Genomic DNA, 236,643 nt, shown 5'->3' with positions numbered 1-236,643 from the left:
CAAATTATAGATCCTTATCGCCCAATTAGAATCAAGCAATATCCTATACCCAGGGAGGGCCGAAAAGGATTAAAACCTGTAGTTGACAGACTTCTGGAAAAAGGAACTTTGGAACCATGTATGTCACCCCATAATACACCCATCCTCCCTGTAAAGAAGCCGGATGGCTCATACAGAATGGTACAGGATTTAAGAGCTGTAAATCAGCGAACGATCACTAAGTTCCCTGTGGTGGCAAATCCTTACACTTTACTGAGTCATATTTCTCCTAGATATACTTGGTATAGTGTAATAGATTTAAAGGATGCTTTTTGGGCCTGTCCTCTGGATGAGGAATCCAGAAATTATTTTGCCTTTGAGTGGGAGGACCCCGAAACAGGACGAAAACAACAATTAAGATGGACTGTGCTACCACAGGGGTTTACAGAGTCACCAAATCTATTTGGACAAACTTTAGAGAAAATCTTACAAGATTTTACATTACCCAAGGAGGTAAAATTATTACAATATGTGGATGATTTATTAGTAGCAGGAGAAACTGAAGAGGGGACCCGAGAGGCCACCATTAAATTGTTAAATTTTCTGGGAGAGAAGGGATTGAAGGTGTCCCGATCAAAGCTACAGTTTGTGGAACAGGAAGTAAAATACTTAGGACATTGGCTGAGTAAAGGAAGGAAGAAGCTAGATCCTGATAGGATATCTGGGATTCTATCCTTGAGACCCCCACAAACTAAAAAGGAAATTCGACAAATATTGGGATTATTAGGATACTGTAGACCGTGGCTTGAAAATTATAGTGAAAAGGTAAAATTCCTATATGAGAAATTAACTAATAACCAACTCAAGTGGTACATAGAAGATGACCAGAGATTCGAGGAAATAAAAAAGGCATTAATACAAGCACCTGTATTGAGCCTCCCAGATTTAGAAAAACCTTTCTATCTTTTTGTAAATACATCAAACCAGACAGCATATGGAGTTCTTACTCAGGACTGGGCAGGAATCAAAAAACCTGTGGGGTATTGCTCTAAGTTGCTTGATCCAGTAAGCAGAGGATGGCCTGCTTGCCTCCAAGCTCTGGTTGCCACAGCCTTATTAATAGAGGAAGTTCGAAAAATTACTTTTAGTGCTCCTTTAAAGGTGTATACCCCACACAATGTCAGAAATATTTTACAGCAGAAGGCAGAAAAATGGTTAACAGACAGCCGGATCCTAAAGTATGAAGCAATACTAGTAGACTCCCCTGATTTAGAATTGAGGGTGACTTCTGCCCAGAATCCAGCACAATTTTTGTTTGGAGAGTCATCAGAGAAAGAATTACAACATAATTGTTTAGAGGTAATTGAGACCCAGACTAAGGTGAGGCCAGATTTAAGGGATACTGAGTTGGAAGATGGGGAGGTGCTATTTATAGATGGTTCCTCCCGAGTGGTGGAAGGGAAAAGAAAATCAGGATATGCAATAATTAATAAGGACCTAGAACTTGTGGAGTCAGGACCCCTGAGTCCATCATGGTCAGCTCAAGCTTGTGAGCTGTATGCCCTCTGTAAGGCCCTGGAATTATTAAAAGGCAAAAGCGGGACTATATTTACAGATTCTAAATACGCATATGGGGTAGTCCATACTTTTGGGAAAATTTGGGAAGAAAGAGGTTTAATTAATACTCACGGGAGAAATCTAATACATCAAGAATTAATAGTAAAAATTTTAAAAGCATTAAGAGAACCAAAGGAAATAGCAGTGGTACATGTGAGAGGACACCAAAAAGGATTAGATTACCGAACTCGAGGGAATAATTTAGCGGATAAAGAGGCCCAGGAAGCAGCCCTGAGAACTAGGGCCGCTAAAATTAATGTAGTACAAACACAGGAGGACATCAGCAAAAAAACACAGGAGGAGAAAGAGAAGAAGTTTACCCCTGAAGAAAAGATAAAAATGGAAAAAATAGGGGCTAAGTTAGAACAAGGAAAATGGATATTGCCTGACCGGAGAGAAATTCTGCCGAAAGCCTATGCCAGACAAATATTGGAACGTTTGCATGCGCAAACACATTGGGGTACAAAGGCGTTAAGTGATCATTTCCTTAAACAATTTGGCTGTATTGGGATTTTTGAAATAGCAAAGCAGATTACACAAGGATGCTTAACTTGTCAAAAGGTAAATAAGAAAGTGTTTCGACAAGTAGCAATAGGAGGGAGAAAAACAGCTTACAGACCTTTCGAGAAAGTACAAATAGATTTTACTGAACTACCTAAAGTAGGGAGAATAAAATATTTATTGGTAATAGTAGATCATTTGACACAATGGGTAGAGGCTTACCCTGTAGCACGGGCTACAGCACAGATGGTGGTAAAAATTTTATTGGAACATTTGATACCTAGATATGGGATAATCCAGTACATTGATTCTGACCAGGACACACACTTTACTTCCAGAATAATAAAACTATTATGTCAATCTTTAGGCATTCAGTGGGAATACCACACTCCATGGCACCCACAAAGTTCGGGGAAAGTAGAAAGAATGAATCAAACAATAAAACAACAATTGGCTAAATTAATGATTGAGACACAATTGCCTTGGACGAAATGCTTACCATTGGCACTGTTAAATATAAGAACTAAACCATACAGTGAGACTGGATTATCACCATATGAGATGTTATATGGCATGCCCTACTTTCAAGGGATGCCTTTGGGGAATAATATAATTGAAGACCATAGTATCCAAAAATATATAATTACCATTGGAAAAAGATTAAAAGAGTTAAGGGAGATTGGGATGGTGGCCCAGACACCACCTTTAGGATTTGCAATTCATCAGTTAGAACCAGGAGATAAGGTTCTAATAAAAACATGGAAAGAAAGAAACTTATCTCCCCTTTGGGAAGGACCTTTCCTTGTTTTATTAACTACAGAAACGGCTGTGAGAACTGCTGAAAAAGGGTGGACACATGTGTCGCGAGTGAAAGGTCCAGTGAAGGAGTGGACAGTCACATCTGAACCCGGAGAAACTAAGCTAACCATCAGAAGAACCTGATGAGGACATCGTCAAGGAACATAAGCTAAGTTGCTGTGGGAATTTTATTGTGACTACTCCTGTAGAATTGGTAAACGGAGAAGCTCCTAAATGAATACCCATTAGGGGAGACAATATGTCAATAACAAGGATCAGTTAAATATTGGTTCCTGGGAATAGCAATAGGCTATCCATGGTATACCCTGGATTTCTTTCAGACATAGCATACGAATCCTTAAATACATTGAGGTAACTCAGGAAAGGACACCCCTTAAGATTATGGAAGAGGGCAAGACCGGATAGGGAACTGGTGCTGTGGTTTGAAAAGGTCTGCCAAGGGCTGCAACCCCTTTGGGCCGTGACCGCCAATCACTATGGCCCTTACCGGACCTCTTCTAGTCCTGCTTGGGGTGAGTTCCTTAACCCTGGCTGTGACAAACAACTGCAGTCAATGTGTGATAACCACTAGAAGGGGACGGATAAGTTCCCAAGCTTTGGTATATCATACTGTCTACGACTGTAAAGGCCAGGAAATAGGAAGCTGCATTCATAATCTGACCCAGTATGCTTTATGCAGAGAAGGTAACAGGACCGTATGCTATGATCCAAAAGAACTCCCTTACCAATATTGGGTAGAAATGAAAACAAATTCGGAAGTAGGAAGACTAATTGGAACAAGTAAGGTTATAGCATTTTATCATGAAATAGAAACAGGGGTAAAATATGAAATTCCCACAGTTGCTAAAAATCTATTTGTAAATCTTGCTGAAAACATTGCGAAGTCACTGAATGTAACCAATTGTTATGTTTGTGGTGGGACAAACCAGGGTGAACGATGGCCATGGGAGGCTATGGAGAGCAATATAAGTAACCCCCAAGTCTGGAAAACAATGGGAAAGGGTAATAGGAAACAACAATGGGTGCTTCAGACGAGTATAATTGGAAGGAGTTGCTGGCAGAATCTAAAAGACAATGGAAGACCAGTAGGTAATCTAGAGTGTGAGGGAGGTTACCTATGGAATGAAACTCAGAACAATTGGGATAAGTGGGGAAACCCACTGGAGATGAATGATCAATCTAAGAATTGGACCAATGGAATAAATATACCAAAAGGTTGGCCAGCTCCTGAAGGACAGTATTGGATTTGCGGCAAACTGGCTTATGCATATTTGCCAAAGAATTGGACAGGATCTTGTGTATTGGGAACTATAAGACCCAGTTTTTTCCTGTTACCCATAAGTCGGGGAGAGCGACTGGGAGTCCAAGTGTATGTTGAGGCTGATGAGTTAAAAAAAAAAAAAAAAAAAAAAAAAAACAAAAACGTCATAAGCGGAGCTTACAAATTGGAAATTGGAAAGATAATGAATGGCCTCCGGAGAGGATTATTGCTTATTATGATCCAGCTACATGGGCAGAAGATGGATCTTGGGGCTACAGGACCCCAATATATATATGTTAAATAGAATAATTAGATTACAGGCTGTGGTAGAAATAGTTGTAAATAAGACTGGAGATGCACTTGGATTAATTGCAAAACAGAACACCAAAATGAGAACTGCTTTGTATCAAAACCGCTTAGCTTTAGATTATTTGCTAGCACAAGAAGGAGAAGTGTGTGAAAAATTTAACCTTAGTAACTGTTGTCTAGAAATAGATGATGAAGGAAAAGCTGTAAATGAACTTGTAAAAGAAATTAAGAAAATCGCACACGTCCCAGTTCAAACTTGGAATGGAATCAATCTAGGAGAATTAGGGTGGAACTTTATAGATGGTAATTGGCTTACTAAAATTGGAATAGCTGTACTGGGGATATGTGGAGGACTGTTAGTAATTCCATGTTTAATACCCTGTTTTACTAGACTAATACACTCGGTTATACAAGGAATGCAGATAACTGCAATACCTGTTGATCCAGAAACAAGGAAAAAGAAAACTCATTCCTTGATGATAATAAAGACAAAAGAAGACCCAAAACTGATACCAATTCAGCAAGTATTGACTAGATTGGAAACAAAAACACGAATCAATGCCATAAAAAGAAAAGATGAGGGATTGTAAAATGTGTTCATCTGATTCGTGTCAATATGGAACAATGCTAGAGTCACACGGTGAAGTGTGACCCTCTAGCATTTGACCGTTCTGTTTGTGCTTGTGTAACGGAGAGGCCGTTCAGTGTTCAATTGAATTGTTAACTGTCTTAATGGTTGGGATGTTGATTGACAATTTGTGTAGTTAATTGTTAAGAAAGAATTTTAGTTAGGAGTAGAAACTAACACTTGAGAATTTTAACAAGATAATAAATAATGCTTAGGCCAGACAAGACGGCATTAGCAATGAATGCTTCACTGTCAAGAGGCCTCCTAAAAGGATACAACTCAGTAACTTCAAGGACTAACAGTGGAAACATCTTGCTACAAAGGAGAGAAAGAAGATAAGGGAAGGCCACAAATCAGCCAGCAGTGATAACAGGGAACTTCTTGGCTCAGGAGGCGCTGAAGCATGAAAACTGGGGGAAAGGTAATTCCGGCAGGGGGAGATTGCGACCACCGACCCAATTCAGGACCAAAAAGACTTGCCCCCCCACACCTGTAAAGAGCATGCGTGCTCATCTACATGGCAAGCGTGGCTAATTTAAATACGGCTGACCAACGGCAAGTGGAATGCTTATCACTGACCAAAGAGTGTAAACTTAGGCGTGTTTTTACTAATTGTTATTAATTAAGTAACTGAATATAAACCCTGTAGTATCGTATGACGGTATGCACGTTAGGCGGAAGGATCCCCCGTGCATCCAGCGCTGCTTGCTTGTCTCTATTCAATAAATTGTATACTTTGATTGAAATTTCTTTGAAGGCTAAATTAATCATAACACTCTACATTGCAGCTGGGGAGAATGGCCCTACCTGGAGCCTCTGGCAGAAAGCACCAGGGGAGACCCGGGGTCGACCCCTAGGGTTTTGGAGTCGGGGATACAGAGGGTCCGAAGCCCACTATACTCCAACTGAAAAAGAGATATTGGCAGCATATGAAGGGGTCCGAGCTGCTTCAGAAGTGGTTGGTACTGAAGCACAGTTGCTCCTGGCACCCCGACTGCCAGTGCTGGGCTGGATGTTCAAAGGAAACGTCCCCTCTACACACCATGCAACTGATGCTACGTGGAGTAAATGGGTTGCACTGATTACCCAGCAGGCTTGAGTAGGAAACCCCAGTTGCCCAGGAATCTTGGAAGTGATCATGGACTGGCCAGAAGGCAAAGATTTTGGATTATCACCAGAGGAGGAGGTGACACGTGCTGAAGAAGCCCCACTGTATAACAAACTGCCAGAAAATGAGAAGCAATACGCCCTGTTCACTGATGGGTCCTGTCGCCTTGTGGGAAAGCACCGGAGATGGAAGGCTGCTGTATGGAGTCGTTCAAGACAAGTAGCAGAAACTGCTGAAGGAGAAGGTGAATCGAGCCAGTTTGCAGAGGTAAAGGCCATCCAGCTGGCCTTAGACATCGCTGAACGGGAAAAGTGGCCAGTGCTCTATCTCTATACTGACTCCTGGATGGTGGCAAATGCCTTGTGGGGCTGGCTGCAGCAGTGGAAGCAAAGCAACTGGCAGCGCAGAGGCAAACCCATCTGGGCTGCCGCATTGTGGCAAGATATTGCTGCCCGGGTAGAGAACCTGGTTGTAAGGGTACGTCACGTGGATGCTCACGTCCCCAAGAGTCGGGCCACTGAAGAACATCGGAACAACCAGCAGGTAGATCAGGCTGCCAAGATTGAAGTGGCTGAGGTGGATCTGGACTGGCAACATAAGGGTGAAGTATTTCTAGCTCGGTGGGCCCATGACACCTCAGGTCATCAAGGGAGAGATGCAACATACAGGTGGGCTCGTGATCGAGGGGTGGACTTGACCATGGATATTATTGCACAGGTTATCCACGAATGTGATACATGCACTGCAATCAAGCAAGCGAAGCGGGTAAAGCCTCTGTGGTATGGGGGACGATGGCTGAAATATAAATATGGGGAGGCCTGGCAAATTGACTATATCACACTCCCACAGACCCGCCAAGGCAAGCGCCATGTGCTTACAATGGTAGAAACAACGACTGGTTGGCTGGAAACATATCCTGTCCCCCACGCCACTGCCCGGAACACTATCCTGGGTCTTGAGAAACAAGTCCTGTGGCGACATGGCACCCCAGAGAGAATTGAGTCAGACAACGGGACTCATTTCTGAAATAGCCTCATAGACACCTGGGCCAAAGAGCATGGCATTGAGTGGGTGTATCACATCCCCTATCACGCACCAGCCTCTGGGAAAATTGAACGGTACAATGGACTGTTAAAAACTACACTGAGAGCAATGGGGGGGTGGAACATTCAAGCACTGGGATACACATTTAGCAAAAGCCACCTGGTTAGTCAACACGAGGGGATCTGCCAACCGAGCTGGCCCTGCCCAGTCAGAAATCCTACATACTGTGGAAGGGGATAGAGTCCCTGTAGTGCACACAAAAAGTATGCTGGGCAAAACAGTCTGGGTTCTTCCTGCCTCCGGCAAAGGCAAACCCATTCGTGGGATTGCTTTTGCTCGAGGACCTGGGTGCACTTGGTGGGTGATGCGGGAGGATGGAGAAATCCGATTTGTGCCTCAAGGGGATTTGATTTTGGGTGAAAACAGTCAATGAACTGAATGGCACAATGTGAACTGCTATATAATACTGTGTGTCACCTCTGTGTTGTATCAATGATATCAGAGTACGAGCCTCCCAACCCATGGAAGATCAACTATGAAACAAGCCGTGCAGCAGTGATGGAACGATGACTGACTCGGTATGCAGCAACCCAGCGCCACACACCATCTCTCCCACCCGGAAAGACTGATACAACAGATGGAGCCCAGAGTCATGGACTGGATGAACTCAATGGACATTTTTAATGGACATTGTACAGGGAAGGTCCATGAACTAAGGGAATGATGTCTGTGTATTATGTTAAAGGATGGGAAGGGGAGGGGTGGTGGTTGGTACGGTTGTATTGCATAATATGGGACCTGGGCATGGTGTAAATGGTATGGAATAAGGGGTGGAGAATGTGCTGGTTTTGGCTGAGAAGGGGTTAATTCTCCTCACTGTGGGGGTCGGCTACCTTTCCAGCTTCCTGCGCTCTGCCGCGTGGCGGGGGGGCTGGGAGGGGCAGGGCCATGGTGGGGACGGCTGACCCCGACTGGCCAATGGCAGGTTCATTCCATACCATGTGACACCATGACCAATATATTGAGGGGGGGCAGTTGCAGCGCCAGCGCGGAGGCGGCGCGGCGTCGGGTCGGCGGGCGGCGAGCGGCTGCGGCGCGGGCAGTTTGTTCCGGCGGTTCGTTCCCCCTCTCCCCTCCCTTCCCCCTCCCCCGGGGCTTTGCGCCTCTCGTTGTTCTCCTTTACATTGCATTTCTACTGTTGTTTTCTTTTAATTTTAATTATTAAACTGTTCTTATCCCAACCCACGAGAGTTACCCTTCTGATTCTCTCCCCCATCTACCGGTGGGGCAGTGAGCGAGCGACTGTGTGGGGCTGAGCTGCCGCTAAACCACGACAAATATGCATTCTCCAGAAACAGACAACCCCTAAAAAAACCTTTGTTTCCCTTTTGCTAGTTGGTGGAGACATGGCTGCTATTTTGTTGATCACATCCATTGGGATCTGACGACGTCCATCTTGCCGTTTTATTCCCAAGAACTGGATCTCTTGTGTGGGTCCCTTCACCTTACTTTGTTTTATGGCAAAACCAGCTTTCAGAAGGATTTGGACTATTTTCTCTCCTTTCTCAAAAACTTCTTCTGCTGTGTTGCCCCACACAATGATGTCATCAATGTATTGAAGGTGTTCTGGAGCTTCTCCCTGTTCCAGTACAGTCTGAATCAGTCCATGGCAAATGGTAGGACTGTGTTTCCACCCCTGGGGCAGTCGATTCCAGGTGTACTGGACGCCCCTCCAAGTGAAAGCAAACTGTGGCTTGCCCTCTGCTGCCAGAGGGATTGAGAATAATGCATTAGCAATATCAATTGTGGCATACCACTTGGCTGCCTTGGACTCCAGTTCATATTGAAGTTCTAGCATGTCTGGCACAGCAGCACTCAACAGTGGAGTGACTTCATTCACGCCGTGATAGTCTACTGTTAGCCTCCACTCTCCATTAGACTTCCGGACTGGCCATATGGGGCTGTTAAAGGGTGAGTGGGTCTTACTGATGACTCCTCGACTCTCCATACAACGAATGAGCTCATGAATGGGAATCAGAGAGTCTCTGTTGGTGTGATATTGCCGCCGGTGCACTGTTGTGGTGGCCATCGGCACCTGTTGTTCTTCGACCTTCAGGAACCCCACAACAGAAGGGTCCTTCGAGAGGCCAGGCAAGGTAGACAGCTGTTTCATTTCCTCCGTCTCCAAGGCAGCTACTCCAAAAGCCCACCTGTACCCTTTTGGGTCCTTGAAATACCCTCTCCTGAGGTAGTCTATGCCAAGGATGCACGGAGCCTCTGGGCCAGTCACAATGGGGTGCTTTTGCCACTCATTCCCAGTTAGGCTCACTTCGGCCTCCAATACAGTTAGCTCTTGGGATCCCCCTGTCACTCCAGCAATACTGATGGATTCTGCCCCTATATAGTTTGATGGCATTAAGGTGCACTGTGCACCGGTGTCCACTAAAGCTTTATACTCCTGTGGGTTGGATGTGCCAGGCCATCGGATCCACACAGTCCAGTAAGCCCGGTTATCCCTTTCCTCCACCTGGCTGGAAGCAGGGCCCCTCTAGTCTTGATCATGGAATTCACAATTCACTTCCTCTAAATGTGAATCAAGAGTCTCTCTATTAAGCCTAGAAATAAAATCAGCACTTCTACTCCTCTGTCTGGGGACCTGCTCACTGGAAAGTGGAGCAGCAGCTTTCCTGGAAGAACCTCCCTGAGTGATTGTTCTTCCTTGCAGTTCACACACTTGTGCCTCTAGGGTCGAGGTAGGCTTGCCATCCCACCTCATCATGTCCTCTCCGTGGTCACGCAGGTAGAACCATAGGGTGGCCCATGGTGTGTTTCCTCTCCTTTGAGCCAAAGGACGCTTATTCCTAACAGCTGAGACACTACTCTGTAGAGTTGGGGAGCAGGACATATCTTCTTTGAGTTGCTGGACCTCCCAGAACAGTTTCTCCACAGCAGAGACTAGGGAGGAATAGATATTTGCTTCGTAATCCCAGAGTCTATCAATCACCTCTGCCACTGTTGGTGCCTCATCCCCTCTCCAGGACATTACTGCTAATGAGTTTGCATACGAGGAGGGTGTGCTCCGTACAAACTTCTGCCACATATGTTGTGTGCACTTGGCTTCATCTGGATCTTTGGATGACCATTGATTGTCCAGGTCACCATAAATCACCTCAAGCACGGCTAGTTCCCTTAGATACTGGATGCCTTTCTCCATGGTCATCCATTTTCCTAGGTGAAATACAATATCTTCCTTGAAGGGGTACCTTTCTCTCACAGCTGACAGGAGTCTCCTCCAGAGGCTGAGGGCTTGTTTCCCTTTTCCAATTGCTTTGTCAACGCCCCCTTCCCTAGAAAGGGATCCCAGTTGTTCAGCTTCTTTTCCCTCTAGTTCCAGGCTACTGGCCCCATTATCCCAGCATCGGAGCAGCCAGGTGACAATGTGCTCACCTGAACGACGGCTGAAATCTTCTCGCATATCTTGTGACTCACTCAAGGACAGGTATCGGGTGGTCTCCATTTCATTTATGATTCTTCCTCCTCTCATCATGATGGCCCTGCTGCTTCATCATCCCATTCTAAACGAGTTAACTTCCACTTCCAAGATTTCTTCTTGTGTATGGGGGCGACTGATACTGGCATGGGTTGATCCTCTGAGTCAGCTCCAGTACTTGTCGTGGGGGTTTGAGTAGCCACAGTATTTGTCCTGGGGGTTTGAGTGGCCGCAGTGTCTGTTGTCAGGGCTGGATTGTCTACAGTGTCAGTCACTTTGCATTTCAATCCAGAGACATTCTCTTCCCCCTGGGGGCACTGAATACTGTTGAGCAGGGCTCGGTACACATGGGCCAGGCCCCAGCACGTTGCAGTTATCTGTGTCTCTCTGGAGTTCCCAGCATAACAACATACTTCCTCCAAATATTCTACTAGTTTTTCAGGATTCTGCACTTGTTCAGGGGTGAAGCTCCAAAACACTGGGGGTGCCCACTGCCCTAGGTATTTGCCCATGCTATTCCGCATGCCCTGCCACTCATAACTATCAAGCCTTGGGGCAGATTTCTGGGTGATATTCTTAAGTTGCTTAGTCAAAACCAAAACAACATGCCCCAAAACTAACAATAAGTGCACCTTAACCACCCAAGGATGTTCAAGATACATAAAGGTTGTTGTAACAAAGGCACAGACATCATAGAACAAAGTTGCAAAGGTATTATTCTGTATTTCCTCCATATAAAATCTCTCAGAGGAGGAGGTATAATTGCTAATTGCCTCAACAAGGTGGTATCCAAAGTACAGTAACGGTTTTAGCAAAAACCCCAAATACCAGATAAAATACCAGATAAAACTGAAAACCAGGCAAAACACAGCAGACTAAACAAACACCAATCTTCAACACAAACTGCAAGAACAAGAACATGGTGCTGTGACCAGCAGCTGTTATTATCTCGAACCCTCGAGCCCCACATTGGGCGCCGTAAAAGACTGTTATGGTTTAGCCAGCAACTCAGACCCGCACAGTTGCTCACTCACTCCCCCACCGGTGGGACAGAGTAGAGAATCAGAAGGGTAACGCTCGTGGGTTGAGATAAGAACAGTTTAATAATTAAAATAAAACAACAACAACAACAACAGAAATGCAGTGGAAAGGAAAACAATGAGATGTGCGAAACCCGTGCAGGAGGAGAGCAGGGGAAGGGGAACAAACCACCGAAAGAAACCGCACGTGATGCAGCCGCCCGCTGACCCAACACCACCAGTCCCCAACAGTCTGCAAGCTGCAACTCCCCCCCACGTGCCAACCACCCCTATTAATATACTGGTCATGGCATCACATGGTATGGAATGAACATGCCATTGGCCAGTTGGGGTCAGCTGCCCCAGCCATGGCCCTGCCCCCCCAGCCTCCCACCCACGTGGCAGAGCATGGGAAGCTGGAAAGGTCCCTGACCACCACAGGCACTACAGTGAAGAGAATTAACCCCTTCTCAGCCAAAACCAGCACAGAAGGGCCTGACAAACATGTAGCAATGGTGTGCCCATTTGTATTAGCAACACCAATTACATTATGGGGACGGGACTGTATGTGTCAGTGGGGAGTGCAAATTTGGTCAAATTTATCCTGAGGGCCACTGCGGCGCAAGCCACCTTAGAATTGACATGGACAACACAAATTCCGGTATGGGTGGAACAGTGGCCCCTGCCTGTTGTCAAATTGTGCCATTTACATGAATTAGTTGACAAACAATTACATGCAGGGAACACGGTACCTACCACTAGTCCATGGAATTCACCTGTGTTTGTAATTCAGAAGAAAAGTGATAAATGGCGACTCTTACATGACCTAAGGAAAATTAATGCTGTAATGGAGGATATGGGTGTGCTACAACCAGGTATGCTGTCACCTGCCATGATCCCCCGCAATTGGCATCTTACTTTTATTGATTTAAAAGTCTGTTTCTTTACAATTCCTTTGCATCCTAACGATGGCCCTAAATTTGCGTTTTCAGTCCCTTCCATTAATATTAGTGAGCCCCACAAATGCTATCATTGGGTAGTGTTGCCACAAGGCATGAAAAATAGCCCTACGATATGGCAATGGTTTGTAGCGAAAGCCTTATCCCCAGTACATGAACAATTTGCTGAAGCACTTATCTATCACTATATGGATAATATCCTTACAGCCGCAGAATCTGATGAATATGTGCAAATGACCTTAGCGTTTGCATCCCACCAAATAAAGCAGGCCAGTCTGCAAATTGCACAAGAGAAGATTCAACAGGCGAGCCGAGCCCATGGCAGTATTTAGGGTGGAGAATAACAGAACAAAAAATCAGGCCACAACATGTAAAAATCCAAACTAATGTCAAGACACTTCATGATTTACAAAAACTCTTAGGTACTATTAATTGGGTTTGACCTCTGTTAGGTATTAGAAATCATGAATTAAGCCCTTGATTTTCTCTATTGAAAGGCAACCCTGATCTTTTATCACCTCGTGTTTCAGCCCCTGAAGCGATGGTGGCACTTACAAAGGTTTCTGACGCTATCACTTCGCATCAAGCAGCTTGCGTCTGTCCTGATCTACCCTTTCAACTAGTCATCTTGAATCCATCTACCCAGCCATATGCACTGCTTTATCAGTGGGATGTAACACGCAATGACCCCTTAGTGATAATCGAATGGATATTTCTTGCTAATCAGTTACATAAGTCCATCGTGACGCATCCTGAAAGCTTTGCCCTGCTAATTATGAAAGGACAACAATGACTCAGAGTATTAGCAGGACAAGATATTGCCAGAATCATTGTACCAGTGTCGTCACATATGTTACAGTACTTGATGCAAACTTCTCTAGACTTTCAAATGGCTTTAGTAGACTTTCCTGGTCAGCTAGATAATCATAACCCGAGCCAGAAGTTGATCCAACATTACTTTATATTATATGAAACCCCAAACAGAAGCCATATACCTCTATCGGCCCTCACCGTATTTACTGATGGATCAGGTCGAACCGGCTGGGCAGTTATTGTATGGAAAGATCCATGTACTCAAACTTGGTTGTCAGATATCAGCCATGCTGATGGTTCTCCACAAATTGTGGAACTTGCTGCAGTAGTCTGAGCTTTTCAGCTTTGGCAAGAACCCCTCAATATTGTAACAGACTCAGCTTATGTAGCTGGGCTAGGATCTCGTTTAGAAAATGCATGTTTGCGGGATATTTCTCATCCGCTATTATTCCACTATCTATTCCAGCTGTCCCGTCTTTTGAATGACAGAAAAGAACCTTATTTTATTATGCATATTAGAGCGCATACAACTCTCCCCGGCCCTTTGGTTGAAGGTAACCGGCGAGCAGATGCTCGGACCATGCCTGTTCAAGTACTTCCCAATATGATGGAACAAGCCCGGATTTCCCATGCGGCTTTTTCACCAAAAATGCGAAAGCATTACCAAAAATGTTTTCTTTGATGTCTGTACAAGCCCGTGACATTATTAGTGCTTGTCCAGACTGCCAACGCTTCTTTAGCACAACATCACGCGCAGGCATTAATCCTAGGGGACTGACTGCCTTAGAATGATGCCAAACAGATGTTACCCATTTTCCAACATTTGGTCACTTGACATATATTCACGTTTCTGTTGATACCTTCTCAGGAGCAATTTTCGCTTCTTGTCATGCCAGAGAAAGAGCCCGAGATGTAATCAAACACTTTACCTGTGCCTTGCATCCTTAGGTATCCTACGTATAATTAAGACTGATAATGGCCCAGCCTATATTTCACATTGTCTACTAACCTTTTTTCAAGATTGGGGGGTGAAACACATCACAGGTATTCCTCATTCCCCCACAGGGCAAGCCATCATTGAATGAGCACATAACACCTTAAAACGCATGTTGTTACAACAAAGCGAGGGAGCTGGAACCTTAACTCCACAAGAGCATTTAGCAAAAGCACTGTATGTCCTTAACTTTTTGAATTTTTTCCGATACAAGTCCCCCCATTAGCCGACACTATCTCTCTCTGTAAACAGACCAGCAGAGCATTGAAGGAAAGGTGCAGGTCCTCATACAAAATTTAGAATCCGGGATAATGGAGGGTCCCTTCCCCCAGTAACATGGGGGAGAGGTTATGCTTGTGTCTCCACAGGGTCAGGACCTCGCTGGATCCCAGCCTGTTGTGTCCAGCCGTATTGGTATCAACCCTCAACAGAAAATTCCGCATCGGAAGAATCAAACCCTACTGAAGGAAAATAAAGATGCTCTGTTTGTTGATTGTATGTATAATCTGTTCATGTAACGGGGTATGTTCTTGGCCAGGGTTACCCAAGCTTCGGCTTTGCTTGTGCATGAATACAGTGTCTGTGTCGTGAATTGCCACAGCTATCCCCTACCTACCCACGCTCTGCAGCACGAGGTATGGCGAAACATTAGCTGGCTGTTTCCATAGCTGTTCTTGTGCATGTGCAAACAAAGAAGGTTTAAACTGGTGGAGGTATTTGCAGGGACACGTCAGTGCCAGGAGAGGCTAAATGGAGTTGAAGCTGGGCTTGCATCGTTTGGATACACTTCAGTACCAAGATTTCATCCAGCTTGGTCACAATGTTCTGAAAATCCTGGTGAGGAAGACAAAAGGAAAGTTTTGGGAACAACACTAGCAGCAGGTTGGAGAAAATCAGCATATTTTATGCACTGCAGCAGTACATAAAAGCATGTTTTCCATTCTTCAGTATAGTAGATTAAATCAGTGTTTCCTTATTAAAGTCCTGACCCTCACAGACAAAGGTCAGTGCTTCTAAATATTGGGGTTAATGTACTCTGTCAGTTTTATCTCTTGGTGAAATTACAGCTAATACAGTGGTTTAAAAATAAAAATGTATAAAGCACCTGTCATCACCCTTCTACACAGGTTAGTTTTTCAAAGGTTTGGTATAAGGACTGGTCATCTGACATGCAGTTTTACAATGTACTGAACTCTGTTACTGACACCACTCGTGTTGGATCTAGCAATCATGAAAATAAGTGGTGAGTTGAGCCTCTCATTGATCAGACATAATAGCCCATTCTTGGGAGACAGAAGGGATTATTTCACATCAGGTCACAGGGCCAGTCCAACTCCTGCATGGCTACAGGTCTGCTAGATCTGACATGAGAAATATCAGCAGTGTATATAGCCTTGGCCAAGGGGAACTCTACCTTCCATAGCAACCTGCCACACAGATAAAGTGTGTTATGAAACTGTGATTAATACTGAAATGGAAGCAGGTATTTTTAAGTAGGACTTGTATTAATAAGGGAGCACTCAGACTTGCTCTGCTCTCCAGCTGAGAGCAGTGTTTGGTGCCTTTGTTCACAGGTCAGTGTCTAAGAAGCTGGGAGGTTTCAGCATCCTCAGGGCTAGGGACTTCAACTGCTACCACATGAAAATCAATCATTCAAAAGCTTATTTGGCAGGACTCCTGATATCTCATGTACTGTATCTTAGTCTTGCAGGGACATCAGGACTGTAATGAAGACCAGTCCAGCTGCTGTGGCATATTTTCCTTAAGCACTTTAAATACTGCTTGGTTCAGTATGTGCCTTGTCTTGGCAGGAGTCTCTTCTGCAGCCAAAGTTTCAAGGCTGGAAAAGTTGCAACCATGTGAAAGTGGAAGGAGAGAAACTGTAGGGGCAATGGGCAAAAGTTGGAACATAGGAGGTTCCACTTAAATATGAGAATAAACTTCTTTACTGTGAGGGTGACAGAGCAGTGGAACAGGCTGCCCAGAGAGGCTGTGGCGTCTCCTTCCCTGGAGACATTCAAAACCCACCTGGATGTGTTCCTGTGCCCCCTGCTCTGGGTGTGCCTGCTCAATCAGGGGGGTTGGACAAGATGATCTCCAGAGGTCCCTTTCAACCCCTACCATTCTGTGATCCTGTGATATGGGATATGATATGATTCTATCTCCCAGGTCATTAGCGATAGAATGAGAGGAAATGGCTTCAAGTTGCATCAGGGGAGGTTTAGACTGGATATTAGGGAAAATTTCTTCACTGCAAGAGTGGTCAGGCATTGGAACAGGCTGCCCAGAGGGGTGGGGGAGTCACCATCCCTAGAGGTATTTAAAAGATGTGTAGACACAGCACTTCAGGGCATGGCTTAGGACACATGGTAGTGTTGGGTTGATGGTTGGACTTTATGATCCTAGAGGTCTTTTCCAACCTTAATGATTCTATGATTCTAAGTCCAAGTGAATTTCATTGCCCAAAGAAAGGTCATGCTGTGAAATAACACTACAGGATATAAGTTATTCACATGCTGCTGAGAGACCTGGCAAGCTTGCAATAATTCTGCTAGCCAGAAAATGATTGCTTGCTGCAAGGGGCAAATAAAGGGGGGTGGGGGGTGGGTGGGCTGGTGTCCAATGACCAACAGACTTAGGAAGAACAATCTCAAAAGATTAAAAAAAAAAAGAATAAAAAAATAAAAGATTGCTTTGTTTTACTGCATTTTCTGCAACAAAACTAATAAAATTTATGGCTCTTGTGCTGCTTTGTGAACTTCTATGTGTTATCTGGTAACATGTCACATGCAACTGGAAATCACAGCAAATAAACCACATGGTGACACCATTCTGAAATCCCTGAGGCAAGAGTCCCTGTAGCTGTACTTCAGATCTGAACTGTGATAGGAATGAAAATGGTTTGATAATGTAATGCAGTAATGGAGTTTGGCTTTATTGATAAGATGAGGGAATTGGGAAGGCAGGAGGTTCTCACTGGGAAATGTTAATAAGCTGGGTGAGAGATGAAACTTCTCACACAGCTGTAACATGCATCTATCTGGATGCAGGAGAAACAGAAAACTGATTGCCTGGCTAGCAGTGGGTACATGTAGGTGCCAGTCTTTAGGTCTAGCCTATACTACTGTCATCCAAGACAAGGATAAGCCAAGAAACACTTGAGTGACAAAAGTCAAGAACCTGTGAGGGCGCAAGTCACGGTGGTTAGAGCACTGGGGTGAGTGGGGCCAGGGGTTGGCACATCTGCAGTGCGATAGGCAAGGGACTCCCAGAAGGAAGAGGCAATATACCACTGTTGTGGTTTAGCTGGCAACTCAGCCCCACACAGCTGCTTGCTCGCTCCCCCACCAGTGGGACGGGGGAGAGAATCAGAAGGGTAAAAGTGAGAAAACTCATGGGTTGAGGTAAGAGCAGTTTAATAATTAAAATAAAACAATAATAACAGCAACAATAATGCAATGGAAAGAAAAAAAATGAGAGAGACGTGAAATCCAGGGCATGCGGGGGGGAAATGAACAACCAAAACAAACAGCATGTGATGCAGCCACTCACCACATGCCCATCCAACAGGCCCAGAACCACAACCACCCCCCCACAACACATCAACTGCCCCCATTAATGTACTGGTCATGGTGTCACATGGTATGGAATGAACATCCCATTGGCCAGTTGGGGTCAGCTGTCTTGGCTGTGGCCCTGCCCCTCCCAGCCTCTTGCCCACGTGGCAGAGCCTGGGAAGCTGGAAAGGTCCCTGACTACTACAGGCACTACTTAGCAACACTGAGCTGCTACTTAACAGCAACTAAAGCATCAGTGTGCCACTGGCACTTTACCAGCTACAGCGAAGAGAATTAACCATTTCTCAGCCAAAACCAGCACAATACCATCCGTGGTCTGCCTGATTGCACAGCACGTTTCACATTCGTGGATAACCTGCGCAATAGCGTCCATGGTCAAGTCCACCCCTCGATCACGAGCCCACCTGTATGTTGCATCTCTCCCTTGATAGCCTGAGGTGTCATGGGCCCACCGAGCTAGAAATAGTTCACCCTTATGTTGCCAGTCCAGATCCACCTCAGCCACTTCAATCTTGGCAGCCTGATCCACCTGCTGGTTGTTTCAGTGTTCTTCAGTGGCCCGACTCTTGGGGACATGAGCATCCACATGACATACTTTCACAACCAGGTTCTCTACCCGGGCAGCAATATCTTGCCACAATGCGGCAGCCCAGATGGGTTTGCCTCTGCATTGCCAGTTGCTCTGCTTCCATTGCTGTAACCACCCCCCAGGGAATGAAGAAAGTTCTTTATACTGCTTTAAAATGATAATGCCACCTCTAAAACCTGATAAAGACTGTATGAGCAAAACATACAGTTAGTCCATATCTATTTTGTATTGAAGAACCTGAAGTGTTTCAGAAGTGTCACTGTCCAGAAAGGTGATGGATATTCTCATATCTCACTGAAGCCTTGAGGAAAGATCAGTGAGGTTCAGTGTTTAAGGATCTATTGCCATCATTATCCTTTTAAACATATTTTTATTTACAGGTGAATATTTGCTAGTAGTCCTTTGAACAAAGATAATTATATATAAAGTTGTGTTGTGGTTTAACACCAGCCAGCAACTAAGCACCACACAGCTGCTCACCCTCCCCCCCAGTGGGATGGGGGAGAGAACTGGAAAGGCAAAAGAAAGAAAACTCGTGGGTTGACATAAGAACAGTTCATTAATTGAAATTATAATATAATAATAATAATTTTAAAAATTGTAGTGAAAAGGAAAACAACAAAAAGAAAGAAAAAGAGAGAGAGGAACAAAACCCAGGAAAACCAAGTGATGCAACTGCTCACCACCTGGTGACCAATGCCCAGCCAGTCTCCGAGCAGCAACTGCTGCCCCTCAGCCAACTCCTCCCAGTTAATATACTGAGCATGACATCACATGATATGGAATATCCCTTTGGTCAGTTTGAATCCGCTCTCTTAGCTGTGCCCCCTCCCCTCCCAGCTTCTTGTGCACCTGGCAGAGCACGGGAAGCTGGAAAAGTCCTTGACTAGTACGAGCACTACCCGGCAACAACCAAAACATCGGTGTGTTATCAACATTGTTTTCATACTAAGGCCAGAGCACAGCACTAGGCCAGCTGCAGTGAAGAAAATTAACTCTATCCCAACTAAAACCAGGAAAAAGTTGCTATTTTAATAAATAAGGACGATAAAGGTTTACCCCTTCAGTTCATTTTATGAACAATCCTCCCCAAACTAATAGGACTGAGATAAGTAAATGTGTAGATATCACTCAAAAGACGTATACCAATAAAAAAAATCACTTATACTGTGTAGCTGTACGCTTCTACGGGAGAACTTATCTTGGGCCGCATACCTCCGGGACACAGGGCTCTACCCACCCTGGGGACAGTGATGCACAGACATCAATATGATGGATACAAAATGTCCGTCTATTTGGCTGCGTCACACGCTTATATAGCTCTTGCGCTTCCTGTTCCTGCCACTCCTATGGGGAGGAGTCTATCTTTCCGTCACATCCCGTAATCTTCCGGTCGCCGATCCCTGTCTATTCCCCTACATCTCCCCCTCCCCATGCTACTAAAATTCTACAAAGCTACTTGCGGAAGCGGATACATATTGCGGTCAGGTCTATATTCATGTAACGCTCGCAGGCGCTCTTTGATTTGTCTTATAACACAGCATAACAATGGTAGCCCACAAGTAACCATGATTGCTACACACAACAAGATCCCCCCAATTATTACTATCCAGTTCCAGTTTATATCTCTCTTTTGCCGCCCTTTCCCAGTGTCGCTCTCGTTGCAATACTGCTTGCGATCTTGTCAAGGAGCTCATTTCTTTTCCCAATGGTACGGCTAGCATGAGGATCCATGTCAGCAGACCCTGCAAGAGACAACTCAGAAAGGGATTATTCATTGTACATCCTTGCACAGTTCTGCTTTCACACACTTTGCAGGCACCCATTCTATGCGCCCCTCATTCTCAACCGCGGCGTAGCCCCTCCCCAGGCATCTCAGTTTCCATCCTCTCTCCCATTGCTCACTGCCTGGGAACCTTACTCGTACCTGCGGATAGCGCTCGCCTGCTTGAGCTTTGCCAAAGTGCTTCTCCACTGCTGTAACTTGCTCCTGCCCGCGAATATAATGCACGCATTAAAATAGTTTGCTGAGCTGCTATGGGTACAGCTCCCTTATACCCCTCCCCCTCCCCAAGCTGTATTATTTTTGCTTTCAAGGTGCGATGAGCGCGTTCTACTATTGCCTGCCCTGTGCTATTGTAAGCAATGCCGTGTTTTAATACAATATTCCAAGTTTTACACCATTCTTGGGTACTTCGAGCCCGAAAGCATGGTCCATTATCTGTTTTTATCTCGGTAGGCTTTCCAAGCCACGCCATCAGCGTGGTCCAATGCGTAGTCAAGTGCGTTGCGGTCTGCTTCCGATGTTGAGTAGCCATGATGACTCCACTATATGTATCAACTGTAATTGCCAGGTGCCTTCCGGGGGCCAACTGTGGGCATTCAGTAAAGTCAGTCTGCCAGATAGAATTTGCTTCCAGTCCTCGAGGGTTGACTCCTGCCTCCCACAGTGGCGAGTGCTGACAGTAAGGACAGGTGGCTACTACTTCTCTTGCTGCTCTTATTGAGATGCCACACTCCTTTGCCAAGGCTTTAGCACCCAGGTGCAGTTGTTCATGTAGTTTCTTTGCCTCCGCCAAGGTCCAGACTCCCGCGGCTGCCTCATCAGCCATGCGATTCCCCTCAATCAGTGGTCCAGGCCCCGTCTGATGACTGCGAATGTGAATTACTGTCACCGTTGCTCCTCGCTGTGATAAAGCAATCTCTAGCATCAAGGCAATTTCCGTGTGTGGTACACCCTCTCGTTTCATGGACATGACTAATTTATACACATATAAGGAGTCTGTGCACACATTTATATGCCGATCTATATCCTTTCGCAGGGCCATCTCTAGCGCTTTCACCTCCAGCCACTGCACACTTTTACCTTGCTCCTCATACGTCTGGCGCATCCAACTATTTTCTTCTTTCCACACTACCGCCGCTCTGTTCGTCTTCGAGGAAGCGTCTGTGAAATATGTTGGTCCTGGGTGAGGGGTATCCAGAACTCTACTATCCACACTCAAATCCACCACTTTGGCTGTCTCGGCCCACCTCTGTACCGTGCCTGTGACGATTTTCCCTGGGTATGAGTATACTGCCAATTGTATATCCTCTTCAGTCTCTACCACCTTCTGCCATTTCTCCCCATTCCACGGCACTGTCAGCTTATCTGGCTCTTTCCCAAAAATTACCTTGCTTTCCCGTCGCAGCCGCCAAATCATTCTTTCAGCTACCTTGACTTTTGTGGAGAATGCATCGTTGGGAACCTTCTGATATACCCATCGCAGTGGTTTTTCTTCCCCTGTCCGTATTTGATATAGCAATCCTAACCCTCCACTGGCGGTCAGAATCCAACCTGCAATTAATTCCTCCTGGGGGTCCCACCGCCATACTCCTTCCTTTTGCATTTGACGTTCTATCATCTGCAACTGCTGGACTGCCTCAGCGTCTAAACTCCTGGGCTCCCATGGGTTGGTCCCTTTCAGCAACGCATAGAAAGGTTGCATCTCCTCACCGGTGACGCGCACGAATGTCCGCAACCACTGCAGTGCTCCTACCAGCTTCTGGACATCGTGTAAATTTTTAACCTTAGGTGTAAGTTTAATAGGCTGAGCTTGTATGCAATCCCCTTCTATTCTAGCACCCAGAAATCCACACACTGGTCCTCGCTGTACCTTTGCCTCAGCTACCTTGAGGCCCTGTCCCGCAAGGCCCCTTTGGGTGTCTGAAAAGACTTGTTCACACAGCGCCTCGGTGGGCGCAGCTATGAGGACGTCATCCATGTAGTGGATCATGTAGATTTTGTCCTGATACTGCTGCCTTACTTGCCGCAATGCAGAAGCCACATACCTCTGGCAAATTGCTGGAGAATTTTTCATCCCCTGCGGAAGTACTGTCCACTGCCATCTACTACCTGGTTCTGTGCGGTTCACTGCAGGCAGAGTAAAGGCAAATCTCTTTCTATCATCTGGATGTAGCGGAATGCTGAAGAAGCAGTCTTTGATATCTAAAACAATGACTTGCCATCCTCTTGGGACAGCACTCAGATCTGGTAGGCCAGGTTGGAGAGGCCCCATGTCCTCCATTTGCTGATTTACTGCTCTAAGATCATGCAGCATCCTCCACTGGTTTTTATCTTTCTTTTTTATAGCAAATATAGGGGTGTTCCACAGGCTCATCGAGGGCTCTAGGTGTCCCGCTTTTTGCTTTCGTTTTTCTATAGCTCTTACAGCCTCTATTTTCTCTGTTGTCAGGGGCCACTGCTCCACCCAGACGGGCTGTTCGGTTTTCCACACTAACTTGTGCTGATGAAGCCCCTCTGAGGCAGTGGCCCTTATGCTAAATTTTTCAACCCGATCCCCATCTGGGCAAGGGCGTCTCGCCCCAACAAGCGGCTTGCTACCCCATCTGCTACTAGTATGGTCACTACGGCCGTGAGGAGCTTCCCTGCGTCCTCGTCCATGACTTCGAGTTTCACAGGGCAAGTACTTGTTCTCGTCTGTTGTTCTCCTCCTACCCCTATTATATGTTTTCCCATGGCAAGGGGCCAAGTTGGTGGCCACCATTCGAGTGCATTATTGTGACATCTGCCCCGGTATCCACTAACATTCCCAGGCATAGTCGTGCCGGGTAACTTGGTTCTTGTGGGGTAATCATCACTGCTGCCATGGGTCTCTCGTCACAGCCTATGACCAAGGCCACGCGGGGGCTGTAACCTGCAAATCTTGCCCCCCTGCATGACGGTTCACTCCCCCTTGGCTCGCTACGGTGGGCCAAGCTCCTGGCACTGGCACCGTGATGGGGGTCATTTGACTCACAGGAGGCGCGAATCCCCCTCGCTTCGCCCTCCCTTGGCCGTTTCCCGGCCTCGTAGTTGGACAATCTCTTGCCAGGTGTCCTGGCTTCCCACACACCCAGCACCTCCCTACTGGGCGCGCTCCTCCTCCATTACGTCCTCCCCTTTCTGCTAGCGGGCACCCAGCTTTAAAGTGCCCTCGCTGGCCACACAAGTGACATATCGGCCCCACCCCGGCTGCTTGCACCATCACCCTTTCTTCGCTTCCACAGTCAGTGTTCTGGCAGACGTGCGCTCCCGCACCGCCATGCTGGTTCAATGCTTCCTGGCGCAAGACATGCCTGATGGTTTCACCCAATGGCGCCCCTACCACCAGGGTGCGGAGGATATCTTGTGTTTGCGGATTTGCTTGATTTCGGAGGCAATCCATAAGGACTGCCTCCTTGGCTGCTGGTGGCAATTCTGATTCTATAATAGCCTTTTGCAACCTATCACAAAACGTTGTAAATGGCTCTGCTAGACCTTGCTGTATCTTTTGCCAAGGTTCTGCTTTTTTCTCATACCTGCCCACTTCACTATACGCTTTGCGGGAACTCTCCGTTACCGCTTGCAGCTCCCTGCCCCTTAATTCTGCTGCTTGCAACTGCGGGGTTTCCAGTCCTTGACTTCTGCCAGTGAGCCGGTCAAGGGTGGTCCCCCTCAGCGGGTGGCCCGGAACTGCCGCCACTTGCTGTACGAGGGCATGGCAGGCACTGTGCATTGCCTCCTTCCAAAGTATGTACATTGTGGGAGCCAATATTGCTTTCGCCAACTGCTTAGCATCAGAGGGGGTCAATGGCGCTGCATGCGCAGCGTCCAGCAGCAATCCTACTCCTTCGTCTTTCAGCCCCTTTTCTTTAATTTCTCGCCATAAAGTTCGCACTAGCTTGGCATCTATCGGCGTCCACTCCACTCCTCCTCCTGGAGCTAATCGGACAGGGAAGATCCCGGGCATCTCTATCCTTACTCCATCGAGGATACAATCTCTAGCTATCAGCCGCCAGTTAGGTAACTCGACTGACTGTCGCTGGGGTGCCCCCTTCGTTAAAAGTCCTGTCTGCTGCCGAGTTACTTCCCCTAGTGCGCGCATAACCTGCTGCAGCTGCCGCAGCACTTCCTCCGGAGACCCCTCCGGAGCTGCAGCGCCCCGGACCTCCCCTTTTGACGGTCCCTTTCCTCCCTCCTTCTGATTGGTCCTCCGAGTCTCTGCTGTTTTGTGCCTCTTTTTTGCGCGCCGCAGGCAAGCTGCTCTCTCTTCCCACATATGGGCATCGGTTTCTCCCCCAATTTCTGATTCGCTGCTACTCGAAGTTGTTCTATACTCCCCCTGTCCTCCCCTCCAGGCACCCCAATCCCCCTCCTCGTCCGACTCCCATCTCAAGGGTTGCCCCGGGAGCCAGTCTCGAGGGTCGGGCAGAGGCCTGTGCCGCTGCCGGCGCTGCTTCCGGCGCTGGTCATCTTTCTCCTTCCACTCCGTCACTCCCGCTGCGTCCGCTGCCACGTCACTCTCCCCGCGCGCGGGCTCCCGAGCCTGTGCCAAATCATCCCAGGGGTATGCGGGGCGGGGGGGGCATTCCAAGGGTCCTGCTGGCTCAACAGGGAACACCGCCGCTTCCCGATCCACCTCCTTGGGAGCCTCAGACTGAGTCGCTGGCCAGGCTACTCCGTCCGAACTCTCCCCTTCTTTCCCATCCCCCGCGATGCTTGCCCCTGTCTGCGTCCCCACTGCCCCTCCTGGGTCTATTTCCGGGCTACTGTCGCCTGTAGCACCGTGCAGGCACCGCCGCGCCTGCCGCCACGTCTCCTGATCATCCCGAGCTTTCAATAGTAATCGGTGTATCTTTCCCCAGAGCTGTATGTACTGGGGTTTTCCCGTCATAGCCCTTTCGGCTAACTCCGCTTTAATCCTCACCCACTTATCCTTATTAAATATGTCTGCGGGACTTCGTATGAGCCCCTGCGTAATCATCCATTGGATGGCCTTTGAGGTAGGCGTCTTCGATATCGAAGTACCATATTCCTTCCCCAATCCCTTCAGTACCTTTACGACTGAATCCATGGCGCGCCCGCCGACCTGCGGCTCCCAGTCCCGCCCCTGCCTGCCCCAAGCTATCTTTTCCCCCCGGCGAACCTGCCAAGCCTCCCCGCTAATCACGTCGGGGTCACCACTTGTAGCTGTACGCTTCTATGGGAGAACTTATCTTGGGCCGCATATCTCCGGGACACAGGGCTCTACCCACCCTGGGGACAGTGACGCACAGACATCAATATGATGGATGCAAAATGTCCGTCTATTTAGCTGCGTCACACGCTTATATAGCTCTTGCGGTTCCTGTTCCTGCCACTCCTATGGGGAGGAGTCTATCTTTCCGTCACATCCCGTAATCTTCCGGTCGCCGATCCCTGTCTATTCCCCTACAAGTTCTAAATAATGCAGTCTAAATAATGACTGCTGTTGGTTTCTTACTGGAAATTAGGTTGCTGTAGAAAAAATAAGCTTTGTATAGATTCTGTACAAATGTGACTATTTTAGGAATATAAGGTCTTCAGTTACAAGTGCTTTTGGACAGGTGTTATGTTTTTACAACATCCAGACCCTGGTCAAAGCCTCAGGGAGCCACCAAAGTTTAATTATTAATAGCAATAATAATAATTATAATATAGATAGCAGCGACATTTACTAGACATGAGATCGAATTGAAAAGTCAGTGCAGAAGGAAATATATCAAACTAAAGTCACTTTCTGTACAAATACAGAGGATGAGAACGATCTGGTATCCCTTGATAAATGCTCAATTATCATGCTGAGTAATTAACAATAGAAACATTAGACTGCATAGAGGCATTAGAACCATTTAATCAAATTTATATTTAAGATGTAAGGGATTAGTAAGGCTAACTTAGAATAATGTTTGCCATTCTGGTCACCTTATTACAAAATAACACAAAGTTCAGTGGAACCAAAATGACAGCAATGCTAAACAATTGAAAGTGCTTGCATAAAAATTACCAGCTTTACAAAAAGAAAACGAGGGCATCTCAATCAGAAAAACAAACATTTACAAATGAACAGAGAGGACAGGTGCTATATGAGTAACTTTTAAAGGAAAAATATGACTGCAATGGACAGGAAAGCTACCACTGAAGTTTGGTTAACTTTTTATGACAGAAAGTAAAACAGAAATTCTGGGGCAAGAACTGGCCCAGTTAGAAATAGTCCCTTAATTTGGAATTGGATCTCTCTAGCAACAGTTGTCAAGCATTACTAGGTTGCAGTTAAACTTTAGGGAAAAGTAGTAATGTGACAGGGTGTTGTACTACTTCATATGCGTATGTTGGTGTTGTGGTTTAGCCGGCAACTCAGCCCCACACAGATGCTCGCTCACTCCCCCACCGGTGGGACAGGGGAGAGAATCAGAAGGGTAACGCTCATGAGTTAAGAACAGTTTAATAATTAAAATAAAACAACAACAAAAAAGAATGCAATGGAAAGGAAAACAATGAGAGGCATGAAACCCAAGATGGGGGAATGAACCACCAAAACAGCGCGTGCATGCGCACCACCCGCCCCCCCCCCCCCACCTGCTGACCCAATACCACCAGCCCCCAAGCCACAACTGCACCACACCTGTGGGAAACTCTAGCCCGGGAACGGCTAGCAGAAAGAGGGCATTGAAGTAGAAAAACAGGCTCCAGGTCGGAAGCAACCTTGGGCCCAGCTGTTGGTCAACAGAAGAATGTGAGGCCAGCTGGTGTTTTACAAAGGAGTGTGAGCCCAGCTGTTGCTGATCGGTAAAAGAATGTGTGAAACAAGTAACTGCTAATTGCAAGGCTGAACACAAGAGATAAGCATGGGAGGAGTTGGCATTTACCTCCCAGCCAATGATGAGCTGTGCTTTTGCAATATGTATGTGCTAATTAACGAATGGTATAAAAGATGTTTGCTGTTTGCCAATAAACGAGACTTGATGATCGTCATCGGATGGTGCCTGTCTCCCGCTGGTTTTCCGTCACACACCAACCTGCACCACCCCATGCTAACTGCCCCCATTAATATACTGGTCATGGCGTCACATGGTATGGAATGAACATCCCATTGGCCAGTTGGGGTCAGCTGCCCCAGCTGTGGCCCTGCCCCTCCCAGCCTCCCACCCACGTGGCAGAGCATGGGAAGCTGGAAAGGTCCCTGACCACCACAGGCACTACAGTGAAGAGAATTAACCCCTTCTCAACCAAAACTAGCACAGTTGGTCTCAGTTATGTTTTTCTGCAAAGTATCTGTTCCAAAAGACTATGCTTCTGCATTGCTTTTTGCTTCAGGTTAAAGTTACTTTCCTTCACTATTGTTTTGAAAAGTATATTCTATATACATGACTACATTGTGAAAATGTCCTATTGTTAGTCTCTTCATGCACTCAGATTCTCTAAATGTTTCTTCCCATCCTAGAATAAGTGATTTCAAGAACTTCAAGTAAAAATTTTCCATCATTACTAGCTTTTCACTCTATTGTTCTATGTTCAAAGTAAAAGTTTCAATTTGTTGTCGATAAATGCAGAATCTCTGATATTAAACATTCACAAAACCTTTACTTAACAGCTAATTAATTTCTTTCTGTATTCAAATGAATGATAAGAACACATACAATGAAGTTAATCTAAAAATGTAAATTTCTTTTATATAAAGCAAGAGTTCATTTTATTTATTTCTTATAGAAGGTCTTAAAGTTAGCATGTTTACTCCTGTGAAAGTACATGTGCTTCTGTTGTTGACACAAGAGCAACCTACTCTGTATTGAATAGTTGCAAGGGACCTATGAGTAAATATTCTATGGCTGTGGATGGTGCAGCAGGAAAGCAGGAGGTTAGACCCTTTTTCCAACCAATTAAATGTAAAATTAGCAACAAGATGTTTGAACACGAATTTTTATACATGCCAGAATGCCCAATAGCTCTAATGGGAAGGGACTTGTTAAATAAATTAGGGGTGTAGATAACCTTTGACAAAAACAAAATAAGAGTCAATATCCCACAAAATAATGCATGGGAAGCACAAATATATGTATTACAGGAATTACCTGAGACAGTGGAAGACAAGGAGGAGGAACCAAGGAACCCCATTTCAGAGATAGAAGATGCTGTAACCCCTTTTGTATGGGCAACCAAGAGTCCTGGAAGAGCCAAATCAGTCTAACCGGTAAAAATAGAATAAAAGCAGGGAGTTAAACCGGTAAGATGAAAACAATGTCCCATAAAAATGGAGGTCTGTAGCCTACGATTAATAACTTTCTAAACTATGGACTGTTACGAGAATGTAAATCAGAATATAATACCACAATTTTGCCTGTTAAAAAGCCACATTCACCAGAATACCATTTAGCACAAGATCTAAGAGCTATTAATCAAAGAGTGACTGATGTACACCCAGTGGTACCCAATCCTTATACTTCGTTAACAATGATAGATGATTCAAATGTCTATTTTACAGTATTGGACTTAAAGGATACCTTTTTTTGCATTCCATTGGAAGAACAAAGTCAGAAGATGTTTGCCTTCTATCATGGTTTTAGCTGGGATAGAGTCAATTTTCTTCACTGCAGCTGGCATAGTGCTGTGCTTTGGACTTAGTATGAAAACAATGTTGATAACACACCAATGTTTTGGTTGTTGCTGGGTAGTGCTTGTACTAGTCAAGGACATGTCTAGCTTCCCATGCTCTGCCGGGTACACAAGAAGCCGGGACGGGAGGGGGCACAGCTAAGAGAGCGGATTCAAACTGGCCAAAGGGATATTCCATATCATGTAACGTCATGCCCAGTATGTTAACTGGGAGGAGCTGGCTGGGGGAGGGAAGCAGCAATCGCGGCTCAGGGACCAGCAGTGTCAGTCAGCAGGTGGTGAGCAGTTGTAGCGTTTGTGTGTTTCTGGGTTTTTTCCCCTTTTTCCCTTTTCCCTTTTTATTATATTATCATTATTGTTATTATTATAATAATAGTTAATATTATAATTATTATTTTATTCTAATTATTGAACTGTGCTTATCTCAACTCACAAGCTTTCTTTTTTTTTTTTGCTTTGGCTCTTCTGATTCTCTCCCCTATCCCTCAGGGGTGGGGGCAGTGAGCGAGGGGCTGCATGATGTTTAGTTGCCAACTGAGGCAGAACCACGACATCCATATTTTTCTGTTTATAAGTAATTGATTTTTCTTTGAGGCATTTGCTATTAGCTGCTATTAATAACAGGGAACGGGACCAGATAAACTGTAAGTCTGACTGGATATGTCTGTTTAGTTGCTGATTGGGGCTGAACCACGACAGTCCTTTTTGGCGCCCAACATGGGGCTGAAAGGGTTGAGACAATAACAGTTGCTGGTCACAGCATAAAATCTGTTCTCAGTATTAGTTTTTCGGATCTGCACCACGCTATTGTATTTGCTGTGTCTGTTAAAGACTGGTGTTGGGTTTTGTGGTCTGATGTTTTCTGCAGTGATTAGTGATATTCTGCCTGGGAGAGCTGTTTCTAAAACATTGGCCTTGAGTTTTATTTGGTGTTTGAAGTTTATATTGAAGCCATTACTGTATGTTGGGTACCACCTCATGGAGACAATTAGCAATTATACCACCACCTCTGAGAGTTTTTTTATGGAGGAAATACAGAATGGCACCTTAGCTACCATCTTCTATAATGCCTCCTCCTTCATTACAACTTTTCAGTATCTTGAACATCCTTGGGTAGTCAAGATACATCTGGTGGTATTGCTTTGGCAGACGGTTTCAGCTCTGTCTAAGTTTAATAAGCAATTTAAGAATATCATCCAGAGATCTGCCCCAAGGCTCGATAGTTATGAGTGACAGAACACGTGGGATAGTATGGGCAAATGCCTAAGACGGTGGGCACCCCCAGTGTTGTGGGACTTCACCCCTGAACAAGTGCAGAATCCTAAAAAACTAGTAGAATATTTGGAGGATGTATGTTGTCACCCTGGCAATTCCAGAGAGATACAAATCACTGCAACGTGCTGGGGCCTGGCCCATACTTATGGAGCCCTGATTAACACTATTCAGTACCCCCAAGGGGAAGAGAAGGCCTCTGGATTTAAAAGGACAAAGACAAGGAAAGCGAGAAGCACTGTGGCCACTCAAACCCTCTCAACAGATGCTGTGGCTTCACCAACCCCGGTGACAAGCGTAGCAGCTGAATCAGAGGATCAACCCGTGCCAGTATCAGTCACCCATATACAGAAGAAGAAATCTTGGAAGAGAAAGGCAACTAGTTTAAAAAGAGATGATGGAAGAGCAGGGCCTCACGAGGAGAGGAGAAAGAAGAGGAAGAACTTGTACAAGAAACGGAAACTACCCGATCCCTATCCTTGAGTGAGTTGCAGGATATGCGAAAAGATTTCAGCCGTTGTTCAGGTGAGCATGTTGTCACCTGGCTGCTCCGATGCTGAGATAATGGGGTCAGTAGCCTGGAATTAGAAGGAAAAGAAGCCAAACAACTGGGATCCCTTTCTGGGGAAGGGGACGTTGACAAAGTAACTGGAAAAGGGAAACAAGCCCTCAGCCTCTGGAGGTGACTCCTGTCAGCTGTGAGAGAAAGGTACCCCTTCAAGGAAGATATTGTATTTCACCTAGGAAAATGGATGACCATGTGTCGTGGTTCAGCCTCAGCTGGCAACTGAACACCACGCAGTCGCTCGCTCACCCCCCCCCCACCCCTGTGGGATGGGGAAGAGAATCGGACGAGCAAAAGAACTTGTGGGTTGAGATAAGCACAGTTTAATAACTACAATAGAATGATGATGATAAATGATTATGATAATAATGACAGTAATGTTAATATAATAAAAGGGGGAAGGAAGGAAAGGGAAAACAGGGAACAAAAACGCAGAAACGCGAACGATACAACCGCTCACCACCCGCCGACCGACGCTGCCCGTCCCCGAGCCGCGATTGCTCCCTCCCTCTCCCGGCCAGCCCCTCCCAGGTAGCATACTGGGCATGACGTTACATGATATGGAATATCCCTTTGGTCAGTTTGAATCCACTCTCTTAGCTGTGCCCCCTCCCCTCCCGGCTTCTTGTGCACCCAGCAGAGCATGGGAGGCTAGACATGTCCTTGACTAGTATCAGCGCTGCCCAGCAACAGCCTAAACATCTGTGTGTTATCTCAACAGGTTTTTTTCCATGCTAATTTCAAAGCATAGCACTATACCAGCTAGAGTGAAGAAAATTAACTCTATCCCAGCTGAAACCATGACAGTATCCACCCCTTATTCCATATCATTGACATCATGCTCAGGTCCCATACTATTCAGTACAACTTCAATAATCCTTATCCATCTTCTTATCCTTTAACAATATATATATATATATATATACAGATTTTCATTTATCATTCCACTAGTTTATGGAACACCCCTGTAGAATGCCTGTGAAATGTCCATTGAGTTCATTTAGTCCATGACTTTGGATTTCATCTCTTGTAAGGGTCCTTCGGTGCGGCGGTGTGCGTGGGGTCAGGTTGTTGCATGTCAGTCCTTGTTCCATCACCGCTGCACTGGTAGTTCGTGTTCTCTCACTGCTGCACTTTGCTCGGTTCCATTGAAAGTTCATTTGCTATTATCATTAATTGGGAGATTCCCACCATGATAACATTCCACTGATGCAACCATAGTAGTGGTGACATACAACATCATATTACAATTAACAGCATATTATTCAGTTCATTGGCTGTTTTCGCCCAAAATTAAATCCCCCTGGGGTACACACCGAACTCCTCCATCCTCCCGCATCACCCACCAAGTGCACCCAGGTCCTCGAGCAAACGCAATCCCACGAGTGGGTTTGCCTCTGCTGGAAGCAGGAATAACCCAGACTGTCTTGCCCAGCATATTTTTTATGTGCACTACAGGGACTCTATCCCCTTCCACAGTACGTAAGGATTCTGATTGGGCAGGGCCAGCTCGCCTGGCAGATCCCCTTGTGTTGACTAACCAGGTGGCTTTTGCTAAATGTGTATCCCAGTGTTTAAATGTTCCACAACCCATTGCTCTCAGTGTCATCTTTAATAGTCCATTGTATCTTTCGATTTTCCCAGAGGCTGGTGCGTGATAGGGGATGTGATACACCCACTCAATGCCATGCTCTTTGGCCCAGGTGTCTATAAGGTTATTTCGGAAATGAGTCCCATTATCTGACTCAATTCTCTCTGGGGTGCCATGTCGCCACAGGACTTGTTTTTCGAGACCCAGGATAGTGTTCCGGGCAGTGGCGTGGGGGACAGGATATGTTTCCAGCCAGCCGGTGGTTGCTTCTACCATGGTGAGAACATGGCGCTTGCCTTGGCGGGTCTGTGGGAGTGTGATATAGTCAATTTGCCAGGCCTCCCCATATTTATATTTCAGCCATCGTCCCCCATACCACAGAGGCTTTACCCGCTTCGCTTGCTTGATTGCAGCACATGTTTCACATTCGTGGATAACCTGCGCAATAACGTCCATGGTCAAGTCCACCCCTCGATCACGAGCCCACCTGTATGTTGCATCTCTCCCTTGATGGCCTGAGGTGTCATGGGCCCACCGAGCTAGAAATAGTTCACCCTTATGTTGCCAGTCCAGATCCACCTCAGCCACTTCAATCTTGGCAGCCTGATCTACCTGCTGGTTGTTTCGATGTTCTTCAGTGGCCCGACTCTTGGGGACGTGAGCATCCACATGCCGTACCTTTACAACCAGGTTCTCTACCCGGGCAGCAATATCTTGCCACAATGTGGCAGCCCAGATGGGTTTGCCTCTGCGCTGCCAGTTGCTTTGCTTCCACTGCTGCAGCCAGCCCCACAGGGCATTTGCCACCATCCAGGAATCAGTATAGAGATAGAGCACTGGCCACTTTTCCCGTTCAGCGATGTCTAAGGCCAGCTGGATGGCCTTTACTTCTGCAAACTGGCTCGATTCACCTTCTCCTTCAGCAGTTTCTGCTACTTGTCGTGTAGGACTCCATACAGCAGCCTTCCATCTCCGGTGCTTTCCCACAAGGCGACAGGACCCATCAGTAAACAGGGCATATTGCTTCTCATCTTCTGGCAGTGTGTTATACAGTGGGGCTTCTTCAGCACGTGTCACCTCCTCCTCTGGTGATATTCCAAAGTCTTTGCCTTCTGGCCAGTCCATAATCACTTCCAAGATTCCTGGGCGACTGGGGTTTCCTACTCGAGCCCGCTGGGTGATCAGTGCAACCCATTTACTCCACGTAGCATCAGTTGCATGGTGTGTAGAGGGGATGTTTCCTTTGAACATCCAGCCCAGCACTGGCAGTCGGGGTGCCAGGAGCAACTGTGCTTCAGTACCAACCACTTCTGAAGCAGCTCGGACCCCTTCATATGCTGCCAATATCTCTTTTTCAGTTGGAGTATAGCGAGCTTCGGACCCTCTGTATACCCGACTCCAAAACCCTAGGGGTCGACCTCGGGTCTCCCCATGTGCCTTCTGCCAGAGGCTCCAGGTAGGGCCATTCTCCCCAGCTGCGGTGTAGAGCACATTTTTAATATCTTGTCCTGCCCGGACTGGCCCAAGAGCTACTGCATGAACTATTTCCCGTTTAATCTGTTCAAAGGCTTGTTGTTGTTCAGGGCCCCATTTGAAATCATTCTTTTTCCGGGTCACTTGATGGAGGGGGCTTACGATCAGGCTGTAGTGTGGAATATGCATTCTCCAAAAACCCACAACGCCCAAGAAAGCTTGTGTTTCCTTTTTGCTGGTTGGTGGAGACATGGCTGTTATTTTGTTGATCACATCCATGGGGATCTGACGACGACCATCTTGCCATTTTATTCCCAAGAACTGGATTTCTCGTGCAGGTCCCTTAACTTTACTTTGTTTTATGGCGAAACCAGCTTTCAGGAGGATTTGAACTATTTCCTTCCCTTTCTCAAAAACTTCTTCTGCTGTATTGCCCCACACGATGATGTCATCAATGTATTGTAGGTGTTCGGGAGCTCCACCTTGTTCCAAAGCATTATGGATCAGTCCATGGCAAATGGTAGGGCTGTGTTTCCACCCCTGGGGCAGTCGATTCCAGGTGTACTGGACCCCCCTCCAAGTAAAAGCAAACTGTGGCCTGCACTCTGCTGCCAGAGGGATTGAGAAGAATGCATTAGCAATATCAATTGTGGCATACCACTTGGCTGCCTTGGACTCCAGTTCATATTGAAGTTCTAGCATGTCTGGCACAGCAGCACTCAACGGTGGAGTGGCTTCATTCAGGCCACGATAGTCTACCGTTAGCCTCCACTCTCCATTAGACTTCCAGACTGGCCATATGGGACTGTTAAAGGGTGAGAGGGTTTTACTGATGACTCCTTGGCTCTCCAGTCGACGAATGAGCCCGTGGATAGGGATCAGAGAGTCTCTGTTGGTGCGATATTGCCGTCGGTGCACTGTTGTGGTGGCGATCGGCACCTGTTGTTCTTTGACCTTCAGCAACCCCACAACAGAAGGGTCCTTCGAGAGGCCAGGCAAAGTAGCCAGCTGTTTAATTTCCGCCGTCTCCAAGGCGGCTACACCAAAAGCCCACTTGTAACCTTTTGGGTCCTTGAAATACCCTCTCCTGAGGTAGTCTATGCCAAGGACGCACGGAGCCTCGGGGCCAGTCACAATGGGGTGCTTCTGCCACTCATTGCAAGTTAGGCTCACTTCAGCCTCCAATACAGTTAGCTCTTGGGATCCCCCCGTCACTCCAGCAATGCTGATGGGTTCTGCCCCTATATAGTTTGATGGCATTAAGGTACACTGTGCACCGGTGTCCACTAAAGCTTTATATTCCTGTGGGTCAGATGTGCCAGGCCATCGGATCCACACAGTCCAGTAAACCCGGTTATCCCTTTCCTCCACCTGGCTGGAGGCAGGGCCCCCCTAGTCCTGATCATAGTATTCATCACTCACTTCCGGTAGATATGAATCACGGGTGTCTCTGTTAAGATCAGTCAGGCCATCAGCACTTCTGCTCCTCTGTCTGGAGAATTGCTTACGGGAAACTGGGGCAGCAGCTCTCCTGGAGAAACTTCCCTGAGTAATTGTTCTCCCTTGCAGCTCACGTACCCGCGCCTCTAAGGCTGAGGTAGGTTTTCCATCCCACTTCTTCATGTCCTCTCCGTGACCACGCAGGTAAAACCATAGTGTGCCCCGTCGTGTGTATCCCTTCTCTTGAGCCAAGGGACGATTACTCCTAATGGCTGAGATACTGGTCCGTACTGGTGGGGAGTAGGACATATCTTCTTTGAGTTGCTGGACCTCCCAGAACAGTTTCTCAACAGCAGAGACGAGCGAGGAAGAGAGATTCGCTTCATATTCCCGGAGTCTATCAATCAACTCAGCCACCGTTGGTGTCTCGTCATCTTTCCAGGACATCACTGCCAATGAGTTTGCATATGAGGATGGTGCGCTCCGTACAAACTTCCGCCACATGGGTCGTGTGCACTCGGCTTCATCTGGATCTTTGGAGGACCGTTGATCGTCCAGGTCACCATAAACCACCTCAAGCACGGCTAATTCCCTTAGATGCTGAACGCCTTTCTCCATGGTCGTCCATTTTCCTAGGCGAAATACAATATCTTCTTTGAAGGGATACCTCTCTCTCACCGCGGCCAGGAGCCGCCTCCAGAGGCTGAGGGCTTGTGTTCCTTTTCCAATTGCTTTATCAATGCCCCCTTCCCTAGAGAGGGATCCCAGTTGTTTGGCTTCCTTCCCCTCTAATTCCAAACTACTGGCCCCATTATCCCAGCATCGGAGCAGCCAGGTGATAACGTGCTCACCTGAATGACGCCCGAAATCTTTCCGTATATCCCGCAACTCACTCAAGGATAGAGATTGGGTAGTTTCCATTTCTTGTACACATGGTTCCTCCTCCTCCTCCTCTTCTCGTGATGGCCCTGGTTCATCGTAATCTCTTTCTAAACGAGTTGACTTTCTCTTCCATGATTTCTTCTTGCGTATAGGGGCGACTGATACTGGCACAGGTTGGTCCTCTGGTTCAGCTGCAACGCTTGGCACTGGGGTTTGAGTAGCTGCATTCTCTGTCGCGGCGGGTTGGGTGGCCGCCGTGCTCATCACCGGGGTTGGAGTAGCTGCAGTCTCTGTCGCGGCGGGTTGGGTGGCCGCAGTGTTTGTCACCGGGGTTGGAGTAACTGCAGTCTCTGTCACGGCGGGTTGGGTGGCCGCAGTGCTCATCACCGGGGTTGGAGTAGCTGCAGTCTCTGTCACGGCGGGTTGGGTGGCCGCAGTGCTTGTCGCTGGGGTTGGAGTAGTTCCCTTCTCTTTCCCTTGGGGGTACTGAATAGTGTTAATCAGGGCTCGATAGGCATAAGCCAGACCCCAGCACATGGCAGTGATCTGTATGTCTCTGGAATTGCCAGGGTGACAACATATTTCCTCCAAATGTTCTACTAATTTTTCAGGATTCTGCACTTGTTCAGGGGTGAAGTCCCACACCACAGGGGGTGCCCACCGTCTTAGGCATTTGCCCATACTTTCCCACATACCCTGCCACGCATAGCTATCAAGCCTTGGGACAGATCTCTGGATTATATTCTTAACTTGCTTACTAACCTTAGACAGATCTGATACCACTTGCCAAAGCAATATCAACAGATGTATCTTAACTACACAAGGATGTTCAAGATACTGAAAAGTTGTTGTAATGAGGGAGGAGACATTACATAAGATATTAGCTACGGTGCCATTCTGTATTTCCTCCATAAAAAACTCCTCAGAGGAGGAGGTATAATTGCTAATTGCCTCCATGAGGTGGTAGCTGTAGTACAGTAACGGCTTCCATGCAAAACCTAAATAACTGATAACAGTCAAGGCCAGTGTTTTAATAACAAGTCTCTTAGGCAAAATATCTCTAATCACTGCAGAGCACAGCCAGCTGACAGAACCAACAGCAAGTTTTAACATGTACTTTACAATCAGCATGGTAAAGACTGGACAAGCTAATACTGCGAGCAGATTAATCAATGCTGTGACCAGCAACTGTTATTATCTCAAACCCTTCTCGCCCCACGTTGGGCGCCAAAAATAGACTGTCGTGGTTCAGCCTCAGCTGGCAACTGAACACCACGCAGTCGCTCGCTCACTCCCCCCCCACCCCTGTGGGATGGGGAAGAGAATCGGACGAGCAAAAGAACTTGTGGGTTGAGATAAGCACAGTTTAATAACTACAATAGAATGATGATGATAAATGATTATGATAATAATGACAGTAATGTTAATATAATAAAAGGGGGAAGGAAGGAAAGGGAAAACAGGGAACAAAAACGCAGAAACGCGAACGATACAACCGCTCACCACCCGCCGACCGACGCTGCCCGTCCCCGAGCCGCGATTACTCCCTCCCTCCCCCGGCCAGCCCCTCCCAGGTAGCATACTGGGCATGACGTTACATGATATGGAATATCCCTTTGGTCAGTTTGAATCCACTCTCTTAGCTGTGCCCCCTCCCCTCCCGGCTTCTTGTGCACCCAGCAGAGCATGGGAGGCTAGACATGTCCTTGACTAGTATCAGCGCTGCCCAGCAACAGCCTAAACATCTGTGTGTTATCTCAACAGGTTTTTTTCCATGCTAATTTCAAAGCATAGCACTATACCAGCTAGAGTGAAGAAAATTAACTCTATCCCAGCTGAAACCATGACACCATGGAGAAAGGTATCCAGTACCTAAGGGAACTAGCCATGCTTGATGTGATTTATGGTGACCTGGACAATCAACGGTCATCCAAAGATCCAGATGAAGCCAAGTGCACATGACCCATGTGGCGGAAGTTTGTACGGAGCGCACCATCGATGCAGGGGAACTCATAGGCAGTAATGTCCTGGAAAGATGACAAGGCACCAACAGTGGTGGAGTTGATTGATAAACTCCGGGAGTACGAAGCAAATCTCTCTTCCTCACTCGTCTCAGCTGTAGAGAGACTTTCCCAGAAGGTTCAACAGCTCGAACAGGATATGTTCTACTCCCCACCAGTATGGACCAGTATGTCAGCCATTAGGAGTAAGCATCCCTTTGCTCAAGAGAGAAGATACACACGACAGGGCACCCTATGCTTTTACCTGCGTGACCATGGAGAGAAGACATGAGTAAGTGGGAAAAACCTACCTTGACACTAGAAGCACAGGTACAAGAACTGAAAGAGCAAACAATCACTCAGGGAGGTTCTTCCAGGAAAGCTACTGCTCTAATTTCCAGTGAGCAAGTCCCCAGAAAGAGGAGTAGAAGCGCTGATTTTATTTCTAAGCTTAATAGAGACACTTGTGATTAGTATTTACAAGAAGTGAGTGATGAATACTATGACCAGGACTAGAGGGGCCCTGCCTCCAGCCAGGTGGAGGAAAGAGATAACCGGGCTTACTGGACTGTGTGGATCCGATGGCCTGGCACATCTGACCCACAGGAGTATAAAGCTTTAGTGGGCACCAGTGCACAGTGCACCTTAATGCCATGAAACTATATAGGGGCAGAACCCGTCTGTAGTGCTGGAGTGACAGGGGGATCCCAAGAGCTAACTGTATTGGAGGCCGAAGTGAGCCTAACTGGGAATGAGTGGCAAAAGCACCCCATTGTGACTGGCCCAGAGGCTCCGTGCATCCTTGGCATAGACTACCTCAGGAAAGGGTATTTCAAGGACCCAAAAGGTTACAAGTGGGCTTTTGGTGTAGCTGCCTTGGAGATGGAGGAAACTGAACAGCTGTCTACCTTGCCTGGCCTCTTGAAGGACCTTCCTGTGGTGGGGTTGCTGAAGGTCAAAGAACAACAGGTGCCGATCGCCTCCACAACAGTGCACCGGCAGCAATATCGCACCAACAGAGACTCTCTGATTCCCATTCATGAGCTCATTTGTTGACTGGAGAGTCGAGGAGTCATCAGTAAGACCCGCTCACCCTTTAACAGTCCCATATGGCCAGTGCGGAAGTCTAATGGAGAGTGGAGGCTAACAGTAGACTATCGTGGCCTAAACGAAGTTACTCCACCCTTGAGAGCTGCTTTGCCAGACATGCTAGAACTTCAGTATGAACTGGAGTCCAAGGCAGCCAAGTGGTATGCCACAACTGATATTGCTAATGCATTATTCTCAATCCCTCTGGCAGCAGAGTGCAGGCCACAGTTTGCTTTCACTTGGAGGGGCGTCCAGTATACCTGGAATCAACTGCTCCAGAGGAAGAAACACTGCCCTACCATTTGCCATGGACTGATCTATAATGCATTGGAACAAGGTGGACCTCCCGAACACCTACAATATCACAGAATCATGGGTTAAAAGGGCCCTTCAGGGATCATCTAGTCCAACCTTTCTGGGAAGAGCACAGTCTAGACAAGATGGCCCAGCACCCTGTCCAGGCGACCCTTGAAGGTGTCCAACGTGGCCAAGTCAACCACTTCCCTGGGGAGATTATTCCAATGGGTGACTGTCCTCGCTGTGAAAAATTTCCCTCTGGTGTCCAATCGGAATCTCCCCAAGAGCAACTTGTGTCCATTCCCCCTTGTCCTCTCCATGTGGCTCTGTGTAAAAAGGGGGTCTCCATCTTCTTTGTAGCTACCCGTTAAGTACTGGTACATGGTAATGAGCTCCCCTCTGAGCCTCCTTTTCTCAAGGCTGAACAAACCCAGTTCTCCCAGCCTATCCTCATATGGCAGGCTTCCCAGTCCTTTGATCATCTTGGTGGCCCTTCCCTGGACCCCTTCCAGCCTGTCCACATCCTTTTTGTATAGCGGGGACCAGAACGGGACACAGTACTCCAGGTGTGGCCTGACAAGCACTGAGTAGAGTGGGATGGTGACAGCTTTATCTCTACTGGCGATGCCCTTTTTGATGAAACCCAGCATCCTGTTGGCCGCCTTGGCCGCAGCAGCACACTGTTCGCTCATGTTGAGCTTCCTGTCCACCAGGACCCCCAGGTCCCTTTCGACAGAGCTGCTCTCCAGCCAGGTGGATCCCAGTCTGTGCTGCAGTCCCGGATTATGTTATCCCAGGTGTGTGACCTCACACTTGTCCTTGTTGAACTTCATAAGGTTCTTGCTGGCCCACTCTTCCAGCCTATCCAGATCCTCCTGCAGAGCAGCTCTCCGTTCTGGATTGTCTATTTCCCCACTCAATTTGGTGTCGTCTGCAAACTTCATCAGGCTACACTTGATGCCGTTATCCAGATCACTTATAAAGATATTGAATAACATTGGGCCCAATATTGATCCCTGGGGGACTCCACTTGTGACAGGTTGCCACTTGGAAAAGGTGCTATTTACCACCACCCTTTGGGTGCGGCCTGTCAGCCAGTTCCCCACCCACTGCACAGACCACTCGTCTAGGCCGTAACGCATCAATTTCTCCAGGAGGAGACCGTGGGGGGCTGTATCAAAGGCCTTGGAGAAGTCCAGGTAGACAATGTCCACTGCCCGCCCCATGTCATCCAGGCAAGTCACTTTGTCATAGAAGGCCACCAGGTTTGTCAAGCACGATCTGCCCTTAGTGAAGCCGTGTTGGCTTTTCCCAATCACATGCTTCATTTGACTTGTGATGGCCCCCAGGAGGATTCGTTCCATAACTTTCCCAGGTACTGAAGTAAGGCTGATGGGCCTATAGTTACCCAGGTCCTCCCTCGAGCCTTTCTTGTAGATAAGGGTAACATTTGCCTCCCTCCAGTCCTCTGGGACATCCCCCGTTCTCCATGACTTCTCGAAGATTACGGAGAGTGGCCTTACAATGATGTCAGCCAGCTCTCTCAACACCCTCGGGTGGATGGCGTCAGGGCCCATCGATTTGTAGGGGTCAAGCTCCTGTAGTAATTCATGTACTAACTCTTCCTTCACTGATGGTGGGTCAGTGTTTGGATCAATCGGCAATTTTGTTCCCAAAGCCTGGGACGCAACAGTGTTGGTAAAGATAGAGGTGAAGAAAAGTGTTGAGAACCTCTGCCTTTTCTGCATCGTTGGTGACTGACTCTCCTTTTCCGTTTAACAGTGGCCCTATGTTTTCCTTCTGTTTCTGCTTATGGTTGATATGTCTGAAGAAACCTTTCTTGTTATTGTTGATGTCTACAGCCAGTTTCAATTCTAACTTGGCTTTTGCTTTTCTGACTGCATCTCTGCACTCTCTGGCAATGCCCTTGTAGTTCTCAGTGGCTAGTCCTCCACTTCTCCATTTCTGGTGTGCTTCCCTTTTGGATTTGAGTAGACCCAGGAGGTCATGGTTGAGCCAAGGGGGCCTCTTGCTCCGCTTACTTCCCTTTCCTTTGTAGGGGATAAATTGGCTTTGTGCTTCCAATAGAGAGTTCTTGAAGAACTCCCAGCACTCACTAGCTCCTTTGTCTTCCATGGAGGCATCCCACAGGATCCCTCCCAACTGAGCCAACTATATTTAGTTACTATTCTCTGTGTATCACTAGAAACTAAACTTCAATTATATAAATTTATAAAGTGTCAGTTTGCCAAAGCCAAAACTTCATGGTAGGTATCTTATCTGGGAGGCAGGAGACTTGTGCTAAGCTCCCTGGGCCTTACTGGCTGTTTTGAGGTGGGTCTCTCTCTCACTGCTCTACAGGGAAACTGGAAAACAATATTATTTTGTCATGGTATTGAACAGGGAAAAGAGTTTTAGATTCAAGGGTTCTGTTAAATGGAAAACTTCCCATGACAAATTTCTCTTCTCTCTTCCATTGCTGTGAAAACCAAATGGGATGATTAAAATAAAACCCACTGTAATTAGGTTAGTTTAGTTCTTAAAAGAAGGAACTTATGCATTTTTTTCAACCATACTTGCAGCATTTTGTGGATTCCAACTTTAAAAGAATGTCAGTTAAAAATAGGGAGGATATTTGACCATCTTGTTTTTCTTATCTGTTTGATAATGACTTACATCTCCTGGTTTTTTTTCCCAGTTATTTGTGGTAGATGTCCAGACTGGTCAAATTACCAAGATTCCTATTCTGAAAGATCGTGAACCCGGCATGGTGAACCAGCAGGGTTGTGGTATTCACGCCATTGAGCTCAATCTCTCAAGGACCCTTCTGGCCACAGGTGGAGACAACCCCAACAGTCTTGCAATTTATCGTCTGCCTACACTTGATCCTGTCTGTGTGGGAGATGTAAGTGGGAGTATTTGGGGAAAGTTTATTCTGTCGCTTACAAGAATTACTGCTTTGAAGTGCATAAGGTCAGAGCGAGATTAAGATTTGGGAGTCTTGTTAATGGAGAGTGAATTTCTGAAAGCTTGAAAATTTCCTGATTAAGTAGTCTTTTTTGACAAGATATCTTAAATATGAGTGAGTACACAGACATGTCAGATGATTCTCAGGGTTCTGAGTCAGATTTCTTTCTCACCCTCATTCAGGTCTACTTCAGATTACTTTTAAGCATTGAAAATGTAACAAAATCTTAATTGTTAAAGTCTAATTGTGGTGGTGACCTCTGAAACTAGTTTTACTGAAAAAGCTCTTTTGAAAAATTGAAAAGATGGTACAAGTTGTTCAAGTTTTCCCCTTCTTCAGTGCAGTTTATGTATGTATTAGTCCAGAAGCGGAACTTGGCTTTGAGGATTAATTCTAACCCAGTGGTTTATGGCAGTTTGATAGACTGCTTATATTTCTGAAACATCATGAGGTGTCTTTAAAATAGCTAGTCTTAAAAAGGAAAAGGTTGAAATAAGTATAGTGGTGTCCTGTAAGCACTTCTTGATTCAGGACTTCACATAGATATTAACTACAACAGCAGAGGTCAGGTTGGTTTCTGCAGCAGCAGATAACCAGCTGCAGAAAGGCTTGACTCCAAAGATTTGTATGACTTATTATTCATTTGTGTACTGCTGTGACTGAAGCTTTTCAAACGGAACTAGAGCCTTATGGTCTTTTTGTTCCTCACAGGTTTTTCACCTGCTAAAGAAAAGATATTTTTTTTTTTTAAGTAATAGTCTTGAAAAATTAATCTGTAGGTCATATTTTGTAAACATAATGTTTTGGTTGCTTTTTATAGTAGGGATGTGCATTTGCTCAAATAAAAGTATGTAGCTACTTCACAGAAGTAAAGAATGCTGCTTTCAAAATGGAAAACCAAGTCCTTAGAATTGATATCAATTTGTCCTTGGCCAGAGACCTGTTTTTCCATCACCTAATTGCTCTACACTAATTATACACCTCAAAATAAAGAATAAGTTAAAATTACCATTAGGTACTTAAACTGCTCCAGCTTGATACTGGAATCTTATCTGTATGTTTTTAATGTAGGTCTGCCCTTATGAGTTTGTACTAAAAAAACCCAAGTGACTGATACTTGTCTGCTTTGAGACCACTCTAGAATATAATGGCATGGAAAATCTGTCGTCTTTTTTTTTTTTTTTCTTTTAGGATGGACATAAGGACTGGATATTTTCAATTGCATGGATCAGTGATACTATGGCTGTTTCTGGTAAAGTCAATTTTTAAATCTTTTTCCCGGAATTTTATACTGGTTGTTGTGGTTGAGCCCCAGTCAGCAACCAAGCACCATGCAGCCGTTCACTCACTCCCCCCACAGTGGGATGGGGGAGAGAATCGGAAGGGTAAAAGTGAGAAAACTCCTGGGTTGAGATAAAGACAGTTTAACAGGTAAAGCAAAAGCTGCATGTGTAAGCAAAGCAAAACAAGGAATTCATTCACTCCTTCCCATGGGCGGGCAGGTGTTCAGCCATCTCCAGAAAAGCAGGGCTCCGTCACACGTAACGGTTACTTGGGAAGACAAACGCCATCACTCCAAACGTCCCCCCCTTCCTCCTTCCCCCAGCTTTATGTACTGAGCATGATGTCATATGGTATGGAATGCCCCATTGGTCAGTCGGGGTCAGCTGTCCTGGCTGTGTCCCCTCCCAGCTTCTTGTGCACCCGGCAGAGCATGGGGAGCTGAAAAAGTCCTTGACCAGTGTAAGCGCTACTTAGCAACAACTAAAGCATCTCTGCATTATCACCACTGTTTCCAGCACAAATGCAAAACATAGCCCCATACTACTACTATGAAGAAATTTAACTCTGTCTCAGGTGAAACCAGGACACTGGTGTACAGCACTTGATAGGTCTTAGGGAAGCACCTTTATCAAGGTATTTGAAGCCACTTGGAACTACTTTGCCTATTTAAACCATTCTCAGTCTTAATACAGTGCTTTGCTTTATTTGTAGGGCCCTGGTCTAGATTTGATATACACACACACATACCCCCCCACATTAGAAGGAGCACTACTGTCTTTACAGTAGGTGTTGCCGTGAGAGGGTGTCTAAACACAGTGGATTGAAAGGAAGGATTCCACACAAGAAGAATTTGAAGAGGGGTATTGGTTATCAGTTAATAACTTTGGAATATGGCAGAGCAGTTTAGGTTTCCTGAAATCCTATGAAAGACTGATTAATGAAAGCTCAGTTTGTTTTATCAAACTATCAGTAAAGTTGTGTGTGTATGTATATGTATCACACATACTATGGCAGTTAATATAGAAGGCTGTAATAGAATAGGTCAGTTACTGACTTCTTAGTAACTAGTTGGATAATCAGTGTAACTTCATAAAGTATTACTTGGGTAAAGGCAGCAATACTAATATGCTGTTGCATTAATGTAGTGGTTTACTGGCTTTCTGTGCTGACAGGATGTAGTATTCTGTACAGGGAGGTGTCAAACTGCAGGTGACAGAAAATTGTAAGTCTCCTATAGAATTTAAATACTTGAATTGTTAGTTCAGTAATAATTTAAAAAAAAACAAAACAAAGCTAATCCTGGAGTTTGATTTTTGAATTTAATATAAAAGTTGATCCTTGCAACTCTCCAACCCAAATATTTGCATTAAAAAAATATTAAGGCATGTTGTGTAGGGAAGAAATTGAGGTACGTGTCAAATCTGTCAGAGCTGACTTAGATGGAAGTGAGTTGCTTAAACATCAGAAGGGATGGGTATAGGACCTTGGATTAAGCCTGTGCTGATCTGTGAACCAAAGACATTTAGCTTTCTTCATCCAGTATTATTACTCTTATTGATTCATATTTTGGATTAATATCTTCAAATTCAATAGAAAAATGAGTTCTTGCTTCTTTGGCCTCAGTTCCTGTGTTACATTCTTTAAATGAAAGGTTGCATGGGTTTTAAAAAAATATTTAAGAACAATTTGATACAAATTGTGGTTTGAAATAGCTGCTTCTGTTCAGTTCACAGATGTGTGTGTACATATCCATAAGCATACTGGTAGAAATCAAATGATCCAAAATTGGTGTAAATATAACTGAGTTTTCTTGGCGGTTTTTGTATTGGCTTAACAGACTCTGTCAGTCTCAGCCTTGGTAAGCCAGGCTGAACATATAGGCTATTCAGTCACCTCTGAGTTTATTATACATGTGACTCTCTAATGGTGATTGTTGTACAGGATTGTGGGTTTTGATGCATCCTAATCAGTTTGAAAACAGATGAGGTGATTTAGCTACTTGGAAACCATGTAGACAAACTGGTTGACAATGAATTCACAATGTTATGAACTTTACAGCTCAGTAAAATCATGTTTTCGTTAATAACAATATATAGACACCAACAGCGTGTTCAGTTAGATTAAATTAATAGTAATAGTATCCTTCCTTTCTTTCAGACCCTATTGTTTATTACAGTTTCTTTTTTTAAAAAAAGGGGAATTATGTATATGTGAAATGCTGTTATGGACTATTTATTCAGGTTCCCGGGATGGTTCAATGGGTCTCTGGGAAGTCACAGAAGATGTGCTGTCCAAAAGTGATGCCAGGCATAATCTCTCTCAAGTTCCTGTCTATGCCCACATAACACACAGGGCTCTGAAGGATATCCCCAAGGAGAACACCAATCCTGACAACTGTAAAGTCCGAGCATTGGCTTTCAACAATAAGAACAAGGTCAGTAAGATAAGCAAGACAGTTGAAAAGTCCTGAAGCTGTCCATATGTATTAGAAAAAAAAGTAATCTAAACCACATTACTGGATAAGCAACCTAATATTTTTTTCCCTGATCCTTTTGCATCTTTCTCATATGAGATGGTCGCCTTTATCTACTATGTCTGCTTCTGCCCCAAGTGATTGGAGAAGTCCAGTAGAAAAAAAAAATCGGATGTTTTCAGAAGGAACAGTTTTCTTGTGGGTTGCTGTTTTGATGGCTGAATTGTTACTGGATTGCTCAGCAAAGTGAGGTGACTGACACACAAGGCAGGCACTAGTGCTTGCTTTGGTGTTATTTTGTTGGCATTTGACAAACAGTAAATGTTAACCTCCCCCATGCTGATCTCTTGTTATTGCTAGAGGTTAATTGTACCGGGGCAAGTGGGAGTAGCAATTCATCCCCCACTACTTTTCTTTCTGCCCTCAAAGAACAGGGAGGGTCTGAAGCAAAGGTGGGTGTGCTATCAGAAGCATGGTGCTCCTGCAGGCTTTATTTTTCACTACAGCTGTTAATTACTCCTCTGTGTTGGAGGCTTCGTGTAGCCTTTTTCAGTAGAGTAGTGCCTGGAAAGAAATGTTTACTTCAGGGTCAGAATCAGTGTAGGAGCTGCTGTAGAGAATTGCCAACCCCAGCTTGTACTGTCTAATAATTCATTATTTGAGTGTCTAACAAGATCTGTACTTTTTGAAAATGATTTTTGGTTATTTACAGTTTTATTAATTCTTATTCTACCTGGCACCTTTGTGCTTATATTGCATTCTATCAAGATCAATGTAAAATGAAAATTTATCTTGATTAAGCATGTACAGGATTATGGATGAATTCAATCTGGAGCATGCAACCTGCCTAGTAGAGTGTGAGTTTGTAAGGACATCTATAATACAGAAACTAACTCACTTTTTTTTTTTTAATTCATAGGAACTGGGAGCTGTGTCCCTAGATGGGTATTTTCATCTTTGGAAAGCAGAGCACATGCTATCAAAGGTGCTTTTCTGTTTGTTGGTGTAAAATTTCAAAAATTCCCTAGCAGTTAAGGCTGTTCACTAGTCTTCATCTCCTTTAAATGCTTGAAGAGCAGCGGTGTTTTACAAAAACACTTAAAAGCTTTATGTAAAATGAAATGTCCTAAAAATTAGAACTTGGAGAGAAACTCCCCTTATTTTGGAGGGTGGGAGGTGCTCTTAGCTTTCTGCCAGTTCTGGGTGAGCTGAAGTGAACTGTTCCATAGGGTATGATGGATACTTGATTAGCAGCAGTGTTCATAAAGGAAGTTGCACTTAAAGTGCAATTGAAGATCTATACTAGTGTATGAAGTAAGCTTTTTAACTGAGAGCTGATGTCTCTGTACGCCTGCTGAAGAAATAACAGCAGCTTAGAAAGATGTAAAACAATTTACCAAAACATCCATTGTTCTTTGCATAATACTTGGCTTCAGCCTTTATCATCTCCATTTGGTTCAGATAAGGCATCCAATTTCCTTCAGTGGTGGTTTGTTTTTTTTTTTTCTCTGTGTGCTGGTTTTGGCTGAGAAGGGGTTAATTCTCCTCACTGTGGGGGTCGGCTACCTTTCCAGCTTCCCGCGCTCTGCCGCGTGGCGGGGGGGCTGGGAGGAGCAGGGCCATGGTGGGGGCGGCTGACCCCGACTGGCCAATGGCAGGTTCATTCCATACCATGTGACACCATGACCAATATATTGAGGTGGGGGCAGTTGCAGCGCCAGCGCGGAGGCGGCGCGGGCAGTTTGTTCCGGCGGTTCGTTCCCCCTCTCCCCTCCCTTCCCCCTCCCCCGGGGCTTTGCGCCTCTCGTTGTTCTCCTTTACATTGCATTTCTACTGTTGTTTTCTTTTAATTTTAATTATTAAACTGTTCTTATCCCAACCCACGAGCGTTACCCTTCTGATTCTCTCCCCCATCTACCGGTGGGGAGTGAGCGAGCGACTGTGTGGGGCTGAGCTGCCGCTAAACCACGACAGTCTTTTTGGCGCCCAACGTGGGGCTCAAGGGTTGGAGATAACAACAGCTGCTGGTCACAGCACCATGTTGTCTTTTTTGCAGTTGGTGTTAAAAATCGGTGTTGGTTTGTTGAGTCTGCTGTGTTCTGCTGTGATTAGTAATGTTTTGCCTACAAGATTTGTTATACAAACACTCGTTTTCAGCTTTATCTGGTATTTGGGGTTTTTGCTGAAACCGTTACTGTACTTTGGATACCACCTTGTTGAGGCAATTAGCAATTATACCTCCTCCTCTGAGAGATTTTATATGGAGGAAATACAGAATAGTACCTTTGCAACTTTGTTCTATGATGTCTGTGCCTTTGTTACAACAATGTCTTTGTATCTTGAACATCCTTGGGTGGTTAAGGTGCACTTATTGTTAGTTTTTGGGCATGTTGTTTTGGTTTTGACTAAGCAACTTAAGAATATCACCCAGAAATCTGCCCCAAGGCTTGATAGTTACGAGTGGCAGGGCATGGGCAAATACCTAGGGCAGTGGGCACCCCCAGTGTTTTGGAGTTTCACCCCCGAACAAGTGCAGAATCCTAAAAAACTAGTAGAATATTTGGAGGATGTATGTTGTTACGCTGGGAACTCCAGAGAGACACAGATAACTGCAACATGCTGGGGTCTGGCCCATGCATACCGAGCCCTGCTCAACAGCATTCAATGCCCCCAGGGGGAAGAGAATGTCTCTGGATTGAAATGCAAAGTGACTGGCACTGTAGACAATCCAGCCCGGACAACAGGCACTGCAGCCACTCAAACCCCCACAACAAGTACCAGAGCTAGCTCAGAAAATAAACCCGTACCAGTATCAGTTGCCCCCATACACAAGACAAAATATTGGAAGCGGACATCAACTCGTTTAGAACGGGATGATGAAGAACCAGGGCCATCGCGGGGAGAGGAGGGAGAAGTCATAAATGAAATAGAGACCACCCGATCCCTGTCCTTAAGCGAGTTGTGAGATATGCGAAAAGATTATAGCCATCGTTCAGGTGAGCACATTGTCACCTGGCTGCTCCGATGCTGGGATAATGGGGCCAGTAGCCTGGAACTAGAGGGAAAAGAAGCCAAACAATTGGGATCCCTTTCTGGGGAAGGGGGCGTTGACAAAGCAATAGGAAAAAAGCCACAAGCCCTCAGCCTCTGGAGGCGACTCCTGTCTGGAGTGAAGGAAAGGTATCCCTTTAAAGAAGATGTTACATATCGCCCAGGAAAATGGACAACTATGGAGAAAGGCATCCAGTATCTAAGGGAATTAGCTGTGCTTGAGGTGATTTATGGTGACCTGGACGATCAACGGTCATCCAAAGATCCAGATGAAGCCGAGTGCACACGACCCATGTGGCGGAAGTTTGTACGGAGCGCACCATCTTCGCATGCAAACTCATTGGCAGTGATGTCCTGGAAAGATGACGAGACACCAACGGTGGCAGAGGTGATAGATAAACTCCGAGATTACGACACAAATATCTCTTCCTCGCTTGTCTCTGCTGTGGAGAAACTATCCCAAGAGGTCCAGCAACTCAAAGAAGATCTGTCCTACTCCCCACCTCGACAGAGCAGTGTCTCAGCTGTTAGGAATAAGCGTCCTTTGGCTCAAAGAAGGGGATACACACCACGGGCCACCCTATGGTTCTACCTGCGTGACCACGGAGAGGACATGATGAGGTGGGATGGCAAGCCTACCTCGACCCTACAGGCACGAGTGCATGAACTGCAAGGAAGAACAGTCACTCAGGGGGGCTCTTCCAGGAAAGCCGCTGCTCCAATTTCCAGTGAACAAGTCCCCAGACAGAGGAGTAGAAGCGCAGATTTTATTTCTAAGTGTAATAGAGGGACTCCTGATTCACATTTGCAGGAAGTGAGTTGTGACTGCCATGATCAGGACTAGAGGGGCCCTGCCTCCAGCCGGGTGGAGGAAAGGGATAACCGGGCTTACTGGACTGTGTGGATCCGATGGCCTGGCACATCCGACCCACAGGAGTATAAAGCTTTAGTGGACACCGGCGCACAGTGCACCTTAATGCCATCGAACTATATAGGGGCAGAACCCATCAGCATTGCTGGAGTGACAGGGGGATCCCAAGAGCTAACTGTATTGGAGGCCGAAGTGAGCCTAACTGGGAATGAGTGGCAGAAGCACCCCATTGTGACTGGCCCCGAGGCTCCGTGCATCCTTGGCATAGACTACCTCAGGAGAGGGTATTTCAAGGACCCAAAAGGTTACAAGTGGGCTTTTGGTGTAGCTGCCTTGGAGACGGAGGAAACTGAACAGCTGTCTACCTTGCCCGGTCTCTCAAAGGACCCTTCTGTGGTGGGGTTGCTGAAGGTCAAAGAACAACAGGTGCCAATCGCCACCACAACAGTGCACTGGTGGCAATATCGCACCAACAGAGACTCTCTGATCCCCATCCATAAACTCATTCACCAACTGAGGAGCCAAGGAGTCATCAGTAAGACCCACTCACCCTTTAACAGCCCCATATGGCCAGTCCGGAAGTCTAATGGAGAGTGGAGACTAACAGTAGACTATCGTGGCCTGAATGAAGTCACTCCACTGTTGAGTGCTGCTGTGCCAGACATGCTAGAACTTCAATACGAACTGGAGTCAAAGGCGGCCAAGTGGTATGCCACAATTGATATTGCTAATGCATTCTTCTCAATCCCTCTGGCAGCAGAGTGCAGGCCACAGTTTGTTTTTAGTTGGAGTGGGGTCCAGTACACCTGGAATCGACTGCCCCAGGGGTGGAAACACAGTCCTACCATTTGCCATGGACTGATTCAGACTGTACTGGAACAGGGAGAAGCTCCAGAACACCTTCAGTACATTGATGACATCATTGTGTGGGGCAACACAGCGGAAGAAGTTTTTGAGAAAGGAGAGAAAATAGTCCAAATCCTTCTGAAAGCTGATTTTGCCATAAAACAAAGTAAGGTGAAGGGACCTGCACGAGAAATCCAGTTCTTAGGAATCAAATCGCAAGATGGTCGTTGTCATATTCCAATGGATGTGATCAACAAAATAGCAGCCATGTCTCCACCAACTAGCAAAAAGGAAACACAAGCTTTCTTGGGCATTGTGGGTTTTTGGAGAATGCATATTCCAAATTACAGTCTGATTGTAAGCCCTCTCTATCAAGTGACCCGGAAAAAGAATGATTTCAAATGGGGCCCTGAGCAACGACAAGCCTTTGAACAGATTAAACGAGAAATAGTCCATGCAGTAGCTCTTGGGCCAGTCCGGGCAGGACAAGATTTAAAGAATGTGCTCTACACTGCAGCTGGGGAGAATGGCCCTACCTGGAGCCTCTGGCAGAAAGCACCAGGGGAGACCCGGGGTCGACCCCTAGGGTTTTGGAGTCGGGGATACAGAGGGTCCGAAGCCCGCTATACTCCAACTGAAAAAGAGATATTGGCAGCATATGAAGGGGTTTGAGCTGCTTCAGAAGTGGTTGGTACTGAAGCACAGTTGCTCCTGGCACCCCGACTGCCAGTGCTGGGCTGGATGTTCAAAGGAAACATCCCCTCTACACACCATGCAACTGATGCTACGTGGAGTAAATGGGTTGCACTGATTACCCAGCGGGCTCGAGTAGGAAACCCCAGTCGCCCAGGAATCTTGGAAGTGATTATGGACTGGCCAGAAGGCAAAGATTTTGGATTATCACCAGAGGAGGAGGTGACACGTGCTGAAGAAGCCCCACTGTATAACCAACTGCCAGAAAATGAGAAGCAATACGCCCTGTTCACTGATGGGTCCTGTCGCCTTGTGGGAAAGCACCGGAGATGGAAGGCTGCTGTATGGAGTCGTTCAAGACAAGTAGCAGAAACTGCTGAAGGAGAAGGTGAATCGAGCCAGTTTGCAGAGGTAAAGGCCATCCAGCTGGCCTTAGACATCGCTGAACGGGAAAAGTGGCCAGTGCTCTATCTCTATACTGACTCCTGGATGGTGGCAAATGCCTTGTGGGGCTGGCTGCAGCAATGGAAGCAAAGCAACTGGCAGCGCAGAGGCAAACCCATCTGGGCTGCCGCACTGTGGCAAGATATTGCTGCCCGGGTAGAGAACCTGGTTGTAAAGGTACGTTATGTGGATGCTCACGTCCCCAAGAGTCGGGCCACTGAAGAACATCGGAACAATCAGCAGGTAGATCAGGCTGCCAAGATTGAAGTGGCTGAGGTGGATCTGGACTGGCAGCATAAGGGTGAAGTATTTCTAGCTCGGTGGGCCCATGACACCTCAGGTCATCAAGGGAGAGATGCAACATACAGGTGGGCTCGTGATCGAGGGGTGGACTTGACCATGGATATTATTGCACAGGTTATCCACGAATGTGATACATGCACTGCAATCAAGCAAGCGAAGCGGGTAAAGCCTCTGTGGTATGGGGGACGATGGCTGAAATATAAATATGGGGAGGCCTGGCAAATTGACTATATCACACTCCTACAGACCCGCCAAGGCAAGCGCCATGTGCTTACAATGGTAGAAACAACGACTGGCTGGCTGGAAACATATCCTGTCCCCCACACCACTGCCCGGAACACTATCCTGGGTCTTGAGAAACAAGTCCTGTGGCGACATGGCACCCCAGAGAGAATTGAGTCAGACAACGGAACTCATTTCCGAAATAGCCTCATAGACACCTGGGCCAAAGAGCATGGCATTGAGTGGGTGTATCACATCCCCTATCACGCACCAGCCTCTGGGAAAATTGAACGGTACAATGGACTGTTAAAAACTACACTGAGAGCAATGGGGGGTGGAACATTCAAGCACTGGGATACACATTTAGCAAAAGCCACGTGGTTAGTCAATACGAGGGGATCTGCCAACCGAGCTGGCCCTGCCCAGTCAGAATCCTTACGTACTGTGGAAGGGGATAGAGTCCCTGTAGTGCACACAAAAAGTATGCTGGGCAAAACAGTCTGGGTTCTTCCTGCCTCCGGCAAAGGCAAACCCATTCGTGGGATTGCTTTTGCTCGAGGACCTGGGTGCACTTGGTGGGTGATGCGGGAGGACGGAGAAATCCGATGTGTGCCTCAAGGGGATTTGATTTTGGGTGAAAACAGTCAATGAACTGAATGGCACAATGTGAACTGCTATATAATACTGTGTGTCACCTCTGTGTTGTACCAATGATATCAGAGTACGAGCCTCCCAACCCATGGAAGATCAACTATGAAACAAGCCGTGCAGCAGTGATGGAACGATGACTGACTCGGTATGCAGCGACCCAGCGCCACACACCATCTCTCCCACCCGGAAAGACTGATACAACAGATGGAGCCCAGAGTCATGAACTGGATGAACTCAATGGACATTTTTAATGGACATTGTACAGGGAAGGTCCATGAACTAAGGGAATGATGTCTGTGTATTATGTTAAAGGATGGGAAGGGGAGGGGTGGTGGTTGGTATGGTTGTATTGCATCATATGGGACCTGGGCATGGTGTAAATGGTATGGAATAAGGGGTGGAGAATGTGCTGGTTTTGGCTGAGAAGGGGTTAATTCTCCTCACTGTGGGGGTCGGCTACCTTTCCAGCTTCCCACGCTCTGCCGCGTGGCGGGGGGGCTGGGAGGAGCAGGGCCATGGTGGGGGCGGCTGACCCCGACTGGCCAATGGCAGGTTCATTCCATACCATGTGACACCATGACCAATATATTGAGGTGGGGGCAGTTGCAGCGCCAGCGCGGAGGCGGCGCGGCGTCGGGTCGGTGGGCGGCGCGCGGCTGCGGCGCGGGCAGTTTGTTCCGGCGGTTCGTTCCCCCTCTCCCCTCCCTTCCCCCCCCTCCCCCGGGGCTTTGCGCCTCTCGTTGTTCTCCTTTACGTTGCATTTCTACTGTTGTTTTCTTTTAATTTTAATTATTAAACTGTTCTTATCCCAACCCACGAGCGTTACCCTTCTGATTCTCTCCCCCATCTACCGGTGCGGAGTGAGCGAGCGACTGTGTGGGGCTGAGCTGCCGCTAAACCACGACACTCTGGGTCAGGTTGTTGCTTTTCTCTTAGCTCTTTTGTTGTGCCAAACTTATTTTTTAGCTACATATTTTTTTTTCTCACTGCAGCTTTCTTGAACGTAGCTTACAGACTTGTTCTGTTAACATTTTTGTTCTTTTCTCATAATGCATTGATTTGTCTTTCTCTGTTTCCAGTTACTTTCCACAAAGTTGCCATACTGCAGGGAGAACGTGTGTTTGGCTTATGGTCAGGAGTGGTCGGTGTATGCAGTAGGATCACAGGCTCATGTCTCGTTTTTGGATCCCAGGCAACCTTCTCATAATGTTAAATCTGTCTGTTCTAAAGAACGAGGCAGTGGTAAGAAATTTGTCAAAGTGTGTGCTTCAAATGGTTTGCTTGTAGAAATAGCTCTTAAGACTGCAGTAAGATAAGCTTTTAATAAATAGGAAGGGTTTTTCATGTGATAGACTAAATCATTAATAGCATATATGGGTTTTGCTTTTATGACAGTATTCCTTGAGCAACTAACAAACCAAACTTAAAAGCAACTCTGAAGTCTAGTGATAGACAACACTTGTGCTTTTATGATTGTACAACTAAATTGTACACCATCCAAATATTACTGAACTTTTAAGTGTGTGTTTTACTTCTGCTTATTTTTTACTGTGTCTTATTCTGTTTTACTTCATCTCAAAGCAAATTCAGTCTTCGTACCACTTACTACTGTCTATTCTTGCATTTTTCTCTGGGAATGGAAAAATAGCATGTTGTCTGCTCTGTGCTATCATATTGGGAGTCTGTGCTGTGAGGGAATGCTTGCTTTGTAATTTTAAAGCCGTGAGTGAGACTCTTAATTTTCAGTGTATATTTATTTGCTTTAAATATACAAAAGCTCACTCTTTTAAGAAAAAAGTTTGCAGATTTGAGCGCTGTTTTCCTTTTCTGATGTGGGATGCAGTATGTCCAATTGAATCTTACACCAGGGCCAAGTGTGAGGGCTTGCAGGGTGCATGGTCCCATAAGCTTCTTCCCATACCCTTTTATTTTCAAGCATGAGAAGGCACTGTGCTGTGATGCCCATTTTAAACTATATTAATCCCAGGCTAATAAGTTGCAGTCCTTATTTAGCTTGGCTCTAGGCATCCATCTCTTCATTGGGCAAGTTATCAAAAGAGAATGCATGTAGGCAAGGATTAGGAGTTTTATTTATATGGTTACTGGAGTTCAAATGGTGCTGTCTAGATAAATGTCAGGGTCCGCTTTTTTCAGATACAGGAGAAGTTTCTGTAGCAGAAAAGGTGCTTCACCAGCTCATGTTGTCACCCGAACATCTTACCAGCAACAGCCCTTGTCCTGACCCACTGTCGGTGAGGGCTCTGTGGAGGTCCTGATGCTGTCACCCTTCAGTATCATAGGGAAGAAATACCAAGACACTGGAGCGTGGTGCCCAGTGGTGGCTGAAAGCTTCTGCCTTGAGTATGTGATCATCCCTGCTGGGGGGGATGATCTATGTGTAGGCAGTATTTCTGGGGCACTAGTTCATGTCTGGAGAAAGCATTTGTTCAATGCTGTTTTCTGTTCTGCATAGTAGGCGGATCTTTTTCTTTTGCATGGTGGTGGAGGCACTTAATTCCCAAGATAGTGTTTCAACTTTCTGTTGTTCTCACTGGGACTTGGAGTGGTGAGCACCTCTAGAAAGTAGACTGTTTATTGATTTGCGGACTAAAATCTGGGTTGACTTTTAAGTTCTTTGAAGTGTTACCTGAATGTGCTTTCAGCTTCCAAATGTACCTGCTGAATGTAGTAAGTCCACGTTAACTTCAGATTGTTAGTGTTGCATACAAAAGCAGGTCAGAGAAAGGACACTTAGACTGGAACCGGGGGTGGTTTTTACCTAGTGTAACCCTGTCTGCTCTACGTGAGAAGGTAGCTAATGCTTTTTAGTGCCTCTTGTAAGTGTTGCTTTTCTTAGCAGCTGTATAGGGAAGTGCAGGCCCTGGACTCTAGTTCTTGATCTGTGAGAGCAACTGCTTTCTGCTCAGCTGGTGTGCAGTGCAATGTCGTGTGTCCTTGACTTTATGTCCTGAAGGCAGCAATGTTAACATAGTGGACAGAGCTTGCGCAGTACAGACTCTGTGCCTACTCTGTGTAGGGGACACTACTGTGTCTTCATTTCCTTCTGGGATATGTAGAGCCTCCCTGCCTCTCAGGAGCAAGACTCAATTTGCTGACCCAAATAGTCCAGGTCCACAGGTGGTAGAGTGCTGGGAATGTAGGAGAGCTTACCATGATCAGTTCTAGGCACAAGTTGTGCTTTTAGTTTGCCAATGATTAATCTGAGGTACTTCAGCTCTTTAGAAGCCAATTTGAAGTGCTGTTCTTGAAAGCCTGTTCTAATCATCCTCTTAGTAGTGGGTACATCAGATTCCTTCAGTTAATTTTTTTTTATTAGAGAAAGATCCACAGTCATTCTGCATTTTATAGCTTTTTGTTAATAAATTGCATTGAAAAGTATATGCCATCTGCTTTCATACTCCACCTGTTTGTTAATTAAGTGTTCTGCTGGGTTGCTTGTCAAGAGCACTTTTGGAGCAAAAATAAGAGGAAGTCCCCTCTCGTGCCTTTCTCTTCTTATCCAAGTGACTGCTCTTGCTGATTGCAGAAAGCTTTAAGCCCTCTGCATGTATTTGCCAGAGCCAGGCCCTTGTAATGGGGGGGGGAAGATGTCTCCAACTTGCTCAGATGCATTTGTAGTTCTCTGAATTAAAGTGGACATTCTTATGCTAATCTGGTAAATCTACTTCAGCAGGTGTGAGACTTGCACAGTGGTTTCCCATCTATTAAGCCTGCAGCCAAGACTTCACCTCACATCTGGAGCATGACAATATGACCTTGCCTGTTCTAAGTGTGTGTCACATATGCTGGTGGTTGTGGATGTAATATCAGGTTGCTGAGGTGGAAGAATGAGGATGTGTTTCTAGTTAGGACTCTATACAGAGGGGAAAGGGAAGAGTTTATAACCTGGTGTCTCATGTTGTGCAGGAAGGAAAAGCATAGATGTGTTGGGGTTTAATCTGTGTAAAGAGTTGTTTGGGGAAGAATGCTTACACAGAACAAACCTTTTGCACAATAAATAGAGATGAGATGACAGGACACTTTGCAAATTCCTACATACAGAATCTCCCCAAGACTATTTCCAAAGGATCCTTGTTTAGCTGAGGCTTCAGATTTAGATTCTGTGAAAACAAAATTTACTCCTTTTTCTTAATCTAATGGCATCACTGAATTGTGCTAGAATGTTTTGTTTGGACTGGAAACTTCTTGTAGCTTCCCATGTTCTGGTGTAATATGGTGGTGCTTGGGCTGTAGGATTCTTAATCCGTTTTCATTGCTGGGTGAAGTGCTAAAGGTGCCAGCTATAAAAAAAAATAAGGTGTGCTTGCGTGAGAATATTTGAGCAGGGGTAGCTTCAAAATTATTCAAGAGCCTGATCTATCTTAGCAGCAAATTGACTAGTGGTTATGGTCATACTTGCCTACAACTAGCCTGTTGATCAGCAAAATGCACTTGGTGGCAGCTGGGACAGTAATTTTTTCTTACATAATCACTTATCACAGCTTGGCAGGTAGGGTGTGAGCTCATGGAGGAAACCAATGTGATGTTCTTTCCTCTGTTGCCATGTACGCGCTCATGGTGTGCTCACTTAAAGGTTTGTGGCAGACAGAACAAAGCTGCTCTTGATCCTAAATGGCTTATGATCTTTGCTTATCTGGCAGAGCTGGGGCCTGCTGAGAATGAAGCTGCTTACTATGCACCATCAGTGTAGCTGATGGCCTCAGAGGAGAAGGGAAGTAGTATATGTAATTGGAGCTGCTGTTTCAATAGTATCAATGGGATGCTATGGAGCATAGCAGTGGGAAAACTTATATGTTGTGGAGAATACTAGTAGGTAGTTCCTCTTAAAAATATTAGACATCAAGCAAGCAGCACTGCAGAGCCAAAGCATCCATCTTCCTTACTGTGTTGTATGTCCCTTCTCTGTTTGACAGGCATTCGATCGGTGAGCTTCTATGAGCACATCATCACAGTGGGAACGGGGCAAGGTTCCTTATTGTTTTACGATATCAGAGCCCAGAGGTTCCTGGATGAAAAGCCCCTATGTGCCTGCTATGGACAGAAGCAGAAATTAGGAGGAAGTGAAATTTTGAAGTTGACTACTGGGAAAGGCTGGCTGGTGAGTAGCCATAGGGCTCAAACCAGTTCTTTTTGTAGTAATGGGAGCTATTGTATGAAATGTATCCCAGTGAAACAGCGATCATGTAACCAGTAACTGTAATCATGAAAAGAAGTGCTGCAGAATTGCTTTCTGCAAAAGCTTTATGAAAAGGTATTGGATGGTTGGTTGCTTGAGTGTAAGGCATACTGACTACTTTTCTTATGCATGGATTCATAAATGAACTAGATTTTATACCTTTATATTTTCGAATGTAACCTAACTTCTGGTTTTCAGAACCTCAAACACAAAATACGTTGTCTTCCTTTAAAAACATGCTACTCTAACGTGGTACTCAAAGTAAGAGAGATTTAATTGTGTGCAATTTTAGAAACTGTGGCTTCCTAAGGTAATGCCATAGCAGGCGCTTGAGTTCCATTTCCTGTATGTTATCATAAAGCAGTTAATGGCTTTCTCACTTCTCTCTATCTTTTGTATCATTGTGGTATAACTTTAAAAACTAATGAAACTTGCTGTCTTCCCTACCCTTCACCTTCCCCCCTCCAATGTTTGGCCCAAACGTCCTCAGAAAAAGCTTCAGGGTGACTCTGGTGTCTTCAAGTCGATCTGTCTGAAGCTTCAGGGAGTATTAACAGAAAAGATCCCTTTTTAGGCTCTGGAAGCTACCTTCTGCTTTTGTGCAACAAGGTTTTGGGTTTGTTTGGCAACAATAACAATCTAAACTTTCCTTTAACAGAATCATGATGAAACCTGGAGGAATTATTTTTCTGACACAAATTTCTACCCAAATGCTGTTTACACCCACTGCTATGACTCGTCTGGAACGAAACTTTTTGTGGCAGGAGGCCCCCTTCCATCAGGACTTCATGGGAATTATGCTGGTCTCTGGAGCTAACGATAACTCTTTATAAATGCTGATCTTTACACAGATTTCCACTTTTCCTTCCCTTTTTTTAACAACAAAATTGTGTGATGCCATTGATTTCTGATTTAAACGCAAGTTATTTTTTGGCAGAGTTTTCTGTTGGTCTCCAACAGTCTTGTACACCTTTTTGAACCAGTTTTCTGCTTTAACCTCCTTGATTCTTTATATGAAGGGGTTTTGAAATCCCTTTTTTACTGTATTTACTCCAAAAGACTCTTCCCCCACATTTCACAGAATCACAGGTTGGAAGGGACCTCAGGGATCATCTAGTCCAACCTTTCTGGGAAGAGCACAGTCTAGACAAGATGGCCCAGCACCCTGTCCAGGCGACCCTTGAAGGTGTCCAACGTGGCCAAGTCAACCACTTCCCTGGGGAGATTATTCCAATGGGTGACTGTCCTCGCTGTGAAAAATTTCCCTCTGGTGTCCAATCGGAATCTCCCCAAGAGCAACTTGTGTCCATTCCCCCTTGTCCTCTCCATGTGGCTCCGTGTAAAAAGGGGGTCTCCATCTTCTTTGTAGCTACCCGTTAAGTACTGGTACATGGTGATGAGCTCCCCTCTGAGCCTCCTTTTCTCAAGGCTGAACAAACCCAGTTCTCCCAGCCTATCCTCATATGGCAGGCTTCCCAGTCCTTTGACCATCTTGGTGGCCCTTCTCTGGACCCCTTCCAGCCTGTCCACATCCTTTTTGTATAGCGGGGACCAGAACGGGACACAGTACTCCAGGTGTGGCCTGACAAGCGCTGAGTAGAGTGGGATGGTGACGGCTTTATCTCTGCTGGCGATGCCCTTTTTGATGCAACCCAGCATCCTGTTGGCCTTCTTGGCCGCAGCAGCACACTGTTCGCTCATGTTGAGCTTCCTGTCCACCAGGACCCCCAGGTCCCTTTTGACAGAGCTGCTCTCCAGCCAGGTGGATCCCAGTCTGTGCTGCAGTCCCGGATTATGTTATCCCAGGTGCGTGACCTCACACTTGTCCTTGTTGAACTTCATAAGGTTCTTGCTGGCCCACTCTTCAAGCCTATCCAGATCCTCCTGCAGAGCAGCTCTCCTTTCTGGAGTGTCTACTTCCCCACTCAATTTGGTGTCGTCTGCAAACTTCATCAGGCTACACTTGATGCCGTTATCCAGATCACTTATAAAGATATTGAATAATATTGGGCCCAATATCGATCCCTGGGGGACTCCACTTGTGACAGGTTGCCACTTGGAAAAGGAGCTATTTACCACCACCCTTTGGGTGCGGCCTGTCAGCCAGTTCCCCACCCACTGCACAGACTACTCGTCTAGGCCGTAACGCATCAATTTCTCCAGGAGGAGACCGTGGGGGGCTGTATCAAAGGCCTTGGAGAAGTCCAGGTAGACAATGTCCACTGCCCGCCCCATGTCATCCAGGCAAGTCACTTTGTCATAGAAGGCCACCAGGTTTGTCAAGCACGATCTGCCTTTAGTGAAGCCGTGTTGGCTTTTTCCCAATCACGTGCTTCATTTGACTTGTGATGGCCCCCAGGAGGATTCGTTCCATAACTTTCCCAGGTACTGAAGTAAGGCTGATGGGCCTATAGTTACCCAGGTCCTCCCTCGAGCCTTTCTTGTAGATAAGGGTAACATTTGCCTCCCTCCAGTCCTCTGGGACATCCCCCGTTCTCCATGACTTCTCGAAGATTACGGAGAGTGGCCTTACAATGATGTCAGCCAGCTCTCTCAACACCCTCGGGTGGATGGCGTCAGGGCCCATCGATTTGTAGGGGTCAAGCTCCTGTAGTAATTCATGTACTAACTCTTCCTTCACTGATGGTGGGTCAGTGTTTGGATCAATCGGCAATTTTGTTCCCAAAGCCTGGGACGCAACAGTGTTGGTAAAGATAGAGGTGAAGAAAAGTGTTGAGAACCTCTGCCTTTTCTGCATCGTTGGTGACTGACTCTCCTTTTCCGTTTAACAGTGGCCCTATGTTTTCCTTCTGTTTCTGCTTATGGTTGATATGTCTGAAGAAACCTTTCTTGTTATTGTTGATGTCTACAGCCAGTTTCAATTCTAACTTGGCTTTTGCTTTTCTGACTGCATCTCTGCACTCTCTGGCAATGCCCTTGTAGTTCTCAGTGGCTAGTCCTCCACTTCTCCATTTCTGGTGTGCTTCCCCTTTGGATTTGAGTAGACCCAGGAGGTCATGGTTGAGCCAAGGGGGCCTCTTGCTCCGCTTACTTCCCTTTCCTTTGTAGGGGATAAATTGGCTTTGTGCTTCCAATAGAGAGTTCTTGAAGAACTCCCAGCACTCACTAGCTCCTTTGTCTTCCATGGAGCGAGCTGAAGTTTGCTCTTCTAAACTCCAGGCCCCTTGTCTTAGAGCTGACCTTCAGCACGCTCAGCAGGATCCCGAACTCCATAATATTGTGGTCACGGCAGCCAAGGCTATCACTAACCGAGATACTACAAAGTAGGTTTCCTTGGTTTGTGCATAGCAAGTCCAGCAGTGCCTCATTCCTGGTTGGCCCATCTAGCATTTGTATCAGGAAACAGTTCTCTACGCATTCCGGGAACTTGGTGGATGACATGCGAGCTGCTGTATTGTTCTTCCAGCAGATGTCTGGGTAGTTGAAGTCACCCATAAGGACCAGGTTCTGTTGGACAGAAGCTTGCTTTATTGCCCCAAGTATCTCTTCATCAGCACTGTCATCGTTGTTAGGAGGTCGGTAGCAGATGCCCACTGTGAGGTCCTGCTTGAAGACAACCCCTCTGACTTTAACCCAGAGGCATTCGATAGAGCAGTCGCAATCACCATAGTTGACTTCGATACATTTGAGGTTTTCCTTAATGTAGAGTGCAACTCCTCCACCTCTTCTACCCTGCCTGTCCTTACGAAAGAGCCTATAACTGTTCATCGCAATCCCCCAGTCCTTTGAGTTGTCCCACCATGTTTCAGTTACTCCTATGATGTCATAACCTTCTGAGCGGGCATGGAGCTCCAGTTCCTCCTGTTTGTTTCCTAGACTGTTTATTAGGGAAAATTCAGGTGCTGAATCTTAAAATCTCATTAAACTTGTACTTTTTTATTTGTCCATTCACCTGGTCTCATTTCCTTTTCAAGGCCTCCCACAGTCTCAGGGTATATAAATCACTATGACTCATCCAAATAATACCGAAACAGACCAACCAGAGGTTAATGTGCCTTCCTCTTCTGGTACCTTAATTTTTGTAAAGTTATCTCACAAACTTGTCACTGTCTTAGGGCTGGGTATATGCATCATCTTTTTCTAAGATGTACATGTTGAAGTTGCAACAGGTTTGTATTGCTACTTGTGACTTGTTCTATTCGCTTTAGGATGTGGTGTAGACACAAATCAATGCACTGGTTTGTCTTGGGATCAGTCTTACCTGTGACATCTAGCAGTGCTTGCGTGTATGTTAATGTGTACACAAATGCTGGATCTTCCCCATTGCCTATGATGTATACGATGCACAAACTACTCAAGGTGTTTTACAATGTACGGTGATCACAACTTGTTGCCTGAGGGTAGGATGTCTTAGAGTGAACTGGTTTTAATGTGGTTTTTTTTCCCAACTATATTTAATAAGATCCAAAGCCTTGGGTGGGGGGGGGAACAAAACACAAAACAAAAAATCAGGACTTGCTGATGCCTGGATTAGGTACAAAAGCCAGGTTCTGATGTTTGTTAACAACTCTTGCAATTCCACCCATTTAACAGAGCCTTTCTCGGCTTGCTTTTTCTGTCGCGAGCTGTGTCAGAAACAGCACTGGATCCCGAACTATCACAGAAGCTGTCAAGTGAAGTAGTAACAGCTCTCTTCAAATGCTACAGTGCACATTTTTAATTGTAAGGTAAAACTGTTCAAAATTATTAATGCAGCTTGCAAATGGGACAGTGGGAAATTGCAGATAGTATTGAAAACCAGCCTGTCTGTACATGGGGCTCAGTGTTCAGAGTTACCTTGTAAATTGTTTCTCTCCTCTGAGAAGTTGTTGGTTTTTTTTTTTCTTAAATACAAAGACATTACATGTTTGGCTTTGTTTTCTGAATTGGCAAAGGATATCTTAAACTCCAACTGACATCTGGAATTTAGGCTGAGTTTGTCTCTTATGCAGATAGCAGAGGATGGTGTGATTGATGCAAGCTGTCCCTTCCGAGCTGTAAGGTTAATTTGACCATAAGAGCATGGAAACAGAAACACTTCTTCCTTTGCTGTGGCCTTCAATGGGCATGCATATCCACAATTAACTGAAGTAGTATTGCATTCTGTTGATCCATGAGGCTACCTTTGTTTTTAGAATCAGTACGATGAGTCATCAGTGTATTGACACTAATACATAGTCAAGGAACTCTAACGTATGTATATTTTCTGTGCTAACTGTATTTGTTCTCTGTATCCCAGTGCAGACTTAATCTGGAGTTTTCTTTTTAGTTCTTGCTAACTTTTGAGTTTCTTCAAATTCAGTAAAGTCCTGTTTTTATCACACTCACTTTTCAGAGTAGAACAGATTGGTTTAACTTTGTTTTGTAATCTTTAGCACCTTCCTCTTTTCCCCTTTCTTCCTAGTTCACCTTTAATAATCAGTTCAAAGCTGCTTGCCTAGTCCAAAAAATATTGAGTCATAATAAAACCTGTAGCCCACTGTAGAAAGAGCACTCTGTGCTTTTACCATAAACTTCAGTGGCTGGCTGCTGCCTTGGAAGTGGGGACTCCATTCCTGCACAGTCTACAGAAGCTGAGAATCTCTTGCATCTGTATTGTACAGTGGATGTCAGCAGATCAGGAAGTGGAGGAGCCCTGTGTCTGCACCCAGTGTGTTTGTTAAACTGATCAGTGGTGGTTTAGTCAACCAGAGAACTGGCATCTTTGGCTGCTACTCGATGTTATAACTAAAGATTACATTGAGGGCAAAACCAGGAGGGTGCATCAGTGACTTTCTGCTGACTTGATCCCATTTAAAGGCTTTCTCCACAGACTTTTTTTCTTTTGCGTATTTGGTGGATTGTGAAAAAAACTGTGCTATAGTAGGTCTATGAGCTAAACCCTAACTCTGTGCTCAAAAGGCAAAAGTTATTATAATGAGCTTTGGCCAGCAGTAATGCCAAAGGCTGGCTATGCTCAGAGATGAGCTGGTAATGGAGTGTTTGAGCAATGGAAGTCTTGAGGGTTTGCTCCATCATGCCTTATGCTTATGTGACTGCAGATTAGTTGCTCTCAGAGCTTGTGAAACTGCTGGTCATCCCTCTTCAAATTAGATGTGAAGATGGCATGGGGAAGAACCAGTTTCCTCAGCGGTCACTCACTCTCCCCCTCATCACTCAAGGTTACCAATGCACTTTGTTTTTGTGATTGACTATGACTAGTGTGCTTTACAGCTGCCACCAGCCACCTCCATGTGCTTCCTGCTGGCATGATGGAGTGAAAGGGCCTTGTCTGCAGCTCCTTCCACCTGGTTGGTTGTTGAATCAGCATGAGCTGTACATGCAGGGGTATAACAGGCCAGCTGGGATTTACAGCTGCAGTTGGCTGCTCTGGGCTTCTCTCACAGTGCAGGTGTGATTGTGGGACTATTCCGAAAAGGTCTGGATAAGTAACTTCTGATGGACTCTCTCACTCTCGTTCAAAACGCTGTCTCTCCATTCTCAGCCTCTTGTCCCAGCTTCGCTCCCATCTTGCCACCCTCTACCTCTCAGGACTTGAGCAAGTTCCCTGTCCTCTCACGGCTTACTAGTTTGGGGATCAGTTCTGCAAAGCCCGGGGGCACCTGTTTAAGCCCTACTGCAGTTTACTTGCCTAGGCAGTAGCTTGCTGAATTGGGGCATTGCTTACAGTCTCCCTATTCATTTGACTCAGCCCTGGATATCTCTGGACTTCTATCCCCTTTTCAGTCTGAAAGGCTTTGCTCCAAACTCATTCCTGCTTCATAAAGGAGTTGATTCCTGTACTGCTGGCTATCTCAATTTGGTGGCTTTTATTTTTCTTGTTTATTCTGGGGTTCACTGCATATGTATGAAATCCTACTGACTTTCTCAACTCTCCTGATTGTGGTACAGGGGCCCATCCTGTGAGGCATCAGAATTATTTGTCTACTTCCAAAGTACACGGAAACAAGGATTTCTTACATGAATTTTAGGGAGGAAAAGCAGCTGTGCACACACCAAGTGGAAAGGTATCTCTGGGTAGAATAGGTGAGGGAGCAGTTTAAGAATTTTAAATAGAAGAACAGTAACTGAGCTTTTGGGTTTCTTTTTTAAAAATTGCTTTAACAGGAGCTTTGTCTGTGTTCTAATTCACAGAAAGTTGCAATGTAAACTGGGGTTTTCTGTTCATCAATGCAAAATGTACCTCTCAACTACAATGCAAGAGTCGGTCTCTGTCTCTCTCTGTTTTCAATGGAAGAAGTTTAACTGACGACTGATTTAATTTGTTTCTTGCCCTTAAGTGTAATCATCCACACAACAGTCCTTGCTGGTCTTTCCCAAGCACCATACAGCACTATATACCTATTTAAAAGCAAAATGGGGATTGCATTGAGCAGTAGAACCTGCTGAACTTCCTTGGTTTGAAACACACACTGGAGAGAAGAGTCCAGGTTCTATGTGTTAAATACAACTTTAAACCAATGCAGCTACTCTCTCCGATCAGTACCACTTCCTACTTTTCCCTCCATTTAGATGGAAATTTAAAAGTAAACCCAGCAATATGTGATCCAGTTGACATGCTTGCAGGCGGAACATGGGGTTCTTGAAGTTTGAGGACTGAGATTTCTCTTGTGGAAGAATTTGGTGTGGGTGCAAGAGTTTGGAACTTGGATTACAGCTCCTCTGCCAGCTTACTAAATGCAGTCGAGTACTCTGGACTTTTCTGAAGATGACTGTGGTAGAAGAGCTGTGAAGGTGCGGTCTGGAACTGATCATTTTAGGTAATCTGTGCGTTGCTTGACTACATGGACAATGTAAAAGTGATTTTTACAGATTGCTTTCCATGTGTCGGTCACAAATAACTCTTAATTTGCTGTTTGGAGGAAAACTGTTAATAGATGCATTTCCAGATCAAATTAAGAGCCTAATTTTCCATCTTGCATTAACCAGGTTACTGTGTTCACATGTCAGAAAGATGTTGCTCTTTGAAAAAGTACGTTAGTGTATGTGGCAATGACCCATGCACTTCTAAAATACCTAGATCTGTGTACATTCTCACCTGAGTATCGTTAACCATGCTGCAGTCTGACAAATGGATGTTTTACTACTGCTCTGTTATATAGATAATTGTAATTAACTGCAGGTTTTTTTCCACTACTTAAAGTTGTGTGATCTGAAAATTGGTGAACAAAAAGTATTTGTGCTTCTTACTATGGTTATCTCTAAATAAAATGTATTTGTATAGTGTGTTGGCTTGGCTGATCGTTTCCTTTATTTGCTAATCATCCCACTGCAAGTAAATCAGGGGCAGTTTGAGAGCAAGTGGGCTTGGGTTCCTCCCTGTAACAGTCCAGCCTCTGTGGTGGTGACATGACTGATTCAAAGGAGATAGTTAAATGTGTTGTTTTTCCTTCACCAGTGAGTGGATTGATATCCCAAGGGTAGGTTCTCAGCTTATTCCTGTTTTTCATAGCTTAAACATCAGTCCTGTTCTCTGTACAGCTGCAGTAACGCTCCTTGCTTCCATAGGAAATGTATCTAATGGCAGAGATAGGACTGTTAACACTCTTCAAAATATCTCCTTCCTGTTCTCGTCTTCTGGTACCTCATTTGTTCTGAGGCAAGAGTTTCCTTTCAACCACTTTATTTTTCTAAGAAGGAAGTACTTTTTAGAAGCATTAGGCAGCACAGATACCTATAGGTAGACAGTTAGGTATAGGACTGTTTCAGGAAGACCTTATGTACCACCATATTTTCATTGTACAGGAGAGTGAGGCCTCTGTCCAGCTGTCCTATTTCCCTGCCTCTTCTTCCCTGCCTAGAATGGGGAAGGTTATTTTTTGGAGAGGAGAAATGTCCTTAAGAGATTGAAGCTTTATGTTGGGGGTTAAAATCTTCACACTTGGACTCACCCTGAGGTGCTAGTTTCCATGGTCATGTCTCCAACTGCATCATCTCTGCTCCCTGTAGTAGGCGTTACTGATGCTTGTGGATGCTAGAAGAGGAGAATCTAAAAGGCACATGACTACTATACGGCCATCCTACTGAGCCTTATACCAAAACTGTTTGAGAGCTGAGAGATGGAAAAAAAAAAACAACCACAAATCCCTGGCCCTGGAGACATGCAAGAGATGATGGGTTAGATGTGTGGTGGGATGAGGCTAGAAGGCATTGGTAGCAGTACAGCCTGTGGCTCCTGTCACAGCCATGGATTTGGATGAGCTTGTGCTGACCACTCAGTGTGGAAGCTGGAGCTGAACTGCTCATGAGCTCATGAGCTGTGCATTCCTAGATGGTCATGCTTGCACAGAAGGGGTCCCCTGCTAGGCTAATGCTTTTGTAGCTACCCCTATGACTCATAAGAAAGTGAGAGGAGCGTGAAGGGACAGTTTAAGCTATAGAAAAGGCTCCGGCAATGAGGGTTACTAACTCCCCAGCTGTATCGGATGCTCCATCGAGTACAGCATTCAGATGGTGTGGGACCTGTCAGCTGACTTGCAGGACCAAAAAAGGATTGGGGATGGCTGAGGACCTCAGGAAGTACCGAGACAGTCAGTACTCATTCAGCTCCTAGATGCGTGTCCAGTTTAAATCTCAGCAATGAAGAGTCCAAATCCTCCCTCAGCAGCTAATTCTAGTATTCACCTATCTTGTCCCATCATCTGTCTTGCAGGTCCCCTTGCTTTCCCATTCACTGTGCAGATGAAGCCGTTTGTTCCCTTCTGTGGGGCAGCTCATCTCATTTTGTTGAAAGGGATTTTTTAACCCTTTCATGGCCATGGTCTTCACTCCTTATACTGAACAGTCCAGGTTCCCTCAGCGCTTTCTCACTGGCTGTGCTTGGCGTGTGTGTTTGGCCATCGTAATTGCTGGCTGTGGAACCAAGATGAGATCCATTGCGCTCCTTGGCCTGGAGCCTGCAGCAGGTCTGTGCTGCTGAACAAACTTTTACTGTACACTGCAAAGATGGTGGCAGTGCACATTATTCCTTTCAACACTATCTACTGCCTGCCTCCAGCTCCCACCTAGCTGCTGCAGATTTGCTTGGCTGTCATTACAGGCCTTCTTGGGTGTATTTTCCTTCTGATCTTTGTAACTTGCAATATCAGCTCTTGCCAGCTGGTGGCACAGCCATTGAAGAGCAAGGAAGCCGAACCAAGACAGCACTGTGGGAATAGTACCATATAGGTTGTCGTGGTTCAGCCTCAGTCGGCAACTAAACACCACGCGGCCGCTCGCTTACTGCCCCCACCCCTGTGGGATGGGGGAGAGAAGGGGGAGAGAATCGGAAGAGCAAAAGCACAAAAAAAAACTTGTGGGTTGAGATAATAACAATTTAATAATTAAAATAAAATAATAATTATAATAATAACTATTATTATAATAATAACAATAATGATAATATAAAAGGGAAAAAGGGAAAAAAACACAAACACAAACAATACGACCGCTCACCACCTGCTGACTGATGCTGCCCGTCCCCGAGGTGCGATTGCCACTTCCCTCCCCCGGCCAGCTCCTCCCAGTTAACATACTGGACAAGATGTTACATGATATGGAATATTCCTTTGGCCAGTTTGAATCTGCTCTCTTAGCTGTGCCCCCTCTCCTCCCAGCTTCTTGTGCACCTGGCAGAGCATGGGAAGCTAGAAATGTCCTTGATTAGTACAAGCACTACCCAGCAACAGCCAAAACGTCTGTGTGTTATCGACATTGTATTCATACGAAGCCCAAAGCACAGCACTATGCCAGCTGCACTGAAGAAAATTAACGCAATCCCAGATAAAATCATGACAGTATCCACCCCTTATTCCATATCATTTACATCATGCTCAGGTCCCATGCTATCCAATAAAATTTCAGTAACCCCTACCCGCCTTCTAATCCTTTAACAGAATATAGAGATTTCATTTATCATTCCCCTAGCCTATGAACCACCCCTGTAAAATGGCCGTGAAATGTCCATTCAGTTCATTTAGTCCATGACTTTGGGTTCCATCTATTACAGAATCACAGGTTGGAAGGGACCGCAGGGATCATCTAGTCCAACCTTTCTGGGAAGAGCACAGTCTAGACAAGATGGCCCAGCACCCTGTCCAGGCGACCCTTGAAGGTGTCCAACATGGCCGAGTCAACCACTTCCCTGGGGAGATTATTCCAATGGTTGGCTGTCCTCGCTGTGAAAAATTTCCCTCTGGTGTCCAATCGGAATCTCCCCAAGAGCAACTTGTGTCCATTCCCCCTTGTCCTCTCCATGTGGCTCCGTGTAAAAAGGGGGTCTCCATCTTCTTTGTAGCTACCCCTTAAGTACTGGTACATGGTGATGAGATCCCTTCTGAGCCTCCTTTTCTCAAGGCTGAACAAACCCAGTTCTCCCAGCCTATCCTCATATGGCAGGCTTCCCAGTCCTTTGACCATCTTGGTGGCCCTTCTCTGGACCCCTTCCAGCCTGTCCACATCCTTTTTGTATAGCAGGGACCAGAACTGTACGATTCTTTCAGAGAGGTGCTGTGCGTGGCGTTGGATTGTTGCATGCTGAAGTCCAGCCTTGGTCCATCACCGCTGCACATTGCCTGGTTCAATGAAAGTTCATTTTTTATTACTTTGGGAGCTTTCCACCATGATACCATTGACATGGCATATAGCAACCGTAGTAGTGATGACATACAACATTATATAGCAATTAACAGCAGACCATTCAGTTCATTGGCTGTTTTCACCCAACATCAAATCCCCTTGAGGCACACACCGGACTCCTCCATCCTCCCGCATCACCCACCAAGTACACCCAGGTCCTCGAGCAAAAGCAATCCCACGAATGGGTTTGCCTTTGCCGGAGGCAGGAAGAACCCAGACTGTTTTGCCCAGCATACTTTTTGTGTGCACTACAGGGACTCTATCCCCTTCCACAGTATGTAGGATTTCTGACTGGGCAGGGCCAGCTCGGTTGGCAGATCCCCTCGTATTGACTAACCAGGTGTCTTTTGCTAAATGTGCATCCCAATGTTTAAATGTTCCACCCCACCCCACTGCTCTCAGTGTAGTTTTTAACAGTCCATTGTACCGTTCAATTTTCCCAGAGGCTGGTGCGTGATAGGGGATGTGATACACCCACTCAATACCGTGCTCTTTGGCCCAAGTGTCTATGAGGTGGTTTCGGAAATGAGTCCCGTGGTCTGACTCAATTCTCTCTGGGGTGCCATGTCACCACAGGACTTGTTTTTCGAGACCCAGGATAACGTTCCGGGCAGTGGCATGGGGCATGGGATAAGTTTCAAGCCAGCCGGTGGTTGTTTCTACCATTGTAAGTATATGGCGCTTGCCTTGGCGGGTTTGTGGGAGTGTGATATAGTCAATCTGCCAAGCCTGCCCATATTTATATTTCAGCCATCGTCCCCCATACCACAGAGGCTTTACCCGCTTCGCTTGCCTGATTGCAGCGCATGAGTCACATTCATGGATAGCCTGCACAATAGCGTCCATGGTCAAGTCCACCCCTCGATCACGAGCCCATCTGCGTGTTGCATCTCTCCCTTGATGGCCTGAGGTGTCATGGGCCCACCGAGCTAGAAATAGTTCACCCTTATGTTGCCAGTCCAGATCCACCTCAGCCACTTCAATCTTGGCAGCCTGATCTACCTGCTGGTTGTTCCGATGTTCTTCAGTGGCCCGACTCTTGGGGACGTGAGCATCCACGTGACGTACCTTTACAACCAGGTTCTCTACTCGGGCAGCAATATCTTGCCACAATGTGGCGGCCCAGATGGGTTTGCCTCTGCGCTGCCAGTTGCTTTGCTTCCACTGCTGTAACCAGCCCCACAAGGCATTTGCCACCATCCAGGAGTCAGTATAGAGACAGAGCACTGGCCACTTTTCCCGTTCAGCGATGTCTAAGGCCAGCTGGATGGCCTTTACCTCTGCAAACTGGCTCGATTCACCTTCTCCTTCAGCAGTTTCTGCTACTTGTCGTGTAGGACTCCATACAGCAGCCTTCCTTCTCCGATGCTTTCCCACAAGGCGACAGGACCCATCGGTGAACAGGGCATTCTGCTTCTCATCTTCTGGCAGTTTGTTATACAGTGGGGCTTCTTCAGCACGTGTCACCTCCTCCTCTGGTGATAATCCAAAGTCTTTGCCTTCTGGCCAGTCCATAATCACTTCCAAGATTCCTTTGCCACTGGGGTTTCCTACTCGAGCCCGTAGGTGATCAGTGCAACCCATTTATTCCACATAGCATCAGTTGCATGGTGTGTAGAGGGGATGTTTCCTTTGAACATCCAGCCCAGCACTGGCAGTCGGGGTGCCAGGAGCAACTGTGCCTCAGTACCAACCACTTCTGAAGCAGCTCAAACCCCTTCATATGCTGCCAATATCTCTTTTTCAGTTGGAGTATAGCAGGCTTCGGACCCTCTGTATCTCCAACTCCAAAACCCTAGGGGTCGACCTCGGGTCTCCCCTGGTGCTTTCTGCCAGAGGCTCCAGGTCGGACCATTCTCCCCGGCTGTGGTGTAGAGCATATTTTTTACATCTTGTCCTGCCCGGACTGGCCCAATGGCTACTGCATGAACTATCGCCTGTTGAAATTGTTCACAGGCCTGTTGTTGCTCAGGGCCCCATTTGAAATCATTCTTTTTCCGGGTCACTTGATAGAGAGGGCTTACGATCAGACTGTAATTTGGAATATGCATTCTCCAAAACCACACAACATCCAAGAAAGCTTGTGTTTCCTTTTTGCTAGTTGGTGGCGACTTGGCTGTTATTCTGTTGATCACATCCATTGGAACCTGACGACGTCCATCTTGCCGTTTTATTCCCAAGAACTGGATCTCTTGTGTGGGTCCCTTCACCTTACTTTTTTTTATGGCAAAACCAGACTTCAGAAGGATTTGGGCTATTTTCTTCCCTTTCTCAAAAACATCTTCTGCTGTGTTGCCCCACACGATGTCATCAATGTATTGAAGGTGTTCTGGAGCTTCTCCCTGTTCCAGTACAGTCTGAATCAGCCCATGGCAAATGGTAGGACTGTGTTTCCACCCCTGGGGTAGTCGATTCCACGTGTACTGGACACCCCTCCAAGTAAAAGCAAACTGTGGCCTGCATTCTGCTGCCAGAGGGATTGAGAAGAATGCATTAGCAATATCAGTTGTGGCATACCACTTGGCTGCCTTGGACTCCAGTTCATATTGAAGTTCTAGCATGTCCGGCACAGCAGCACTCAACGGTGGAGCGACTTCATTCAGGCCATGATAGTCTACTGTTAGCCTCCACTCTCCATTAAACTTCCGCACTGGCCATATGGGACTGTTAAAGGGTGAGTGGGTCTTACTGATCACTCCTTGGCTCTCTAGTCAACAAATGAGCTCATGGATGGGGATCAGAGAGTCTCTGTTGGCGCGATATTGCCGCTGGTGCACTGTTGTGGTGGCCATCGGCACCTGTTGTTCTTTGACCTTCAGCAACCCCACAACAGAAGGGTCCTTCGAGAGGCCAGGCAAGGTAGACAGCTGTTTAATTTCCTCCGTCTCCAAGGCAGCTACTCCAAAAGCCCACTTGTACCCTTTTGGGTCCCTGAAATACCCTCTCCTGAGGTAGTCTATGCCAAGGATGCACGGAGCCTCTGGGCCAGTCACGATGGGGTGCTTTTGCCACTCATTCCCAGTTAGGCTCACTTCGGCCTCCAATACAGTTAGCTCTTGGGATCCCCCTGTCACTCCAGCAATGCTGATGGGTTCTGCCCCTATATAGTTTGATGGCATTAAGGTGCACTGTGCACCGGTGTCCACTAAAGCTTTATACTCCTGTGGGTCGGATGTGCCAGGCCATCGGATCCACACAGTCCAGTAAGCCCGGTTATCTCTTTCTTCCACCTGGCTGGAGGCAGGGCCCCTCTAGTTCTGATCATGGCAGTCACAACTCACTTCCTGTAAACATCAATCAGGAGTCCCTCTATTACACTTAGAAATAAAATAAGCGCTTCTACTCCTCTGTCTGGGGACTTGCTCACTGGAACCTGGAGCAGCAGCTTTCCTGGAAGAGCCTCCCTGAGTTATTGCTCTTCCTTGCAGTTCATGCACTCGTGCCTGTAGGGTCAAGGTAGGCTTGCCATCCCACCTCATCATGTCCTCTCCGTGGTCACACAGGTAGAACCATAGGGTGGCCCGTGGCATGTATCCTCTCCTTTGAGCCAAAGGATGCTTATTCCTAACAGCTGAGACACTACTCTGTCGAGGTGGGGAGTAGGACGTATCTTCTTTGAGTTGCTGGAGGTGTTGGGATAGTTTCTCCACAGAAGAGGCAAGTGAGGAAGAGATATTTGTTTTGTAATCCCAGAGTCTATCAATCACCTCCACCACTTTTGGCGCCTCGTCATCTTTCTAGGACATTACTGCCACGGAGGTTGCATGCGAAGATGGTGCGCTCCGTACAAACTTCCGCCACATGGGTCGTGTGCACTCGGCTTCATCTGGATCTTTGGATGACCGTTGATTGTCCAGGTCACCATAAATCACCTCAAGCACAGCTAGATCCCTTAGAGACTGGATGCCTTTCTCCATAGTTGTCCATTTTCCTGGGCGATGTGTAACATCTTCTTTAAAGGGATACCTTTCCTTCACTCTGTACAGGAGCCACCTCCAGAGGCTGAGGGCTTGTGTCCCTTTTCCAATTGCTTTGTCAATGCCCCCTTCCCTAGAAAGGGATCCCAGTTGTTTGGCTTCTTTTCCCTCTACTTCCAGGCTACTGGCCCCATTATCCCAGCATTGGAGCAGCCAGGTGACGATGTGCTCACCTGAACGATGGCTATAATCCTTTCGCACATCTCGCAAGTCTCTCAAGGACAGGGATCGGGTGGTCTCCATTTCATTTATTACTTCCTCCTCTCCCCGTGACGGACCTGCTTTTTCATCATCTCGTTCTAAACGAGTTAACGTCCGCTTCCAATATTTCGTCTTGTGTATGGGGGCAACTGATACTGGTACGGGTTTATTTTCTGAGCCAGCTCCAGTACTTGTCGTGGGGGTTTGAGTCGCTACAGTGCCAGTCACTTTGCATTTCAATCCAGAGACATTCTCTTCCCCCTGGGGGCACTGAATACTTTTGAGCAGGGCTCGGTATGCTTGGGCCAGGCCCCAGGACATTGAAGTTTTCTGTGTCTCTCTGGAGTTCCCAGCATAACAACATACTTCCTCCAAATATTCTACTAGTTTTTCAGGATTCTGCACTTGTTCGGGGGTGAAACTCCAAAACACTGGGGGTGCCCACTGCCCTAGGTATTTGCCCATGCCCTGCCACTCATAACTATCAAGCCTTGGGGCAGATTTCTGGGTGATATTCTTAAGTTGCTTAGTCAAAACCAAAACAACATGCCCAAAAACTAACAATAAGTGCACCTTAACCACCCAAGGATGTTCAAGATGATACAAAAAGTTTGTTGTAATAGAGGCAGAGACATCATAGAACAAAGTTGCAAAGGTACTATTCTGTATTTCCTCCATATAAAATCTCTCAGAGGAAGAGGTATAATTGCTAATTGTCTCAACAAGGTGGTATCCAAAGTACAGTAACGGTTTCAGCAAAAACCCCAAATACCAGATAAAGCTGAAAACGAGTGTTTGTATAACAAATCTTGTAGGCAAACCGTTACTAATCAGAGCAGAACACAGCAGACTAAACAAACCAACACCAATCTTAACAACAGCTGCTGGTCACAGCACCATGTTTTCCTTTTTGCAGTTGGTGTTAATCTCCAACCCTTGAGCCCCATGTTGGGCACCAAAAAGACTGTTGTGGTTTAGCCGGCAGCTCAGCCCCACACAGTCGCTCACTCACTCCCCCACCGGTAGATGGGGGAGAGAATCAGAAGGGTAATGCTCGTGGGTTGGGATAAGAAGATTTAATAATTAAAATTAAAAGAAACAACAACAGAAATGCAATGAAAAGGAGAACAACGAGAGGCGCAAAGCCCCAGGGGGGGGGGGAAGGGAGGGGAGAGGGGGAACGAACCGCCGAAACAAACCACACGCGACGCAGCCACCCGTCGACCCGACGCCACAGCGCTCCTGAGCCGCAAACTGCCCCACCTCAATATATTGGTCATGGTGTCACATGGTATGGAATGAACATGCCATTGGCTAGTAGGGGTCAGCAGACCTCACCATGGCCTTGCCCCTCCCAGCACCCCTAACACGTGGCAGATCGTGGGAAGCTGGAAAGGTAGCCGACCCCCCACGGTGAGGAGAATTAACCCCTTCTCAGCCAAAACCAGCACAGGAGCCTGGTGGACAGGAAGCTCAACATCAGCGAACAGTGTGCTGCTGCGGCCAAGAAGCACCTCCGTGCTTTGTCTCCCAGCTTCCTCAGTCCCCCCACCCCAAGCCTCCTCATCTGGAAGAACAAATGTCAGGATGGCTTCAGCCCCCTGCAAGGCTCAAGGGACCACGTGGCCAACGTGGCATTTGGGAGCTACTGATCAGCTACTCCAAAGTACCTCCCTGCATGGAGGGTCTTACCTTTCTCTGTTCATTAAGGTTCACCATGAGCTGGGAGAGGTAAGAGAGAAGCCACAGGCCTTAAGTGCAGAACTGCAGTCAGAAGGTCAGCTTGACAGTTGCTTGGGCTGTTTGTGCCAAAGATATAAAGAGTGTGGGTTATGTTCCAGGGATGCTGAAGTATCAGTAGAAAGATTCATCTGTGGCTTCCTCTTCTTTAGTCACTGCCATGAGGTAAGGGACTAATAAAATCCCCCTGAGCCTTCTCTTCTCCAGGCTAAACAATCCCAGCTCTCTCAGCCTGTACCTGCATGTCAGGTGCTTCAGTCCCTTAGTCATCCCTGTGACCCTTCATTGGACTCCCTCCAGTATGCCCATGTCTTGTATTGTGGAGCCCAGAAGCGGACACAGCATTCCAGATGTGTCTCACCAGTGCTGAACTGGTGAGAGGAGGGGAAGGATCACCTCCCTCAATCTGCTGGCAGCACTCTTCCTAACGCAGCCCAGGGTATTGTATGGCCTTTGCTGCAAGGGCACATGGCTGTCTCATGTTCCACTTGTCCACCAGGTCTCTCTGAACGGCACCACAGCCATCTGTGCATGAGCAACTCCTCCCAGTTTTGTGTCATCTGTGAACTTTCTGAGGCAGCACTGCCCCACTGTCCAAGTCATTAATTAAGATATTCAATAGTGCTGGCACCAGGACCAAACCCTGGGGTACACCACCAGTGCCTGGTCTCCAGCTAGACTTTGTGCCACTGATCACAACCCCTTGAACCCAGCAGTTCAGCAAGTTTTCAGTCTACCTCACTGTCCATATACCTAGTCTGTTGTATTGGGTTTCTGTGGCAAAGTTTGGGGGGGGGGGGGGGGGGGTGGGTGGAGGTAGCAGTTACAGGGGTGGCTTCTGTGAGAAGATGCTAGAAGCTTCCCCCATGTCCAATAAAACCAATGCCAGCAACAGTGGTGGTGCCTTTGTGATAACATATCTAGGAAGGGGAAAAATCTGCTGCGCAACAGCAGCCAGAAGAGAGAGGAGTGAGACTATGTAAGATGCACCTGAAGGAGGCTGTGACCCCATGGTGACCCTGTGCTGGAGCAGGCTCCTGGCAGGACCTGTGGCCCCGTGGGGAGAGGAGACCATGCTGGAGTAGGTCTGTTGGCAGGACTCGTGACCCCATGGGGAACCCACGCTAGAGCAGTCTGTTCCTGAAGGACTATGCCCTGTAGAAAGGACCCACACTGGAGCAGTTTGTGAAGAACTGCAGCCTGTGGGAAGGACCTGTGTTGGAGAAGTTCATGGAGGACTGTCTCCCATGGGAGGTACCCCATGGTGAAGGAGGGGAAGAGTGTGAGAAGGAAGGAACAGCAGAATCATAGAATAATAGAATCATAGAATGGTTTGGGTTGGAAAGGACCTTTAGAGGCCATCTAGTCCAAACCCCTTGCAGTGAGCAGGGACATCTTCAACTAGATCAGGTTGCTCAGAGCCCCGTCCAGTTTGACATTGAATGTTTCCAGGGATGAGGCATCGACCACCTCTCTGGGCAACCTGGGCGAGGGTTTCACCACCCTCATTGTAAAAAATTTTTCCTTATAGCCAGTCTAAATCTACCCTCCTTTAGTTTAAAACCATTGCCCCTTGTCCTGTCACAACAGGCCTTGCTAAAGAGGTTGACCCCCTCCTTTCAATAGCCCCCCTTTAAGTACTGGAAGGCCGCAATAAGGTCTCCCTGCAGCCTTCTCTTCTCCACGCTGAACAACCCCAAACTCTCTCAGCCTGTCCTCATAGGAGAGCTGCTCCAGCCCTCGGAGCATTTTTGTGACCTTCCTCTGGACCTGCAATAATCATCACAAGGCTGCTCTCCATAATCTTTGAGAAGTCATGGAGAACGGGGGATGTCCCAGAGGACTGGAGGGAGGCAAATGTTACCCTTATCTACAAGAAAGGCTCGAGGGAGGATCCGGGTAACTATAGGCCCATCAGCCTTACTTCAGTCCCTGGGAAAGTTATGGAATGAATCCTCCTGGGGGCCATCACAAGTAATTTGGGATAATGCAACAAAACACTGGTGGTGGTTGGGTGGCTTCGTTGCTGGGCCGGTGCGGGCGGGCGAGTAGGGAGCGAGCTGTGTGCACTCAGCGGCTGCAGGGACGGCAGAGGAGGGCGCTGTGATGGTCTGTGTGCACCTGCGGCCCCTCATCGCCAGAGAAAATGCTTTGGAAGATAAAGTGTCATTCCACTGGAAAAGTGAAAATAATACCATTTCCGAAGTGAATGGGACAAAAGTCTTTAGTTATGATCGTGTCTTTCACTCAAGTGACAACACTCAGCAGTTATATGAAGGAGTAGCTGTTCCAATTATACAGTCAGCTGTGCAAGGTTATAATGGCACAATTTTTGCTTATGGACAGGCTGCTTCAGGGAAGACATACACAATGATGGGAAATGAAGATTCTGTGGGCATTATCCCTAAGGCAATTCAATGTGTTTTCAAAATTATCTGTGAGATTCCAGATAGAGGATTCTTGCTAAGGGTTTCTTACATGGAAATCTACAATGAAACCATTACAGACTTGCCTTGTGATATCAGGAAAAAGAAGCCTCTGGGAATTTGTGAGGATGTTAATAGGAATAAGTATGTAGAAGATCTGATTGAAGAGGTGGTGGTTGCCCCAGAACAAGTTATGGAATGGAGCAGAAAAGGAGAAAAAAAATTCTCCATGATGGTGATTTTCTTCTTTATATGCAAGTCAAATGAAGCACATGATTGGGAAAAGCCCAGTCACTAAGGGCAGATCATGCTTGACAAACCTGGTGGCCTTCTATGACAAAGTGACTTGCCTGGATGACATGGGGCGGGCAGTGGACATTGTCTACTTGGACTTCTCTAAGGCCTTTGATACAGCCCCCCACGGTCTCCTCCTGGAGAAATTGATGCGTTACGGCCTAGACGAGTGGTCTGTGCAGTGGGTGGGGAACTGGCTGACAGGCCGCACCCAAAGGGTGGTGGTAAATAGCTCCTTTTCCAAGTGGCAACCTGTCACAAGTGGAGTCCCCCAGGGATCAATATTGGGCCCAATGTTATTCAACATCTTTATAAGTGAGCTGGATAACGGCATCAAGTGTAGCCTGATGAAGTTTGCAGATGACACCAAATTGAGTGGGGAAGTAGACAATCCAGAAGGGAGAGCTGCTCTGCAGGAGGATCTGGATAGGCTGGAAGAGTGGGCCAGCAAGAACCTTATGAAGTTCAACAAGGACAAGTGTGAGGTCACGCACCTGGGATAACATAATCCGGGACTGCAGCACAGACTGGGATCCACCTGGCTGGAGAGCAGCTCTGTCAAAAGGGACCTGGGGGTCCTGGTGGACAGGAAGCTCAACATGAGCGAACAGTGTGCTGCTGCAGCCAAGAAGGCCTACAGGATGCTGGGTTGCATCAAAAAGGGCATTGCCAGCAGAGATAAAGAAGTCACCATCCCACTCTACTCAGCGCTTGTCAGGCCACACCTGGAGTACTGTGTCCCGTTCTGGTCCCCGCTATACAGTAAGGATGTGGACAGGCTGGAAGGGGTCCAGGGAAGGGCCACCAAGATGATCAAAGGACTGGGAAGCCTGCCATATGAGGATAGGCTGGGAGAACTGGGTTTGTTCAGCCTTGAGAAAAGGAGGCTCAGAGGGGAGCTCATCACCATGTACCAGTACTTAAGGGGTAGCTACAAAGAAGATGGAGACTCCCTTTTTACACGGAGCCACATGGAGAGGACAAGGGGGAATGGACACAAGTTGCTCTTGGGGAGATTCCGATTGGACACCAGAGGGAAATTTTTCACAGCAAGGACAGTCAACCATTGGAATAATCTCCCCAGGGAAGTGGTTGACTCGGCCATGTTGGACACCTTCAAGGGTCACCTGGACAGAGTGCTGGGCCATCTTGTCTAGACTGTTCTCTTCCCAGAAAGGTTGGACTAGATGATCCTTGAGGTCCCTTCCAACCTGTGATTCAGTTCAGTTTAACTAAATTTGAGAAAGAATTCCACTCCTGGTGGTATTTAGTCAGTTCCACTTATGACCCCATCAACAACAAGGCCACAGCTTTTGTCTTAACAATACACAATGCTTTGGTGTATACTATATACTCAATCATTGCATTAGGATTAAATCACAATGGGACTATACTCTATCCATTAGAACACAGAGTGTGTGCCCAACGAAATGGAAACAAATGGCAAACTACTGATTTTAATGCATGCGTTGTACGGGAATAACAAGGATTTATTTGTGAGAGTAATACTCGCAATCACTCAAGTATTTGTGTTTGTAACTTTACTAAAGTTACGGGATGCAACTTTATTCAGCTCCTGTTATGTCTTATCAATTGTTACAGTCTAGCTATACATTGAATCAAGATTTATTGCCTCCCCCATTGGAATAAATCTTACATTGGTGAAGAAACTACTACAACACGATGACCTGCGATGTCTTGGAAAGAGTGAAAGAGGATGGACAACACCATTGGTGGGGAACTCTTCTTGGATGGTCACCAACTGCAACGGGAGTGTTTAATCGCATGCTTCATGCAGTTGTGATTTTACTAACTCTAACTTTAGTATGTCTATCATGTAAGATGACTTGACTATAGTCACAGGGTGGAGTGTGGTGGCACGCTCCCCCTCACCTGATCCTTTGCCCCTGGCTCTGCTCAAGTGATAAGTACCAGTTACAGTCCTGATAAGATGCGTCTGGTCATGATGGCTGCATCCGGCTCAAAGTGGAGTCCCAGGGAAAGAGATAACCACACAAGAGCTGAGAGTGAATTTATGGATGTGTGTCCTTGTCCTCCTAACCAGAGTGCTAATTAATATCTGACTCAGGCCACGCTTGGCAGAAGCTAACATCTGCAGCTGGTATGTAGATATGACTTTGAGCCAATCATCTTACCCCCATAAATAGTGAGCCCCCCAAGAGCCCTTTGGGCTCTCTTGCACGGTAGTGGGCTGCACAATGGGATCTCCCCTTGAGTAGGGACGCCTCTCAAGGTGACTCCTCAAGGTTGAGAGATTCCTTGCCGCAACATGTGGGAGACTCTAGCCCGGGAATGGCTAGCAGAAAGCGGGCATTGAAGTAGAAGGACAGGCTCAGGGTCGGAGCGACCTTGAGCCCAGCTGCTGTTGACCGGTAAAGGAGTGTGAGAAACAAGTAACTGCTAATTGCAAGGCTGAACACAAGAGATAAGCATGGGAGGAGTTGGCATCTACCTCCCAGCCAAGGATGAGCTATGCTTTTGCAAATAGGTATGAGCTAATTTACGAACGGTATAAAAGATATTTGCTAATTGCCAATAAACGAGACTTGATGATCATCATCGGATGGTGCCTGTCTCCCGCTGGTTTTCCGTCAAATGGTGACCCTGACGTGATACCACGGACGGTCCAGCGTAGGGTTCGGGTCCTGCAAGCAGAGGGACGGCAAAACAGACAGCGCAGCTGGTCTGCGTACCCTGGGCGACCACATAGGTGGGCTCAGTCTGCGTGCCCTGGGCGACCACATAGGTGGGCTCAGTCTGCGTGCCCTGGGCGACCACATAGGTGGGCTCAGCCGATACGTGCTGCCGAGACCTTGGGAGCTGCAACGGCGCCGACGAGCACAATGGAGAGGCAAGCAGCATATGATTTCTTTACATCTCTTTTAGAGAGGCGTAACATTAAGGGTATAGATTTACGTAAAGAACTACCGTTGTTGATAAGCTGGGGATGCGAGAAGGGACACTTTGTAAACCCACATACGGTGCATGAACTGGCAGAGTGGAGAAAGGCGAGGGACAGTTTGTGGGAGGCGGTGTTAGAGGAAGATAAAACTGCCAAGAAAATGAGTAAGCTATGGAAGGTAGTACATAACGAGTTATTGCAGATACAAGCAGAAAAGCGAGCTGTGCAGCAAGCTGTCTCAGCTCAAGAGCGAAATCGGAGCTACGGCTCAGACTGGGGACTTAGCACCCCGGGCCCGCCTGCGGTTTCAACTGTCTACCTGCCCCCTGGGCCGGCAGACCCCTCAAACTTGCCCTCGCCACCCGCAACTCCCGCTACTGCGAATAACCAGCCCGCAGCGGTACCGGCTCCCGGCTTAGACCAGGAGCCGACTCTTGGAGCGGACTCTGACTTAGCGGAAGCTGTTGTACGGGAGCGGCGAGAGGCATGGGCAGCATTAGCGCGGGAGGGGGCAGAAAAGGGTGATCCTGAATTAGTTGAAGCCGGTGGTACTCTCGCTTTTCCGGTAATTTATAGACCGAATCCCGGGGGAGGACTGCAGGCGGAGATTACTGCGTTAGACTGGAAATTGTTGTCCCAATTACGGTCTACTGTTAGTCAGTTCGGAGTATCGAGTGAGCCTGTAAGACAAATGCTGGACTATCTGTTCACTGCACATGTCTTGTTGCCTGCCGATATTAAAGGGCTCGCCGAGTTGATTTTTTCGCCACACCAAAGATTGCTGTGGGAGGCTCACTGGCAAGCTGAGGCACAGGCGTCAGCTGCAACCCAGAGGGCACCGGGAGATCCCCTTCAAGGCGTTACCTTGGATGAACTGTTAGGACTGGGAGCGTTCTTTAGAACGGAGGCACAGGTTTTATTGGGACCAGAGAAGTGTAGAGAAGCGATGAGAGTTGCTCGAGCAGCTATGACTAAGGTTAAGGATACCGGAGGGATCCCCTTTTATATGGGAATAAAACAAGGGAGAGCCTATGATGATTGTTTGTGGGATTTGGTGATAGATGACGATAAGACAGCGGAAAAGTTAATGAAACCTTGGCGGGAAGTGATTAACTGTATGAAAAAATATAAAACTGAAAAAAGATTAGCAACAGCCGCCTCTGATCGGCTAGACAGCTGTGACCCCAATGCTGGAAAGATTGGAATTGGCTTAGACAATCTCTCTCCTCCCTTCTCGGGGATCCCAGTTGTCGTACCTCGAAAGCCCCTTATTCCCCCCCCTCCCGCCCCTGATAAATCTACATCTGTAGAAACTAGCGGAGGAAGAATAAGCTTGGGAAAGGGAGGTGAAGATATTGAAAATTTATGTGATGTAGTCTCTCCGGTGAAGGAAAATAAGCCGAGCACGCTGTCTAGTCACCGTTCTGTGCCTGCTGTGCGCAGCCAGGTTGACTGGCGAAAAATCGGGTTAGAGGCATTACAGAACGGGGACCTAGAGACTGCCGATTTGTTAGCTCAGGCTTTCCCTGTCATCTATCAACCGGACCCTGCTAACAATCAAAATTTATTAGCACACCATAATCCTCTTGATTGGAAAATTTTTATGAAGGGCCCATTGCTGCGTCAATGTGTTATGGAAAACTCCAACCATGCTACTAAAAGCATTTTAATTACACTTCCCCTAGACGCAGGCATTGAGGTGATGCTTGAACGCATGAGTCGGGTACCTCCCGGCCCCCGAGCTATGTTAGTTGAAGCATTGAGGGAAGTTGGGCAGGGAATGGTACACGTTCAGCAACAAGTTTGTGCCGCTCTTGCCCCATTGGGTCCAGCCAAAAACTCACAACAGTAACCAAAGAGGGTCACTGCCACATGGACTTTCCCAATCCCACTGACATGGCTCACAGCAGAGCCAGTATGGGTCGGGCAGTGACCGCTCAAACGGGAAAGTCTACAACAAGCCCATATATTAATAAAAGAACAATTAGATAAAGGACATCTCAAGCTGTTACATGATCTACGGGCAGTAAATCAGCAAATGCAAGCGATGGGGGCTTTACAGCCTAGCCTTCCAAATCCAGCCATGCTACCAACTGACTGGCATTTACTAATTATCGACTTAAAGGACTGCTTTTTTACTACAAAGCTGCATCCCTAGGATACCCAGCGATTTCCATTTACATTACCGGCAATCAACAGAGAGGATCCTGACTTACGCTTCGGATGGACAGTATTGCCACAAGGCATGCAGAATAGCCCTACTCTGTGTCAACTCTTCGTAGATGCTGCATTGAAAGAAGTGAGGCAGCAATGGCCGGACACTATAATTTACCATTACATGGATGACATCTTGTTTGCGCAAGTACAACCTTTCTCAGCACAGCAAGAATTATATTTACAGCAACAGCTCCAGCTACACGACCTAGTAATAGCAGCAGAGAAGGTTCAACGTTCATCGGTATGGAAATACCTTGGGTGGCGCATCAGTGACTCTCAGTTTTTCGCTCAATGTTCAAGGGCACTGACCCTGCCGCGCCGGTCCGACCGACTGCTGAACAACACACTATGATACAACGTCTTAGCTCCGAGATCGTCCAGAGAGCAGTAGACCGCCTGGACCCCGATCTCCCCATCGATCTCACCATACTCTATGGTTCTACTCACATTTTGGGTGCACTTACTCAGTGCAAAAAGAAAAAGGGGGGGAAGATAAGGGTATTGGAATGGCAAAAGTTTTGTTTGTGCAGAAATTTTGTTTGTATTAAATCACTTATGTATATTTGCAGAACACGATAACCCTCCTGCGTGGGTGCGTCAGTACAACACATTGCAGGTATCCCTCACAACCCAACGGGTCAAGCAATAGTGGAACGAGCTAATGGGTTGCTGAAAACCTATGTTCAAAAGTATGCAGATATAAAAGACCCGCAGGAGCGGCTGGTAAAAGCACTGTTTGTGCTAAACTATTTGTGTGTATTTGGCTCTGAGGGAGTGCCTGCTGTCATCGTTCACTATAGACAGAAAAAAGACGAACGGGAGCTACCCCGAGTTTGGGTCAAATACAAAGACCCGCATACGGGTGTATGGTCAGGGCCTGTGGAGGTTTTATATTGGGGGAGGGGGTATCTCTATGTTTCTACCCCTACAGGGCCGCAATGGATTCCAGCTAGATGTGCCAGACCCGCCACCTCCCCCACACAGCGCGACGCAGAACAGTTGCCCACCGCAGCACCAGCCGAAGCGGCACCTGAACGGTTGGGATCAGCGGAAGGAACCCAGAGGAGCGCTGTGCAGCACTCACCAGTGAATAACCACGGTCCAGGAGGAACAAAGGTCCCAGAGGGTGCATAGCGCCCGAGGTTTGGTCTGGTTTCGACCGAGAATACAAGGCGGACTGATAATGAATTCTGCTGAACAGAAATTATGGGTATTAGCCCTTTTAAGTGTATGTAGCACTGCCCTTGTGCCTAACGTTTTTGACCCACGAGAAAATATCTGGGTCACGCTAGCTAGATCATTGAATACAACTAGCTTTTGTGCCAGCCTAGCAACGCCCGACTCCCCATTTATCACATGTCTTATTGGGGTGCCTTTAAGTAATGCAACCTTTATGACCTTTGCCCAGTCCGTAGCAGAGCTGCGACAGCAGCATAATATAACTCGGAAGCGTCCCTTTAAGTGGCGTGACACCCCTTCGGTGTTTGTTGAGTATGATATCTGGGATGATGTACTCCCCGTAGGCCCAGAACCACAAGAGCTTGCCCTTGTGGGCTCTCTTAATGCTACTGCTTGGTGTAACTATACCTCTGTAAATATATCACGCTCTAACAATATGCTTATTGCGCTACCTGCAGGTTTGTTTTTAATTTGTGGAGATGGGGCTTGGCCTGGCATCCCGTCACATATAAAGGGAGGGCCTTGCTCTATAGGTCGCCTAACGTTTCTTACCCCTAACACTTCAATGATTTATCAACATTATAGAAAGATGAGAAGCGAAAGGAGCACTCATAAGTTTGAGGATAACTGTGACTCTACAGCTGAATTTTGGAATCCTACAAAGATCATAGCTGTTTCCTTCTTGGCTCCTGGAGTTGGTGTTGCTCAAAGCCTCACGACATTAAACAAGCTAGGGTGTTGGCTAGCTAAGCAAACAAATGCCACATCAAAGGCATTATCTGACTTATTACTAGATGTAGACTCTGTAAGACAGGATGATCCATGGCATTGGTTTAACAGCTTGTTTAATGGATGGGGCATTGGCAATTGGATCAAGAGTATTTTGCAGATGGGATTAATAATATTTATACTGTTTATTATTATATTAATGTGTGTCCCTTGTATATTGCAATGTATGCAACAAATGATGGAAAGAAGTATGAGTGCCGTGTTCCTTTCTCAAGGAACAAAAGAAAAAGGGGGAAATGTGGGAGACTCTAGCCCGGGAATGGCTAGCAGAAAGCGGGCACTGAAGTAGAAGGACAGGCTCAGGGTCGGAGCGACCTTGAGCCCAGCTGCTGTTGACCGGTAAAGGAGTGTGAGAAACAAGTAACTGCTAATTGCAAGGCTGAACACAAGAGATAAGCATGGGAGGAGTTGGCATCTACCTCCCAGCCAAGGATGAGCTATGCTTTTGCAAATAGGTATGAGCTAATTTACGAACGGTATAAAAGATATTTGCTAATTGCCAATAAACGAGACTTGATGATCATCATCGGATGGTGCCTGTCTCCCGCTGGTTTTCCGTCAGCAACAGATGCTCAGTAAGTGGATAATAGCATGCTGAACCTTGAAATCTTAGCTAAACGGTATAAAGGATTGGTTGTGTACACAAAATCCTTTTGATATAAACCACAGAACAAGTCTGGGACTAGGATTGGATCCAGCCGCCCCATGACTCCTCTCTGAGAAGGAGTTTAGAAAGCAAGGGGGTCCTTTCTGAACCTCGTGACTCAACGGGAGGGTCTCCCTGACAGTTTGTCTGACCCTGTCCTCTGTGCAGTAAGTAATCAAGTGAACCTGGCCATCAAATGTTGTTGAACCACTGTTGCATTTACTAACAAATTTTGTTAACTCATTGTGTACTTTTACTCCTCTCTCACATGAGTGAAGTATGCTCTCACTCTCTCTTCCGCAACAAATTGGTGTAGTTGCCAAGACGGCAAGTAGTATCACCAATTATTTAGAGAGGCATGAAGTGAATCCGACTCCCAAATTCTCAGAAGAATGGGCTCGTGACAATTGGTATAATTGAGAAGCTGTTGAAGAGCATCTAGTGATATCCAGAAGAAAATGGAATTACTGGAATTTTCCACGAAGCCATAACAATGAACCATGCGAGCCTGGCAAAACAGAATTTGGTGGCCAGAGAGGGGAGCTGAGAGAGAGGGAAACACTTGTTTTACAACTATATCCTTGAGGAGAGCTGAGAGACTGATCAAAGCAAACATCCCGCCTCAGAAGCCACTGAGAACAGGGTGATGAAGTGTGTAGTCGAGGAGAACAACTAATTGGGATGTAGATAAGAACTAAAACAAAGTGCCCAGTTGTCATGGTTTTAGCTGGGATAGAGTTAATTTTCTTCACTCTAGCTGGTATAGTGCTGTGCTTTGAAATTAGCATGGAAAAAAAACCCCAAACTGTTGCGATAACACACAGATGTTTGGGCTGTTGCTGGGTAGCGCTTGTACTAGTCAAGGACATGTCTAGCCTCCCATGCTCTGCTGGGTGCGCAAGAAGCCGGGAGGGGAGGGGGCACAGCTAAGAGAGCGGATTCAAACTGACCAAAGGGATATTCCATATCATGTAACGTCATGCCCAGTATGCTACCTGGGAGGGGCTGGCCGGGGGAGGGAGGGAGTAATCGCGGCTCGGGGACGGGCAGTGTCGGTCGGCGGGTGGTGAGCAGTTGTATCGTTTGTGTTTCCATGGGGTTTTTTTCCTGTTTTCCCTTTCCCTTCCTTTTCCATTTTATTATATTAACATTATTGTCATTATTATCATAATCATTTATCATTATCATTTTATTGTAATCATTAAACTGTGCTTATCTCAACCCACAAGTTCTTTTGCTCGTCCAATTCTCTTCCCCATCCCACAGGGGTGGGTGGGGGAGTGAGCGAGCGGCTGCGTGGTGTTCAGTTGCCAGCTCAGGCTGAACCACGACACCAGTACAGGAACTGTCCTCGTTATAATACTAAAAATCAGGCCCATAGGCCAGGAACCGCCCCCCTCTAGTAAGTCCCTCACTCTCTGAGCATGCGTGGTAAATTAAAAGGGAGCCGTACTTTTACATCCAAGTGAGAAAGAAATTAACTGGTTATTAGCTGGGGGTGTGAATATTAGCTGTGACTGACACATTTAACTGTATAAATGCCCTGTGGATTCTCAGTGCGGGGGGCTAGCTTTGTGGGTTACCACCTAGCGCCCATCTTTGCACAAAAATGACTTGACTAAAGTACCTCCGCTCTGTGTGGAGTTTGGCATTTTGCACACCGGGCAAACAAACCCGCTTTTCGGGATAAAAATAGCATCCTGGAGCAGGGCTTTAGCTGACAGCTAATTAGACAGCTAATTCTGTCTTCAAACCAGCTCTTTTCTCAGGATGGGCCTGCTCTGTGTTAAAAGCTGGCTAGGCACTTCTGTGTTTAACATCTTGGCCCTGTAGGATTTGCATCCAAATTTTAAAAGCTGCTGGTAAAATTCTGTGGGCAGTGGATGAGGACGATTGTTAGCATTGTTTTCTTGTGTGTATCTGAAAATATTTTCCTAATGGTACCATTTATTGTATACCTGTATTGTTATCTGTGCATTACCCAGTGTGTCTAGGCAAGTGCCACACTAGCTAACTGACTGCATACCCAATATGATAGTATCCCTTTTTAGAGCAACAGGGATTAAACTGAAGATGATCAGTGTGGTATTTCCAGTAGGAAGGGCTATTCTCAATGCTAGGGGAGTCAGAGTGTGCTCCATGGGGCTGGGACGGAGCGGCCTCTGATTTGGAACTCTCTGCCTTCCAGATCAACCTGGCTGTTTGTCGGCTCTTTTTTCTTTATTTTGCCGTTTAGTTTGTCAGACCCTGGGCTGAGTTATTTCCGTGCTCAGTCAACTCCCAGAGCTACAAAATAAGTTTGCTTATCTATCTTGGGAACAGGATAAACAGTGTCTACAACATGTCCCATAATCTGGAGCTAAGATGCTGTGCTACATGTATAAAGTTGTTAAAGCTGTTTTAAAATGTTTTTTTTAGGCTCTAAATGGCTTCTAAGAAGTTGGGACCTGACTCTCACGGTAAGTGAAATTTGGCATCCTTGTCCCTTCAATAGGATGAATCCTACTATTGCTGCTGACTAATGCCCCAGCCTAGACAGTCTATAGAGACTAATCTGTTTAGCCTCTGAGTAGTTTTTTGTTAGCAAGGAAGTGCCTTGACTTCCTTCTTGCATAGTTGCTTGCTGATGCTGTGCCTGTTCTCTGATTAAACTGAAATTCAGCCTGTGACTGTTCCCCGCTCCTCCATGGCAGAATAATACCTCCCACTTCAAAATCAAAGCTGAACTGCAGTTGTGATATTGATCTGATGTTTGCTGAAGTGGACACTAGATCTGTAGCTCCTTTCTATGGAAGTCACATGAGAAGTTGGATTGAAAGGGAAGCTTTTAATACATCATTGAGCTATGCTTGCTTTTTGCTCAGCAATTAATTTTTTCCTAAATTGGACTAACCTGGTTCAGCAGGCAAGTGGAGACGAGAATATCTCCTTCTACATTTGAGATGTGTAGCGTCATGCAGATGATCGGTATCATAAAAATTATTTGCCTGTATATGTGCTTATCTCTTAGAAGATGGGGTGTAACTTGGGAAGATTAATATTTTTGTGGAGCATTACAGTTCAGTTTGTTGTATGTAATGTAGCTTCTTCAAATCAGTAATCGTTCAAGGCAGTCCTGGGAGGTTCATGTGAAATTTCTAACGTGATTTTTTTTTTTTTTCATGCTATAGAAACGCTTGCTTTTAGAAACTCAGCCTTGATCTTCCTGGATAATCTTTCAGATAAGAGGGTCCTGGGGAATTACATTTTTCCTTGATCTTTTTATTCAGTGTTGTATGTAAAGTTGAAGTACAGAGTAAGAAATGACTCACAAAAATACATTGTTAAGGATTAATAAAAATGGCCTATCAAAACTTAATTTTTAGATCTCTTCCTTTCCTATGGCCCAGCAATCCTGCAGCAAGACAATTAATTTCTTTTAGATAGCTGCCAGCTCTTCAGCAGTTGTTCTCTTGTATCTATGAACACTCTGAACTGCTTGTCTTCTGAGTCTGTATTTATTTCTCTTCTGCTTCCTAAACCAGACTAGCAAAGACACTGCTCAGAGCTAGAATGCAACCTGTCTTAAATATTTCTCAAAACAGTACTGTAGGGGAATAGACAGGGATCGGCGACCAGAAGATTACGGGATGTGACGGAAAGATAGACTCCTCCCCATAGGAGTGGCAGGAACAGGAACCGCAAGAGCTATATAAGCGTGTGATGCAGCTAAATAAACGGACATTTTGCATCCATCATATTGATGTCTGTGCATCACTGTCCCCAGGGTGGGTAGAGCCCTGTGTCCCGGAGATATGCGGCCCAAGATAAGTTCTCCCATAGAAGCGTACAGCTACAAGTGGTGACCCCGACGTGATCGGCGGGGCGGCATGGCAAGTTCGCCGGGGGGAAAAGATAGCTTGGGGCACGCAGGGGCGGGACGGGGAGCCGCAGGTCGGCGGGTGCGCCATGGAATCAGTCATAGAGGTACTGAAGGGATTGGGGAAGGAATATGGTACTTCGATATCGAAGGCGCCTACCTCAAAGGCCATCCAATGGATGATTACGCAGGGGCTCATACAAAGTCCCGCAGACATATTTAATAAGGATAAGTGGGTGAGAATTAAAGAGGAGTTAGCCGAAAGGGCTATGATGGGAAGAACCCAGTACATACAGCTCTGGGGAAAGATACACCAATTACTATTGAAAGCTCGGGATGATCAGGAGACGTGGCGGCAGGCGCGGCGGTGCCTGCACGGTGCTACAGGTGACAGTAGCCCGGAAATAGACCCAGGAGGGGCAGTGGGGACGCAGACAGGGGCAAGCATCGCGGGGGATGGGGAAGAAGGGGAGAGTTTGGACGGAGTAGCCTGGCCAGCGACTCAGTCTGAGGCTCCCAAGGAGGTGGATCGGGAAGCGGCGGTGTTCCCTGTTGAGCCAGCAGGACCCTTGGAATGCCCCCCCCGCCCCGCATACCCCTGGGATGATTTGGCACAGGCGCGGGTACCTGCGCGCGGGGAGGGTGACATGGCAGCGGACACAGCGCGAGTGACGGAGCGGAAGGAGAAAGATGATCAGCGCCGGCAGCAGCGCCGGCAGCGGCACCGCCCTCTGCCCGACCCTCGAGACTGGCTCCCGGGGCAACCCTTGAGATGGGAGTCGGACGAGGAGGGGGATTGGGGTGCCTGGAGGGGAGGACAGGGGGGGTATAGAACAACCTCGAGTAGCAGCGAATCAGAAGATGGGGGAGAAACCGATGCCCACATGTGGGAAGAGGGAGCAGCTTGCCTGCAGCGGGCAAAAAAGAGGCATAAGGGGCAGGCAGCTGCAAGCGGTAACGGAGAGTTCCTGCAAAGCGTATAGTGAAGTGGGCAGGTATGTGAAAAAAGCAGAACCTTGGCAAAAGATACAGCAAGGACTAGCAGAGCCATTTACAACATTTTGTGACAGGTTGCAGAAGGCTATTATAGAATCAGAATTGCCACCAGCAGCCAAGGAGGCAGTCCTTATGGATTGCCTCCAAAATCAAGCAAATCCGCAAACACAAGATATCCTCCGCACCCTGGCAGTAGGGGTGCCACTGGGTGAAACCATCAGGCATGTCTTGCGCCAGGAAGCATTGAACCAGCATGGCGGTGCGGGAGCGCACGTCCGCCAGAACCCTGACTGTGGAAGCGAAGAAAGGGTGATGGTGCAAGCGGCCGGGGTGGGGCCGAGATGTCACTTGTGTGGACGGCAAGGGCACTTTAAAGCTGGGTGCCCGCTAGCGGAAAGGGGAGGACGTAATGGAGGAGGAGCGCGCCCAGTAGGGAGGTGCTGGGTGTGTGGGAAGCCAGGACACCTGGCAAGAGATTGTCCAACTACGAAGCCGGGAAATGGCCAAAGGAGGGCGAAGCGAGGGGGATTCGCGCCTCCTGTGAGTCAAATGACCCCCATCACGGTGCCAACGCCAGGAGCTTGGCCCACCGTAGCGAGCCAAGGGGGAGTGAACCGTCACGCAGGGGAGCAAGATTTGCAGGTTACAGCCCCCGCGTGGCCTTGGTCATAGGCTGTGATGAGAGACCCATGGCGGCGGTGATGATTACCCCGCAAGAGCCGAGTTGCCCGGCACAGATATGCCTGGGAATGTTAATGGATACCGGGGCAGATGTCACAGTGATGCCACTCGAACGGTGGCCACCAACTTGGCCCCTTGCCATGGGAGGAGAACAACAGACGAGGACTAGTACTTGCCCTGTGAAACTCGAAGTCATGGACGAGGACGCAGGGAAGCTCCTCACGGCCGTAGTGACCATACTAGTAGCAGATGGGGTAGCAAGCCCCTTGTTAGGGCGAGACGCCCTTGCCCAGATGGGGATCGGGTTGAAAAATTTAGCATAAGGGCCACTGCCTCAGAGGGGCTTCATCAGCACAAGTTAGTGTGGAAAACCGAACAGCCCGTCTGGGTGGAGCAGTGGCCCCTGACAACAGAGAAAACAGAGGCTGTAAGAGCTATAGTAAAACGAGAGCACAAAGCAGGGCACCTAGAGCCCTCGATGAGCCCGTGGAACACCCCTATATTTGCTATAAAAAAGAAAGATAAAAACCAATGGAGGATGCTGCATGACCTTAGAGCAGTAAATCAGTAAATGGAGGACATGGGGCCTCTCCAACCTGGCCTACCAGATCTGAGTGCTGTCCCGAAAGGATGGCGAGTCATTGTTTTAGATCTCAAAGACTGCTTCTTCAGTATTCCACTACATCCAGATGATAGAAAGAGATTTGCCTTTACTCTGCCCGTGGTGAACCGCGCAGAACCAGGTAGTAGATGGCAGTGGACAGTACTTTCGCAGGGGATGAAAAATTCTCCAGCGATCTGCCAGAGGTATGTGGCTTCTGCATTGCAGCAAGTAAGGCGACAGTATCAGGAGAGAATCTACATGATCCACTACATGGATGATGTCCTCATAGCTGCGCCCACCCAGGCGTTGTGTGAACAAGTCTTTTCAGACACCCAAAGGGGCCTTGCGGGACAGGGCCTCAAGGTAGCTGAGGCAAAGGTACAGCGAGGACCAGTGTGTGGATTTCTGGGTGCTAGAATACAAGGGGATTGCATACAAGCTCAGCCTATTAAACTTACACCTAAGGTTAAAAATTTACACGATGTACAGAAGCTGGTAGGAGCACTGCAGTGGTTGCGGACTTTTGTGCGCGTCACCTGTGAGGAGATGCAACCTTTCTATGCGTTGCTGAAAGGGACCGACCCATGGGAGCCCAGGAGTTTAGACGCTGAGGCAGTCCAGCAATTGCAGATGATAGAACGTTTAATGCAAAAGGAAGGAGTATGGCGGTGGGACCCCCAGGAGGAATTAATTGCAGGTTGGATTCTGACCACCAGTGGAGGATTAGGATTGCTATATCAAATACGGACAGGGGAAGAAAAACCACTGCGATGGGTATATCAGAAGGTTCCCAAGGATGCGTTCTCCACAAAAGTCAAGGTAGCCGGGGGAATGATTTGGCGGCTGCAACGGGAAAGCAAGGGAATCTTTGGGAAGGAGCCAGATAAGCTGACAGTGCCGTGGAATGGGGAGAAATGGCGGAAGGTGGTAGAGAGTGAAGAGGATATACAATTGGCAGTATACTCATACCCAGGGAAAATCGTCACAGGCACGGTACAGAGGTGGGCCGAGACAGCCAAAGTGGTGGATTTGAGTGTGGATAGTAGAGTTTTGGATACCCCTCACCCAGGACCAACATATTTCACAGACGCTTCCTCGAAGACGAACAGAGCGGCGGTAGTGTGGAAAGAAGAGAATACTTGGATGCACCAGACGTATGAGGAGCAGGGTAAAAGTGTGCAGTGGCTGGAGGCGAAAGCGCTAGAGATGGCCCTGCGAAAGGATATATATCGGCATATAAATGTGTGCACAGACTCCTTATATGTGTATAAATTAGTCATGTCCATGAAACGAGAGGGTGTACCACACACGGAAATTGCCTTGATGCTAGAGGTTGCTTTATCACAGCGAGGAGCAACTGTGACAGTAATTCACATTCGCAGTCATCAGACGGGGCCTGGACCACTGATTGAGGGGAATCGCATGGCTGATGAGGCAGCCGCGGGAGTCTGGACCTTGGCGGAGGCAAAGAAACTACATGAACAACTGCACCTGGGTGCTAAAGCCTTGGCAAAGGAGTGTGGCATCTCAATAAGAGCAGCAAGAGAAGTAGTAGCCACCTGTCCTTACTGTCAGCACTCGCCGTTGTGGGAGGCAGGAGTCAACCCTCGAGGACTGGAAGCAAATGCTATCTGGCAGACTGACTTTACTGAATGCCCACAGTTGGCCCCCGGACGGCACCTGGCAATTACAGTTGATACATATAGTGGAGTCATCATGGCTACTCAACATCGGAAGCAGACCGCAATGCAGTTGACTGCGCATTGGACCATGGTAATGGCGTGGCTTGGAAAGCCCACCGAGATAAAAACAGACAATGGACCATGCTTTCGGGCTCGAAGTACCGAAGAATGGTGTAAAGCTTGGAATATTGTATTAAAACACGGCATTGCTTAGAATAGCACAGGGCAGGCAATAGTAGAACATGCTCATCGCACCTTGAAAGCAAAAATAATACAGCTTGGGGAGGGGGAGGGGTATAAGGGAGCTGTACCCATAGCAGCTCAGCAAACTATTTTAATGCGTGCATTATATTCGCTTAATCATTTTATACGCGGGCAGGAGCAAGTTACAGCAGTGGAGAAGCACTTTGGCAAAGCTCAAGCAGGCGAGCGCTATCCGCAGGTCTGAGTAAGGTTCCTAGGCAGTGAGCAATGGGAGAGAGGATGGAAACTGAGATGCCTGGGGAGGGGCTACGCCGCGGTTGAGAATGAAGGGCGCATAGAGTGGGTGCCTGCAAAGTGTGTGAAAGCAGAACTGTGCAGGGATGTACAATGAATAATCCCTTTCTGAGTTGTCTCTTTGCAGGGTCTGCTGACATGGATCCTCATGCTAGCCGTACCATTGGGAAAAGAAATGAGCTCCTTGACAAGATCGCAAGCAATATTGCAACGAGAGCGACACTGGGAAAGGGCGGCAAAAGAGAGATATAAACTGGAACTGGATAGTAATAACTGGGGGGATCTTGTTGTGTGTAGTAACCATGGTTACTTGTGGGCTGCCATTGTTATGCTGTGTTATAAGACAAATCAAAGAGCGCCTGCGAGAGTTACATGAATATAGACCTGACCGCAATATGTATCCACTTATGCAAGTAGCTTTGTAGAATTTTAGTAGCATGGGGAGGGGGAGATGTAGGGGAATAGACAGGGATCGGCGACCGGAAGATTACGGGATGTGACGGAAAGATAGACTCCTCCCCATAGGAGTGGCAGGAACAGGAACCGCAAGAGCTATATAAGCGTGTGACGCAGCTAAATAAACGGACATTTTGTATTCATCATATTGATGTCTGTGCATCACTGTCCCCAGGGTGGGTAGAGCCCTGTGTCCCGGAGATATGCGGCCCAAGATAAGTTCTCCCATAGAAGCGTACAGCTACACAGTACGGTGTGGTAGAACATGCTCCTGGCTTCAAAAAAACAAAATCAAAACAAATGGTGCTGTAAGCTGGCTGGTTAACTTGCCTACCCTTTTGTGTACCCTCTGTTCCTAATGATACCAGTGACACTGTCACAGTACTGTTTCTGAGGAGTAGTGGAGCAAATTCCTTGGCTTATTATATCTTAAGAAATCAGCAGGGCAATTTTTTCAGCTTTCTCCAGGGTTGTTAAGAATTAATCCCACCAAGTGAATTTTGGCTTACTGTAAAGCATCTGTGAGCAGCTGATACACCAGGAGGCTGTGCTGCCATCCAACAAGACCTGGACAGGCTGGAGAGCTGGGCTGAGGGGAACCTCATGGAATTCAGCAAGAGCAAGTGCAAGGTCCTGCACCTGGGGAGGAACAACCCCACGCACCAGTACAGGTTGGCGGCTGAACTACTGGAAAGCGGCTCTGCTGAGAAGGACCTGGGAGTGCTGGTGGGCAGCAAGGTGACCATGAGCCAGAACTGTGCCCTTGTGGCCAAGGCGGCCAACGGTATCCTGGGGTGCATTAAAAAGAGTGTGGCCAGCAGGTCGAGGGAGGTTATCCTCCCCCTCTACTCTGCCCTAGTGAGGCCACATTCAGAGTGCTGTGTCCAGTTCTGGGCCCCCCAGTTAAGAAGGACAGGGAACCACTCAAGCAAGTCCAGCGGAGAGCTACCAAGATGATCTGGGGACTGAAGCATCTCCCTTATGAGGAAAGGCTGAGAAACCTGGGCTTGTTCAGCCTGGAGAAGAGAAGACTGAGGGGGGATCTCATCAATGCTTATAAATATCTGAAGAGCAGGTGTCAGGATGATGGGACTAGGCTCTTTTCAGTGGTGCCCAGCGACAGGCCAAGGGGCAATGGGCACAAGTTGGAACACAGGAAGTTCCACTTAAATATGAGAAAAAACTCCTTCCCTGTGTGGGTGCCAGATCAGTGGCACAGGCTGCCCAGAGAGGCTGTGGAGTCTCCTTCCCTGGAGACATTCACACCCTGCCTGGACGCAGTCCTGTGCCCCCTGCTCTGGGTGTGCCTGCTCAAGCAGGGGGTTGGACAAGATGATCTCCAGAGTCCCTTCCCAACCCCCACCATTCTGTGATCTAGCCCAACAGCTACCTTTGGCTCAGTCTCTCTGGCAGGCTAATGAAATCGGTCAACATAGTTGATGCATCTCTTGTACTTATTGTTGAGCTACTTATTGGAGGTTAGAGGGCTGTTGTTGAATCGCAGAATGGTTGAGGTTGGAAGGGACCTCTGGAGATCACTGTGTCCAAATCCCCTGCTCAAGCAGAGCTAACCAGAGCAGGTTGCTCGGGACCATGTTCAGATGGAGATAAAGATGGGAACATAAGGTATGGATGCAGAGGAAGTAACTCTTTTCCTGTCTTGAAGGGTATTCTTAACATATATGTATAACTATGCCTAAGCATGTAACTTCAAATGCTCTCCTGTCATTTGAATAATTGGAAGTTCAAGCTTAAGTTGTAATAATTAGTGGCATCTAGAAATGCAGCTCTCGTCTGTTGCACAAAAGGCATGGGTTATACCAAGTGCAGTATGTTAATATTGCTGTTGTATTGTCGCTGTCACTATACAACTTGAAAGCTTTTAATTGCAATTCCTGAATTTTACATAAATGTGGTTTGTGTGGCTACAAAAACTAAGTTCCACTTGGTTTCAAAACTGTTCCCCATTTATAACCAGTAACTGTTTTTATCTGAAATGTTTCCAATTTTGCTACCTGTGCTGGTTTTGGCTGAGAAGGGGTTAATTCTCCTCACCGTGGGGAGTCGGCTACCTTTCCAGTTTCCCTCGCTCTGCCGCGTGGCAGGGGGCTGGGAGGGGCAGGGCCATGGTGGGGGCGGCTGACCCCGACTGGCCAATGGCAGGTTCATTCCATACCATGTGACACCATGACCAGTATATTGAGGGGGGGCAGGTTGCGGCTCGGGAGGGGCGCGGCGTCGGGTCGGCGGGGGGCGGCGAGCGGCTGCGTCACGTGCGGTTTGTTTCGGCGGTTCGTTCCCCTTCCCCCCTCCCTTCCCCCCGGGGCTTTGCGCCTCTCGTTGTTCTCCTTTACATTGCATTTCTGTTGTTGTTTCTTTTAATTTTAATTATTAAACTGTTCTTATCCCAACCCACGAGCGTTACCCTTCTGATTCTCTGCCCCATCTACCGGTGGGGGAGTGAGCGAGCGATTGTGTGGGGCTGAGCTGCTGGCTAAACCACGACAGTCTTTCTGGCGCCCAACGTGGGGCTCAAGAGTTGGAGATAACAACAGCTGCTGGTCACAGCACCATGTTGTCCTTTTTGCAGTTGGTGTTAAAGATTGATGTTGGTTTGTTTAGTCTGCTGTGATTAGTAACGTTTTGCCTAGGAGATTTGTCATACAAACACTGATTTTCACATTTATCTGGTATTTGGGGTTTTTGCTGAAACCGTTACTGTACTTTGGATACCACCTTGTTGAGGCAATTAGCAATTATACCTCCTCCTCTGAGAGATTTTATATGGAGGAAATACAGAATAGTACCTTTGCAACTTTGTTCTATGATGTCTCTGCCTCTATTACAACAACCTTTTTGTATCTTGAACATCCTTGGGTGGTTAAGGTGCACTTATTGTTAGTTTTTGGGCATGTTGTTTTGGTTTTGACTAAGCAACTTAAGAATATCACCCACAAATCTGCCCCGAGGCTTGATAGTTAGGAGTGGCAGGGCATGTGGGATAGCATGGGCAAATACCTAGGGCAGTGGGCACCCCCAGTGTTTTGGAGTTTCACCCCCGAACAAGTGCAGAATCCTAAAAAAGCTAGTAGAATATTTGGGGGAAGTATGTTGTTATGCTGGGAACTCCAGAGAGACACAGATAACTGCAATGTGCTGTGGCCTGGCCCATACATACCAAGCCCTGCTCAACAGTATTCAGTGCCCCCAGGGGAAAGAGAATGTCTCTGGATTGAAATGCAGAGTGACTGGCACTGTAGACAACAGGCACTGCAGCCACTCAAACCCCCACAACAAGTACCAGAGCTAGCTCAGAAAATAAACCCGTACCAGTATCAGTTGCCCCCATACACAAGACGAAATATTGGAAGCGGACATCAACTCGTTTAGAACGGGATGATGAAGAACCAGGGCCATCGCGGGGAGAGGAGGGAGAAGTAATAAATGAAAAGTAAGGTGAAGGGACCCGCACGAGAAATCCAGTTCTTAGGAATCAAATGGCAAGATGGTCGTCGTCAGATTCCAATGGATGTGATCAACAAAATAGCAGCCATGTCTCCACCAACTAGCAAAAAGGAAACACAAGCTTTCTTGGGCATTGTGGGTTTTTGGAGAATGCATGTTCCAAATTACAGTATGATCGTAAGCCCTCTCTATCAAGTGACCCGGAAAAAGAATGATTTCAAATGGGGCCCTGAGCAACGACAAGCCTTTGAACAGATTAAACGAGAAATAGTTCATGCAGTAGCTCTTGGGCCAGTCCGGGCAGGACAAGATTTAAAGAATGTGCTCTACACTGCAGCCGGGGAGAATGGCCCTACCTGGAGCCTCTGGCAGAAAGCACATGGGGAGACCCGAGGTCGACCCCTAGTGTTTTGGAGTTGGGGATACAGAGGGTCCGAAGCCCGCTATACTCCAACTGAAAAAGAGATATTGGCAGCATATGAAGGGGTTTGAGCTGCTTCAGAAGTGGTTGGTACTGAGGCACAGTTGCTCCTGGCACCCCGACTGCCAGTGCTGGATGTTCAGAGGGAACGTCCCCTCTACACACCATGCAACTGATGCTATGTGGAGTAAATGGGTTGCACTGATCACCCAGCAGGCTCGAGTAGGAAACCCCAGTCGCCCAGGAATCTTGGAAGTGATTATGGACTGGCCAGAAGGCAAAGATTTTGGATTATCACCAGAGGAGGAGGTGACATGTGCTGAAGAAGCCCCACTGTATAACAAACTGCCAGAAAATGAGAAGCAATATGCCCTGTTCACTGATGGGTCCTGTCGCCTTGTGGGAAAGCATCGGAGATGGAAGGCTGCTGTATGGAGTCCTACAAGATAAGTGGCAGAAACTGCTGAAGGAGAAGGTGAATCGAGCCAGTTTGCAGAGGTAAAGGCCATCCAGCTGGCCTTAGACATTGCTGAACGGGAAAAGTGGCCAGTGCTCTGTCTCTATACTGATTCCTGGATGGTGGCAAATGCCCTGTGGGCTGGCTGCAGCAGTGGAAGCAAAGCAACTGGCAGCGCAGAGGCAAACCCATCTGGGCCACCACATTGTGGTAAAATATTACTGCGCGGGTAGAGAACCTGGTTGTAAAGGTACGTTATGTGGATGCTCATGTCCCCAAGAGTCGGGCCACTGAAAAACATCAAAACAACCAGCAGGTGGATCAGGCTGCCAAGATTGAAGTGGCTGAGGTGGATCTGGACTGGCAACATAAGGGTGAAGTATTTCTAGCTCGGTGGGCCCATGACACCTCAGGCCATCAAGGGAGAGATGCAACATACAGGTGGGCTCGTGATCGAGGGGTGGACTTGACCATGGATGTTATTGCGCAGGTTATCCACAAATGTGAAACATGCGCTGCAATCAAGCAAGCGAAGCGGGTAAAGCCTCTGTGGTATGGAGGACGATGGCTGAAATATAAATATGGGGAGGCCTGGCAAATTGACTATATCACATTCCCACAAACCCGTCGAGGCAAGCGCCATGTGTTTACAATGGTAGAAACAACGACTGGCTGGCTGGAAACATATTCTGTCCCCCGCGCTACTGCCCGGAACGCTATCCTGGGTCTCGAAAGACAAGTCCTGTGGCGCCATGGCACCCCAGAGAGAATTGAGTCAGACAATGGGACTCATTTCCGAAATAACCTCATAGACAGCTGGGCCAAAGAGCATGGCATTGAGTGGGTGTATTACATCCCCTATCATGCACCAGCCTCTGGGAAAATTGAACGGTACAATGGACTGTTAAAGAATACACTGAGAGCAATGGCGGGTGGAACATTCAAGCACTGAGATACACATTTAGCAAAATCCACGTGGTTAGTCAACACGAGGGGATCTGCCAACCGAGCTGGCCCTGCCCAGTCAGAAATCCTACATACTGTGGAAGGGGATAGAGTCCCTGTAGTGCACACAAAAAGTATGCTGGGCAAAAGAGTCTGGGTTCTTCCTGCCTCAGGCAAAGGCAAACCCATTCGTGGGATTGCTTTTGCTCGAGGACCTGGGTGTACTTGGTGGGTGATGCGGGAGGATGGAGAAGTCCAATGTGTGCCTCAAGGGGATTTGATTTTGGGTGAAAACAGTCAATGAACTGAATGGCACAATGCGAACTGCTATATAATATTGTGTGTCATCTCTGTGTTGTATCAGCTATATCAGAGTACGAGCCTCCCAACCCATGGAAGATAAACTGTGAAAGAAGCCGTGCAGCAGTGATGGAATGATGACTGACTCGGTATGCAACAATCCAACGCCACACACACCACCTCTCCCACCCTGAAAGCCTGATACAACAGACGGAGCCCAGAGTCATGGACTGGGTGAACTCAATGGACATTTTAATGGACATTTTACAGGGAAGGTCCATGAACTAAGGGAATGATGTCTGTGTATTATGTCAAAGGATGGGAAGGGGAGGGGTGGTGGTTGGTACGGTTGTATTGCATCATATGGGACCTGGGCATGGCATAAATGGTATGGAATAAGGGGAGGAGAATGTGCTGGTTTTGGCTGAGAAGGGGTTAATTCTCCTCACTGTGGGGGTCGGATACCTTTCCAGCTTCCTGCGCTCTGCCGCGTGGCGGGGGGGCTGGGAGGGGCAGGGCCATGGTGGGGGCGGCTGACCCCGACTGGCCAATGGCAGGTTCGTTCCATACCATGTGAGACCATGACCAGTGTATTGAGGCGGGGGCAGTTGCGGCTCAGGAGGGGCGTCGGGTTGGCGGGCGGTGAGCGGCTGCATCGCGTGCGGGTTGTTTCGGCGGTTTGTTCCCCCTCCCCTGGGGCTTTGCACCTCTCGTTGTTCTCCTTTACATTGCATTTCTGTTGTTGTTTCTTTTAATTTTAATTATTAAACTGTTCTTATCCCAACCCATGAGCGTTACCCTTCTGATTCTCTCCCCATCTACCGGTGGGGGAGTGAGCGAGCGACAGTGTGGGGCTGAGTTGCCAGCTAAACCACGACACTACCAAACTGGAGGGCACCTCTATGAGTTGGCCAGTGATTTCTGTATTATGCTAAAGTGGAGAGAAATCTTGCTCTCGTTGTAGATCCTTGGGCCAGGAATATCATATAGTACATGGTGTCAGAGATCAGACTTGACAGTTACAGTTTTGCCAGGGCTATTCTCAGAACTTCCTCAGTATGCTTTTAACTGCTAAAAGGATGAAGTGGCTAACAGCCATATCAAATAACAGTTAAAAAAAAAAAGTTTAATTGCTTCACTTGTACATGGGACTATTGAAACAGTGGCTCGCCTAATACTTCCTATACATAGGATTTTCCTATTGCTTTAGAATTTGCCATTTAAAACAATTTACACCCTTACCCATCAGTGTGTTCAGGCAGAAGGGTCATCTGTTTACAAAAGGAAAAGGATTCTTGGCTTTCTGGATCAGATTTTAACTTCACTAGACTAGTACTGTTCAGACTGCGCTGGATCAAAGTAAATACTATGTGCATCAATGTTTTGCTTCGGAAAGACTTTTTACCATCAAATGTCCTAAAACACTTGGTGTGTTTCTTAATGTGTGCTTGTGGGTTTTGTAGCAGAGTTGTATTCAAGTTGAGGTTATAGCAGTAGTCATTATTAAAAAGTCAGTATACTGGGAAGAAACTAGAAGGTTTTTATTCTTTAGTCTAGCTGCTGAGGTTAAACTGGCAGCTGTCAGTGCAGTCCATCTAGTCTAGGTGTGTTTAGGGTTTTTATTTGTTTTGGTTTTTGTTGTTGTGTTGTGTGGGTGTGGTGGTGGTGGTGTTGTGGGTTGTTTTTGTTGTGTTGTGGGGGGGTTGTGTGGGTGGTTTGGGGTTTTTTTGGGGTTTGATGTTTTTGTTTTTTGTTTTTGTTTTTAACTGTACTAAAAGAGTGTTGCTGTGTAAATACCACAATGTGTGCTTGTACCCTCTGTGGCTAATATCTATTTCAGGCAAACAAGGCTGTGCAAGGGGAGGTATCTACCACTTACTGTGTCAATAGGTCTAATAAAACAAGTATTTGCACACTGAGCAATTTGGGCTGTGAGATTGGTGCAGAGTGTTAATCCTGCTTTGTTTGGATTGTCCTGCTTAGAGCAGGACTTGTGCTAGCGGGACTAAGCAGGGCATAGTAGCAGCAGTCACACCGGCCTCTGAGCATTCAGGAGATCTGTTTGTCTCTGACCTGGTTGTGATTTACCACTCTCAGTGCAAAGGTTGCCACAGTTGCTATTTCTGCATAAGCAAACGCTTTGGCATATACAGGTTCTCAAATTGCCAGCTCAAATGCTATTTGGATGCTGTGTTGCAAATAGTGGTGTTGGTGGCCAGTGAGGTGCCATCTGGATGCTGTGCTATGTAATGCTTGAATGTGTGCTTCTCAGTAAGAATTAGTGAAAATGCTATTATATTCTGCCTGGAGCACTTTTTCATTCTGGTGGTGCAGGTGGGATGTAGGTTATTCAGCCTGATGCTTTCAAAGCTGGAGGAAATACCACCTGTGTCCTAACAGGACTCTGGGACCAGCCAGTGTGGTGCATAATATGAGAGCTCAAGTGATGACAGTGCATAAACATTTAACTCCAAATTAAAAGGATGTTCCTGTTTTTGAAAGCTGCTCACCCTTTTGGGAGCCTGTGACTGCCTTATTGTAGGTAAGTCAACAGTGAAGGAACACAAACAGTACTTAAACTGTCCTCTGAGTATGAAAATGGGTCAGAAAAATGGCAAGCCACAGCTTACTAAGCAAGAGGTTAGTCACTGAACGCCACTCATGTCTTTTTGGATCCACAACACTCAAAGCAAAGTTATAAATGAGTGCTAGAGGAACACTTCAGATTGTTATACACAGCCAGAAACCTTGCCTGTAATTCCAAAAGCTTAGACCAGTGATCAAAGAAACCTCTTTCAGTTAATTGAGAAACTGAGTGCAATTTATATTGTGGGTTTTCTAATACTTCTTCACAGCAGCTCAAGGAAAAAAAAACCCTATAGTCTGGCTTCTTGGAGGTGGTTGAGCTCTAAGTGATTCTGTCTCGTGAATTTGCAGGGTGCCTAAAGAAAGTGTTTCATCCTAAAACACTCTTTAAATACCACATGTAAGTGATAGATATAAAGGACAGATGGAGGACCATGAAATAAGTCTGAGGCCTCTCATTGGAATGACCACAAATCAGACAGCTGATTAAGTTAGATTGCCTTGTTTCAAAAATCAGAATTGCTATGCTAAATAGTCTTGAGCTATTTCACCGTGTTTTGGTTGAAGCGGAGCATCTAGACTTTGGGTCACTTTGCCCTTGTGACCACTTCTGTCCAAATGTTACTTTCTACTTGTATGCCAAAACCTGGATTATATGACAAAAATGTTAGGTTTGGGGTGGGTTTTTTTGTGTGGGGTTTGTTGGGTTTTTTTTGAGAGACAGACAGACATAACAGAATACAGTGTTCAGGAGAGCTTCAGCTTCCAGTTGTGTAGGCACAGTCTTGTCGCAAGGGAAGCCAAAATGTTGGTGTCCTGATTTTAGCTGGGATAGAGTCTTCACTGTAACTGGTATAGTGCTGCGTTTTGAATTTAGGATGAGAATAATGTTGATAACACACCAATGTTTTAGTTGTTGGTAAGTAGTGCTTATACTAGTCAAGGACTTTTTCAGCTTCTCACACTGCCCTGCCAGCAAGGAGGCTGGAGGCACACAAGTTAGGAGGGGATGCAGCTGGGACAGCTGACCCCAACTGGCCAAAGGGATATTCCATACCATATGACGTCATGCTGAACAAAAAACTGGGGGGAGTTGGCTGGGGGGGCATAGCTGCTGCTCAGGAACTGTGGCTGGGTATCGGTCAGCAGGTGGTGAGCAACTGTGTTGTGCATCGCTTCTTTTGTATATTCTTTTAGGATTCTTATTATTTTCCCTTCCTTTTCTGTCTTATTAAATTTTCTTTATCTCAACCCATGAGCTTTACCCCCCCCCCCAGTTCTCTCCCCCATCCTACTTGGGGGGGAGTGAGTGAACAGCTGTGTGGCGTTTAGGTGTTTAGCTGCCTGCCAGGTTAAACCATGACAGTTGGGTATACTGACTTCAAAATCTGTTCGATTGTTGTGTGTGTTGGGGTTTTTTTTTAGTAGTTATGAGCTAAAACATTTTTAAAAACCCCACACAATTTAAAAAAACCCACCACAACTGAGGCAATGAAGTCCAAACAGATTCAATGTGTTTCCGATCAAGCAACTTCCTTTGTATTGAGTCACCCTGTAGTTGGGGCAGCAGAGATAAAATAGCTCCCAAATACAGAAATGTGAGCCTTAATTGAATGCATTAAACTTGTAAGGTTTTTTTGATACAATTTCTGCTTTTGATCTTAGGGCCTTTCAGTTATCTTGATGATGTCCCATTTAAGATAGGAGACAAATTCAAAACCCCAGCAAAGGTTGGATTACCCATTGGTTTCTGCCTGCCTGATTTTTCTCAGCTTGTCAGAGAAGCCCAGGTAAGTAATGTTTTGCCTTTCTGCTCTGTTCCCCATCACCCCTGGCCCCCAACATGTGGTGCTGTAAATTGCAAGTAGTCACAGTTTGCACATGTGTTCAAATATTAGTCTTGTTGGTCCTGCAGTGTCATTTCATATGCCAGGCAGTAGTTGTAGAAGATCTGTTAGAATGTATAGACAGATAAAAATATGATAGCCTGTGCAAAAAGTTTTTCTACTTATTCCTTTAAAAAAGCCTAATAGCATTTATTTTAGTATATCTACTTCAGCAAAACACAATGTTTTTGTGCAATAGTTATAGGTCTAAATGTTACCCTGACTAAATTTGGGTAGCATTTTAAAGAGGAAAAATGGTAAGAGCTAATACACCAGTGCTATGGCATACTTGAAGAATCTTGTTTGAGGGTAACAAGTGTTTCTATGACCATATTTTATGGGTTCTCACAATAGTGGGATGAAGACATAAATATCCAGTTCTTTTCTGTGCAGTTCTGAGTGGGAATTCTTTTCAAGCTGTAGGGCAAACAGGTTACAGCTTGGTACGGATGGCTTCCAGGTCTTTGAGGAGCATGTCTCTGTTATCATAAACTCTTGGTAGCATAAAATCAATTGCTTTAGCATAAATGTTAGAAATCTAATTGAACTATGTTTTCTCATTTGGATCCATTATTTTCCTTGGTCAGTCCAAACTGATGATTGTTTTCACTTCAGCTGTGACAGATTGCTGTAGATGGTTCTGCCTTTCCCCCCCCCTCCTTCTGCCCTGCAACTCATCCCCTGGAGAGCTGAATATCTGAATTACCCTACATCACAGCTTTTTCATTATAACCATTAAATGATTACCTGATTGTCCTAATACACATACTTCCACCCAGTTAAGCTGGTGTGGGAGAGAGCTAAAGGAGACTTTAATTGCTGTCGTCATTGTGCTATGTCTCCATTTTCCTGCCAAGCTTAGGCTCAAGTATAGCGTGCCTGATTGGGCTGCAACAACTTGCATAATATGATGTGACTATGTAGACTGTGCAATTTGACTTCTTTACAGCTGTAGTGAGAGCTGTAAAAAAAAAAAAAAAAAAAAGTGAAGGGAAGCAAAATTGCCCAAAGCCATATATTTTTATATAAATACTCGTCATTCTTTAATGTAAAAAAAAAAAAATTAATATGGCTTTGGTCAATATGGGGGGGTGTACATAAATATAACCATCTATATAAAAAACACTGTGTGTACATATATATAACCACATATATATAAAAAAACCCACAAAACTACGATAGCCCTGCTCAGCAAAGAATCTGTAATCACAGAATCCCTGGTTGGAAGGGACCTCAGGGATCATCTAGTCCAACCTTTCTAGGAAGAGAACAGACTAGACAAGATGGCCCAGCACCCTGTCCAGCCAAATCTTGGAAGTGCCCAATGTGGCCGAGTCAACCGCTGCCCTGGGGAGATTATTCCAATGGTTGACTGTCCTCACTGTGAAAAATTTCCCTCTGGTGTCCAGTTGGAATCTCCCCAAGAGCAACTTGTGTCCATTCCCCCTTGTCCTCTCCATGTGACTTTGTGGTAAAAAGGGAGTCTCCATCTTCTTTGTAGCTACCCCTTAAGTACTGGTACATGGTGATGAGATCCCCAGCACTTCTGCCAGTGAGTCATTTTTCAAATTCACCTTGCTGATAAATTGTGTGTCACACATCTTGGCTCTAAGGGAAAGGAAAACTGTTAAACAGCTGAGACAACAGGTCTCTCGGATTTCACTGGAGCCTCCTATAGGATAGGATGTGATGTGACACATAGCATCACGAGTCCCAGAAAAGCCTAGTAGAGGCCTAGCAAGCCTTGCTGGCTTGTTGTTCTTTAGAGCTAGGAATTTGTATGATCTAGCATTCCCATGGCAAGAGCACTCCTGATTGGTTATGTGCCGTTATCCTGGCAAGGATATCTTATGACTTCTTGTGAGTCACAGGTGGGTTATACCCTGGACTTAACTTGTAGGCTGTGTTCTCTGAACATTTTCTGGTTATTTAAAGAGCATTTGAGGCTGTTCATTCTTCATAAGATAAGTACATTTAATCTGTTCAGAATTTTGTCCTCTCAACCAGGCCACTACTGTAGTGAGTAGGTAGTAGTCATCATTGGTGTAGCCACTATATCTCCTCTAGCTGATGAGCCATTGGCACTGGGGTAAGAATATCCATACCTCTTAAACCAGTGGGTGTAAAACTCTAATATCAAGTCCCTTGGGAATCTTTTAGGGGGAACTGAGTAATACTGTATTGGTCTTTGGATGCAAAAAATACTCTGCTGTAGTCTTGAATGATTTGTAGAACTTGTGGACAGGGGGTAGTTCAGTGGTGCCAGATCTGGGTGTGATTGTCCATCTAGTAATGCATTAGACTTCCCCTTGCTACATCTGTTGTCTTGGGGAGAGAGGGTGGGAGGGCTGTGAAACTGATCTTGGTATGATCAGTAGCTCTAAAGCAAACCTAAATGTAGTAAGGAGGCAAAATATGATATTCTAATCCAGACTATAGACAGGTTTTGCTGCTACAGGCAAAATGAACTACTGCTGGTGTCCTTTAGCTTTGCCAGTCTGTAGGTTACAAGAGATGCTGGGGAAAAACTGATGCCTGTCTATGGTAATTCATGTACCTCTTATTCTGTGTTACTTATGTTGCTGTTATAAGTAGTGGCTATGATCCTTATAATTTATCTCCCCCTTTCCTTTCCCTTCCTCCCTTGGTCAGTACCTCTCAGACACCTTGGAAAAGTGGGTTTATGAAAAATAAGAGTATCAGACCACCACAATAATCTCAGAACTCCCATCTGACTGCTGAAAGATGATGCTGCTTTGCCAAGATACAGTAATTGACAGCCCATCTGTTCTTGGTTTCTTGCAAACAAAGAAAACAGGTGACCTCCATAAAGGGTCTAGGCAAGCCTGCTTTATTTCACAGCTGCACCAGGCAAGGGACATTAATTCACAAGATCAGTAAGTGCCTCTCATCTGAGGGGCAGAAATCAAGACACCAAACCACGCCTTGACATAGCTGGATCATAACTTTAATCTGTTAACTCTGCAGCTGCAAGCTATATACAAAGCAAGTGCTCAGGTGAAGGAGGAGGAAATTCTGGAGAGGAATAACTGATATATAAGTATATTAAAGATTAAGATATAAAAAGCTGCCAAAGACTGGAAATGGAGACAGCAAATATATCCCCATAATGAAGTCAGGAGTCCCCCTCATTAAGGGAGTCACAAGAGTCAGCCACAATGTGAATGTAACCATTGTGGACAGACTAAGTCCAGTAAGATCACTGGGCACTCTTGCAATGAAGCTTGAAAATGGATCTATGTGGAAAATGAACAACTGAGACTAGGAACAAACACCTATTAACTATTCTTTGGTAATTTACTTACCTTGGACTAACACCAGCAGCACTGATGAGGGAACCAAACAAATGGACTCACTTTACAGCAATCCCAGAAAGCACCTGAGGAGAGCACTAGCAATCCTCCCTGGCTGACTTGACTGTACAAGGGAGAAAACTGCAGGAATTACCAGGAATAAGGTGTTTGGTGAAAATGGTGAGCACCGCCCTTGATACCATGAGTCGTTAAATATAAGAACCCTCTAAAACTTAATTTGTCGTTTTAGACCCTCATTGCTATGCTCAAGCCAGCACTGCAAATTAGCTTCTGCTTCCTTAGGAATGTCCATCACATAACACCCAATTGTTACTGAGGGGTTGCTACACAGTACTTACAAGCTGGGTATTACCAAACCCAGAATTAAGTCACTAGTTTGATTACCTGTGATTATGAATACTGAAAATGTAATACCCAAAGATACCCAAATTAACATGGTAGTCTACTGAAAAGAGCTGAGCAGTAAAATTAACTGCTTCCTACACTCACCAGCAGCACAAAAGATCCCACATGACTGAAAAGTCAATAGCAGGAAGAAAAGTCTGAAGGTCTGTTCTTTTCTCTCCTTCAAGTGCCTAATGTCAGATAAACCAGAGTCTGTTCCCCCCCACACCCGAAACAGACTGTTACTGTGTAATCCTACTATCAGTGAAACATGTACTAGGGCAACTGCCCAGTTCTACAGTCTGAGCCAGCCTCAAAGGTCTACCCAGTTTAAAATAAAGCAAATTGAAGGTCTCCAGCATAGCTTGACAAAATGCCAGCAAGCTCATTTCTGCTTGACAGAGGTCACCTCTGCAAGTACAATATTGCTACAGTAAAGACTAGGATGATTTGGGGTGGAGGAGGCAACCCCAAACAGACCATTCAGGAGGGCAGGAAAGAGCAAGGGAAGGAAATCATTAAGAAACATGGGAAAAGATAAGGCAGCCTGAAAATGCAAATGCCACCAAGTCTCAGTAGAGCACAGTGAGCCCTTCAAGAAGCTACTGAAGCTTAGTCACCAGACTGAATTCCATCCATCGTGGGGGTGTACCTACCATTTGAACAACGAGGTGCACCCAACTCACCTCCATACAGACCCAAGAGATTCCCTGCTGTACAGCCATTCCTGCTCATCAATGGGAAACCCCTGCTTTTCTCACCATGATCCTGGATTTCAATTCTGATACATAAACTAGTAGGGCAACAAAATCAAATCAAGTAAGCAAATCTGTCTTTTTCTCCTATTTCTCCTATCACATTTGGACAGTTGGCATATCATCACCTTTCTCTGCCTCAATTTCTAACACTGACTGGACCAAAAGTGACATATGACTAACCACAAAATATTCTGAAACTTAACACATGTATCACTACAAGCATTTAAAACCACTGAAACAGGCTAGAAATTAAGTTCTCTCTGGCCCAATTTGTTTGCATGCTTGTACACTGTCTAGTTTGTTTCCAGTTTATATGGGAGCTTTTCATACAGCGACAAGGATGGCTCCCTCCCTATGAGAGATTATGTTTGCAAGAAAGCACCCTGAAAGGAGAAGACACAGAAACATGTGAAACTTGAAGAGTTTTACATCATTGTCCAGATTCTTCTGAGAATTGTCCAAAGCTTCCTATGCAAAAAAAAAAAGGGAGGAAAAGGACATTCAAACTACCAGGTGTGGTGGCACGCTCCCCCTCACCTGATCCTTTGCCCCTGACTCTGCTCAAGTGATAAGTACCAGTGGCAGTCGTGATAAGATGCTTCTGGTCATGATGGCTGCATCTGGCTCAAAGTGGAGTCCCAGGGGAAGAGATAACCACACAAGAGCTGAGAGCGAATTTATGGATGTGTATATTATGTCCTCCTAACCAGAGTGCTAATTAATATCTGACTCAGGCCACGCTTGGCAGAAGCTAACAACTGCAGCTGGTATGTAGGTATGGCTATGAGTTATTCATCTCGGCTGATGCATCCATTCAGATGGAACTGGTACGGAAAGAGGCTACTGTACAGACAACAGGTTGCAATGAGTTACAATTAGTGCCCAGACACTTCTGGTGAGAAGGTAAGTACCTGCACAAGGTGTGCGCAGGTTGATGACCTCTTGCGTCAGGTGGCTGAGTTGCAGGAGACAGAAGGCTGCACAGTATTAGTGGAGCCGAGGCAGAGCTAGACAGGTGGTTTCAGAACCATGTTCCTGTAGCGGACACCACTGAGAAAGAGGCACCTCGGCCCCCTGGTGACCTGCAAAAGCAGGGCTCTGCTTCAGCCCCCACCCTCCAGCATCACCACCAACAACAGATTTGAAGCTTTAGCTACTGCAGACGCTCACAAGGTGCAACTGCACCAGCAACACAGAACAGATACCGTAAAAAGAAGAGGCGAATGCTCATAGTGGGTGACTCTCTGTTAAAAGGCACTGCAGCGCCCATCTGCTGACCTGACAGGGAGTCATGAGAGGTTTGCTCCCTTCCGGGAGCTAAGAACCAAGACATCGCTGAGAGGGTGCCACAACTTGTCAAGAGCACAGATCACTGTCCGCTGCTACTCTTCCATGTGGGCACAAATGATGCTGCAAGCCAGAGCCTGGGCAGAACTAAGGAAGACTATAAAGCCCTGGGAAAGCAAGTGAAAAATATTGGTGCCCAAGTCATATTCTCCTCCATACTACCTGTTGGAGAAAAACGGGCAGACAGAAATAGGCAAATAATGCAAATCAACTCCAGGATACGTGGCTGGTGTCGACGTGAGGGTTTTGGCTTTTATGACAATGGGATGTTCTTCAACAACCATAGGCTGCCAGGGAGGGATGGACTCCGCCTGTCTGGAAGGGGTGAGGGAATCTGGCAGCAGGCTGGCCAACTTGGTGAGGAGGGCTTTAAACTGAGGAACTCGGGGGGGGGGGGGTGGAGGCCAAAGTGGCAATGCTAATGCCATCACGTCCAATGGGGGAATAAGCCAGGCCAACCAGAGCAGCGACAAAGGTGCTGTAGCGGCCTCACGAGATGACAACCAGGAGACCAACCATCTCAAGGGTTTGCATAGCTATAAGGGGGCCTCGTGCACCCCTCCAGGGAAACCTGCGTGCTCAAGTGCCTTTCTGAAATGCCTGTACACCAATGCACGCAGCATGGGGAATAAACAGGAGGAACTAGAGGTCTGTGTGCAGTCACAGGGCCATGATCTGATTGCGGTCACAGAGACATGGTGGGATAGCTCGCATGACTGGAATGTGGTCATGGATGGCTACAGGCTTTTCAGGAAAGACAGACCAGCAAGGCGAGGTGGGGGAGTTGCTCTTTATGTGAGGGAGCAACTGGAATGCATCGAGCTCTGCCTTGGAGTGGAAGGAGAACAAGTTGAGAGCTTGTGGGTAAAAATTAAGGGGCAGGCAAATACGGGCGACACTGCTGTAGGCATTTGCTACAGGCCACCTGATCAAGAAGAGGTAGTTGATGAAGCCTTCTACAGACAGCTGGAAGTAGCCTTACAATCACAGGCTCTGGTCCTCATGGGGGACTTCAACCACCCTGATATTTGCTGGAAAAGCAGCACGGCGAGCCATGCACGATCCAGAAGGTTCCTGCAGAGCATCAAGGGCAATATTTTGATGCAGGTGGTGGAGGAGCCAATGAGGCTAGATGTGCTGCTGGACCTTATCCTAACAAACAAGGAAGGTCTGGTTGAGGATGTGAGAGTTGGGGGTAGCCTTGGCTGCAGTGACCATGAGATGGTTGAGTTTAGGATACTGTGAGGTAGAAGCAGGGCTATGAGTTGGGTTACAACCTTGGACTTCAAGAGGGCCAACTTTGGCCTCTTCAAAGACCTGCTTGGAGGAATCCCATGGGCTAGGGCTCTGGAAGGCAGGGGGGTCCAAGAGAGCTGGTCAGTATTCAAGGACCACTTCCTCTGAGATCAAGATCGGTGCCTCCCTTGGAGTAAGAAGTCAGGCAGAGGAGCCAGGAGACCTGCATGGATGAGCAAAGAGCTTCTAGAGAAACTGAAATGGAAGAGGGAGGTTCACAGTATGTGGAAAAAGGACTGGCCACTTGGGAGGACTATGGGAATGTTGTCAGGGTGTGCAGAGATGCGATGAGGAAGGCCAAGGCGCACTTGGAACACAGTCTGGCAAGGGATGTCAAGGATAAAAAGAAGGGATTCTTTAAATAAATCAGCATTAAAGGGAAGACTGGGGATACAGTGGGCCCACTGCTGAACAAGGAAGGGGCCCTGGTAACACAGGATGCAGAGAAGGTGGAGTTACTGAATGCCGCCTTTGCTTCGGTCTTCACCACTAAGTCACTCCAGTCTTCAAAAAGGTCAAGAAGGAGGACCTGGGAAACTATAGGCCAGTCAGCCTCACCTCCGTCCTTGGAAAGGTGATGGAGCAGTTCATCCTGGTGGTCATCTCCAGGCATGTAGAGGACAAGAAGGTTATCAGAAACAGTCAACATGGATTCACCAAGGGAAGATCATGCTTGACCACCCTGATTGCCTTCTATGATGGTGTGACTGGCTGGGTCAACGAAGGCAGAGCAGTGGATGTTGTCTATCTTGACTTCAGTAAGGCATTCGACACTGTCTCCCATAGCATCCTCAGAGGCAAGCTAAGGAAGTGTGCGTTGGATGAGAGGACAGTGAGGTGGACAGAGAACTGGCTCAACAACAAAACTCAGAGGGTCACGATCAACGGGGCAGACTCTGGATGGAGGGCTGTCACTATTGGTGTTCCCCAGGGGTCTGTGCTGGGTCCTGTCCTGTTCAACATATTCATCAATGACCTGGACGAAAGGGACAGAGTGTAACCTCAGCAAGTTTGCTGATGATACCAAGCTGGGAGGAGTGGCTGATACACCAGAAGGCTGTGCTGCCATCCGGCGAGACCTGGACAGGCTGGAGACCTGGGCCAAGGGAAACCTCATGAAATTCAACAAGAGCAAGTGCAAGGTCCTGCACCTGGGGAGGAACAACCCCACGCACCAGTACAGGTTGGCGGCTGACCTACTGAAAAGCGGCTCTGTTAGAAGGACCTGGGAGTGCTGGTGGGCAGCAAGGTGACCATGAGCCAGAACTGTGCCCTTGTGGCCAAGGCGGCCAATGGTATCCTGGGATGCATTAAAAAGAGTGTGGCCAGCAGGTTGAGGGAGGTTATCCTCCCCCTCTACTCTCCCCTAGTGAGACCACATTTGGAGTGCTGTGTCCAGTTTTGGGCCCCCCAGTTCAAGAAGGACAGGGAATTGCTTGAGCAAGTCCAGCAGAGAGCTACCAAGATGATCAGGGGACTGGAGCATCTCCCTTATGAGGAAAGGCTGAGAGACCTGGGCTTGTTCAGCCTGGAGAAGAGAAGACTGAGGGGGGATCTCATCAATGCTTATAAATATCTGAAGAGCAGGTGTCAGGATGACGGGACTAGGCTCTTTTCAGTGGTGCCCAGCGACAGGCCAAGGGGCAACGGGCACAAGTTGGAACACAGGAAGTTCCACTTAAATATGAGAAAAAACTCCTTCCCTGTGTGGGTGCCAGATCAGTGGCACAGGCTGCCCAGAGAGGTTGTGGAGTCTCCTTCCCTGGAGACATTCACACTCTGCCTGGACGCAGTCCTGTGCCCCCTGCTCTGGGTGTCCCTGCTCAAGCAGTGGGGTTGGATGGGATGATCTCCAGAAGTTCCTTCCAACCCCTACCCTTCTATGATTCTGTGATTATCAGTGCTCTCCTCCTCACACCCTCTGTCAGTCAGACAGAGCTTTTTGAAACATTATCATAGAATCACAGACTCATTAAGGTTGGAAAAGACCTCTAGGATCATCAAGTCCAACCATCAACCTAACAATACCATGTCTCCTAAACCATGCTCTGAATTGCTGCATCTACACATCTTTTAAATACCTCCAGGGATGGTGACTCCACCACCTCTCTGGGCAGCCTTTTCCAATGCCTGACCAGTCTTTCAGTGAAGAATTTTTTCCTAATATCCAATATAAACCTCCCCTGGTGCAACTTGAGGCCATTACCTCTCGTTCTATTGCAACTTGGGAGAAGAGAGCAACACCCACCTCACTACAACCTCCTTTCAGGTAGTTGTACAGAGTGATAAGGTCTCCCGTCAGCCTACTCTTCTCCAGGCTAAACAGCCCTAGATCCCTCAACCTCTCCTCATAAGACTTGCTCTCTAGGCCCTTCACCAGCTTACTTGCCATTCTCTGGACACGTTCCAATACCTCAATGACCTTCTTGTACTGAGGGCTCAAAACTGAACACAGTATTCGCGGTGTGGCCTCACCAGTGCCGAGTACAGGGGCACGATTGCTTCCCTACACCTGCTGGTCACACTAGTCCTGAAACAAGCCCAGATGCTGTTGACCTTGGCCACCCAGGCACACTGCTGGCTCATATTCAGCTGGCTGTCAACCAGCACCCCCAGGTCCTGGGGAGCTTTCCAGCCACTCTTCCCCAAGCCTGTAGCATTGCATGGAGTTGTTGTGACCAAAGTACAGGACCCGGCACTTGGCCTTGTTAAACCTCATACAATCAGGTTAAGGCTATGGAAACACATATAGTACCAGCCTGTATCCCAGAATGGTCTTACAGGTAGCTGTAAGATCTGACACAGCAATGGGCAAAGGGAGCTTCCTCCCCACTACCTGCCCTCTCTGCGTGAGTCACCTTGAAATCCAGTTTGTAGTTCATGGGCCCATTGGCCAGTTCTTCTGGTTTGAGTGGTCCTTTTGGGGACTCCCTTAGGGGCTTTTCCTTCTTGCCCCCACTCACACATTCTTCTCAAGCTGGCATTTTGTTCTGGGTTTTAATTTTTGCAGCCAGTGTTGCCTGTGCCTTGCAGCACTGTGCAAAGCCCAAAGTCTGCCCCAGTAATCCTGCATGGTCATCCTGTTGGGCTGGGGCCAGATGCAGGGGCCTCGCAGTCCCTCTCAAAGGACTGAGCTCTTTGCATGTGACAGGGTTTGTGCAGGTGGCTTCTTAGTGGGCCACCTAGGAGGTGTCTATAGCCTTTCCCATAGGTATGGTCCAACTTGTCCATGCTCCCTCACTCTTTTGTCACCCCCCACCCCACCCCACACATGTCAGGGCTTGTTCTGCAGCCTGGTAAAGTAGGGGTCTCCAAATCTGCCTTTTACTTTTCTTTAATTCCTTTCTATTCACATTTGGCCTTTAATCATCTGCTGGAAGAACAATACGGCAACTTGCATGTCATCCACCAAGTTCCTGGAATGTATAGAGGACTGTTTCCTGATACAAACGTCAGATATGCCAACCAGGAATGAGGTGCTGCTGGATTTGCTATTCACAAACTGAGAAAGCCTGCTTTGTAGTATCTTGGTTAGTGATAGTCTTGGCTGCAGTGACCACAATATTGTGGAGTTCGGGATCCTGCTGAGCATGCTGAAGGTCAGCTCTAAGACAAGGGGTCTGGATTTCAGAAGAGCAAACTTCAGCTCGCTCCATGGAAGACAAAGGAGCTAGTGAGTGCTGGGAGTTCTTCAAGAACTCTCTATTGGAAGCACAAAGCCAATTTATCCCCACAAGGGAAAGGGAAGTAAGCGGAGCAAGAGGCCCCCATGGCTCAACCATGACCTCTTGGGTCTACTCAAATCCAAAAGGGAAGCACACCAGAAATGGAGAAGTGGAGGATTAGCCACTGAGAACTACAAGGGCATTGCCAGAGAGTGCAGAGATGCAGTCAGAAAAGCAAAAGCCCAATTTGAATTGAAACTGGCTGTAGACATAAATAACAAGAAAGGGTTCTTCAGACATATCAACCATAAGCAGAAAAAGAAGGAAAACATAGGGCCACTGTTAAACAGAAAAGGAGAATCAATCACCAATGATGCAGAAAAGGCAGAGGTCCTCAACACCTTCTTCACCTCTATCTTTACCAGCACTGTTGCGTCCCAGGCTTTGGGAACAAAATTGCTGATTGAGCCAAACACTGACCCACCATCAGTGAAGGAAGAGTTAGTATATGAACTACTACAGGAGTTTGATCCCCACAAATCAATGGGCCCTGATGCCATCCACCCGAGGGTGTTGAGAGAGCTGGCTGACATCATCGCAAGGCCACTCTCCATAATCTTTGAGAAGTCATGGAGGACGGGGGATGTCCCAGAGGACTGGAGGAAGGCAAATGTTACCCCTATCTACAAGAAGGGCTCAAGGGAGGCTCCAGGTAACTATAGGCCCATCAGCCTTACTTCAGTACCTGGGAGAGTTATGGAACGAATCCTCCCGGGGGCCATCACAAGTCAATTGAAGCACGTGATTGGGAAAAGCCAACATGGCTTCACTAAAGGCAGATCATGCTTGACAAACCTGGTGGCCTTCTATGACAAAGTGACTTGCCTGGATGACATGGGGCGGGCAGTGGACATTGTCTACCTGGACTTCTCCAAGGTCTTTGATATGGTCCCCCACGGTCTCCTCCTGGAGAAATTGATGTGTTATGGCCTAGACAAGTGGTCTGTGCAGTGGGTGGGGAATTGGCTGACAGGCCACACCCAAAGGGTGGTTGTAAATAGCTCTTTCTCAAACTGGCAACCTGTCACAAGTGGAGTCCCCCAGGGATCAATATTGGGCTCAATGTTATTCAACATCTTTATAAGTGATCTGGATAACGGCATCAAGTGTAGCCTGATGAAGTTTGCAGACGACACCAAATTGAGTGGGGAAGTAGACACTCCAGAAGGGAGAGCTGCTCTGCAGGGAGATCTGGATAGGCTTGAAGAGTGGGCCAGCAAGAACCTTATGAAGTTCAACAAGGACAAGTGTGAGGTCACGCACCTGGGATAACATAATCCGGGACTGCAGCACAGACTGGGATCCACCTGGCTGGAGAGCAGCTCTGTCAAAAGGGACCTGGGGGTCCTGGTGGACAGGAAGCTCAACATGAGCGAACAGTGTGCTGCTGCAGCCAAGAAGGCCTACAGGATGCTGGGTTGCATCAAAAAGGGCATTGCCAGCAGAGATAAAGAAGTCACCATCCCACTCTACTCAGCGCTTGTCAGGCCACACCTGGAGTACTGTGTCCCGTTCTGGTCCCCGCTATACAAAAAGGATGTGGACAGGCTGGAAGGGGTCCAGAGAAGGGCCACCAAGATGATCAAAGGACTGGGAAGCCTGCTATATGAGGATAGGCTGGGAGAACTGGGTTTGTTCAGCCTTGAGAAAAGGAGGCTCAGAGGGGAGCTCATCACCATGTACCAGTACTTAAGGGGTAGCTACAAAGAAGATGGAGACCCCCTTTTTACACGGAGCCACATGGAGAGGACGAAGGGGAATGGACACAAGTTGCTCTTGGGGAGATTCCAATTGGACACCAGAGGGAAAATTTTCACAGTGAGGGGAGTCAACCATTGGAATACTCTCCCCAGAGAAGTGGTTGACTTGGCCATGTTGGACACCTTCAAGGGTCGCCTGGACAGAGTGCTGGGCCATCTTGTCTAGACTGTTCTCTTCCTAGAAAGGTTGGACTAGATGATCCCTGATGTCCCTTCCAACCTGTGATTCTGTATTCATCCCAGTAGCTCTTATTAAAGAATGTTTAATCCATTTTATATGTATGCTTTTACCTATATATATATAATTTCTATAGCTTTATAAATGTATATACATATAAATATACACACACATATAAGTGTATATATAAAATAGTGCATCAATGTAAAAATAAATAAAATAGATATTTCTACATATTTGTATATTCCTTTATATATATTTCTATATATGTATATACTGTATTTAAATCTATATAGTTTATATCTTAGCACTTCTTGGTCCAAAGGAAACAGGCAATCACAGAGCTGCCTCAGAACATGTGGGTAGGATGGAGTCAAGAAATGGCCATCAACAAATTACAGAGCAGTATGACATTTAACAAAATGGCAGCTCCCTGCCAAAAAATAGCCCAAGCCCTGTCATAAAATCGTGGCCAAAACAAAATGTCACCCTACTGTGTATGTAGGGGAAGGACCTTCCTGGTCTGATGTACTTTTGGGTAAACCATAAGCGGGGAATGTTGCTCACACCAGCCAATCACAACAGAGGATGTGATGGGAAGAGGGTATTTCTGGGGCAAATGGCCCCTGAGGCTTCTGGGAGAAGGTGGGACTTCCACCAGAAGCTGGGAGCATGGCATCTGTCTTGGGTTAACCTTGGCTGGCTGCCAGGTGCCCAAGCTACTCTATTGCTCCCCCTCCTCAGTGGGACGGGGGGAGAGAAAATACAAAGAAAAGCTTGTGGGTCAAGATAAAGGCAGTTTAATAAGGAAAAGCAAAGGTCGCATGTAATAGCAAAGGAAAACAAACAAACAAAAAGATTTATCTTCTACTTCCCATCAGCAGGTGAAGTCTAGCCACTTCCTGGGAAGTAGGGCCTCAGTACGTGTAGCAGTTGCTTCGGAAGACAAATGCCTTAATAACGAATGCCTCCCCTCCCCCCCCCCCCCCCAGCTTTTATTTCTAAGCATGATGTCATATGGCATGGAATATCCTTTTGGTCTGTTTGGGTCAGCTGTTCTGGCTGTGTCACCTCCCAACCTCTTGCCCACCCCTAGGCCAGTAGGGCCTTTGGGTGGGTGAGGGTTGTACAGACAGCGTTGATGCTGTGGGAGCACTGCTCAGCAGTAGCCAAAACACTGGCGTGTTATCAACACCCTTCTAGCTACAAATACAAAGCACAGCACTATGAGGGCTGCTATGGGGAAAGTTAACTCCATCCCAGCCAGACCCAATACAGTATCAGTGTTACCTATAATACTGCCATGCAGATTATCTCCCATACTGGCACACTGAACTTCTAGGGGATCACTGTGATATTGGCTCCATCCACCTGATTTTTACACTGGCCACAAGCTCTTGAATAGAGTCACAGGTCACATGCTCCTGACATCTGCATAACGTCAAACCACAATGTTTTTGAGTACTTCTAATTTAATTTCTGGTTTGAAAACAGTGAGAAGGAGAGACGATGCAGGGTTCTTTCTGGAGATCAATAAGAAATGTCCAACAACAACCAGCTTAATAAAATAGTTGTTTTAATAAGACAGAATAAGAAGAGGAATATAGGTAGTGAATATATCTTACATCCCTTCAGATTCTGGGAATCCTGTGTTCGTGATGCATCGGACAGAAAACAGATTAATTTTCCCACAGCACGTTGCACAGATTCTGTCTGTGGAAAGGTTTCCCCTTTTTGGTCCTTCGAGCTATTACAGGATTTTCTTACAAGAAAATACACTGTACTCATAATTTCTACTGTCAAACAGGAAGGATATTCCCATGAAAACTTGTTGCTGCACTTTTAGATAAAGGCAAGGCCACACAGGTGGTGCGATTGCCTGTACCAAGTGGGAGCTACCAGCAGGCTCCTCTGTTAAAATGAGCTGGCTGAGTTTATCCCGTGGCAAAGGGATATGCGCAAAACAACACAGGCCTGAAGTCCACTCTCTACTTGCACCACAGTGCAGCACAGCACAGGCCTGGGCCTTCTCAGGTTAACTGTATTGCGGATCATGAACGTCTCAATGTACAATGGTCTTCCCATTAGGATCACTACACGAGATTGTATCCAAGGAAGGAAAGAGAACATCTCATCTCTCAGAGAGAGGAGATTATGAAGCGATATTTATATAACAGACTCTTTGTGCTCTCTTGCAGAACCACAGTTGGATCACATTTGGCAGCAAAGATACGGTTGCATTATATTCCAGATGTGGGGTGCTAATCACCACTTTTTTGACAGGTATTTTTTCTTACTGCTTCTGGCAAGCTATAGTTCACAAATAGCTAGTATTTACACATGGCATAACAATTATAATTTAACAGTTTGGTCTGTGTCCTCACTATATTGGGTTTGGATGGCTATCACCAATGCTGTGTAGTCTAAATTGACTGAAAGAACAACCATTACACACTAACTGTTGCTGTTGCTTATTAAGCTTACTTTGTAGTTATGGTTAGAGCATCATTACATACAGAGAATCATAGAATGCTTTGGGTTGAAAGGGACTTTTAAAGATCATCTAGTCCAACTTCCCTGCCATGGGCAGGGACATCTTTCACTAGATCAGGTTGCTCAAAGCCCCATCCAACCTGACCTTGAACACTTCCAATGATAAGGCATGCACAGCTTCTCTGGGCAACCTTTTTCCAGTGTCTCACCACCCCCACAGTAAAGAATTTCTTCCTTATGTCCAATCTAAACTTACCCTCTTTCAGTTTAAAACCATTGCCCCTCGTCCTCTCACTACAGGCCTTGTTAAAGTCTCTCTCTGTCATTCTTATAAGCCCCCTTAATATATAGAAAGGCCACAATAAGGTCTCCCTGGAGCCTTCTCTTCTCCAGGCTGAACAACCCCAACTCTCTCAGCCTTTCTTCATAGGAGAGGTGCTCCAGCCCTCAGATAATTTTTGTGGCCCTCCTCTGGACCTGCTCCAACAGATCCATGTCTTTTTTGTACTGGGGGCGCCAGAACTAGCTGCAATACTGCAGGTGAGGTCTCCCAAGAGGGACAGAATCACCTCCCTAGACCTGCTGGCCACACTTCTTTTTATGCAGCCCAGGATTCATAGTGTGGTGCAAGAGGCCTGTAATTTTTAAAGTACTGATAAATTCCAAGATCTTGATTAGTTAATCTGCTGATGACACAAAACTGGGAGGAGTGGCTGATATGCCAGAGGGTGGTGCTGCCATCCAGAGGGAACTCAATAGACTGGAAAAATGAGCTGGTGGACACCATGCTGAACATGAGCCAGCAACGTGCCCGTGTAGCAAAGGCAGCTAATGGTATCCTGGGCTGCATTAGGAGTGTTGCCAGCAGGGCAAGGGAGGTGATCCTTCCCCTCTACTCAGCACTGGTGAGGCCACACCTGGAGTCCTGTGTCCAGTTCTGGGCTACCCAGTACAAGAGAGACTGGACATACTGGAGGGAGTCCAGTGCAGGGCCACAAAGATGATGAAAGGACTGGAGCATCTCTCCTATGAGGAAAGGCTGAGACACCTGGGACTGTTTAGCCTAGAAAAGAAAAGGCTCAGGGGAGATCTCATCAGTGTATCTAAATACCTGAAGGGAGGGTGCAAAGAAGATGGAGCCAGGCTCTTGTCAGTGGTGCCCAGTGACAGGACCAGAGGCAATGGGCACAAATTGAAACAGAGGAGGTTCTGTCTGATCATAAGGAAAGACTTTTTTACTGTGAAGGTGACCAAGTACTGGAACAGGTTGCCCAGGGAGGTTGTGGAGTCTCCTTCCTTGGGGATGTTCAAAAGCTGTCTGGACATGGTCCTGGGCAACTGGCTCTAGGTGGCCCTGCTTGAGCAGGGATGATGGACTAGATGACCTCCAGAGGTCCCTTCCAACCTCAACCATACTGTGATTCTCAGACATCTATAATCTCATCACTTCTTCAGAACAGTAGTTTCTAACATTAAGAAAATATAAGGGCATCACTGCAACTGTTACCTCCTTTTCAAATACATTTCATAAACATTTTTGAACCAACTTGTTTTGTTGGTTCAAACAAAACAAACAGGACAGGATTCCCTGACTTTGTGCATTGCATCATATATTGAAGTGGTAAGAGAACATCTATCTTTAATGAGTTCTGGCTAAAGACAAAAAAATCTTAAGTATTTTCACCATTGCATTACAAATCAGACATGTATGTAGTAGTATCATATTCTTAAGCTAGTAAAGCCATTATGTTTTCACTAATCTAAGGTATCATAATAATTGCTAAGGGTAAGCTAACCCCTGAATAAGAGTGTAGGGAAAAATGCTGCAAATAATAGTCTATAAAGATTATTTCAAGGATCCAGTTCAGTAATAAACCTAACATTAGCTACTTCCAGACAGCATAACCACAGAATATACTGATAATGACTACAAAATAATGTCTTCTAAAATGATTAGGCATTCGGTAATCATGACTGAATCTCTTTAGAAATGTTGATTTTTTAAAAACTTTAATCAGCTGACCAACTCATCATTCAACCTTGAATTTTATTTCTTACATATTTCCTCAGCTCAGATAGTCCTACTTCAACTGTTCAGACACAAGCAAAGATAATTCAAATGAAGCTTTTTGAAATGTGAAAGTAATAGCAAAATATGTAGCTTTAAACCCAAGTATTTTATTTTTTACTTTGCTTTAATTTAGTATGTTATCCTAAACACCTGATTTAGCCCCAGTCAGCAACCATATACCACACAGCCACTTGCTCACCCTCCCCTCCACCCTGGTGGGATGGGGGAGAGAATTGGAAGGACCAAAGTAAGAAAACTTGTGGGTTAAGTTAAGAACAGTTTAATAATTAAAACAAACTACTAATACTACTAGCACCAATAAAAATTGTAATGAAAAGGAAAACAAAGAGAGAGAGAGAGAGAGAGAGAAACAAATCCCAGGAAAAACAAGTGCTCACCACCCGCCAACCAACACCCAGCCTGTCCCCAAGCAAAGATCGCTGCCCCCTGGCCAACTCCCCCCAGTTAATATACTGGGCATGATGTCATATGGTATGGAATATCCCTGTGGCCTGTTTGGGTCAGCTGTCCTGGCTGTGCCCCCTCCCCTCCCGGCTTCTTGTGCACCCGGCAGAGCATGGGAAGCTGGAAAAGTCCTTGACTAGTACAAGCGCTACCCAGTGACAACCAAAACATCGGTGTGTTATCAACATTATTCTCATCTTAAAGCCAAAACACAGCACTATACCAGCCACTAGGAAGAAAATTAACTATCCCAGCCAAAACCAGGACAACACCTAACAAGCCTTCTCTCTAAAGAGGAATCAGGAGCAAGTTCCAAAGAGCTCTAAAGAGGAATCAGGAGCAAGTTCCAAAGAGCTCTCTCTAGCATGCTCAAAATGCTGAATTTGTGTTATCCATCCGTGGCCACACCTCTTTAGATTATCTCCAATATTAGCTTTCCTCTTGATGTTTCAGTAAGGTGAGAGACAGAAGAATAGATTTTGTGAGTTTCGTGTGGCAGGAATATGCTGAACCACTGGGATTCAGCCCTTGGGGGAATTTGATTCCTATTCAGAAGCATCTAGGATCTGAAATTCAGATAGAGAAGGGGGAAGACTGACTGACAATATACCTACTGAACCCATGGAAATTGGCACTTGACACAGGTAGCTAGAGCTAGGACTCATCCATATTTCTCTGGTCACAACTACATTTCTGTGATGCTTCTTTTCACCTGTTTGACCTTTACTGCAAATAGAAAGAGGAAAAGTATTACAGCCAGATACTGATCTTTCCTTTTAGCCTGCTACAAGCATGCTGTGTCACTTCTTGGATTCTGGGATCCATTTTTGTGGGGTAGACGGAAGGGGAAGCAAACCACCTATCCTACATGCCATCAGCCACTTATCTGATCACATCATAGTGTGCAGGGCTACCCTACTTACATAATAATCTTAAAAGTTATTCTACCAAAACTTTATGTCTAGCCGCCAGGTGCTCACCAAACTGTTCTATCACTCCCCCTCCTCAACAGGACAGGAGGAGAAAAATAACATGAAAAAAAAAATAGCTCATGGCTCAAGATAAAGACAGGGAGATCACTCACCAATTGCTGTCAGTCAAAATAGACTTGACTTGGGGAAAATTAATTCAAATTTTTGCCAATTAGAGTAGGACAGTGAGAAACAAAACCAAAACTAAAAACATCTCCCCCCCCTTTTTCCCAGGCTCATTCATTCCCAACTCTTCTACCTCCTCCTCCCATAGCAGTGCAGGGGGATGGGGAATGGGGGTTGCTGTCAGTTCATAACACTTCATCTTTGCCACTCCTTTCTCACACTTTTTCCCCCATACCATCACAGGTCCTCACAGAAAACCTGCTCCAGCGTGGGCTCTCCATGGGGTCACAGCTTCCTTCAGGGCATATCCACCTGCTCTAGCACAGGCTATCCACAGGCTGCAGTGTGGATATCTGCTCCAACATGGTCCTCTACAGGCTGCAGGGGAACAACCTGCTTCACCACAGGCTGCAGGGGAATCTCTGCTCTAGCACCTGGAGCACCTCCTCCCCCTCCTTCTTCTCTGACCTTGGTGTCTCATGGCAATTCCTTATGCTATATTAGAATTTAATTTGAATGAAAAAATGGTGGCTAATATAGAAGCTTTCTAAGAGAGAGATTTTAGCAGAAGACAGGCTAGCTTGACTTCACTTTCAAATCACATCCTTACCTGCATTATGAATTTTATTTCAGAAGTCTGTCAAAAAAACCCTTTTTTTCCTGCTGTCAGTCTAGAAAAATGTCTTAATGAAATAATGCTTATTTTCTTAAATTAATCAAAACAACGTATTTTTCCACAATATTTAGTGGATTACAATATTAAGAGGTGGTTTATTACCCTTAATATTTCTATCATGACTGTAAAGGACACATAAGATGAAATTTTTAAAAACTATCACCGTTGTTTAAACACTTCTCCCTATGAGGTTAAAATTGCCATTAGTATGGGTCAAAGGGAAGCCAGCCTGCTTTTGAAAATCCCATCAAGGGTCACACAGGTATTTAAATTCTTAGTTTTAATTTTCATTCTGTCAAACATGGAGAGGGGCACAGTGAAATATTTTACAGCTTTGTAAAAAGCACTGTATTTCTTTTTCTACAAGTATAAAAGGCAGGAACTTGCATGATGAAGTTTTGTTCCCAACACTACTGCTGGCTCACTGACAAATCTTCTAATTTGTGTAATTCTCATGACCACTGAAGATAGAAAAAGTCTAAGATTTCTCTTTCTTTGTATATTATGTTTCTTCGGAGATGTTGGCAGGAATCTCATTGAGCTTAAGACCTGAAGGCAATAATTCTATTCCAGTTTTCACAGGGCACATACACTTAGATATCTGTGGTACAGAAAATAGGTGTGCTTTGCTAGGTTAGGGGGTTTCTTCAGGTTAGCTCTCTGTACTGGTTTTGGCTGGGATAGAGTTAATTGTCTTCATAGTAGCTTGTATGGGGCTGTGTTTTGGATTTGTGCTGAAAACAGCGTTGATAATACAGAGATGTTTTAGCTATAGCTGAGCAGTGCTTACACAGTCAAGGCCTTTTCTGCTTCTCACACCAGCCCACCAGCCAGTAGGCTGGGGGTGCACAAGACATTGGGAGGGGACACAGCTGGGACAGCTGACCCCAACTGACCAAAGGGATATTCCATACCATATGACATCATGCCCAGCAATAAAACCTGGGGGAAGAGGGGGACATTTGGAGAGATGGCATTTGTCTTCCCAAGTTACCATTATGCGTAATGGAGCCCTGCTTTCCTGGAGATGGCTGAACACCTACCTGCCCATGGAAAGGAGTGAATTAATTCCTTATTTTGCTTTGCTTGCACATATTAAACTGTCTTTATCTCAGCCCAGGAGTTTCCTCACTTTTGCCCTTCTGATTCTCTCCCCCATTCTGCTGGGGTGGGGGGAGTGAGCGAGCAGCTGCGTGGTGCTCAGTTGCCAGCTGGGGTTAAACCATGACATTCTCCCTATGAGCATCTTTACATAATATTTGAGCAATAAAATTTACTACACTTACAGGCCTGTGCTCTAGGCAGTTGTGTGGACAGTGATTAGTCATCTCTTTTAGGTGGAAGGTGATCCTGGCAGGTTGTCTTTTGTAGGTGATTTGCTGCTGCCAGTCTGTTTTGTTTCAGATGAATGTTATTGTTTGAGAGTGAAAACAGATGGTCAGCAGTGGAAGCAGAAGTCCTCAGAAAGTGAAATTGAGAACTGATTCTATACTTTGCGGTTGCACTAGTCTCAGAATTAAGGTTTAAATATGACTTCAAAGATCATGATCGTTTTTGTGATCAGAAAATTCTGAATATAGTTGGTTACGCAACTCAGAATTTAAGGTTAAAATTGTCTTTTCAATTGCCAAAATCTGGTGAGTTATTTTTTAAAGTCCTTGTTACACAAGAGGTGCCTCTTTAGCTTAACTCCACAAAAACTCTGTAGCTAGTTTCTGTAAGATTCTACAAGTCAGACCTGAATTGAATCATCCCCATATACAGTTGCACATGGATTATTATTTGTGATGTTGCAATGCAAATTTAGTCACTGTGAGAATTAAAGGAATGGCACCCTCTTGTGGTACCTTTGCTTTTAATGAAGTCTTCATATTTTCCCAGTATACTGTTTTACAAGCAAAGAGCTTTTCTAATACACCCACTATTAAATGCAAATTTGTACTTACTTTTTTCAGATACAATAAAACTAAATAATTCAGGAAGCTACACAGTAATAGGAAAGCAGCTGTGTGACATATTACCAAGCAGTAATGTTAAATTTCAAACCCTTATAAACAAAAAGAAATTTGACATTTTCAAAAGCGTGTACCTAAAAGGCTAGAGAGACAGTGGCGCGCACGCGAGAGAGTGTGTGCAAAGATTCTATTATGCCATTAAACCAGTGTGATGTACCTTTATTATTAAAAATACAATAAATTTTTACCCCTACTACAAACCTTCTTCCACTTACTGCCACTTTTAACAATTAAGGTCGTCTCCAACAAAACCAAAATTCCTCCTACACTAAAGATGTCTCAGTGTTTTACCGCTACTCAGTTACTAATTGTTATTACTAGTTGACAATAGTTACATAGTTAAATGAACTATTAATTGTACCTCAAGTAGTAAACAGCTCAACAGTTTATTGTACAGTTTAGGTTAAATTCTACTTTTTCTTAAATTCTAACAGAATTTGACTTCAAATATCACATCTCTGTTTTACTTACGTAGGTGAACTGGATCTTGTCTCAAAAGAACATTCATGGAGGTCAGATTCAGTGCTTTAGTATCTTAGTAAAGCTTGGCAAAAAATCACTCCCTTCCCTACTTCAGCTTTGCCCTTTCCATTTGACAGTGGTCTTTTTGCAAATTACGGATTGTATTCTTAGAAGGATATACCTTCTGAATGACTGGAGATCTCACTTTTTTAAAGCAAAGTTCCTATAAGGCATAATATAAGGTCAAGTCAAATTAGTTATTTTGAAGAGCCTAAGAGTAATTGTGAAAAAGTAGTGATAATTCTACAGAAACTACTTGCTATCACTTCCTGATCACAGCCTCATACTCAGTGTAATGAAAGCTACCTACCCAAACAGAAGGCACTATGAAGGTCTAGTCCCTTGCAGGTTTACTATCATTGGCTAAGAAACAAAAGTAATAATAATTTCCTACCCAAACTTTAAGTATTTTAAAAGGCTTTGATCATATAAAACTCAAATCACCAAAAGACTATATTTTAAGTTATTTGTTTGTTTAGTACTCTACGTTGCTGTATCTATGAGACTTTGATCCAGAGGTAGAGAGGCCTGCCAACCAAGATATTTTCTTGAACTTTACCCAGTACTGTGCATCAGCAGTATTTGATCTATTTACTTACTGCTGAAGTAAGAGACGATTACTAGACAGCAAAAACTTCTGAGAGAGGAGTACAACACAGTTACTCCCTGTAAAAACTGCATGCTTGGCTTTGCCAAGAGTTTTATTAATTTCATTGTATGTAAAAGAAAGTGTGCTCAACATCCTCCTTTATATCCCATTATAAATTTGTTTCATTTAACTTATTAACAATTTTGAGTCAAGGCCAGTAAGTTTAAGCCATTTGCAAGCAATGGTTTTTAAAGCAAACTGGCTTTATAGTTGTAACAAAAGAAAAGATTGTTCAGATGAAATGTTTAATGCAATACAGGAATTAAATCAGAATGTTTACAATTACACTGACACCAAAGACCAATAAAAAGCAAACGCTATTCAGTAACACACAGCAGAATGATTTATTTCACTACTTTTACCTTATCTAAATAGTCTTCAGTATCATATAACCCTTCCTCTCTATCCTCCGCTTTATACTCCAGGTATTGCTTGTTAATCTTAGCCCAAAGTCTATAAATAGTCCCAGAGCTAACAATGAAAGGTCAGTCATCTTGAATGCTGGATAATCACCAATTGCAAACACACTGAAACAAGATGCTTAAATACTTTTTAATTCATTTATTACCTGTGCACAAGAGGTAACTACCAATAAAAACTCAAGAGATACACAGTATTTTTTTACATTGTGGTTAAAAGTAATTAGAATATCACATGACAATTACTGAAAGTAATATTTCCAATTACAAATCATAAAGCACGTTAGAATCTCAATGGAACAAGCCAAAATGCCTTAGAAACAGTTTCAGAGCACAAGGCAGTGGGCCTTTAATTTGCACAAAGGTTATTTACAGTTAATCTGTAACAATGTTGCAATGAGACAATGTTACAGTGCAAGTTTCTTTATGGTTAGATGTGAAGGTATAACTAGAACAGCAATTCTAGTATATTTTAAATGAACTTGCCTAAGCATTTTTTCTGAGATGTTTACCAAAGATGCTGAAAGATTCTACACTAAAAACCATGTCTTACTACTAATTTTTTTTTCCCCTGGCCTTTTTGTTTACTTACAATTTCATTCTATTGCAATGTGTAAATTTATAGAAATGAGCTGTCTCCACTGTATATGTTGTGTTTATACTTCATACAGATAAAAGCAAAAATGGTAGATTACTCAAGCAGTATAAATCTTACAGCATTTTTCTAGCAAAAAAATACATGCCAAAAATCACCATAAGCAGCACTGGTACCCACAAATTATAGCCTTCAAATTTTTCCTTTTTAATTTGTATCCTACATAAATTACTACTGAAAGCTAATGGTTTAGTAGTAAATAAATTGGACAGTTGTAAGTCAGACAAAGCCTGCTCAACCAACTGTGAAAGCTGATATTGTTTAAAAAAATTAAGAAATAATGAAGAACAAAAGTGATGCATGCAACAACTGAGTGAAAATGCATCAATTCCCCATTTGAAGAAAAATACTGCACTTGACCTTAAAATGCATGACTGATTTTAGTTATAACAAGACAATCCCAAGAGTCAGAATGAAATAAAGCAACTATTTTAAAGATTTAAGAGCTGTTATCAAAAATAAATTACATTTTTTAAAGTTAAAGAAACGCTGCTATGAAGGCTGAGAGGCAAGCAGCCTTTCAATAGCTGCACTGATATCTCCTCCTGTTGCTATTAGAGCTTGTAAGTTTGCTTCATGGTTCAAAAAGCCCATTGCACTCAGCTGCTCCAGTTGTTGCTGAAATCTAATTTCTGGATTTTGTAACTGCTAAGAAGAAAAATCTCAAGCTATAAAAGCATAATACACATTTGGAAAAGTACAGGATTTAAACATAGTTGGTTCTGAACCACTTCTTGTCTTTACTAATTTCTGAATGCATCTTTTTCAAGTTCCCCAAACTAGACTATGATAAATTTAATTCACAGTTGAATTACTGATCAAACAAGTCAGATTAGCCTCAAATTTTAAGAGTATCTTCACTTACGTGACATTTTTGAACTACAAGAAGAGCTGTTTGATAGAAAAGGAACAGTTAAATCTGATAAATTTGTCCCAAGAACAGTTTCTTGAAGATGTGCATACAGACTCTCATTTAAAAAACAAGCAAACAAAAAAAAAAACCCACCAAAAAACCCAAGTCTAATCTAGTAATGTAGGACAGCAGGATTTTGAGAATTTCACTGTTGGCAACAGTGAATGTGGTAGGCTTTTTTTTTCCTTTGACATAAAAGTTACCTCTTTAATGCTCCAAGTATTTGTTGACTAAATTTACCAAAATTCTAGTTAGAAAAACTTCAGCCTAAGGCAAAGTGACAGCCGTGTTTCATGAGTTAGTCTTGCTCAAATAAACTGCTCATAAACTAATGGCAAAATTCTCAATAATTTCCGTTGTATGATCTTCAACTCAGAGGCATTCTTGAAACAGAACAATTATATGAATAAAATATGCTTTAGGTATATAGGGTCAGAGTAACACTGAGAAGCCACTTTTCTAAATGAGTGAGGCAGTTTACATATCAACACAAGATTTTTGCAGCTACTTCTAATTTTCCTTTTATTCTACTTAAAGTTTCATCCATTGAGAAATTCCTACCTGTATTTAAAAACTGCATATACTTCCAAACCAGTAAAATGCAAATACACTGAAATTTAAACATTCCTCTCCCCCCATCCCCAATTTGCTTCCCCCAAGCAAAACCGAACAGAATACTGAATTAGTAGCATAAGATCTGGCAGGATAAAGATACCTACGGGAACATGGTTTCCTACATCTACGTCTACCACCACTTTCTCACCTTTACATAAAATAACATTTTTCTGTCAGATCAGCAAGCTGAACTGCCTTATTCTGTGGCAACAGAGGAGGCAAGAGCAGGACTGCACCTTTTACCAGCAGTCTGCCATTACACTGAATATGTACCACAGTGTAGTGGTGTTGTTTCACACAGCACTCTTGAGATACTTCTCCACTGTTATGGGTGTGCCCCCTTTAAAGCCAGTCTTGCTCACCACCCTACATTTACCTGCAAAGCTACCACCTTTGCTTGACTTCTGGAGCTCTCCAGAAGGCCTGAATCCCACTTGGTACATTAACACAATGTACACTGTGCAGTCTGGACCTGCAGAATGTCAGGGAAGCATGCTACAAATTCAGGCCCCAAGTAACCTGAGTGTGGCTATTGTGAAGCATGGAACAGAGGCTGTCACAGCTACAGAGTAACAACCAGCAACACAGATGCAAAGTACAGAGATAATGATATTCAGTACACTTAAGTTCTTTTCTTGTGTGAGCCCACATTTCACTTACCAGGGAATCAGTCTTCCCTTTAACACCTTAATCTGCTTCTTTCCAGGCACTTCAGAAACTCAAGGGTATACAACAGGTGTACAACAATCAACCATTCAGAGGACACTTTTACTCAAATGTGATGTTTTTCCAGCATTTATTTGCACAGCTGGAACATCACTTTTTAAGCTTTCTCTGCTCTCCTTTGACCAGAAGCATTCTGTTGATTTACACTGAGGGGGTGGGGGGGTGGGTGTGCCCTGGATATTTTAAAAAAAAACAACCAAACAAAAAAACCCCACCAACCACCCAAAACCAACACACACACACACACACACACACACACACACACACACACACACACGACTACAGTGAGCTACTTTACCTGAGCATTTGCACCAGCAAGTGCCTGCAACATTTGTTGGACAAACTGCTGGTGACCAGGTTCAGCAGCCCCTGATGTTGGACTTGTGTTTTCACTGGGAACAGAACTAGGTACAGTGGACCCTGTAGGAGCTCCAGTGCTTCCCAATCCACCTAAACCAGGACTGAATCTGCACAAGTGACAAAGAGAAATACATCACTAACCTAGAAAATGTCTTAGATGTAATGTCACTTCCTATTATATGCAATTACTAAGTAAAAATTCTGTCAAATAAAAAATGGGTGACAACTTAAGTAAAGCACCAAAACAAAGACCATAGCCATCATTGCTTAAAAGTGCATTGCAGACAAAAGCATGACAGATTCTAAAACAAGTTTAGTGAAACTAAAAAATGCAAGAGGAACAGTCTGTAAAAACTGGATAAACCTCTACATGTTAAAAAGACAAAAAGCTGAAAAAAAAAAAACCAAACACAAGACAAAAGTTCTTGTATGAATTTGTATGACCAATTCTTACCCTGGTATAAGTCCTGGTGCTTCTGTTGCTAGCGTCTGCAAGCCCTGCTGAATCTGTAGCAAAGCCTGCATTGCTCTAGGGTTTGACATAGCTGATAAAGTATCAGGATTCTGCATCTAAAAACAGGAGAGAAACTCATAATGAAATAATATACAGATATTCAAAATGTACCTTTATCACTAGAATTTTATAGAATCTGATATCCTTTCAGAACTTGCTGTTTCTCAACTTTAACTTTTGTCCTGGTTTCAGCTGGGATAGAGTTAAATTTCTTCGTAGTAGCTAGTATGGGGCTATGTTTTGGATTTTTTCTGGAAACAGTGGTGATAATGTGGAGATGTTTTGGCTGTTGCTAAGTAGCGCTTACACTGGTCAAGGACTTTTTCAGTTCCCCATGCTCTGCCGGGTGCACAAGAAGCTGGGAGGGGACACAACCAGGACAGCTGACCCAAACTGACCAAAGGGATATTCCATACCATATGACGTCATGCTCAGTATATAAAGCTGGGGGAAGAAGGGGGGACGTTTGGAGTGATGGCGTTTGTCTTCCCAAGTAACTGTTACACGTGATGGAGCCCTGCTTTCCTGGAGATGGCTGAACACCTGCCCGCCCATGGGAAGTAGTGAATGAATTCCTTCTTTTGCTTTGCTTCTGCACATGGCTTTTGCTTTGCCTATTAAACTGTCTTTATCTCAACCCAGGAGTCACCTCACTTTCTCTCTTCTGATTCTCTCTCCTGTCCCACCAGGGGGGAGTGAGCGAGCGGCTGCCTGGTGCTTGGTTGCTGACTGGGGCTAAACCACGACAACTTTGTATTTGAATGTTTACATTAAATCCTTCAGGGTTTTTTTCTTTTTTTTTTTGTTTTTGTTTGAGAAAACTTTCACAGGAGGTGATCAACAAGCTCTCTAGACTCCTTTTAAATAAGGAGAACATAAGGGAAATGTTGCTGTACGCTTCTATGGGAGAACTTATCTTGGGCCGCATATCTCCGGGACACAGGGCTCTACCCACCCTGGGGACAGTGATGCACAGACATCAATATGATGGATACAAAATGTCCGTTTATTTAGCTGCGTCACACGCTTATATAGCTCTTGCGCTTCCTGTTCCTGCCACTCCTATGGGGAGGAGTCTATCTTTCCGTCACAGCCCGTGATCTTCCGGTCGCCGATCCCTGTCTATTCCCCTACAGGGAAAGTATTTCTCATTACTACTTCTAGTAGACTTTATCATCTTCCAAAGCCATGAGTGAATTAGTTCAATGTAATTCTAAATTAGTCTCCTATATCATACTACTGGTAAGCAACAGGGCTGAATATGTACTAGTCAGGTTTCACTGTATCTAATACAGAAAATTATAACATCTTTGTCTAGCTAAATTCAGACCACATATATTTGATCACAGTAGTTTGTGCATGTGTTCATATCTGTAGCACCATCAACACCTACAGACATAGAAATACTCTGCAAAACATACTAGCAAACATATAATATTCAAGGACCCTCACTCTACAGCAAATTCAACTAATAACTGGCTTTTGCATCCACAGATAAGACATACTTTTGATTTCTGAAATGAAAGGTTTAAAACAGGATTATTTTAGATACAAAACCAAAACTAATGGCTTATGCTTACCTCCACTTACAGATGCCACATGTAAGTGACAAGCTATTTGTTTCAGTTCGAAGTCTTGGTAGCCAGACCTGCTTCAAATAGCAGACAGGCTGATTAATCTCAGCAGCCTTCACTTGGTAACTAGACCAAATTCCTTCTGCTGCAAAAATATTTTTTGATTCAAAGAACTGCACAAATTAAGGTAAGCTTCCTCTGGTGCAAAACAAAAGAGCAGAACAGGGCCACAAAGATAAAATGTTGATTCTGTCCTGAAATACAGGTGTGTAATGAGACTTGAGCACAGCAAGTTTTTAAACACTCTCCATTTCTCTCTTGGATTTGTATCTTTGTGATAGCTAAAAGTCAGAGAAGAATAACTAAATGTACAGATGACGAAGTTAATCCAAATCTTTTAAGGAGGAAGGCTTTTTAGATTCACTGAAGTAAGCTGCTGTAATTACTTCATTTAAGAAATTTTTAAGCTGTGAATTACTGTCCGATATTTAGAGTTGTTTTTACAGAAAACTGACCCAACAATCCTCTGAGCACTTAGGTGACTTGGATCTCTATCCAATGTTTTTAATTCCAGCTGTAGAGTAGCAGCAATTCTGGATAAAACTTATGTAAAACGAGTAGAAAGAATAGCTCACAGATGTGTTTTCCTAGTTGTGCTGAGCAACTATTTATTGCAAGAGCTTTCCATTATAGAGAGGAACATTTTATAGTTTCCATCACCCAACCCCATAATATAATGACAACAGATGGGCTGTGATACTGTCAACATTCTGAGAACACCCAGGTATTTCTTCAGTTTACTTCATCCTTTAATGCTGTTGATCACATGACCTAACATGGACAACACAGCAGGGAACTAGCTGTACAGATAAACCCCCAAGGTGATACCGATGGAAAGAGCTACAAAAGCCTTAAGAGCATCTGGGTGAAGAATAGGGGGATGGGAAACAAAGCAGATATCATCGTGGGTGCCTACTATGGATAGACCAGCCAGGATGATAGCACTGATGAGTTATTCTATAGGCAATTAGGAGAAATCTCCTACAAGGTAGCCCTTGTCCTTATGGGAGATTTCAACTTCCCAGGCATCAACTGGGAATACCATACTGCTGTGACGAGCGGGTCTGGGCAATTCCTAAGTTTGTGGAAGATAACTTCTTGTCACAAGCACTCAGCGAGCCAACTAGGAAAGATGCCCTCCTAGACTTGTTGTCTATGAATAGAGAAGGACTTGTGGGAGATGTGATGGTAGGTGGCTGTCTTGGCCACAGTGATCACAAAATGGTTGAGTTTAAAATGTTCAGTGTAATGAGAAAAAAGGGCAGCAGAGTTGATTCCCTGGATTGCAAGAGAGCAAACTTTAAGCTACTCAGGGAGCTACTTAGCAGTGTCCCCTTGGAATCTGCTTTTGAGGGCTTAGGGGTCCATGAGTGCTGGTCAGTTTTGAAGAACCACCTCAGTCTTTAATAATACTGTTAGACCGTGGGCTGATCAGTCCTCTGAGTTGGAGGACCATGAGTACAGGAACAGTGACTTTCCATTTGTGGACACTGAAATTGTAAGGAACCAGCTGTATCATCTGAATGTTCATAAGTCCATGGGGCCTGATGGGATTCATCCCAGAGTACTGAAGGAGCTAGCGGGTGTTACAGCAGGACCCCTCTCAATCATCTACCAAAGGCCTTGGGAGTCTGGGGAGGTCCCCACTGACCGGAAGGTAGCCAACGTTACTCCAATTTACAAGAAGGGCATGAGGGAAGACCCAGGAAACTGCAAGATCTGTTAGTCTAACCTCAGTACCTGGGAAAATTATGGAGATCATACTGGGTGCTGTTGAAAGACATTTAAAGAACAATGCAATCATCAGGCACAGACAACATGGGTTCACAAAGGGAAAGTCCTGTCTAACTAATTTTAAAACCTTCTATCCTTCTTGGGGTTGGACTAAATGACCTTTAAAGGTCCCTTCCAACCCAAACCATTCTATGATTCTATGATAAGGTCACCCGCCTAGTGGATGAAGGGAAGGCTGTGGATGTAGTTGTTCTGGATTTTAGGAAGGCTTTTGATACCGACCCTCACAGCATCTTTCTGGACAAGTTGTCCAACTATGGGATGAGCAGGTTCACGGTGCACTGGGTGAAGACCTGGCTGAACGGCAGGGCTCAAAGGGTGGTTGTGAATGGGGCTACATCTGGCTGGTGACCAGTCACCAGCAGTGTTCCTCAGGGCTCAATTCTAGGGCCAGTTCTGTTCAATATTTTTATCAGTGATCTGGATGCAGGTGTTGAATGCACCATTAGCAAGTTTGCTGATGATACCGAACTGGGAGATGCTGGTGACTTCCTCGAGGGACAAGAGGCCTCACAGAAGGATCTAGATAGTTTGGAGCATTGGGCAATCATCAATGGCATGAAATTAATGTTGTTATTTATTTTACTCATAATACTGCCTCCATGCAATGAGATCCTGGCAACACACATTTACTTTGATTTGCAAGGACTGCCTAATAATGGAACTCATACACTGGATTAAATTTTTAATTCCTAAAAATTTTGCTTAGTCCTATTTAAAGGACACAGTCCTAGTATACGCTGTGACAGTTAAGATATCTTTTGAATTAGCTTATGACTCGCCTCTTTCAAGGCATGCTGTAAGGTCTCTTTACCCCAAATATTCAGGGCAGGTTGGAGGAGGTATGAGAAAAGTACCATAAAAGCTTATCTTAGTAGTGGGGAAAGTAATAATCTTTTTTCTTTAATTTGCAGAAGAAATCATGTAAGAAACAGGTTTTCTCTGGCTGGTGCGCAGTAAGAACAAGTCATTTCTTCTAAGCAAAGACGCGACAGCAAATCAAAGCAGTTGTGCTAGTCACAGACAAACACATCCACTGAAAGCCAGATTTAACTTTTGAAAGGCATGGAGAGATAAATCAAGCATTTAATTATCAAGGGAAAATGCAACTCTGTCTGAAGCTAATGAGAATACACATAACAGAATCTAGCTTTAAGTGAAATCAAGGAAAGGAACCAGTTTATTGCAAAAATTGCTCACAATTTCAGACATTTATTAACAACACTTAGTATCTCATCTTACTTGTTGAAGGAAAGTAGGAAGCTGTTGCCTCATTTGCTCCTGAAGTTGAGGATTTCCAGCAAATAAAGGATTATTCAACATCATCTATGGGACAAAAATATTTAACATCATAGATCAAGCAGTAGATCAAAAAGTAAATACTAGAGTGGATTTTAAGACAACTATTTACCACATATGAATCAGAAAACAAGATAATAGTCTATGATAACCTCGGAGTAATTATCTCCCACTTCTCCTTTGGCCAAAACTTGTTCTGAAATGATGAACCACCAGCCTGAGAACTGACTAAAATCATTGGTGGTGTGGAGTTGGGGTTTTTCTGGGGGTGTGTTTGTTGTTGTGAGGGGTTTTTTGGGGGGGTGGGGGTGTTAAACTTTTGAAGTGAATCCTTGCTAGATCCTCACCAAAGCAACCTCATTTACATAACAAGAAAAGCCTTTTCTGGTCAGCTTCCACTACAAATGTGACGGTTTCCCTGTAAACATTGTCTGCAAAAAGCCTGGGATATTTTCCTAATTAACTGTTTAATATACAAAAAATAATATTATCTCAGTTCAAGATTTGACTTTGGATATTATTGTAAGTAAAATGGGAAAGCACTTCTACACTACCATTCATAAAACAACAGTAAGTATTAGCTCTTTTATTGTGAGCAAGGATCGCAGATGAGAAATGAAAACCAGAGTAACAGCTAGATATGGCACAAACTCCTTCCCCTCCACTTCTGTCCTCCCAAGCTAGGGTAGGTATTTATTTAGTAGCAGATCTACCTTAATTTATAATCAAAACATTTCTTTTGTATAACCGGTTCTTATGCTAGGCCACAGAAGTTTAGGGCTGTACGAAACATATACAAACTTAAAAGTTGTTACAAGAGAATGCCTGACATGACGTCCAACTACAAATTGAAGAAACTTACTGCAACAGATTGCTAAAGGTAACAACTTCACTATGTCGGGCATCAGCATACGTTAAAAATTGGACCATTCACAACAGACAAGTTATTGTTGAGAAGTTGGCACAATTACTCTGTAGTGAAAATATAACTGTATCATAAATTCAATTCCTTTTTTCACTCCAGTGCACACAACACGTTGCTACACCAAAAGCATTTACCTGTACTGCAAGATCAGGATTCTGGCTCAATGACTGCATCATGCTTCTCATATAGGGTGCAGACAACATATTTTGCATAAGTTGTGGATTTTCTGTTATCTGCTGTAACAAGCTCTGCATTCCTGGTGTGTTGAACATACCAACTTTAATAAAATAAATAAATAAATAAATGGGTCACTTCAGTAAAAATCTTTACTATAATCAACTTAGACTGCCTAGAACTGGGATACAACTGTGTGGTTTGGCGTTTTTTGGTTGTTTGTTTTTTTTTTTTTAAAAAAAAAAAAGAGCTTTAGCCCCTTAAATACATCTCAGTGTGGTTCTGCTTACACAGATGCATCTGCCCTAGAAACAAGTTAAGCCAGAGGTCGTATCCAACAAGCAGTCTCAAGTATCTGCATTACTAGCTGTTTTCCTGTTTGTCTCCAAACAGAAGAAATATTATCATTCATCTACAGATTCCCTACTTTTGTTATTTTAAGGCAGTACACAAGTATTGTTAGTACTCTTGGTTTACTTTTTATGTTTGTTTTCTACAGAGGGCTTTGATAATATTCAAATGTTTTATGGAAATAAACAGCAATACAAACTTTGAATCAAAACATCTCTTTCTAATAACAGAATCATTTCGGCAAACTCCTGAATATTTGCAAACATATACAACTGCAATAACAGACACACCTCCTAGTCCAGGTCCCAAATTTGGTATAGTTGAGCTCTGTCCCATACTGGCAGAGGTGCTATTTCCGACATTACTACTGCCACTGCTCTCACCACTGGTGCTGGTACTTGTGGAACTCTGCAAGCTGGACTGAGGAGCCCAGGGATTTGGTAAAGGATCTCTATTTTCTGTACGAGATGGCTGACTGTCCCCTCCTGATGATACACTGCTTACTAAGGAAGCAAATGGGTTACCTCCAAACTACAGAAGGAGAAACAAACACAGATCATCTATTAGTCAACTATTTTTAAGTTTGCTAGAAATTACAAGTTATCTTTCCAAAATTACACATGAAGATAAATGTTGATGGCTCTTAATCAATTATAATCACCATCCTAAAATAAGTCATTGTAAATATTCTGAAAAAGATACCAACGTTGAAAGAGAGATTATTTCCTACAACAACAAAAAAAGATAATTTAATCGCACTTCATTTTAAATGCAGAGTTTGCTACTACACTGTGGTCAAAATACTAGTAAGATTATATCTTGCATAGTGGTTTCCAACTTTTAAAAAAGCTTCAAAGCCTTTTTTTTCTTCCCACCTTAGGGTCCAAGTTACTAAACACAGTCTTAGTTTTTCCTGGACCTCAGGAATTTTATAAGTCCAAGAATTAAAAATAAATTTAGAATATATTACAAAAAAATTAAAATAGCTTATCCAACTCACAAAGCAATCTTCATTCCTTCAAGTTTAAAGAGCATAGGAAGAAGCCACAAATTGACATCAAGCTTCAAGAAACTAAGTTTTGTCAAGTACACATTAAAAAAGTTACATTATTTATCTTTTCATTAAAAAAAAAAAACACCTAACAAAAAAACCCTCAAAAACATATACCCCAAAACACCCACCAAAACCACCCCGCTTACTTTCAGTTCCCCCTACAATCATTTCTCACCTGTTCCTGTGCTGCATTCAACATTGGCTCCTGAATATCTGTATACATGCGTCGCAAGGCATTGTAACCACCTGGTATACTTTCAAGGTTGCTCAAGGCTCGGTCTTGGTTTCGCATCATTTCCTGCATCATTGCAGGGTTTCTAGCAAGTTCTAGTGTCTAATGAAGCAGAACATTTAATTTGTATTAATAAAAAAAATCCATTCTAAAGTGAAAACATCAGCATTTAACAGTATCTCAGTTACTAATGTCTAACTCCGTTTGAAATTAGGATCAAAGTCAAAGCAAGATGTCAGCTTAGTGGGAGAGGAGTCAATAGAATTTGGTATTTAGCCAACATTCTGCCACAACTTTCAGTATGCTGGCTGAGTCAGAAGGCATTGACTAAACAGAAGAAAAAAACCCAAAACAACAAACCCTTGAATGTACCATCCTGTTCTTTCTTGTCTCTTCTCAACACAATATATGCCTACCATTTCTAACATCAGTACAGCATGCAGCTTATAATGTGAACTTGAAAAAATAAATACCTTAATTTTCCAAAGCTTCCATTTGTTTCTTGATGCCACATAAGGCATACCTTATTACGTAACACACAACTTCAGAAGCAATCAGAAATACACACATTTACATAAACTGGAAATAAGCAGTATTTTGGAGAATTATTACCTTATAGCAAACTCACTGTTGACTAGACAACAGAAAATTTCCAGTGGCACCCAACTCTAAACTTGGAAGATACGATTATACAATCTTCAACATCTTTCAAAACTATGCTGCTTTTTTTTAAAATTATCAGCTTATTTCAGACATCAGCAGCTAAAAATAAAAACATCACTTCCCTATAGTGACCTTTTACAGATTGTCCAACAAGCATAAATTCCTCAACAATATTTCAGCACTCATCTAAGCATATCTAATTCTTGCTCTTTTGTTCACAGTTACAGTATAATCAAAGGTCATGAACTTGAGATCTTTCTACATACCTGTCTCATTATATCTGGATTATTCAGCATGTGACTGATTTCTGGATTTCTCTGTATCAGTTGCTGCATTTGAGGGTTAGCCATAATTAATTGCCTCATCAGGTCAGGATTTGAAAGCATGCTCTGAATAAATGGATTTTCCATTATCTGAACCATCATTTCTGGGTTGGACATAAGTTGTCGTTGCATCTGACTTTGCAACTCTGAAAAGTTTGATGCATTTAAGCCCAGGCTACTCAGGCCTGCCAAACCTCCAAGGCCACCTTTAAGAGGAAAGAAAAAAAAATTAAACTTTCAGCTTCTAGTATATTTCTAAACACATCCAGGTTCTTTCTAAGTACAAAATACATAAACGTAACCCACACTTCAAAATAACGAAGCTTAATGGAAATTCTATCTTTGCAAGGCTGTTAAGGAGTCATCCACTAAGAGTTTGCTCCTTTACATAACGAGACACATAGAAATCCAAAACGCATTTGAAATATAACTTGTTACAATTCTAATCTAACCTAAGAAATATTCTTACCCAAGCCAAAAGAGTTGCTATTTGTTGAAGTTGGTGTTGAGGTATCACTGCTTGATATTGATGTGGTAGCAATACCACCAGTGGTGTGTGTTTGTTGACCTGGATGGTCTTGTGGTCTATAAAAAGCAAGTTAAAAAAAATTACAAGTTGAACAAGGTGTGGTAGGTTGACCCCGGCCAGCTAAATCCCCACCCAGTCAACAAGCTCATTTTTGCCACACCCCAGGCAGGATACGGGAGAGAATTGGAAGGGCAAAAGCAAGAAAAACTCATGGGTTGGAATAAAGACAGCTTAATAAGCAAGGGCGGGGGGGGAGAACCAAAATAACCCACAAAAAGTGATGTGAAAACAATCGCTCACCACCTCCCACCAGCAGACCAATGTCCAGCCAGTCTCTAAGCAACAGCTACTTTAGAAAAATTCCCCCCCAGTTTTATTGCTTAGCGTGACATTATGTGGTATGCAATATCTTTGGTCAGCTTGGTTCAGTTGTTCCAGCTGTGTCCCCTTAGCCTACTCACTGGGGGGGAGGGGGGAAGCAGGCACAGAGCAAGAGAGAGAAGGCCTTGATGCTGTGCGAGCATTGTTCAGCAACACTTAAAACATCAATGTGTTATCAGCACTGTTAGGTCAAAAATCCAAAACACCGCACCATACAGGCTGCTATGAAGAAAGTAAAACTCCATCTGAGCCAGACCCAGTACACAAGGTCTGGCATTTAATATAATGTAATAATGACATTTAATACAGAAACAGTATCATACTTGAGGATCTTCATTTACAATTTTTTAATTAAAAAAAACCAAAACAGCAACAAAACCCCACAACAACAACAACAAAACACCAAAAAACCCACAAAAACCCCAATTATTATCTTTAAATGTCTTCTGGGCCAAACGCAAACAGGAAGTATACAGACAGTAAAAGCAAGGACTGGTAACCCGGGAGGAATACAAAGACACTGTCTGAGACTCTCTTAAACAGTTAGGAAAGCCAAAGCCCAAATGGAACTGAATTTGGCAAGGGATATCAAAGACAAGAAAGGTTTCTATAAGTACATAGGAGACAAAAGGAAGACTAGGGAAAATGTGGGCCCATTGCTCAATGAGACAGGGGACCTAGTTACGCAGGACATGGAAAAGCCTGAGGTACTGAATGCCGCCTTTGCCTCAGTCTTTACTAGCAAGACTGGCCTTCAGGAATACCAGGGTCCAGAGACCAGGAGGAAAGTCTCTAGCAAATACACTTGATGGAAGAGGATCGGGTCAGGGAATACTTAAGCAAACTATACATACATAAGTCCACGGGCCCTGATGGTATGCACCCACAAGTGCTGAGGGAGCTGGCAGATGTCATTGCAAGGCCACTCCTGATAATCTTTGATCATGGTGACTGGGAGACGTGTCCAATGACTGGAGGAAAGCAAATGTCGCTCCTATCTTCAAGAAGGGCAAGGACAAAGACCTAGGGAACTACAGGCCAGTCAGCCTCACCTTGATCCCTGGGAAGGTGATGGAGCAGCCTGGAAACCATTTCCAGGCACAGGAAGGACAAGAAAGTCATCAGTAGTCGTCAGCATGGATTCACCAAGGGGACCAACTTGATAAACCTCTATGACAAAATGACTGGCTTTGTAGGTGAGGGGACAGCAGTGGATATAGCCTAACTAGACTTCAGGAAGGCCTTTGATACCGTCTCTCAAAAGATCCTCATAGACAAACTGTTGATGTACATGGGGTGGATAAACAAACAGTGAGGTGGATTGAAAGCTGGTTGAATGACCAGATCCAGAGGGTGGTGATCAGTGGAACAAAGTCTAGTTGGAGGCCAGGGGCTATCAGTGTACCCCAGGGGTCAATACTGGGTCCAATCCTGTTTAAAATCTTCATTAATGATCTGGGTGATAGGGTGGAGTATACCCTCAGCAAGTTTACTGATGACTCAGAACTGGGAGGAGTGGCTGATAAGCCAGAGGGCCATGCTGCAATCCAGAGGACACTTGACAGGCTGCAGAAATGGGCTGACAGGAACCTTATGAAGGTCAACAAGGGGAAGTGGTGCAAAGTCCTGCACGTGGAAAGGAACAACCCCAGGCACCAATATAAGATGGGGGCCACCCAGCTGGAAAGCAGCTTGGCAGAAAAAGCCCTGGGGATCCTGGTGGACACCATGCTGAACGTGAGCCAGCAACGTGCCCGTGTAGCAAAGGCAGCTAATGGTATCCTGGGCTGCATTAGGAGTGTTGCCAGCAGGGCAAGGGAGGTGATCCTTCCCCTCTACTCAGCACTGGTGAGGCCACACCTGGAGTCCTGTGTCCAGTTCTGGGCTACCCAGTACAAGAGAGACTGGACATACTGGAGGGAGTCCAGTGCAGGGCCACAAAGATGATGAAAGGACTGGAGCATCTCTCCTATGAGGAAAGGCTGAGACACCTGGGACTGTTTAGCCTAGAAAAGAAAAGGCTCAGGGGAGATCTCATCAGTGTATCTAAATACCTGAAGGGAGGGTGCAAAGAAGATGGAGCCAGGCTCTTGTCAGTGGTGCCCAGTGACAGGACCAGAGGCAATGGGCACAAATTGAAACAGAGGAGGTTCTGTCTGATCATAAGGAAAGACTTTTTTACTGTGAAGGTGACCAAGTACTGGAACAGGTTGCCCAGGGAGGTTGTGGAGTCTCCTTCCTTGGGGATGTTCAAAAGCTGTCTGGACATGGTCCTGGGCAACTGGCTCTAGGTGGCCCTGCTTGAGCAGGGGTGTTGGACTAGCACAAGCAATAAAGGCTGCTTTCCCAATTCATATGCTCACCACACTACTGCAGGGGCATAAGCGTGGGTGCTACCACGCAGTCAAACAGATCAAAGACTGTTCAGATTGTCTTCATATTGTTATACTGCATCAACTGTAAACTAATGAGCTGATTCAAGTGATTTAATAGTAATGGCACAGTTTAGAAGATAACATTAGCTTTCAAAAGGCATATGTATGATATTTAGGGACACAACCTTACAGAATTTGGGCTGCTTCTCTTGTTCAATAGCAGGAGTATTTGTACAGCTTTTCAACACATTTTAGTCAAGCCTAGGTTTGCCCAACAGTAAGCCATCACACTAGGAATTAAGAATATTTCTACTACTTAGAGGTAGAAAGAAGATTGCTCGTCAGTCAGGTTACCTGTTTTGCGTTTTGATGACCAGGTGAACAGTGAGTCCATCATGAATCCCATGCTGAATCAAAGTATCTTGATCTTTTAAAATTTTTCCAGCAAATATCAAAACAAGCTGATCAGTGTGGGACTTGAAATGCTTAGAGATTGCTTCCTTGAACTAAACAGAAGTTAATATTATATAGTTATATAATTGAATACTGAACTATTATTTTTTTAATAAAGAACTATTTTGCTCACATTATATTAAACCACTTGCACACCATATTTTGCTTTATACAACCTAGAAACAATTCTCTACATTATCTCAACTTTCTTTTTATCTAAAGGAAGATGGGAAATCAAGTCATTCTTTTTCCGTACAATTACAGTCAAGTGTTTCATCTCTAGATCACTAACTATATAGCTGGTAATAACGAAAATTGGCTTCCATTTAAAGACTACACTGTCATTTCAGTGAGGCACGTACCCATGACGCAATAAATACATATACCATTGAAACCATACATTGCTAACATGCTGAGGATGCAACAACATGTTATGTTAATTCAGTCCACATTTGTGCAGGCACTGAAAGGAGCAGTATCCTTTCTTCTTGGACGCATTACTGCTACCTTTCACATATCAAAACTAGCAATCCGTACAGTCAAAAATTATTTTTTAGGTGGCTCTGCTCTCTCATCCAACTCATGACAGCTACGTGAAATGTGCTTCTAGCCCAGGGCATGGTGAATAGCAACCTAATTCAGCTGACCGTGAAATCACACCTTCATTAAAACAGCTGAACCTGGAAAAGCAATTGTAGTTCTTCCTGCCTTCTTAACCAATAACAACCACCTTATGCTTTCACTGACTTCTGACTGAGATTAATTATTCTATAGAACAGTACCCTCACAGAAAAAGCAATTAGTTCACAAAATGTAAAAAGGCAAATATAAGAAAACCAAATCTATTTATTCAACATGACTAGTGAGTAGAATAAATGTTTCTGAAAGGATCTTATGCTGTTAGGAAGCCCTCCAGAAGTTCACAATATTTATCATTTTAAGTAGTATGGTCAACTTGATTTTTAATAGAATCCTATTCCAAACATCTTAATGAACTCTCATACATGAACCCCAAATATTAATCTTGCAATGACTTATTATTAAATAATTATATTTTGTAAGAGGTAGGGCTATAAAAAGGAAAACCCCACTGTATTATACTCTGAAGGCAAGTTCCTAATTGAAAAGATCTATAGTATAGGAAGAGATAAAACAGGCCCCCAAAAAAGGAGCCAGGGACATAAGAGAGGTAAGAAATCTCTGTGCCTGGGTAGCAGGTAGGACTTGGTCAGTTAGAATTCTGCTCACACAGAGTTGGTTCCAGTTCTTAGAGAAACATCTTTTAAGTCAGCCTCTATACTGATAATATTTAGACTTGCAAGCATTCTAGGAAGCCATTTAATCCATTCTTGCCTGAAGTGGATTACTTACCTAAATTATTCAATGTGGTGGGTTAACTTTGGCTGGCAACACTGGCAAAGTTCAAGATGTTATTATAATTGATTCAGAGTCACTATTCACCAATATGTATGCAGACTTTAAGATATCAAATTATGCATTTTGTGAACACTATAATTCTTAGAGACTAACATAGATTGCTTTATATTTTTAATTATTAGGCTAATAGAGTTTGGATATAGCAAATGTGCGCTATTAATTTTAAAAGCGGGCAGTTCTTGCAGAGTTATTGTCAATCCTATAATTATCTGAAAATTTCAGGGTAATGTCTGTTTAGAAAAGTTAGTGAAAACAAGTTTAGTTCATATAACCATAGAAAAGTTTAAATTTTTTTTTCTCTATTTTTATTTAATGTCAACCTTTCTTCAGTGAGGAGTATAGTTTTCAGTAGTAATAGATTATCAGCATGTAGTATATTTTAAATTATATACCTGAAAATTGTGCTTTCTGTACTACACTGAATTATAAATAAACTCACCTACTGAACTATGTATGTAAGTGTATACATTGTGTTGGGACTCTGTTCATTGACAAGTGGTGATCTGGTTAGAGTTGTATGCTCTGTTTAAAATTTGAATAAATATTTTTGTTGAAACTTTAAATCCAATGTTTTGGATTTGTGCCTAGTTTTCACAATCACAAGTTGGCCATGTTTGGCATATAAAGATCACGTGTACATGTTAAGGGGAGCATTGGGTGATTTGATAGTGGAACATCTTTCCTAACTTCTGTATGCTTTTAATATTTCTTATAATGCTTTATTTCATAAAGACAGCTTAATTTCAGTTCTTTTAACATAACCAGTTCTGCTTTCCCTGTAGTCCAGGGATTACTGAACAGTATGACCAAAAGAGGTTGGAACTAATATAGTCCAATCTGCTCTTTTTCAGTATTATGAGCTGCTGGGACTAAAGGAACTTGAGTGCATGAATTGTTTAGCATTGCTGTTTTCACCATCTTATGTCTCAGTGCACTGAAGCACATCATTGATACGTGTGTGACCGTTTATGGAGTCAGCCTTGTAATATGCTCTGATTATTCACATTTCTTTGAAATAAAGAAACCCTGTTTGATTAACTATTCAGCACTTAAGTAACTTAATTTTTCTCTGAGTTTAGAAACTCTATTAAAAGTGATTTAGAACATTGGTAATTTACTGTTTGATAGCATAGAAACCTTTAGAAGAAAGTATGTTGACTTCCCTGACGGTTGATTTAACTGATATTTTCAAGATGCATCTGTATAACCAAGGTAATTGGCAAATGTTTTCTGACGGGCAGGTATACTAAAATATGAATACCTATTTAAATAATACTCTAAAGACGACTCTTTGCAGATACTTTCATCCAGAATGAGTTTCATTTTGATGTTTCAGTATAAGGGTAGGTATGGTGGGTTAACCTTGGCTGGCTGCCAGGTGCCCAGTAAGCTACTCTATCACTCCCCCTCCTCAACTGGACAGGGAAAGAAAAAAAATATGACAAAAGGCTTGTGGGTCGAGATAAGGACAGGGAGATAACTCAGCAGTTCCCATCAGAGGCAAGACAGATTTGACTTGAGGAAATTAATTTATTGCCAAATCAGAGTAGAATAATGAGAAATAAAAACAAATCTTAACACACCCCCACCCCCCCTTCTTCCTGGGCTCAACTTCACTCCCGAATTCTCTACCTCCTCCCCCCCGAGCAGCACAGAGGGACAGGGAATGGGGGTTGTGGTCAGTTCATCACACATTGTCTTAGCTGCTCCTTCCTCCTCACACTCTTCTCCTGCTCCATCATGGAGTCCCACCCATGGGAGACAGTCCTTCGCAAAGTTCTCCAATGTGGGTCCTCCCCACAGGCAGTTCTTCACAAACTGCTCCAGTGTGGGTCCCTTCCATGGGATGCAGTCCTTCAGGAACGGACTGCTCCAGCGTGGGTCCCCCATGGGGGTCACAAGTCCTGCCAGGAACCTGCTCCGGCATGGCCTCTCCACAGGGTCACAGCTTCCTTTGGGCACGCACATCCACCTGATCTGATGTGGGGTCCTCCACAGGCTGCAAGGTGGATATCTGCAGCACCGTGGACCTTTTTCCACATACTGTGAACCTCCCTCTTCCATTTCAGTTTCTCTAGAAGCTCTTTGCTCATCCATGCAGGTCTCCTGGCTCCTCTGCCTGACTTCTTACTCCAAGGGAGGCACCGATCTTGAGCTCGGAGGAAGTGGTCCTTGAATACTGACCAGCTCTCTTGGACCCCCCTGCCTTCCAGAGCCCTAGCCCATGGGATTCCTCCAAGCAGGTCTTTGAAGAGGCCAAAGTTGGCCCTCTTGAAGTCCAAGGTTGTAACCCAACTCATAGCCCTGCTTCTACCTCACAGTATCCTAAACTCAACCATCTCATGGTCACTGCAGCCAAGGCTACCCCCAACTCTCACATCCTCAACCAGACCTTCCTTGTTTGTTAGGATAAGGTCCAGCAGCACATCTAGCCTCATTGGCTCCTCCACCACCTGCATCAAAATATTGCCCTTGATGCTCTGCAGGAACCTTCTGGATCGTGCATGGCTCGCCGTGTTGCTTTTCCAGCAAATATCAGGGTGGTTGAAGTCCCCTACGAGGACCAGGGCCTGCGATTGTAAGGCTACTTCCAGCTGTCTGTAGAAGGCTTCATCAACTTCCTCTTCTTGATCAGGTGGCCTGTAGCAAATTCCCACAACAGTGTCACTCATAGTTGCCTGCCCCTTAATTTTTACCCACAAGCTCTCAACCTGTTCTCCTTCCACTCCAAGGCAGAGCTTGATGCAATTCCATCGGAAGAGTAAAAGTGAGACAACTCATGGGTTGGGATAAAGACAGTTTAATAGGTAAAGTAAAAGCTGCACACAAGCCAAGCAAAACAAGGAATTCATTCACTACTTCCCATGGGCAGGCAGCTGTTTAGCCATCTCCAGGAAAGCAGGGCTCCATGATGTGTAACAGTTACTTGGGAAGACAAATGCCATCACTCCAAATATCCCCTCTTCCTCCCCACAGCTTTTGTTGCTGAGCAAACATCATATGGTATGGAATATCCCTTTGGTCAGCTGGGGTCAGCTGTCCTGGCTGTGTCCCCTCCCAACTTCTTGTGAAGAAGTGTGAGAAGCAGAAAAGGCCTTGACTCTGTGTAAGCACTGCTCAGCAATAGCTAAAACATCCCTGTGTTATCAACACTAATTTCAGCACAAATCCAAAACATAGCCCCATACTAGCTACTATGAAGAAATTTAACTCTATCCCAGCCAAACCCAGCAGAAATACACATTCCATTGCAACGTAAAAACAGCAGAAATCCTCATAGGTTGGTACAAAGTAAATGCATAAGAATAAAGTAGTACCATACTGTGCCAGACCAGAGAGTAACGACATTTATCTAAACTCATTTACTGTCTTATTTTCCACAATATGTTGTTACAGTGAATTCCACAACTTAGCTGCCTTAAGAATGCTGATGCAGTAGTATAGTCAACATTGTTTACTTTATCCTAAACCTTGCTACACATTTTTAGAAGCAGCTATTTATCCATGCAGTTAAGGAAACAAGACACTTAGAGTTTAAACACACAGTATCTAATATTGCCAGTACGCAGGTATCAAATCACATACACTTCCCTTTCTCTACTAACATGCAGCCATGGTAATTAGATGATCTGTAAAAACAGCACTACAGTAAGAAATTAATACAACAACCTGTGTATCAGAACCACAAAACTCCTCCTACAATAATGAATTTGGATGATCCACATGTGCAAGGGATCTCTTTCCAGCCAACATAAGATGACTATTATGAATATTGAGCCACATGTTTGTCTAACTGAAGCATATCTACATTAAAAGCCCAACAGAGCTGAAAAGAAAGTGTCAGGTCTCTTCATCAGCACTGCTTGCATTCTGTACAATCTCAAGAATCCTAAATGAGAAGGTAAGAACAGAACCAGCCCTTCTGTTTCATCCACAACAGAAGACCATACAAAACCTAGGTTATCATCCAAGATATTTTGCAAATGAGTCTCATGATTACTGTTAACAAAGATACCATCAATAACAGATTAGCACATCTACAGCACACTTTCTCTAACCTCTGCATCAGCAAAATTATTTCTATATCTGTCCTGAAATCCTGAAAACCATTTTAAATACAAGTGTGGGGTTTTTTTGTTTTAAATTGTCAGTATCTAATATGTTGCTTCTGAAAAAAAGAGAATATCAAAAGATTAATACAATTCAGTCATCACCCAATCTCTGCCAATACTGAAAGAAGATTATCCCTAATCCAAAGTTCGACAGAAATCACTACTGGTTGTATTGCAAAATAAAGTTGAGAAGGGTGGAAGAGAGGACTTTTTAACCATCCTCTGTGGGCAAAGATTCCTCTTCTTTATTCTTCATCTCTCACTGTTAACTGTAACTAAACTGCAAGACTATTTCCCCATAGCAAATGGAAAAAAAAAAAGTTTCTTTAAATTCAAACAGTGAATGGACAGGAGTAATGACTAGCAATTGTATTCTTATTCCCACAGGTCTTATCTGTGTAGCTTTCATAGGACTCCACCACTCTCACTGACAAAGAGTTCAAGGAATGAGGTGCTCCAGTGCCATGGTAACAAAAACAGCATAAATTCCAGAAAATGTTAGATGTGAGCAGTAAAGACAACTAGCTTAATTTGCTTTACCCTAAACAGAACTTTAAGTGTCAATCCAGTACCCATCATCTCAGTGTGTATCAAATTAAACATATGCAACTGACAGCAAATGGAGGAAGGAAAAGGAGACAACAATGGGAGTTAATACATATTAAGGCAGTTGTAAGAAAAAAAAAAATCTTTGGAGTAGTTAAATCTTCAGTTTGTACAACTGAACTAGATAACACTTTCAGTAAATTAGAGATAATACTTTGTAGTAGTTTGGCACTTAGGGAAACCAGAAGCAGGAAAAGTTCAAAGTCTTGCCAGCTGGCTGGGAATGATGAACATTTCCATCTAATTCTCCTACTGCACTAACTCTCCTCTTTTTATTAAATTGTAGATACTACAAACAATGTTTTTAGCCAATTTGTTTTACTGTTCAAAAATTCAAGCTTGACTTCATTTCAATAGTACTAGCCATTATAATATCACAAACGTGTTCAGTTTAATCCAAACATAAAAAAGGGCTTGAAGTTGTAGAAAAGCAATGTTTCTCCATACGTAGCACCTAACATGTTCACAGAAACAAGTTGATTGTACTGCTCTAGCAACTGAATACAATAACAATAATGCAAAAAGTGATACCAATTTTAGATGTAATAGAGGCATCAGTGGGAAGAAAACAGGGGGACACTAAGACAGAAACACAAGATTATCGTGTACATGGACAGAGGCCTAGTTTCCCTAAAAAGGAAAAAAAAAAAAAAGCATTAACTGAAGTGAGTTAATTCAAGGTCACAGCCTTGAAGCATAAAAACTTGTCAATTTGAGATTAATTAGAGCAGATCTGAGGCTAGTCTTGAAGTGCCTTGTCTGCACTAAAATTTCACCTTAAGTTAATTTCTTCCTATTAAGAACTCCCCCCCACTTTTTTTTTTTTTTTTTTTTGGGGGGGGGGGGGGGATAAGGGGGTTAAGGACAGGAACAGTATAGTTTTTTTACTCTGAGAATGTTTTTATCAGCACTCTACCACTTCTTCTCTCAATGATTTCCATACCAAATATCCTCAAATTCACATGATCCTAAAACCCAGTACCCTTAACAACAGAACTCTGCTTTTTTGTTCCAGAGTAACAGAAGATAACAGACTCCACAAGTCAAGTTAGAACTTACTACACCTACTCAACTTGATTACCTCTGAAGGTTTTTGACATGCATAGGTGATGCAGTCTGTTGATGCACAGTTTGGGGGGGGGGGGGGGGGGTGCAAAGAAAATCCAACTTGAGCACCTGTAGCTGAGCTAATTCTAGTAAACATTTTGTCACTGAACAAAGCCAACATCTTGGTATACACATGAAGTAGAACAGCTAAGTAAAAAGGAGACACTTCTGTACAGTCACTTTGCAGAGCAGATCCATACTTTAAACATTAGAATAGTTCAGTTGGAAGGGACCTGCAACAATCATCTAGTCCAACTGCCTGACCACTTCAGGGCTGACCAAAAGTTAAAGCATGTTATTACGGGCATTTTGTCCAAATGCCTCTTAAACAGTGACAGGCACGGGGCATCGACCACCTCTCTAGGAAGCCTGTTCCAGTGTTTGACCACCCTCTCGGTAAAGAAATGTTTCCTAATGTCCAGTCTGAACCTCCCCTGATGCAGTTTTGACCCATTCCTATGTGTCCTGCCACTGAATACCAGGGAGAAAAAGATCAGCACCTCCCAATCCACTTCCCCTCCTCAGGAAGCTATGAAGAGCAATGAGGTCACCCCTCAGCCTCCTTTCCTCCAAACTAGACACACCCAAAGTCGTTAGCTGCTCCTCATAGGACATGCCTTCCAGATGGTTAACATTAACTTATTAACATCTGATAAGGTAGCCCAGGAAGGTCCCATTAAAAAAAAAAAAAGTTATCCTAGATAAAGTAGAAAATCTTAAAACCCGAATTGTCATCATTTGATATGTTACCACCATATAATGATTCCAAAGCTTTTTGCTGACTCAGGATATGCCATCAAAAGCAGCAACTATAGTAGCATTAATGCCCATTCACGTGACAAAGTGCTGTGAAAGAAAACAAAAATGAGATACTTTCCCAATTCCTCTCAACCTTGGTTTAATAAGACACATTTAAAAAAATTAAAATTAATTAAAATTCAAGTCATTCACTAAGAAGAGACAGTAACGCACGAGTAGTCTGTAACATGACTGGTCGCTCTGTGTATATGAGTTTTACCAAAACACGCTGTTAAGTCAAGCCCACAGAACCCACAAAATAAAACAAAGGGAAAAAAAATGAAAGGCAAACAGAGCTAACTGAGCTAAAGTCTCCCGTGTATTGGGATTTCAAATCAGCAGGCTTATAGGTATTCATCTTTACCTACCATGAATAGAAGTCTTTGTACAGAGCAGTGTACGGGCCTGCAAGTTCAGTAACATACCAAGTCAAGAAAGCAAATATTTGGTCTTTGAATACTGAGCCAAGCTTTGCTCAGCATAATGAAATAAGTTCCGTGGAAAATAGAGATGGGTGACATTTAAAGTCAACTGACTGCCCAGAGCAGTTTGGTACTTGAGGGTTATTTTCCATTCTAACCTACATACTGCCTGTTCTAGAGGCACAACACAGGATCAGCAGTAACAAACCCTACATTACTGAAGTCTTCTAACATAGGAAAATCTTCCTCAACTTTGATGTAAGCCAGGTTTGCAACCATTCAATGGAGCTACTTTGTGTAGCCCTAAGTTTATCCCTAATAACCCAAAATATTTATCTAAAAGTCTTAGGGGTTTCTTTTGGCTGCATTCTGAAGTGACTGTAAGCAAAAAGAAGTCATAATATTAGCTACGGTAACACAGAGCAAAATAAAAGCTATTCAGCTGAACGAGTTTAGGCCTCCCCCCCATTAGGGCAGACGTTGCTGGCTTGCCTATACCAACAGAACAAACCACTTGCTGATCCCAGATGCGTTTGAACAGATACTCAATTTGTTTATTTGAGGCTAACCTATTTTCAGGGCTGGCTCTAGAAATATCACATCTATTGTTATTATCCTAATATACTATTATTATGCTATATAACACTTATTATTAGCAACGACTTATTTTGACAGTTTAAGAAAAACAGCCAATACTAGTCACACTACAGTCTTACATAATTTTTTGTGCTAGCTGTAACTTTATCCAGGAATCAAAGCAAATGGTGGACCCATGGGGCAGCAGGAGTCTTACTTCACAGGAAGATTCAACTGCAAATCTAATCTGTTAATATCAGTTCAAAGGGATACCAAGACAATATTTAAAGTTTAAGATATCTAGAGACAATAAAGACATTTTAAAGCAATATGTTCTATTAATCACTTATATTTTTATTATTGTTTTCAGTAAAAAAATATAGTTGTTATCTTGTATAACTATTTCAGTTTTTAAGACAGCCATCTACTAGAAAAACCTGATATTCCCATTGGGACTCACATTTGAAATCATGTAGTTAGATATATTACAAATTCACATCTTATATGAGTTTGTTTATAATTCCTGAAGTCCCCAATATTATTGCAATCAAATTGCTTTTCAGGACAAATGTGATCCTTAAATTAGAACTAGCACATTTTATAAAAAAAAAAAAAACAAAACACACAACTACAAAGAATTTTAGAACTAGGTGGCACAAGAGTCCGTAAAATGTATAGAGCCAGCACCCTAGCTAGAAGATCACTCAGATCTTTTTAACTCATATTTTGCATTTCCCCTCTAAAAACAACACGTGTCTTCTGGCTCATCAGCAACTAATTATTTAAAGCTCAATTTCTATACATCGGTTGCACTCTTACATATGTAACTGGCTTTTTTTGGTGAGGTTTGCAGTTATCAACTGCACAAAAAAATAACATGATGTCAAGTTGCATGCATTGAATTTCAGAGAAATTTTATGGAAGATTAAGCAAGCTCTGAATCTCCTTCAGGGAGCTTCACCTTTTTAAGTATTTTATCATAGCAATATCTACATCCTTCACAAGTAGGAGAGACTACCGGCTTTATAGATATCTACCTTATGCTTAACCTTTCCTATGATTTGTAGCCTCCTAATCTAAACAAATTAAGCCCTGGTAGATACTCACATGGAAGGCCTCCAAAAAACTGAAGTGCTACAGGAAGCAATGTCAATGATTCAGTAGGTGCTACTGTCTCTCTTGAACTAAAAGCACAATGAGATACTAACTTTCATAAAAACTCAGAACAAAGACCGTAACAATTCAGAGTTATCAGAAACTAGTACACTGAAGCACAGCAGAAGCTATGCTTTATTTGTAGTGGAAGTTTTATACAGTCTAAAGATGCGGCATTTCTAAATTTAAGATATTTTTTGCCATGGCCTACTTACTGTTTCTAAAGACAATTTTAGATTAAGATAATTATTGGCACTATAGCACTGCCACGTAGGTGACTGCATATGTTTTCTACAGTCGTACTAGTTAGCCAGCGAGCCTCCTACTGCCAGACTGAGTCAGTTCGGCAGGGCAACTTAAAATTACGAAACGAGCTATGTCCACCCCCCGGGCCGGCTCTCAGCATCGCAACAGGAAGGAACCGTGGAAGAGACGACGCAGAAGGCTTCTTCACCGCTCCCGATATCCTCAGTTAGCAGCGCACCTCCACAAGACTGGGCCAGTCCCGATACTCGCCCAACAGCGCCGAGAACAGCTCAGATAAGCAGAAGCTGCTTTGTCATCGCGAAGGGCCCTCATCCTCCAGCGAGGGAGACGGAAACCACAGGCCAGGGCTCTTCCCCTTGGCTACGCTCCTCACCCACCACCCCCAACCCCTCACCTGCTGGATACTGCTGGTCTCAGGCACAGCAAACTCTTCCTTCTCCTTGGGAGTCTTCACTGTGATTTTGATGATCCGCGGCTCGGCAGCAGTGAAGTCCTGAGCAGAGGACTCAGAGGAACTGCGGGCCCCCGCAGAGCTCTCCGCGCTCTCCGACATGACGGGTAGGACCTGACTCCCTTCAGCCACAGGTTCCAAAGTCCTCCGCACCCCGGCCTCGCTCCTAAAGCAGCAGACAGAAACAACCCATCCCACCCGCGGCGCACACTGATGACGCCCCGAACCGGGGAAGTTACTAGAAAGGGGGAACCGTCTCCCCGAGCGGAGATTCACCTTCAGCGCGCTTGCGCGCTAGGGGCGGTAGTTGAAGATTTAAAATCTTAAAAAGAGATAGTGACAAATAGTTCCTTAAACTGCCACATGGAAGTTTTAAATTTATATTCGGATATAGTCAGGCAACTTCAGTACTCTGAAGTTCCAAGTAAATACATTAAAAATCACAGAATGGTGAGGGTTGGGAAAGGACCTCTGGAGATCATCTTGTCTGTAAAATGTGTTCATCTGATTCGTGTCAATATGGAACTGTTTGTGCTTGTGTAACCGAGGGCCGTTCAATTGACTTGCTAACTGTCTTAATGGTTGGAATGTTGACTGGCGATTTGTTGCTAACAGTGGAAAGATCCTGATACAAAGGAGAGTGCCAAGATGGGGGGGGGGGGCGGTACAGGTCGGCCAGTGATGATGGCAGGGAACTTCTTGGCTCAGAAGGCGCTAAAGCATGAAAACGGAGGGAAACGTAATTCCGGCAGGGGGAGATTGCGACCACCGACCCAATTCAGGACCAAAAAGACTTGCCTACACACACACACCTGTAAAGAGCATGCGGGCTAATCTACATGGCAAGCGTGGCTAATTTAACTACGGCTGACCAACGGCAAGTGGGATGCTTATCACTGACCAATGAGTGTAAACTTAGGCGTGTTTTTACTAATTGTTATTAATTAAGTAACTGAATATAAACCCTGTAGTATTGTATGACGGTATGCACATTAGGTGGAAGGATCCCCCGTGCATCCAGTGCTGCTTGCTTGTCTCTATTCAATAAATTATAAACTTTAATTGGAATTCTGTTTAAGGCTAAATTAATTATAACATTGTCCAACCCCCTGCTTGAGCAGGCACACCCAGAGCAGGGGGCACAGGAACGCATCCAGGTGGGTATTGAATGTCTCCAGGGAAGGAGAGTCCACAGCCTCTCTGGGCAGCCTGTGCCACTGCTCTGGCACCCAAACAGGAAAGGAATTTTTTCTCATATTTAAGTGGAACTTCCTGTGTTCCAACTTGTGCCTGTTGCCCCTTGGCCTGTCGCTGGACACCACTGAAAAGAGTCTGGCCCCATCCTCTTGACACCCACCCTTCAGATATTTATAAGTATTGATGAGAGCCCCCCCTCAGTCTTCTATTCTCCAGGCTGGACAAGCCCAGGCCTCTCAGCCTTTCCTCATAAGGGAAATGCTCCAGTGCCTTGATATCTTGGTAGCTCTCCGTGGGACTTGCTCAAGCAGTTCCACATCCTTTTTACCTGGGGGGCCCAAAACTGGACACAGCTCTCCAAATGTGGTCTCACTAGGGCAGAGTAGAGGGGGAGGATAACCTCTCTTGCCCTGCTGGCCTGTCGTGGATCAGCCCCAGTCAGCAACTAAACACCATGCAGCCGCTTGCTCACTCCCCTCACTCCTCTGGGATGGGGGAGAGAATTGGAACAGCAAAAGAGAAAATACTTGTGGGTTGAGATGAGAACAGTTTAATAATTACAATAAATTAATATAATAATAATGGTTATGATAATAACGATAATATAATAAAAGGAGGGAAAAAAAGCCAAAACATAAATGATACAATTGTTTACCACCCGCCGACCCACGCTGCCGGTCCCCGAGCCACGATTGCTGCCTCCCTCCCCCAGCCAGCTCCTCCCAGTTAACATACTGGGCATGACATTATATGAAATGGAATATCCCTTTGGCCAGTTTGAATCCGCTCTCTTAGCTGTGCCCCTTCCCCTCCTGGCTTCTTGTGCACCCGGCAGAGCATGAGAGGCTGGAAAAGTCCTTGACTAGTACAAGCATTCCCCAGCAACAACCAAAACATCTGTGTGTTATCAACATTGTTTTCATACTAAGTCCAAAGCACAGCACTATGCCAGCTGCAGTGAAGAAAATTAACTCTATCCCAGCTAAAACCATGACATGGCCACACTCCTTTTCATGCATCCCAGAATTTTGTTGGACTTTTTGGCCACAAGAGCACATTGCTGGCTCATGTTCAGCTTGTTGTCCACCAGCACTCCCAGGTCCTTCTCAACAGAGCCACTTTCCAGTATTCAGTCCCCATCCTGTACTGGTGCATGGGGTTGTTCCTCCCCAGGTGCAGGACCTTGCACTTGCTCTTGTTGAATTTTATGAGGTTCCCCTCAGCCCAGCTCTCCAGCTTGTCCAGGTCAGGTTGTCATGAGTTTTACAATATTGAAGTGTTCATGTCCTATATATAATTACACTATTACTTGCATATAATATAATGCACAATTATATTGTATAAAGTAACAAAGCCATGCCATGGCCTGTATGACGTTCATGTTAAAAAGAGAGGGAGAAAAATTATATACAGTGTCTGAACCTATGTAAAGAGAGATCATAAAATTGCCTTTTCCTTCTAGGTTACTTGTTTAACATCAGCTTAAGGGTAAAAATATCTCAAATAACCACCTTTTACTACTTAAAAAATCTAATTACTATGGAAGCGTTCGATAGCTGGGAATCAGATTTTCCTCAAACTTGGACAAAAAAAAAGACACACACACACCCCCCATACCACACCCCCTTAATCCATACTTAAATATAGCATCACGAAATTAGGCCCTTTCCCAAAACATTAGTGATTTTTCTATCCATAAGATAAGAAATTCCAGATTCCTATCCCTGTTTTAGTATCAAATATATAGATGTCAATGTCATAGAGTCAAATGTCCTTACTCCCTTCTCCTTAAGTTATCCTGGAATTACCTTTTTCTATAATAGTCTGTTTCATCAAGTGATTTGTTGACTTGATCTACTATTGGAATACTTTCTCAGAAACTATTTAAATTGGTGCAGTAAAATTTTACTAAACCAATTAAAAACCTGTTAAAAGGTTTTAAAACTGGAATAGTGAAAAATGGCAAAAACCTATCCCAAGTTTTGTCTGTCCTAGAGCTTCAATTTGTTAGAGTAAAAATTATTTCAGGCATATTTAACCACTGAGCATGCTGTTTCCTTTTCCACACATTAGAACTTGTCCCTACAAAGTGTTGAATTCTGATCCACCAGAGCACTTTGGCACATGCTAGTGATACATTGTCCTATTGACTGGCAGAATGGAATGAGGGCCGTTATGAAATTACATTTTGCACTGAAATCAAGTAGTGATTTTTTTATCCCAAAAAACATGTTCGTTCGCCCAGTGTGCAAAACGCCAAACTCCACACAGAGCAGAGGTACTTTATTCAAGTCATTTTTGTGCAAAGATGGGCGCTAGGTGGTAACCCACAAAGCTAGCCCCCCGCACCGAGAATCCACAGGGCATTTATACAGTTAAATGTGTCAGTCACAGCTAATATTCACATGCCTCAGCTAATAATAAGTCTTTGAGGTTGGTACAGGAATTCTGCAAGTGGCCTCCTTTCTTTCAGCACTTAATTCTCTCTGTCCTTTTGTAACTTCAATTCCTATGTATTGGACTCTTTCCTTTCCTATCTGGGCCTTCCTTTTAGAAACTCGATAACCTGCTGAGCCCAGGAAATTGAGCAAGCTGATTGTGGCTTCCAAACACTCTTCATAGGTATCTGAACCAATCAGTAAGTCATCTACATATTTTAACAGTGTTATGGTATTGTGCTCGTTTTGCCCCATTGCTCCAATTCCTTCGCCAATGCATTGCCAAACAATGTAGGGCTATTTTTGAACCCTTGGGGAAGGACAGACCAACAGAGCTGCATCTTCTGTCCTGTAGTTGGGTTTTCCCATTCAAAAGCAAAAATGGTTTGACTCTGTTCATCCACAGATATGCAAAAGTAAGCATCTTTTAAATCCAACACTGTAAAATAAGTATTACTGTCAGGAACTGAGGTGAGGAGAGTATAGGGATTTGGGACCACAGGATGTGCGTCTATAGCTCTCATGTTAATTTCTTGTAAATCTTGTACTAGTCTATATTCCTGAGAGTGGGGCTTCTTTACAGGCAAAATAGGAGTATTATATTCTGATGGACATTCTCTTCACTGTCCATGTTCTAAAAAGGAATTTATCACTGGCTCTAATCCCTTCTGGGCTTCCAATTTACTAGGGTATGGTTTCTTTCTTACCGGTTGGGTTCCCAGTTTTAGTTCGATCTTTATCAGAGTCACATTCGTGGCTTGTCCCGGCATTCCTGATGACCACACCATGGGTATTACCGCATCTAATATGTCGTCTGCAGTATTTCCTTCTTCCGCAGGATCCTTTTTGGTTAGCAAGCATATCTGGGCTCTCCATGCATTCCCTGGGGGAATATGTAACTGGACAGAATCTTCAGAGAAGGCTAATTGTGCATGTAATTTACAGAGTAAATCCCCTCCAGGTAATGGTAAGGGACATTCTGGCATACAGAGGAATTCATGTGTTAATTTAGTATCCCCAATCGTGAGCTCCATAGGCTGTAAAAACGGCCTAAAGGTTTTTCTTCCTGTAGCACCAACAACACTTACCTTAGCCTTGCTTAAAGGTCCCTTGCAACTAGTTATCACAGAATAGGTGGCCCCACTATCAGTTAAAAAATCAATTGTTTCGTTCCCCAGCTTAATGGGAACCAGAGGATTGGCTGGGGAAGCTTTAATATATTCCTCCAGCCCCCTTCGGTCTAACCCAATTTCTTCCATTACCCCAAAAGCTTCCTCTGCTTCCCTCTCCTGGTCATAAAAAAGAAGTGGGCATTTTTCCTTGCAGTGACCCTCCTGTTTGCAATAGGCACACTGATTCACTTTTAAAGGTGTTTCACAGCGATCTCCACTTCTACCCCTACCTCTGTCCCTAAATCCTGCTTGTACACCCCCTCTGCCTCTTCCCCTTCCCTGTCTTTCTACCAGGGCAGCTAGCAGAGAGGACTGCAATCTGACTCGGCCTCATCTCTCTTTTTCATCTTCCTCTACTCTGTTATTATATACTTTATATACAATCAACATTAATTGCGAAATTATCATCCCATCTGCACCATCCACTTTCTGCAATTTCTTTCTAATGTCTGATGCTGACTGGCCAATAAACAGCATATTAAACAATTTCATATTGTTGGCATCGTCCAGATCTAAATCTGTCCATTTCCGAGCTACTTCACACAATCTTTCATAAAAGGCCGATGGGGTTTCCTTGTCTCCTTGTCTTATTTCATACAATTTAGATAATTTTGGGGTCTTTTCTATTCCCTTTTGGATTCCATACAGAATTAATTTCTGGTATTCTTTCACCCTCCTTATTCCTTCCCCCGTATTAGGATCCCAACCTGGATCTTAATTTGGGAAATAAATGCCAGTATTAGATACTCCTCCATGCAGTTGAATCAGTCCTTCCTTAGCCTTTTCTAGGACAGCCCTTCTTTCCTCATGGGTGAACAGATATTCCAAAAGGGCTTGTATATCTTCCCAGTTAAGATTATGAGTCGTCATCATGGTTTTAACAGTGCTGTACATTCCCTGTGGATTACATCGGTATGACCCAATTGCCTGCTTCCAATTTAATAAGTCAGAAGTAGCAACTGGTATATGTACACACACCGGTCCTCCTTCAGGTCCCACAACCTGCCTAAGAGGAGCCTGGATTATGGGTCTCTGTCCCCTAGTCCTACTGGGTATAGGACTAGTAATCTCACCTCCCTCCTCACTGAAGGAGCTTGATCCTGATTGTTTGGGGGGGGGCTACCAATAGCTGAGCATCTTCCTCCATATCCTCTGACTTGCTTGATTTCTTACAGTCAGTACAGCGCAAGATCTCTTTGTCCTTTTTCCCCTTTTTCTCAGTTAAAGAATATATTCCATTCAGGTATTTCGAGTCCACCAGACCACATTTCTTTCTATTATCCCAGTCACCTCTTAACATAAAGAACAAATCAACATATAGTATTTCGTCCCATTTATCATTTTTCTGACAAAACAACATTAATTGCAGTATAGTATTGTAGTTCAAAGATCCATTTTCAGGTCATTTCTCACCCTCCTCTAATTGATATTGTGGCCACCATTGATTGCAATACCAATTTAATTTATCCTTAGTCATGGGGTCCCCTCCAAATTTACTCCAGTTTGTTAGGATGCGTCCTAAGGGAGAACAAGGAGGAGTGTTCCTGGAAGCAGTGGAACCCATTTCAGTACCGAAAACCAAACCAATGTTTCATACACAACAAATTCCAAAATTCCTCATGCAAAACGAGGGATCTTCTCCCTGCATTAGGAATTCCAAATGCAAATACAAGGTGTGGAAACAAAACAACACTGCAACACGTCTTATGCGAAGCAAATACCAAACCAATTCCAGCTTCTTCCTTAAGATCTCGCTCTTCCCCCTTTTCCCCTTGAAATACCTCTTTTGAATAGCATTTCACCATTGTGGCGCTCACCACCTGACTGCAGGAGAGGGGCCGATGGAGTCCCCAATCAACAGGCCGGTGCGCGCTGGAGTCCAGTTGGTCCGCTTCTCCTTGTTGGGTATGGCGAGACGATCCGGGCAAGGCTGTCAGCACGGTCCCATCTGGGTTGCCAAAACTGATATCCCAAAAAGCGGGTTTGTTCGCCCAGTGTGCAAAACGCCAAACTCCACACAGAGCGGAGGTACTTTAGTCAAGTCATTTTTGCGCAAAGATGGGCGCTAGGTGGTAACCCACAAAGCTAGCCCCCCGCACCGAGAATCCACAGGGCATTTATACAGTTAAATGTGTCAGTCACAGCTAATATTCACACCCCCAGCTAATAACCGGTTAATTTCTTTCTCACTTGGATGTAAAGGTACGGCTCCCTTTTAATTTACCACGCATGCTCAGAGAGTGAGGGACTTACTAGAGGGGGGTGGTTTCTGGCCTATGGGCCTGATTTTTACTATTATAACGAGGACAGTTCCTGTACTGGGCACTTTGTTTTAGTTCTTATCTACATCCCAATTAGTTGTTCTCCTTGACTACTCACTTCATCACCCCGTTCTCAGCGGCTTCTGAGGCGGGATGTTTGCTTTGATCAGTCTCTCAGCTCTCCTCAAGGATATAGTCGTAAAACAAGTGTTTCCCTATCTCTCAGCTCCCCTCTCTGGCCACCAAATTCTGTTTTGCCAGGCCCACATGGTTCATTGTTATGGCTTCGCGGAAAATTCCAATAATTGCATTTTCTTTGGGATATCAATTTCAAGCAGAAATTGAACAGATCAAAGGACAATGAGATGTTCTTCATCCATGGCTCTTAGTTGATATGCTGTCTTATGCTGACTATATAATTTTACACTGCTGTATGGTACTATTACTTGGAGTACAGTTTGTAATGAAATAGCTCAAATGCTACCTGCTTTAACTTAGTGGAGGTTTAAAAGTTTTCATGCTTACAAGTCAGATGAGAGAATTAATCATCTCTGTTATTTACTGAGAATACCTGAGGGACAAAGAATACAAATTCATATGAAAGAATAGGTTGCAAATCATAAAAAGCCCTTAATTAAGTAAAGAAGAAGTTTTAATGGTAGCTTTATCATCTTAATTTTGGTACAGATAAAATTGAAAAGGGAGTTTATTTGCCTATACTTAAAGTGTCAAGTTAGAAAATACCCTGAAACATGACAATGTGCTCATGCGTTCAAATTGAGATGGTTCAGAATACAGCCTATACATAATGCATAGAAGATGAAGATAATCCGGCAAAGGATTTTGAGTTCTTACTCCTCCATGGGCTGTTTTTATTTTGAACAACATCTTTTCACTTTTTGTTTCTTTACTCTTGGTTTTACTTCTTTCCTCCACTTCCTTTCTCCTGTGATTTTATTTCCTCTTTCTATAATCATCTGTTATGATAGATGGGGACAGGGCAACCCTGCTTATAGGTACAGATTTGGGGACAAGAGGCTGGACAGCAGCCCAGTGGAAAGAGACCTGGGTGTTTGGGTTGATGGCAAGTTGAATATGAGTCAACAATGGGCCCTGGCAGCCAAAAGGGCCAACCATGTCCTGGGGTGCATCAAGCACAGCATAGCCAGCTGGTTGAGGGAGGTGATTGTCCCGCTCTACACTGCACAGGTGTGGCCCCACCTCGAGTACTGTGTGCAGTTTTGGGCACCTCAATATAAGAAGGACATCAAACTATTAGAGTGTGTCCAGAGGAGGGTGACCAAGATGGTGAAAGGTCTTGAGGGCAGGATTTACAAGTGGCTGAGGTCACTTGGTTTGTTCAGCTTGGAGAAGAGAAGGCTGAGAGGTGACCTCATCACAGTATAGAACTTCTTCAAGAGAGGCAGTGGACCTCCTGTCCTGATTTCAGCTGGGATAAAGTTCATTTTCCTCCTAGTAACTGGTATAGTGCTGTGTTTTGGATTTAGTATGAGAATAATGTTGATAACACACTGATGTTTTAGCTGTTGCTAAGCAGTGCTTACACTAGTCAAGGACTTTTTAGCTTCCCATGCTCTTCCTTGGCACCCAACATGGGGCATGAAGGGTTTGAGATAATAACAGTTGTGGGTCACAGCATTGATTCATCTGTTCTCAATATTAGTTTATCTGATCTGTACCATGCTCTTGTTTTTGCAGTACCTGTTAAAGATTGGTGTTGGTTTTTGTAGTCTGCTGTGCTCTGCAGTGATTAGAGATGTTTTGCCTGGGAGATTTGTTATTAAAACACTGGCCTTGAGCTTTATTGGTTATTTGGGTCTTGCATGGAAGCTGTTACTGTACTTCGGGTACCACCTCATGGTACTTCCTCCTCTGAGAGGATTTTTTTATGGAGGCAATACGGAATAGCACCTTCTCTACCTTCTTCTATGATGTCTCCTCCTTCATTACAATAACTTTTCAGTATCTTGAACATCCTTGGGTAGTTAAGATGCATCTATTGTTATTTCTTCGGAATATTGTTTCAGTTTTATCTAAGGTTAATAAGCAATTTAAGAATATCATCCAGAGATCTGACCCAAGGCTTGATAGCTATGCGTGGCAGGGTATGTGGGATAGTATGGGCAAATACCTAGGGCAGTGGGCACCCCCAGTGTTTTGGAACTTCACCCCTGAACAAGTGAAGAATCCTGAAAAATCAGTAGAATATTTGGAGGAAGTATGTTGTCACCCTGGTAACTCCAGAGAGACACAGATCACTGCAATGTGCTGGGACCTGGCCCATGCGTACCGAGCCCTGCTCAACAGTGTTCACTGCTCCCAAGGGGAAGAGAAGGTCTCTAGATCTAAAAAGACAAAGAAAAAAAAAAAACCAGGCACTGCGGCCACCCCAATCCCAGCAACAGGCACTACGGCCACTCAGATCCCCACAATGGGTGCTGCAGCTGAACCAGAGAATCAACCCATATCAGTTGCCCCCATACACAAGAAGAAATCTTGGAAGCTCTAAGGGACTGAAGGAGTTAATGTCTGAAACATCTGTTTAAAGAGGGTTGTAGTGAACTGCAGGCAGAGAACTGATGGACACAGGGCATGGGAGGATGCGCAGTCCCAGGTTCTGCTGGGCGTCACATATCAACTTCCTGAGGTCATACAAAGTTTGTTTGAGCAAGGTGCTTACGACTGCCCAGAAGACCCCTCTCGACCACCCCTCACAATGCCACCTGCGCAGAAGATCATGAAACTTCTGGAACAAGAACCATATAAGCTCACAGGAGGCATACCTGAAGATGGGGCTTAGACTATAAAAGACACTACAACAAAGAGACTGGCGCACGCCCACCACCGGAAGATCATCACGTCTGTCATCACCAACGCTGGATCCAAGGGTGGTGATATCTCTCTATCTTTCCCTATCTCTCTCTCTCTTTTTTCCTCTCTCTCTTCCCCCCACCGCTTTCTTTTCCTCTTCTTCTTTTACAAATACTCTTAATAAAAGCCCCCATTGTCAACGCTTTTCCATGTTTTGAGCTTTGAGTTGCCTTTTAAAGTTCAAGTTACTTCTGCATTGAAATAAAATGTTTAATTGATTATTTTGTGTCATTTCACCTTAATTTAGTCCAAGGGGATCATTAGAACCTTAGTCGCTCTCCCTACTCTCAGGCTGGGATGTGACAGAAGTGAAAGCCAACTCATTTAGAAAGAGATGAGGGAAGAACAGGGCCATCACAAGAACAGGAGGAGGAAGAGGCCGAACTCATAAACGAGATGAAAACCACCTGATCCCTATCCTTGAATGGGCTGTGACATATACCAAAATATTTCCCTTTCTAGGGAAGGGGGCACTGACAAAGCGATTAGAGAAGGGACACAAGCCCTCAGCCTCTGGAGGTCACTCTTATCAGGTGTGAGAGAAAGGTACCCCTTCAAGGAAGATATTGTATTTCACCTAGGAAAATGGACAACCATGGAGAAAGTCATCCAGTACCTCAGGGAATTAGCCATGCTTGAGGTGATTTATGGTGACTTGGACAATGAACAGTCACCCAAAGATCCAGATGAAGCCCAGTGCACATGACCCATGTGGCGGAAGTTTGTACAGAGTGCACCATCAACACACATAAACTCATTGGCAGTACTGGCCAGGAAAGATAAAATGGCACCAATGATGGGGGATGTAATTGACAGGCTCCGGGATTACGAAGCAAATCTCTCTTCCTCCCTCAACTCAGCTGTGGAGAAACTGTCCCGGGAGGTTCACCAACTCAAAGAAGATATGTCCTACTCCCCACCAGTACAGACCAGTATCTCAGACATTAGGAGTAAGCATCCCTTTGCTCAAGAGAGAGGCTACACGCCACGGGGCACCCTATGGTTTTATCTGTGTGACCACACAGAAGACATGATTCACATTTACAAGAAGCAAGTAGCGAATACTATGATAAGAACTAGAGGGGCCCTGTCTCCGGACAGGTGAAGGAAAGGGATGACCGGGTTTAATGGACTGTGTGGATTCAATAGCCTGGCACATCCGACCCACAGCAGTATAAAGCTTTAGTGGACAGCGGCGCACAGTGCACCCTAATGCCATCAAACCATATAGGGGCAGAACCCATCAGTATTGCTGGAGTGACAGGGGGATCCCAAGAGCTAACTGTATTGGAGGTCGAAGTGAGCCTAACTGGGAATGAGTGGCAAAAGCACCCCATCGTGACTGGCCCCGAGGCTCCGTGCATCCTTGGCATAGACTACCTCAGGAGAGGGTATTTCAAGGACCCAAAAGGGTACAAGTGGGCTTTTGGTGTAGCTGCCTTGGAGATGGAGGAAATTAAACAGCTGTCTACCTTGCCCGGTCTCTCGAAGGACCCTTCTGTTGTGGGGTTGCTGAAGGTCGAAGAACAACAGGTGCCAATCGCCACCACAACAGTGCACCGGCGGCAATATCGCACCAACAGAGATTCCCTGATCCCCATCCATGAGCTCATTTGTTGACTGGAGAGTCGAGGAGTCATCAGTAAGACCCGCTCACCCTTTAACAGTCCCATATGGCCAGTCCGGAAGTCTAATGGAGTGTGGAGGCTAACAGTAGACAATCATGGCCTGAATGAAGTCACTCCACCGTTGAGTGCTGCTGTGCCAGACATGCTAGAACTTCAATACGAACTGGAGTCCAAGGCAGCCAAGTGGTAGGCCACAATTGATATTGCTAATGCATTCTTCTCAATCCCTCTGGCAGCAGAGTGCAGGCCACAGTTTGCTTTCACTTGGAGGGGTATCCAGTACACCTGGAATCGACTGCCCCAGGGGTGGAAACACAGTCCTACCATTTGCCATGGACTGATTCAGACTGTATTGGAACAGGGAGAAGCTCCAGAACACCTTCAATACATTGATGACATCATTGTGTTGGGCAACACAGCAGAAGACAATTTTCAGAAAGGGAAGAAAATAGTCCAAATCGTTCTGAAGGCCAGTTTAGTCATAAACCAAAGTAAAGTCAAGGGATCTGCACAAGAGATCAATTTTTTTTAATCCAATGGCAAGATGGTCATCGTCAGATTCCAATGGATGTGATCAACAAAATAGCAGCCATGTCTCCGCCAACTAGCAAAAAGGAAACACAAGCTTTTTTAGGCATTTTTGGGTTTTTAGAGAATGCATATTCCAAATTACAGCCTGACTGTAAGTCGTCTCTATCAGGTGACCCAGAAGAAGAATGAAGAATGAAGGGTCTGAAGCCCAGTATACTTCAACTGAAAAACAGATGTTGGCAGCATATGAAGGGATTCCAGCTGCTTCAGAAGTGTCTGGTAATGAAGCACAGTTGCTCCTGGCACCCCGACTGCCAGTGCTGGGCTAGATGTTCAAAGGAAACGCCCCCTCTACACACCATGCAACTGATACTACATGGAGTAAATGGGTTGCACTGATCACCCAACGGGCTCGAGTAGGAAATCCCAGTCGCCCAGGAATCTTAGAAGTGATTATGGACTGGCCAGAAGGCAAAGATTTTGGATTATTACCAGAGGAGGAGGTGACACGTGCTGAAGAAGCCCCACTGTATAACACGCTGCCAGAAAATGAGAAGCACTATGCCCTGTTCACTGATGGGTCCTGTCGCCTTGTGGGAAAGCATCGGAGATGGAAGGCTGCTGTATGGAGTCCTACACGACAAGTCGCAGAAACTGCTGAAGGAGAAGGTGAATCGAGCCAGTTTGCAGAAGTGAAGGCCATCCAGCTGGCCTTAGACATTGCTGAACGGGAAAAGTGGCCAGTGCTCTATCTCTATACTGACTCATGGATGAACCTGGTTGTAAAGGTACGTCATGTGGATGCTCACGTCCCCAAGAGTCGGGCCACTGAAGAACATCGAAACAACCAGCAGGTAGATCAGGCTGCCAAGACTGAAGTGGCTGAGGTGGATCTGGACTGGCAACATAAGGGTGAACTTTTTCTAGCTCGGTGGGCCCATGACACCTCAGGCCATCAAGGGAGAGATGCAACATACAGGTGGGCTCGTGATTGAGGGGTGGACTTGACCATGGACACTATTGCACAAGTTATTCATGATGGTGAAACATGTGCAGCAATCAGGCAAGTGAAGCGGGTAAAGCCTCTGTGGTATGGGGGATGATGGCTGAAGTATAAATATGGGGAGGCCTGGCAAATTGACTATATCACACTCCCACAGACCCGCCAAGGCAAGCGCCATGTGTTTACAATGGTAGAAACAACGACTGGCTGGCTGGAAACATATCCCGTGCCCCACGCCACTGCCCGGAACAGTATCCTGGGTCTTGAAAGACAAGTCCTATGGCGACATGGCACCCCAGAGAGAATTGAGTCAGACCACGGGAATCTTCCGAAATAACCTCATAGACACCTGGGCCAAAGAGCACGGCATTGAGTGGGTGTATCACATCCCCTATCACGCACCAGCCACTGGGAAAATTGAACGGTACAATGGACTGTTAAAGAATACACTGAGAGCAATGGGGGGGTGGGACATTCAAGCACTGGGATACACATTTAGCAAAAGCCACCTGGTTAGTCAACACGAGGGGATCTGCCAATCGAGCTGGCCCTGCCCAGTCAGAAATCCTACATACTGTGGAAGGGGATAGAGTCCCTGTAGTGCATGTTAAAAATATGCTGGGGAAAACAGTCTGGGTTCTTCCTGCCTCCGGCAAAGGCAAACCCATTCGTGGGATTGCTTTTGCTCGAGGACCTGGGTGTACTTGGTGGGTGAGGCGGGAGGATGGAGAAGTCCAATGTGTGCCTCAAGGGGATTTGATTTTGGGTGAAAACAGCCAATGAACTGAATGGCATAATGCAAACTGCTATATAATACTGTATGACAACTCTTCTGTGGTTGCTATATGCCATGATAATGATATCACAGTAGGAATCTCCCAATCCATGTGTCCTGGTTTCAGCTGGGATAGAGTGAAATTTCTTCGTAGTAGCTAGTATGGGGCTATGTTTTGGATTTTTTCTGGAAACAGTGGTGATAATGTGGAGATGTTTTAGATTTTGCTAAGTAGCGCTTACACTGGTCAAGGACTTTTTCAGCTCCCCATGCTCTGCCGGGTGCACAAGAAACTGGGAGGGGACACAGCCAGGACAGCTGACCCAAACTGACCAATGGGGCATTCCATACCATATGACATCATGCTCAGTATATAAAGCTGGGGGAAGAAGAAGGAAGGGGGGACGTTTGGAGTGATGGCATTTGTCTTCCCAAGTAACCGTTACACGTGATGGAGCCCTGCTTTCCTAGAGATGGCTGAACACCTGCCCACCCATGGGAAGGAGTGAATGAATGCCTTGTTTTGCTTTGCTTCCGCACACAGCTTTTGCTTTACCTATTAAACTGTCTTTATCTCAACCCATGAGTTGCCTCACTTTTAATCTTCCAATTCTCAACCCCTGTCCCACCAGGGGGGAGTGAGCGAGCGGCTGTGTGGTGTTTAGTTGCTGACTGGGGCTAAACCATGACACCATGGAAGATAAACTGTGAAAAAAGCTAAGTGCAGCAGTGATGGAATGATGACTGACTTGGTATGCAGCAACCCAACACCACGCACACCATCTCTCCCGCCCTGAAAGCCTGATATGACAGATGGAGCCCAGAGTCATGGACTGGGTAAACTCAATGGACATTTTAATGGACATTTTACAGGGAAGGTCCATGAACTAAGGGAATGATGTCTGTGTAGTATGTTAAAGGATGGGAAGGGGAGGGGTGGTCGTTGGTAAGGTTGTATTGGATGGTATGGGACCTGGGCATGGCATAAATGGTGTGGAATAAGGGGTGGAGAATGTGCTGGTTTTGGCTTGAGAAGGGGTTAATTCTCTTCACTGTAGCTGGTAAAGTGCCAGTGGCACATTGATGTGGCTCAGTGTTGCTAAGCAGCGCCTATAGTAGTTGAGGACCTTTCCAGCTTCCCATGCTCTGCCATGTGGGCAAGAGGCCAGGAAGGGCGGGGCCACATCCAAGACAGCTGACCCCAACTGGCCAATGGGATGTGCATTCCATACCATTTGACACCATGACCAGTATATTAACTGGGGGAGTTGGGGTGTGTGTGGGAGGTGGTTGCAGCTTTGGACTGGTGGTGTCAGGTCAGTGGGTGGTGAGTGGCTGTGTCACGTGCTGTTTGTTTTGGTTGTTCATTCCCCCTTCCCCCCCCACCCGGGGTTTCGCCTCTTTCTTGTTATTCTCCTTTTCATTGCATTACTGTTGTTGTTGTTGTTATTGTTTTATTTTAATTATTGAACTGTTCTTATCTCAACCCACGAGCGTTACCCTTCTGATTCTCTCCCTGTCCCACTGGTGGGGGAGTGAGTGAGTGCCTGGGTGGGGCTGAGTTGCCCCACAACAACTGGTGTGACATATGACAGTATTAACTAATATACCTGTTTGTATCATAAGTAATAAAATATCTTCAGGAAACTGTGTGATGTAAATGTACAATAAATAAGTTGTATACATCTTAATGTCAATACAGTTACTATCTTTAAGATTTGTTTATATGAGATTTTTTTTAAAATCATTCTTTTAGTCTTGTAGTTCTGAAACATGAAAAATAGAGGATGTTAAAGAATGAAAAGTGTAATTGTAAAAGGATCACTAGAAATCCCAAGAGCTCCTTGCTTATACACTGGGGGGCAGGTGGCATGGGGAGAGGGGTGCATGTCCAATAGGCAAGCTCTGAGCACACCTAATACTCTTAAGCACTTGAGATCCATGCATAAAGTTCTTAGAGTGACTTTCTCAAGACACTAAGATTCAAGATAATTTAACTGATTCTGCCTTTAATGCATTTCACACAAACATGAGCGCTAGCTCTCTTTTCCTCCCCCTGCCATTCACCTTAGTCTTAAAAAGCTATACACAGACTTTATAAAATTTATATTCCTAAAATAGTGGTAATGATGTAATAAGCCTGTACATGATCAACAAGTGATAAAGGCTCTTCCACGTGAAGCTTCCTTCACCTGCTACAGGACCTCACTGCTAAATGACTAAGACATTTGACTTTGGTAGGGTAATCCCTGAGTACACATATATATGTCATGTAACATCCCCCAATAAAAATAATGCACCTTTAGATAGATAAAACTGTGCAGATGTAAATCACCCTACAGTCTTATGCTCTTGGCACATTCATAGGAAGAGGAAGAGATGAGCTTGGAGCATTTCAAGCTGAGAATGAGCATGCCAAATTTTATTTCAAGTAATTTAACAACTAGACAACATAGAAGCTTGAAACAATTCAGGCAACAAGATTGTGGACAATAAACCAAGTTATCACTAAAACTGTTGATGACAATATTAAATGGATATAATAAAGCATAGCAGATATAAAAAGTTCATGGTTCCTTGTTGTAGTGATCCTGACCAGAAGACCACTGTACATTGATGAGTCAGTGAGCCACGTAACAGTTAACCTGAGTAGGCCCAGGCCTGTGCTGTATATAGGGCTTGACCTTCAGGCCTGTGTTGTGCTATGCATAGTCCTTGGCTGCAGGATAACTTCAGCCAGCTCATTCTAACAGAGGTGCCTGCAGGCATCTACTTGGTACCGGCAATTATGCCACCTGCATAGCTTTGCCTTTATCTAGGAGTGCAGCAAGAATTGTCGTCTTGTAAGAAAATCCTATAATAGCTTGAATGATCAAAAGGAGGGAAACCTGGGAATCTGCTCCATGGACAGGGTCTGCACAGCCTGCAGTGCTTGGATCAGAAGTCTGTTCAATGCAATGCCACCTGGGTTTCCCACCATCTAAAGGGATGTAAGATTATCTATGCTATTCTCTTCTTGCAGTGTTAGTTCTAATAGAAAGCATTTTAAAATTATGTCTTAGAGAATCTGAGTGTCTTTCTTACTGGGATCATAACAAAGCAGAACCTCCTGTTGTAAAACATCTGGTGTGGTCTGCAGATCCCATTGAGAAATGCCTTTCTATAGAAAGAACAATGAGTAAAAGAGAAACCTTGTGCCTGGCTGGCCCCACTCACAGCCATGGAGGGTATTTGCAAGGCATTTGTCTCAGGCAGTTTCCCCAGCACATTGGGAAACTGAGAAGGAATGCCCTATGCCAGCTGAAGTATTATGTTGTCTTAGAAAACACAGGCTAGGGAAAGGAAAAGTCAAGGAAAATTTGTACTGCCTTTGGTTGTTACTAACATGCTTCAAATGAACATGGGGGTGTCTAGAGTTAATGCAAAAAACTATGAGCTGCAGGCGCAGCTCTGCACAGCAGCCCCTGGGCAGCAAATGGCAGTGCAGGTGCCCACAGTGCAACCCAAGAAGGGCACCATTGAGATACAGTTATTTGACAGAAGGATGAATGGTGGGATGAGGATCCTTGTTCCTCTGGTGAAGACAAGGGTTCTGAGGATGTGTGGTAACAGCATTTCCCTCTGGCCATTAGTGATTCACAAAGCAAAGGGGCCCCCCCAGGGGACACTCCACTGCTGATAAATGATGGAGAGTGGCTTGGCGAGCTCCTTCACCAGCTCCCTCAGTACACTCGGGTTGATCCCATCTGGCCCCATAGACTTGTGAGTGTCCAGGTAGAGTAGCAGGTCGTAAACTGCTTCCTCCTGGATTATGGAGGGTTTATTCTGCTCCCTGTACCTGCCTTCCAGCTCAGGGGGCTGAATACCCTGGGGGTAACTGGTCTGGCAGTTAAAGACTGAGGCAAAGGAGGCATTTAGAACCTCAGCCTTTTCCTCATCCTTGGTGGCAATGTTCCCCTCCGCATCCAATAGAGGATGGAGATTCTCTTTGGTTCTCTTTTTGTTGTTGACATATTTGTAAAACCATTTTTTGTTATCCCTTCTAGCAGTGGCCAGGTTGAGTTCTAGCTGGGCTTTTGCTTGTCTAATTTTCTCTCTGCAAGACCTAAAGAGGTCTCTGTGCTCTTCTTGAGTTGCCTGCCCCTTCTTCCAAAAGTGGTAGACTCTCCTTTTTTTCCCTGCATGCCAGAAGAAGCTCCCTGTTCAGCCAGGCCAGTCGTCTTCCCCTCTGGTTCATCTTGCAGCACTTGGGGACAGCCTGCTCCTGCACCTTCAAGACTTCCTTCTTGAAGAAAGCCCAGTCTTTCTGGACTCCTTTGCCCTTCAGGCCTGTCTCCCAAGGGACTCTCCCAACCAGTGCCCTGAACAGGCCAAAGTTTGCCCTCCGGAAGTCCATGGTAGTGGTTCTGCTGACCCCTCTTCTTGCTTCGCCAAGAATTGAGACCTCAATTACACTATGATTATCCAGCAGCTGAGAGAAGCACAGGGTAATGTATCCCACTCCCTGTGGGTATGGCTCCAGGAAGCTTTAAAACAGAGTATCCCTCACCTACTGATTAGGACAATAAAGCAGCATCCTCGAAAAGTATAGCTGAGGCTGGTCAGTGTTTATAGGAAGTGGCCACATGGCTGTGTTTGACACTGGCCTTTCTATATATAGTTTATTTCAGGGTCATAAATCCCTTACTGTGTAATCAGTGGAGTTGTGGGAAGATAGAGAAAAAGTAATTCTCCCCAGGAGCCTTCATGTTTATGGAATATCAACACTGCACTCTAACAGTGATCATGCCCATGTCACCTTTTTCACTAAACTTTTATTCTAGTGAAATAGAAGTTAACATAAAATTTGTCAGAAGAATATTTACAGTCCACACTATACCTCCATTCTTTATGGTCAGTCCCTTGTGACTGCAGAAAACTGTTTGAAATGTAGCTGTACTACAAAACTTTCTGCTCTCCAACCCTGAATCTCATGATAGCATTTAGGTTTTGGTTTGGGGTTTATTTTCCCATAAAGAGGGATATAAAATGTCTTCAGAACTGTAACATAACTATAATGTTACAACTTTGGTATTAATCTGAAATTATTTTTAAAATAAAAGAAACCCAAGGCAACTTTTACAGGACAATAAGATATGAAGGAAAGTCAACTGTTTATAACTGAGTGTTGTGGTTCAGCTGGCGCCTCAGCCCCACACAGCTGCTTGCTCGCTCCTCCACCGGCGGGATGGGGGAGAGACTCAGAAGGGTAAAAGTGAGAAAGCTCCTGGGCTGAGATAAGAACAGTTTAATAATGACAATAAAACACTAATGACAACAGCAGCAACAATAATGCAACAAAAAGGAAAACAATGAGAGAGGCACAAAATCCCAGGCCGGGGAGGTGAATGAACAACCAAAACCAACAGCATGTGATGCAGCCGCTTGCCGACCCGACGCCGCCAGCCCCTGAGCTGCAACTGCCCCACCCCGCAACGTGCCAATTGCCCTGGTTAATGTACTGGTCATGGCGTCACGTGGTATGGAATATCCCATTGGCCAGTTGGGGTCAGCTGCCCCGGCTGTGGCCCCGCCCCTCCCAGCCTCTTGCCCACATGGCAGAGCATGGGAAGCTGGAAAAGTCCCTGACTACTACAGGCACTACAGTGAAGAGAATTAACTCTTTCGCAGCCAAAACCAGCACAGGGAGGATAACCTCCCTTGACCTGCTGGCCGCACTCCTTTTAATGCAGCCACAAATATTGTTGGCCTTCTTGGCCACAAGGGCACAGTGCTGGCTTATGGTCACCTTGCTGTCCACCAGCACTCTGAGGCCCATCTCACCAGAGCTGCTTTCCAGTAGTTCAGCCCCCAGCTTGTACTGGTGCATGGGGTTGTTCCTCCCCAGGTGCAGGACCTTGCACTTGCTCTTGTTGAATTTCATGAGGTTCCCCTCAGCCCAGCTCTCCAGCCTGTCCAGGTCTCGTTGCATGGCAGCACAGCCTTCTGGTGTATCAGCCACTCCTCCCAGCTTGGTATCATCAGTGAACTTGCTGAGGTTATACCCTATCCCTTTTGTCCAGGTCATTGATGAATATGTTGAACAGGACTGGACCCAGCACAGACCCCTGGGGAACACCACTAGTGACAGGCCTCCATCCAGACTCATCTTCATTGATCACGACCCTCTGAGTTCTGTTGTTGAGCCAGTTCTCTGTCCACTCATCCAACCCACACTTCCTTAGCTTGCCTCTGAGGATGTTATGGGAGACAGTGTCAAATGCCTTACTGAAGTCAAGATAGACAACATCCACTGCTCTGCCTTCGTCGACCCAGCCAGTCATGCCATCATAGAAGGCTATCAGGTTGGTCAAGCATGATCTTCCCTTGGTGAATCCATGTTGACTACTTCTGATAAAAGACTGGAGTAACATTTGCTGTCCTCCAGTCCTTGGGCACCTCTCCTGTCCTCCAGGACCTTTCAAAGATGATGGAGATGGGCTTAGCGACAGCATCTGCCAGCTTCCTCAGCACTTGCAGGTGCATCCTATTGGGGCCCATGCATTTGCAAGGACCCAGTTTGCCTAGGTGATCTCTGACCCAATCCTCCTCAACCAAGGGGAAGTCTTCCTTTCTCCAGATTTTTTCTCTCTCCTCTGGGGGCTGAGATGCCTGAGGGCCAGCCTTAGCAGTAAAGACTGAAGCAAAGAAGGCATTCAGTAACTCTGCCTTCTCTGCATCCTGCGTCACCAGGGCCCCCACCTCATTCAGCAGCAGGCCCACAATAAATCATGCTGTATCTGAATGCTTGAAAGGTATAAGAACCCTGTGTAAAACCGCATTCAGAATGCCCCATTTTGAATGGGACACCTCATGCACATGCATAACGGAAGACTCTTGTAATTCTATACTTTGTGTCCTAGCCTTTCTCCTCCATCTTTTGGCACAGGCCAGTTGCAAAATTTCGAAATGTCTGTGACAGTTACTTGGCAAGACAAACACCATAACTCTGAATATCTCCCATTTCTCCTCCTTTCCCTGAGGTTTTATTGCTGAGCACAATGTCATATGGTATGGAATATCCCTTTGGTCAGTTGAGGTCATCTGTCCCGGCTGTGTCCCCTCCCAGCTTCTTGTGCATCCCCAGCCTATTTGCTGGGTGGGCAGAGTGAGAAAAAGAAAAGGCCTTAAGGATGTGGAAACACTATTCAGCTATAGCTAAAATGTTGGTGTGTTATCAAAGCTGTTTTAGTCACAAATACAAAACACAGCACTATGCAAGCTGCTATGAAGAAAATTAACTCCACCCTACCCGGACACAGTACAAGACTATTCCTGAGAACAAAGCATATTTTTGTCATTAAGTGCTATTCTCCAAAAACAATGAGAACAAGATGTCCTACTATGTTTCACAGAACAGCATCTTCTGCAAATATTTTGAAAACTGTTTCTTTCTCTGTACTTAATTCCCTACTTGGCATAGATGCACAAAATTACTTCTAAAGAATACTATAGACAATTTTGTATGTTGTATAATAAAATACGATTTAAAACATCACAACAGGAAATAAAGAAGTAATAGACCAAATCCCATTATAGCTTCTATTGCTCTGAAGCTAATGAAAACCAAGGGCATTGTTCTTTTGATAGTATTAAGATTTTTTTAATAGAGTAAAGAATTGATAGAGTCCAGAACTACAACATTTTGCAATAGCAGAGGAAGGGGGAATTCAAATGGAACTTTTCATCTCATGCAGCAATTTAATTTGGAAGAAAAATACTGTCTGGAATTTCTCATCAGACACATGAATTTATAATGTCATTGTTTCAATTATTGTTAATTTTTGTGTTCTAAAGAACTTCTGAAGTTTGTATAAAATTCTGTATATGAAAAATACTACTTAGCATTTCTAGTAAAATTTTCTTTTCAACAGAAGGCAATGAAAGCCTCAGGTGGATGATACTATATTTCACAGATACTATCATTTGTCCAAGATGGAGCATTTTACCTAATGGCAATGCAACTAAACTGCTTTTTTGAGAACACCCTCACTTTCCAGGAAAAGCTGCCAAACATGGGGACACTTGCATCTCCTCTCCAGTAGAATGAGACAGTATCAAGAGACGTGACCAATTCTGACCTACTGATATGAAGGGAAAGGAGGAGTATTGTGTTGGTAGAAGATCAAAGTGTGATAGTACAGCTAGCACAAAAATCAGAGAATAGGGGGATCACTAAAATTTTACATACTCAGTCCCGGATGATGGGAAATAAAGGTACATACATGCACCGTTAATGACTGGGAGCTCTGAAAGGACTCCACTGTGTGTGTGTCAGGGCATGAAAATCCTGAATATGTGACTATGGCAGTCCAAATAACATCTTCCAGGATTCAAATTCAGCACAGCATTTAGATACGAAAAATCCATACAAGGATAAAAAGGTTGGGGGGGAGGAGGTGGTGGTTGGTTTTTGCTTGCAATTTACTTTTCAGAAGCAAAAGAACATAGGCAACTTATATAATTACATTCAGTGATATGTAATTTTGAAAAGTGTTTTGTGTATATATTTGGTAAAACACAGCCAAATTGAGCATGAACCATGTCTCAGTTTTACAGTTTCCCCTAGGAGGTCAGAACATAGGAGAGTTGTAGTAGTCTGTGACAGTATGATTCTATGAAAGGATTTATTTTATCATACATATTTCCATTACTGAGAGTTACTGAAAAACACTGCTTTGGTTTCGGATATTTCATCTTATGTTCAGTTCCCTCCTAATCCTGTATTGAAGTCAGTCTTACTTGTGAGATCTCAACCTGCTGCCACAGAAACAATGTTGATAATATGATCCCTGTCATCTGGTGTTAGGGTTTTTTTGTTTGTTTTTACAAGATCTACATTATTTCAGCCACTTTCAAAACACACAACTTGCTTAGTAAAAGCAGAAAAACAGCTTCCATATTTGTGCAATAGGCTTTACTACTGTGTCAATGCCTACGGTCTGGGATCATTTTTGGAACAGCTTTTCATTCTGTAGTCTGCTGCTGCTTTTAGGTAGCCTTGTTTCATAAAGCACTTAGCATCATCTTATGTAAGACATTACATTGATGAATACAGTCACTATAAATATAAGAAAAATATTATATTTATCACTGTGCTGGTTTTGGCTGAGAAGGGGTTAATTCTCCTCACTGTGGGGGTCGGCTACCTTTCCAGCTTCCCGCGCTCTGCCGCGTGGCGGGGGGGGGGCTGGGAGGGGCAGGGCCATGGTGGGGGCGGCTCACCCCGACTGGCCAATGGCAGGTTCATTCCATACCATGTGACACCATTACCAGTATATTGAGGGGGGGGCTGCAGCGCATGCGGTTTGTTTCAGCGGTTTGTTCCTCCTCTCCCCTCCCTTCCCCCCTCCCCCGGGGCTTCACCCCTCTTGTTGTTCTCCTTTACATTGCATTTCTGTTGTTGTTTCTGTTAATTTTAATTATTAAACTGTTCTTATCCCAACCCACGAGCGTTACCCTTCTGATTCTCTGCCCCATCTACCGGTGGGGGAGTGAGTGAGCGACTGTGTGGGGCTGAGCTGCTGCTAAACCACAACAGTCTTTTTGGCGCCCAACGTGGGGCTCAAGGGTTGGAGATAATAACAGCTGCTGGTCACAGCAACATGTTGTCCTTTTTGCAGTTGGTGTTAAAGATTGGTGTTGGTTTGTTGAGTCTGCTGTGTTCTGCTCTGATTAGTAATGTTTTGCCTACAAGATTTGTTATACAAACACTCGTTTTCAGCTTTATCTGGTATTTGGGGCTTTTGCTGAAACCGTTACTGTACTTCGGATACCACCTTGTTGAGGCAATTAGCAACTATACCTCCTCCTCTGAGAGATTTTATATGGAGGAAATACAGAATAATACCTTTGCAACTTTGTTCTATGATGTCTCTGCCTCTATTACAACAACGTTTTTGTATCTTGAACATCCTTGGGTGGTTAAGGTGCACTTATTGTTAGTTTTTGGGCATGTTGTTTTGGTTTTGACTAAGCAACTTAAGAATATCACCCAGAAATCTGCCCCGAGGCTTGATAGTTATGAGTGGCAGGGCATTTGGGACAGAATGAGCAAATACCTAGGGCAGTGGGCACCCCCAGTGTTTTGGAGTTTCACCCCCGAACAAGTGCAGAATCCTAAAAAACTAGTAGAATATTTGGAGAAAGTATGTTGTTACGCTGGGAACTCCAGAGAGACACAGATAACTGCAATGTGCTGGGGCCTGGCCCATGCATACTGAGCCCTGCTCAACAGTATTCAGTGCCCCCAGGGGGAAGAGAATGTGTCTGGATTGAAATGCAAAGTGACTGGCACTGTAGACACCCCAGCCCTGCCGACAAGCACTGCAGCCACTCAAACCCCCATAACAAGTACTGGAGCTGGCTCAGAGAATCAACCCGTACCAGTATCAGTTGCCCCCATACACAAGACGAAATATTGGAAGCGGACATCAACTCGTTTAGAACGGGATGATGAAAAAGCAGGGCCATCGCGGGGAGAGGAGGGAGAAGTCATAAATGAAATAGAGACCACCCGATCCCTGTCCTTAAGCGAGTTGCGAGATATGCAAAAAGATTATAGCCATCGTTCAGGTGAGCATATTGTCACCTGGCTGCTCTGATGCTGGGATAATGGGGCCAGTAGCCTGGAAGTAGAGGGAAAAGAAGCCAAACAATTGGGATCCCTTTCTGGGGAAGGGGGTGTTGACAAAGCAATTGGAAAAAAGCCACAAGCCCTCAGCCTCTGGAGGCGACTCCTGTCTGGAGTGAAGGAAAGGTATCCCTTTAAAGAAGATGTTACATATCGCCCAGGAAAATGGACAACTATGGAGAAAGGCATCCAGTATCTAAGGGAATTAGCTGTGTTTGAGGTGATTTATGGTGACCTGGACGATCAACGGTCATCCAAAGATCCAGATGAAGCCGAGTGCACACAACCCATGTGGCGGAAGTTTGTACGGAGCGCACCATCTTCGCATGCAAACTCATTGGCAGTAATGTCCTGGAAAAATGACAAGACCAATGGTGGCGGAGGTGATTGATAGACTCTGGGATTACGACACAAATATCTCTTCCTCACTCATCTCTGCTGTGGAGAAACTATCCCAAGAGGTCCAGCAACTCAAAGAAGATCTGTCCTACTCCCCACCTCGACAGAGTAGTGTCTCAGCTGTTAGGAATAAGTGTCCTTTGGCCTAAAGAAGGGGATACACACCACGGGCCACCCTATGGTTCTACCTGCGTGACCACGGAGAGGACATGATGAGGTGGGATGGCAAGCTTACCTCGACCCTAGGGGCATGGGTACGTGAACTGCAAGAAAGAATAGTCACTCAGGGAGGCTCTTCCAGGAAAGCTGCTGCTCCAGTTTCCAGCGAGCAAGTCCCCAGACAGAGGAGTAGAAGCACTGATTTTATTTCTAAGTGTAATAGAGGGACTCTTGATTCACATTTACAGGAAGTGAGTTATGACTGCCATGATCAGGACTAGAGGGGCCCTGCTTCCAGCCAGGTGGAGGAGAGTGATATCCGGGCTTACTGGACTGTGTGGATCCGATGGCCTGGCACGTGCGACCCACAGGAGTATAAAGCTTTAGTGGACACCGGCGCACAGTGCACCTTAATGCCATCAAACTATATAGGGGCAGAACCCATCAGCATTGCTGGAGTGACAGGGGGATCCCAAGAGCTAACTGTATTGGAGGCCGAAGTGAGCCTAACTGGGAATGAGTGGCAAAAGCACCCCGTCGTGACTGGCCCAGAGGCTCCGTGCATCCTTGGCATAGACTACCTCAGGAGAGTGTATTTCAAGGACCCAAAAGGGTACAAGTGGGCTTTTGGTGTAGCTGCCTTGGAGACGGAGGAAACTGAACAGCTGTCTACCTTGCCCGGTCTCTCAAAGGACCCTTCTGTGGTGGGGTTGCTGAAGGTCAAAGAACAACAGGTGCCGATGGCCACCACAACAGTGCACCGGCGGCAATATCGCACCAACAGAGACTCTCTGATCCCCATCCATAAACTCATTCACCAACTGAGGAGCCAAGGAGTCATCAGTAAGACCCGCTCGCCCTTTAACAGTCCCATACGGCCAGTGCGGAAGTCTAATGGAGAGTGGAGGCTAACAGTAGACTATCGTGGCCTGAATGAAGTCACTCCACCGTTGAGTGCTGCTGTGCCAGACGTGCTAGAACTTCAGTACGAACTGGAGTCCAAGGCAGCCAAGTGGTATGCCACAATTGATATCGCTAATGCATTCTTCTCAATCCCTCTGGCAGCAGAGTGCAGGCCACAGTTTGCTTTCACTTGGAGGGGCGTCCAGTACACCTGGAATCGACTGCCCCAGGGGTGGAAACACAGTCCTACCATTTGCCATGGACTGATTCAGACTGTACTGGAACAGGGAGAAGCTCCAGAACACCTTCAATACATTGATGACATCATTGTGTTGGGCAACACAGTGGAAGAAGTTTTTGAGAAAGGAGAGAAAATAGCCCAAATCCTTCTGAAAGCTGGTTTTGCCATAAAACAAAGTAAGGGGAAGGGACCCGCATGAGAAATCCAGTTCTTAGGAATCAAATGGCAAGATGGTCATCGTCAGATTCCAATGGATGTGATCAACAAAATAGCAGCCATGTCTCCACCAACTAGCAAAAAGGAAACACAAGCTTTCTTGGGCGTTGTGGGTTTTTGGAGAATGCATATTCCAAATTACAGTCTGATCGTAAGCCCTCTCTATCAAGTGACCCGGAAAAAGAATGATTTCAAATGGGGCCCTGAGCAACGACAAGCCTTTGAACAGATTAAACGAGAAATAGTTCATGCAGTAGCTCTTGGGCCAGTCCGGGCAGGACAAGATGTAAAAAATGTGCTCTACACTGCAGCCGGGGAGAATGGCCCTACCTGGAGCCTCTGGCAGAAAGCACATGGGGAGACCCGAGGTCGACCCCTAGTGTTTTGGAGTCGGGGATACAGAGGGTCCGAAGCCTGCTATACTCCAACTGAAAAAGAGATATTGGCAGCATATGAAGGGGTTTGAGCTGCTTCAGAAGTGGTTGGTACTGAGGCACAGTTGCTCCTGGCACCCCAACTGCCAGTGCTGGGCTGGATGTTCAGAGGAAACATCCCCTCTACACACCATGCAACTGATGCTACGTGGAGTAAATGGGTTGCACTGATCACCCAACGGGCTCGAGTAGGAAACCCCAGTTGCCCAGGAATCTTGGAAGTGATTATGGACTGGCCAGAAGGCAAAGATTTTGGATTATCACCAGAGGAGGAGGTGACATGTGCTGAAGAAGCCCCACTGTATAACACACTGCCAGAAGATGAAAAGCAGTATGCCCTGTTCACTGATGGGTCCTGTCGCCTTGTGGGAAAGCATCGGAGATGGAAGGCTGCTGTATGGAGTCGTTCAAGACAAGTCGCAGAAACTGCTGAAGGAGAAGGTGAATCGAGCCAGTTTGCAGAGGTAAAGGCCATCCAGCTGGCCTTAGACATTGCTGAACGGGAAAAGTGGCCAGTGCTCTATCTCTATACTGATTCCTGGATGGTGGCAAATGCCTTGTGGGGCTGGCTGCAGCAGTGGAAGCAAAGCAACTGGCAGCGCAAACCCATCTGGGCCGTCACATTGTGGCAAGATATTGCTGCCCAGATAGAGAAACTGGTTGTAAAGGTACGGCATGTGGATGCTCACGTCCCCGAGTCGGGCCACTGAAGAACATCGAAACAACCAGCAGGTGGATCAGGCTGCCAAGATTGAAGTGGCTGAGGTGGATCTGGACTGGCAACATAAGGGTGAACTATTTCTAGCTCGGTGGGCCCATGACACCTCAGGCCATCAAGGGAGAGATGCAACATACAGGTGGGCTCGTGACTGAGCGGTGGACTTGACCATGGACGCTATTGCACAGGCTTTCCATGAATGTGACACATGTGCTGCAATCAAGCAAGCGAAGCGCGTAAAGCCTCTGTGGTATGGAGGACAATGGCTGAAATATAAATATGGGGAGGCCTGGCAAATTGACTATATCACACTCCCACAGACCCGCCAAGGCAAGCGCCATGTGTTTACAATGGTAGAAACAACGACTGGCTGGCTGGAAACATATCCCGTGCCCCACGCCACTGCCCGGAACAGTATCCTGGGTCTTGAGAAACAAGTCCTGTGGCGACATGGCACCCCAGAGAGAATTGAGTCAGACCACGGGAATCTTCCGAAATAACCTCATAGACACCTGGGCCAAAGAGCACGGCATTGAGTGGGTGTATCACATCCCCTATCACGCACCAGCCACTGGGATAATTGAACGGTACAATGGACTGTTAAAGAATACACTGAGAGCAATGGGGGGGTGGGACATTCAAGCACTGGGATACACATTTAGCAAAAGCCACCTGGTTAGTCAACACGAGGGGATCTGCCAATCGAGCTGGCCCTGCCCAGTCAGAAATCCTACATACTGTGGAAGGGGATAGAGTCCCTGTAGTGCATGTTAAAAATATGCTGGGGAAAACAGTCTGGGTTCTTCCTGCCTCCGGCAAAGGCAAACCCATTCGTGGGATTGCTTTTGCTCGAGGACCTGGGTGTACTTGGTGGGTGAGGCGGGAGGATGGAGAAGTCCAATGTGTGCCTCAAGGGGATTTGATGTCGGTTGAAAACAGCCAATGAACTGAATGGCACAATGCGAACTGCTATATAATATTGTGTGTCACCTCTGTGTTGTATCAGAGATATCACAGTACAAACCTCCCAATCCATGGAAGATAAACTGTGAAACAAGCCATGCAGCAGTGATGGAATGATGACTGACTCGGTATGCAGCAACCCAACGCCACACACCATCTCTCCCACCCTGAAAGACTGATACAACAGATGGAGCCCAGAGTCATGGACTGGGTGAACTCAATGGACATTTTAATGGACATTTTACAGGGAAGGTCCATGAACTAAGGGAATGATGTCTGTGTATTATGTTAAAGGATGGGAAGGGGAGGGGCAGTGGTTGGTAAGGTTGTATTGGATGGTATGGGACCTGGGCATGGCATAAATGGTGTGGAATAAGGGGTGGAGAATGTGCTGGTTTTGGCTGAGAAGGGGTTAATTCTCCTCACTGTGGGGGTCTGCTGCCTTTTCCAGCATCCTGCGCTCTGCCGCGTGGCGGGGGGGCTGGGAGGGGCAGGGCCATGGTGGGGACAGCTGACCCCGACTGGCCAATGGGATGTTCATTCCATACCATGTGACACCATGACCAGTATATTGGGGGGGGGCTGCAGCGTGTGCGGTTTGTTTCGGCGGTTTGTTCCCCCTTTCCCCTCCCTTCCCCCTCCCCCGGGGCTTTGCGCCTCTCGTTATTCTCCTTCACATTGCATTTCTGTTGTTGTTTCTGTTAATTTTAATTATTAAACTGTTCTTATCCCAACCCACGAGCATTACCCTTCTGATTCTCTCCCCCATCTACCGGTGGGGGAATGAGCGAGCGACTGTGTGGGGCTGAGCTGCCGGCTAAACCACAACAATCACTTAGAAAAAAACCTTTTTGATAGAAAAAACTGTCATAAAAATATTTCATATATTAAAAAAATCCCAAGGAATTAAACTAGTAACTTCAGAGATTAGAGAGGACCTCTGACTTTTCATGTAAACATAATATCTTACATCACAGTAGGAGACACAGGAAAATAAAATTATGCCACCTACTGAAGAGCAGTTTTAAGTGATAAATGCAATAGGCTCAAAGTTCCAGTGAATGGTGTTTTCTAGGGAGTTATCTTGAAAAGACTGCACAGACTTTTAGTATCGGCTGTACTATCGTTAGAATAAATTTTTTTGGACATAATGATATAACAGCTGAATACTACCATAGATGGAACCGAACACAGGAGTAGCTACATATGTCACTGATGCTTAATAAAGAGTTTGTACAGGCAAAAACAGCGACACAGAAAATATCAAACAGACTATATTTACTTCCCAGAAGCTTTTTTCTTTCAAGCAAACCATTTCAAAAAGCTTCATTATACTGTCAACCCTGATGAAAGTGTGATATTTGGGGTCACTTCTGGTCATTTATGTAGTCATTCATGCAAAATCTATTGAATCAATATTAATTATAGTTTGGATTCACAGTAGCTGTACATTGTCACAATTCTGCCAGTCTCATTTCCTTCATTAGCTACAGAAATCCTAAAGATAAAGGAAGAAAAAGAGGTGTAAGGGAGGAAAGATAAAGATTAAATAAATTAAAAACCAAAACCAGACTGACTTTTCAGGAAGAATTTATCTCAAACATTATGTATATTTATAAGGGGTGCAATGGAGTCCTGATCCAATTGGGACCTTGGACAGTATCATAATACAGTGGTAAAGGCTTGTCAGAGCAGGCCCAAGATGAGACAGAAACATTGGATGTGAAGGCTCTAACAGGCAATTGCTGGAAGAGGCTGAGCTCTGACTGCTAGCCAGTTTTATTAGCTGACAACAACAATGCCTACTGAAAATTATATTTACAGAATATCATCTCCTTTGAAGGGATATAAGCATAACCCTGACAATTACAATAGTGATGAAGACAGAGACAGCATATGAAAAAATGTCTTTCCTCTGAAAAAGCATCTTGTCATAAGAAATACATTCCTGGCTAGTTCAGGACTTACGAAGACTAAAAAACCCCAGATTTCAGGAATTTAAGACAAGCAAGATTCTTTTATTGTTAGCAAACTGTGAGATTTTGTTTTCAGAGAGAAATTAAACCCCCATTTACCCGATTTTAACAAACAAACAAAAAAAGAGTATACTTTGGTCCAAAAATATTATTTAAAAACCCCTTCTTCCCTATTTTGACTACTAATACCAATTTACATAATTAAAAACAAAACTTTCAAAGTCCGATTTTCTTTTCATTATCTAGATCATCTCTGTTGATTTGAAGCAAACTGTTAAAATAATGGTAATTTTTCTTATTATTTCGCTTCTGTATACATTAACATCCACACAAACATTGATGTTCTACCATTTTCTGGATTAAAAATCCCAACAATTCACAAATTCACAAATTTTAGCTCAGTTCTGAACTATCCTTTCAGAAGAATTTTCATAGACAACAGCTATCCTTTAAAGCCACGATCAGTAAGGAGTAAGTTCTTATCATAAAAAAATCAGTGTTAGAAATAACTTATCTCAAATATTGCTTCATCTCTGTAAGAAGGAAAATTTTCCACTACTAAGTATAGTTGTTTCTAAGCACTTTTCTTACTCATTTTAACACAGGTGAGGGAAGAACCTCCAAACCCCTTCAACAGAACTGTTCCATTTTAATTCAGCACACAATCGCTCTCTTCAATCAAAGGCTCTATGGCAGAGCGAAATACATATCTAATTTGGTCAAGTGTCATGGTGGCATAATACAATGCTCTGGTAATAGGTATTCCTTCAAAAAAGTAAAAATAAGATGTTTAGGCTATCATACCATATCTAAAGATCTAATGGAGTGTCCTACTACGGATGAGAGCATTCATACTACAACTAAGATTTAAAAGTCTATTGGCTCTTAAGAACAACCAAGTATTAAGTGATGATCACACTCAAATCATTGCTTAAAACTAAATTTGTGTTTGTACATAGTGTTCCCTTCTATAGATAACAATTTCCAACATATAAAAAGGAAGAAAGATACCATGATTGCATCTAATTTTTTCTCATCTGCTTAGTCCTCATATTTCAGCATGGTGTTTATATAGCATACCAGGCAAATATAGTTAGTAGTATAGACCTATGCTTTACCTTAGCTCCTAATCATTGTGCATTTACAAAAAGTATCTTCATACAAACTTCCTCTTAGTTTACACACAAATATAGAGGAATTTAATTAAAATGTCCATCTAAACCTACAAACAGATTTTTTTTCTTATGAAATGACAACAGTGAGTACTAGAATACTGCTTTTGATATCCAGAAGAAAATGGAATTACTGGAATTTTCCACGAAGCCATAACAATGAACCATGCGAGCCTGGCAAAACAGAATTTGGTGGCCAGAGAGGGGAGCTGAGAGATAGGGAAGCACTTGTTTTACGACTATATCCTTGAGGAGAGCTGAGAGACTGATCAAAGCAAACATCCCGCCTCAGAAGCCGCTGAGAACGGGGTGATGAAGTGTGTAGTCAAGGAGAACAACTAATTGGGATGTAGATAAGAACTAAAACAAAGTGCCCAGTACAGGAACTGTCCTTGTTATAATAGTAAAAATCAGGCCCATAGGCCAGGAACCGCCCCCCTCTAGTAAGTCCCTCACTCTCTGAGCATGCGTGGTAAATTAAAAGGGAGCTGTACCTTTACATCCAAGTGAGAAAGAAATTAACCGGTTATTAGCTGGGGGTGTGAATATTAGCTGTGACTGACACATTTAACTGTATAAATGCCCTGTGGATTCTCGGTGCGGGGGGCTAGCTTTGTGGGTTACCACCTAGCGCCCATCTTTGCGCAAAAATGACTTGACTAAAGTACCTCCGCTCTGTGTGGAGTTTGGCGTTTTGCACACCGGGCGAACGAACCCACTTTTCGGGACAACATTTTCAGAACCATATGTTTTTTCAGATTTAGCAGAGCTGCTTTAGTACTACTAGATTAACCCAGAGGATTCTTGGTTTAAGCATGGTTTTCTCATTTATCACAAAAATATGAAATTTATTTTTAGAATATATGTGAAATAATAGAAGCCGTGAACAGGTGACTACGGACCTTTTTGAAAGTTTTTTTAATAGAAAGAAATAATCTAATTAGAGTCACTAATAAGACGTCCACAAAGACATCTAGCTGCTGTCTGCTATGAACTTGGCAGACTCCGGGCAGCGTTTGTGGGTGTGGTGTGTGCATGGAACGCAAACAGCACCATGCTTGGCCTCGTATCTGAGGATATAAAACATTTTCAAGAAGCTATTTTCATTAGAAGACGTTTTCTAGGCTGCCTTTTCCTTCACGTCTCCTCCCTACCCCACGGGGACACTGACGGGAAGGAGCCCCACAGCACGCCTCCCCCGCTGCCTGGCCCCCTGACCGCCTCATGCCGGCCGGCTCCAGCACAGCCTTCGCTTCAGCAGTCGGGCCTTCAGAGGCAGCAAGCGATGCAACCGAAACTCCTCCTCCCTTACTGGCACCAGAAAGCAGCTACACCAAGGACGCGAAAACCCCTCACATAACCCACAAGCACCAGCCCCTCAACGACGCCACACCGCCCCGCCCTTCTAGCGCGGTGCAGGGGAAATGGCATCGCCCGCCGCTCACTAAGCAGGCGCCCGGGGGACGGTTGGGAGTGGGGTAGGCTGGCATACTAGTGCCTGCCTGCGAGCTCCGCGGCTTTATAGTAATTTAATTCCCTTAAAATAAACTGTAGCTTGCTTATACAATACTAGCCCTGGAGATAAAGACATGTAGACACTGCACTTCAGGGCATGATTTAGGAGGCTTGGGGGTGTTGGGTTGACGGTTGGACTTGATGATCCTAGAGGTCTTTTCCAACCTTAATGATTCTATGAATATAACATTAGTTTTGACTTAATGGGGTCGTACAAACCTACTTAAAATACACACATTTGCCTTTTCTGGCTGTGCAGTGGTTGGTAACTCATGCACCAAGCAGTCAAAAAAAAAATAATCATAATTTCTAGACCTTTTAAGTTAATTTCAGACATAATGTACAGAAACATACAACTAACAGTGAATGCTGCTACAGAACCCATACCTTAAGGGCTACATTTCAAATCCAGCAGTTTCTGTACATAGTCAGCCTTTAAAAAACAGCCCCCATAAAGAATAAATGGTTTCGTTTTGCACAATCTGTATTACTATGGTTTTTTTTGAAGTACAAGTGTAAGGACTATTGTGCTATCAGTATTTCCCTTGGGAAAGTAGGGAAATACTACATCCCTCCCCTAGCATAAAACTCCAGCACAATACTCCTCAGGAGACAAGGCAGCTTTTCAGCACTAGGGTAGTAGGAAAAAGAGGGGTGGGGACAGAGGCAAAGACATAGGACCCAAACCCACAGCTCCTTTTAGAGCAGGAATCCCTTAGGCTCATCTCAAAATGTACATGGTTGGTTTTAAGGAAACCTTAAAAGAAAACCCTACTAAAGTTAGAGCAGTGCTCAACTTCTTTGTAAGACTAGGTTAGCTTCTTTAAAAGATGCAGATCATTAAAAAGAAAAACCAACACACTCTAGCTTTCCTCCCCCTAAAATATTTTAAAAACACAACCCAGCAAACCACCTGCACATACACAATGTAGAAATACATAGGAAAAAAAAAATCCTGTACCCATGTTTTTCTTAATTCATTTGCATTTTGCCTGACACCTTTTTCTAGGTTGCTGATTTCTCCATATAACTTATGTTCAGCCTTTCCCAAGGAAGGGCCAATTTACATGTAATGTTTATTCACTGGGAAAACTGCCATACTCATTGACAAAAGCAGGTTTTGGGTGTTTTCTAAGGATTGATCATAGCTCCGCTAAGTAGGTCACATCTTACAATGTAATGGGAAAGGACAAGGAGGTAAGTGTAGCTCCTTATTATGATAGGAATTGCCCCATATGGTTCAAAAAGATGAGAAAAGTAAAATGCTCTAGACCACCACCCCCCCAAAGTGAAAGAATCCCCTTAATCTGGATTAATCACATTCAGATTTACAAAGCTCTTTTGCATTTTTAAAATTGTTTTTATTTAGGAAGTGAAATTAAAACTTGCAAACTATAAATACAAATGCCAAAGTATTACATGAAATATCCAGAGGTACTTTATATTTTTTAATTTCTCACAAATATTTCATACAGAATTCAACAAACAGGGAAAACAAGTTCTGTATACAATGAAAATCAAGTTAGATACTGCCAATTTCTCAATTCGTAGAAGTTTCTACCCAACACAAGTGAAAGCTCTGAAAACTACATTCATTAATGATACACCAACTGCAATTTTTAACATTATTTGCATTAAGCAAGCTGTCTAGAACCAGGTGTATTTAACCTACTGTTAACTCAGTGGCATCACAAACTCAAAATATTTATTTATATACTGTCACCAACATACATATATATTTACTGCAAAGAGTGCAAAAAAAGAGGTCAAATTTCACACAATGTTTGCATTAATATTTTTGTACTTTTTTCCCCAAATAGCAAAGCTGAGCCACTGTTTTCTGGAGGTTATTTGCCAAAACACATAACTCCATCTATATCAAAGTAGTAGAAGAGCAAGCTTAACAGCAACTTTCATTTACGCATTTTCTTGTGGGGGGAAAAAGGGTATCCATTTTAGGTATTACCCTTTGTATATAAAAAAATGACAACCAATAATAGGCTCACTAAATTTATTTAAAAATCATAAAATATATATCTTAAAAAAAAGAGCATTACATTCTGCACACTGCTCTCAAAGGATGCCAGGGACATGTGGACAACCAGTCTTCTCCCCCTTAAAAAAAAAAAATAAAAAAAATGTACAGTGTACATAAACCAGGATGCTCACAATAGTTACAGAAAAGCCAGTACACTTTACCACCAACAATGAACAAAAATAAAATCCACACTCTGCTGCTGTTTCAAAATTTCAGCGTTAAGTCTTGTGTGGCCTTTCCCTCCCCCAAATATTCGTAATGAACTAAAACATTACATCTGGTGAACAGCAGATTCCACTACACCTCAAATGCAGAACACCTATGAAGCAGAGGAATGTCGGCTTTTTAAACAGAAGCAGATATTTTTTAAAAAAATAAGGAGGGGGGTGGGCCAGGCAAAAAGGGGGAAGGGGGGGGTTGGGGGGTGAAAAAAAAAAAAAAAAAAAGGTGCAGGACTCCTTCAGTTCTTCACTAGTCTTAGAAAAACTTTCCAGAATACTGCTTCACACTATAAAAAAGAAAAAATAATCTTGCATTAGAATCCTTCAACATCTGCATACTGCTTCACACTATAAAAGAAAAAGAAAAAAGCATGTATTAGAATGATTGACCATATATCTTACATCAATATTCACAATGGCATTCTTAAAGATTAAACTACAAATTCCCAATGCATTTAGAAGTAAATAAATAAAAAGATTAATGGCTAATAATTACAGGCATATAATCATTTAAAGCACATTTAAATAGTAGTAATCTAAAGCCAAACATTCAAGTTAAACATTAACAAATGCTATGATAGCCAACATGTTATTAAAGCAAAATTAAGCAAACTAAGTCTAAAACTGTTAATATTTGGCAGAAGAGAAAGTAATGCCAGCAAGGTGTGAAATGCTGTGTAACAACACCAACTGATTTCAACTTGTCCTGTAGAGGCACGGTCTATGCCATATGGCAGACTGTGATTTGTTGTCAGTTAAGTTATCTAAAAACAACAAAATCACTAGTCTTCCACACAGAACTAGACCAACATCCACTGAAATCTTCTATATTTTCTACAGGTTCTATGTAATTTATTACAAGTAGGTTTTTTTGCAGTAAATTTCACCAGAGAAATGAGAGGACTACTTGGTTAATGTGTCTTCCATCGAGATTAGTTTTGAGGGAATCTTCATTTTAGTTGGAACAGAGAAAAGATAATCAAGGCAGAACTACCACCAGAGAAGTTAGGTTCAATAGTTAGTTACATCCTGCCTTCTAAAAACTATATTGCACAGAAGAGCTTTAAAATGTAGTAGTAGTAAAGTCAGTTTAAAATTGACAGACAGTAAGGACAGCATTAAGCTTCAACTTGCCTGTTCTGCAGTAAATACTGAGCATTTTGTATCTGGTCCTGTGTTCCTGTAATAGTTATTATTCGATCTTCTGAGCCTTCTAGTGGTTCATCAATTTTGATTGAAGCTCCTGACTCATGACGTATTTGTTTGATTCTCTGGCCTCCCTTTCCAATAATAGATCCTGCCAACTAGGCGAGAAAATAAAGCATTCATTTCTGGATATAACTTTCTCTGCAAAAACACAGTTCTGTTCAAGTAGCTTCCATCAATTTGGTTTTAAGAGTTGCAATGGAAGTTTACTCTTTTACAGCCTCAAAACATCCTCTGTAACATTTATTATATAAACACAGGTGGGATAAAGTTGGAAGAACCAGATGCTTGTTTGTAAAAACATGCAGACCATCTCTATTCCTGAGTATTAACAATTTAAAAATAGTTCAATGCATCTCTAGAGCAAAAACAAAACAAGCATCCTTAAGAATAAACTTTTGATGATTTAGAAACACTTGCTTTACATTAAAAGTACTTATCAAGCATCCCAAATACTTTTTATTTACTTACATAGTCTGAGAAAAGGCTGTGACTTTCTATTTATTTATTTAAACACAACTGGAAAGCAAGTCAGCTTCACTTACATCTTTGGGAATCGTTACTTGTGTTGTGATGATGGGTCCACCAAGATCTCCATATGAACCACGCCCCCCTGTGTAAGAATAGTCTGATTTAAACGTATGCATCAAGCCTCTTACTGACTAAACAAAGTGTATGTCAAAGTCCTCTATAAAGACTTACCATATCCAGAGCCACTCTCAAACTATAAGAAAAAGAGAAAGAAAACCCTTAAATAGCAAATAGCCATGATTCATCAACATGCTTTCATCTCAAGTATCATACTGTTAAGTTTGAGCCTATTATCCTAACCCACAACCTTAATCTAAGTGTCCTTAAAGGCAAACTGGGGAAGAGGGCAGACCAGGAACAAAAGGGGGGGGGGGGAATATCTCATGAGAACCTCTTAGCTTACTGTTAAAACATCTAAGAATAAGTCATCGAGATCCAGCCATACCAGTTTACCAAGCAACCTTATAATTTCAGCTGGTAAACAGCTCTTGATGTTGATCTACTCCTGAGCTTTGGACTAAACTAACATTCAAGTCAAAAGATCAGAGTTCAGCCGTACTATACTACAATCCTTTGTATCTTAGAAGTGACGATCATGACACTAATTACTGCTGTTCTGCTAAAACCACCATATACCAAATCCAAATCACTACAACGCAGCACTCCCGACTGCTTTTATTTTCAGAATTTGTAGACTAGTACTTGATATCAAGAGCTTAATTTGGTCTAATGCCTTCTAAAGGCACAAACACCCATTTTAATACCTTCCTGTAGAACCAGAGAATGGATGTGCACACTTTTCTAGAATTCAACGTATATCACTGAAGTACAGAAATAGAGGAATTTGTGTGAATTACTAGTTTGCAGGCGTTGTAATGCAACAACTTTTTTAAAAAAAAACTATTTACCTATGTCATGGTTTTAGCTGGGATAGAGTTAATTTTCTTCACTGCAGCTGGCATAGTGCTGTGCTTTGGACTTGGTATGAAAACAATGTTGATAACACACAGATGTTTTGGCTGTTGCTGGGTAGCGCCTGTACTAGTCAAGGACATGTCTAGCTTCCCATGCTCTGCCGGATGCACAAGAAGCCGGGAGGGGAGGGGGCACAGCTAAGAGAGCAGATTCAAACTGGCCAAAGGGATATTCCATTTTATGTAATGTCATGCCCAGTATGTTAACTGGGAGGGGCTGGCTGGGGGAGGGAGGCAGCAATCAGGGCAGCATCAGTCGGCAGGTGGTGAACGGTTGTATCGTTTGTGTTTCTGGTTTATTCCCCCTTTTCCATTTTATTATATCATTATTGTTATTAGTATAATAATAATGATTATGATAATAATTTATTGTAATTATTAAACTGTTCTTATCTCAACCCACAAGTTTTTGTGGTTTGTTTTTGTTTTTTTTTTTTTTTTTTTTTTTTTTTGCTTTTGCTCTTCCGATTCTCTCCCCCATCCCACAGGGTGGGGGGAGTGAGCAAGTGGCTGCGTGGTGTTTAGTTGCCAACTGAGGCTGAACCACGACAGTCCTTTTGGAGTCACATCAAAATGGAAGCTATTCAGAAAGAAAAAAAAACAAACCTTTGGCTGATCATCTGTTTTAAGCAACCTGTGCTGTATAATCACATTGCTTAGCAATATAGATCATAATACAACATAATAGAGCTTGTAGTGGATTGTGAATACAGAAGAGTAAAGGACACTGCTTGGAACTTAATTCAGAGGCTGATCAAAGCTGCATATTCCGCACACATACTCTTCCACCTATTTCTACTGATATTTTGCACAAGGAATCCCTTTTTCGGGCCAACTTGTTTTAATGAACAATCCTTTTCTTGACCCTTTCTGCTGCTTCTCTTCCCCAGACTACAAGACAGCAAATGAATTTGACAGCAGATGAGTAATTACAACTGCAGTGTTTAAGTAAGCTAGGAACTAACATTTAATTTGGCATCACTTTGCCATCTTCTAGGAAGCATAAACGCTTGCCGACACCCTTTGAACTTTCCTTCCTAAATCCCCTAAGTTTGATAAACACAAATCAAATGGAATACTTTCAAATATATGGATAGGTAATGCATAATAGTTTACCCACAACTGTAAGTAAAGAATTATTTTTAACATTCCTTGTTTGAAATAGGAGAAAACACAGTATGATGAAGTCAACATAAAACATATTCCTAAATAGATGCACCTAGAGGGTGTTGAAAAGCAAGAGTTATAGTGAAAGTTACAACTTAAAACACTAAAATAGGGTACAAGAGAGGCAATACAACAGAAAAGCTTCTCTCTCCTGGCTGTGCTGCTGCATACTTCCATTGTGGGACATTAATTGCTTGTATACAATTCACTCTTCAGGACAAACTACCAATAGCCTGAGTTAGAAGGACAGCTTTAGGGATTTTTCAGTAGGTGCAAGCTGCCACTGACTACACTCAATCTCAAGAAATTCCAGTTATCACTTAACCAATTCAACTGATTTTCTCAAAAATCAACTATTAAACCAGTAAAATAAAAGCGTGAGCACACTCACCAACTCTGGTGGCTGCATGTCATCACAGGCATCCACATGACACTGCATCATCTTCCAGGCACAACATAATAGGAGGAAAAGAGGAAATTAATACAAATTAAGTCCAAGTCATGGAGGCTTATAGGTAACTTGGCAAGCAACTGCATACATACCAATTTTTCTGCACTACTACAACTACTACAAAGACTCAGAAGTATATGATATAGACCAGTTACTAGATTTACTCCCTTTTACTTTTACTGCAAGGGAACTGTAAGCAGTCACACTTCTTCCTTGTTTCTGTGGTATAAACAGATTTTCCTCTTACAAAGAGCATCAGACAGCTAAGGGGAGAGAGCAAAGCTTGAACCGTTTGGTTTGGTTTTTTTTTAAACACCTTTGAGTACTAAAACTGTACTATATACTAAGAGACGTTACTCTCAGATACCAAAACCTTCTATTTCTCTCATGCATAAAAAAACAACCCAGAAAATGCTTTTAATGAAACAAGTAACTGTCATTGATATATCAATGTCAACAGCAGGTCAAGCAGGAAAGACATGGCTTCTCATATTTTACTAATTCGTTTCCATATATCTCATATAACCTATAGCTAAACTAACAATCTACTACTGCCTAATTATATTGGAAATCCAATTACTTTTTTTTTTTAATGTGATATATAGCATTTCTTTCCTTCAGAATTCTACAACAAACGTAGGGGTGGGTGGGAATCAACAATTATAAAAATATAATTTGTAGAATCCACTTTAAATTACTATTAAGGCAAAGGCCTTTGCTGGGTTAAAATGTGCAACACAACATGAATAGCACACTAAAATATAAATGCTCATTTAAAAACAGTTCCTAAAATACTAGGTGCAGGATAACTTAAGATACATAGCACAAATTAGTCTGGGAAGAAAATTGTTAGCTACTACTGGTAACCAATGGAAATGAAATCGAAACCAAATGAAACACTGACTGGATAAGACAAAGTGCATAGTACATTCTTATTAATACTGTCTTTTACATCTAACGAAAGAATATGCATGCAATCCCAACTGATGGCAAATTCCTTATTGTAACTACCTTATTTTTAAGGGATGTCAAACAGCTTTCCTTCACCGATTTATTTTTTACATGTTCCTTAATGTCAAATTTCTTAAATATGAGGCATTTCTAATATTTTTTAGTGTATATACCTTTACTCAAGTGCTTATACAGATACGTATATATACACACATACATATATATAATTTTAAATATCAAGAAGTAGGAATCATTTGAATGAGCAAAAGCAGATTAGACATCTGAACATACACTCTACTTTTAAACAGACATTCTGATTCAGTTCTCAATTAACTAAAATTTAAAAATACCTTGAAAGCATTAAGAATTGACCATTTAAAAAAAGGGGAGAGGGATTAGATGGCTTTATATGCACTTCACCTTATTTTTTTCCAAGGTATGTTTTTGTGCATTTGTATATCTAAAGCACCCATGGGGATGGGGGTGTTAAAAAAGAACTAAATGGAAACACAGTCATGTTTTCTCAGCTGTCAAAATAACCGTTATGGTCCAGAGGCATTTGATTTAGAGTAGTTACAGCCTAAAATATATACCTCTGTAATAAGAGAAACAATGCATGTGTGTCTTTCAGTAAAATGCCTCAGAACAGCTATTTTATATATATATATATATTTTAAAATCCCAATTATTTTTTCCTCCCATCTTAGAATTTACAAGGCTGTCAATATTGTCACATCTCAGAAAACTCAAGTTTCACCATCCAGTCTTGGTTCACCGTCTTACAAGTCTTGAACTACCGAATTTTTCTGCCTTTAGCAGAGAACTGGGAGAAAATGAGGATTTCTGTATATTCAACATCTCCAAGATGTTGGTCTGAAGAGAGAATCTATTCTTGCCTTTTAATGTATTTACATAAAATGGCATTCCCATTCTCTGAAAATAGCCTTTCCCATGCGTTACTTCACAAACCAGAACAATGTTGGTTTACTCTAGTTTAAATATTTTGCTAGAGAATGGTTTCTATATGAAATGCATAGTAGCTCAAGAAGACCTTATATTTCTGGCACGACACTTCCAGCTTCAGCCTTGCAATCCATGGAAAGACTTCTCATCTGTTTACACAATTAAGGATACTGGGATTATGGCTAGCTAAAACTAGGAATTAAATACAATCTGCATCAGAAAGCAGTCCTCATTGTAGGCAGGCTATGAAAATCGTGCATAAAGCAGCCAAAGCCATGAGCAGCTCCACTGTGAAGAAGAAATAAAATTGCTTTTCAGAACATGGAAAATGAGCAGAGATGACTCCCGCTTATTTGTAGAAACTCATGTCAAGAAAGCCAAAGGTCAACCTGTTCAAAGTCAGACTAAACAGAGTTCAAACAGATTTTCTATTCTAAATGGAATGGAACAGAACTAGAATACACTATTGCCCAAGCTGAAGATTGCGCTCAACCAGATACTTGAGGAAGAGCAGGCTGCTCTGTTTATATGCCCTGACACTGGTTTTACCAGCTATAAATAGGAAAACACAAAAAATGAGCTTTGAAAACATAAGAATATGAATAAGGGATCTTAGAGGTATAGTACATGATTCTTCTAGTTTCTTAAGATTCAGAATACTATAGAAAACGTGGTTGTTTTGGTGTTAGATTCTTTTTTTTTTGGGGTGGGGGGGGTGGGGGGTGGGGTGGTGAGAGGTGTTTTGTTTGGCTTTGGTAATTTTAAGCGCAAGTCTTTCCTTTCAATATTTCTGCTAGGCTTCTGGTGCCCTAATTTTGACATTCTTATAATATGTACTTCCAGTATGTATTACTGGAAGTAATTGCCTCCTCCTGGGAGGAGGAGGCAATGTGTAAACCTCTTTTAGGTAGCCCATTTCATAGCTCCTGTCCACTTCTTTTCCATTCATTTAAAAGAAAATAAAAATAAAATAATATCTCATCTAACCTGTCATCTTAAGGAGTATGCCAAACAGAACCAGAGGAGGAAAAAAGATTGTTACCGCAGAGATTTACCTCCCAGATGCCTATGATTTTTCTTCCCAGGAAAGAGGATACAACAGTAAATGACTACCAGGAAGTCACATTTCAGAGTACAACATGGAAGAGTATCTTTAAGCCTTTTTTTAATTCTCCCCACCCCCAAACATGGTTGAATATACTCATTTAAAATCCAACTTATCAGTGGCCCTAGCTCCAAAACATTTGGAATTACAGTAGATTATGCCGTTTTCTATGTCTGGAGAAAAAAAAAAAAATTGATTTGAAAAAGCTATCATCTGCCAGACCAACTAGAGCTTTTTATAGCTATTATTCATGTTCTCTTAAATTCTGCTAACATCTCTTGGAAAACATTGTTCTGATGCGCTTTCTTGATCGGAAAAGTCTCCCAATTCATATTTTTGTCATCTTGCTTAAAAAGAAAAAGTCTAAAAGAAGGTCTGTGTAATAAAACCTGCAGGGACTGTGCTCTATCAACTTTCTATTCTATTGTTGATGGCAGGTAGGGAAAACAAACCACCAAACAAAAAAAACAACAAACCCACAAACTAAAACCACACAGCAGATCACACTCCAAATCCCCTTTACACCCCAAACAGTCGTCTTCTTGGGGGGACCATTTGTATGGCCAAAATGTTTTGGTGATAAAGTTTATCAGAAGCACACATGACCCACACTTAAATGTATGCAATTCAAGAACAGTTTCCTCAGATATTCAAAGTGCTAACTATATTTACTAAACAAAACAATATGAATTTTAACTCCTACCATTCCATCATAACGGTCTCCAGGTCTACCCCTTCGGTCATAAGACATAAGATCTCTAAAATGAGAAAAAGCAGCAGCACGACTCATGTTATAAACTAGTTTATATATTCTAATTCAAATTTTCATGAGTTGCACACAACTATGAATCTCTGAATGCTTTAGCCAAGTCCTGAATGACATAAAGTTACAGAACTACTGACTATAGTCCTGATAGACAGCTATATTGCAGAAGTAATTAAATTCAAGTACTTTTTGAAATTCTCTGGTGCAATGCACACTCAGTCCTGCATAATCACTACCAATACGGACTTTGAAACAAGTCCTGGAAACATGAGCACAACTCAGCAAATTTTACTCAACTTGAGTTTTGTACAATGCATTTATGCAGCAGCTTACCCGCCACGAGGAGGTGGTGGAGGAGGAAGAGGAAGATTACGAGCTCTGCTGCCACCTCTGCCACCACGACCTGGTGGTGGTGGTGGAGGTCCTCTGCGAGGGCTCATATCATCATAATCTCTTCTTGACGGAGGCATAGGTCGTCCACCACGACCAGGAGGCATTCGATCAAAGCCTCCTCTTCCACGCATTGGAAAGCCTACTGGACGTCCCCTTCTATCATCAAACATCATTGTGAAGCCACCATAGTCATATGTTTCATCATAGAAATTGGGATCATAAGGCTGGGCCCGTCCTTTAATTGGAGACTAAGACACACACACACACACACAAAAAAAAACACAAACACACCACCACCCCTCCCCCCAGTTAGTACTGACTGTTACAATTATTTTATCTCATTAAATTACTATATTAAACATATAAATATGAATTTAGACATTCTGAATACTTCTTTGATTTCACAATGCTAATAAGAAAGGCAGGGATGGTGATATGTTTCCTGAGAACTTAAACTATGATAGAGAAACTGCTGTTACTGATGGGTGGCACACGTACATTTGTCTCACTTCCTCCCCAATTTAAAATTTCTTATTTTATTGATATGTAAAGCATGACTAACAGTCCATTGGTACCAAAAATTGCTTCTCTCCCCCATAAGGTAGACCCCAATTCTAGAAAACAGGAATAATTTCAAGGAGTGCTAACAGTCCAATGCTTATTTTGTTACTAGAGAAGTAAGAGGTACTGAATTCAAAATAGAAATGGAAAGATATAATTTTCCATCCAAATCATCCTTACTTTCATGGATACCAATGAAATAATAGTAAGTTTAAAGACACATTACCTCAGAGATAAGATCCAAGATAATCTTTATACATTCCACAACTCTATCAGGTTTTCCACCAATAAGCACCACTCTATCAGTGGAATGAGGACAACACTCTTGGAAGAGCTTAATGGTAGTCTGAGTGTTCTGTTGAAGAAAAGAACCCCAAAATCCTCAAATAGAAGTATTTTAAACAATTTTATAAACTTATTGAAAACAAAATGGGTAAGACAGACACACACTAAAACATATTTAAAGAAACAATTGAACCAGACCATTAAACTTCCAGTCACTTTAAGTGAATGTTCGCTTCTAAGTTCTTATAACAAATTTAATCTTTGGATATCATATTTTTAAGACCTGCAGTTTGTATGAAATGCTAGTGAAGAGGGAAAAAGTTCAATTCTAAAAAGCTTTTGATTATGGCTCATCTACATGTTCATTTAATCAAATATTAGCAAAAGGACTACACATCCATTATAAGCTTACAGGCTATATAAACCTTCATATATCATAAAAACATGCTTTGGATGCAAGACAGCAACGTTGCTAGAATTACATCTAGTCATCTTGCCTTCCTCAGTCTGCACAAATAGTAGCTTATACCTAAACTGACCTGGAATTGCCTTTGACACAATGCCAGGAAAGGATAGAAAATAACTTTCTAGATTCAGAGACCACTTGGTTTTTAGAACAAAACCTCATTTCTTCACAAACGAAACAGTGGTCTTCAAGAAAGCGGAACTTAAAAACAAAAAAACCCCCCACCAAACCCCCAACCCACCCAAAACCAAACAAAACCCCCCAACCACACCCCCCCAACAAAAACAAAAACCACAACAGAAAGACCCAAAACCCAACAAAAAACCTACCCCATACTACCTTTTCATAGCAATATTCAAACGTCTATTAAATTATCATCATTAGAGTTTATGGAGATACATCCACACTAAAATATTTTCCATGTCCAACACCACCAATATAGCCTATTCAGCAGTTCATTCCAGGAGGAGTGATGAATGGAATTTAATTTTTAAAAGTATCCTTTATTTATAAAGATTACTCTACTGCTAATATGCTTAAAAGCTTTATGAGAAGTCCTAGGCTCTACCACCAACAGCCACTTTATTATTGACTTTTTGCAAGAAAGTCGTAATAAGTAACTCAGATTGATCTCAGAACACAGAAATCATGTAATGAAATATGTTCCAAAGGAATTATTGCACAGATTATGCTTACACTCACTGTTAACGAACACAAAAACCTAATTTGTTTATAGAATAAAAGCAGAATCTGAAAAGAATAGGAAACAGTACCTCTCTGAGTTCTTTGATTTTAGCACCCTTGACACCAATAATTCCTCCTGCTAGACTTTGATGAATTAGAAGTCTTAATTCACAGTCAAAGTCGCTACCTTTGTAGTGTTGATACTGTAAGATGCATAGAAGGAAAAAATAAAATATTAGTTGGGAAAACATAACTGAAAAACCAAAATATTATTTTTGTTTCTTTTGTTAAGGTTTTTCTCCAAACACCACGGTATGACTTAATTTGCTGAACTGTAATGCTGTATTTGCTATGATAGAATCACAACTATTTAAGTAATTTGCCTCAACATGAAGTGATGGCAAATGAGTTTTTATTTCTTTTATTATTGCTGTATAAAATTTTAAGATATCAAACAGTGCAACACACTTGCTTACAAAGCCAAGGCAGGATGGAAATTACAATACAGCTACTTCAAACTGTGGACTAAACATCAGGCTGTTCCAAATATTAATTTTCTAGGAAGAGACTCTGTCTGTCCTCTACCAAAAAAACCCACCAACGCATAGTTTGAGCGTTATAGGCCTCCTTTCAAAAAAAGGCTGGGTTTTATTTTCTAATGTAACATATTAAAAATAGCACACAATCATCTAGAATTATCTTATTTTAAAAATCTAAATTTATACCTCTGAAGAAGAAATAAACCTAAGAGACATACCTCTTCTAAAGTAGGGATAATCTTCTTCAAGATTTCTCCAATTGTCTCTGTATCTGCACTTATACTCAAGATGCTGTCAGAGGCCATAGTGTCAGAAAATATGGAGAAGGTGGAAAAGTAGTAGAAGTTTAATATTCATAATCATACACAAAATTCTAATAAGATTGACTATACAGAAGAACCTACAATTAATATTCCCCATTTAAAGTAAACCTGTTCACTGGATTTACAACACATGCATCTTTGTTTATGCCCAATATATATGCACGATGAATTTAAGATTAGGTAGGTCTTGCAGAGAGTGAGTGAGAGCGAGCGAGCGTGCACACGTGAGAGCTTTTGGAAGGGCTCAGATTAAGTGGGCAAGAAATCAACGCAGAACTGAAAGTAGAAGTAAAATATTTATGTTCCCCACCACCACTAATTTAGTATACCCTTGCCATTACATTGGTAAAACTGGCACACCTTCTTGTAGAAAAAGTGGGGATATGCAAGTGGTCAACATTATTATCAAGAGTAAGGTTGAAAGACCAGTTAAAAATTAGATTACTAATGGGCTCTTCAAAAAAGGAATATAAATACAAGGACCACCCCCAAACCCCAAAAAACCCACAACCAAACAAAAACATAACATAACATGAGAAGTGAAAGAAAGTGAACTAGAGTTAGTACTTCATCAGAAATAATTATGAACAATGTTGAGGGGAACAAGGTAGGCCACAAAGAGCAAGAAACTACTGAAACAATTTGATTTATAATGCAGTGAATATGCAACACTTTAAGCTGTGCTCCTTCCATTGAAATAAAATTAGTGGATTATTTGGGTGGCCAACTCACGTAAAAGTTCAGTGACAAAAAGACTTAATAGGGAAAATAAGACAGAAAACTTTAAAAAACAATACACGGTCTATAAGGGGATACTGTTTAATTATATAAAAGGCAGGTAATAAAATACATTTCTCTCTCTCTAATCAGGCAGTGAGGCATAAACTGTTGGGACATACCGCTCGGGGCCACTGCTGTCTGGGACTGAAACACTTGCATTGTACTGCATTGGTCATTGGCGTTCGTGGATGTTGGCATTGGGCATGGGTATTCAATCAGAAGTTGTCAAGTATGGTACCCGTTTGGCAACAAGCACATTTTTGGGCATAGCCAACCAGGGTTTTCACATGGGCGTTCAGGGGCGGATGGGCCAACGTCATGGTGGGCAACGCAGGGGTAAGTCGATCCAGTACATGGGTAACGGAGATATATGGCCAAAAAAAAAAAAAAAACAAGGAGAGGGGAAAAGGGGGAAAAGCAATAAAAATTTTAATACAAACTATACTCATTACTCTCAGTTAATGAAACAAGCTTAAGTTGTTCTGAAGACTAATACAATAATGGATTGCTACATTGACTGTGACTTAACAGTATGGATCTTCATGAGTTACTTTATCTGACTGAACTACTTTTTGCTTTTAACATCTTTATGTTTCAGTAGCAGGCTGGATCATGAATGTAGACACAAAAACTGTTGGGATCCATATTACTGAAACCTTGGGCAAGTTGGGAAAGTTAGTATTCCAGACCAATTAAATTATCTGGACTTAAGTGTTGTATTTGTTTGCTTAAAACAAACAAGCAACACTAGCTGCCAAAGTTAGGGAGTATATGTATGATTCCTAACCATTTCAGATTAATCCTCAATTCTAGTTGCTATAGTTTGTGAACTTAGATGGAACTGATTCTGTAATGATATATTAGCAAATGTTGTGTTGAACACAGTCTTGCTTGAAAAAATTGCTGAATTTGTAGCTGATACTAAGTACAGGAGTGTAAACAAATGGAATTTACAAAGCATTGCCAAGTTTTATAGATACATAACATTTACACTAAACACCTCTAATCACAAGAGTCAAGCCACTATAAAATATGAATAGGCAAATAAGTCATGACCATTAAAAAATGCTTTCAGGTACCGGAATAAAATGTTTCTTTACTGTTCTATAGCCATATTTAAATCATGCAACCTTAACATGAATGTTTTTGTGCTTTACGTCCAAGCTGTTAAAGTAAGAACAGATGGACTGTTATGGTTTGTTTTGGGTTTGTTTTTTTTTTTTAAGGAAGTGAAAGAATTCCTCTATGAATAGGTTAAGCCAGTCACCTGCAAGTTTTCAATAGTACTATAACTGATTCACACATATGGGAAATGGTACAGTTAAGGGTTTTAAACTTTGCCAATATTTCTAATTAAAGATGTTAACTCATTTGAAGTGTGTAATTTAGAGGAACCCTGTTTGAAAGCAGAGAGGTTTAATATAATCTCTCCTCCCACATAACTGATGCTAAGTTTTAATTACAACACAAACTGAAAAACTAAAGTTCTCTCCTCTAACAATCATTATAAATGGCTTATAATTAGATTGTTGTTGTCTAGATTTGAATTTCTCTATTTCTAGAAATGTATGCAATCAAGTTTTCAATGTAGTGCTCTGAAAGAATTGGTGTTAAATTAATTCGAACTCGTATATACTCACGTCCGTACGAAGTGCCTTAATATTTTTGCCACCTTTTCCAATCACTGCTCCAGCATTCTGGAAAATAGTTTTCAGAAGTTATGTTACACTAATACAGCACAGACTACATTTTTGAACTGAAGACTAAGAACAAGGTATCTATTTCTGCATTACCTTGTGGGATGCATTTAAGGGTGGGGTTTGTTTTGCCTTTAAAAGGTTCAAATTAAACTGAAACATGAACAGACATGGATTTACCATGGGGGGGGGGAGAAGGTCAAAATAGCTCTTACCACTGAACTTTGGAAAGAGATTAAAATACTCAATAAAATTATTTCAATTTCAAATTTAAGTTTCTAGGCAATTCTGCCTGTGTTAAAACCATCTTATAGTTAGAATGTGACTGAAAATACCTTATGGGATTCTATACATGTTATGTAGGTCAAGGATTTTCCTAATTTATTTGATAACTTTTTTTTTTTTTAGTATGTTTGCAAATTTCACTTTCGCGCTCCAAACATTTGATAATTTCAAATACTACTTTTGGTTTAAACTTATGTAACTCAACCAAACACTCAGGTAGGTAGAATCTGAAGAATGTAAAGCCAATACAAACAATTGCTAATCTCCAGTTGCTAAAAATCAACAGGAATAAACTCAGATATTCAAGGGGGCAATTATAAAACTACATTTTTACCAGGCTATTTCAAAAACTACATGCAAAATTATTGCTTTTATTATGCAGTTTATACATGACGCTAACAGAACCACGAACGTTTTGCAGCACTCCATGTAACTTGACTATTCATCAGAAACGCCATGCAGAGTTAAAGTAACATTCTCCTGCCCCAACACAAAAGACAGTTACTTCAGACAGCGCAAACATCTGTAACGACTGGAAATGCTAAAGGAGATTCATAAATAGCAATTTTACTGTGACAATTTATACTAGTCAATGAAGTGATTGCAGTCCCTGAAACATTACTCCCATATTTCCTCCTGTTGATACATACAGATTTACTAAATCTGGAAAGTTACTAAAATCCTGAGGAAGTCTTCATCTTGCCTCTTATATTTAATTTACAATCATAAGCTGATCATTCTCTAAACTGCTTGCTGTCTAAAGCCTAATACACAGTCATTCCCCTGGAAACAATCACATTTCACTCAAACATAAAAGAAGTGGCTTATAATTTCTATCGCTTTATTATTTCAATGAATACATTTTTTTAAATCAGAAAAGTCCCATAGATGATTAAAGACTCATCCTTGAAAAAATACAGAAGATAATACCATTGCAATATACTTCTGTCATCCATGCACACTTACAAATATTCCTAATAAGTTACTTTATATTAAATAAAGCACACATTCTTTCTAAACATATACCACAACATACACTTTCTCACCACTGCCTTAAGCAATGGTATAAGCAGGAACATAGCAATACTAGAAAAAGCATACTTTGCTTTGAAGCAAGATGCGTAATTCAACCATCTCATCTGTATTCCGAGATCTTTTGAAGACCTGTTCTTCTTCCATATCTTCTGCAGGACGTTTGCCTGTAGACAGGTCCATAGGGGGGAAAACACAAACATATATTTAACTTTCTAAGTCACGATAAAATTGTACAAACTTATGCACTGTATTCCTAATGAAGCATTCCCTCCTATTAGCCCAACACTAACTTCTGACATCTACCCTGATTATGTATAGCGCAGAAACAGGTTTTTACTTCATCAGCCTACATATCAAGTAATTATTAAAGACTCATTCCAAATCTACAAACTACAGTTGAAATGAGAATTTTGCAAACTTAGTGAAAAATTTACAACATGCTGTTTAAAGCAGTGCTGCATCACCTACCTAGTATTTATTTTACAATTGGGAAAACCTTAAAGCCCAAATGATCAAAAGCAGTTCATCCAATACTGAAATACTGGTGGAACAATAGGAAAGCAGTATTTCAAATAGCTTTGAAAAACTGGCATGCATCACCTCAGTGCAAATGCCCTAACTCTTCCTCACTGATTATGTCCAAAAAGTTTTCTGTTTAGCTAACATTTAGAGATATTTCACATATATATACATTCCTTCAAAATAACAACTGCAATACAGTAATAGATATGCCTGACAGTATTTTTACATGATCACACTGTCCAGACAAGTACTGAGTATTTAGCCATCAAGTATTTTCAAATCATTAGTTATAACTTTTAGTTACTTATGCCATGTCTTAAACACTCTCAAAGAGAAAATATGTATCTGTAATATAAAAACCATGTAAAACCATACAGTACACTTAAAAATAAAAATATTAAATGTAAAAATGCTGCCAATACAAACATTCAATACAGTTAAAGCATTCCAAAATAGTTAGAAACACTGAGACTTAAAAAGGCTCTTTCCCCCCCAATAAAATAAAATAGCCCTTTAAAAAAATTTACCATTTGTCTCTGTGTTGGTAAAGGTCTCTTCCTGTTGTTCAGTCTCCATTACCTTTTATTCTTAGGTATGCAGATAAAACCTGTTGCAGAATAAAAAAAGCTAGTACTTTTTTTTTTTGGGGGGGGGGGAGCAAACTGTACATCGCACTAAAAGGAAAACCAAAAAGAGATGCCCATTTTTAGAACTTACCAGTTTTATATATGCTTGCAGAGCAAAACTCAAGTGTTCTGGGCAGGATCAAAACTCAACAGCCTACTGCTTCAGAAGCCTATGAAAACAGCATAGATCAGGCTCTGTTCACTTACAGATCTGATTCTCACTACAACTAAAAATGGGGGTTTGACCCGAGTTTTTGCCGAAAAACTTTTCTTTATAAATGAGAAAACGTAACAAGGCCAAACACATCACTAGGAGGAGAAATAATAATCAAGTCTGTAAACTTACAGATCAACAACTACAGTCTGAATGATTCTGGACTTGCTCAGTTTTCAAGCATTTGCTAGTTTTAAGCAATCACATTTACTGACAATGATTTTCAGATATTTAAAGTGAACAACGATCCAGTTCCTATTTTTAGCATGTTATATAATACATACATTGAATTTCCTTTTTAAGAGACACTATGTATCAATCTTATTGTTTATAATAACTTTTTAGTCTAAATTGTTTAGAACTAATCACCAGCATTAATTTTAAAAGTTCTCTATCAACTTGCTATCAGGCATTCTATCATGCCTTCCATTCAATGTAACAGATGAACAAAAGAAATTACACACAAGCCACGCTAGAAAAATTCTGTTAAAAATACCACACTGGAGTTATACATAACCTCTGCATACATGCACAAAGAATCTCAAAAGCAGCTGAACTTTGACTTTGTGAAACAGGTATCCCTTTCAAGATCTATTTTTGTCCACGTGAGAATACTTGTAAAGCCCATTAGAAGTCCAGGCAGAACAATTTTGCACCTTATTCTCTTAAAAAAATCATTTGTACCGATAACAGCCAAACAAAGAACGCTATTTTCCCCCCTTTGGATTTTATTGCTTAACTTCCATAGCTTGAACAAATGTTAACACTTATGCATCCACGAACAAAAAAATGATGTATTTTTAACTTTTTAAAACATCCTTTCGATTATCTGTTATTTTGTAACAATTACCCTGTTTGTGCAGGTTAACAGCAAGCACCGCTGGTAGGCATGCACTCTTTTACAGCCGCTGCTAATACCACCTTCCCAGCACATGCTAGTATTTATTTCCAGGCCCCTAATTTGAGCTCATAAAAAAGCGCCGCTTAAAGAATAGCTAAGTTTCAAACAGACGTTGCCAGAGCGCGGGGGGAAGGCAAAAACGAAATTTCACCAGGTTCAAATGGCTAGCCCTTCCAGACCCTCTTCTATTATATTCCAGACCCTATTTTATTTACGACTCTCCCAAAAATTTTAGACCTGTGGGGGGGACGAAGTGTAATATAGTGCTCAGGACAAGGTGCTCTCAATTAGTTACTGCGCTCTGTTGTGTAAATTGAGTTTGCGGGATTAAATTGACTAACGCAATGTTTTTAAAAACATCGAAAGGATAAAGCGGCCACGGACATGGGTCTCTCCCCCGCTCCCTCCGGGACAAATGACCCTTCCGCAGCCTATGCACGAGACGCGCCACGGCCTGCTCAGGCACAGCCAGCCCGCCCGCCCGCCCGCCCGCCGCCGCAGAGCGCTCAGAAACCCACTCACTCTGGTGGGGGAGGAAAAGAGACGGCGTTATATAACCCCCGAAACCCTCCGCGGTGGCGGGGACCGGCAGAAATGGCGGCCGCTGTAATGGCGCCTAGCCACTGCTAGGCGGAACCGGGAGCCGAAAAACCACCACCACGCGGTTACAGGATTTCCCCCACTCTGCCCAGGGAGACACAAAGGAGGCACTTGGCGACCCTCACCTAAGCTCAAGCGGGGTCGACAGAGGGCAGCGGCCCCACCACGAGAACAACTCCGTCATCACCGCGATCGCCCCTAAAGAAAGCAAGCCCTGCTGCACAGCGCTCTCGATCGGTTTGGCACGGCCGCTTCCACACAGGCCGCAGTCAAGAGCGCCATTCCTCCTCTTTCTCTCTGCTCGCCATAATTCCCAAAAACTTGCCCCATTCACAATTACTCAGGGTACGCGCAGGAAGGCGACGGCAGCCGCTCTTCCGGCTTTAGCACGCAACCACTAGTATAGCCAGCCTCCACCACACCGCCACTCCGGGAGCCGCACCAGTTGGGCCGCTGCGCCCGCACTAAGGTCGACGAGGCGCGACGGCTGCCGGCAGAGACACAGATCACCCTTTTCGCCCTTCCCTCAGGACAGGCGGGCCCGCAGGTTACGCCAAACCACTCCACATCAGCTAGGAGTCACTCTCGGCCCCCTCCTTCTCCACGCAGCAGTCCAGTCTCTTAACCTACCCAATTCCGCCGCCCCACCAGCGGGGAAGAGCACTGTCCCTGCGGGTGCCGACTCAGGCCTCCTGCGTTACTGTGTCACACAGCAGCGTCGAAAGGGGCGCGATCAACAGCTCCACTTCCTGCCCTTCCCGCCCTTCCCCCCCCAGCGTGCGCGCAACACCTCCTCCTCCTCACCTTCATCGGCTACACGCGCGAGCCGTGCTTACCTGCACTCACCACCAACACCACCAGACGACTGGCCCAGCCGCCTCCTCTCTTCCTCCCCGTGGGGACGCACTGCGGCCCAGTTGGGTAAGGCAGCTGCCCGTCAGAGTAGGGATGGCCTCTAGTTCGCCCCGCCTTCCGTGTGGACCATGGCGAGACAGGCCTGGGTGTCATGTGGAGAGGAGCGCGATCCACCCTGCACCACCGTGGTGTGCTTAGGTTGCTTGTTTGCTTGTTTTATCTGCCTGACAGGAACTATGAGAAGAGCGGCAACAACAGTGGAGACAATGAAAGGCAGTAAAGGGGAGCGACCTCAGGGGTGTTTTTTTTTGAAAAAATGGCGTCTGCGAAAACTCCGCCTTGTGCTTGTGTAGCGCCGGAGGGGGCGGGGCAGGGTTCTTGCGATACTTAAAGGCGCGCGTGGCTCCACGTATTCTATTGGCTGTTTGGTTACGCGGGGTTTTTGCGGACTGTGCATAGAGGGCAGATATATTTTCTTCTTTCTTCCCACCCGCAACGCGGGTACTGGAAGGTGGGCTACCCTGCTGGTTCTGCCCGCTCGTTCGGCACTGCCCCTGCCCCGGATAAGTGTTGGGTAGTTTAGCTGAGGATAGGGTGCGGGGGAAGGGGCTTGGGCTCAGTCAGCCTGTTTGAGGAGTAGGGAGGTATGTGTCCCGTCCCCGATATGACTCTAGTGGGGCGGGCCATCTCACCTCGGTGTCCATCGCTGCCCACTGTAGCTTGTCGGTGCCCGCAGGGATGCGGGGTGGCAGCTGGCCTCACTGTCCCTGGGGGTCTTGGCACAGGGTAGCAGCGCCAAGCGGGTGACAGGCTGCCGAAGGACTGCACGGCCGAGATGAGAAACTTATCGAAAATGGCGTGACATGCTGGTCCTTACCTTACGAGAGGCCCACAGGATTAGACCCGTTGATGAGTAAACAAATGGGTTATTTCCTCAAGTAACTGTACAGTTTCTTCTAAGTGGTAGAGTTTTAGGGAGACCTTTAAGGCAGGGTATTTTTTCCTTAGCTGCAGGTTATAATGTCAGAAGACAAGCCTTGTGTTTCTTAACTATTCTTACAGTATTTTTTCTTTGGTGTAATTCTGTAGGGAGATTGAGCTCCTTAGACATCCCCCTTAAGGGGATAAACAGGTTCCAAATGCAGTTATACAACTTAAATATGCATAGCTACTTCTAAAACTAACAAGAAACTAGAGCTTATTAACCACTGATGTTCTTGAGACAATGACAAAACTTGGTACTATTACAGCCAAACTCTGGACTGGATCTCTAGATAACATTGATATTTCAGGCTAGCCTTCTGTTGCCAGTTCCAAAGCTTTCATTGTGTTAAAGTGTAAAAATCGCCCCTGTGGTACAAATACTTACAGATCACTACTCATTTGTATTGTAAGTGGTGCTTCTCACTTGTGCTCTTAACAGTGCTAATGAGGTGGGAGAATAACTTCTTGGGTAATTTTTTAAAAGTAGACTGGGTGTGAACAGTAGCACTTATAGGAATAAAACAAACACACACAGTTGGAGGAGAACCTTCTAGTTATATGTTCTCTTTCTATCCACAGCAAAAGGATTTCAGGTGTATACTTCCAATTAAATCAACAGGAAAAGATGAAGCCACCAAGAAGGGATGCTTGTAGAAGTCTCAGTGCTTTCCTGATACTTTGTGATAAGTAAACTGTATAGACTGGTTATGCTGGTTGAAGTTGGTTGGAGCTGTATGTTTATTTCTAGCATCAGTAGAAGTGCTTTTAATTGTAATTGCTTCTACCTTGTCACACTTAGAATAGCTGAACTTTGAACTGAGAGCAAATTTCTATACAATGCAAGTGAGAGACATCATAAATTTAGCTATTGTCAGAAGAATAAAAACATCTTTCTGGGTTTTGTTCTAGAGAATTAACTTTTTTTCTTTTAACTTAGAAAATGTCCGCATCTAACATCGCAAGAGTGGAAACTTGGCTTTCATCTACGTGGCATGTTGGAGTTCCTTTGATAAGGCTGTAAGCCTGTATTAATTGTATCTGTGAAAAAAACAACAGTAGTAACTTAAGTCAAGCTAAGATTAACAGACAGGTATTTGAACAATGGCTTCTTACCAGACCTAAGAGATTTGAAGTATCCCATTTTGCCTGATTGCATTTTAGATGCTCCCAAAAGAGACTTGTCTGGCTTCTGCTCCATACAAATTGATTCACTGGTTGATGTTAGCTAACCAGCATATTCACAGCTGCAGAAGCTCAGATGAAAAAATACTGTAAATTAAAAAGTAACAGTTAACATTTGAACATTCCAAGAATCCTGGGAATCAAAGTGTACTCAACTGCTGATGCTATAACTAACTGATGAGATAGATCAAATTCAGGGCATGGAATATCAACCAGTGCCTGTTCTCCATAGTAATCTTCCTCCTGGAAAAAAAAACCAAAACGTACAGGGGAATATTGCATGTTGTCTTGGAGTCCTTAAACCAGAAAATGGGAAATTCTTGGTGAATTGGATGAAGTGGAGTTTCTTACAGTGGAGTATACTCAGGAAAAAGTCCTTGCTAGATTAATTGGGGAAGCTGAGAACCTTAATCCTGTTGGACAAACTGATTATGAACAAATCGTTCCAAGGCCCATAGATGAATTAGGACAAACTCTAGGCACTCCAAGTGAAGATCTTTTAGCTAGTCTTGATGAAAATAATGAATTTGTTTTAAATAATGTAACACCTTCAGAAAGTGGATACTGCAGTAGAAGTGACAATTTTAGTACAGCCTCAGGTTTGCTCACTGCACATGATGAAAATGTTTTGTAACAAGAATTTGGAAATCCTTTGCCTCATTCAGATGAACAAATTTCACCTGTGGAATGTTGATGGATTTTTATTTCCTTTGGAAGATGACCTCCTTCTGGAAGAAGAGATCTAAAGAGAGCTGGAAGAAGTGCTGTCAGTGGTCATGAAGAGAAACATAGATTTAATTACCGAGAGGCTTCTACGTACATCTAGAAGTTAATGTGATTCATCTTTAAATGGCACTTATGAAAAAGATTATATAAATGAGAGAAGCCTGTAAAAGCTACCAGCAAGCAAAAGACTTCTGAAAGAACAGTATCTGCTGGAGATGAAAATAGTACAAGTAACTTCTCACAGCATAATAACATACATCAAACTTACAGTTCTACAGATTTCTCTTTGGTAGTGTTTTCCAAAGAAAGGTGGAATGATATAGACCTAGTTGAGAGCAGACATAAATTCCAGTGCACTTCTGACAGCAGGTTGCTAACAATGAACCAGTATGTTTTTTCAAAAACTGATCAAAAAGCAGATCAGCCAGACAATGATATGCAATCCTTTCCTTGTAGAGCAGTAGAGGCATGTGATCTTGATTTAGTTTCTCCACCTTTCACCTATATTTCTGTTTTCCTTGCAAAAAAGCCAATTCTGGAAGTTAGATGTTTTACTGTAACTCTTAATGGAAACCTCACAAGCAGCAACAGGTCTAGGGGTATAAAGACAAAAATTTCTGATGGCTCAGCTTATCTTGAAGTATATTTGCTGATGATATTCTAACAAGTTTAATTGGTTTTTCAGTGCCTGAATTGAATATGCTGAAAAAGATCCCATTTCACATCCAAAACTTAAAGATGGTTTAGAGGAATGTCAAAGATTACTAATAGATCTGTTTGATGACTATAGAGTTTAATAGTTTTTTCAGTCTAAAGCCACTGTATTAATTCTACAGGATGCAGATGCAAGGCATCTAGAACAATTGAAGAATTGTTTGAATAAATAATGTGCACAAACTTGTAGATTATATATTGGGAAATGTTTAAGTCAAGATTTTCCCTGAAGGACTGTTGAAAATTAAATTTTAAAGTTAAGTGGTATGCCTTTTCTCTCTCAGGAACAATAGTGGAAAAGTGAGAGGAGGAGATGTCTTAGCAGGCAGGAATTTACCAGTTTGTTTCTTATGGTGATAATATTGAAATAAACTTTTGAACTTTTTTTGCCTTAATTTAAAATATTCATGTATCATTTTCCTTCTAACCCTAATCCTCTATCTTCTTGACTGGTGATCTGGGGTAGCAGGCTGTCAGGAAATGAGTAAAGAACAAATCAGCTCATTCTTACACTTTTTTCAAGGATGATTATTTACCTGATTTTTAAAAGGTAGCTATAGGACACTACCAACCTTGTAGCAGTTGGGTACATTTAAGCAAAGAAACATTGTTTAGATTCAGCCACTTCCAATAATGCCAACTTGAAAACTCAAATATGTATTCAGTGTGCAAGAACCTAAAGTGTTGAGAAATGAAAGATTGTCTTCTAAATAGTCAGGTGAGGAAAAGTGTATACATAAATGGGATTAAAAGCTATGTACTTATTAAAAAAACTAAAACCAACCCCACCAAATGTTTCTAACATCATTTGCTAACAGAAAAGAATTATTGTAATGTACAGGGAATCTGTTTTTTGGCATGTTAATAATTACTAATTGTTTTGAACTCACAGCCAACCTTATTAATTAGCTCTTAATGTTTACTAGTCTGACCTTTTCACAGTGCAGTCAAATACTTGTGTTCCAAATATGTTGTACATGGATACTTATGTTGGCCTTAATTTTGTATTTTTTTATTTCTGCTTTTAGAATGTATTTTAAAAGAAACAAGCCTAACAAAGTATAAATGAAAACTTTTTGGTGGAAGCTCTTTAGTCACTTTCAAAGGATAATATACACCTTACTGTGTGTATAGAGTATCAGAAATGGTTTGTGAGCTTTTTGTTCTTTCCTTGGTTTTGGTTGTTGTTTTTTTTTTTTCAAATAATGTAAAATTGGTAGTTAGAAGAGGATTTGGTTTTTTGATTGGACTGTCAATATCTTCTTTTCTTCATCCAAATAGTAGCTGTTAGACCATGGGTAATTGCTCTAAGAGACTCATTATTGCTTCCCCCCCCACCAATAATTAAGAGGCATCATTTGAGACTCCAAGAGACCTAAAGAACACTGGAGATAATTTCTTAAGTAAGGTAATGTGGTTTAGCCGGCAGCTCAGCCCCACACAGTCGCTTGCTCATTCCCCTACCGGTAGATGGGGGAGAGAATCAGAAGGGTAACGCTTGTGGGTTGGGATAAGAACAGTTTAATAATTAAAATTAACAGAAACAACAACAGAAATGCAATGTAAAGGAGAACAACGAGAGGCGCAAAGCCCCGGGGGGGGGGGGGGGAAGGGGAACGAACCGCCGAAACAAACTGCACGCGACACAGCCACCCCGAGCTGCAAACTTCCCCCCCTTAATATACTGGTCATGGTGTCACATGGTATAGAATGAACATGCCATTGACCAGTCGGGGTCAGCCGCCCCCACCATGGCCCTGCCCCTCCCAGTCCCGTCCCCGCCGCCACGGGGCAGAGCGGGAAGCTGGAAAGGTAGCCGACCCCCCACGGTGAGGAGAATGAACCCCTTCTCAGCCAAAACCAGCACAGGTTAAAAAGGAGGGAGGTAAAAGAGGGGAAAGCTTTGTAAAGCAGGAGCCTTTTTAGGTTCTATTTCATACAGGTAATAAATGTATGAATTCCTGGGTCCCTTCCCATCCTCTCCTCCCTTTTCTCTCTCAAAAGAACACCTGAGCAAACCATGACCCTGCAAGTCATCTTTGGGTTCTTATTTTCTGAGAGGCTGTATGGAGTTAGCTTTCCTCATGGTGCTGTGCTTTGTATTTGTAGCTAGAATAGTGTTGATAACACACCAGTGTTTTGGCTATTGCTGAGCAGTGCTCCCACAGCATCAAACTATGATATAGTTACCATCATGGAAACATGGTGGGATGACTCGCACAACTGGAGTGCTGCAATGGATGGCTATAAATTCTTCAGAAGGGATAGGCAAGGCAGGAGAGGTGGTACGGTAGCCCTGTATGTTAGGGAGTGTTTGGACTGTCTAGAGCTTAATGATGGTGGTGATAGGGTTGAGTGTTTATAGGTAAGAATCGGGGGAAAGGCCAACAAGGCAGATATCATAGTGGGAGTCTGTTATAGACCACCCAACCAGGATGAAGAGGCAGAAGAATTATTCTACAAGCGGCTGGGAGAAGCCCCACGATCACTAGCCCTTGTTGTCATGGGGGACATCAATCTACCAGATGTATGCTGGAAATACAATACAGCAGAGAGGAAACAGTCTAGGAGGTTTCTGAAGTGTGTGGAAGATAACTTCCTGATGCAGCTGGTGAGTGAGCCAACTAGGGAAGGTGCCCTGCTGGACCGGTTGTTTATGAACAAAGAAGGACTTGTGGGTGATGGTTGGAGGCCGTCTTGGGTATAGTGATCATGAAATGATGGAGTTTTTGATTCTCAGAGAAGTAAGGAGGGGATGTCAGCAGAACTGCTACCTTGGACTTCCAGAGGGCAGACTGGCCTGTTTAGGGGCCTGGTTGACAGAGTCCCCTGGGAGGCAGCCCTGAAGGGCAAAGGAGTCCAGGAAGGCTGGACGTTCTTCAAGGAGGAAGTCTTAAAGAAACAGGAGCAGGCTGTCCCCGTGTGCCAAAACATGAGCCGGTGGGGAAGAAGACCGGCCTGGCTGAACAGAAAGCTTTTGCTGGCATTCAGGGAAAAAAGGAGAGTTTATGACCTTTGGAAGAAGGGGCAGTCTACCCAGGAGGACTACAAAGATGTTGTGAGGTTATGCAGGGAGAAAATTAGAAGGGCCAAAGCCCAGCTAGAGTTTAATCTGGCTACTGCTGTAAAAGACAATAAAAAATACTTCTATAAATACTTTAGCAGCAAAAGGAGGGCTAAAGAGAATATCCAACCTTCACTGGATGCAGGGGGAAACATAGTGAGAAAGACTGAGGAAAAGGCTGAGGTACTTAATGCCTTCTTAACCTCAGTCTTTAATAGTAAGACCAGTTGTTCTCAGGGTACCCGGCCTTCTGAGCTAGAAGACAGGGATGGGGAGCAGAATTGAACCCCCATAATCCAAGGGGAAATGGTTAGAGACCTGCTACACCACTTAGACACACACAAGTCTATGGGGCCGGATGGGATCCACCTGAGAGTACTAAAGGAACTGGCAGAAGTGCTCACCAAGCCACTTTCAATCCTTTATCAGTAGTCCTGGCTAACCGGGGAGGCTTCAGTTGACTGGAGGTTAGCAAATGTGATGCCTACCTACAAGAAAGGCCAGAAGGAGAACTACAGGCCTGTCAGTCTGACCTCAGTACTGGGGAAGGTTATGGAGCAGATCATCTTGAGTGCCATCACATGGCACGTATGGGATAACCAAGTGATCAGGCCCAGTCTGCATGGGTTTATGAAAGGCAGGTCCTGCTTAACTACCCTGATCTCCTATGAAAAGGTGACCCGCCTAGTGGATGAGGGGAAGGCTATGGATGTTGTCTACCTGGACTTTAGTAAAGCCTTTGACACTGTCTTCCACAGCATTTTCCTAGTGAAGCTGGTGGCTCACGGCTTGGACGGGTGTACTCTTCGCTGGGTAAAAAACTGTCTGTCTGTCTGAGCCCAGAGAGTTGTGGTGAATGGAGTTAAATCTAGTTGGTGGCCGGTCACAAGTGGTGTTCCCCAGGCCTCAGTGTTGGGGCAAGTTCTGTTTAATATCTTTCTCAATGATCTGGACGAGGGGATCAAGCACGCCCTCAGTAAGTTCGCAGATGACAACAAGTTGGGTGTTGGAGAAGGTTTGGGGAAGAGTGGCTGGAAATCTGCCTGGTGGAGAAGGACCTGGGGGTGCTGGTTGACAGCCGGCTGAACATGAGCCAGCAGTGTGCCCAGGTGGCCAAGAAGGCCAAAAGCATCCTGGCTTGTATCGGGAATAGCGTGGCCAGAAGGAGTAGGGAAGTGATGGTGCCCCTGTACTCGGCGCTGGTGAGGCTGCATCTTGAATATTGTGTTTAGTTTTGGGCCCCTCACTACAAGGAAGACATTGAGCTGCTGGAGCATGTCCAAAGAAGAGCACTGAAGCTGGTGAAGTGTCTAGAGCACAAGTCTTATGAGGAGTGGCTGAGGGAACTGGGGTTGTTTAGTCTGGAGAAGAGGAGGCTGAGGGGAGACTGAATCACTCTCTACAACTACCTGAAAGGAGGTTGTAGCGAGGTGGGGGTCTGACTCTTCTCCTAAGTAACAAGTTATAGGACGAGAGAAAATGGCCTCAAGTTGCGTCAGGGGAGGTTTAGATTGGATATTACGAAAAAATTTCTTCACTGAAAGAGTGGTCAAGCATTGGAACAGGCTGCCCAGGGAGGTGGTTGAGTCTCCATCCCTGGAGATATTTAAAACATTTGGATTTGGTGCTTAGGGACATGGCTTAGGTGTGAACTGGCAGTGTTAGGTTTACAGTTGGATTCAATGATCTTAAAGGTCTTTTCCAACCCATACAATTCTGTGTATCAAGGCTGTCTTTCCAAAACCCCTTGCCCCCAAAGGCCAGTAGGCTGTGGGTGGGCAAGGGGTTGGGAGGGGACATAGCCAGGGCAGCTGACCCAAACTGACTGTGCTGCTTTTGGGTGAGAAGGGGTTAATTCTCTTCACTGTCGTGGTTGAGTACCTTTCCAGCTTCCCGCTCTGCTGTGTCGTCGGGAGGCTGGGAGGGGTGGGGCCACGGCCGGGGCGGCTGAGCCCGACTGGCCAATGGGATGTTAATTCCATACCATGTGATACCATGACCAGTTTGCGGCTCAGGAAGACGCGGCGTTGGGTTGGCGGGCGGTGAGCGGCTGCGTCACGTGCGGTTTGTTTCAGCGATTCATCCCCCTCCCTCCACCCTGCCACCGGGTTTCGCGCCTCTTGTTGTTTTCCTTTCCATTGCATTTTTGTTGTTGTTTTTTTTAATTATTGAACTGTTCTTATCTCAACCCATGAGTGTTACCCTTCTGATTCTCTACCCCATCCCAACAGTGGGGGAGTGAGTGAGCGACTGTGTGGGGCTGAGCTGCCGGCTAAACCACAACAGTCTTTTTGGCGCCCAACATGGGGCTCAAGGGTTGGAGATAATAACAGCTGCTGGTCACAGCAACATGTTGTCCTTTTTGCAGTTGGTGTTAAAGATGGGTGTTGGTTTGTTTAGTCTGCTGTGTTCTGCTGTGATTAGTAACGTTTTGCCTACGAGATTTGTTATGCAAACACTCGTTTTCAGCTTTATCTGCTATTTGGGGTTTTTGCTGAAACCGTTACTGTACTTTGGATACCACCTTGTTGAGGCAATTAGCAATTATACCTCCTCCTCTGAGAGATTTCATATGGAGGAATTACAGAATGGTATCTTTGCAATTTTTTTCTATGATGTCTCCTCCTTTACTGCAACAACCTTTTTGTATCTTGAACATCCTTGGGTGGTTACGGTGCACTTATTTTTAGTTTTGGGGCATGTTGTTTTGGTTTTGACTAAGCAACTTAAGAATATCACCCAGAAATCTGCCCCAAGGCTTGATAGTTACGAGTGGCAGGGCACGTGGGATAGCATGGGGGAATACCTAGGGCAGTGGGCACCCCCAGTGTTTTGGAGTTTCACCCCCAAACAAGTGCAGAATCCTAAAAAATCTAGTAGAATATTTGGAGGAAGTATGTTGTCACCCTGGGAACTCCAGAGAGACACAGATAACTGCAATGTGCTGGGGCCTGGCCCATGCGTACCGAGCCCTGCTCAACAGTATTCAGTGCTCCCAAGGGGAAGAGAAGGTTTCTGGATTGAAAGGCAAACTGACAGGCACTGCGGCCACTCAAAACCCCCACGACAAGTACTGGAGCTGACTCAGAGAATCAGCCCGTGCCAGTATCAGTCGCCCCCATACACAAGAAGAAATACTGGAAGCGGACGTCAACTCGTTTAGAATGGGATGATGAAGAACCAGGGCCGTCACGAGGAGAGGAGGAGGAAGTCATAAATGAAATGGAGACCACCCAATCCCTGTCCTTGAGCGAGTTGCGAGATATGTGAAAAGATTTCAACTGTTGTTCAGATGAGCATGTTGTCACCTGGCTGCTCTGATGCTGGGATAACGGGACCAGTAGCCTGGAATTAGAGGGAAAAGAAGCCAAACAACTGGGATCCCTTTCTGGGGAAGGGGTCGTTGACAAAGCAATTGGAAAAAGAACACAAGCCCTCAGCCTCTGGAGGCGACTCCTGTCCGGAGTGAAAGAAAGGTATCCCTTTAAAGAAGATGTTACATATCACCTAGGAAAATGGAGAACCATGGAGAAAGGCATCCAGTCTCTAAGGGAATTAGCTGTGCTTGAGGTGATTTATGGTGACCTGGATGATCAACAGTCATCCAAAGATCCAGATGAAGCCGAGTGCACACGACCCATGTGGCGGAAGTTTGTACGGAGCGCACCATCTTCGCATGCAAACTCATTGGCAGTAATGTCCTGGAGAGATGACAAGACACCAACGGTGGTAGAGGTGATTGGTAGACTCCGGGATTACGAAACAAATATCTCTTCCTCGCTCGCCTCTTCTGTGGAGAAACTATCCCATGAGGTCCAGCAACTCAAAGAAGATCTGTCCTACTCCCCACCTCGACAGAGTAGTGTCTCAGCTGTTAGGAATAAGCGTCCTTTGGCTCAAAGAAGGGGATACACACCACGGGCCACCCTATGGTTCTACCTGTGTGACCACGGAGAGGACATGATGAGGTGGGATGGCAAGCTTACCTTGACCCTAGATGCATGGGTATATGAACTGCAAGGAAGAACAATCACTCAGGGAGGTTCTTCCAGGAAAGCTGCTGCTCCAGTTTCCAGTGAGCAGGTCCCCAGACAGAGGAGTAGAAGCGCTGATTTTATTTCTGAGCTTAATAGAGGGACTCTTGATTCACATTTACAGGAAGTGAGCTGCGAATGCCATGATCAGGACTAGGGGGGCCCTGCTTCCAGCCAGGTGGAGGAGAGTGATATCCGGGCTTACTGGACTGTGTGGATCCCATGGCCTGGCATGTCCAACCCACAGGAGTATAAAGCTTTAGTGGACACTGGTGCACAGTGCAGCCTAATGCCATCAAACTATATAGGGGCAGAACCCATTAGCATTGCTGGAGTGACAGGGGGATCCCAAGAGCTAACTGTATTGGAGGCCGAAGTGAGCCTAACTGGGAATGAGTGACAGAAGCACCCCATTGTGACTGGCCCAGAGGCTCTGTGCATCCTTGGCATAGACTACCTCAGGAGAGGGTATTTCAAGGACCCAAAAGGGTACAAGTGGGCTTTTGGTGTAGCTGCCTTGGAGACGGAGGAAACTGAACAGCTGTCTACCTTGCCCGGTCTCTCAAAGGACCCTTCTGTGGTGGGGTTGCTGAAGGTCAAAGAACAACAGGTGCCGATGGCCACCACAACAGTGCACCGGCGGCAATATCGCACCAACAGAGACTCTCTGATCCCCATCCATGAGCTCATTCACCAACTGCGGAGCCAAGGAGTGATCAATAAGACCCACTCACCCTTTAACAGTCCCATATGGCCAGTGCGGAAGTCTAATGGAGAGTGGAGGCTAACAGTAGACTATCGTGGCCTGAATGAAGTCACTCCACCGTTGAGTGCTGCTGTGCCAGACGTGCTAGAACTTCAATATGAACTGGAGTCCAAGGCAGCCAAGTGGTAGGCCACAATTGATATCGCTAATGCATTCTTCTCAATCCCTCTGGCAGCATAGTGCAGGCCACAGTTTGCTTTCACTTGGAGGGGCGTCCAGTACACCTGGAATCGACTGCCCCAGGGGTGGAAACACACCGTAACACCTACAGTACATTGATGACATCATCATGTGGGGCAACACATCAGAAGATTTTGAGATAGGGAAGAAAATAGCCCAAATCCTTCTGAAAGCTGGTTTTGCCATAAAACAAAGTAAGGTGAAGGGACCCGCACAAGAGATCCACTTCTTAGGAATAGAATGGCAAGATGGACATCGTCAGGTTCCAATGGATGTGATCAGCAAAATAGCAGCCATGTCTCCACCAACCAGCAAAAAGGAAACACAAGCTTTCTTGGGCATTGTGGGTGTTTGGAGAATGCATATTCCACATTACAGTCTGATCGTAAGCCCTCTCTATCAAGTGACCCAGAAGAATGTGTTCAAATGGAGCCCTGAGCAACAACAAGCCTTTGAACAAATTAAATAGGAGATAGTTCATGCAGTTGACGGAAAACCAGCGGGAGACAGGCACCATCCGATGATGATCAGCAAGTCTCGTTTATTGGCAATTAGCAAATATCTTTTATACCATTCGTAAATTAGCTCATACCTATTTGCAAAAGCATAGCTCATCCTTGGCTGGGAGGTAGATGCCAACTCCTCCCATGCTTATCTCTTGTGTTCAGCCTTGCAATTAGCAGTTACTTGTTTCTCACACTCCTTTACCGGTCAACAACAGCTGGGCCCAAGGTCGCTCCGACCCTGAGCCTGTCCTTCTACTTCAATGCCCGCTTTCTGCTAGCCGTTCCCGGGCTAGGGTTTCCCACATCTCCCCCTTTTTCTTTTGTTCCTTGAGAAAGGAACACGGCACTCATACTTCTTTCCATCATTCGTTGCATACATTGCGATATACAAGGGACACACATTAATATAATAATAAACAGTATAAATATTATTAATCCCATCTGCAAAATACTCTTGATCCAATTGCCAATGCCCCATCCATTAAACAAGCTGTTAAACCAATGCCATGGATCATCCTGTCTTACAGAGTCTACATCTAGTAATAAGTCAGATAATGCCTTTGATGTGGCATTTGTTTGCTTAGCTAGCCAACACCCTAGCTTGTTTAATGTCGTGAGGCTTTGAGCAACACCAACTCCAGGAGCCAAGAAGGAAACAGCTATGATCTTTGTAGGATTCCAAAATTCAGCTGTAGAGTCACAGTTATCCTCAAACTTATGAGTGCTCCTTTCGCTTCTCATCTTTCTATGATGTTGATAAATCATTGAAGTGTTAGGGGTAAGAAACGTTAGGCGACCTATAGAGCAAGGCCCTCCTTTTATATGTGACGGGATGCCAGGCCAAGCCCGATCTCCACAAATTAATAACAAACCTGCAGGTAGCGCAATAGGCATATTGTTAGAGCGTGATATATTTACAGAGGTATAGTTACACCAAGCAGTAGCATTAAGAGAGCCCACAAGGGCAAGCTCCTGTGGTTCTGGGCCTACGGGGAGTACATCATCCCAGATATCATACTCAACAAACACCGAAGGGGCGTCACGCCACTTAAAGGGAAGCTTCCGAGTTATATTATGCTGCTGTTGCAGCTCCGCTACGGACTGAGTAAAAGTCATAAAGGTTGCATTACTTAAAGGCACCCCAATAAGACATGTGACAAATGGGGAGTCGGGCGTTGCTAGGCTGGCACAAAAGCTAGTTGTATTCAATGATCTAGCTAGCGTGACCCAGATATTTTCTCGTGGGTCAAAAACGTTAGGCACAAGGGCAGTGCTACATACACTTAAAAGGGCTAATACCCATAATTTCTGTTCAGCAGAGCTCATTATCAGTCCGCCTTGTATTCTCGGTCGAAACCAGACCAAACCTCGGGCGCTATGCACCCTCTGGGACCTTTGTTCCTCCTGGACCGTGGTTATTCACTGGTGAGTGCTGCACAGCGCTCCTCTGGGTTCCTTCCGCTGATCCCAACTGTTTGGGTGCCGCTTCGGCTGGTGCCGCGGTGGGCAACTGTTCTGCGTCGCGCTGTGTGGGGGAGGTGGCGGGTCTGGCACATCTAGCTGGAATCCATTGCGGCCCTGTAGGGGTAGAAACACAGAGATACCCCCTCCCCCAATATAAAACCTCCACAGGCCCTGACCATACACCCGTATGCGGGTCTTTGTATTTGACCCAAACTCGGGGTAGCTCCCGTTCGTCTTTTTTCTGTCTATAGTGAACGATGACAGCAGGCACTCCCTCAGAGCCAAATACACACAAATAGTTTAACACAAACAGTGCTTTTACCAGCCGCTCTTGCGGGTCTTTTATATCTGCATACTTTTGAACATAGGTTTTCAGCAACCCATTAGCTCGTTCCACTATTGCTTGACCCGTTGGGTTGTGAGGGATACCTGCAATGTGTTGTACTGACGCACCCACGCAGGAGGGTTATCGTGTTCTGCAAATATGCGTAAGTGATTTAATACAAACAAAATTTCTGCACAAACAAAACTTTTGCCATTCCAACACCCTTATCTTCCCCCCCTTTTTCTTTTTGCACTGAGTAAGTGCACCCAAAATGTGAGTAGAACCATGGAGTATGGTGAGATCGATGGGGAGATCGGGGTCCAGGCGGTCTACTGCTCTCTGGACGATCTCGGAGCTAAGACGTTGTATCATAGTGTGTTGTTCAGCAGTCGGTCGGACCGGCGCGGCAGGGTCAGTGCCCTTTAACATTGGGCGAAAAACTGAGAGTCACTGATGCGCCACCCAAGGTATTTCCATACCGGTGAATGTTGAACCTTCTCTGCTGCTATTACTAGGTCGTGTAGCTGGAGCTGTTGCTGTAAATATAATTCTTGCTGTGCTGAGAAAGGTTGTACTTGCGCAAACAAGATGCCATCCATGTAAGGGTAAATTATAGTGTCCGGCCATTGCTGCCTCACTCCTTTCAATGCAGCATCTACGAAGAGTTGACACAGAGTAGGGCTATTCTGCATGCCTTGTGGCAATACTGTCCACTCGAAGCGTAAGTCAGGACCCTCTCTGTTGATTGCTGGTAACGTAAATGCAAATCGCTGGGCATCCTGAGGATGCAGCTTTGTAGTAAAAAAGCAGTCCTTTAAGTCGATAATTAGTAAATGCCAGTCAGTTGGTAGCATGGCTGGATTTGGAAGGCCAGGCTGTAAAGCTCCCATCGCTTGCATTTGCTGATTTACTGCCCGTAGATCATGTAACAGCTTGAGATGTCCTTGATCTAATTGTTGTTTTATTAATATACAGGCTTGTTGTAGACTTTCCCGTTTGAGCGGTCACTGCCCGACCCATACTGGCTCTTCTGTGAGCCATGTCAGTGGGATTGGGAAAGTCCATGTGGCAGTGACCCTCTTTGGTTACTGTTGAGAGTTTTTGGCTGGACCCAATGGGGCGAGAGCGGCACAAACTTGTTGCTGAACGTGTACCATTCCCTGCCCAACTTCCCTCAATGCTTCAACTAACATAGCTCGGGGGCCGGGAGGCACCCGACTCATGCGTTCAAGCATCACCTCAATGCCTGCGTCTAGGGGAAGTGTAATTAAAATGCTTTTAGTAGCATGGTTGGAGTTTTCCATAACACATTGACGCAGCAATGGGCCCTTCATAAAAATTTTCCAATCAAGAGGATTATGGTGTGCTAATAAATTTTGATTGTTAGCAGGGTCCGGTTGATAGATGACAGGGAAAGCCTGAGCTAACAAATCGGCAGTCTCTAGGTCCCCGTTCTGTAATGCCTCTAACCCGATTTTTCGCCAGTCAACCTGGCTGCGCACAGCAGGCACAAAACAGTGACTAGACAGCGTGCTCGGCTTATTTTCCTTCACTGGAGAGACTACATCACATAAATTTTCAATATCTTCACCTCCCTTTCCCAAGCTTATTCCTCCTCTGCTAGTTTCTACAGATGTAGATTTATCAGGGGCGGGAGGAGGGGGAATAAGGGGTTTTCGAGGTACGACAACTGGGATCCCCGAGAAGGGAGGAGAGAGATTGTCTAAGCCAATTCCAATCTTTCCAGCATTGGGGTCACAGTTGTCTAGCCGATCAGAGGCGGCTGTTGCTAATCTTTTTTCAGTTTTATGGTTTTTCATACAGTTAGTCACTTCCCGCCAAGGTCTCATTAGCTTTTCCGCTGTCTTATCGTCATCTATCACCAAATCCCACAAACAATCATCATAGGCTCCCCACTCCTCTACTTCAAAAATCAACTCCGGTTCTTTAAAAAACCCTTTCGCTTTACCCACTGCAACTAATCCTGACAAGTCTTTTAACTGACTTACTCCCCGCTTTTCTAAAAAGCGCTTTAATAATTCGAAAGCTACCTTGACCTCCATCGCCCGATGTGAGGAAAATCAGCGTCTTTGTACGGCTCTCGCTCCCGGGTTAGCTTCAACTGCGGAAAGCGGATCCCCTCTTGAATCCCGAGGTTGGATCCAGGCCGGAGGGTCGGGACGTATCAGAAATGATGCATAAATCGACTCCTTTTTGCCCCCTGGCCGCCGTCTGCCAGTGCATCTCCGTCTCTCGCTGATGTATCCGAAATAATCCTTTTCAGGTGTGGGTTACTAAAGTGTCCCTTCTCGCATCCCCAGCTTATCAGCAACGGTAGTTCTTTGCGTAGATCTATACCCTTAATGCTACGCCTTTCTAAGAGGGATGTAAAGAAATCATATGCTGCTTGCCTCTGCTTTGTGCTCGTCGGCGCCGTTGCAGCTCCCAAGGTCTCGGCAGCACGTATCGGCTGAGCCCACCTATGTGGTCGCCCAGGGCACGCAGACTGAGCCCACCTATGTGGTCGCCCAGGGTACGCAGACCAGCTGCGCTGTCTGTTTTGCCGTCCCTCTGCTTGCAGGACCCGAACCCTACGCTGGACCGTCCGTGGTATCACGTCGGGGTCACCATTTGACGGAAAACCAGCGGGAGACAGGCACCATCCGATGATGATCAGCAAGTCTCGTTTATTGGCAATTAGCAAATATCTTTTATACCATTCGTAAATTAGCTCATACCTATTTGCAAAAGCATAGCTCATCCTTGGCTGGGAGGTAGATGCCAACTCCTCCCATGCTTATCTCTTGTGTTCAGCCTTGCAATTAGCAGATACTTGATTCTCACACTCCTTTACCGGTCAACAACAGCTGGGCCCAAGGTCGCTCCGACCCTGAGCCTGTCCTTCTACTTCAATGCCCGCTTTCTGCTAGCCGTTCCCGGGCTAGGGTTTCCCACATGCAGTAGCTCTTGGGCCAGTCTAGGCAGGACAAGATGTAAAGAATGTGCTCTACACTACAGCCGGGGAGAATGGTCCTACCTGGAGCCTCTGGCAAAAAGCACTAAGGGAGATTTGATGTCGACCCCTAGGGTTTTGGAGTCGGGGATACAGAGGGTCTGAAGCCTGCTATACTCCAACTGAAAAAGAGATATTGGCAGCATATGAAGGGGTTTGAGCTGCTTCAGAAGTGGTTGGTACTGAGGCACAGTTGCTCCTGGCACCCCGACTGCCAGTGCTGGGCTGGATGTTCAAAGGAAACATCCCCTCTACACACCATGCAACTGATGCTACGTGGAGTAAATGGGTTGCACTGATCACCCAGCGGGCTCGAGTAGGAAACCCCAGTCACCCAGGAATCTTGGAAGTGATTATGGACTAGCCAGAAGGCAAAGATTTTGGATTATCACCAGAGGAGGAGGTGACATGTGCTGAAGAAGCCCCACTGTATAACACACTGCCAGAAGATGAAAAGCAGTATGCCCTGTTCACTGATGGGTCCTGTCGCCTTGTGGGAAAGCACCAGAGATGGAAGGCTGCTGTATGGAGTCGTTCAAGACAAATCGCAGAAACTGCTGAAGGAGAAGGTGAATCGAGCCAGTTTGCGGAGGTAAAGGACATCCAGCTGGCCTTAGACATTGCTGAACGGGAAAAGTGGCCAGTGCTCTATCTCTATACTGACTCCTGGATGGTGGCAAATGCCCTGTGGGGCTGGCTGCAGCAGTGGAAGCAAAGCAACTGGCAGCGCAGAGGCAAACCCATCTGGGCCGTCACATTGTGGCAAGATATTGCTGCCCGAGCAGAGAAACTGGTTGTAAAGGTATGTCATGTGGATGCTCACGTCCCCAAGAGTCGGGCCACTGAAGAACATCGAAACAACCAGCAGGTAGATCAGGCTGCCAAGACTGAAGTGGCTGAGGTGGATCTGGACTGGCAGCATAAGGGTGAACTATTTCTAGCTCGGTGGGCCCATGACACCTCAGGCCATAAAGGCAGAGATGCAACATACAGATGGGCTTGTGACTGAGCGGTGGACTTGACCATGGACGCTATTGCACAGGCTTTCCATGAATGTGAAACATGCACTGCAATCAAGCAAGCGAAGCGCGTAAAGCCTCTGTGGTATGGGGGACGATGGCTGAAATATAAATATGGGGAGGCTTGTCAAATTGACTATATCACACTCCCACAGACCCGCCAAGGCAAGCGCCATGTGCTGACAATGGTAGAAGCAACCACCGCCTGGCTGGAAACATATCCCGTGCCCCACGCCACTGCACGGAACGCTATCCTGGGTCTTGAAAGACAAGTCCTATGGCGACATGGCACCCCAGAGAGAATTGAGTCAGACAACGGGACTCTTCCGAAATAACTTCATAGACAGCTGGGCCAAAGAGCATGGTGTTGAGTGGGTGTATCACATCCCCTATCACGCACCAGCCTCTGGGAAAATTGAACGGTACAATGGACTGTTAAAGAATACACTGAGAGCAATGGGGGGTGGAACATTCAAGCACTGGGATACACATTTAGTAAAAGCCACCTGGTTAGTCAACATGAGGGGATCTGCCAATCGAGCTGGCCCTGCCCAATCAGAAATCCTACATACTGTGGAAGGGGATAGAGTCCCTGTAGTGCATGTTAAAAATATGCTGGGGAAAACAGTCTGGGTTCTTCCTGCCTCCGGCAAAGGCAAACCCATTCGTGGGACTGCTTTTGCTTGAGGATCTGGGTGCACTTGGTGGGTGATGCGGGAGGATGGAGAAGTCCAATGTGTGCCTCAAGGGGATTTGATTTTGGGTGAAAACAGCCAATGAACTGAATGACACAATGCGAACCGCTATATTATATTGTGTGTCATCTCTGTGTTGTACAAGCCTCCCAACCCATGGAAAAGAAACTGTGAAACAAGCAAACTGCAGCAGTGATGGAACGATGATTGACTTGGTATGCAGCAACCCAACGCCAGACACACCATCTCTCCCACCTTGAGAGATTTATACGACACATGGAGCCCAGAGTCATGGACTGGGTGAACTCAATGGACATTTTACTGGACATTTTACAGGGAAGGTCCATGAACTAAGGGAATGATGTCTGTGTATTATGTCAAAGGATGGGAAGGGGAGGGGTGGTTGTTGGTAAGGTTGTATTGGATGGTATGGGACCTGGGCATGGTGTAAATGGTATGGAATAAGGGGTGGAGAATGTGCTGGTTTTGGCTGAGAAGGGGTTAATTCTCTTCACTGTCGTGGTTAGCTACCTTTCCAGCTTCCCGTGCTCGCACTCTGCTGCGTTGGCGGGAGGCTGGGAGGGGCAGGGCCACGGCCAGGGCGTCTGACCCCGACTGGCCAATGGCATGTTCATTCCATACCATGTGACACCATGACCAGTATATTAAGGGGGGCTGTTGCGGCTTGGGGAGGCACGGTGTCAGGTCGGTGGGTGGTGAGTTGCTGCGTCACGTGCGGTTTGTTTCGGTGGTTCACCCCTCTCCCCCACCCTCTCCTCCGCCCCGGGTTTCACGCCTGTCGTCGTTTTCCTTTCCGTTGCAAATTTTTTTTTTATTTAAATGATTAAACTGTTCTTATCTCAACTCCCGAGCTTTACCATTCTGATTCTCTCCCTCATCCCACCGGTGGGGGAGTGAGCGACTGTGTGGGCCTGAGTTGCTGGCTGAACCATGACACTGACCAAAAGGATATTCCATACCATATTGATATCCCGAAGACAATGGAATTTTTGGAACTGTCTGCTAAAGACATAACAATGAAGTATGCGAGCCTGGCAAAACAGAATTTGGTGGCCAGAGAGGGGAGCTGAGAGGTAGGGAAGCACTTGTTTTACGACTATATCCTTGAGGAGAGCTGAGAGACTGATCAAAGCAAACATCCCGCCTCAGAAGCCGCTGAGAACGGGGTGATGAAGTGTGTAGTCAAGGAGAACAACTAATTGGGATGTAGATAAGAACTAAAACAAAGTGCCCAGTACAGGAACTGTCCTCGTTATAATAGTAAAAATCAGGCCCATAGGCCAGGAACCACTCCCCTCTAGTAAGTCCCTCACTCTCTGAGCGTGCGTGGTAAATTAAAAGGGAGCCGTACCTTTACATCCAAGTGAGAAAGAAATTAACCGGTTATTAGCTGGGGGTGTGAATATTAGCTGTGACTGACACATTTAACTGTATAAATGCCCTGTGTTTTTTCGGTGCAGGGGGCTAGCTTTGTGGGTTACCACCTAGCACCAATCTCTGCAGAAAAATTAATCCAATAAAATACCTCCACTCTGTGTAGTTTGGCGTTTTATACCCACTTTTCGGGATAACATTATGATGTTGTGATCAGCAGTAAATCTAAAAGAAAGGATCCTGATGGGAAGTAGAGAAAAAGTCTTTTTGGTTCCTTCACTTCTGCATGCAGCCTTTGCTTTTCTTTATTAAACTGCCTTTATCACAAGTTTTTAGTCTTTTTTTTTTTTTTTACCCCCCTGTTCAGAAGAGGAATCACCGTATCACAGAATAGTAGGGATTGGAAGGGGCCTCTGGTGATCATCTTGTCCAACCCCACTGCTTGAGCAGGTACACCTAGAGCAGGGGGCACAGGAATGTATCCAGGTGGGTTTTGAATGTCTCCAGGGAAGGAGACTCCACAGCCTCTCTGGGTAGCCTATTCCACTGCTCTGTCAGCCTCACAGGAAAGAAGTTCTTTCTCATATTGAGGTGGAACTTCCTGTGTTCCAACTTGTGCCCATTGCCCCTTGTCCTGTCATTGGGCACTATTGAAAAGAGCCTAGTCCCATTGTCCTGACACTCACCCTTTAGATATTTATAGGTACTGATGAAATCCCCTCTCAGTCTCCTCTTCTTCAGGCTAAACAAACCCAGGTCTCTCAGCCTTTCCTCATAAGGGAGATGCTCCAGTCCCCGGATCATCTTGGTAGCTCTCTGCTGGACTTGCTCAAGCAATTCCCTGTCCTTCTTAAACTGGGGGGCCCAAAACTGGACACAGCACTCCAAATGTGGTCGCATCAGGGCGGAGTAGAGGGGGAGGGTAACCTCTCTCGCCCTGCTGGCCACATTCCTTTTAATGCACTCCAGAATATTGTTGGTCTTCTTGGCCACAAGAGCACAGTGCTGGCTCATGGTGAGCTTGTTGTCCACCAGCACTCCCAGGATCTTCTCAACAGAGCTGCTTTCCAGTATTCAGTCCCCATCCTGTACTGGTGCATGGGGTTGTTCCTCCCCAGGTGCAGGACCTTGCACTTGCTCTTGTTGAATTTCATGAGGTTCCCCTCGGCCCAGCGCTCCAGCCTGTCCAGGTCTCGCCGGATGGCAGCACAGCCTTCTGGTGTATCAGCCACTCCTCCCAGCTTGGTATCATCAGTGAACTTGCTGAGGTTACACTCTGTCCCTTTCGTCCAGGTCATTGATGAATATGTTGAACAGGACTGGACCCAGCACAGACCCCTGGGGAACACCACTAGTGACAGGCCTCCATCCAGACTCATCTTCATTGATCACGACCCTCTGAGTTCTGTTGTTGAGCCAGTTCTCTGTCCACTCATCCAACCCACACTTCCTTAGCTTGCCTCTGAGGATGTTATGGGAGACAGTGTCAAATGCCTTACTGAAGTCAAGATAGACAACATCCACTGCTCTGCCTTCGTCGACCCAGCCAGTCATGCCATCATAGAAGGCTATCAGGTTGGTCAAGCATGATCTTCCCTTGGTGAATCCATGTTGACTACTTCTGATAAAAGACTGGAGTAACATTTGCTGTCCTCCAGTCCTTGGGCACCTCTCCTGTCCTCCAGGACCTTTCAAAGATGATGGAGAGTGGCTCAGAAAGAACATCTGCTAGCTTCCTCAGCACTTGCAGGTGCATCCTATTGGGGCCCATGCATTTGCAAGGACCCAGTTTGCCTAGTTGATCTCTGACCCAATCCTCCTCAACCAAGGGGAAGTCTTCCTTTCTCCAGATTTTCTCTCTCTCCTCTGGGGGCTGAGATGCCTGAGGGCCAGCCTTAGCAGTAAAGACTGAAGCAAAGAATGCATTCAAGAACTCTGCCTTCTCTGCATCCTGTGTCACCAGGGCCCCTTCCTTGTTCAGCAGCGGGCCCACTGTATCCCCAGTCTTCCTTTTACTGCTGATGTATTTAAAGAAGCCCTTCTTGTTATCTTTGACATGCCTTGCCAGATTTAATTCCAAGTAGGCCTTGGCCTTCCTCATCACATCTCTGCACACCCTGACAACATTCCTATATTCCTCCCAAGTGGCCAGTCCCTTTTTCCACATACTGTGAACTTCCCTTTTCCTTTTGAGTTTCTCTAGGAAGGGGAGTGAGAGAGTGGCTTGGTGGGCACCTGGCTGCCAGCCAAGGTCAACCCACCACAGAGGCAGTTGGAGATTGTGCATGGTTTAGAACTACAACAGAAAAAGCTTTTGTCTGGTGAGAAGTTTTATTTCCTTAGACTTCCTTCATTTGACTGGACAGCCAGCAAGGTTTAATATTCTTCCGTTATTAGCTGTAGAATAGAATATTTCAGTTGGAAGGGACCTGCAACGATCATCTAGTCCAACTGCCTGACCACTTCAGGGCTGACCAAAAGTTCAAGCATGTTGTTAAGAGCATTTTCCAAATACCTCTTAAACAGTGACAGGCATGGGGCATCGACCACCTCTCTAGGAAGCCTGTTCCAGTGTTTGACCACCCTCTCAGTAAAGAAATGCTTCTTAGTGTCCAGTCTGAACCTCCCCTGACGCAGCTTTGACCCATTCCCATGTGTCCTGCCACTGGATACCAGGGAGAAGAGATCAGCACCTCCCTCTCCACTTCCCCTCCTCAGGAAGCTGTGGAGAGCAATGAGGTCGCCCCTCAGCCTCCTTTCCTCCAAACTAGACACACCCAAAGTCGTTAGCTCCTCCTCATAGGACATGCCTTCCAGCCCTTTCACCAGTTTTGTTGCCCTCCTCTGGATGCATTCAAGGACCTTCACAGCCTTGTTAAATTGTGGTGCCCAGAACTGCACACAGTACTCAAGGTGAGGCCACACCACCGCTAAATACAGAGGGATAGTCACCTCTTTTGACCAGCTGGTTATGCTGTGTTTGATGTAACCCAGGATGCGGTTTGCCTTCTTGGCTGCCAGGGCACGCTGCTGACTCATATTGAGCCTGCTGTCAACCAGCACCCCCAGATCCCTTTCTGCAGGGCTGCTCTCCAGCCATATTTCTCCCGATCTATACTTGTGCCCAGTGTTACTCTGTCCCAGGTGCAGAATCTGGAATTTGTTCTTGTTAAATTTCATGCCATTGATGATTGCCCAATGCTCCAAACTATCTAGATCCTTCTGTGAGGCCTCTTGTCCCTCGAGGAAGTCACCAGCATCTCCCAGTTCGGTATCATCAGCAAACTTGCTAATGGTGCATTCAACACCTGCATCCAGATCACTGATAAAAAAATTGAACAGAACTGGCCCTAGAATTGAGCCCTGAGGAACACTGCTGGTGACTGGTCACCAGCCAGATGTAGCCCCATTCACAACCACCCTTTGAGCCCTGCCGTTCAGCCAGGTCTTCACCCAGTGCACCGTGAACCTGCTCATCCCACAGTTGGACAACTTGTCCAGAAAGATGCTGTGAGGGTCGGTATCAAAAGCCTTCCTAAAATCCAGAACAACTACATCCACAGCCTTCCCTTCATCCACTAGGCGGGTGACCTTATGTCGTGGTTCAGCCTCAGCTGGCAACTGAACACCACGCAGCCGCTCGCTCACCCCCACCCCCCGTGGGATGGGGAAGAGAATCGGACGAGCAAAAGAACTTGTGGGTTGAGATAAGCACAGTTTAATAACTACAATAGAATGATGATGATAAATGATTATGATAATAATGACAGTAATGTTAATATAATAAAAGGGAAAAGGAAGGAAAGGGAAAACAGGGAACAAAAACGCAGAAACACGAACGATACAACCGCTCACCACCCGCCGACCGACGCTGCCCGTCCCCGAGCCGCGATTGCTCCCTCCCTCCCCCGGCCAGCCCCTCCCAGGTAGCATACTGGGCATGACGTTACATGATATGGAATATCCCTTTGGTCAGTTTGAATCCACTCTCTTAGCTGTGCCCCCTCCCCTCCCGGCTTCTTGTGCACCCAGCAGAGCATGGGAGGCTAGACATGTCCTTGACTAGTATCAGCGCTGCCCAGCAACAGCCTAAACATCTGTGTGTTATCTCAACAGGTTTTTTTCCATGCTAATTTCAAAGCACAGCACTATACCAGCTAGAGTGAAGAAAATTAACTCTATCCCAGCTGAAACCATGACACCTTATCATAGAATCATAGAATGGTTTGGGTTGGAAGGGACCTTTAAAGGTCATTTAGTCCAACCCCAAGAAGGATAGAAGGTTTTAAAATTAGTTAGACAGGACTTTCCCTTTGTGAACCCATGTTGTCTGTGCCTGATGATTGCATTGTTCTTTAAATGTCTTTCAACAGCACCCAGTATGATCTCCATAATTTTCCCAGGTACTGAGGTTAGACTAACAGGTCTTGCAGTTTCCTGGGTCTTCCCTCATGCCCTTCTTGTAAATTGGAGTAACGTTGGCTACCTTCCGGTCAGTGGGGACCTCCCCAGACTCCCAAGGCCTTTGGTAGATGATTGAGAGGGGTCCTGCTGTAACACCCGCTAGCTCCTTCAGTACTCTGGGATGAATCCCATCAGGCCCCATGGACTTATGAACATTCAGATGATACAGCTGGTTCCTTACAATTTCAGTGTCCACAAACGGAAAGTCACTGTTCCTGTACTCATGGTCCTCCAACTCAGAGGACTGATCAACCCAAGGTCTATCATTATTAAAGACTTAATATTCACTTTCACATTGTAGAATAAGGCAGTGGCTAGACCAAAGATGTGGTAGGATTCCAAATAAACTAGGCCAAACCAGCTTGAGGATTAGCCACAGTGATACATGTGTTTATAGCCGAGCAGCTTTTTTCTTGTTGAATGAAGGTAGCATCCTTTGGAAGCAACAGCTAGTTTAATAATATAATCTTAAAGTACCAGTTAGGAATGTTAAAGGATAAAAGGTATCCTAAAGAGTGTGCTGTATTGTTCCAGTCCAACACTGCATTGGACAGAGCCCTACCACCATAAGTGTTTCTACAAGGAGTCTGCAAAGATGCATCATGAGCTGATTCTTTATATACACTTGCACAAGCACCAATCCTGTGAGTGGTTGCATCAGGTGCTTCAGCCCAGCCTTGGGTCCATCCCCCAGCCCAGCTCTGCTGCCCAAAGGCGGCCCCTGAGTACTTGCTTTCCAAGATGGCTACATGACAATGCTGTGGCTCTTATTTCATCATCAGGGGAAACTTCACTCCCTTACAGGGAGTTGTTCTGTTTCTGGCATTCCTGCTTCCAGCCAGTTCAACTCCTTATGCAGTTGGGCCTTCTTGCCCTCCATGCAGATCATTCCTTGGTCACAAATTACCACTGCTGAGCAGTTACAATTTGAATTTCCCCTTCACTTGCTATAATAATCTCAAGCATTTAGAATAAATTCTGTTTAGAATAAAAGCTTAATAACTTTAAGCTCTTCTTTGTAGGTAGAGTGATTTACAGTACAGTGTTTTTGAGTGATCTGGTGTCAAGGAAACTTAAATGTATTTACCTAGGAGGAAAGAGCAAAAAGGGCTTTAAAAAGTAAATACTACTTCTCATTTCTAATCCAATTCTATTCATTATTGTCCTAGAAGGAACAGAGTGCTAGGAATAATGACAGCAAAGATTAAGGGCATTCTGACATTACAACTCTTTTTTAATCCAACGTAAGAGGTAGAAGTTTTCTACAGCTCTGCTTCTCATATAAATATATGTGTAGCAGACTTTTGTACCAGTGTGTCACTTTTTAATCTTTTGCCCTTGAGGAATTTTTCTCTGTTCTCATCGTGTTTTCTAACAGGGCAAACTGCAATGTGTTTCTGTCAGAATCTGACCTATTTCTGCTTCTTAGCCTTCTCTTATGGTTGGAAAAACCCAGTTCTTTCTTCCTCCATGGAGTGGCATATGCTCCAGCCCCATGACCACCTTGGCAGCCATCCACTGGACCTGCTCCACTATGTTAGTGGCTTTCTTCTAGTAGGGAGTGGAAAAAGGGACACAGTCCTCCACATGCAGTCTCACAAGTGCTGAATACAGAAGAAGGATCACTTTCCTGGACCTGCCCGATACTCTCTAATAGAGCCTGGTATGTGGTTGGTCATCTTCATTGCAAAAGCACACTGCTGACTCATGTTCAACTTGTCCACCAGGGCACACAGGTTTTATTCTGTAAAGTTGCCTTCTAACTTGTCATCTCCCAGCCTACATTGTTGCATGGAATTATTTGTGCCCAGATGAAGAACTTTGCATTTGCCTTTGCTGAACTTAATAAGGTTTCTATCAGACTATTTCTCCAGCCTGCTGAGGTCCCTGCTTTCTAGTACATTGACTATTCCTTCCCCCCGCTCCCCTCCCCAGTTTGGTAGCTCCTCCCCTGGTTTCCCCTTATCCACACAGTCAGTAATCTCTTCATAGAAGGTAATCAGATTGGTCAGGCATGACTT

General features: G+C 44.6%; 3 protein-coding genes, 1 long non-coding RNA gene and 1 pseudogene across 13 annotated transcripts; 3 read left to right on the top strand and 2 right to left on the bottom strand.

Annotated features, from left to right (window-relative positions):
• Positions 1-15,019: 15,019 nt before the first annotated feature.
• Positions 15,020-155,912, bottom strand: LOC135310816 (ubiquilin-1-like). Of its 4 annotated transcripts, none has more exons than XM_064439811.1 (11): positions 155,631-155,912; positions 144,658-144,809; positions 141,488-141,603; positions 140,962-141,224; positions 139,976-140,134; positions 139,037-139,277; positions 138,356-138,498; positions 137,240-137,323; positions 132,510-132,625; positions 131,994-132,162; positions 15,020-15,375 (listed from the first exon to the last, which is right to left on the bottom strand). In XM_064439811.1, exons 1-11 carry the CDS (start codon positions 155,787-155,789, stop codon positions 15,241-15,243), a joined length of 1,737 nt encoding a protein of 578 aa, XP_064295881.1. In that variant the 5' UTR covers positions 155,790-155,912; the 3' UTR covers positions 15,020-15,240. The 4 variants fall into 4 exon arrangements, with proteins under 4 accessions (XP_064295881.1, XP_064295882.1, XP_064295879.1 ...); XM_064439812.1 differs by lacking the exon at positions 15,020-15,375 and adding an exon at positions 128,906-130,089 and having other exon boundaries at positions 138,356-138,477; XM_064439809.1 differs by lacking the exon at positions 15,020-15,375 and adding an exon at positions 128,906-130,089 and having other exon boundaries at positions 155,631-155,911.
• LOC135310803 (DDB1- and CUL4-associated factor 12) lies at positions 42,379-66,978 on the top strand. 2 transcript variants are annotated; one of them, XM_064439785.1, is made up of 7 exons: positions 42,379-42,654; positions 43,909-43,969; positions 46,242-46,435; positions 47,394-47,459; positions 54,635-54,797; positions 58,490-58,674; positions 59,411-63,153. In XM_064439785.1, exons 1-7 carry the CDS (start codon positions 42,517-42,519, stop codon positions 59,567-59,569), a joined length of 966 nt encoding a protein of 321 aa, XP_064295855.1. In that variant the 5' UTR covers positions 42,379-42,516; the 3' UTR covers positions 59,570-63,153. The 2 variants fall into 2 exon arrangements, with proteins under 2 accessions (XP_064295855.1, XP_064295857.1); XM_064439787.1 differs by lacking the exon at positions 59,411-63,153 and adding an exon at positions 65,887-66,978 and having other exon boundaries at positions 42,380-42,654.
• LOC135310818 (uncharacterized) lies at positions 80,754-101,601 on the top strand. The gene is made up of 3 exons (XR_010370814.1): positions 80,754-81,128; positions 89,179-89,219; positions 101,189-101,601. It is a non-coding gene; the product is annotated as an uncharacterized LOC135310818 (long non-coding RNA).
• A 34,377-nt stretch (positions 155,913-190,289) lies between the features above and the next one.
• Positions 190,290-210,353, bottom strand: LOC135310078 (heterogeneous nuclear ribonucleoprotein K-like). Of its 6 annotated transcripts, none has more exons than XM_064439779.1 (16): positions 210,073-210,353; positions 207,613-207,691; positions 207,424-207,502; positions 206,440-206,550; positions 204,997-205,053; positions 203,476-203,519; positions 202,472-202,544; positions 201,804-201,917; positions 200,506-200,634; positions 199,659-199,966; positions 199,263-199,317; positions 195,481-195,531; positions 193,120-193,141; positions 192,963-193,045; positions 192,346-192,515; positions 190,290-191,498 (listed from the first exon to the last, which is right to left on the bottom strand). In XM_064439779.1, the coding sequence occupies exons 3-16, from the start codon at positions 207,469-207,471 to the stop codon at positions 191,468-191,470; spliced, it is 1,296 nt and encodes a 431-aa protein (XP_064295849.1). In that variant the 5' UTR covers positions 207,472-207,502; positions 207,613-207,691; positions 210,073-210,353; the 3' UTR covers positions 190,290-191,467. The 6 variants fall into 6 exon arrangements, with proteins under 6 accessions (XP_064295849.1, XP_064295852.1, XP_064295851.1 ...); XM_064439782.1 differs by having other exon boundaries at positions 190,290-191,559; positions 192,963-193,030; positions 210,073-210,352; XM_064439781.1 differs by having other exon boundaries at positions 206,440-206,537; positions 207,423-207,502; positions 210,073-210,350.
• Positions 210,354-211,880: 1,527 nt separating this feature from the next.
• LOC135310815 (recQ-mediated genome instability protein 1-like) lies at positions 211,881-212,910 on the top strand (annotated as a pseudogene).
• Positions 212,911-236,643: the final 23,733 nt, after the last annotated feature.

This window comes from Phalacrocorax carbo (genome assembly GCF_963921805.1).
Source record: "Phalacrocorax carbo chromosome W unlocalized genomic scaffold, bPhaCar2.1 SUPER_W_unloc_1, whole genome shotgun sequence".
Lineage (NCBI taxonomy): Eukaryota > Metazoa > Chordata > Aves > Suliformes > Phalacrocoracidae > Phalacrocorax > Phalacrocorax carbo.
Note: the sequence above shows the minus strand (reverse complement) of the source record. Positions and strands in the feature narration are given on the sequence as shown.

What these genes read in the sequence shown, in the direction of transcription:
- LOC135310816 (XM_064439809.1), bottom strand. Translation starts at nt 155,789, where the DNA reads ATGTCGGAGAGCGCGGAGAGCTCTGCGGGGGCCCGCAGTTCCTCTGAG. An exon ending in ATCCTGATCTTGCAGTACAG is followed by an intron (nt 137,324 to 138,355) that starts GTAAATGCTTTT and finishes TTTGTCCCATAG; the next exon opens with ATGATGTTGAATAATCCTTT. An exon ending in TTGCTGGTGCAAATGCTCAG is followed by an intron (nt 130,090 to 131,993) that starts GTAAAGTAGCTC and finishes TTTTCTTCTTAG; the next exon opens with CAGTTACAAAATCCAGAAAT.
- LOC135310078 (XM_064439777.1), bottom strand. Translation starts at nt 207,471, where the DNA reads ATGGAGACTGAACAACAGGAAGAGACCTTTACCAACACAGAGACAAAT. An exon ending in GACAGCAGTGGCCCCGAGCG is followed by an intron (nt 202,545 to 203,475) that starts GTATGTCCCAAC and finishes GGCCTCTGACAG; the next exon opens with CATCTTGAGTATAAGTGCAG. An exon ending in ACATGCAGCCACCAGAGTTG is followed by an intron (nt 193,142 to 195,480) that starts GTGAGTGTGCTC and finishes TTTTTCTTATAG; the next exon opens with TTTGAGAGTGGCTCTGGATA.
- LOC135310803 (XM_064439785.1), top strand. Translation starts at nt 42,517, where the DNA reads ATGGTGAACCAGCAGGGTTGTGGTATTCACGCCATTGAGCTCAATCTC. An exon ending in CTTTCAACAATAAGAACAAG is followed by an intron (nt 46,436 to 47,393) that starts GTCAGTAAGATA and finishes TTTAATTCATAG; the next exon opens with GAACTGGGAGCTGTGTCCCT. An exon ending in TTCTAAAGAACGAGGCAGTG is followed by an intron (nt 54,798 to 58,489) that starts GTAAGAAATTTG and finishes TCTGTTTGACAG; the next exon opens with GCATTCGATCGGTGAGCTTC.